We start from the raw sequence: 288,358 nt of genomic DNA on the forward strand, positions 1-288,358 counted from the left end.
GTACTTCCTCAAACAATCCATGTCCATTCTACATTAAAGTACATATCAATTATTTAGTTGAGCTTCATTAATTATTAAATGGTTATGAAATTTAATGAATCATTAGCTAAATCTTAAAGCTTAATTCTGAATGAAGGAGACAAGAATGAAGGAAGTTCTAATGTTTGCATCCTGTCTGTTAAGAATGAATTAACTGACTCAATTTTTATTCATCTTCTCTTACGTGTTATCTGTACCCAGAATGTCATAGGTTATTTCAAGAACAGTGTTATCTCAAATTTAAAATACCTTCTGAGTTGAAATGGTTTGATGTTTTCAGATCTCATTTACAGTGTCCTGGAACTCGAGATCCGGTGTTGCCTCGCTGCAATGGCGCAGCCCAACCAGCCATGATGGGTTTTTCATCTTGTTACCTTGACAGCAAGTCTCGGCCTGGCAATGGAAAAAAAAAGCAGGCACAAAATCGGCAAAGGTGAGACAGGTCAAACTGAGCATTTACTTTCATGACCCATAACCTCTGAAGCTATGATGGTGAGTGAATTAACCCATTGGGCCACCTAACCCTGTAACCCGTAAAGAAATTAATCTGTAAACACAGCACTTCCCTACTGGGATGTTGATTCATCTGCATTTCTTTTGCATTAGTCACCTTCCATAGTATATATAATGGCATCACCTCACAACACAACAAGAGCATACAGAAAGACCAAATGTATGCTTGTTAATTGAACTTTGTCATTAATATCACTAGCTGTGGATGGGCATACGTCAGCGACTGCTTTATCAGCTGCCTTACCATCTGCTGAATGGCATTTTATAAGTCAACTTGGGCCATTAATACCCCCCCCCAGAAAAAGTCCCTTTAATGCACACAGGAAGATCAAGGAATAAAACTGAATTAGAGGGGATAAGGGGTACAGTTACAAGAATTGGGGTCACTGCTTCTATTTTGTAAAACATACCAGCTGCTGATACAAATGTACAGTAGATTAAATTTGCTTAACGCAGTTCAAAGGAGGCAACTAGATTCAATGATCGTAACTGTGTTCGTATATTCAACACATTAGAGACAAGTGTTGTTAAAAAAAGAAAACTGATCAGTGACTGATGGTAGAGCAAGTTTTATCTGCAGAAATAATCACCTTTTCTTGTTGTGTACCCAGGGTATTATGCAAAGTAGCGATGTTTGACACAAATTTATGTAATATAGTACTCTTTACAGGTTTTTTTATTATGTCCTGAAAGCAACCTTGAATAGTCTAATTGCCATTTGCCCTTTTCCAGCATTATGCTGAGGAGGGCATAAAAAGGTGAAAGCATGGTTTTCTGGGTTATTGCTAATCCAGTACAAACCACTCAATGAAGGCATATAGTTGAACCACATGTATTGTAATGCAGATGCAATGGCAGAATCACAGTTCCATGGGAGGCTTGTTTATTTATGTATTTTATTTGGTTTATAAAGTCAAAAGTGACATTTACTAGTGAATGCAGCCAAGAACCCACACTAATTAAAAAATGACATATGGCTACACGTCATTCATATTTTAAAACAATTTTCATCAAATGCAGGACCTTTTTAATTGAGACCATGGCGAAGTGAACCAGGTCATACTCAATGAAAATATGCTACCACCCTTTTTATTTTCCATATGTGTAAGTGGAAAGCAAGTTTTACTCATTATCCTCTTAAATAATGTATAAATGTACTCTTTATCTTTCACGTCCTACATTCACCCGGTATTGTAATTAGTAAAGTACTACAGGAATGTGTAGTAGGAGGACTGTTCTTCATTTACATCAGTGATCTAGATTCTGTCATTTTCATTTATCAATGAGTATCTTGCAACTACTGTATATACCAATTTCATCTTGAAGGATCCGAAAGCACCTTATGTAGGAGGGGCCCAGTTAACCTCTTCTCAAGTGTATCATCCACCTGGATGACAGGCAGTAGCCATTCAGCAGCACCACTACACAGCTGATAAGGTGGACATGTAAGACTCTGCACCAAGCGAACAAGCTAGATTAGCCAAATAATCTTCTGTATCAAAATGTACAAAGAAAGGTTCATGTCTATCTTTTGACTTTCTAGGAACACTGAAAGTTCTGAGTAAAAGTCACAGCTCTAAAACAGAATGCTTATATTCAAAGTATGTTTTAAAATGCTATGGGTGCTTACCCTACAGTAGCTGTATTTTGAGGAATTAAACTGATTCAGGAGATGTGATGTAATGAACTGCTACTGAGTGTATCAGACAGAACGGTACCTTGTAAACTGTGCTGTTTTAGTTGGACTTGTTTCAGGGCTGTAGTTTTGAACAAGGTTTTACAATTTGCAGATGTTATAAACTGTCTGGGTGTGGGCAGAGGGTGTCAGTTTAAAATAACTTTCCATTGCTTTGGCATGGAGAGTGGGGTGGTGGTGGGGGTGGGGGGTGAATTTTCCATATGCCACCTTTCTTCTAAATTCCCTCTTTAAAAAAATCCTCTGGAGGGTTTGGTGTGAGCTCATTAATTTGGCATCTTTTGCTGACATCATCAGCTCCCACATGCATTGTGGGTAGGTGAGTAGAGGGTCATCAACCTTTCTCATTTTTTTTTGTTAAAGATACAACTCTTCAGCACTTGAACTGCATTGCCTGGATACACTGCTTCTATTTTTTATCACCCTCTTTCCTGACCCCGGTTTATTTTAAGACTCTGATTCATGAGCCATTCATTCTTTCAAAACCACAAAACCACTCTAACTTTACAAGCTGTACTATTTGGGGCGGGGAGAAAGAGTGATAGTTGTGTGTGCTGATGGAGTTTTTTTTGTGGGAGGGGGGCAATATCAGCTTGGGATGAGAATCTTGTTTATTTAGTCTACTGCAGGCTTTAAACATGGGGAATAGAAAACAGCTAATTGTTTCCCAGGCTCTATTAAAAAAACTGAAACCATGGAGGAAAACAACACGGTCCTTTTCTAAATGAATTACAAGCATCACGGGGGAAAATGTGTATGATCTCTATTGATCTGCTGATCTATTAATTAGCAGCCCAGTTACCAATTATAAAAATTAAGAAAATTACCACGATAATCAAATACATAAAGATCACACCTCACCACAGCTGAAACTCAAAGATGGATCTTGAAATGTGACAAATGGAATCTCCCCCCTAATTCAATTCGGTGTACAGTTGAAGGTGCAAGTCAGAATTAAACTGCTGTCTTGAAAAAGATACAGCAAAGGTCTCCTTAGGGACAGGATGAGAGTGTGGCTGGCTGTGTTTATTGCCAGGGTGGTAAATGACAACACAGATGCTTGTGTTGCTGCAGTTACAGCGTGATGCAATCTCCAGGCCAACCAAGAAAGAAGCTGGGTGTGTGTGTGTGAGAGAGTGGGGCGTGGGGGTGCCTGGGACAGTGGGGGAGCTGGGTGGAAATTTCAGAACGAGGCAACAGAACAAATGGCATGGATGAGTTTCCATGACTGTCCAGAAAGGCAGGGAATGTTCAATCTGCATAACCCAGCAACTCCGCGTTTCTGTGATACCCAAGCAACGTGCTGCTGGGATTGGTTAAACTCATGGCATGAGCCCCACCCATTTACTCATGTGGGGGGAAAAAAAGCCAAAATCAAAACAACTTCCACACTTTACCCTCTCCTTTGCACTTGACCTTCCAGCACTTTAGCCTGCTACTTTATTGTGTTTGTTTTTCTATTTATTACTTTATTTATTTTGTCTATTATTTTTGTTTTTTTTTCTTAGTTTGGAAGATCACGGCAGGCAGCCTTGAAGCACAGAATGAATTTCGAACATTCGCCCTATGCAACCTTACAGTACTGTCCTGAACATGCTTTTCAGCGGTAAGTAAGTCATTTAATTTATGCAAATGCAGCGGACACAAAAATAGCCCTTTGGTATTTGCCAACATTTTATATCTTTCAACTCATGCCTGAGAAAAAAGGAACTCAAGATCACTGTTCAGTAGGGTGTCATGCTTTGAAACAATTGACAAATTTGAGGAACTTGCCTGTACTTTACTGTGTTAAAATAAGTGCTACCAGGATGATAACATAAGAGCATTTGCAGAGTCAAAATGGAATCAAGTATGGTATTCAGGGATTCAACAAGAATATTTTGTTGAAAATAAATGACTCATGTTGATAGACATACATACACGTTGCACCTACATAATGTATATACATAGTTCTTTAGATTTCATGTTCATTTTTATTCCAGAAATGAGACCATGGTTGGTTTGAAAGTGTGAACACTTAAGCAGCTGTGTCTGAATGTACAGCTGTTGCTTATGTCTGATATTTATAGGTGTGGCGTACCCGTGGCAACAATGTGAGAGTTTAATGGAGCTTGGTGACATTTTAACCTTTGCAGAACTGTTTTTTTTTGAGGGGGCTGAAGCATTACATTAGTGTAGGCTTTAGGGATGTCTGGATCTTTTGAAAGTCATTAGGGAAACAATTCTGTAATAAAAATAATAACTAAAATGTCAACACATTAGCCCAGAGTGGTAAAAAGGTATATTTTCTATTCCTAGAAAATATAAGATGTATTTTTAATTTATTACCAAGCAAACAAACAGTCCCTTTTATTTTACGATCTTTCTATTATTGTTTGCAGGTGCAGAGCAGTCCTATTTTTTTACTTTAAATATTGAAAGAAAAAGGATGTTTATTAATAATTCGTATTTAATAATAAGAACAGATACATTCAATTTTAGAATAGTTTTATGGTGCTTGTTTCTGAGATTACAACTGACAAAATCGCATACAGTTTAGGGAAGAAATATTCAGATTAATTTTAGTACAAAATACATCTACAAATTGTATTAATTGCAGCGATACAACATGCCTAATTTGAAACTAATGAGTACATTAAAGACTCAGTTAAATGCAAAATGATTAAATTAACAAAAGAAAAAGAAACACTAATTTGTTCAATCTTAATACCAAACCCTGCAATGCTGATAGTTTTTATTTTTTATTACTTCTGTAAACGTAGTACAGCATTTTAATTAAAATTTATTTAGTTTGTTTTTTTTCCCACTTTATTAAAATTATAGTGATTCATGTTCAGACCTGGAAAAAAAATTTGTCACAGAATTTAAAAATCCACACAGCTGTGAAGACATACTGTATACATATGGATATTATCACATTAGTGATACTTTAGATATACTTTAGATAATTAGATTTACTTTAGATAAATCTGGTTAAAGACCATCAATCATCTCTAATGTTTTTTTCTTGCATTTTCAAAATGTCTCCACCTTATAATAAATGTCTAAATAACATAATGGTCAATTGGGAAAAAACGTAACATTTAGTGTAGCAGAGCACAATAATATATATACTGTAGTATGCAGCCACTACAGTTTCTGTTTGTACTATAGCTCCTTCAACAATGCTATGCAGAGGTAAATACTTACTCAGTCTACTATAGACTTAGCACAACCTGTATTCAAGAATGAAGTCTGACTTTCATCCCCTAATACAATAGAGGATAGTAGAATCTAAAATGAACCTGCTTTCTCAATAAAGAATGAGGAGTCCTTTCGGAGTCATTTGCTGTACAAAATGAAGTGAGATTGGCCCATTGCTTAAACAAACTCTGAAACAGTGAACTGGAAATAGCATTTAATTCACACTTCATGGTTGTTGAAAAAGCAGATGTAGTAAGCCTTCGGGATTATCTACTTCAGCTGCTATGGATAGTGTCCCTCCCAAAAATGTTGTAAATCTCATTTAAGTTGACCTTAAGTGTTACAGAGATTGCCTGCCTTGTACAGTAACCTGATACCTGAGCCCTACCTTACTGCAAAGGTGAATTGTTAAAAGAGGCTTAGTCTTTTTCCCTGTCTTTCAAGTGGACTATCACCAAAGAGCATCTTCTTTGTTCCATGTGAACTGCACAAAATAAACCAGGTAGAAATTGCATTGTATGTATTTTTAAATATTGTCTTAATCCAAGTGATGAAGGGAAGTAGACCAAGGTACCGCCCACTCCAAGAAAGGAATTCCTTTATAATGCTGAACAACTTTAAATCTTCTGTCTACTACAGCCTGTTTCTTTTCAACTTAAACTCTCCTTTGCTGCTCATCAAACTTTAAATAAGACTGATTTTTGTCCCTCTTTTAACTCTTTTTCAAAATTACCATGATGTATGACTAAACAACCGTGAAGGGTTTAAAACCAGAGGAAGACCACACACAAAACAGTTATTGACACTTCATAAATGTTTGATTTAGCTACCCTTTGCACTCCCTGTGACGGCTGAAGAGGTGGTCTTCGATTCTGCCTGGGTGTTTGCATTAGTGCAAGGTGCCTGTCTCAGGGAAGGAATCCTTTTCCTGCTGTCTGTGTTGTTTTAGTATGGAATCCACCTGCTTTCATGTGGTCTTTTGTTCCATCTCTGAAAGAAAAATATCAGGGTTGTGGCAGCCTAGGTAATTCTGAAAATATAAAGAAACAGCATTCAGATTCCTATTCTTTGGTCAATAAGAACAAAGCTGCCATAATAAATATGTAGAGAAATCTTATTAAAAAAAGGTAGTAAAAGTATGACTTTTAAAATGGTATTTTTGAATGCTGTAGAGAGAATGGACAGGAACGTCTTGTTACAAGATCTTCATATTTTGGGGTGGCAAAACAAGATTGTTGTTATTGCCAGCATGGATTGACTTTGTCCTTTGACCTCTGTCGTGCAAGCAGTGTAAACACCTGCACATCTTAAATATCAAAAACCTAAAACTTTAATAAGTGCAGTTAATACACTGTTATTAAAGGCTTAAAATTGTGTAGGAACAACATCTTTGGATACAGTGACATAAAAAGGAATAGAAAAAAGTACATTTATTTTGGTCTTGATTTAGTTTAAAAAGGTATCTAATCTTTTGTCTGCTAACGTAAATTCCCTTGAGAAAATTTCAGTATTTATATACTGAAACACCAGGAAACTGACTTCATGTTGATCTCATAACTAACTGAAGTGGTTAACCATTTGAAAATTGTGGGGCTATTTGGAAAAATCCCCCTGTACTATACCTAATAGTTTTTAGATCCTTTATCTTATACATGATTTAGCAGACTGTGAATAGCAACAGTAAGAAAAGAGATAGTAGATTGTCTATATAAAAAAACCAAAATTAGTTATTTAAAAATATTTTAAGACTACTATTGTCCCGCCTTTATTTTTTTCAGAATGGGTAGGTAAAAAAGAAATATTTAACCAGGCCCTGGTTCAAAGGAAAATTACCTCAAGTGCAAAAGATAATGATTTATTAAAACTATTTATAAAGAATGTAGCAGATTTCTAATTGCGGGGCTGGCTGCTATCTTTGCATTCTCATCTGTGAATCTGAAAAACTAATCAGAGACACCAGAAATCCTGCTCATCTTAGACCTCTGGCCCTTTCAGGATAGTCTCTGGTGTCTGCTCAGTTAAGTGGTTGCTAACTCCCCTAGGCAGTCTAAGCAACTTGCATGGTGATCAGACTCTTGGTAACATGAAAGAAAGTCTCCTCAGCACACTGAATTCTAAGCTTCCAATGGTTTTGTGAGTGTCCCAAACATTTCCTCATCTAAAAATCGTTTCGCTCACGATACTCTCTGATATCATTTTCTGTTCTTTTCTATTGCTTTCTGCTTCAATGGTCGCTAACATTTTAGTTTTATTTCTACCATTTACTGTATGGTAAGTCTAGTTAGGTAAAAACTGACTAAAGGTGAATTCTTCAGTGAGACAAGAAACAGTAGACTCACAACAGCAATCTCACAAAAATTCCAACAAAATCTGTTTTTTGGAACTATAGTGTTTCGCATTTTTTTCACTTTTCTATGTAACTGCATTTACAAAGCACTAAATATTTAGGTTAAGGTATACATATCTGAAACCTGCATGTGCACCTGGATAGTGACTCACACTGTGATCGTCTTACGGGTTGACTCATAGCATCCTACACATACCGTACATTATCATTACATCGAACAGTAAAAGTTCATAGCTTCCTGGTATCCAGGAAATAAAGTAAAAAGTTTTTTTTTTTTCCAAGGCTGCAAATGTGTTCCTTCTTACTCAAGAGAGCTGGAACATCACAATGAGTTGGTCATGGCAGAATTTGGAATCTTAATGAGCTCACTAGTAACATTTATAGGATTTAATGTGTTGTTCTTACTGTTGTGGTGCTGTATGCCGGGCATTAAAGGACCATAATTTCCATGTAACACGCTTGTAGTAAATCAAGTGTGATGTGAATCTTATAAAAAGCACAGATGCGTCTTGCTCTGGGTCCCAAAGCTTTTTGTAGCACCATGATGTAGGGCCATTGGCCAGACTCCCTGAATGCATAATTGTTTTTGGCTTTAGACCAGATCTGTGGATTTTGGTTGACGTCTTCCTCTGTCAGATTTCCTCATTAGACAGAACTCTTCCCATCCTGGGGTGCTGATGTCATTATATTGGGCTGTCAATCCTCCTATCCAGTCTACACTAATGTATTTAGAGTATGCATGTACTGCATGACCTGGGATAACAACCACTCAGCACCTGCTAGGAAACCATATAATCCAAATGTTCTCAGCAGGATGTAATGTTTTCAATATTAAAATATAAAACATATAAGCAAGCCAAGCACTCAATACCCTTGAAAGTTTAATTTTCTCTAAGTGAGAGCCTGAACCTTGCAAATCTCCCCACTCCATGGGAACTCAAAGAGAACAACCACCCCAACAAGTGAAAATTAACATTTAAGTTCATAGCCGGGCAGTAATGGTGATAAACTTTCCCTGAATCCACACCTTGTATGGTTTTGTTTCAATCTCTCTTATAGGAATGTACATAGATCTAGTCAGTCAGTTTCACAATAATGAAAGTGTGCGTTAAGAAGGGATTCCAGAGAATATGGATAGGATTGCTTGCATCAGCTTATTTAATAAAACAGAGCTAATTAACACTATATAAGCATTCAATTTCTATACCTTTATAAGTTAATTAATTAATACATTAATTAAAATGTATTAATTAAAAATCAATTAATAAAAGAACAGTCACTAGCAAGATAAAGCTGCAAAAAGAATGTGTAGCAGAGTATTTAGCTGTCTTGAGAAATACTGCCCTGTTGTAAACATACTTATAGCAATGACTGAGCGGAGAACAGAGTACAACAGAAAGCAGGGCCCTGTTATTTCTTCATCTGTGCTCATTTAAAGGCAGTCTTTTTGAGAGGGGCTTTCCTCCCCTGAAGGTACGACGTCTCTAAACAGAAATCTGAAGCAACAGAAAACAGATCTAAGAGAGAAACAAAAGAGGGGTCTTTATGTACAAAGAAGGTTGAAAGCTTGGAAATGGAAAATAACTAATACTTTGAGTGCCGTGTCAATGACAATTTAATTTTCCAATATTCTCACGTACACCCAGATGTTGCCACATTTTCTGCATTTACACAAATCATTGTAAGTCTGACATCTTTGCTTCCTAAAAAAATATTTATACATACAGTGCACAGAAGTATTTGCCCTCCTGTCTTTTCTGGGCAATGTGCTTTAACACCTGCATCATTTCCTATTAAAAATTCCTTGACTTTTAAAAGTTCCTTGACGTCTATGTCCTAGATATGACTTGCTCATTAACAGCACTATATTGAAAGTAAAGTTGAGGTCATAAAAATGGGGCATTCAAAGAAACAAATCTGAAGAAACCACTGAAGAAATGCTTATGAAAATCAAAACAAAGTACTACAGCAGAATTGTTTTGAATTCCCATACTGAAGATAGATACTTTGTTCAGTATGGGTATCTTGCAGGGAAGGGAAAGACATTTGTAAACGATGGAAAACTATCTTGAACATCAACATGAGAACAGTTTGGATGAGAGGTACTGTTTGAACTCATGCGACACATGTAATAATGGGGTATCCTAATGAAGGTACTGTACTTCTTAGAAATCTATTGCACTAATTTCTGACTTTTTTAGATTGTGAAATCTAAAGATGTAGCTGGTTTTCTGGCTCCTAACCACTTATGGCAAGGACAATACTGATAACAATCACATGTAGGATTAGACAAAAGAAATGTTAGGGTCCTTAAAACTGAACTGCTGACTATACCCATACTCGAGTCCACTTTCCCAAAATATATCTGGATAGCGTTAGCGTTTTACTGAATGTTAAATCTGTGTATTCCCACAACCAATATAATCTAATATATATTTTAACATTCTTACTTGTATGCAATGCTGAGTTTAGATTTCAGCACATTTTGCAACTGCTGTTCCCTTCTGTTGAAGTCAGAGATGCTTGGAGTATGCTGCCAGAAAACCTACAGCATATTTTCTAAAGCAGAAAATTAATTTTTTTAAAAAGCATAAGATTCTATAATTAACTTCATACACCGGTTAGGCTTTGCTTTTTTGCCGTTTAAATTTATTTTGGGGGGGATTTGGAGAATGGAAAAAGAAAAGTGAGTCAGAGTTGCTATCCAAGAGTCATTCTTAATTTTTGGAAGAACGTGTACCTCAAGATACAGGCATCATTCCCTGGGAATAGGGTTTTTCTTTGAAGAAAACTGGATAATTTTTACAGCTGTCTGAGGTAATCTTTGATTAAAGCACCAGCAGCAGTTTACAAAACATGGGGTTAACCATGTGCCTAGAAGCATTGCAAACAGGCCTTTAATTTTCAATAGGAGCTCTGAACATGCTGGGTGCAGCCTTAACATAATTATCAACACAGGGATTAATCCTTAAAGTCTGTTGCAGGTGCTCCTATGCACAGTGTTTTCAAAATAGAAAAGAAGCATTTTGTTTTCTCTCTTGTAGTCCATTCTTGGGTACGAATGAAGGCTAATGGGGAAAAGGAACACACATTTCTTTGTTCATTCGCCTGTGACTAGGAGCACAAGCTTTGTGATTTTTTTTCCAGTTTCTTTTAGGAATAAATCTTCAACTGTACTAACAATGGCAGGCAGGCTTTTGTTTACAAAATGCTGGCATGGAGTTGTTTTTTTTGGTTAAAGGGAAGAGGTGGGTTATTGCAGTCTTTTAAAGTCCAGTCTTTTCAAACCTACTCAAGCAGCACTAAACAAAGCAAACACAAAGTGCTGATGAGTGAGGGAATGGGCAGGTTGCTGTGGAGTTAGATTGGCAAACAGTATATGAGAACGTGGTGTGTGTTTTATTATTGATAATCATAATAATTACATATCTATGGCACTTTTAATCCCAAAGGATCCCAAAGCATTTTACATATAGGACAGGACCTACTTCATGCATTATTAAGGTGCAGCACCTATTATGTGTCAGCAGTCCTCTTAAACAGTACACCATATCCAATGGAGAACATAGATCTTAATTCACTGAGAGAACTGAAGGGAATTCAGCCAGGATTCCATGATAAACACTTCATCCCACCATAAAGAACAGTGTCATGAGACCAATAGGTCATTTAGGCACTACAATTAGTTTACAATGATTAGTTAATAATTAGTAATTAATAACATTAATAAGTAATAATTAACAATTAACTACAAAATTGAATTACAATAAGTCACCAGGACTTTAATTGTTTTACTTTTTATATCACATTTTCTCGAATGCTGCTTTTTATGTCATGCAGGTCACTACCGGATGACTTTCACCAGTAATAGTGACTCATATTGAAAGATGCCTCTTTCAGATAAAACATGAGGTTAACCATGTGCCTAGAAATACCCGTTTTAGGTCCTTTGTTTCCTTTCTTGTGTCTTCCATATTGAGGTAACCACAAGTTCTTGTATTTATTTGCTGGATTTTTTTAGTATTTATTTTATCGCCAGAAACTGAAACAATGATCTTAAATTGAGTAACATTCGGTATAGTGACTTAGTAATTGTCAACTGTCAAATGATTTTCAAAACCATTGAAGACACAAAGCTGAAAACCTTTTTAACTAGTTTACTGTGAATTTACGTATTATGTGTAAAACATTATAGATGTGATTTTATACAAAGCCCACCCCTGTGTGAATTCTCATCTTGCTCCTGCTTGGCATCTACAGAATTACCCTCACTTACCTCATTTTGGAAGATTATAATATAAGCTTCCACTACAGCATTCCTAAACCTATCTACACTTCCCTACCTGCACTGCTAAACCTAAGACAAAAGGTTAAGCATGGTGGATATCTAATATCATATAAATTCTACCCAGAAGGTACTGCTGTATGCTAAACAACAGAACCTTCATACTTTTGCCATTCATCAAACTAGGTACAGCCCAGTGGATGCCTGTGTAAAGGCACAATGCAGTTGCAGGTGTACAGCTGTAAAATCTTGTGTGTGTGTCCTGGACGTCCAGTGAACAAACCTCAGCTTGGAACTGGTTGTGAATTGTTGATGAGTGACACTGCCTGTAATGCAAATGTGTTTGGCATTGGAATACGACACTCTGTGCCAAATGACTATCCATATATCTGTGTAAAGTACACACAGAGGTAAAAGACATTTAAGTCTTTTTGACAGTCGTGGCAGCACAGTGTGTTTCTCCTAGCAATGCAATTCGAGCGTTCACTCTTTGCCACACCCTTCTTGGCTTATGAAAAGGATCTTCTGTGCCTTCCGTGAAATGTTTAATTTTTTTACAGACTTTTTTTGGGGAAAGGGGGGATTTGTGAAACCTTTCTTTGAATTACATTATTGTAGCACTCACAGATGATGAATATTATTTCTGCTTTTTTATTTATGATTGCAAAAATCTACAGATCCTATCACATTTAAGTAACACTGTTTTTTCTCATTTAAAAAGTTATCAACAATGAATTATTTCATTCATACTGCAAAGCTGAGAACAATGGATTCAATAAGGCCAAAAATCAATATATGGAGTTTTAGTAAAGTATTTTTCTGCCACCACGAATCCAATTAAAAGATATGTTTTTGTTTCTCCAAAATGCAGTTCACTCTGGACTGGTGGAGCTTATTTCTATTAATCAGGTGCTTAAGTGAAAATTGAATTGATTTTTGGCCAAGTTACTGTCCTGTTGTTGGGAGTTAAAAAAATAGTGCAGTACAGCATTGGGGATAGGAAGGGTGACATACGAATACTGTAATACTGTATTGGCAGCTGATTTGAGTTAGATTTATGAAGAAGAAATGAGATGAAATTATTTAGAATAAAACGGGAAGATTAAGTCACACATTTTGGAAATGCCCAAACAAACATGATTGTTTTCCAGCTATGATTATAAACAATGAAAAATGGGCAAATAACCTAGCCTCAATAAAATGACATATACTGTATATCTTCAGTGTATTTTGATTACTTTTACATTTGGGATATTTTTAATCAAAGTAAATTTTGATTTTTTAAGGCATGTGGAGAGGAACCAGTGGGTGGTTATAATAATAAGAAAGAATACCAACATTTACATTTACAAACATGGGTCATAGATCATGACATAACTGAATTGTAATAAAATAAATCAGATGCATTTTACAATTATTTTTGTAAAAATAATTATTTTGTATGCTCAGATTATGATTACCATAAACAAACTACTGAACCATCACAAATTAATCAACAAAGTGATTTTGGGATGGTCAGCACTAGAACAGATGACTAGAAATTTTGGACTTCAGTAAGAACTGTAGCATTTTGTGTATTTACTTTATCATGGTGATAGGGGGCACTACCACACAGGAAGGTATTGTTTTAAAAAAATATTCCTGTTTACCTGCTTATAGGGGGAGTTATTTATCTTTTTTTTTCAAATTAAATTCCTGACAGCTGTTTGCCTGTTTAGAGGGAAATTATCAAAATTCTAGTCTGATTGTTTTGTGAAATCCCCTAATTCAGCCACTATCACATATCTGCATAAGAAACATAAAAGTCATCTGCCTCATATAAGTTACAGTCAATGTCACAAGAGATTTGTAAATCTATCCTTGTTTCTGGATTGTGCAATGATTTTAAACAAAGGCTCATTTCTTTAACCTGGGCAGTCTGAAATTAATTGTTACATGTACTTCCAGCAGGAAACCAACAGGAATTATTGAACCAATATACTGTAATACTTTTCCATCTGCTAGGTGAGAATCTGCTCATTTCTTTACGATGTAAATTAGTTAAAGAAAAATACAAAAGTTAAAAAATGGGTCTTGGTGATGAAGCAGATTATTAAAAGGAAATCTTTCCATTCAACATTTTATTTTGTTTTGTGTTTTTCCTAACAAACTGCAAGAGGGAGAGGGTTGAAATCCAGCTTATGGTTGTGCTGAGATTTGCTGCGCTTCATTAAAAGTGTTTGCGTTGGGGGATCAGGTATTAATATCCTACTGTGCAGAATGTAGGGGAATTCCGGCTCTGTGCTCTGTGCCAGCGTCTGATTCTGGGCCTCTTCCAGCCCCCACCCTCTTAGTTCTGTACAGCTGTACACATACCAATAACTGCAAATCACTGCAGAGCTATCATATAGCGTAGGGGAATTCCACACCACGCAGATGGCAGCATGTGCAGCAGTACATGATGAACAATGGCTTCTGCCATAGACTTGCATCTGACAGATATCCATACAAAAGTGTGCTTTTTCCTTGTGTGATAATGTGCAGCAGTGAGCACCAGCGGTTAATTTAAATCACAGTTAAACTTTGAATTCTCAACAAGAATTCAATTAGGTATAGGTTGAAACACATCAGTCAGGTACAGTATGTACGGTAGCCTCTGCTTGCATGTCATCATTTGAGACACGGTGCACATTTATTGTCCTGGAAACATCCCATTAAACCCAAATACAGTACATATCAATTCCACTCTTATACCTACTTTTAAAAGTGCTATATCCATCCATACAGGGAAAAAGGAAGTAAGAATATGTTATTGTTTATACTAAACAAGTTTTTTTCAGGCCTTTTCTACTAAATATTGCCAAAGTATAAACATGCTTTTATGAAATATTTTTTAGGTTCTTCTAAGCTGAGGTTGCAGGTGTTCAAATATTTATTGAACCTGCTATATGAATACTGTGCGCACCTTATTTACTTTAGTAGTCTCTAAATTTTCTCTTGGAGATTTTATATGTACAGTCTTGTTCAGAATTAATAAGCACCTTGTGGAATTGTGAATGCTGGGTAATAACATAATAATGTTTTTGTTAAAAGACAAGTAATATTTTCTTGGTTTATATTATCAAGCTGGTTTATATGCATCTAAGAATATTAGAGATATTAGAATAAGTCTACTGCTCATGATAGGGTAATGCATAACTGTATTAAAGGACAGGTAAAAGTTTATTCCATGCTCAGAGAAAAACAAAAGAGCCACAATGTTTCGGCTGTGGATTCTTCTTCAGGTGTCAGACCACCTTCTTCAGGTGACACCTGAAGAAAGCTCCACAGCCTTTTATCACATTAATAAGTGTTAATGACAAGAAGGGAATTAACTGAAGAGGGTTAAGATACAACTTCTCTTCTTCCAAGGCAAACCTTTTAATCTATAGACTAACTATCAGTCTCCAACTTGCCTAACTTAAGATTTCAAAGTGATAATAGTTCTAAAAATCTAGAAAATACTTGCATGTCTTTAATTACAGCTTAGTTACCCTTAGATGCTTGAAGGTGTTAAATCATTATGCTTAATACAGTACATTCAAATTTGGAGGGAAAGTAAATAAGATTTATTGTATATAATATAATTCTAACGAAAGAAGCCTGGAGTCATACTTTTGAATGTACATGTGTACTAATAATTGATCCACTGGGGATTTTTAATGGGAACATTATTTTTATTTTGTGTATTTCTAGATTGAGAGATCCATCAACTTGCTTTTCGTGGACAGAGAGTTCATTCCTTACCTCCATGTCTCAGTCCTCGTCTTCTCAGGCCACTGATATACTCAGCCAGGATGTCTTCAACCAGCTACTGGAAATGCTGGACCAGTGAGTATATACATGAGCTATGAACCAAGGAACTGTTCTTAGGCATTCAAAGGGTGACGATTTAAGTGAGTTGTGCTTTCAGCGCTGTTATGCACTAGGATGGTTTCTGAAAAAATACCCACACAAGCCCAAAATTCACCTTTACGTTTCCATGTTTCTTAACATTGTTGAGGAGAAATATTTTCGGCTTGTGTCAACATTTAAAGGGACTCAGAAAAATTCCCCTGTGTCAGATGAAATCAGCTTTAATAATAGTTTGTATTATTATTATTTTCATCCCAAAGGATCCCAAAAAGCTTCATATATACAGTAGGAAAGAATCTACTTCATCCACCCCTGCAATGTAGTATTCACCTGAATAATGTATGGCAGCCATTACAAGCCAGCCACCACACTACAGAAGTGAGAAATTACTTTTCAAGTTGAATAAAGGTAGGAAATTACAGAGACCAGATTATGAAAGCCCACAGAGGAATTCAGCAAGAGGAATTCAGGGTTAAGCCTCCTAACTCAAACAGACAGTGCTATGATGTCTTTAATGTCCAAGTAGTCATGACCTTGGTTTAATGTCTCATCCAAAGAACGGCACCTCCTATAACATAGCATTTCCATGTCACCAAACTGGGTCATTGGAAAATTTGCCACCTTGTGGTCCAAGTGGTGTTGTCTGAGGCTGCCCGGTGCTCCTCCCATCTAAATTCTGACCAGGCCCAACATTACTTAGTTTCTGAGATCTACAATGTGGTAAGGCTGCTGACAGGATTGACTGGAGTCCTAAACTCATTACTTTTGGCGATGGTTTCTAAGCATTCTACAGAAAAGCTTCTGTTATAGGAAGTGAATTAGAAAGGTAAGACAGTAATAGATTCCCCCTCCCAACCCCACAGGCCTTTTCAATCACACCTAATACTTTCTCTGTATACTTCCTGCCAACTGCTTTGCATGGATTTGTTAGAATTAGTGTTGGAAAAACATTCAGCTTTTTTACATTTTTATAAATGTATCCGAAAACGAATAAGAAGGACTTATTCCAGTGAGGACGGTGTAGATACATATGAACTTACCTTGTCTGAGTGATTTCCTTATAGGAGTTAGTGTAAGACAGTGCAGACTGTGTATGGATGCCTTTCCAAACTACAACCCTCCTCTACGTACTGTATGGTTGAGAGTTTGGGTGAGGACTGCCTCTTAATATCTGAACGAATATTTTATTTTCTTGAGTAAACACAAAAGCACAAAGTGTTGTATCAGATGTCATGATGAAATGTACTCTAAACAGACCTGAACACTCTCTGAGGTGTGTGACCAAAATATGAGATAGCAGGAACATCATCCCACATATTCTTGTTTATCAATTGTGTGCATTTGGGATTTATTGTTTTGTTTTATTTGTCATAAATCTTTTTTTTTCCAGATCTGCATTTCATACAGTTCAGCCAATTGAGCTAGACTTCTCTGAGAGCCCAGGGCATGGTGCTGCTGGCAATACCATCCAGATCAGCATGGACTGCATCACCATGCGTGACCGCAATACGCAGGACCCCTGTGGGGTGAGTAGCAGGAACATTGCTTGGGAGTTGTCTTATACCTCCTACACACAGAAAACATCAATAGTGAGAGGGGGGTGGCCAAAGGTTTCTTGGTCTTTTTCCTGAATCCTATTTACAGTTAAACATGGAATAATACTGTATTACTGCAGTTTTGATGATCTAAACACAGCCAAAGATAATAAGCATACTTCAAAACTGCATTATAAAACCACTTGTGTGCCTAAATTGAACTTGTACAACATATAAAAAAATTCCACCAGCTGAACGTTGTGAAATTATAGAGGAGCTTCTTCATTTCACTGTTACAAAAGTGTGGTCAGACAAGAAAAATTGGAACCCTTTGATATAAATGCAAAGCATAACATCAGACAAAAACCCAACATAATGCATCACTCAGTCTGCACAATCCTTGCTGTCAAACATGGTGGTGGGAACCTTATATTAGTTCTGCTTCTCATCACCAATGACTAGAAAGCTCAAGACTCAAGACTTACAGTATGGGAACAAAGAAGAAGCAAAGTACTGACATATCTTAGAGTAAAACCTGCTTCAGACTTAAAACTATGCAGGCAATTCACCATTCACTGGGATAATGACAGGACAGTGACCCAAAGCACAATACCAACATTGTACTGTACTGTAGTGGCTTAAGGATAAGAAATTGAATATCCTTGTTTGGTAAAATCAAAGCCCTGACTTGAATGCTATTGGAAATTTGTGCAAATGCTTGAAAATAGCTGTTCATAACAGATCCCCATGAGAGAGCTTATGCAAATCTGCTAAGAAGAATGGGCAAAAATTGCATTAAGCAGGTGAGCAAAGGTGGTAGAGACTTACCCAAAAAGACTTTTGGCTATAATTACTGCAAAAGATGCTCCCACCAAATATTGAGCTCATGGGTCTGTATACTTATGCACTTAACATTTTCATTTTTTCATCTTCAATTTTTTGCTGACATTTACGGCAACCTATTCTACCCTTAATGTCTTTGGGTTGAGCTTTCAGATTTTGAATAAAATATTAGAATTTAATTCAATATGTATGCTTCATTTTGTAATTTCACAGAATGGGAGACCATAAGAGGTCCCATTGCTTCAGACTGCTCATAACGGCTAATAAATGGACAATATTTGAATCAGGCTTCTTCATTGGTATCGTTGCCAGATACATAGATGTATTTAATACTTCACACAAAATAGTGAAAACCACACTCAGGTAGTCAATCAAAAGATGAATGTGTAAGATATGCAATCTTGAGCATACAAAATTACCCATTTCCTGTGGGAAAATATTCTTGTTCTTTTAAATCTTTTACAAATTCATTTAAGCAAAAAAATCCAAAACAAGACATGAGAATTAACCATTTCTTCAAGCTGGAAATTTCTTTGTTTATGACACCCTATTATACAAACTTAACACCATGCAGCACTGACATATAGTACTCTATACAACATCTTTGAACGCATAGAGATCAAGGAATTATTTTAAATGATCACTAGCAGAATTTCAGGCAACAAATATGACTGATAGCAGCATTTTTAAGGGTTAGGGTTGAAATCATTTCACAAGTGGGGATTTCCTTTAGCAGCAAGTTTTAGACCAATGGTAAGTCCCTATAGGTAAGATGCCAGTAGGAACATCTGTACTGCTCTGTAACATTGATGGGGTTTCCCTCGTTGTGCACTTTAGTGGGGTAGACAGGTGCTGCAAAAGATCACCCTTGTTAGCTGGGTTTTACACCAGTAAGATCTCAAATGTTGTAACTCCGAAACATTTTCATAAACCGGAAGAAATATTGCTTATGGAGAGAAATTTTGTACACAATACAGCCTCATTTCTAAGAGGACGAAGGATGTTAAGGGAATTACTACTGCCTGTCAAAGACTGGAATAGGCAGTTGGTGGAAAAAGAGGCCAGTGTTAACATTTTTTGTTAATTAGTTGAACTGAGGAACCTACTGTAACCTGCACAATTTCTTCTGTCGACAATCTGTGAGAGTGACATTGCACTTTATCTTGGTGTTTGTGTTTTGCCAATGGGGAGGAGAAACCAACTTACATCAAATGAGATGGGATTTTTTAATGTAAGTTTACATTTTTAAAATGGTGTTTTCAATAGAAATCCTATTACAGCACCCGATGTTTACAAATGTTTTAGAATTTGTGTTTTTAATATAGATAGTTCCTCTAAAAGTTTTGTATACATACAGTATAAATGATTTCCTTCATTTTCAGAGATCACACAGTCATGACACGTATTGTTCCACTGACCTGATTGTAAAGAATTTTGCATGTGTTGCAGAAAAAGAAAACTTTCTTTTAAATTTCATTGCGTCTTTAGTTATCAGTTTGATGCAGTGAGAGCATGAATATCACTTGTACCTTACACGTTTCTGGCTCTAGCGCAGTAGATAACACAGGATCGACGTTACCTTGTTGTATCGGCAGTAGTTTGCCTCTTATGAAAATATTGTACAGTTGTTTCATGGAAATGTCCCAATTCTACATTTCTACAATGTAGTAGTCAGCTAGGGGTGATTTTAAAAAAGGTCAAAAAGCATTAAGAACTATCACACGGTGGCCTTGGTCAAAGAAAAAAAATATTGAATGCATCATTGTTCGGACAATGATGTTCAGACTTCCTCTGGGAACGGTAACAACTACCAGCATCTTCTCTTGTGTTGCTGGGGTTTGGCTAATGTTTATTTAATGTCTTAAGAGTTTAGTTACATTTAGAAACGAACGAAACAGTTTGATTTAACTAATAAAACTTACAATACGTTTTTTTTTTCATTGAAAAGCTGCACAATTATGCTAAAGAAAGGCCTTTATGCAGGACCTTTGTCCTTAATGTTTGGAACTTTTATGGCCGATTTCTATAGAGACTATGAGATGCCAATATTCATAAACCTAGAGACAATTGAGATGTACTTTAGGCAAGATTCATTTAGGTTTCATATCATTAATAATGGCTTAATCTTTATTAATTTTTATTATTTTTTCTAATTTTAATATATTATTTTTACTACTATAGATACTTATATATGTTTGTAAGGCTATGGATTTTGTTGCAACAACAATGAAATCAGCTATGTAAAATCTGAAATAAGGGGCATTATCATTTTAAGACTTTATACTGTAATTAACCCTCACGTTTATCTCATAGAAGATGGATGGAATTCTGTTGCTGTTTTTAAGATAAAGATAACGCTAATCAAGTTCAAATGCCAATGACTTAGTGAATTTGCTCTTACGTGTGCATATTGAAATTTTCACGTAAAAAATTAGTAATGTCCGAACGACGCCAAAATACAGCTTAAAAGGCAAGAACCGTTGACGTTAGCGAGATGTGAAACGCTCTCGCACTCCGGGTCCCTGTGTCAGTACACCATCTACCCTCACCCTTCCACAGTATTAGTATTACGCTTTGGAGTACGGTAGCAATCGGCAGTGAATACCATTATTTGAGAGCTCTGTGTTGGCAGCCAGGGCAGTCTGCCTATCACCATACTGTGATTATAAATGAAAGGCATCCTTTGAATTAAGTCCTCAGTGGGCATTGCCTCATTTTTTTATTTCAAATGTAGGTGTGTCTCTTTTATGGCTCATTAGAATACAGCTTGCAGTTTAGCGCCAGGGGGGACATGTTTGTATTGTGTAGGGTTTATGTTTAATCTGAAATACCTATTCTTGTTTTTTTATAGCTGCAGGGCAGCAATTTAGCGCAGCACCTGCCGCCCTGTTGAGATTTCAGCACTCGTCTGTCAGTAGGTGTCTCCTTGCAGAGAGGGCGGAGAGTGGCTCGGGGTAGAATAACACGATGGAATGTGGCAGAAACAGTGGTAGAAGAAACATAATATCCTCGCGAAACAGCTGATTTTTTTTCAGAGAGGATAGAGAACGAATCAGCTGAGTATTGAGGCCAAAGAACTGAGCACTTAGCACAGTTTGCTTTTAATTCAGACTTTTTATCAACATTCGTTGCTAAAACGCCGTTTGGTAATTGACTTAATTACTTACGTCTCTGTGCCTGAAATCGCTGTGTCCGCCAATTGCTGCACTTAGTGAATGTAAGTTTAAAGAACCCGCTACCCTTTTACACTATTGTGTTTATGACGCGCATTTTAACAGGCATTTTGTGTACATTTTCAGTCATATTTTAATTCATCACGCATTTTAGTATTTAAAAATATATAACCATCAATATAAACCTTGTACAAAAGTACGCATTTCCTTCAAACAACACAGTATAGATAAAAACAATAAATATACATATTTTTGCCAAGCTAAACTGGAGAGTGAGAGGGTGGCTGCCTATTGGCTCATTATAATTGAAGCTCAGCCTTTCTGATGTGTATGAGCAGCAGCCTTAGCGTTGGCCATCCTGTTGTGGGATGCTTGGTCCGAGGTTAAGGACATTTTCAGCTTTTTTTCCTCAGATTTATTCTTAGGAGGCCTGTATGCAAACTGAAATTAAAGTGCACAGACTATGATTCTAAAATTCAAATAGTCTGAGTAGTGCGCTGTTCAGAACAGACAACGGCGAGAAAGTCAGTTGTCTACATGATTCTCATGCGGTACTGAAAAAGTTGTTAGAAGTACAACGTGTTTTGCATAGTGCTTTAAGACCACGTATCGATTCCATTCCCGGTTCCATGGCCCGTATGAGCCAAAGTAATTACTAAAATATCTAAATGAATAACAGTAGTAAAGCACTCTTCTATGTATTCATTGATCTACTGCGATGTAACAGGCACTTCACATATGATTCAAATAATATATACTGTACAGGAATTATATAACATGAAAGGAAAAAATATATTTTGCTCAAGGTGTTGTGCATACAGCTGTAATATATTTTATTTGAACGACAAACACACAGAAATCGTTATTCTGCAGAGTCACTGTGTTCTGTAGTTTTCTTCACATTGCAAGACATATTTGATCTTTTACAAATGAAAACTGGATGATGTAATTCTGTCCATATATGCAAAATGTGATCTGTTTGATTGATGTGTTCTTGATTTTTTTGTCACATCCCATTGCATAGGAGAATTAGTGGAGCAGAACATAAGATTACTGTGAGTGGTTAGAGGGATTTTGTGAAATTTCCACCTGGTCTTATTTATTAAATATACATATTTCACACATACAAGCAAAGAGGCTGCCACAGACTGATCAATGACAAAAGCTGTGCTAGAAGAACAGTCTTCACTAACGCACTGTAAGTAGCCACCAATATCTCCCATCTTTGGAAATAACCATGAAGTATTTAGATGCTTTTGCTCTTCTTAATAACCTGTTTTGCGTTGATTCAGTATATAAGGAGAGGAGTCTTTGCTGTAATTGACAGCATTATGTTGATCAGCATGTCCAATCTTCAAGGCACAGTATAAAGTATTCTTTTTATTGTAAAAACTAGTCCACACCATATTTAATCATACCACAAGGTTCTTAGTCGTTAATATGACATACTAACCACTTATGTGTGATTTAGCATTGAAATATGCATCTTGAAGTAGGGGTACCTTCAAGAAATATTATACATACAGTCCAAAGGCAAGGGAAATTTATTTTCTTTTTGGAATAAAAAAAACTGAATTGAGCTGGCATTGCCTATATACATTGGTTGCTTCACCTTTCACAGCTTTGTTAGTTCAGTGAGCTGGAAAAAGTGATTTTTGTGTCGGAGAGAAAGGCGAGGCTGCCTTCCATTAAAATGGGCGATGACAGCACCGCTCTGGAAATGTGATGAAGGTCACACTTCCACACTTTTCAGAGGGGAGCACTGCATTCCTGAAGATTAATTTGTGATAGAGCTACCTTTCTTTTAAATTCTGAATTCTCATCTTGGCTACAGTAATCTGTTTTCCTCCTTTCTGTCATTACTATGGGCTATAATTTCAGGATGAAAACTGCTATATAAATGCAAGGAAGTGTAATAACATGTATAGCACTTTTGCACCCACATAGGATCCTGTTCATGTTGCTTTGTGCCTGAATTTAGATTAGTGTTCTCTGTAAATCGGTTCCTGACCTAAAATGCTTTAAAATACGATTAATATTAAATTTGATTTAAATTGTATTTATGACAGTGAGTGCATTGGTACTTACTTAACTTTTAAAAAACCAGTTTGTGCGGAAGCACATGAAAAAAAAAACGCTGAATGGAGTTAATCATACTCCACCCATATGTCCTAAGACTTTCAGTACTGCTGAGATGAAGCATGGAGCTTGGTGTTGATCCCCACCAGTTAGCCTCCGGCAAGTTTAGTAGCACTTTCAGACTATAGTTCGGCAGAAAAATATTATTAGGCCTGAATCTTTGTTTTACTTGCTCTGAAGTGAAAACATTCATAAATCACTCAGAGTGCTGATCAAGTGAACAGTAGAATGACAGAAATGGATCATTCCTAATCTGCATGCATTTGAATGTGTCTTGACTATTATAAATGGCATAATGGTGGGAGGCAAGCCCCTATCTCTTGCTAACCATTTTTTCCTTTAAGATTTCACAGGTAAAGAACTTGTGTCCGGAAAAATGTTTGTTCTGCTTGCACTGATCTTGCAGCCTGGTTCATTTGAAAAGTCGTCACAGACCTACTTCTCAATAGAAGCCAGGGGGCCTCCTTTTTGTTTGCCCCGTATCTCTGTGTTTCAGTGTTGTGAGAAGTGTCATCCTGCGTTGTAAGACAATATCTGTCCTTGTTTTTACAGTTGAAAACGTTGTTCACCGGGACAAAAAAGATTTATTTCCTCCTGAGCAAGTGTGTGGCAGGGACGAGTGCTCTGTAGAGGGGAAAAGAAAACCTTCAATAAGAAGAAAAGAGATACTGCCTCTTCAGTGCTCAGTATTTTAAAAACTGAACATTTTTGGCAGAAAAATAGTGCAAATATTTTTCAATCACATAAGGTCTTTTTCAAAGCCATTGTTGATTGCAATGTGAGAAGCTATTAATGACTTAGTCATTGTTTGGAATGGGAAGAGTAATGGGTACTTGATTGGTGTGGAAGCATCTTCAATGGGGGATTATTGCTGTTTAAATATACAAGGAAAAGAAACAGACGTACTTCATTTAACTGCAGAGTTTATTGAGGTGAGATGGCTGGTCTATAAAGGATGTACTTCTTGGTTTTAATGTCAATTATCCAATAAAACAGCTGCCCTGGCTTCAGTTTTTGTTAGGGATTGCCTACCTCCCTTTCCTGTACAGGTGTTTGTTTAATAAAATGTGTTTATTAGTTCAGGCAACAGAAACACATTGTGAAACTTCAAAGTTTCACTTTTTCTTAAAAAAACGTCAGCCTCGTTTGCGCTTTTCATTGTAAAAAAGATGAAAAAACAGGGTGTTTTTAAGCACCTCCAGATTAATTTTGAAAGAATGGTGGTATTACAATGTAATTAGATAAAGTTAAACTTGGTAACTAGTTTTTGTTCTGACTTCTGCGAATGCTGTTGTTGCCAAACAGGTATCAGTATTCTCTTGTGCTGCTTCTTGTTGTGTGTATGGGTTTTTTTTGGAAGGTATGAACAATTGCTATTGTCTGCTGTATGTATTTAGTGATCATTTTTTTATTTTCCCATATTCGAATGAATAATTTATGAGTCATTTTATTACCTCAGCTCACACTCAAGTAAGAAGAATGTGATGAATAATGAGTGTTTTCTGATGTTGCCACAAAGTTTGGATGATATTGTGGTCATGCCAAGCCCTGAGGAGAGAGAACCTGTTCTCACTGAGTGTCTGTTGAAAGAGGTTTGCTTGGTCATTAGGTTAGGTTAGGCAGGTCATACTGATGCGAGAGCCTCTCCACAAGTTATATCTCTTTAAACAGATGACCCACTGAATATGTATTTTTATTTTCTTAGAACTTGTGTTTTTTTTGTGTCAACATTGCTAAAAATGTGTCCTCTGTTTCAGTTATTCAGTTCCTCAGAGCTATCTCAGTGCTGGCATCACAGATATTGACAGCAGTTAGATTTTGTCTTGAATGTAAAAGACAAAATCAACAATGCAAAAATCTAACAAATATGTGCTTTAATTCAATGCAATCTTGCAAGATCTCTAAGGTTCCAGAGCTACGATCTCGGAGGCTGCCAATCTTCTGCAAAGATTTTAAAGGTTGCTTATTAAACAGCCATTAATATCTGAGTTACTATAGTTTGTTAAAAAGAATCAGATTCAAATATGGATTTAACAATATATAAACTTTACAGTACACAGTATGTACATTTTAGTTGTGCTCTCTATTCTGTGGATTAAACCTTTTGTTCAGAACATCTGAAACGTGCTAAGGTATGCTATCAAAATCCTGATTTGATTTAAACATTTTTCCCAAATGTTTAAAAATAATAATTAGCAATCCACTACATTTTAATGTCTATTTTTCTTTATTGTCTGGTAAATGTCTCATTTATGCTGTCAGCCATTATTGCTTCATTCCTACCCCACAATTTTGCTCAGAGGAAATGAGTTCCAGTGATGACTACATGTATAGCTGAGGAAACCACAACAGTCTCAGTTTTAAAACTAGTACGATACTTCTTAGTAGCCTTTTTGAGATGGTTTGCAGTGTCATTAGAAAATGTAGCCTTATTTATGCAAGTCCATTTTTAATTGGTACATAAATACATTGAATGACTTCCCTTTGCTCCTTATTTATGTGTTTCTTGTGTTATTTCTTTAAAATTATCTTCCTTTCATAGAATAATTCTAAATATATGTGTATTTGCTGTGTAGTAACATTCAAAATAAGTACTCTAAGTTATTTTTATGTGTTGAATGTGTTGACCAAAAACCAGCCAAACGTGCCTTGCTAGTACTACATATTTAGACTACTTCAACCTCCGTTGAATACTGTCCAACCCGTGATTTTCAAAATTAACAGCATGGCATACCTCAAAATTGTTTTAACAGTCCACATTTGTAAGCACCATTGAATCTCAGGTACAAGGTTAGAATCTGATTAAATTTAAATCTTCCAAGAATTGCCTTTGGAAAATGAGTCTTGAAAGTGAATGGACAGGGGAAAAAAAAGTTTTATCTTGAAGCTTTGCACTATACATCTTCTCCCCTGAGGATAAACATTTTTTTTTGCAATGATTAAAATATTTGTAAAACAGTGTGCCTTAATACTTTAGATCTGAGGTTCATCTAACGTTTTGAAAATGCCTTCAAAACCCAGGATTTGCTCATGTTATCATAGTTCTATTAAGCAACGTACAACTTTTTTTTCAGAATTCCATCAAATAAGGTTCATTGCGCTACTGTTGGGAAGGGTGGGAGTTCTTTGAGTTCACAAAAGAAAATCAAAAGAATGGAAGCCTTTTTTTACACATGCAAAGTACCAGCCTCTCAAGTGCAGCCTTCATTTGTAGAGAAGTTGCTAAATAGCCGTGTTGTCCAATCGATGTGTCACCTGTGGCATTTTGGGCCAGATTTTCTCACAGTTCTGTCAGATGCCCTGCAGCAACCTCAGATCTGTAGTTTGCTCTGGGAAAACAGCTGACATAAATTAATCATGGCAGTTTACAGTACAGTATGTGATTTTTCTTCTCTTGACTTACAGTTTCATTAGTAGTATACAGTAGTAAACCTACTGCGTGGACTTTCTCACTTTGTATTTATTATTAAATCAGTCAATCACTCATTAACTCGGTCAGTCAATGTTTTCATTGTTAATACAGACCATGACAAGCTTTTCTCACAAGTCCTTTTAAAGTATTCAGTAGCAGGTGTCGTTAAAGGTTGGTAGGCAGCATCACATCACACCATACTAGTTGTCAATAAACACCAGTTTGCCTCTGAAAAAGTACTTCTAGTTCCTGCTCATGTCTGTCAATACACATGGAAGCTCTTATGGCAGATGACAAGTGACTCCTAAGCATGAGTAGCTTGTTATGTGATACTATACTAATCTAGTCTTTTTATCAAAGGTATTGGGAGCCTAAAGGACAAACAAATTCTTTTGTGTGAAATGGAGGCCAAGAAGCCTCAGAGTTAGTCCTGCAGACCAGACAGAAAAAAAAGCAATGGACTACAGCTGTGAACTGTTTGTGCATCAGCAGACCAGACAGCAGACTGAAAAAATAAGCCCACCACCAGCAAATGAAGAAGCAACACGATACTTGAATTAAACTTGAATGACGACAATGTGTAAAAGGTTTTATACAATTACAATGATAAATAAAATTGCTACGGTTAAATGCTTTGCACAGATAGTGTGCTGCTCCATCAGGAAGATGCTGCAGTGCTTTTGAGACTCATATTCCTAGATAGGTTGCTGCGAATCCATTTGTTGTCTAGTATAAAATACTGTATGTGACATCGGGAAATCTCTCATACAGTAAGTCAAAATGTGTGTTGATTTGACAGTGCAATAAAATCTACACAGTCTAAAAGTATTAGTGGGTTTCCTTATGATCAGTACATTTGTGAACTTCCCTTGGGCTTTAAATGAGTTGATTGATAGGATTTGCAGTTATTGTGATTTTTGTTTGGTCAATCTGCTCAGGGTAACGTTGCAAACTTTCAGCTTTCAGAATTGTTTTTTATGTTATTACAGAGATTTAGAAAACCAAGTTGTTTTTCTTATGAAACAAACAAGTAACTGGTATATCTTGATTTACATGCTCATCCTGAATTGCAACAGATCTAGAGCATATGGTGTTACAAATTCGGTGACTTTGGATGTATGCCCAGAAATATTTAAATAAACTTATTTAAATAAGTCTTAGTTAAGTGTGTTGCACAGACCAAATTTCCAGTTCTGCCTAGCTCACAGTGTGAGCAAAGTCCCATCTTCCATATATCTACTTCTGCCTGATACAGGTTTATCACAGGCTCTCTACAGTATACAGATTAAAACATTTATGGAAAACTGTGAGCCAGATGACACTTGACTTGTGCAGCGCAAAGATGTAAGAATCAGGCATCATGTATTGCATGGTCACTCACTAGACATGTTTTGAGAAATACCATGTGTGCCATGTGAACATTCTGGGACTCTGGTACAGTTCTGTAGCCAGTAGGCTGAATTTCTTCACACCAGGATGCTTTTAATATCAGCCCTGTGAGTGTGTGTGTCTCGGGCTTGAGGTATCACTGGCAGAAATACAAGGTGTGCTTTTAAGACCACTTTGCATTCAACATTGTAAGGCTTGGAAATTTTTCAATGTGACTGTGTAGTGATCAGGATAAAGGGATAGAAAAACTCTTTGGGCTTTAGCTGTATTTCCTGAAAATAGGAGCATGGCTGATGTTTTTTCTTTAATCTAGATTACATGTATCTTCAAACAGTAATGGTTTAGTTATGGAGTACAAATATATTTTAGATGATATGTAGTTAATCTTTAACCAGGTTTTCTTTTCAACAAAATAGTGTGTGACTGATATTATCCCATTTACATTTAAGAAAGTGAGTTTTTTTTGCATTACATGAAGAGATCAGTAAGGTGTTGTATTCATATTAGTCTTTACAGCTTTTTTTTACAGTATACTCAAAGTTTGGACTGATGTTTGAATGGAAGCAAAATAGCATAGAATGTCCAGTGGCTCAACCTGTAGCTGATGATTATTCACAATTAACGACTAGTGCAGTAGTGCCCTTCTACAGAGTGGGATTACAGTATATGCATTAAAGTGGTCTATGTGTTCATAACATTACTGGCCAGTCTGTATGTCTAAGCAGATTCAGTTTGAAAAGGGGATTCTGGTATTGCAAAGAAGAAGACAGACAGACGGTAAAGATCCAGCATTTGAAGGACTATAGCCTCTGGGGCTGGGAGGGGTGTGGTAAGTGTTTGAAGCCCGTGACTGCTGACCCCAGGATATCCCAGCTTAATGGCAGTATTTCAATGGGTGAAGCCCGAGGGCATGAGCAGTAGGTCTGCTAATGCATTATGGCTGCCGTGTCTCACCCGGGTGACAGTGGTGGATGGTGGGTTCCCTCCTCTATGCAAATTACATTGGGATCCTTCGGGTTGATAAGCGCTGTACAAATGCAAACAGATAAGATTCCCATAGGGAGATACTGTATCCTCTGGACGTATTCTGCAGCTACCAGTCTTATTCATCTACATTAGTGGCCCTTGACAGTGTTCCACAGCTGTATAAAGATATTTATTACATATTACACTGAAAGTTAATTTGTAGGACTTTACAGCTTAATTCAAAATCGCATACTGGCAATGAGTCACTGAACAACTAAGTTTTATTTTTAGCTACAAGTATTACTCTTCTGTGTACAGACTTCAGTTTTAATAGTGCTTCTCTACATGATTGCTTATGTGGTCAGATGGAGGATCTGTTATCTTATACTGTAGCAAAGCCTTCTGTATTGCCAGATGAAATGTATTGTAAGACAAGTGTTTTTGATTCTGACAACCTGTTTTGCACTTTATGAAGCATCAGATATGGTATCAGTGGTCAGAAGTGCTCAACAGAATTCTTTTTAGTGCCAATCCCATCACACATGCAGATCAGGGTAACCAGCCATAAAAACAAACAGAAGCATGACTTAATATAAAGTTTCCAGATTATATATTAACAGAATGTTTATTTCCAGTCTGAAAGAAATGATACAATCACAAATCAGATCAAAAGCTATTCTTATGTAGAATGTATGTGCCTTGCTTAGTTAGAAAATAGAATTTGTTTTAATCTTTTGTTTCTATACTGTATACTGTGGGTATTTGTGCGATTATGTACAATAGCCTCAAAATGTGTTCTTAAACTTGTTAAATTGCAGTGAAATATTTATCATGACAATTAAAGGGTAACTTAATAGCATTTTTCAATGCAAATCTACTTTTCAGAATGGTAAATTCAATTTCTATCATATTCAGTTAAATTTATTTCTAGTTAGTGTGGTAACATTAGAGGTTATAGATTTTGTCTCACAGCTTTTGTGTACTTGGTTTTATTCAAGGCAGGAGCTTCTCTTGCAGCATTAGTTTTCTCCGGGTTCTTCAGGACAGACTAGATGTTAATTGGCTATACTAAATTGTCCCTTACTTCACAGCCCAGTGATGGGCTGGCATCCCTTCTCTGGATAAGAGCTGTCTGGTGTCCTCAGTATGGATTTGTATCTTATGTTTGGTGTAGGCTCTAAGCTGTCTTGACTCTTATCAGGAAAAGAGGTTTTGGGATAACGGGTGCATAGGTTAGTTCATTCTCAAATTGTTCAAATTGATTCACACCTTTATTTATTGTGATCCTCCTCCTGGCTTTGATAACCTTGAGGGGTCACTTTCTTGAGCCTTTTAAGTACGTTCTTAAACTACTCAGGGGCGATATTTGACCTCTACTCCATGTAGAACCTCTTCATACAGAATCTTCCAAAGATGGCCTGTGCTTGTGATCTGCAATCTTCAGTTAACATAAACCTACTGCATTCAATTGATATAATTGCTGCAATAATGCTAGAGACTGTGATGTACACTCATGAACACATATTTTTATGTTTTCTTAGCCATCTGGGTTTTGGGTTCTTTGCAGATTTCAAATTATTATCCTATAGTCCGTTTAGACCAAGTTTGAGTTTCTTTGAAGAAGGTAGCATTTTAAAGCCCAAAAAACATGGTAAACATTGGAATCCCAAGGTTCTAACCTTTGGGACTAACTAGGAAACCAGGACAGAAACAACCCTAAAGCATAACAGATCCATTCTGAATGACATTCCAGACATTCCTTGATGATATTGTTTTCAACATGAGCACCATCTTTCTTTGCTAATCATACCACTGGTCATTCTGTCTTGTGTTTCATCCAACCACATCTTTTGGTCTCATTTGATTTTGTCGGTTAGAAAAAAAAGTTAAAATCATCTCTCTTCTTTTTATGTTGCCATTGACCTTTGCCTCAGACTTTTGCCACTTTTGCCACTGATTTTCAAAATCAACCTCAAATGGTAGTCCTGGAGCCATTGAATCTTTTGAAGACTCACAGCTGTTGCCCTTGGGTGAGCCAGTCTCTCAAACCACTTCTCTGACTGCACATTTCAGTACCGCCATCTCCTTTTTCTGGTCGGTTACCAGTCATCCAATTAGCTGTGAGATCAGTTGAACATTTACAATTAATATCATTAATATCTTCAATGGTGCTCTTCATGTTTATAATATAAGCCTGATGTATAATATAATATAAGCATTTTCTTTGCAAAATCAACTTTTTAATTACAGTTCACCAAGGGTATGAGTCAGTCCAGAGGTTTGTGTACATGTGTGAGTGCGTACTTGTATTTATTTACTTGTTTATATTTGTATAGTATTGTTTCCATGCCCTTTAATCACATTACCATAAGAAATGGCCCAGGAATATAATCCCTCAGTCAATTGAATCTACAGCAGATTTGTAGCTCTATAAGATCTATGTTAATATCAGGTATCATAACATGCTTCCTTACACCTGTGCCAAACTGTAGCGATAGTAAACATCAGGAAATTGAAAAGAAGGTTTCCCGTACGGTAGCTGTGCTTGGGTGCATTGCAGCTTCTCAGTGCAGTCTTCCCTTGGTGTCTCTCTCTTAAATCCTGGGGAGAAGGGAGCCTATGAGACAGTCTGAGATTTGATAAGAGGGGTGGATTGATTGCTGTTTGCACTCTTTCTTTCTTGTGTCTTAGCTTTCATTAGAAAGCCCCAGGGGGGCTGGCAGGGAGTGGGACTTTTCAGCCTGAAAGAGCCCCTCTGCCTGGGGAGCTGGCGTGTGGTTGCATTCTTCCAGGGTCGCAGGTCAGGTGGGGAGAGAGTGTTTCCCTGTTAAAGGCACACTCGTTTGAAGGGCGGGAACAGGTTAGTGTCTCAAAGCTGCCTTCCACAGGGCTCATTTCAATTTATTATTGCTTTATAACAGGCCTTCAGTCGCTTCATAACACCTGGTAGTTTCTCAACACTCCAGGCTCATACACACTAACTTAAATGCCTTCAAGCATACAAGTTCTTTTATACTGAGCCACTGTTTTAAGCAAGTGGTGTAACTCTCCTCTGTCTTAGTTGAGTAAAAATATAGAATTTGGCTAATACGAACCTACATAACCTCAAGCCCTCACATCAGCGTTATCTTTACAAACTAATCTCAGCCTTCAAGCTTCAATACCCCTTTTTATGTACGCGCACAGTACTGTTTGAATTTTCAGTTTCTACAGATTTCTACAGAAGTCAATGTCATCAAATTGTAATGCATGTTATTTTTATTAGATTGTTTGGAATTAACGTGAGTAGTTTTTTTGGACCTGTGGGACATTTTTATTAAGCTTTTAACAGTTACCAGCAAGGTCTTCATGTTTTTATAGCACTGTTAATAGATGTGCAGACATATTTCAGTAAGTTCCCAAATTAGTAAATGAAGTTTATTCGTTGGAATCCTATTTTTCTGCATGATCTTTCAGAATCTGAATTAGTCTCTTCTGAGTGTTCTGTTACTTGTTAAAGATGCATTTGACAATTGATCATTATTGTGGTGCTGTATAATTAAGCCATAACATTTAAATACAGATTGTTGTTTGTCAACTGTACTTAAAGTAAAAAATCTAAAGTGTGTTTAGTATTGAGGAAAATAGCAGTAATTTATTAATTATCTGGTGCAGTTTTCATTCTTTAGCAATAGAGTACTTTATACTTTATTTCCAAGGACTGTAATAATACAGTTTATTTGTAAATAAAGTCTTCATTTTTTTCTTTTTAACTTTTCTATTATCCCATCAAATGTAATTGGATGTATAGCTGCAGTACAGTATCTATCAGAGGCTGCTTTGTTTACGATTTTGTTGTAAGTCCTCTAAAGAGGTTTGTGGTTGACATTACACCCTAAGGAGAGTTGATGTTTTTGCTTGGAGCAATATATAAGATATAGAAGTAGTTTTTGCAAGGTTTCCCATACCTTTCTTCCATTATCTGGAGCTTTGTGTCAATAATACACTTTGTTACTAGTGTTCTACAGTATTTAAAATAATGTGGTTGATGTTGTCATAGTTGTTACATCAGATAAAATAACATAAGTATGAAACAGGCCTTAATCACTAAGCAGCTGTAAATGTGTAGTTTAAGTTTATATTTAACTGTTGCAGTTGAATGTATTGAACATGCTGCTAACTGTTTTCACAGGTCAGGGAGTTCAAATCTTATTCATGAGAGAGATGACACTGCAGATACAATTAATCTTTAGAACTAAGCTAAAAAGGGTGACAGTAGTGGTGCCAAATTAAGTGAGGTGGCTTTGTCTGCAGCTTTAAGCTGCTGCCTGGTTTACAGTGCCGTTACTATTTAGAATGAGAGAAAAGTTTGCAATGAACAAAATATTATCGAAGCTCAAGCATGAAATTAATAAATGAGGCAGTGCGCAGGCAGCTATTGATGTTTTAAAATATGCTCAATATTTTTAATCCTTAATAGATTATGTTTGGAATATTAAATAAGTGGTTTATTTTTATAATCTAAAGCTTCATAGAAAAACTAAGGAATGCCAGTGCTTGTGGTTGTCCTTATTACTTAAATTAAATTCATTCACTTACAATGTGTTCAGATTTTTACAGAAATCATTTAATTGGAATAATAACGTATGTCATTCACCTGCATTCGAATGAATTACCTAGAACATTGCAGTTGTGCAAAGCTTTTATTTTCATTTCCACTTTAAAGCATCAGTGCTTTTCTCTCTGTTAGATAACGAGAAAAGAAAACCTGAACTACAGAAAACAAAGTGGGGGAATCAGGAATAAGCATGGATGGGAAGGTTACAAATACAGAACATCTACAGCTTTCCGCTTCTGAAGGAGCCACTGCTTAATTCATATGCATTGCAGAGAATGAGGAGATAAGGGCTCAACTGCAGGAGACGTTTTTTGGGAAGACATTTCAGGCTCCCTTGAGAAAGGGTGAGGTCAGACTGAGAAGAGGCTCAGGTGAGGAGATTGGACAGGTAGAGTGGAACTAGGCCCTCCCCTTTTCACTCCTCGAGTATATATGTCAAACCCCTGGAATTCTATAGAGACTTTGCTAGTTCCTTTGCACCTCCATAGATAACATAACTTCAAGCGTAGGGAAAAAGAGGTACAGAATCCTGGAGCCAGAGGAGCAAACAGCAGCTGCACTGCTCAACCTCAGCGCAAACATGTTGTACCTGGAAACCAATGCCCCATCACAGTACAATGAGGTAAGAGCGCAGGTTTAAGAGAGATGCCAGTGGGAGAAGCTTGATTATGTCCCGTGGGAATGGTCTGGTCCTAGAGATGGAGTTTGTCCCTCTCCTGCAGCCGGTAGCAATGTGAGAACAAGAGGCCTCGAGGGGATATTAACGTGGACAGGCGACCTCTTGCAGCTTCTTGGCTGCCAAGTAGTTTATAAATGTATAACCTTTTTTTTTTTTAGGAAAGAGGGACATTTCTGTAAAGAAGCATATCTGCAGCCAAGCTGTGTATAAACAGTCTCTCTGTGCTATAGTAGTATATACTGTAGGTGTATAATGTATATGTACAATTATTCTCCCTACATCTTACTGCTACAAAAAGCATAAATTCTGTTACTTTGATAATATGATAACATAAAATATGTAAGTTATATATTTCTATGTAGTGTTTTATATATAATTAAATATATACTACATTGTTACTTATGGCTTATTAGTGTCTTGTATCGCACTTTGAACAGACATCTTGTGTGATTTTATCCTCACTTTTGTTATTGTTGAAACAGTGGCGTGTTTTTAGGACAGTGTATAAGGAATGGGAAAATGTAAACACCTGGGATGTTTTGGAGGAGAATTGTTGTTTACGATACTGCTGTCTCCTCCGGCCTCTGTCATTAGCTCAGATAGAGACAATCTTGGATAGTATCAGACCTATTGACAACAAACAGCCGAGATAAGACCATTCTGAAACAATCCATCACTCCAGGGCAAATTCATTTGGCTTAGATCAGTTAAAGTCCCATTACATTGAAAAGGTTTAGAATGGTGGAAAAGAACATTAAAAAAATCATGCGTTATTTAGCGTCTCATTTATGATCAATCTTTCATTTGTAAATAGTTTCGCCTTATATGGTTTTATATATATGATACTGTTAGCAAATCAGATCTGTATGGATTTGTAGTTTATTTTGCACCTTAAGTTAAGAGTTATTCACTCCTGGATGTTTTGAAGTACAATCTAAAACAAGAGCAAGAACAAACAGTTCAATTAAAATCTTAAGAATGTAAAAAAACGTAAAAAGCAGAGTCATGGGTTATTTTATTCATATTGCATACCTCATAATGCAGCCTGGAAACTTTAAACTAGTGTATTAGACAATGGAAACACCAGAGAAAAGCCACTCACACAACATATTACAGAGCATCATACACTTAGACGAGGTTTAAGATTCTGGAGCACTAATCAGGAGATACCATCAATTTAGTGACAGGAAAGTAAATCAGTAAGTGAATCAGTGGCTTTGTTTTTATGTTTAATATATACATGTCCTTAGACAAATGTTAGGGCTTCAGCAGCAATTGAAAAACTAACCTTAATATCAGAAATGAGCTTTGATCTTGTTTGCGTAGAAAAAAATCTTTAACACTGTTGTCTGATTGAGTTTTCTTTCTTTTTGTCTGGATTTTTCCAGTTCCTTCAAAATTCTGCCAGTTTGCAAAATCACTTTTTTACGAGATGAAGTTATATAATCAGGTGATGATAATTGTGACACTTGATATGGCATTTGCTTTGAAACAGTCTTCACAGTATTGCAAAACTGAATTGGAGTTGCACAATATAGTGCTTTAGATAATAACGTGTATTATTTCGATGTAATGCTGGGAGTAGCTCTCCTACCTCTCTCTTGACCATATAGCATGTGGTATTATTACTGGCTACAAAAATATGTGCTATGCAAAATACATGCAAAGAAATACATACAGTAGCACTCTCACCTGCTAACTTTTCATTTCATTGTGTGAAATAACTATACATACTGTATACACTCATATTTATAGGAATGCATATATACTGTATTTTATGGATAATCTTTTTTTTCCTTAACTTTGCAATTTCATTTTTATTTAATTTAAATTTATCCATTTCTCTGTAACTTCATGGCACCTGTATATATGTATATAAAGCAGGTATATCCAAGTTAAAAAAAGCATAAGACACAACTTGGGTCCATAACAGACTATGGGTTTCTAGGAACCCTGATTGCCCTAATTTCTCTTCAAACCTTATATTATGTATGTTTTTTGTAAGCTTAAATACCAATTTCAAATGCTGTCAATGGCCTCACCTAGGGAGGGAACTGCAGAACGTTTCTACCAGTTCAAGTTTTGCTCGTTTTTTTTTACTCAAAAGAAAACAAGCTGGTTTTATCGGCAAGATTCCCGTAAATGCCTCAGGTTAAATGGGTTTATTAAAATTTGTTGTCTTTCTGGTCTGTAAAAAATACCATCTTGTTTTTATCTTTCGTACAAATGAAAAACATATGAATAAAAATGGTGTAAAACAGGTCCTGTGATCAAAACGTCTTCCCCCTTGTAAGCTGCAGTCTAATGTTGTTGATAATGCTCTATGACAGAAAATGAAGTTAAGAATTTAAAGGACCACACAACTGGAGTGGCATTTTCATTGACTTTCGTACAAATGCAAAACAGTACTGTAAATCTCAGCCCAATTTTTGTTGAATTTAATTATAAATGCAGTAGTACTTAATAACCCAAGGTGATAAAAGTTCCATCTTAATCAAGTACAGGACTTAATTTCTGGAGTCATTTAAACTGTATCCAAGAATTTATAAGAATTTATATTTCAGTGGTCAAAAATTGAATTTAATGAGAGACTGAAATTTGCCATGGTAGAGCAGACAATAAAGCCATATATTAAAATAACTAAAATGTTATCATGCTCTGCCTTTTTATAATTTTGTCTCATTATACATAATTAATCTTTGGCAAGAATCCAAGTACAGTGCCTTTACCCTGGGAAAATTATTTTTAAGTTTCTAATTACTGCCCTCAGTGATTTCCAGTACAATAGCTGTTGTGCCTTAAAAAGTAACACCAGAGGATCTGGGTTCTGGAAGGGTGTGTGAAGATTCTTAGACACATATAGGTCTTTTCTTTTTAAAGTCTGTGAAAATGAGTATGAAGAGTAGGCAGCCTACTCATGAACTATCAAAAATTGTTGACTACAGTAATTGATATCCACTTACTGGTCCGAGGTACAATGTACATGACAGCTTTAAGAATTGTAGAATCTGTTTCTAATATTTAAAAACTAGCTAGGAAGCCTGTTATTTTCCATCTAGTTATCTACAAGCTTAATTAATTTCTTTTCACTATAGGTTTGTTTAGTAGGAGGAATATGGATGTGCCCAACTAAAAAAACTAATGTTCTCTTCCTTTCATCAGGTAGAAGGCAAAAAAAATCGTATGTGCCTAAGCTAAGAATTACATTTCATATTTTAACCTGAATTTAAAACACTTTAATTCATGTAATTCCAAAGTGAATAATTTTATAGAAAAATTACAAAATTACTCTCCTCAATGGAAGTTCATTATGAATTTGTGGCTGTGGTTTCAAAACACATTAACCTCATAGCAGATTTCTGTCAAAAGGCTCAGTTTGTCGAATCACACAGAGGCAGAACTAAACTTAAAATGCTTTCTACATTTTTAAACTGATCTTGCTGCTCATGGTCCAAGCAGTTGGGTTTTATCCAATAACTCTGCTCTAATTTCCTCATTTTTTTCATAGTGGGGTTTATTTTTTTCCCCATTCAGCATAAAGCAGTTGATAAAATGCAAATTAGATACATGAAATAGAAATGAAATTTAAAAACATGTTCTTGAACAGTGATGCAATTTCTCATAATTTATATTGACTTACATTGCTTGCATTACATTTATAATCTGCTTTTAATTTAGAGATGAAATAACATTATAATTATTGAAGATTTAGGCTAATTGATAGAGCTGTCTTGTTCATTTTAACACACCTTGACTAAATAGCTTAACTTTTAAGTTTACAGGACTGCATAGTTTACTGGATATTGCATAAATGTGTCTTTGCTTTGACGGCAGATTCATTTCATAGCCCTGCCTGACGCAAATAAAGAAATTAAGGCGCTTTTCTTTACCTGCATTTGTTTATAAAGGGTCAAATTTTATATCTCTCATGGGGAGCATTTCATCCATTAGAACATAACCCTCTAACCCATTATGTTTAGTATTTTCCTTAATTGGTTTAAATGGGTGCTGGTGCTCACCTGAAATAACCTGATATGCCTTTCTCACAAGGCGAATGGAACCTCGTTTTGTAGTTTGCTTCTTATCCTGTTGACAATTCCAACTGCCACACAAGCACTTACAGCTCAGCCCAGGTGATACAAGAGCAAGGAATGACAGCTCTTTTATCCCTTAGGGTACTCATTTACTTATAGTGGCTTCTTCGGAGAAGACCCAGCTTTCAAATTTTGTGTAGCAGGGAAAAACAAATGCTTGCAGCTTTGTATTTTGACAAATGTAACGGTTTGTTAAAAAAAATGGAAAAAGTGAATGGTGTTGCTTTTCTTGAAAGGCCTTAAACGTGAAAGAATTTCAGTGTTGTCAGTAAATCCCTAACATTGATTTCCATGAGTAGTTTAAAGGAGGTGTATGTTTTCTGAGATGTAGGAAACAGACTCCAGCAGACTCATTCTTCCCCATTTAGAGGGAAGCTGCAGGAAAAGAGTGGAATATTCCAGTAGCTCTCCCTAATCATCTCGATAAAACAACACATAATTGTGTAAGGGTCTGTATGTCTTTCTACAACACGGTGATGCAATTTATCCGCTGACAAAAAGCTAGCTATGAAAGAATCAGTTGCACATTTCTAATCTTTCTGGATTGTAAGATACACATACAGTTTATAGACAAGGATACAGTGCTAGGCAGCATGTATTTTTCTGGTGTCTGCTATACACTATGTGCACTTGAAGTGTCTGTGTCAGTGCTGGGTGTAGCCAGCACTTTTTCAGTGCTGGACAGTAGGTTTTCACCACACTGTCCCTGAGAACCAGCTGAATTGGGTTTTGTCATTTGTTACCCGATTTAGATTAATTGGATTGTCATGCCAAAGTCAGAAAGACCTCTGTGTCTTTCAGTTTTAAAACTTAAACTTTCTCTGTTCATTATCAAGGAGCATTATGGTGAGGTCCTTTTTTCCCACAGCCATCGTAAAATGGGATGAAGAAGAGGTAGTTGTAGAGAAAGATAATGATGTTGCTTTTTTAAGATATGTTAGGATGATTACTTAAATGTTTTTTTCTATGGCATATTTCATTTACTGTACATGCTACATGTGGGGAGATTCGATAAATTAAGGAGGAATTACTCATGCCTTTTGTTAGTAAACCAACAAAGATCAGAAGCTTTCAGTAGGTACTGATTGAAGAAGAGAGACAGAGCCAACTGGCCTCTTGTTTATAATCTTTATTTAGCAGTAATTACAAGACCTAAGACAGCATCAAGACAAAACGTTAAAATGAAAACGTTCAATTTTCTGCTTTTACTTTAAACATTTGTTTATTAATATAATGTAATTATAAGAATTAAGTGTGATGTAAGTCTTACAACTTCTCAAGGGGTAAGATGTTACTGGCACATTGATCAGACGAGGAAATTTCTATGTCTTGAATAACCTTCGTAACCTTTGCTAGGTTAATTAAAGGTTGCTTGGTCCATCAAGGGCTGTGATTTACAACTCTTCAGCTAAGCAGCCTACTGAAGGGTCTTTGCTTAAAGGCAGCTATAAACAGAAGTATTTCTAAGAGGAGTTAAAATGGTTATTAAATGACTACTGTATTGCAGTGTAATAAGATATGAGTTAAAGGAATGGAAATAAATTCCTAGCGTACAAAAAAAATCAGTAATTTAAACTTCTAGTTAATCTTCTTTGATAAAGACATTGTAAAAGTCATATTAGACTTATTTTTTAAATTGAACTCTTCCTCTATGGCTCAGATGTACCTCTGTTGTGTTTTGAAAAATCTTGGATCAGAGGATGTTTAAAAGTTCGATCAGTTTTCAGGCATTGAAATAAAGTGGAATTTATATTTTTAAGGTTGGGGGAAGTAATTGTAAGAAATGTATTGAACACCGATGAGGTTCTTATTAACAAATCCATGATAATGTCATTTATCGTCTGAAAAAAATGTGGATTTTGCTTATCAACAATATGCTTATTCTCTGTGACCTGTCATAAACACTTCAGTACTTTTTAAGAATTTAAGTAGAGGATAAAAAATGAAAGGGCACTGTTCTTCTCAACACTTACTTGAGAAATACAGTACTTGAGAAAACATTGCTTGATTTAGTTTACATGTGTAGCTGGGGGATCAGTGACTAACTGGAGGAAGTTACTCTGATTACAGGACCTGTAGTGCTGGAATTGGCAGTAGTTATGGATAGTTATTCTTTGTTGTTGTTTTTGTATTATGTAAAAATATTTTGGAGTTCTTCACCTATTACAGATAAACATTTCTTAATAATTACAGAGCTGTCCACCACAACATCATGGTGTTTTATATGAGCCTGATATTATCACTGTACCTCAGTGAGAATCCAACGTTTTACACTATTACCCAAAGTCAGTGATTTCAATGGCTTGGAGCTACAGTTTGGATAGCACTGTCTTGCACGTGATCCTTGATTCAGGACTTTGTAGGCTGTATTAAAAAGCAAGAGGAATCTTGCAATCTTTCTTCATGAAGCAGCTCTGCACAGTATGTCTCAAACCGCTATAAAATTGCCATGTTTTATGTTATCTTGTTTTCCTTAAAATTTGTATTGATGGGATACAGTAGATTTTAAATTTTTTACCCCCCTAATAGTAGCTTTTCTTTTGGCAGCTTTCAAGTTATTTAAATTATCGATAATTATATCAGTTAATTAATGATAATTATTTATGATTTTGACTGCATTACATGCTTTGACTCAACTGGTTTAGGGAAGAGTTATAAGTGTTGGGCATAGAGAAATGCATTTTGCAGTCTTCTAAAAATCTAGAATGTTCTAGAATGTTCATTGAGCCTGTGAGGTCCTATATCGTCCGAATACAGTTGTGTTTTAGAGTCCAGCATTGTGTGTGCAGCTCTCTGGGTTAGCCTCGCAGCAACAGCGTGGCAGGTGAAAGACATAAAAAAGCAATTTCATCCCGTAGAACAATGAGGTGACCCCAGAACAAAATCTTGAAAAAGCCCCTCTAAGTCCCCACCCACCTTGCACCAAAATAGATGGTGTACTTTTGCATGCATGCACAACTGAAACAACAGTTCTATTTTCATGTATGATTAATCTACTAGCCCGCTTTGAGAATCCTTTCAGCTCTTGCTTGAGTAAGATATTACCTTCCATCTTCTCCACATCCGACTCAGAAAATAAAGGAGTTCTACTGCCTTTCCACTGCAAAGTGTTCTATTGTCCCTTAATTGCCCCATTGTATAAGAGCGCGTGCCCTGAAAAACCTTACCCTTCTGTAAGAGCAGACTGGAGGGTTTAGTAATGTAGGGTTTTTTTTTTAAATCCTCCCTCTTGGTGCACACACATATCGCCCTACACCTGCCTCCACTTTGCATTGTTCAAAGCCAGGCCTTTCAGAGTCGTGGTGTCATTGTTCAGAGGCCGTGTTGGCTCGTGGCTCACACACACAGTGACCCTTATCTGCAAACAACACAAAGCTATCCCCTCCGGCGCTTGAGGAGAGGTGTAGTGAGACACCGGACTGCCGCTCTCAGGTGTATGTTTGTGTGTGTTGGTGTCACCTGGCACAGACAGCACCTGCTGATGGGCGGGGACTGGACAGCTGCTGGCCGTCAGGCCTGAAATAAAAAAGTCTAAAGAGATTAATAGCCGTCTAAAGAGCCACAGAGACATGGCACCTAGTCCAGGAATGTGTGGTTATAAATGGAATGGAATGAAATGAATGGCCACCAGAGCAGTCAGGGTGCTGCTGGCGGATACCCACATGCTTCCCTGCTCTCCCTAAGTGACTGCCATTTTAGTTTGCAGCTCCCCTTCCATTGCGCAGGACCGAGTGATTGAACAGTAGCCGGCACACAGATTGGAAAAAAAAGTCCTTGTCTCTCAGCACCGGAGCTTTCTCAAATGCTTGTGTAACTGGGTTCTTTGAGTTCACCTAAAGATATTACTGAGACAAATCAGTTAATTTATCCATCAGATTCTTCAGATGTGTTAGAACAGGGTGTACCTGTATGTGCTTATTAAAGATGATTTAAATGCACATGAAAGTACGGACAAGATAATTATTTTTAGGATGTTATCGCTCTGTTCTGACCTTCGCTTTTGACATTGTGTTAGCCAAATGTGTCTCGTGAACCAGGTTATAGGTTAAAAAGTGAGTTAAAAATGTTGTGCAAGCTGAAAAACGGCAGATGTTTGTTACTTTTGAGTTTTCATTAGAAAGTTTGTTTACTTACATACAGTATACAATATATATCTCTCTCATTACATCATAAGTCTAAAAACTACATGTTGTATAAAATATATAATATTATATAAATTATAAAAATATAAAGAATAAAATAATATATATAATATATATTATATATAATATTTGAATATAATACTCAAAGCCAGTAGACAAAGCATAGCTAGGGATTATTAGAGGAAATAAAAACTAATTAAATGAGATTTTAGAATTGGACAGCATATAGCGGTCTTACCACATTTAGGGGGAAAATTCATATAACTATTCACTTGTTTATGCTCCATCAACTTACCTCGGAAATGAAATCAAGTCTCTAAAGTACAGTTTTGAATGTAAAAAATGGTTGTATAAATGTTGACAGAATGTCTTTCCCATAAGAAAGAAAGAAATGAATCTAAAGTTTCAGACATGAAGCCTCTTAGAAAAAAAACAGGTTTCACCAGAGCAATGAGATCATTGGATTTGCTTGTTTAATAAACCTCTTTAAAGCCATTGAAAACGGTTGACTGTGTTTGACAGGTCCAGTTGTCATTTTCAGAAATGTGAGCAGACCTTAACAGGACGTCTTACGTTTTTCACTACGTCTGCTAGCTTCCTTCTCATTCTGTGGGCGTTTCCAAACAGTTTGCTAGTCCATCCACCAGGATAGTCCTCTGAAACATGAGTGATATAAAAACATTTTGCATTCCTTTCAAATGGTGTATCTTATTCTTCATCTTATTCATACGCATCAGAATAAGTGTGAAAACCACCCCCAGTTTCATTATCTACATATGGCTAGTAGAACTTACAGAAAAGAATGAATTCAGGTTATTGTTCTATACAGTAGATGTTGTGCAGTTGTTTACTATAAAAATCACCTTTTTGATTACACGCAGAACCACTAATGGCTGGCAAGTGTATCTGGTACATACAGTATTTGGGGTTCAGTCTGTTGTATCTGTTAATTACCCGTTTTATTAAAATAACATAAGTGTTGTAATTAATTTTGATCTACAGAACTGAACTCCCTGGGGCTCTTTTTTTTCCCCTTTTAGTTTTATTTCTAAGTGAAAGCACAAAGCAAAAACAAGCAGAGCTTCTTCAGTGACGCAGTACAAAGAGGTGTATTTTCCACTGAACTAAGCAGGCAAGTTGGTCAACCAGTTTTTTAACTAAAATATAAACAATCTGTGTACTCCAATATGAAAACGTTTAAGTAATCTGTATTACATTGAAGCAAAAGTGATGCATTTCTTTAAATGTAGGCCAAATGGGAAGACTCTTGTCTCCATTGTGTCATTGTTTCACTCGACTAACCTCTCAGTTTTTTAACATATACATTAGACTTTTTTATCACAGACCAGGAAAGGATAATATACCTGATTTTGACACATGTTCTCTTAATGCAGGGATCCTTAACCCTCGTCTTGGAGAATTCCCATTTTTATCTTTTAGAGATGACAATTAAATAGTCAATTTCTAAAGACGTGGACCATTTTGTTTGGGATCCATTAAACATGCAGTTTGTTAAATTAAGCAATTTAGAGATCATTTGAACAATCATTACCCAAGGACCACTGTCTCCTTAACTGAACAAAATGCTTGCTTAAATGATCACATATTTACAAATGTGTTACCGATAACAAGAGGCATACAAAATTGAGTGGCATAAAACTTGCTTGATTGGGGCTCTCTAGGAGCAGGAGTGGAGATCCCTGTCTTAGTAAATGACTGAATCAATCCTCATACCGATCCCATCTACTTACCACAAAGGACAAAAACTGTGTGCATTACCATGTCAAATAAAAGGCACGCTCACATACAGTACTAGAAACTAAGTGGTTCTCAAATGTAGTTTTATGGCAGATCATTACTGCACATATATGAAGCTTTTACTATGCTTGCTGTTTTTATATTGTCATTCTTTCCTTTTCAGAACACCCCTGCTGTCAGTAACATCTACTAAACAAGCACTGGCTTCTACTTTAATAACACTCTGCCACACAGATTGTTCTGAGGGTTGCCCGTTTGTAATATGTTTTCCGTCTGCATCAGAAGATAAGGAAATGTCTAACACAATGCTGACTGCTCATGATTCTGATTACAAACAAGTCTCGTCTCTCTTACATGTGTAAAGCAGGCTGCAGAGTATGATTGTGTGATTTATCTTTGAATAAACTGAATAATACACCATTATTTCAATGTACTGTAAAAATGTTCCCTAAGGATATGATATTAGTTATACAGTAAATGATTTCATGTTAGCAGGGAGTTGTTCGTGGATCCGCAACAGTTCCATGTTGCTATGTGCTAAGTAGTGAGGAATTACTTTAACCAAATATTTCAGGATGGACACCAACTGCAATGGATTGGAAGTGTGTCTACTCCTAAACCTGTTCATACCAAGTGTTTGTTCATCACATATTATCCCCCTATGGTGTGCGGTGTATCACTGACGACTGTTCTAGCACAGGCGTTTCTTGTCATTTCTGCAGATTGTAACTACTTAATATAATTAGAGTTGACAGTCCTTCTGTACCACCATTTGTGCTTGAGTCAATTTAAATAACATAGACAGGGAGAACTCAAAGAGAATTTTGAAGAGTTACAGTACCTTGCAATTAAAGATGCTTGAGTGTGTAATTTCATTGTTAAAATATATGAAGGGACCCCTAAGCCCCTGTTTCATCAAATGTGTCAAATTCACATGTCCAGAGAATGAATTAGACCTCAAATCAAACAGTCAAGGAGACAGTAGATACATATTAGAATACATTGGAAACATTCTCACCATTGTTTGAGTCCTTGATATTTTTTTTTTCTTTCTACTCAGACTCTTGTGTAACTCAGCACACTGTTTCCTTGTCTCCAGTCACAGTACACCAACCTGGGGCTCCTGAACAGCATGGACCAGCAGATGCAGAGCGGTGGATCGTCCTCCACCAGCCCCTATAACAATGAGCATGCTCAGAACAACGTCACCGCCCCGTCGCCATATGCCCAGCCCAGCTCCACATTTGATGCCCTCTCCCCATCGCCTGCCATCCCCTCGAACACAGACTACCCAGGGCCACACACCTTCGATGTGTCCTTCCAGCAGTCCAGCACCGCGAAGTCAGCCACCTGGACAGTGAGTGCCTCTCCTTTTTCCGTACGCAGTATGTTCGTGGGGAGGGTGTTCACATCCTCCATGCTCATGCACTCTTCACTCATCTGTGAGATCAAATTGCCTAGCAATTGTTTGTGAAGAGGTTTACACAAAGTTCTAGACAGCATTCATGAAACATGTCAGATTATATACAGTACGTGCATGAGCATCTGACTGTCTTTACCAACAAGTGTCTTGGTCTCAACTGCTGATGGACACATTGTAACACTGTTGCCGTGACATTTTTGCTTTTTGCTCGGCTTCCAGCAGAGTTTGCAGCTGTGAACAAAGTTTTAAAAAGATGGAGAGGTGGTCAAACCCTAATTTTGCCCACTTCCTCCTACCTATGTATAAATGTCATGCTTCTTCCTCCTTACTTACACATTTTGCTTTCATGTCCCTCCCTCTGCTCCATTTTCATCCCTGCAGCTGATCCTTTAATTAAAAAGGTGGGGGCATTCCAAATCATGCCTCGTTTCTACCTTAATTGAAGATTGACTGAGCTACTAGTTTGGAATTTAAGATTTACCCTTTACAGGTAGTCTTACTGAAGATGTATGGGAGTAAATGTTTCTTGGTCGGGATCAACACTTTAAAAAACCTGGCCCAAGTAATAGCTCATAAGGTTTGTAGAAAACTTCCTCTCCAGTGACCTCTGTGCACCAGAGTGTCTACTCTGAAAGTGTAAGTCGTAGTTGGCATATGTTTGCATTAGCTTTCTTCAAGTTGATGTGGAGGCCTTATGCTCAATTCGGAAGATGGAACATGATATCAAAATGCCATTAGAAAAAGAATATACCCTATTGGCTTTTACTACTTTGGCCCAGTGTTAGCCTTAAGGTGGAGATATTTTAATTGCTTGAAAAAAAAAAGTTTTCCATATTATAAAGCAATATTCTATATATTAATTTATCCTCTAACAGGGTATAATTAGATCAGCATATTATACTACATCTAAATGGTGAGTCATGAATTTTACACTTTTTACATCAAGAAACATTTTTGTTATTGTTTTTCTACATTACTGAAAAAGACATTCATAGCCAATTTCCTGCACCAGTAGTATTGAAAATGTTACACAAATAATGGTCACCAAAAGATATGTATAGTAAAAATATATCTGCAATGTAGATATACTACAAAATCCCTAAGGAAACAAAGGGAAAATTTGGCACAATTTTTTTTTTAATGTTTTTCCTTTTTTTTTAGAAATTAATATTTAAACATTACAATGTGCTACTTATCTTACTTCTAGGAAAAGCGTGTGTGGCAAGAGCAATAGGCTTATTGCATAAATCACAGCACTGAAATAATGCGCCTTTAAGTAAACAGGTGGATTACAGAAGGAAGTTTTGGGGCAGTATTGCAGTCATTGGTTGCACTCAGTGTGGGATAGTGACAGTTGCCCAATTCCCACACTGACTTTCTCATCCTTTCATTTTCACATCCAAAAAAAAAGTGTCTGTCAAATGCGCAATTGTTTTGTGAGAACTTTACTAGGGTGTGAGCACCACACCTTAGTACTGTCAGAGCTGTACTGTCCCATGCTCTGTCTATTAAGACCCTGTCTGTGTGATTTAAAAATGATAGATTATTGCTGAATAATCCATGAGACTGTATTATCAAGGTGGGTGTGCTTATTGCATAGAGTGATAGCTTTTCTATTTAACATACCGAGTTAATCCAATTAAGAATTTGATCATATTCAGCAGTTTTTAGCTCTGTGCAGGGAGTCCATTCCTTCAAGAAAGGTTGTAGTTCTTGGAAAATATAAAGGAAAATCTGTGTGCAGCAGTCCCATTGTGACTTGGTTTTTAGCGGCATATTGATTTGAATGACTGACAGAGGTGAGGCATGTAGGTGGTGCCTACTAGCCAGTAGGTGGTGCAACACATAGGTATTGGGTAACCATATCATGACCCACATTACAGAACTGGGTCAAAGAATCAGTGACGCAAATAGTTCCACTGTTCAAGCCAGCCTTGTTAGTGTTAATGGCAAGCTTCACAGTAGACACTTTTTTTACATGAATGCAACTACAGTAACTTTGTCCATATCATGCCATTCACTGCAAATCTCTAGAAATGAACAAAACTGACATTAATTTGATAATATGCTGTGTTTATCCTAATCTGTATCTTGCAATATTAATTCAACTTATTTCTTAAGCAGATAATTTTACCAAGGTCTTTTTATTTAGAAGCCATCATTACAAAAAAAAAACTATTAATTCTAAGTGGCTAAAATAGGACTTGCAGCCAAAAAACTAATGATGCAGGTGAGCTATCTGGATCTGATGTTGGTTTAGCAAGACCAATTTTTTAAATTAATTACCATACAGGTATATATATATTAGATTGTAAAGTATTTTTAACAGGGAGTGTTTTAAAATATTCCCTGGACAAAAGGATATACTAAGCAAATAAATAATAACAATAACAAAATCTATATAAAGGGACTCCTAAGTGGTCTTCAGAAATAACCCTTATGCTCTTAATCAAAGCAGGACTGAAGTCAGCCCTATAATCCTTTTTTAGAGTCACTGTATCTCCTGTTGCATGGCTGAGGCCCACTTGTGATGTCATCATCATGGCTTTGATGATGAAAGACCCATAGAGCTCTTAGTGTTCTTCTGAGAGGACCGTGGGATTGGTAGCTGGAATTAATGTTATGCCTGCCGTTCTGTCTGATGATTGTTTTCTGGAGATGAACCTAATCCTCTACCTACACCTTAACATTTTCCTTTCTCAAACTGTGGGCTGAAAAGTCTCAAGAACCTTTCGTCAAATTTCCTAGGAATTTAGGTTTAATTTCCAATTAGCACAAGTTTTATTTCCCTAAAAAAGACATTCAGGTTCTCAATCTCCTGTCTCAAATTCATGGAGCACCAACATTTCTTCTCTCCTTTGGTTTGAAGACTTCTGTTAAAAATAAATCTTCATAGTTTTGCCAACACACAATATATTTTGTTCTAAGCATAATAATCCATGCATAATCCAGCTAAGTCTTAAATTTGGATTTAAGAAAAATCTGTTGACTTGATTATCTTCAGTCATTGCTTGCTTTGATTATTAATACATTGGATTTTTTAGTAATCATCAAAAGGTCCCAGGGAATGTTCAGGAACAATTATTTTCAGCAAAATGTTTTTTTTGTACAGTAGGATAGGCTTACTAGTATTTAAAGTCCAACATTTGTAATGTCTGCACGTTGTTTTTTCTGAAACTGCCTTTCCTTCCATCCAAGCAGTTAACTTGAAAAGAAATAGAAAAGCCAATGTTTTCTGTGTCTCGGGGGGCTTGGGAGGAAGACAGCGAAGGATTAGCTTTTAAAGCAGCAGACTTCACGAACACTAAGGCAGAGGCTGCCAAAAATAATACCTCTCTGAAAATTGTACTGGTTTACCTGCATCCTGCATTTCTCTGCCAAGCCTTGGAGTTCTGAATGGGTTAAGCTCAGGAACAAGTCTTGGATTCTGCTGCGGGCAAAGAGGGTGGAACGGTGAGTTTGGAGATGAGTGTTCTTGCTAAAAGCAAGATGCGGCTTGCCAAAGAACACCTGCAACCATCCCATTCCGCACGAGATGGGGCTGAGACTTGTTTGTGTGAAGAAGCCTGTTCCAACTTGTCTGTCACAGCAAATTGAGCCTTAAATCCAGGCTGTGAGAGAAGGGGGGGGGGAGCCAGAACTGAAGATTTACTGATAGGAAAATGTTTTCTGGGTAATGCTTTTGTAAAGCAAGATTTCAAACAGGTTTATTATGAGGCTGAAATGTTCAAACAATCTAAGATTACCTGTACCATGCCTCTCGATTGGCAGCACTTTGAATAGCAGAAGTGAAAGATTTGACTAATTCAAAAGGAAGTGATTTTTTTTCTTTTAAAAGCATTAAACTGTCACTGTGGAAATCTGGAGTTCTGAAAACTGTGTTTTTCAACATTATTGGTGTATTTGGAGTTCTTTTAATTGGTTTTAAAATAAATTATTTTATTCTTGAAAAAATAATGTTGCCTTTAAAGCTCTTTGGTGCTATCTGGACCCTAATATTGCTATTTTTTTTAAATGTATTTATTCCAGCAAAGGTGTGCTGGGTGAATTGATTTGGTCTTGTTGCTATTATGTGGGAAAGAGGACCAATGTGTATTTTATGTGAAGGAAACACCTGAACAATTGTAAGACAAAGATTAGAATCTGGCATAGTTCACAGTAGCTCTTTCAAGAACTAAGGGTTGGAATCCATCATAATGAAGCAGAAACCTGCCACTTCTAATTACAAAGTTTAAAGTTGTGGCCTGAGCAAAGAAAAGAGTACTTCTTCCAGCAAGAGGTAATTGTAAACTCAAGTATCAAGTATCAAGTTTTATTAGAAAATATTCTGTTGACTCAAAAAGTGACAATGTAAATGTCATTTACATGTGAACATTTCTGTTCAAATTCTAGCAATTTAGGTTGTAATTTACAGTACTTTGTAAACAGGTCCATGTTCACTTTGGTGGGCGCTGTGCACAGTATAATTTACAGTTTTAATTTATTAACTCTATGAACTAAATGCAGGTCCTGAACAGAAACACTGTCAGCTATGAAGGGAAATTGCCTTGGATTGGCAATTGGATTGCCCTAGTTCATTGTCATTTTCTGATGTTGTTCTGCAAGCCCCAAAAATAACTGTAGTGTTGGGAATTCCTCAAATATTAAGATTCACTAATTGTAAAAGTGGCACATCTTGGAACTCTGACAGTGAAATTGCCCTTGATCATTATCTCTTTGTGAATTTGAGAGATGCAGATTTTGTGTCATCACAGGAGCAGATGCTCTCTCAATTGTAAACAAACTGGAATGCATCCATAATTTAATGGCGGACTTCAGGTGTAGTACAGTAGGTGTGGAAATGCCCAGTTTAGAAAAATAGTGTATTTTGCACTCAGACTCTGAAGTGCAGTCCTTTATTTGAACATGCATGGATTCAGAGTTTTCATTTCTGCTGTATGTTGGCCACAGTCATTTTTTGATACGGCTTTGATTAATGCTTCCTTATCTCCCTTGAAAATTCCTTGTCTGACTGATCTTGTTCTATGTCTTGGGTCCGTCTTTTCAGGATTTAATTGTGGGATCATTCCATTGTGAAAAGGGAGCCACTCCTCAAACTATCAGCAAGAAACAAACTACGGTACAAAGCGAAACCTTGATATTTATCAATGGTAGAGAGGAAATAGTGGGAATCTGTTGCATCTTTCCTGTAAGTGCCATAGGTTCAGGAAGCAGTTTTTTGTTTTTTGTTTTTTGTTTTTCCTTTAAGTGAAATGTTGTTAACCCAAGAACACGAGTATTTGACTCATAAATGCTTAAACTTTTTCCATGGTAAGAGGCAGGTGTGCTTTGTTACTAGGGGGAAAAAACACATTTTTGTTAGATTAAACAGGTTTAGGAGAAGCTACAGACATGACAATACTTGTCAGGTATGAACAAGACAAGACCAGAGGCGCCAAATGAGCTTGGTTAAAGCCATGGATGCTGTCAGGACTTGCCTGGGCCCTGCAGCCCGCAGCATTTGTCTGGAGAGAAGGAGCTCGGCAACTCGTTCCAGATTTCCACAAGAACAGACCTGCTACAGCTTGTGCTGAGGGGGGGGCGTAGTGTTTGAGGTAAACAGGAAAATTACTCATCTTAATGATGTGTTTTACTGCCTTAGATTTTAGTTATCTGCGCATTTGGAGCATAGCGTCCTCAAATGGGTGGTTTCGCAAAACTTTTTGGAAATATAGTCGAAGGGAAAGGTTCTATACAGGCTGATATTTAATTAGATTTCGGCATTAATAATAAAGCTGGCCAAATGGGATTTAGAATTATAGAATCTTCACTCCACATGAAACTTTTTTTTGTCCTTTTTTGCAGTAACGGATCAATTATACCATGGGAAAAGGTTGTTGTATTGCTTATATTGCCAAGTCACATGTAAAATCCTACGTCTGTCCTAAACAATGTGCTGCAGTTTGTTGGAGGTGGTTACAAATGAGGTTTATTTGCACACAGTATTGAAAAAACACATAAAAAGTATTTGTTTAATTAATTCATAATTCATTAGCAAAGAATTATTAATCCCAAAGTTTGTTTTGTAATTAGTCAAATGCCTCAGCAAATCAAATCTTTTCTGTGTTATATATAGGCTTGCTCCTTTTATATAATTAAACTACAGACTTTTTCTAGTACCGACATCCCAGGAGTAGATTCAAACAATCAGGATCCAGGCAGTTAAGACAGTCACACAGACATGGGTGAGAGAACCGTTAGGGAACAGGAAATGAATCCTAAAGGAAGGAGTTTAAATGAATCTGTGACAACAGTGGAAAACATCTAGGCAAGAAAAGACAAAATGGCTGAAGTAAAGTACAGAGCACAGTACAGTTCTACTACATATAATGATCAGAAAACAATTATTAGAACTAAATGAGAGGATCACCTTTATGGAAATAGGATACTAAGGGATAGTCAAGATTTGGATCAGCTCTTGGGTGTATTTGGACTGAGAACTGGTAATACTCAATGAGGAGTGGAGATAGAAGTAAATGCACAAACTGGGTGATGTACTATAAGACACATAGTAGGACAACCACTCTTCATAATTTATATCAGTGATGTCAATTCTGGCCAAGTCAATAAACTAGTTAGTTTTTAATTATACCAAAACAGGAGGAAGAGAAAAATATATTAGCAGCCAATTAAACTAAAAAAGATTTAGTCATACAGTAATTCAACACTTGGCAAGCACCTGGCAGAGAATTAGTTACAGATTTCAAACGCATAAAACAAATTCAAAATGGAAAATCCACTGGAGCTTGAAGAGACTATTTATGAAAAAAAATCTCAACAAAAACAAGTAAGCAACAAATGGCCTCCCCTCATCTGTAACCTTGTGTTATGTTCTTCCGATCACAGCCACCCATGGATTGTGAATATTAATCACTTGAACAAAATGGTAGAACCCTAATGTCTGTGTCTTCTCTCCTGTCATGGATGGAGTGAGCCCTGCATGCATAACAGGGCTTATCTGGTGCTTTACCCAGTTGAGGTGATGGAATATGCTAGGAGACTTGATTCTTGATTCTCTAGGGACTTGAAAACAACCTTTTGATGCAGCAGAAATTCACCAGGCTTTGGAAGATGCTCCATGTGGCTCAGGGCTGGGGTTTGCCTGACAGGCATGTTGTATTCAATGAAAATCCTTTTTGCCCCACAACAATCAATCCCAACATCAATCCGAACAATGCCAAGGATTTAAATAAGGTGTTAGTCATTGATGCCTTTTGCTGCCAGGAAGTGCTGTCTTCTGCAGGCTCTCTGTTAACAGTGCTTGAAAAGTGTACTGTGGGATAGTGTGAGGAAGCCCCGTGTGGTTCTGTGAGGAGAGGTCCCTGACAGAGAGTATTAGAATCCCAGAGCAGCTGGCTGATTTACCTCTTCAACAAGCAGAACTGTTTTTTAGTCTGTACAATATAATGTACAACAGACCACCACAAAATCTCTAAATGCTTGGTATTTGATAAACTCTTCCAGCTTTAATATTGAATCTGTAAAATGGAAACAAATCCACATTAGCCTAAAGCAACGGAGGAAGAAAATCAATTGTTTTTTGTGGAAAATAATTAATTATTTGGCCAATAATACATTGTCATCCACCTGACCCAAGAATGATGTTAACTGCATCGACTACCAATAGTATTAAGAAATAATGGCTCATTAAGTGTTGTACAGGTACTCCTACATGAGGTGCTTGTTTTTCTTAAATACTGTATGCCAATTCTTTTATTTTCTGTTTTCATTTAATTTTGATTTCATTGACTGAAACCAAAACAGTTATTCCCAACATCCAAGGTCTTAAGAAAGATATTAGTCATAATTATATTTCCTGCAAATAAGTGCTGTCTTCTGTGGGCTTTGTGTTATAGTATTGTGAGATATTAATGATCCAAGTTTCACTATCCATTATGCTATTAGGAAGTATACAGAATAGTTCCAACTAAAGTGGAGTAATTAGAACATTAGTTATGCAGTAAAATTGGGATTTTTTTTAAATAGTGTAGTTTCTGCAAATGTTTTGGTGAAACAATATAATTTTCAGTAACACTGTATTTTACTCTTTTTCTGGTACTGCATGGAATTCGAATTTTGCAAGAAAATATGTCTCTTGATTTAATACTTTGTATAATATTTTTTACAAAGCTTGCAATCCTCTAGGTTGTATTTTTGGCTTATATTTCCTCATGTACCCACAGTATCTGGGTGGTGATTTAAATATGAAGTCTGAAGTGCTTGTTTGACAGAAAAGGTTCTGTGAATGCAAGCTAAGATTTATTTTAAGTGAAGAAATCTGCTTTATGTGTTTCCATCATTTTAATGGAACTTCAGTTTGTTGCAACACCGTGTTTCATTCCAAAAATAATAAAAACACCTTAAAACTGTCATATAATTTATGAACTTACATAAACATAAAAACATAAAAGTGTTGCAGATGTAAGCTCTTTAAGTTAAACAAAGGAGAGAAGTTAGAAAAAACTTTGAAGTTTCCCTCATCCACTGATAAAAGCAAACAATAGATTTTTATTAAAAATATTAATGTGAAATGAGCAGGAAAGGAATGAACAAAATAGCTCATTCTGTCTTGTGTTCTTTTAGAATATTGTCTGCGTTTTGACAGATAATGAAGTTAAAGCACAGGGAAGATAATTATATGTTAGGGCTTCAGGCCCACCCATTGTGGTCACCAAATCCACATTTTTTTTGCTTCTCCCAACTTTGCTTCTTTCCCTTAAAAGAAAACAGAGTGAGGGAATACTTGTGCTTTCACAATTTGTGGCTTCGGGGCTAGGATGCCTTAAATACTGGGAGAGCATTGTGTGCGTGTGTGTGTCTGTGTGTGCGCACAAGCTTGCATTAGAATTTTCTCTAGATCTGTGTAAATTGAACTGTTTGTCTAGAGGTGAAGGTGGAGGAGGCAATGTCAGCATTCTTGATGAGCTCAGGCAGCGTGGCTGGAACGTGGCCCGAAACCTCAAGGCGGGACACTAGTCTCAGTCACCATTAGCTCTTGCGTGTGTGCTGCATCTGCAGGTCCACACACAGGAATTGCCTAGGTAGTCCATCATCTTGCACTTCTGAAGCATAGCCCTGATTTTTATTTTCTCTTGCCTTTGCTTCTGTCCCTTTCCATTCTGGTTTTCCCTTAGTTGTGTTGATGTTTTGAGTTCCTACATACTGTTGGTTGGGCATATTTTTGATTCATGTGCAGTGCTCCCATTACTTTTAATGGTATCATTTTGTGAATGCTACCAGTTTTATCATGTACTGCAGCTGTGTCCATTTCCTACTCATAAGATGCTGTGATTTGTAAAATATAGATTGGGTCTGCATTTAATGGTAGGCTGCAGCCTGTTCGATTCATTCCTAACACAGCATTAGAGATATAATGATAAACAATGACAGCAGTGCAATGGTTTTTAATTACTGTAACTCATTCTGACTGTTTAGCTGTCTCAGAAGAACCTCTTGAATGGCTCAATACCTCTCGTTGTTTTTTTTAACAAAACAATTATTTCAATGTTAAACCTCCTTAATCGTCTTCTGAATTAAACTTTTTCCAGAGTGTTCTCGGCAGTACAGAACCAGTGCGCTGTTCCTTTAAAGTGAAAAATTACACCTCCGAGGCAGAAATATTTTGCTGCTATGAGTCTCACTGGGTGCAGCTGCTTTCGCCGTAGAGTATTAGGAGTGTTTAAGGATGTTTGAGCCCTGGGGGTACTGAAAATTACTGTGACACATTCTTTGTGTTTTCTTTCTTTTTCTCCTTTTATTTTTTTTTAATTTTTGTGGTTTAGCTTGTGTAAATGTTCCCATCCTGTCGCGTGGTGTCTGATACGGAACACAGCGTCTCTCAGCCCACCTGCTTTGCCTCAGGTCTTGTATTACTGTGCACAAGATTGGTTTTCTCTCTGGGTTAATTTACCTCATTGTAATAAGGGTTCAGGGTGTAAGTGTGAGTGTTTAAGTCTTGGAACGAGAGGGCAATTCTTAGGACCTGCAGATTTCAACACATGTATAGTAAAAGACAATGAAGCTTTAGTTTTCTTGGTTTTAGTGAATTAGTGAATTTAATGCAACACTGAAAGAACTTAATTACAGCTGCTTAGGGTCACAGTAAAGCTTAATGACCAAATGTGAAAATAAGATCATATCTTAGATAACATTATTGTACTACAGTATGTGACTTTATGTGCTTTGTCTACCAGATTGTACAGCCAATTAAAAGTAAAGGGGTACTCAATGACAAGGATAGACAGACCATTTTGTCCAAAAATTATATATTTTTTGGAAACAAGTACTCTTTTGTACTGTTTTATATCGGTGTTTTCTTTGTAAAGATGATGTATTGTATCACGCAGTGCACAAGGCAAAGCTCAGTATCGGGAGGGGCTGCAATTCAAATAGGTGTTGCCTGGCGTTTCTGAACAGGCTGGTGAAAGCAAATTAGCCATACAGCATGATGTTCTGTGCCACACCTTGCCACACCAGGCTAATCCCCAGTGAAACAGCACACAGTGAGGTTGGGCAGAGACCAGTCTGGCTGAACACACTTCTATGGCATTCCTATTGATCATCTAGGGAGGGGCCACAGGACAGCTACTGAACCCTAGCCAACAATAATTAAAGGCTACTGCAGTAGCCTCCTTACAGTAGGTGGTACTGAGAGATCTGCAACTTTACAATTTCCCATGCATTCACTATTGATGTAACATGTTCCGAGATGATTAAAGTTTAAAGCTGAAGATGTAAATCAGGTCAGAAAAGATAGACTACTTTTGCACCACAACATACTTAGAATGAAAAAAAGACCAGGCAAATCTTTATCTGTGGTTTTCATTTCCATTCCATTTAAGTTTAGGAAAAAGACCCAAAATAGTTTTTTTTCTTTTTCATGGAATGATTTATCTTTCTAGATCATTTACTCTTGCAACACACACTCATTTTCTTCTCTTTTTGTGTACAGGCTTACTGTAAATACATGAGCTGTGTGCGTTAAAATATCAGCACAAATTCACACTTTGGTGAACTCCTTCGGTTGTTTTAGGCTTCAATCACTGAAAATGCTTTGAAAGTCCCGAGGAAAAGGGCAGGTGTTCCAGTTACAAGTTTTTGGCACAAATGTGTGTTGGTTTTAGAAGGGAAGAGGGAGGTAAAGATTGGCATTGTGAAAATATTATTGCCAAGTTTGTGTAACTTTATAACTCAACTGAGGCAGGTGGTGGGAAGGGCTCCATTCATTGGAACATTTCATAAGAAAGTTAATAGAAATGGAATTTAATGTGCCATTGTTCTAGGAAATAGCCTCTAGCAATGTTCACAATCTCTTTTTTTTTGATGAATCTCAAAAGAATGTTTTCTCCACTTTTTTTCCCACCTGTATTGAAAGTACAAGCTTAAACGCTTAAAGATACGATGAAGTACATTCCCAAAAAAGGTAGCAAAGCCCTCTTTCACTTAACATCATTTGAAAACATTTAAGAGTAAATCTTAAGCAGCATTTACACAACAAGATAAAAGATCTTTATAAAAAAACTGACAATTTTAAGTGGATTCAGTTGATACTTTCCTTTGCTTTTGAAAATATGTTCTATATCATAAGGTACTATAGGAATGAAGATAGGAAACTAAATAACACAAATGATATTATTTTTGTCTGTAAAACTACATATTATATGCGGTTTCAGTTTCTTTCGTAAACTTTTTTTCACGTTCAGGTGTTTAACACCAATGAAGCAAGATGAGCCAAATGTCTAATCGTTTAGGACCCTTCTTGTACTCTTTGAGAGTTCCACAAACCTTTATTTACTATTCATTTTCTATTTTTTTCCTGGAATTCATCACGTGAGTAGTAATCACAGATAAGAATTGAAGGCTGCTACATTTTCCATACATTGCATATTATGAGTTAATGTTATGTAGGCTCATTCTACAGATATTCTTGTGTGGATACGTCAACTTGTGGCCTATGTGGCTCTCTGGTTCACAGACAGTGACATCCAGCACTACTCAATCATGTCCTCTGATGAAAGCGGTGATTCCTGTGGTTGATGACATAGTTTCAAGAATGACAGCTTAGTCAGTCAGAGACAATAAAATGGTTGGTAGAGTACACGTCACATCTCTGACCTTCTCCTCTTACAATAACACCTAGATTATTAAGCATTTAAATTGCAACACTGTCTGCCATTGTACCACTTTTCGTCATTAAAGTTTAGAACTTAAATTGTAACTTTAAGTAACAGTGAGCAATCAGATACCTTTATTTACTCTTCATAAATACATTTTGCAATCTCTGGTTTGCAATCATGAAAAAATAAAAGGTTGAGAGACACCCTGCTCCTAGATGGGATGCTATAGAATTTGATTTCTTTGGCTCTTAATACCATACTAGGATAATGACCATAAATAGTTAGGTCATTAACTGTAGGTTTTATTTTCCCAATCAATTCCCAAATCAATTGCCAAATCCTTGGTCTTTTGCTGATTTTATTTGAAAGAACTGACTGTATAAGTGTACAAAGTTGCCAACTGCTCATTGAAATCTCTCCTCAGTGTTTGCTGTTTCTATGATAGCTGTATTATGAAGTATTTTATAATACGTCAGCACTATTGCTTTTATCCTTATGTCTATTAGGTCAAAAACTAGAACCTTTTTTTACAAGGAAGCATATAAGCACACTAGTGGGGTTTTTAAAAAACTGAGCTAGATGGAGCACACCATCTATAAATCATTTGCATGTTTCTTGTAAACAAATATTCCAAGATGAAGTTTGTTTCTCATAATTTAGTTTTAACAATCTGGGCTGATCTGTGTTTTTTTTTGTAAATAGTAGGTTTGGTGGTGATATATAATTCACTGGAATGCACAGGGAATTAAGTCCTGTAGGTTTTATAGGAGCTGGTTTGCGTTTTTCCTTGGAAGTGCCTGCAGATTTGGCATGCAGACGTCAGTGATTCAGGGTGCGTCTCCCCCTCCTCCAGCTGTTCTGACACAGTCTTTAATGATGACATTCTCCTGTGGAAACATTAATTACAGGACAGACGTTAAATGGCACCAGAAGGAAAATTCTCTAGGGAAAAAATACCTGCCTTCTTTTAAGTTCTGAGGTTTCCCATGTGTTAAATTTCTTTTAATGGAAAAAGCCTCACGCATTGTGTATCTCGAAGAACTTTCTCTCTTGAACACTCATGCTCTTCTTGTACCTGAAGAAGAAGATGGGGTGGAAGAGGTAATTTTTAGACGAGAAAAGTAAGAAGAGCCGAAAATAAAACTGAAATTCAGTGTTGCTCTGGTCAGGTGTTTTTATTGGATTTATTTCTTGGAGGCTTGTAGGAAGAAAAGCTCATTTCCTCCAGCTAGCACTAGCTGTCCATTAAGGAGCAGTGGACCTTGTAGTACTGTACTGTATGTCAAAAGCTAAACAGTTCATGCCTTTCCTACGTGGCTTGTTGGAAGTCTGAGATCTGTGAATGAGTTCGGAAAGGATCTCCGAATCTATTTGTTCACAGTTCTCACCTTCCAAACCTTGCATGGAATTCTGCTCTCAGATTTTTGGAGTCCATTTCCCACTTGCCCCTACTCATTACCACCCTTGCTTGGGTTCTCACAACACAAGAAATATTATTATTTTCCCACTTTTTCTTCCATTCGTGCACAAATGAGAGGGTTGTACAGCTAAAACATTTGTTACCTTCTTTTATAGTTTTCAGGGGGGAGTTAACCTCTAGAGTTAAACTTCTTTTGTAACTCATAAGCTGGGGCAGCTTCCTCATGCGCTCAGTTTTTGTTACTGTATCTTTAGTCTGTACAGTATGTTATTTTTTGTTCTTTTATTCTGTTTTAGAGACTTAGGTCTTAGGTCTTTTCTTTTTCCTTCCACAGTACTCCACAGAACTGAAGAAGCTGTACTGCCAGATTGCCAAGACGTGCCCCATCCAGATCAAAGTGATGACGCCTCCTCCACAAGGGGCGGTCATACGGGCCATGCCAGTCTACAAGAAGGCCGAGCACGTCACTGAGGTGGTCAAGCGCTGCCCCAATCACGAACTCAGCCGCGAGTTCAATGACGGTAAAAAGGCATTCTCACAGCAGCCGAGAAAAACTGGAAGAGCATTCAATTCTAACTTCCATTCTCTGTGTAGAGCCCTTCCTTTCTTTAACCCTGACATTCTGTTTTTAGATTTCTACTCTTGCTACTGGTTTCCAGACACATTCAAATGCGTCTTACAGATTTATTTTAACTCTTGAATATATAACGTCTTCTTTTCAGGCACAACTCTCGTCATTTGGACTGAATGTAAAAACATACAGTATTACTCATCTGAAATAAAAGTTATAGGTCAGTCTAATATTCAATGTGTGTCTTTTTCGATGTTAACTTATACTGTACAACAATCATTGTGTGTGTCTGGCAAATGAGCTCTCCTTCTGAGGTCACAGCCACAATATTTGTAATGCTTTATCTGTCTCATCAAGTGCTATTTGGAATAGTAAGTTTGCTTACTTCAGTTAAAGCTCTGCATCTTTTAACTTTGCTTTGCCTTTGTTCATTCTGCAGGTCAGATAGCTCCACCCAGCCACCTTATTCGTGTGGAGGGGAACAGCCATGCCCAGTATGTTGAGGACTCAATGACAGGTCGCCAAAGTGTTCTGGTGCCTTATGAACCGCCCCAGGTAAATATTCTGTACTATCTGCTATCTAACACTGTCACCTGTAAGTCATCTGCAGTCTACATAGCTTCCTGTCTTCCAGGCCACAGTGCAACTCATTGTTATGACTATTGTGGCATATTTAAGCCTAGTCACTCCACAAAGTCTGGCTGAACTCTATGACCCTTTCAACTCTCCCAGTCCTAAAAAAAAAAATCCCGATATTGTCTTTCCTGAATGCACTTGAATGAATGATCTTTTCCTTTAGGTACAGGTTTTCCCATCACATCATCATCAATTTGGTGTTTACAGTAGACCATGTCTAAATAAAATCTTTAAACTATTCTGATCTTCCGTTTATGGGACGTAATACTGTACAGAAAAAACAGCCTTCACAAAGCTCACCTAGTTCTCTAAAGAAAGAAACCTGTTGTTTTCTAACAGAATCTCCAGAAATTAAAATATAATGCTAATACAGTATGATATAAAAAGTGAAAATAAAAGACCGTACAGCTAATTTACATCAGTGTAATCATGTGTTGTTAAGTTTCATCTCCTGTGTAACTTCACCTTTGTCTTCCTCACACAGGTGGGCACTGAGTTCACCACCATCCTGTACAACTTCATGTGCAACAGCAGCTGTGTCGGAGGGATGAACCGCCGCCCCATCCTCATCATTGTCACGCTGGAAACCAGAGAGTAAGCCTGAACGTCTCTGACAGTGGGGTTCAAGCCAGTTCAGACGGAGCACCAATTTCCCGATCAGTTCTGATGACAGAGGATCTACTGTATTTCTGATTAACTGCGCTTGATCGCATTTGTTGCTCAAGGTAAAAGTGGGAAAGCAGGTTCCTCACTGATGTTTTTGCTTTTCACACTGATTCCAGTGGACAGGTTCTCGGTCGGCGCTGCTTTGAGGCCCGGATCTGCGCCTGCCCTGGGAGAGACCGCAAGGCAGATGAAGACAGCATCCGCAAACAGCAGGTCACAGATGGCACAAAGAGCAGTGATGGTACGAAACGCCGTAAGTAGCTGGCGGGGCTGGTGCAGGGTAGCCTGTTCTGCATGCTGCACATTAATATCTCCAAGCTTTAGTTTAAGCCTTCTGTCAGTGCCCCTGCTTGTTCGAGCCTTGTTGTTTTGTAACCTACTTAATTTTGTTCCCTTTTTTGTAGCTTTCCGTCAAGCATCGCATGGGATTCAGATGACATCCATCAAGAAGCGAAGACCTACAGACGACGAGTTATTTTGTCTGCCTGTAAGTGCACCACAATGTTCAGCATTGTTGCAGTGATGTTGAGGACATGATATTACTGTACTGTACTGTCTGAGACTGGTTAATGTAAATAGATGGTTGATTTCTTTTTTCTTCTTTTTTTGTAGATAAAAGGGCGTGAAATCTATGAGATTTTGTTGAAAATTAAGGAGTCTTTGGAGCTCATGCAGTTTCTACCACAGCATACAATTGAGACATACAGACAACAGCAGCAGAATCTGATCCAGAAACAGTGAGTACAACACTGGTGCAAAAAAAAAATGACTCCATAAATAGTTGTTTGCTGAAATGCTTTGCTTCTATACTGTTAGCTTTTAGTCTTGATTTATCATTTTATTTAAGCTCTTTGTCTAGAAGAGCATAAGATTAAAATGAGCTTTAAGAGTTGCAAAGTAAATCTTGGGAAAGAGAAGCAGAAATTGCCCAATTCCAGCCTCAGCTTGTTTAAATTTCTGTGTCTGATACCTGTTGAAATTGCTAAGCTGTTTCATTGCTAAGATGAATTTATCTGTGATATGGATGGCTCAGCTAAAATTCATTAAAGGGAAAAACTAATCCATTAGTTTACAGGCTTTTTTTCAACCAATGCATGCAGGACCCATTAACCTTACAGCCGCTTGCAGAATGAAAGAAAAGACCCTAGAAAAGGGTTTAGCTTGAGATTTCTGTTTCACCTTTTCTGCTTTACTTGTGTGCTGTGCTTGCTGAATGGGGGAAGATATTGTCTTTGCATTATGACTTTAAAAGCTTGAAAATGTAAGTTACATTTAGCAACTGCAGTAAAGTAGGAGCTGTATGTTGCCTTGTTTTGAGTACTTACAAAACTGAGTTTGAACAGCAAAGAACAGCAAGAGAGTAAGAACAACAAAAACAATTTGTAAAAGTCCCACACAAACTGTACCAGCCCATTTAAAAGTAGTGTGGTTTTTGAGAAAACGGTTTTGCAATGCTGATGCATGAGCCTTTTAAAAAAAATCTGTTGCATATCCTAGTTGTAGTTGGTCATGCTGCTGATCTTGTTATGCAATACTGACTCATTTTAATCCATCAGTCGTGTCTTTTTTTGTGGTGTTAATTTTACTGACACAAAAGGAAAAAACCATATACTGTACCATGCATGGAACTGAAAACACTGTTAAATTTCTTTTGCTACTGGAAATTGGCAAATTCTGCTCAAGGCCAACAATGGTGTATCTAAGTGGTATTTACCATCAGAAAACAGACGGTACAGCACATAGCCATGCAAACCAGACAATTTTAACAACCAGCGTCTGCTCTGTGTCCACTTACAGGTTTACACAACAGTTTAAGTTACACAATCATTGCTTTAACCCTAGTCATTCATATGCGTTACTTATCACTTTCATAGACGCACACAATCTTTGCTATGGCAGAAGATCCTGGAAGCAAAATGAGAATAAAAGAGAGATATGAAAATTATAGCTTTGATTTGCTGGCAGAGACGCCCTTTAGTAATTATTGCTTTCGTTATCGTTTCTCGTTAAGAAACTGACAGCTGCCTGACACTGATGTAATATGCTTACATTGTAGTCAAATCACAAGATAAAGAGGTATTCACATTTTCATCGTAGCCTAAGAGGTCTCACTGAGGTGCGACTGTTAGTGGAAGCTTCATGCAATACCACGTTTCTTTCACAATCTCCTGATGAACTTGGGTCTTGCTTTAAAAGGAACAGAAAACATCTCGATATGCAGTGCAGCACAGTCAGTTCTTTTGGGTGTCTTATTCTCCAGGTAATGCAAGAGTGTTGATTACATCACTGTCTAGGCTTTTGCAAATGACTAGTTAAAATGGGTTGGGTAACTATTATTTTAAATGCTTTGTCACGATTTGTTTTGTTTTGTTTTTTTGACAACCACATCCTTTTCACATCGTGATTTACAGTGGAAAATATCTTATAACAGGACAAGGTCAGAGCAGAGGCGAATTTCAGAACTTACTGAAATACTGTTATCCTTCTGGTTTAAAGAAAATATCAAGCCTTTTTTTTTTATAAAAGCTGATAGGACATTTAAAATTGGCTGTGCATGAAATGGTTTATTTTGCAGTGTGTTTTTGTAAGTTGTTGCTAATACTGTATAGGTGATAGACATACAGTACAGTACTTAGCATTAGTAAACAGCTTCACACAGGCTTCCTGTGGACAAGTTTTCTAAAACATCTCCTGATTGCAGTCTTTAATCGCATGTTCTATGATTTCTCTTTTTTCTGCGTTGCTTTCTCTCCCACCTTGCCAGTTCTTTTCAGACGAATATCTTTACGATCATGGATCCCTTACTTCAGTCAGGTGTTGCTTACTGTGTAACAAAATAAAAAGCATATTGGCGTTCAAAAATAATTGAGTTTTGTCTCTTTTTTTTTTCAATCTTTCATTGTCCCTGGGACTCAGCAGAATTTTGAAGCCTCTTGCTTGCTAGAAGCTTAGATGTGTAGTTGGAACTTCATTTGTCTTTCCTACAAAAATGGAAAAGTGCAGGATTGTTAAGGCCACAGCTCTCTCCGGGAAAAGCCAACTAAATTTGGATGGATGGACGAATGGCACACTGTTAAGCAGTGACACCCTGTGGTGACATGCCTAATTGCAGGACCCCTCCATAAAAACTGTTTTCCTTTAGCCTCAGAAAAGGGACATTGAAAAAATTGGACCTCTGTTGTGACTTTTGATGGTTCAAGGTAATGCTAAATAATTGGAAATCTGTGGACTGTTCCCAGAATCCTTATAAGGTTTTGTTGTCGCTTAGACAACTTTAACTTCCGCTTGACATCTTACCTAAACCCTTTCTTTGGCTCTGTCTGTGATGCAGCACAATGCGATAATTCTGCAGTTGCAGTGTAAAGTCTTAGTTCTGGCGAAAACGAACGGAACAAACGCCACGCATTGTTACATTCATTGAGCCTGTAATCATTGCAATAAATAATACGTTGCCTCATTAATTTACAATTGTGCAGAATTTCCATAATGAAATCGGAAGAATAATAGACAGTTTCTTTCGCTCTAGAGACAATGCAAGACAAGTGGTCATGATAATGCCCGTCACAGCTCTCGGGATTCTGTTCTTATTTCTTTTTTTCTCTCTGGTTCCTTTCTACAGTCTGCTTAAAGCCCGCCTTCGAACTGAGCTTTTGGAGCCAATAAGTGACCAGAAGAAACAATCCAGCACAGACTGAGAACCGCTCAAACATTCCTCACCTACTGTAGTCACAGGCAGGACAGGCGCGCCTAAGAATGCCTTTTAATACAGATAGACGGTGTGCCCTTTGTCACGTTATGGATAATGTACAAAAGCAGCTTTCTTGTAAAGAAAAAATATATCTCGCAACACCACTCTACGTGAATTCAAAGGACTTTTAGGTGCATGTTGCTTGTGATCCAACGTTTTGTACCTACAGTTCGGCTTGGAGCCAGTTAGGGCGTTTTATGGGAAAGCAGGCATCATTAGGGATCCGTTTCATTCTCGTTAGTCTCTCCCTTTTTATTTTGGATACGAACGTTTTAAAACACACATCTTGCTCGTGTAAATGTTGCTATGTTTTTTTTTACAAAGCCCCTCGATATTGTTAGTATTTATAGGATCTGATTACATTTCTGCATGCGATCAATTTTAGAAACTAAAGCAATCGGAATCAAGGTGTTCAAATTAAGGTCTCATCTGCAGAAAAAAATAAAATATGTAGACAGTATTTCGTCCACATTTTTATTTTTTTTTAGTTTCCACACAAAGTTAAGTAATACGTTAATCAAAGTACCCTTTCCACCTGCATGATTTAGTTTTTCAGCTTTTGTTTTTGCATTTGAAAGTTAAACTTGATGACTTGATGGTATGACCCGCTTGTATTGCACAAAACACGTTGCACATGTACAGAAGCAGCCTCTGAGAAAAGTTTCCTCAAAATCTGGGAATCATTTATTGAAATTAATTAGCTAAAAGCTGGTCGGGAACCAAGCAGTTAGTATTTTTCTACTGGATTTGTTAAACTTGTCATGTTTATGGACATCTTTTTCCAATGCTTGCTTTGAAAGGGGGGGCTTTCGTTTTTATTGCGGTGTTTTTGATTAATTAGAGCTGGACTCGTATTGCCTCAGTCTTTTCTTGGAGCTGTATAAAATCAGTGTAAAATAATGTCAGTGCTGGTCATGTTGTAAAGGTGTCAGCTGATTTTTTTTACTGCTGGACAGTTTTCGTTGGTTTTGTGCATTTTCTTTTCCAAAGAAAAACAGTATTTTCCGTTTTTAAGAGGACAAAGAATACAGTAATGTGCAATAATGTACAGAGCAAAGTGTTTTAAGAATTTGTTCTGTTTGAAACAGAGCATTTTGTCATTTGTGGCTCTTGCACTGTTGTCTGTCATTTCTCAATAAAATGTTTCCTTTTTTCTGCTTTTGGCTCCTTTTCTCTCACTTGCTTTCTTTTTGCATCTGTAAATTTCATCAGTTCATTCTGGGAAGCACTTCGCATATCTCTCTGTCAAACTGTGCTGCTTCACTTACTTCCTACAGAGCATACACATAATTAGCATAGGATCAATGTCTGGTATCCTTTGCAGATTCTTTAATATTAATATCTCCTATTACAGAACCAAAACTATTCTAACTACTTTTGTATATTTTTGGATTGTGAACACAAATATGTTTCTTTATAAAACAGGTTATACAGTATAGTAAAAATGTACAGTTATGACAGTGGTAGTTCAGAAAAGTTATCATCTGCCAGTAAATTAAATGAAAATGGCTGGGAAGACAGTTGTGTGTGACCCATTACCACATACATTTTGTATGCGTACCACAATGAATTGGGCATTCCTATTCTTCTTCATAAGATATACTTCTGTTTACCAAAGCATAGCTCAAAATAGATCATTATATATTCCACCATCATTTGGGGGAAATGTCAACCCTGAAGAGCTACAGTAAGTGGCTATCTGTATTGCTTTAGGTTTATGTTCTATAGCCATCTTCTTAAAATCCCTGTTAGTCTGCCCTGTGTCTGAGATGGGCTTGCAGTAGACCCTAGCCAGTTGTATTTGTAAATGAGAACTTTTCTCACAAACTGAATACATCTGATGACAATTCATTGAGAAAGCTGTTTTCTGAAGAATTAATACAGTATAACTTACCAACAGAGTTACAATGGACTGAACTAGAACAAAGATGCTCTGAAACAATGTACTGTATATGTTTAAACCAAGTGTTCTTCCCCCTGATTTTGTTATGCTCAGATAACCAGATGTCTGTTAGAAATTATTCCAAAAAATTTGACATTGCAATTAAGCTTTATTGTGAACTTTGCATTATAAATCAATAAGGATAATTAAAAATGCCCTTCTTAATTATGATTGAAGCAAATAATGTCCTGTAGGCAGATTGATAGAAGTTCATGTAGGTAGCTGCATCAGCATGCGTAGGCTGCAAAGGAACAAGAAAAAGTTTAATCCCTGCTGAAAAGAGAAGAGAAACAATGTTTCTGCTGTGGAGCCTTCACACCTAAGCCTTGACACCTGAAGAAGGCTCTACAGGCGAAAATGTTGTATCTCTTTTCTTTTCAGTATGGAAACCTTTATTTGTTCCTTTGCCAATAGAAAAATCAAGACAAAAAATGTTGACGTGCGTCTTAAGTGAAATGTAGAGAAATGTTTTATGTAGATATTCAGTATGCAACAAACCTGTCCATTGACTTGATTGATTCATGTATTCATTTTTTTTCCGTAGAGAATTACTACTGCTCTTGTGAAGTGCAAAGCCCTTCTCTGATATTTATTCTCTGAACAAAAGATGTGTGTTGTTGGCACTGTGGCACTGTGGGATGTGACTAACGAAAGGGCTTTGTGTTGTTGAAGATTCGGTGTCTTGGACGATGAGAGTAACGGCATGTATCCTTTTCCGTGCCCCAGGAGCTCCATGCAATCCCAGCCTTCCTTCGGCTCCAGCTCTCCCCCTCTCAGCAAGGGGCCTAGCATGAACAAACTGCCCTCTGTCAGTCAGCTCATGAACCCCCAACAGCGCAACTCCCTTACCCCCTCCAGCATGTCTGGAGGCCTCACTGACAGTAAGTGTGTCCTCCTGCTCAATGTTAACCTGCAGGCTATCACATGACAGCAAGACAGTCGCAATACTAGGCTTCAATACATGTCACAGCATGCCAGTGTGTATCACGAGAACTGGGACTGTCTTGCAAGACTGTCTCCTGTAATGTGTAGTACAGATTCAGTAAATTCTTGTAAATGCCTTCAAATCCCCCTACAATATTTAATCTAAACAAAGGCTGGGACATGCAGGAGTGATGAACGTCATGCTACAACCGGAATCATCCTATTCCTCGCCTTAAAAAAGCAAAAAAGCAACAAAAGAAAGAAGTTTGTGGGTTGTTTTTTTTGTTGAACGCGATGGCCGTTTTGTGATGGATGGGTGCTGACAGAGCTTTTGTTCTTTACAGTGACGCCAATAATGGGCACGCACATTCCCATGGGCAGTGACATGAGCACGCTGAGCCCAACACACACACTGCAGCCACAGCTGCCCATGGTGCCCTCCTCCCACTGCACACCTCCACCACCCTACCCCACGGACAGCAGCATCTCCAGGTGAGCCAGCTGCTGTGCTGGTGGGCTTGCACTGCCCCTTAGCTGTGCTGGCTGTGGTGCTCTGTGTGGAGCAGCATTGCATCGGAAGCACTGGTTTTAATGCCTAAGAGTGCAAGCCCGTGTGACAATTAATTATGAACTAGAAAAGTAACAAATCTGTAGTGTGGTTAACTACAGTTTACATCACTTGAGGTGTAAACTGTGTAAACAAAAAAACATTGTCCGTAATCTCAAATTCGAAGACTGGAGGGTCTTCACCCGCTGTTCAAAATTCATTGGGTGTTTTTATTAATGTGTTTTCAGTTTCCTTGTGAGACTTGGGTGCTCCGCTTGCCTCGAATATTTCACTGCTCAAGGACTGACCAACATTTACCAGATTGAGAATTACAACATGGAGGTAATGCCCTTGGACTCCCCGACTCCAAATCGCTTTTAAAAAGAAACCCGTTTTGTAGGAGGGCTGGTAGGAAAGCTAATTGGCATTGGGTGCTTTTAATCATTATTTTCAGGACCTGTCCCGGCTCAAGATCCCCACCGAGTTTCAGCACATCATCTGGAAGGGGATCCTGGACCACCGGCAGTCGATGGAGTTTTCCCCGCCTCCCCACATCCTGCGCACCACGAGCGGGTCCTCCACCGTCAGCGTGGGCTCGTCGGAGGCCCGGGGAGAGCGGGTCATCGACGCCGTGCGCTTCACTCTGCGCCAGACCATCTCCTTCCCTCCCCGCGACGACTGGCCCGACTTCTCCTTCGACATGGACGCCCGCCGGAACAAGCAGCAGCGCATTAAGGAGGAGGGCGAGTAGGAACCCCTATACTGTAGTCCCCCTCCCCCTTCCAACGCAAAACTGTGACAGGACGTTCCGCTGCGTAGTGCTTTGGCTCTTCTTTAATACTCTTTCTTTTAAAGAAAAAAAAAGACAAAAAAAGATGCACTTATTTTTCTTGTTTATATTTTGTTACAGTGTCATATCCAGACCTTGATTTATTGTTAGCTGGGTGAAAGGTGGGTGGTGCTTGTAAGTGCATTACTTTTTTATCTCTTTGACAGAGCACTTAAGAATACCGTTCATACCGGGTACATTTTTTTTTTTATTTCTTGCTTCTAAACTATCCAGTGTTCAGCTTGTCCCGTAGTTCAGTTAACAAAGTTTAGCATTGAGTGAGGCTTTTTTTTTTCTTTTATTAGGGCCATAGCAAAATGCGTGTTTCATATTTAGGTTTAAGGTTAACTTTACTGCGCGGTATCCCAGATACTGACTGATTTGTTTAAACATAGTTTGTGCTTTACAGTGGTCTGGTAAACTCTTCTCTTATTGTAAAGCAAAATGTTACTAAACACAGGCATTAGCCAAACATGATTGTATAATTTTGAAGTTTTTTTTTTAACGTTGTTCTTCCAAAATACTGCCAAAAGTGTTATCTTTAGAATTATCCTTTTTGACTATGGCAAAGAGTGTCATTATACAAAGTATTCTTTAATATACAGTAGGTATTGTATTACCCATTTCACTTTTATAATGACTGTAAATGAGAGATTTTTTTTTGAAGTATTGAATTATGGTCACTAACAGTATATTGGACCAGGTGTAGATTTAACTTTCAGATGGGACTTTTTGTCCAGAAAAGATTAGCAAAAGATTGTGGTTCACATCAGATACGTGAAGCTGCAAAACACCATATGGGATTTATTTAGTGTATCAAACGTTTAGTGTGCACCGATGTACAATAGTTCATATAAAACTGCTGGAATGTTTGAACATCACAATTAAGGCATAGTAAACTTTCAAAATGTGGACCGAGAGACAGTGTCTATCAGATATTTTGCTGCTTCTGAGGCACAATAAGGTTGTCGGTGGCCAGATAGCACTAGGATGTATTTGTTCAAAGCTGTTATAGGCAACCGCATTTTTTGTGAGTGGTGCTGAATGTGAAAAGTTGTGGTGTTTGAATAATTCTCTGTTTTATATAATCTGTGGAAGTAGACAGTTGTCTTAATGTAAATAATGCCCAAACAATCTTAGAATTGTATATACATATTTTGTATAAAAAGAGTTTGTTTAAAGTGGAAAAAGGGGTTGTTCCAAATACAGTAGTTTTTTTTTTTTAGAGTGAGTCTTTACTTTTCTACTGTATTCTGATGGGACAATTGAAGCCATGTAGTGTTCTTCTTAGTCCCTATGGGTTCTGTTTATGTGACCTAAACAGCTATAAATCTCTCCAGTCCTGCAGCTTAAGACATCTTTATGAAACAGTCCAGCTGTATTTTCTGAATGACTGATCAACAGAAAAAAATATTGTAGGTGGGAAAATTGAGATGTCAGACAACATTTATCTCAGAATACTACCATTATAAGCCTTATTATTGCTGCTTAGAGTATTAAGACAGAACCTTTAGGTTATACAGTAGTAACCTAATCCTAAACTTATTACACACTGTGCAGTATAGGCAAAATCTTATGAAATGTAGTGTTCTCTCTACAGCGTGTACTGAAGACACTACATGACGTTAGATTTTGCTTCCATTTGAAAGGTAACAGCTTCATTCATTGTTGAGGTCTTGTTTGTTATTCTGTCATTTCAATGTATATTACGAAATTCAGAGTCCTATATTTCAATCAAAACATTCCAAGATATTTTAACTGAATTTAAATAATTATTCTAATCTGAAAAGTCATTTTTTTGACAAACTGAATGCTTTTACATAAGAAGAGGTTGTATATAATTACTAAACACTCCTTTATGGGTATGGGCTGGTTACATCAAAGATTTTCATTGACAAGCTGCAGGTTTTGTTCATACATGTGGAGGCTATCCTAAAAAAATTGACAAGTGATGGACTTTTCTGAGGCTGGATCATTATCAAATGGTCTATAAGGGGTTATACATTTCAAGTTACTGTATGGTTACATTATGTTAACATTGTTGTAAAGGTTCATCTGATATTCTGAGTTAAAAAAAAGAATAGTTCTATCTTTAAAACAATGCTCAGAACCACAATGTTCTGTTAGAAAATTACTATATCCAAATTATTGAAAGTAAAAGATAAACTTTTCTAGAACGTTTTTTACACATTGGGAAACATTCCTCTTGTAAAGTTTTTTGTATATATGTCACAAGTTATAGATTTATAAACGCATTCTTAATTTTGATATAAACAAAAAATAAAATAAACCAACTTGACTTGTGTATCTTTTATTTGTGCTGTATTCTAGCTAGGGTGTCTTGTCCTTACGGTGGCAGCCTGTTAATTCTTATGGGGCAAAAGGAAAATGTAGAATTTCATGTAGAAATTAGATTTTCCACAGCACATGTTCCAGATCAGGCAGGGACAGTTCTAGTGCTTTAGCACTGGATTCCTGCAGGCATTACAGGTAGTTTTCAAGCATTAACTCATTAAGACCTAAAGCTTGACTTTGTAGGCAAGTCATTCATTCAGTTCAGTACAATCAAAAGTGAAGTAAACAACTTGAACATCGAGAGGATTCCTCTGCGTATCCCCAGAATGATTTAATACTTACAGGGATCTTTCAGGGCGCTGTAGTGCACTAACCCATCAATTTGGAAAAACAAAATTGGAAAAGAAATGCATGAAAAAGAAAAGTTTATTTTTTTAAATCCATCTACAGTTTAACAATAATTTAATTAAATAATGTAGAAGGAACACCATCACTGATATGCAGCAGAATTCTTATTTACATAGGCATTACAAAGAATGTGAAAACAACTGGTTTGCTCAGCATGCTCTCCAAATTCCACTTTGTAATAGCAATACAACTCAACAAATACTCAAATGGTGCAGTGGATGTTTAAATAATAAAACAGTACAGTTGGCATTAGCACACTTCAAAGTGTCCACTGGACTCAATGCAATGGTACCAGTCAACATGGCTTCTTGGAAAATAAACAATTTCTGTCTGCCACCTCAAATTTAAAATTTCTTGAAACAGAAATAAATAAAAGATCTTTTAAATGTTAACAATCATAGTAGCAGCTTGATTGATGATTACTAACATGCAGCCAGGCATCTTTAGAATGTTTATGATGGTGTTTTGGCTTAAAACAAAGTTCAAACATACTGTTTTACAAAGGGGGGCATTTTTATCATCTAGCATGGCACGAAGGCTTTGTTAGGAGAACAGCCCAAAATAGAAACCACCCTTTTTAAATCTTCTGAATACAAAACTCAAAATCATACTTTGTGGAAAAGTGATTAGAATGTCTTCTGCCTATCTTTTTACGTAATACTTAATTCAGTCTGAGAATCTGTGAATTTAACAGATTCTCAGATTTTTTTCCTTCACTCAGAAGATAGCAGAGGTAATGTTTTGGTTAAACTTCAGTAGCAGTGTTTGTTGGCCTTAATGGGACAGAGGGAATTCTCCTCATGAATTGTATAGATCATTTAGATTAAATATGGCACATTAAAGAATTTAGTTTTGAGATTGATCCAAAATAAGAGAGTAAATAGAAACAATTCTACATTATTTGCATACACTGCTGAATTAATGGCTGGTGTATGCAAATGAAGTAGAATTCTGTAACAAAATGTCATGATCTAATGCCAACTGAATTTTTGAATACACAAACAGACCCAAACTCACCTGGAAAAACATTGGATACACAAACTCAAACTTCTTTGGAGCACCACTGCACAATAAATTGGCACATAAATGATTACATCCAAACAGGCTTAAATAATGGCATTTCCAAAATAACTAAGAATTCCACTATACAAAATCTATAAATAAATAGAAAAATTGAGAAAAAATAAACCTTTAAACACATTTCAGTGAGCATGAAAAATGCGCTTGAGATCTGAATGGGACATAAGATTAATAATTTAAATTGCAGAGCAGTCTTTGCTTTCAAATAAGACGAATCATGAACAGCAAACCTTTAATCTTCTACTGTATGGCTCTTCAGAAAATGAAAGCTGAAAGACTTTTTTTCGCATCAGCTACTTTGACCTCCAGTAGTGTTTGGCAAATTTGTGCCTGGATGACTACTTAGGGTAAAAATATGCACAGGTCTGGGAGACTCTAATCACAGAAAGCAGACTCGAGTACTGGTATGAGGAGCACACAGATTGTCTCCGCGATTTCACACACGTTCACACAAACTGGAAAACTGGCACTTCAGACACAGTACAAAAATAAAACATTCTGTAAAGATCAATGCAATTAAATAAATAGATAACATTATGCTCCGTGACCTCCACGTTCTTCTCACAGTTCGTCCCGGGGGTTTATCTGAAGTTCTTTATTCAACTTGTCGCTGTCTAAAGAGTGGATCACCTCGTCAGCCTGCAGCCTCTCCTGTACACGGACGAGAACCCTTTGTGAGAGGAATGCGATGTTCCAGAGGAGCAATGCTCCAATGATAAAGAACAATTTATTACTGTGCATCAAACACTTCCATGGAATGGGATCAGCCACAAACTGGGAGTAGTTTACATTGCTGCTTCAAGAGGACAAAGCCAAATATACTGCTCCATTAACAGGATTGTTTTCACAAGAAAATTCAACATCTAAACCTGGCGGAAAGTACTCCTTTAGTCTTAGATTAGTGGGCTATTAGTATAAAGCAACTAGCTACACCCAAGGGTCTCATACAGGCACTCAAATAAAACAACAATAATAGTCATTTAATTCTTTCAGGCGGGTAGCTGCGTCAGCATGCGTAGGCTGTAAAGGAACAAATAATAGGTTTATTCCATGCTGAAAAGAGAAGAATGAAAACACAACATTTCAGCTGTGGAGCCTTCTTCGGGTGTCAAGAAGAAGGCTCCACACCCGAAACGTTGTGTTTTCTTTCTTCTCTTTTCAGCATGGAATAAACCTATGACTTGTTCCATGGTAGTTGCATGCTACATTTCAGGGATTCTACAAGGAGATAAAAGGACAAGGTGGGAGCTCACCATCTCTCTGTATAGAGGATCCAGTGTAAACCACAGTGCCACTGCACATCTCTGTCCACTGGTTACTGCTTTCACACCGTGAGGATTCTCCCCTCCAGACGAGAAGCCCACCATTCGCCCACACCTGGGCTTCACGGAGGCCTAAGCATGAAAATGAAATGGAAAGATCTGAAAACTGGATGAACGTCACAAACGCCAAGGTAACAATAAAACCCACTGGTATAATACGTCAGTTAAAATACATGAATAAAATGGAGAAATTACATCGTCTAAAGGGCTTTAGGAAACCACTAGGATATAGTGTGTCAGTTCAAGATGTCATCTTGTAGTACTTCGCTTCCAGTCTACTAATCATCAGTTTCAGAAACCCAGTTCTAACTTATTTTAATGTACTTATTCTAAATAGATCCGGTGCCAGTGCACCCTTCTGTTAAATCCTGTACTATACAAAATTGTAATTATTATTGTGATTATATATATATATACTTTAACACCAAGCATCAGTAAGAACAGAAATAATTCACTTACTGTCACTGTTTTTGCATCCATTTCAGTGAAAATAAACTCCCCTCCATCAAAATCTCCATTTAGGTATAAAAGGGCACTAAGGGAACAAAATTAAACGAGACACTCAGGGTAGTTTCCCAAAAACGGTTCAATTTTAAGTAAGCCACCTTAACAAACGTCTGTAGGCGACAGGTTGAGTAAAAGCTGAGTTTAGAGAAAGTGCAAAAAGCTACAAATACATTGTGTTTATGTAGTTATGCATCTAGTTGTTTTCCCCATAACAACAGAAGGAAAACCTTATAATTACAGTAAAACCTGGTATGAGGTGCAGCAAAGATCAAGCGACGTCTGGGACACACAGAGAACACACGACACGGAGCTGTTCAGGCCAGACAGACCCCCCAGGGAACTGGGATGGACACCAAATGATGTAAGGGATCCAAGAGCAAGGGTGTTGTAGTCCAGGGGGAGTGACCTTGGGCGTAAGACAAGCTGACACATAGCGAGCCTGAAGTGGGACTGTCCACGGATATGGATACTGTCCCGCTGAGGTACAGCAAGGGGCGGGTTTAGCGACAGGTGCAACAAAAGTCATGCGACCTCTGTGACGTGGTGCATCAAAGGTCACATAACATCTGGACTGCATGAGAGGTCACGTGGCCTCTGGAGTGTGGCACAGCAAAGGTCAAGAGACTTCTGGGATGCAGAAGAGTTCATACGACCTCTGGGACATGGCAGAGGACATACAACCTGTGGTACGAGGGCAGCAAGGGTCACGTGACATCTAGTACAAGGCAAAACAACGGTCATACGACCTCTGGGATGGAGCAGATCACTGTCCTTAGGATGCTGCACAGCCAAGGTAATGCAACCTCTGGGAAGCAGCGCTTCAAAAGTCATGCGATCTCTGGGATGCAGGAGACATACTGTAGAGCAACCACTGGGATGCGGCACTGCATGGGTCACACAGCCTTTGGAAAGCAGCACAGCTAAGGTTGTGTGACCTCTGAGTTGCAGAAGAGGTAACGCAACATCTAGGATGCAGCAGACGTCACACGACTGCTGGGTGTTAGAGCAGCAAAGGTCGTGCAACCTTGGGGAGGTAAACGAGGTCACGCAACCACTAGCTTGAAGAGCAAAGGTTACATGACCTCTAGAACGCAGCAGAAGGTTAGTGTTATGGTCAGGGTTAGAGGGACAGCCTCTTTTTCCAGTTTGTATAGCATCAACATAACAACAAATATCTTCAGTTTGAAATGATCTGTTAATAAAAATATTTTTTGAAGCTTGACTTGCATGCACAAAAAATGTATCAAATATCTTTAGACTTCTGTGGGCTTCTGTGATCTTTTTGTACTTCAGAAAACAATATGAAATGAATAAGTCAAATACCATATTGTTCAAAATCATAAAAACCAGTAGTAGTGCAAGGACCAGACCAGAGGGTCAGGAGTTACAGTCCCAGGCTACATGTCAAAGCCATGCTGTATAAATGAGTACTTTTCAGGACGTCGTTACAAAAGAGCATTTGTTCTCAATTGACTAACCTGGTTAAACAAAAGGTTAAAAAAACAGATTTAAAAAGACCGCCAAGGCAATTTATTAAAAAAAAATCCTGTTCTGCAACTCTTATCTGCCTAAAGCAGATTTACTACTTTAAAATAATGCCAATTGTAACATTTCTTTTACAGTTTTTCCGTTTGTTAGCTGATACAGTCATAACAGCTCAAGCAATATATTTGCTGTACTTTGTTCCTGGGAAAAATGTGCTCACCTGTAATCCCTGTAGGTATACGCAGGTGGCTCTTTCCAGCACTCATGTGCCTCAGGGTCCAGCAGGCAGTTATCTGCGTGAATGGGATGGCTCAGATCGTTCCGGTGGTCTTGCTGGCCTTAAAAATAAAAACAACAAGTTCTGAATTCAGCAATCCAAATGGAAAAATGAATAGATCTTCACACGATGTCCCCTTATATTTAAATCCTCCAAATGTTTCACCCCAAAATGATCCTGAAGAACCAATGTAAATTGTGCAGGACTCCTTAGAGCTTGCTTACAAGATGCACTGATTGCAGGGAGCTGAATCTTAATATTAGGAATGCACTGTGAAAAAAATAAACCAACTAAACCTGTATCTTCCTTTCCAGTACAAATTTGATCAATCTTTGCTTTGCTTCAGAGATCTGATGGGATCAGGCTAAAACATGCAATTACACTGTGCCCCGTAATAGCTGATGTTTCAAAATTGCAAAGCACTACTGCAACAACAATCCAACATGCACCATACCTTTAACAGCAGTCCTGCAGACAAGGTGAGTATAAGAGAAGTACAGTGTTGTGTTCAGCATGAAATAGGACTCGATGATTTTCCTAGCCTTTTCGCTAGTTTCATAAAACAAACGGGCACTTTTCAGTGGGACTCGTCCCTCGTAGCCATACTGCAAACAAAGCATAAAAATCATCAAAGACCCCGAGCATAATAAATATATAAATACAGGTGTTTTGTTAGGGCAACATGGTGGTTAGCATTGCTTCCCTGGGTTCAAATCCTGGAGTGCTATCTGCGTGGAGTGTGTGTGTGTTCTCTCCATGTTCATGTGGGTTTCCTCTGGGTGTTCCAGTTTCCACCTATGCTCCAAAGACATACTGTACTGGTAGGCTAATTGGTTTCAGGGGAAAATTAAACCTGTTGTGAGTGTGTGTGTGTGTCTTTGTCACATCCCTGTGCCCATTTTTGCCAGGATAGGCTCCAGCTTTACCCTGCATTGGATAAAACAGTTTGAAAATGGATGGACAGAGATATTAGTTCCTGAATTCAAGAGGAGACACATTACTGGCTTATTACAGGGCATCTATAGTGGATAGCACTGACTGTGCTGAGCGTTCACAGTTTACCTTTTTTGTCTCAATATGTAAAAAATGAAGAAGTAAAGTCTGTACAAGAGCCACACATCAAAACATCCTGGTTTCAGCAGGATTAAGCAGACTAGAGAGCATGCGACTACGAATGGGGTTAAGTACAGTACCTCAGTCACGATATAACAGCAGTGCCTGCAGCAGAGAATTGAACCCACGACTTAACAAAGGCTTACTTTCTTTGCTACACTATCCCCTCACTATATAGGTATACCTTCACTTATATACATACACTACACATGAGGGACTTTGTCTCAGTCTCATCCTTCAAATGTTTAGGGGCATAGATGGAATGCAGCAATAATGAAATGGTGAAATGGTGTTTATTATGAGGAACAATGTGAAAAAACAAAGTGAAAGAAACAAACTAACCAAGGGAAAAAACACAAAATGATAGTACATTATAGTACAAAATTAAAGTATACTGATTGATTGAAAAAAATAGATTGTTGTAAGCAGCTCCTATCTCTCTTCTCCTATCGTGAGGAGCTCCTTTTCTAGGTAAAACTCCTCCCCCTAGAATATTCCATTACAAAGCAAAAAAGAATTCTACAAAATAATAATTAGAATTCTGATATACACATTTCTCCAGTGAGTACACAATTAAACAATGAACATATTATTAACAAAAATAGAATGTCATTACTCCTTTTATGTACATTAATATTTTAAAGAAAATACTACCCCCTGGTATCTAATGGTATCACCTTGAAACAGGCGCACCCACAGAGCAAGCAAAGCTATCTCCGGAATTCCAGACTAGATAAAGTTTTTTTTTTAATGTTTGAAACCAGATTTATTGTCTTTGTTTAGACAGTGAAATGTTTGCGTATGTGTATGTGTGTGTACGTGTGGATACCTACTGAGTGCCAGGTGATCTAGAAACGGAGTCTCCAGTCACAGACCTGCATAACTTCTTGTGTCAATTATATTCTGTTCCATCACCCGGTTTACCTACAGTATCTGCTTATTAAATTAGTTGCTGAGAGAAAATGAGGAAACTTGCCTGCAAAGCTTTCAGGACTGTTGCTCCCTCAAATTTCTCATTTGGAGTGTGAGGTGACATCTTCCCTCTGTACCCATCTCCTGCTATGACAATTGTCTGTGAAATATATATTAAAAATGAAAACAATGGAACTACAAGTAGTACAGGATTAATGGTACTGTATGCAAATATATAAAGATTTAGCAACATTGAACCAAAATCCCAAATGCTGTAGTTAATGATGCCTTTTTGCTTCTCAGAGGATTGTTTCTTCTATGAAAAGGAAACCTAACAATTGCAATTTGAATAGAAAAATAGATTTAATTCACATCATAAGTGAACAAATGGATGAAACTCAAGTCTCAGATTAAACATGATACATATTGAGAAGCATTAACAATGCAAGAAATGCTATTGGTTACAATACTCATTTGTTGCAGTTTGAAATGCTTCTCACTATAGCACAATACTGGACAATGAAAGGTCAGTTGCATTCTTTCCTATATTTATATACTGTATGTACATGTACAGTATAACAGACAAATCACACAAAATAAACAAAGAATATAGACAATACACAATGCACAGCGAGTATCATTGTTATTGCATCTCTATGTATTGACATGGATACTATGTTTTGTGGAGTCCCTCCAGAGGGACAACATGCAAAGTTCCTACATACAGTAGGGCAAGAGCACCACAATACACTTACATGCACATATTATGAAAAAAAAGTTGTGGAGCAGGGTAGCATTACAAATGGCAACAAGGGATTCCTATCATCTGGAATATATACAGTATGTCAAACAACAATGCTTACATTGGCCACATTTTTTAGTTCCAAACACTCCTCCTCCGTAATGACACTGTCAAACAGGACTCGCTGGCTGCCATTGAGCATCTCTGAGTTCAGGACTAACTTCACTTCATCATACAGTAAAGGTCCACCTGAAGAGAGTGAGAGGGTGAAATAGAAAATAAGAACACAAGTAAACATAAGTCATATTCCCTGTAGTTCTGCTTACATTATATTGCAGAGAAACAAGATTCAATAGAAATCAAGAGTTTAAGAGTAGACAGCGGTACCTTCTCTCAGCTCACGTGCAATTCCTGAGGTAGTGTTCTTCTTCTCTGTTATGGGGACATAGTCTAGCCACCCATCCGTGCCTGAAGGGACCCTTGAAAGTCGGAAGGAAACTATTTGAGATTAATCATTGCTTCAATAAAGTTTACTAAGGTTAATAACATGGTCATAGAGTCAAAGCCCATCAACAAATCTACATACTGTATAAAAGGCAGTGTTACTTATTCCTAACACTTACTATTTTTCCAACCATACACCTAAACCTAAGTGCAGCTCCACTTTTAACCCTTACTCTAGTTTCAATTTATACATTCATCCCATTTTGCTTCTTGCAAAACCCATTAGAAAAAAGCAGGCTGAGTCAGCGAGGGGAAATCAGTGCACCACTACTTTTAAATGGGAGGATCCTGTGAGCCAGCTCTTATTGCGCAGTCATACTGTAATTTCACAAAAAGGAACTAATCATTGCTGTCATATAGGAAAAGATTAACATTACATTGCTGCCACAAAACCCGCCTTACAGAGTGAAGATTATGCACAACGTTACTTGGGCAACAGTAAAGCGAGGGGTGCAACAGAGCTCCTTTTCTCTTTTTGTAAACATAGTGAAACTTCGAATCCGATGTCACATTCACATCAAATAAGATTAACTTGCTGAGAACTACTCCCCTTTAACCTTGCAGCTGTTGGCCTTGAAGGCATCATCAAAATAGTTCAGCACCTCCTCGTATGTGCCTCTCTGACTTTTAGGATTGTTTATGTGTGTACGCATTTAAACTAATATGGCCTACAGTGTAAGCAATATAACACACATACTGAATAATTTGTTAAATGTACAGTACCGTTAACATAACTTTAAAACAACAATATTGTTGAAAAGAAGAATCCAAAAGTACCAGTCGTCACATTATGAAACTAAAGTATTTAATTTAAATGTCAATAATGTTGTTTAGGTTGTAAGGTATTTTAAGTTCGGGAGGGATGAAGGAAGCAGAACTAATTAAGCTCCGTTGCTGCAACTCGCAACTAATCCTGACGTAACCGCCTCAGTTCCCATGTATACCACACGCCACCCTCTCCTCCTCCTCGCTTGTTTTTGCATCCCTCCTCCACATTTGCAGCTACTCCTTGGTCTCATTTTTATCAAGCATGGGAGTCCTGACCTCCCTGTCCTACAGCCTGGAGGCTGACCCTCAGCCAAGCAGATTAAACCAAAGGTTTCACTAAATCCAAAAAACAATTCATCTGTCACACAATCCTCGGCTGCTGTCATTCCTCGTGAAGAGCTAGCTTTAAAAAAAACTTGGAGAAGATACTTTTTTCAAATATGCTGTAACAGATTTCTACCAGCAGGTGTCAGTGAAGTCTAAGCCATATTATACAAGCCTCTCAAATGATATGTGAAATTACCCTGCGTGAAAACTGTTTTGTAAAAGCAAATGACAGACATTCAGAGCTCATCGTGTTAAGTTTAAACTCCTTCATCTCTTGGTATCGAAACAACTTCCATGAATTCAAGTGAACCTAGAAGTCTGGTGTCTTCTAAGGCTATAGACGTGACCTTGTCCACAAATATGTTATATCAATGCACAGTACATTCTTAATTCTTCTAAAATACTAAACACATGTTCAACAGGAATGAGGAGGAAAAAGGGCTTTTCTATTACCTGTTCACATCCTCTCTTCCCCCTGTGCTGCTCCAGTAATTCTGTGCAGAAATAACAAATGTAGAAAACAGACTTTGAAGACTCTAATCTCTTCCTTTAGTTTTTCTTTCTGCTATTACATTATATCATGTAACTACATAAAATGAATTATTACATCAATCATATACATTGTATATGGTATAACCTAAACACTAAATATAACCAAATCAATGAACAGAAACTTGGTCATCACATTAAAACCAAAAAAATAATATTGCACATAAAGGCGCATTCTCATTTTTTAAAGACAAATACCTAAATACGGCACCTTTAAATTGAAGGAGGGAATGTTTGTAAATACCTGGGATAATTTCAACAACGTAGATAAGAAAAAAAGACTAAGACCTATCTCAAAGGTCTTAGTCTAAGACTAAGATCTCAAAGACTGCAGAAATCGACAAGATTTTCCCAGACATGGCTGAAGCTATACCTATTATTTCCACAAGGTGATGCTACTTGCCAAAGATTAATTTCTCCATACTCGGCCTGACATTCTGCCACCTGTTTCATTCATTTTGCTCCTTTTCAGTTCATGTCAACTGTTCTTTCAGAGCTGCCTCATTTTGGGCTAATTCCAGGCCATTCTGGATACTCACGTTATACTGCCACGCAGTTGGAGTTATCAGAGATGAGGTCATTGAGTGTGTTGAGGCCCTGTGGTGCATTTTCTGTAGCATATCTCTAAAATTGCTTGAAATGTCAGACGACTACAATTAAACATTTCACATAACTCTGCAACTCCTGCTGCTGTTTGATTCTAATGAGATATGTTAATCTCTATGTTTCTGGCACCACGCAATCTTCAAACACAACTCTTAAATTCCTCATTTTAATGAGTCTGTGTTCCCACTGGGCTTAAATCTTTCTAAGGCAATCCTGGGCAATGCAGGTGAAGATGTCCTGAACTTGAGCGAATGACATTTACCACAGTATTGTATGATAATTGCTACGTACCGGCTCTGTATATTCAACACCGAGATTTGCAGTGCCCACAATGAGAAGTTCTGCTTCCTTCTGGTGACGGCTGATGTACCTTTCAGCTTCCTGTGGAAACACAGACACTGGTATATGCTCTGGTATCTTGGTAACAACAATGTCGGAGTTACCACAGTCTGTAGTAACCTGGTCTGCAGAAGTGCAATTTACTTTTTCTTGGCATTGCTTCACGAAATCCATTTTTTTCATCCTGCAAAATTAATAATATGCAGGCACATACTAATTAATTCCTGTTCCTGTTCCCACACCACCACTCACTGTAAATCGAAAGTCAAGCCAACTAGCTAACGAAGGGTACAGTGTTCAAGTATATATATTGCAAAAGTATTTTGAGCTGGCATTCATTACACTGTAGCTGTAACTGGAGCTATACTCAGTGTAACAAGTATGGAACAGAAGGAATGGCTTATTGGATGCAATTTGCAATAAAGGGCACGAGAAATTATTAAGAATGTTATGACATCTGAGTACTCAGTAGTATTTGCAACCACCAAAATTCTCATTCTAACCATAATGCAAACAACTTCAAATTGTTTCCGTTCTACAGAATTTAAATGTGCATTTCAGATTTTTAAAAATATTTAAAAAAACAAAATGAGCATTCCACATCTAAGTCTTAAAAAACTAGCCAAGGACATTTAGGACGTTGAGAAGGCAGTGGCCTTGCTTGGGCAGGATAATAGCATAAAACTGGACAAAAGAAGCATGACCAATCATGTAATTAAGACATACAAGTCTATTTCCAAATTTCTTTCAGCACTGTTAATTACCAATGCCTCCTTGCAAATCTGTCTCCACGCAGACTTGAAGGTAATGCATGTCTTCCACGAGTTTCTAAACAGACCCTTATAAAATTAAGAGTTCTGTCATTAGGTACAGTATATGAATTTGTTGCTGTTCTTTCTCATTTTTAGTGTGTGCAAAACTGATGTCTAACTTTTATTACAATATTATTTACCCCTTTAACAGATGCTTTAATCTAAAACGAGTCATGGTAATGAGGAAGGAAACGTCTATATGTAAAAATGCTGCTGTAGAATGACTTACAATTGGACCTTGGTCTTATGTCTTTCCTAAAGAAAGACGCATGAGGTTAAGCATCACACTCAGAGTAACACACAGAGAATCAGTGGCATAGCTAGGGCTTGAACTTGGAACCTCCTGATAACAAGCCTTGTTCCTCTGCCACTGGATAACCAAGCTTCTTTCATCGTTTCTGAAATCCTGTTGACTGCACGATCACTGGAGTTTAACTTGACCGAGATATGCTGTGCAATAACATCAGATTGGATTTTGAGAAAAATCCTCACCAAACTCACTAAAAGAAGATTAAGATGCATCAATAAGACAAAAAATGCAGTTGATATCACAAGGGAAAACAGTAGAATACTCATGTTTACATTCAGTAGGCCATGCTATTTAGAACAGCGTGCAGAATCATGGCTTTTGATTGTAATCAGTAATGTAGGATTAGTGCACTGCTATAATAATGGGATTGCCAGTAAGGTACAGGGAAGAAGGTTATAAAACACCCATTCACACCAGGGTGTACTTTCTCTTTTCATACCTGTCTGGGCTTTCGTTCTTCGCCCAGAACCTCCTTGTAAAACTCCACGTTTTCAGTCATGAACTCATCCCCCTTGTGAAAAAGAAGGTAGGTCTCGGCACATTCCAAAGCTTCAGAGATTTTGTCCACTAGAAAAAGACAGGAATACCACCCCAGTCAGCTCTTGTGCACAATGATGCTATTTTGGGGTTTTTTTAGCAGCAGAAGAACTGTAAAATCACTTGCTTACTTCCTTTTCAAACACACGCCCGTGTCTGATTTGATTTCATCCCTGCTCTTTCTTCATCCCAGCTTCCCAGACTTCAGGGAATCTGAAGCTGGGAATCCCATGAAAGCCATGTGCCATATTCTTTAATCAAAATTAATAACACAGGCACTGAACGAGGAATAGAATCCAGTTTCATAATTAAAGGTTTACGATGAATATAAAACAACCTTTGAAATAAAACACTGTACCTTTATATTCAGAATAACATTCCAAACTTATGACCAATATACAGAGAACGGAGTGAATTTGCTGAGATAGTGGAAACATCTAAATACAAAAAGCAATTTTTTTAACAGTGATCCTATTTCCAAGTGGCGCTTATTTTTCTAGATTTTTTAACAGGAGCTGGCAGGGGTTTGAAAGGATTTGGCTGCGTGATTGTCCCTGCACACATGTAACCCCCATACCTCTTTATGGCCTTGTAAAATAACTCAACTCCCCATATTATTTCCTGACTATAGTGCTCTGGAAATACTTACGCAATTATTATATCTCCATACTTTCCTAGGTCGTAAACAATGAAAGCTGTATGCCCATAAAAATGTCATTAATGGTTTGTTTTAAAAATACTTTTTCACAGAAGATTTAGCGCATGTTAAATCATTAATTATCTTATACATAATTATCTTATTAAAAAAAAGGGTGGTGCGGTGGCTCTGTGGCTAAGGATCTGCGCCTGTGGCTGAAAAGTTGCCAGTTCGTATCCCGCGGCCAACAGAAGAATCCTACTCTGTTGGGCCCCCCCGAGCAAGGCCCTTCACCCCAACAGGGGTGCCGTATAAATGACTGACCCTACGCTCTGACCACAAGCTTCTCTCCCTGTCTGTGTGTCTCATGGAGAGCAAATTGGGGTATGTGAAAAGACAAATTCCTAATCCAGGAAATTGTAAATGGCCAATAAAGTGATTTTATTTTATGAGAAGGGGCTTATCATAGTATTTATGAAAACCTCAAGGAAACCCTGCAATAAATTCTTTGAACCTGGGGTTGTAGATGGAAAGGTAAAGGCTGCAGGCCAGCCAAGCGGTTCAACCAGTAAAGATGCTTGTTCTGAGGACAGGTTGAGCCTTACAGTGTAGACATCACAGGTTCGAGGCAGGGCCAGGATTCAAAAGACACACCACTCCTCCGGTCAGTGGTGAATCGCATGTAAGACACTGCGGAGTTCATAGCACGTCAAATGGCGATGATGGCATTTCAGAGAAGCACTTCCACAGATCCTTATTCTTACCCTTCAGCACAGAAGGGGAAGCCATAATGCCAAGGTATAAAATAATTGGAGATTCCAAAATTAAAGCAATAATGAAATGCAATGGTGAGTTTTCTTTTTAGAAGTTAAGTTAAGAAATGCTGCAAGTAGTTCAATCTATGGATGTGGTGGCCTGTTACTTCAATGAAATCATCAAAGCTTTCAGTAGAAATAAACTGACAACATCTGAGAAGGTGTAAATTCTCCCAGGACAAAATAGTAGTAAACTGCTCCTGACACAAAGCTTGGTAAATACTGACCTGCACTTCTTATGGACACAAAGGACAAACCAGCTGACAATGTCTTATGTACTGTATTTGGGGAGTACAGCTCTTTGTGTTCAAATAAAAATGAAGGCAATGTCTAATGCAAGGAACAGAGTGATACCTACAGTATTTAGAGAGCTTTAGAGTGACAGTAGAGGGGAATTGAGTGGGTGAAGAACTGTGTTTTTCTGCTTGTTTGAATGTTGTCTGTCTTTCTCTGACAGAAAAGAAGTAAAAGCATTTATTCGGGAGCAGAACTGCTCCAGATTCAAACCAATAATTTCATTACTACAAGAATGGTGGAATTGGCAACAGAAGTTGATTCTTTATCACCAGCTGACAGTTATACACGTCAAGGTGTGTCCCAAGTGCTGAAGGTGTTTTGGTTTTCTAACATTTTTTAAAAGTATGTTTTATTAACAAATGAGTGAAGCAGCAGAACCAGAGACGTTCAGTTACCTTTGAAGTAGGCAAACTGGAGATAGTCATAGTGCAGAGGCAGGTAGTTTTCCATGGGTGACAGACGGCCTGGTCGTGTGGCCAGCTCTCTCACACACTCGTGCTCACAAGCCAAGACCTGCGTATAGTGATCTGAAACAGGAGAGAGAGATCCTTCTCAGTCTGTGAAAGCCTCGCAAAGTCTTTCAAATTCCGCTCTCATTAATGGATAGCAATCTGCCATCACAGACAGCAAATTATACTCGGGAAAGCCGATTGATTATCTCCTAGTCCTTTTACTCAGACAGCAGTTACTTTGAAAACTATATAGGCAATGGCTATTTTTACCATTTGAAAAAACGAATAAAAATCAGTTTCTGTCCTGTTGCTTTACAAAAATTGTTTTGGGCTTTGGACTACTGTTTATGTACTCATCTGCATATAATGCTACTGTAAATACAGAAGGGAATGGAAACACACATATATCAAAAATAGCATTTTAACCATCACCCTAAATAAATAAATGGATTTTTCCTAATATTGTAAGTAGGTTATACAGTACATATCCCCAGAAAAACGTCTTAGCTGACATAATGTTTCTGTGACTTTGGAAATGACAGATAAAGAAATGACAAAAAGAAGATTTGGTCATTTACTAATAGAATGTTGATAGTACTACCAGGCTGCATACATGAAAGAATCCTGCAACAAAATGCAAGATCCAAAGATGTCAAAAATTTAACTTGTATCTTTAAATACAAAACTGTACTTCTCATATGACTCTTACATGATGTGTGTCACTGGTCTGTCCAGTGTCCTCTTACAACCTACAAAGTGTCAGGTAAAGTATAATAACTATCTATAGTAATGACTATAGTATGTCATTACAGCCTTTCTGTAATCAAACTATTAACTGCCTGTGTTTTTAAAAAGAGAAACTACATACTCTCTCCTTCAGATGAGATTTGTAAAATAAAAAGATTAATTAATTTTATGGCAGAGTGGTAATTTGATTAGCTTCAGTTTAGTTCCATATTACTACCAAAACTACCTAACTACCAAATTACACACACACACACATGCAAAATTACTCAACGTGTTCTACTCCATATACTTAATCTATAGCAGCCTTAACTGGGAAACTGTCAGGAATACTGTGAAGTACGGATAGCTCTGTTTCAATACTGTAGACACAAAATAGTTTATTCTTTCATTCAGATCAGGGTTAAAATTACATTCTTTCGGTGTCTGGGAGTGGAGCCACTTCAGAATGTTTTTCGCTCTATAAGGCATTGAGGTTGTGACATAACCAAATTTTAATGTCCTTGCCGCAGAACAACTAACAACTGCCTGCTTTCTAAGAAAAAGCAAAGCCAATAAATCATTTGCAAATCTTTTTTTCACACAGGTTCATAAATCAAGGCTTTACAGAAACATAATACTTTGGTCAAAAACAAAAACAGAAGAAGGAAAAAAGGTTTGAATTGAAATGTAAAAGTGGAGCTTACTTATGTCTAATTAAACATCCCTAAAAAAGTTCTGTACAGTACCCCTTCCTCCTAACATAAAATTTTAGCTATACTTCCAACCCTCCACAGCTGGTACATTCCTATGAAGTGAAGTCTTGCTCCCAATTCAGTATATATGGGGGAAATTAAAAGGCTTTGCTTTCTATAATCCCTCTGTTAAATGGTCCCTAAGCTCAATATTGGCAAAAACCTCATGTGAATGTGATTATCTGATTTTTTATGAATAAAGATCCCAGAAGTGAATAAAGAAATGACAAAACACATTGAAGGCAACCTTTCTTCAAAAATGCCTTTCTCTAAAATGAAAAAAAAAACTTTATATGCCACAATCAGTAAATCAAGTGAAAGTGAACCAAATGAAGTCACTAGACAGACTACACAGAATCACAATAGCATACTAAAAGACTGGACTAGCTAATTAGTTATTTGTAGTCACTATCCATATAAAAATAATATTAAGTTATACATTTAAAGAACAATGATGATGGAGCTGCTTTTATAGAAATTATGTCTTCATAGAAATTTAATTGCTGTGCCGTGTTATTTCCAGGGTCTTGAGCAACCTTTGATTTTATAAAGTATTGAATAGCCCATAAACTCTAGACATTCCCTCTGAGAGATAATACTTCAGAAATGATAAATGGCCTAAATCTAGTGATTTAGTGATGTAGTCACCAAGTATGAAACATAAAACCTGAGAAGAGCAAGGACGTATGTGCCAATCAACACTAAATAACAAACTTGATAAATTTATGAACACCGGTCTGCATTTTATGAATATCACATTTTACAGCTGAAAAGAACTACAAGGTGTAAGCCCTGATTGTTATTCATCATGTGTTGTTGCCTTGACTGAGTTTCAGCACTGGCTCCAATTCACACTGCTCACACGAGACTCTGGACAGTCTGGAAACTCGAAGCAACCTTCATGTTGCAGGCTGCCAAACACTGACCTTGCCTGCTGTCTGGTTCACACACTTCACACAAGTGTACTATCCATTTACCGCAGGGGTCAGCGATCTTCACACAGATGACTAAACATATAAATCATAGAGGGTTTTTAAGATCTCTCTTTCACAGTGTACAACATTTCAGGAACAATGAGCACATCCAGGAGCCAGGAACAAGCAGAGGAACATTAAAATCCTAACAATGCCTGGAAAGAGTTAAAGACATTGCACCACTCTAATCACGTTCCATCACAGATGCTGTTTCTATCCAGAAATGTTCGGAGAGTGTAATGTGACAGAGAACTTTTGGGTGGACATTTAAACAGCATGGTTGGGGGCTTCCTCTTGGCATAATGTTTTCTATACTTCTCCTTCCACTTTTATTCATTTATTTTTAGTGATCTCATGTTTTTTTTAGATTTGTTGTACTCTCTTGTTTCTTCAAGATTAATAAAAAATAATAAAAAGGATAAACAAGAAATATCACTCTGAGGCATCTAATTAGCAAAGCAACTTTAATTGGTGGACGTGCATGAAGATGACCTGATTTCACAGTTTTTGCATGTCTTTCTTTCTCAGCTGATGGGGTATACAGAGGAAAGCTAATTTACTACTATACAGAGTAGAGGATACAGAGGAAAGCTAATTTTGCAGAAAGTTAAAAAATTCCCCTAAAGCGAATGAACACTTTTGATGGGTAAGAAATTCAGCGTCTGGAATTTAAAAAGCAACAATGCCTTTGGTTGCAAAACTTATTTGCATATTAATATCCACTTTCTCTTTTTTCCAAAGCTTTTTTCTAAAAAGAGTATTTCATTTGTTTTTGTCTTTTCATTTTTAAGCAAAAGTGTTTTTCATCTTCCTTGTTTTGAAAGGGACAGTCATGCAAGGTGAAGTAACACCAGAATATGTGTAATGGAAAAACAATATGTGAAGGAATAGCTGGATGCTCAATACAGTGAGAAGTGAGAAGAGAAACAGAATCTGCTTCTGAATGGAAGTCTTTCATTTGAGATTCTGGACCTGTTGTTGCTCAGCTTCCTAAAATGGAAAGAAGGCATGGAGGCAATTTGTAAAAGACGACTGTGAAGATACTTATCTGGCTCGATTTCCTCAGACACGTCAGTAATTAGACTGGGCTGACTGAACAACAGTGCTTCTATTCTGACAGGTTTATATTGAGTGCAGCACAGAGGTGCTTTCTGAGACATTAAAAATCTAACAATTTAAGGCAGCTGTTATAATAGCACTCACTGAGATCTTAACACCAGTTCTAATCAGATTTTGCATCGGACAGTGGAGAACCTTTTCTTTTCTTGGGGGAAAAAAGCAAGAAAGTGAAAACTGTATAGATTATCATCCACTGCAAAGTGTTCCGCACAAAAAAGGTAGGACAATTTAACACATTTTAGCCTCACTCCAGATCATACTGCGACTCCTCCCATCTCTACGTCCGCTGTTTTTTGACAAGCTTTTGGAGGTGGTTCAGGATGTGGATCCATTTTAAAAAGTTTTGGATAAGATGGAAACTGAGATGCAGTTCCTGACAGCAGCAATTCCAATTTCCTCTGCCAAAATAAGCAGCACAGCTATTTTTCAATGACTGTATTAATAGCCATGACTGCATGAGCAGCTGTCACAACCTCTATGGTTTTATGACATATTTGGATCATCCTCTATTCATTCAGACAACAAAAGAGCCACAAACGCTTCTCTCATTATATCCAACGTATACCCCAAAACATGCATTTAAAGCTGTCATTTTCACTTTTCCTGGCATATGCCTTCACTGTTACCCCTCTCTCACACCAATGCCTCTTGGTCTTTCTGTGACTTCATGCCATGTCTTACAATGTGTCGTGTATGAAATAAAACTGTTAGATTTATTGAAATATCAACCATTGGAATTGTAGACAGGAAAAATAAATTCAACTTCATGATTTTCCCAAGGCAATACAAAGCACTAAAGATAACCTGGGGGAGAATATTTACAGTATTTTAAGACAAACAGCACATTTCAGTTGCCTTTGCCTCCACTCTTCATTTAATAAGGGTTCGCTACTCATAATATATTTTATTTTGATTTCTTCCAGCATCTGATTTTTCATGCCCTCCTAGGAAGTGGCAACATTCTTCATAAAAAGCCTTGACCAAACTCAAAAGAGAAATCAACTTTAAATTTGATACAAACTCTTCAGACTAAGTAGCTCCCAAATCCTTGTGAAGGATTAAAAAGTGTAAAGGTGCTTAAGCAATTTGTAATGAAACAGAGCTAGAATTCATTCATGCCAAAAGATACAATTCTGTGCTGCGTCTTTTCCATCGAAAGTGATTTTGAAAGTGTTTTAATGTGGGAAGAAGATTACTAGGTATGTGTCACAGTGTTTTTAGAACTAGCACAGACAGGGTTCTACAAGGTGCTGTCTCAGCCCCACAAAAGAAAATAATAAGAAGCTCACATCCCTAACCAAACAATCAGATTAGTCTTTCACAACCCAAAGGCTTCCAGCATATTGGTTTTCCAGAAGGGAGCATGCTGTATGTTTTTGTTGGGCTGCACAGCATATTAGATCCATATGCTAAGCCTTAGTAAATGACGGGAGCTTTAGTCAAAATAGGCACTGTAGGAGGTACCGGTGAAGAGGCATTATGCTAAAGTACTGTGGACCCGATGAAGTGATACACTTATCCTGTGCGGTGAAAAAGCTTAGATTTCACATAATATGACTGTTTAACACTCAAGACAGAACAGATTCTCAAATGAGTTTCCAAATATGTTTCCAAGAGCAGTGCAATTAGAGGCCTTCTTGCTGAACTGCCTGGTGAGGAATATATCACAAGGAGCTGCCTCACTAATAACTGCTCCTGCAGAGGAACAGGCTAGTCAAGTTTGACCAGCTCAAGTGTCCGACAGCTTTGCTATATGAAAGGCACAGTAGCAGGTGGAACTGCGGAACAAAAGTCCTGATTCCTCTCAAACCTTAACTGTTTGTCATCTATGATGCAGGTGTGTCACCCAGAAAAAAAGAGTGAGACAGCCTGTTCTTAGAAATCAAAAGCATTTATTTATGTGAAGTAAAGGAGTGATATGGATGAGTTGTTTAATTGATGTACTGCACCTGGCAGAGAGACCGGCCACCTGCCCACAAGCACAAGGTGAGCCTCTCATTTTGCAAGGAAAAAGCCAGGGAGCTGCTACAAAGGTGTTAACTGAGCGGGGGGGGGGGGGGGGGGGGGGGGCAAGAGAAGCTACACAAGGGGGTAGCTTGTGCTCTGAACATGAGAAATATACACACAGGAGTGCAGCAGTGGAGATGACTAAAAGAACACAAGTGGAAACTATATGGAAGATCATCTAAAACTGAGATGATTTGTATCAGAAACAATGTCTTGCACCACACCCAAAGAAAAGCTAGTATTTAAAACAGCGACAATGTGCTTTCGTCATCTTCCTTTTAAAACAGGAATAAAGTAGCAGAGCAGTGGGAACCTTACCTGAAATCGCTCTGTAAAGGCTTGGGCGGTACTCCAAGTACTCATATTCCTCGAATTTCTGAGGTCCCTCACACAGTGCCCTGCACTCCACGTCAGCCTTGTAGTATTCCACCAGTGCCTCTTCGAAAAACTCAATTGCCTTCTCATAGTTCCCACCATCATAGTGTTTCACTCCCATTGTGAAGGCTTGCTGCAATCGAAGGGGGAAAACACATGCTCTTTGAAGTCAAAAGCACAGAGTTCAATGGGTGACTAAGACTAATGACTAAGTCAGAATCAAACTTAAGTGGCACATTCCTGAAAGCACTGAGACCAGGATTTACTTGTTAATGTCCAACATTCTGGTTGACAGTCCTTGGCCAGATCCTCATTAGCTCGGGTTTTCACCATAGGATATACTGTAGCGAATCATAGGATATACTGATTGGACTCCAAAGAATGTAGCAACCACTCTCAAGCAGTTGCCCAATGATGCAACAAAATGCATCCTGTTTCTGTGGACAGCTATATTAAAATAAACCATGATATTACATTAGAGGGCATGCTAATATTGGGATTGATCGGGACTGTATGATTGAGTGCCTTTTCTTTACCAGCTTGTTCAAAGACAGTATATCTTTGACATGGGACAGATATGACTAATCAGACATAGGCAAGAAAAAAATTCTGATTGCTTCTGGAAACCTTTCAGTTTGAACTTAAAGATATCACTAATAATTCTTACTTATGCACAACATTGACAGCACAAAGCCACAGAAAGACGTGGATAATGGGAAAACACGTATGCATGTGTGCTGAATTTCAACAGCACAAGAGTTGAAACCCAAAGAGCGTGTTATCAGTTGTGCCATAATGCTGACAGATGCTTGGTTTCCATCTTTCTTTCATTGGAATGTTATCAAAAATCTCTTCCCAAGATGATATCAATAACACAAATTTACTTTGTTGTCTAAAAAAAATCTCAAGTCGTCTCAGGAAAGAAAAAATGTATTACTGGTTGGTTTTCAAAAACTTGGTGCTTTAGGAATAGGGACTGTTCTGGGGCTTGTGATAAACCCAAAATGTACGTACTCTCTGAGCCAGATAGTCTGCTGTTCTTAATCACCAGTGTTTCAAGTTTATGGATACAAGAACATTATGGATTCCCTCCAGAATTTCTACCACATTTCAATATCAAAACACAATGGCTAAACCTGTCAAAAGAACAATTGTTTAAAATACTGTACTGTTGCAGTTTAAAACACCTTTGTGTATTTTCATGATGACTTCCATCATAAGATTTAAGTTTAGTTTGCTATATACTGTAAACAGCACATTAAAACAGTTGTTTCTACAGTACATACAGTACCCCAAGCTTTATTGTATCTCCACAGAAAAAGTATACATAAAGTCCACTGACCTGATGTGGCCGTGCTTCCCTGTCTTGGAAATAGCTCTCTTCAACTCCCTCCAGCAGCTTATAGTTTTCCAGGTTCTGCCACATCTCCACATGCTCCAGATTTGCTTGAAAGTAAGTGTGGGCTGCTTCTGCTGCCTTGTCTAACTGGTTCAGCTGAGGGACACAGAGGGGGAGACAGAGAAAACAGACACAGGTTATACCGACTGGCAGAAGAAAACACTTCAGTCCGCAGTTTGAAAATGTCCATTAAAAACAAGTCACCTGATGCCACAGGAGCCTATCACTGGCAGTAAAAAAAAAAAAAAAAACATGGTTTCTTAACAAAAATGAGAGCTTTGGACTTTGGAGATCCTACTGAAATAAATATGTTTCTGTGATCACCACACGGGTCAATGGGTTCTGCCTGACAATGTCTTTCGTGTTATTTTTTAGATTGATTGTGATTGTGATAGATTGATTTAGTCCACAGCAGAAGCTGTCAATTTTACAGGGTCACCTCAGTCACTCTAATGAGAAAAAATGGAGACCAGATTTCATTTTATCCTTCCTTTCGATACTAATGGCAGCACAATGCATAAATAAAATAATGTTCTGAGGCATTAGAACAGACAGGGAGGCTGCAAAAGAAGGCCAAGTGAGCATAAAGAACTATTTAGTTGATTTTAAAAAATCTGCAATATTTCAATTCAGTGCAAGCTTTATTGTCCCCCAGGGGAAATGTGTTTTTTTTATACACAGGCTTTTGAAATTTATATTACAAGTTGTACATTCTTAACACTGGTACACCACCCAAGAACCCTTATGTAATCACAATGCTCCTTTCTTCTCAAAACATCTTAGAAACCTGAGAAAATATCAGATTTAAAAACAGAAATGTATGTTATTTTATAATTATTTATCAATTGTGGCAGTATCAGTATTAACATTGTGTTGTTACTTTGACACTGATTGGATTCAGGAATAATAAAGATATTTTAAAAACTAGGCAGTAGAATGGTGCCCATTGCACAGCATTCGTTTCTAATCATCAGAGGATGAAAGTTGTAACCATGTAACCTGGCATGCAGTGCATTTCCCAGTAGAGTAGTGAATGCACGTCCATCAATATCTTGAAAGGTTGACGGATTTTGAATTAATGGCATGACTTTAAGATACAGCATACTTAGCAAATGTTTGTTAGGCTTGATTAACTGTTTCACAGGCATGCTAGAATTTTATCACATTAGTGTGGAGTCAGAATCATACCAGGATGTGCTGCAGTTCATTTGAACACCAGACATATTGTATGCAGACCCACACAGAAAAAACACTACTGTATGCAAGAATTCAATTGCTGATTCTAAAACCAACACAATTGAGAACAAATGCGTCAAGCTTTTTACAGACGTTGTACTGTAAAAACAGTACATCTTAATTTTAACAAAATGAGGAAACAATGGAAAAGATTTTAATGCTGGCTTTAGCTTACACTGTCAACGTTAGAAAAACATATTGACTTAAACTATGAGGAACATTCTAAATATCAAAAGACTGGAAAACAATGTATTTTACCACAGAAATAAACTGGTATTGTATCCAATGCATTGTGATCTGTTCACATATTTTGATGTTTTTTTAAACCAACCAACGGAGAATGTCTGTCTCACCAAGATCTCTTGGACTCAGTGGGTAATCTCCTAGTTAAAGCAAGCAGAATAAAGAATGAATGGATGTAGTTTTGATATGGATATTCTGTAGCATTTTGGCTTAAATACCATTTTCTGGATTACTGCTGAGAAGAACTTATTGCTTACCATTATATAGATTATTTGTTCTATTATATTTATTATTTATTATAAATAATACATTTTACACTAGTTTATTACAATAGTTAATCAAATAATAGTGATTTATCCAGTATTTTGCAATATTACATTATCAGAAATGCAAAGTTAATACGTTTTTACCATGATTTCCATCAGAGCTAGAATACATTGTAGAACATAGAAACAAGTCACAGGATGCACTGCCAAACTTTGCAAGCCTCATTTGAACAATGAAAACAGAAAACTCCTTTACCTACAGAATAAAGCAACCTTAATGCAAAATATTTAAATGCACGAGACATTAAATATGCGTTAATTGGTATGAATGTGTAAAAACATTGAGCACAAAGTCTGGTGAAAAAAAGTGCAAATGTCCAAATGCAAACTCAACCTGGTAAGTGATTTGGTCTCTGTTTTAAACATTTGAAATAAAATGAATTCTTTCAGTGCTTTACAGATCATATCTCAGCATTTCAGGATTATGGATACAATTCACAAAGTACATTCTGCCAGCAATCCCTTTCTTCAAAATGGCATTAAGTTATGCAAGGACAGAGTCTGAATAAGATACTTGTCAGTGCCAAGATAACCTTTGCTTACTGACAGCTTGATGATATATATGAAAAACATGTGGCACTGGAGACGCATACATTCTTAATCTTTTTTTATAAACGTTGCCTTCATTTCAGAAATTGTTGCATGATGCAAGAACCAGGATATGCCTTAGCTTACTCTGGCCAGATTAGTATTTCTTTTTTACTTCCATTTTTCTGCCAGGACCTGGCTTCATTCCTCAGCTTCATTTTTGCAGTGGAGCCAAGTTTTTCCATCCTTTCATCTCTGCCAGAGGACCAGAAAATGAAATGTGTGGGGACATGCTTGGTTACCTCCTGGTAAAAGGTGCCGGCTGACATCTGGTTCACCCCCCCCCTCGTCCTCCTCCCTGGCTCAGGAAAGCTGTGGCATTGCAGCATACTTGTGTCCTGTCCAAGTGCTGACTTCTTCACTTTCCTGATGCAACAAATTCCTTTTTTCATACCCAAACCCATACGGTTAAAGAAACAAGACTGCTTAATTACGTGAGGAGCCCAGCCAGGTAGAAAGCAGGCTCTGTAGCTTTTTTTCCTGTGACAATGCTGCATCATTTTCATGACTCCTATCTTTTCTAGGTTTTGGAGTTGTGTTAAAGTTCCAGGAGATGCTCTATCTACAGTATAGGCTCTATAGGCTGCAGGTCATGTAGAGTCCTTAATTGAGTAAATCCTTCAGAACCTCCTCCCCCCTTAGTCTCCCTCTCTGTCTTGTCAACAAGACCTCTGCCCCCACATTGTAAACAGGAAAGCCATTTCCTTTCTGCTACAGGAACACGACCCCATATATACAATACATACATTTTCCCCAAATTAGCTCTCCCATTTCATTTCATTGTAAAAAAAAACCCTTGCATAAGAAAACAGAGCTCAGCTGGTAAGCATTTAAAATCCCCACATGTACTTTCAGTATCTGCAAGTCTCAACTTCACCTGCACATGACGTGACTGTGGATTACCAGTATGCGAGTAGTGTGAATCACATTTTATAAATTCAGCTTCCCTAGGCTGAAAACTAAAATGCTGCTGACAGAGAAGACTACCCATTCATAATACCATTATATTTATTACAGACATCTTAATAGTTTTTGGTAATGACAGCTCTATTTGCTGTTCCTGTAAAACTAGATGGATCATCAGGTTTGTGCCACACACAGAGCTTCAGAAGTTTTTTTAAGACAAATAACTAGCACAGAACTACATGAATGGAAAACCTATAAACAACTCACATTTTAACAAAAAGGCCCAAATCTCTGATACTATCTCTTTTTCACAGTACGTATAAAACAAGGTATTACATTTGATCTTTTTTTTTATATTTGGAAATGTCAGATAAGGCATACACATTGTTTCCTGTAAAGAAGTAACTTTTTTTCTTGCCACATCTGTTCCTCCTACACTGTAAGCAGTCTCGCTTTGCTTGACTTCATCTCCTTGAGTCGCAACGCCTAGACTATTTACTACTTTCTTAAATAATGAACTCAGAACAAAAATACCTTTCTTTTAAACAGTCTGCAAAGCAGAAGTCTGCAAGTCTGTGACGGAGCTTATTAACTCCAGGGTCTGATGATTCCCTTTATTTTGATGCTGGGAGTCACAACCAGGAAAACTGCCTATGATTAACTTTAATTCCCATTAACAAATCCACATAATTAAGTGTCTGTTAATTTGCCAGTATAGCAGAGAAAACCTGCTAAAAGTTTTTCTTGAATTCTCTTCTTTTCACTCCTACTCCGATCCTTCAAATAATTAAACAACATTGTCTTTTCAAATTACAAGTAATTAATTTAAGAAATCTAAAAGCGGACACAGCTGTTATTTTACTGTTGCCAAAAAGTTCAGTGGAACTGACAAAAGCATCAAGTTAAATAAAACAAGAGCAGACTTGGATGCAGCCCTGAACTAATGTAAATGGCATTGTTAACCTCTGAGAAGTAGACTCCATGCAGAGTCCCTCTTGAGACAGATACTAATGAGTAATAAGATTCAGCATACCATCATCTTAACTAATTTCCCACAACCTAAAATCGGCTGCAACCGGAGCTGCCTTTCGGGAAGGGGACAGAAATAATGAATAAACCACTGTAAAGAATATACAAAATTCATATTATCACAGTATGTACAGTTTTTAGCCATGCCATTAATCCCCCTGATCACACGAGTGTTCCCTCTGGGCTCAGTGAATTTCCACAGCTGTTTTCCAGAAGCCATAGCAACAACCCTTCAATAAACACCAGAGGAAGTTTGACCCAGTGACCTGTTTCTTTAAGAATCTGAAGATGCACCCTTATAAGGACAAAAGAAAGATTTGTCATGGCTTCTTCATGACTACGTGATCAGAGCCGATATAAAAAAGGAATTCAAGAAGAACCCTAATTTATTAGTAGTTTAATCACTGATACTGATACCGAGCTACTCAAATTTCAGCAGAGTATGCATTTCCTCCTAAGGATTCCGTCTTCAGAATTTAAAAAAATTAGTGGAAGAATCTTCCAAAACATTTAGCAAAATGTAATGTTTAGATGTTTAAAATCCTATTTGGGGAGAAAACTAAGCATAAAAATGGTGGTAAAATGTATTGTAAGGTACTTAAAAGCCTGTAGGTCCACTTTAAGAAAGTTAAAAGCCTGTAAATGTCACTTAAATAAAGGCATACAGCATTTATTCATCAAATCACGAGCTGTTGAAATATAGTAGTATAATAGTAATATTACACTAGCAAATCTGTAAGCCTTACTCTAATTACTGCTAAGTTCAACATCTTTTAACATTCAGAAAATGTTAAATAATTCCATCTGCAGTTTACTGAAATATTTACATTAAGCATGAATTAGTTTAACACTGTTTTCCACATTATGACAGAGAAAATGTCTAGAGTTAGTTAGTCTTTATACTGTAAAAGCATTACATTTAAAAGATCTATTCATTCCAATTCTTGTAAATAGTAACAGGCTACTTAATGTGTTCTTCTGCACTGTTAATCTTCCAACATGTTGCATAAATATTTTCTATGCCAGTTGAAGGGGAGTAGGAGAAAATAAAAGGCTTTACTGAGTAAAAATGAACCTACTGTACACTGCGTGACCTGTAAGATCAAGGAGGATTGATTCCACTCTGGTCAAATCTTGAAAGAGGATTCATCTGAAGCTGAAAAGCACAGTCTGCATACTAGAGCAGTGTAAACACTTTGTCCTTTTGCCAGGGATGCAAAGCAGTATGTACTGTAGGTCAGCACATACAGTACTGCACCTAGCCCTGATGAAAGGACGAATATTTCATGTTAAATCAATACCAGAACCTGACCACTTGGAGAGACTGTGGCTCTCTCTTCTTCTGTAGACTCTGGACAGCATTCAAAGCAGTTAACAAGCCCAAAGCTCTTAGTTAGGTTGAAAGGACCTCAGAAACTGCCAAGTCAGTGGAAATTCCTATCCGAAATTCCTTGAAGTTCAAGTTAAAAAAACCCCATCAAAGTTAAATGTCAAAGAGAAGAGTACAGAGATCCCTGGTGGCTCATCTGGAGAACGACTGCTTTGAAGTGCAATCTGAGGCCTACAATCCAGAAGTGGGCATTCTGAATCCACACTGTGTCATTTGTCAGCTGTGGCTGCCCAAGACTGCCAATGCTGGGCCTTGACTGATATAGCGTTGCTGGGATTGGCCTATGACTGAGATAGTAGGCATAATCCTGTCTGACCACACAAATCCAACACTGCAAATGACCAGGAACCTAAGGGTGTAGTCTGTGTGAGCATCACTGCTGCCAGTACACTGACTGAGACTTTGGTTTTTATTTAATATGCTTAGTTTATTTCCAGTATTAGCTTTTCCTTCGGGTTTGGCTTTATAGCACCAAAGCAGGTTGAGTTAATAATCAATATATTAATGTACTGTATACAAAATGATGCTATTACAGTCAGTGCAAGTGTGATGCTTAAAATAGCCAGTATGACCACACAGCAAAACTAGAATATTGCCCAAATCTAAACAACCTGTACATGGGTATGTGGAATAGTAAAAGACTGGTACTGTAAGTTCAGACCCGTTTAGTTTTCTTATATAAAAGGACCTCTTTTGCTTCTATGCTGTCGTTATCCCTGAAAAACCTCAGTACATATACTGTAGATAACTGTCACGAAGACAGCTCAGTGCAGTCATTCTGTTGATGTGCAGGTTCTTTCTGGATTTTCATGCTACTGTATAGAATGCCTTCTGAAAGTGATTACGTACTGTAGAGCAGTCATATTGTCATGGCAGACCTGGGATGGTTTGGCGACACTCTACCTTCCAACATTACTGGACCTTCACTGACCCAGCTGCCTGGATTCTTCCTTCACAGACATTTTGCTTCTGATAACAATATACTGTATAGCAATCAGGCGATGTTCATTTCTCAAGAAGGGCATGATTGTGTCTTCACTCACATTAAATACTCACATTGATCAAAATAATATTTTGTAATGACTATTCGTACGGAAGACTAATGAGCATCTGAATATAATATGAAAATATAAAAAGGCAGCCACACTTTGTATAAATTTAAATTAAAAGTTAATAAAATGAAGTACATTTTCATAACCGATTTCTCAAAATAATTTAAATGTAATTATTCTCTGGAGAACATGATCCCCTAGGCTAACCATTTTAAGTGCTATGTTGTAGACACGGTGTACATCATTCCTTCTATAATTTATCACCTATTTTGATTGATGTTGCCTGACGCCTCAAGCAAGAATAATTCAGTTTGCAAAATAGTACAGTTCATCACTAGAGCCCCTTCAAAATTGTTTTGACAAGGATTAATGATTCTTTTGTGATTTGAGATCATTTGTGATTCTGGCATCATGGCAGTTTTCTACTTATCAGTGAACCAAAATTATTGTGATGCTTCTGTGTGCTAGAACTCTCTGGATCTTTCCTTAGAGTAGAATCAAGTTAAAGCTCATACAACTTCATCAGAAGCTGGAGTAAAAGACTTTGCTAGTCTGTCGGTTCAGGAAAGCTCAGTCTGTGGCAGACTGGGAGAACAGCCAGGAACGTGACCAGCCTCTAGCAGTGTGAGCACTGCAGTAAAGAGGAGAAGTCAGATGCTTGAAGTCTGCCAACATGACAGTGTTCCATTCATCAAAGCAGTTCCAGATGAAAGCAGAATGATTTTAGAGCATAACTACTTCAGTGGAATTAGACCAATATAGACTGACACTAAGACAGTGGTTAACGAGCATTAAGCTTAGGAGATTTAAGGGTTTTATGTTGTGACTTGATCATTTTTACATAGATATGATGAGGCTAAACCAGATACTAGCACATGCAATATTACAGTGTGGGCACAAGACATGGATGGTACAGTAAGAGGCTCATTTCAGAAAGTTATAGTAATACTTTTACAGTATTGTAGTCATAGCAGTGTTTTAAACTTAACATTGAACACAAATAAGGAATGTAAGATGGCAGAAAAGATTCCACTTCTTGTTATAAAGTGCAGGGGACTGGAACAGTTTGAAATGTATTCTGAAACTTTTATTTATTCTACGTGTCACACAGCCAGGGGTGAAAATTTTGACCTTTTTTAAACCGATCGACGTCCATAATACTGCTTTACACCAGTGTGTTTAATAAAACAGTACTCCAAATATTATTCTTTGGCTTATCTCCAGGAAACAATATGTTAAGTCCAGTAGTTGAATCAATGAAAGATGTGATTAAGAAATAAATTGTTGCACGGCTATATTTTACAAGCAATGGTCATTAATTATAATAAATATGCTTTTCCTGATGACTGTAAATTTCCCCTCCTTGCTCCATTTCAAGGGACTGGAGAGCTACAGTTATGAGCATAGTTTAGACCTGTTGATGTTTCCCTGCTACTTCTTTCAGATGTATAGAAACACTGTGTTTTCTCTACTGCATTTTCTCACATGGACTGTCAGAGCGATTGTCACACACATGCTTTCTCAGGGGGATGTGGAGTTTTCGAGTCATGTTTCTTCATGATGTCATTCAGAATGGAATGCCATCCTCCCACAGTGGAAACCCTACTCTGCCACTGATAGCTCAACACACTGGCCTGTTCTGTCTATCCCTCAGCTCAAGATTGTTAGCACTCATTGAAACCACACGTATTGATTTAATAAGGTAATGTCTGAGTTTTGCGTTTCCAGAAAGCCATACAAAATCCCTTTTATTAACTTAACCCACATCAGGACCTGTTGGGGCTGGATGGGGGTGGGGGAAACACCATCTAAATTAGACATCACTGGTTGCCTACAAAGCATTGTAACAAAGTAGAATAAAAATACACCATGATTCAACTAATGCTAAGCAGTGCTACAGTCCACTTCTGATAGATGCACTACTGTGATCATGGCTAGTGTCTGTGTAGGTCGCATATACATATTGTACACTGTTAGTTCCTGTCTTCTGTGTTCAACTAAAAATCCTTGAGCTTCCATTTCCAGTGTTTTCACATGGATTTCTGCAGCTCTCCCAGTACATGTGAGTAATCTAAAAGCTCTGTGAACGTCTACATCGTGAAAATTCTAGCAATTCAGTGAACGTGAACTCTGTTCAAACTCTGTGAACGTCTACATGGTGAAAATCCTAGCAATTCATTGAACGTGAACTCTGTTCAAACTCTGTGAACGTCTACATGGTGAAAATCCTAGCAATTCAGCTTATAGCAAACCTCTGGTCTTCCTTGGGGGGCTCCAATAAGAATTATGAAATGACTAAGGAAACACTATAGAAGGAGAATCACCAGTTACTGATCGGGTACAGCAATATTCCCAAAGCTCATTAAGCTTCCATCTTGTGTATTTATATAAATACTGTATGTTGTCGTAACAGAAGCACCTTCATACTGTATTCTCTGGTGCAGAGAAGGACACACTTCTCATCAAAAACAAAAGACGTGCAGTGTCTCACAGTAGCTGTAGTGGAAAAATGTGGAACATTCCTTAAAGCTTAAACCTTCCGAAAGCGTGCATTTCGCCACAATTTTATTTTAAGATGCTGAATTCAAATGCCAACTGCTTCCACTTGCATAAAGAATCCCTTATATGTGGCTGAAACCCTCCAATTAGTTATTCGGTTCATAAATGTTCACAATGTTTCTCCTGCCTTCTTCTACGCCATGTGATTTTTGGCTGGATGCACAGAGCTATACATAGCTTAGCTTTAAGTCTCATATTCCAGTTGTTCTTCCATCAACCAACACGTATTAACTTTGCTCTGAATTATACCCTTAAACTGTGACTTTAAAGATACTGTATGCTGTCACTAGAATGTCATGAAATGGTTATTTTATAATTCAATATAAGTTTGCTGTGAGCGTGTTTAATTGGTGCTGAGTGAGGAGATTTGGTACTTTATAATACAGAAAAGCAGTATAATTTTGCATCATTTGAAATAATTATGGAGAGAACATAAGAAAGGTTACAAATTATATCACATACATACAGTACATATACTGTACTGTAGCATGCACTTCATGGAACCTCAATTGATTTTATAATAAATTTCTATTTCACATTAAAATACTGATCGACCAATACATGGATGAATGAGGCCAATGTTTAACAATATACCTGTAAACACATGCATGTGGGCAAATGTGGTCTTTAAAAATAAGTGTCAAATATATAGCAGGAAATCACTGGACTTGACTGTAGTGGCACAATAACATTTTGTTCACACACAACACGCCCTTAAAAACGTTACAAAGGATGTATTACACTTTCTGTGGCCACACAACAGCACCATTCATAAGCTAGACCATGCTCTACCCTCCAGCTCTTCCCTGGAGAAATGTGAAATGTGTTTGTTAAACTCAATGTTGAAATGGAGCCGCAGCTTTTCTTTGAGGACCTCTGTGTGGTTTGTTCGAAAATAAGCACTGCATATCTTTCACTTTGATCTTTTACCTGTTTTTTCCCGTTCAATAAAAACAGTGGTTATTATCTTTTGTACTACGAATCTTTGGCAAACTGACCCTCCTAGGGATAGCAGCATCTATCTAGAGGAATTCTTCGAAATGTCCTTCAGAAATCAAAACAGAGGCTGGAGCCTTCGCACAAAGGCTGAAAAATAAACCAGCAGCTTTTTAATATTTTTATTAGTATTCAGATGACCAGCATTTTACCCATATATTCAACGTTACACCTTGTAATGCATGCTTGGATGAAAGATGCAATATTCACAAAGTTTTCCCTATTTATTTTTAAGTCACAGACCACCCTCTAGACAGTAACTGCTGCCTTTTAAGCAACTTCTATGAACTACGTAAGAGGAAAGCATGCAACATCGCCAGCTTTGCACTATAGATACTTCTTTCATCCATCCATCTTCTAACCATTTTATCCAATACAGGGTCACGGGAGAGCCAGAGCCTATCCCAGCAAGCTACAAACACAAGTCATGATGCACCCTGGACAGCACGCCAGCCCCCTTCAGGGCTGATACTTTTTTCAAATATAACATTTAGGTGTCACAATTTGATGTTTCAGACAATGTTAAAGATTTGGATTTTCAGGCTGAAATGATGTTTGCCACAAGATCTCTTGGACAATACTTAGTGAAAATAACAAAAGATAAACAGTTCAAAGTCACAAGAAGGCAAATTAGATTATTGGAAAAATGAAAGAAGAAACAAACCAGTTCAGGAATGAAGAATCAGTGCCGCCTGCCACTTTGTTCCCATTCCAAGAGGAAAGAGAAACAATCGGCAGTATATAGAAGACATGAATTTATTACAGAATTTCTGGCTTTTTCACTGTCAAAAGGAACTGGCCAGGCTGTGAGCATAAAACTGCCCCACCAATGAGACACCAATCCATTCCCGAGCTATAGAAATTACCTTTTTGTATTTACTCTGCAGATCCTTTCAAAAAAGAGTAGTGTTAACCTCCCGTGTCCTAGCCAAATTTCCCCTGCTCTCCTCCTCCCTGATAGCTGGTGTGTGGGGAACATACTAGTGCATTATGGCTGCTACTGAACCATCCGAGTGGGAGCTGCACCCACCCAGGTGGTGGTGGTGAAGGGGAGTCCCCATTTCCTGTAAAGCATTTTGAGTGGAGTGTCCAGAAAAGCGCTATGTAATTATAAGGCATTATTTTTATAGTATAGTACACATTGTCTAAAATATTTTTAAACATGAGAGTGTTATTTGGAATGACATGGAATTCAGGAATAAATGGGAAAGTATTTATACCCACCCTTAAGAAAGGACGAAGCTGAATTAGCAGAACTTGAGTAATCCAAATTCGAGCTTGCAGGCTTATCAGGCTGAAGCTAGTCCCAGTTTTTGTAGCATAACTGAAGACTGAGAGTACTGTATGTCGCTCTGCCCTGGAACACAGGGTCAACACCAGCAACCCTGGAACTCATGTGCACAGCTGGATGGACACAAGTAACTGGTAAATAAACACATTGTTCATAGATAAAACAGTAGTGAACTGTATACAGCAAGGACTTGAGCCCACAGCCTTCAAGGTACAAATCCAGAGCCCCAAACACTTACTCCACTGTCCCCATTTTTCTTAGAGTAGTTGGTGGATAGAAGTAAAAGGCACGTACTGTATGAAGTAAGTGCATGAGAAAAAATAACAGATCAAAGCATTCCGATGTGAGACAATTAGATTTGCTCTACAAAGCGTTTAAGCTGATTCCACTGCAAACAGGCCAGATAGAGTTCGGAATGGATTATTAGCACTCTTGTTTTGCTTTGGATAGTTGTACTTTTCCACTGGAAATGCTTTCTCTCAAAGAAAGGGCTCAGGTCAGGAAATGAAAACAACATACTGTACCGCACTGTTAGGCCACACGGATCGGTCAGTAGATATTATTTACCTTCAACCCAATGGTCTAAAACTCCTTCACATCCATGGGAGAATCTCAAGGTCAGGATGTGTTTCAGAAACAAACAAATTACAGATTTTAGTTTTCTGCTTCTAGGCAAATATTCACTGGTTCAGAGCCTTCTAAAACAAAAACAAGGACCCTACAAAGCTTTATTGTGCCAAAAATGTACATTCAGTTCTTGTACACATCCAACCGACTTCTTAGTGATCATAACCCTTTAAAGTCTGTGTTTTTGAAGGTGCTGCTAGTGAGAAGAGCTCAGGAGTCTAAAGGAGTCTTCTTAGAAGAAGAGTGTAAGAGCAAAAAAACTTTGTTATTTTTGGATGAGCGGTGTGCCTAGTTTTGACAGTAGCCTGGCAGGCAGTATTTGGCAGTCACCCGACTCTTATAAAAGGAGCTTAGAGCAGGCCACAGTTGACTTTAAAAACACAGGAAGTTTTTTTTCTCAGTAAAAGGTGCCCTGAAAAGGGAGATCTCCCACAAAGCACAACAAAAACATGAAAATGGTATAAAATTAGACAACATCCCCAAGGTATCCCATAAGGAGGCAATCAATTGAGAGGACAACTGAAGGATTTTGCTTTTTTGTTTGGCTTTGGTTATCAAAAAGATATACTGATTATTTTTAAACACCTCTTTGTGCGAGATGGGGAATTTATACACTGGAGTTTATTATTATTAAAAGATTAAAGTATTTACAAAGAAAGAGTTAAAATATAGGCCCATAAACCTCCAAGAAAAAATGAATACTTTAAAGAAAATATTTTAAAGTGAACATTTTAAAACACATTCTCATACCTTAAAAAATTACTCCACTTCAAATCATGAAAAATTCAACAACAATTGTTTTAGTTGACCAAACTGAGCCACTGGACTGCTTCGGTGCTTGGGTGAGGTCTTATAACTTTGAAGACCTAAAACATCTTTTTTAACTCATGGATAACTTTACTGTCATATTTGAGAAGGAATACTGAAAATATAAATAAAAATGAGTTAAGGGGCTATATACTGTAGCTGAAGGAACATTGGCTAGTTCTGTACTTACACCTTCATAAATCACTCTCCTCAGATAAATACAGTATAAATATTACCTTGTTATTTAAAGGACTTACATTTTCTGTGCCTTGCATAGCTTCCCGTCTCCGGCCCACATATTAAATCACAGCCTGACAAACATTACAGTGACAAAAGTCTCCTAGGAGTAATTGAGAGCAATATGAGAGAAGATACCATGGAGAATTATATTCTTGTTAATTGGGATCAATCAGCATGATACAACACAAGATTGCTTCCCAAGTACAAGCCCTCCAACAGGCTTTGAGAAAACTTAAATTTGGAAGCAGACTTTCTTTCACTGAGTAGAACAGTAAATCGTGTATGAACAAAGAAGAAGAGAGGATTAAGCAGAATAATAAGACATACAAAATATGAGAAGACTGAAAACAGGAAAAAATGTATTAAAGAAACAGGCCTCAATTACTTTGAATGAGAAGTATAAATAAAAACAACCTTTCTTAAATCGCAAAATATTTTAAAGTTTCAAGAAAGGCTAAAAGGCTAAAAGAAGGATTTTCTAACGTCTAACGAAAAAACATTTAATTTACCATTTTGCTGTAACCATTTAATAGACTGTCATCATTGAGGGAGAGAGAAAAAACATCCTTTGAATTTATTCCAAAAAAAGAAGAAAATTCTAAAACATACATATGCAATCCAGAGGTTACAAGAAAATCTAATGAGATGTGTAATATTCTCGGAGGGCTCTGGGTGGTGACAGCATGATTCCTCTAGGAGAACTGCTGTCCAAGGACTTTCCAAACAGCAAGAATTTGAAAGCGTGCTGTGGCAAGACCAGCCAACAGAGGAGTGCCCTGCAAATAGCACTTAAAACAGCAGTCATGTCTAGTCTCTGGGCATAAAAACTTCCCACGCTATCTTCTGAATAGCAGGAGATGTCATCCCTTATGTATGTCTGCCAAGAACTAGCCCCAAAGTCAGGACGTTGTGTGTGCAGTGAGGAGTTAAGATCCACAGGCCATGTTCACCTACAGTATATCGGGAATACGTACAGGTAAGTAAGCAAAGAGAATAACAAAGAAAGATAATAGTTTACGCATTCCATGCAAGACGATTCAATGCTATAAATTCTTCCTGACCTCCAGGTTGCCTCTCCTGTCATATCATGTATTCAAGTCTGATTCAATATGAGTGGACTACTAGCTAAATTATCTAACACAACTCCCGAGTGCGACTATATCATTGTCCTATCTGAGCACATACAGTAACTGAAGCCAGTGCAAATGCCCGTCTAATCTTCTCCATGTAACTCTTGAAGTTGTGAGCATTCAGACCTAATGAGTTGAAATGATGTTTCTGTGAATGAGGTGACCAAGTAGAAACAATGAGCAAGTGGATGGAAGCAATTGTGAAACACACTTTTATATCATATAAAAATAGCATTCTGAAGAATACATTTTACTATATCACAATGTTAAGTAAATGTTTTAAAAACTCAAAATGGGAGTCCAGATGTGAAGGTGGAAAGAAAAAAAAACAATGAAAATTTTTATTATTATTTTATTTTTTATTATTAAGATGTATGCTCTCTCTCTGTCTCTGTGGTAATAAATGCAAAGCTTTTAGACAGTGGGTGTCACAGACAATGAAGTGCTTCCCTGACAGATTATCAGCAGGCGGCACACAACTTTACAGTGAGTAGTAGCCGGGATTCCTGGGATGCCTGAGCAGTGAAAACATCAGAATTGAGATCAAGAGCCCTAAGGGGCTTTGCTTATTTTCCTTTACATTGGAAATACAAAGGTTTCGACTTAAAATGTCGGGTCAGGAAATGGGGGAGGGTTAGCAGGAACACCTCCTCCTCTCTCTCCATCACACACAGTGGCTCATGCTTTCAACGGACATTGACTTACTTGTACTCAGAAACCACATAAGGGTAGGCCGTTTGGCCCATTGTGTTTTCTTGGGTCTATTTCTTTATAATCCCCTAGCGAGCAATGGTTGCTATGGGGACAAACCCCAGGAGTATGAAATCCTTCTGAATCTCGTCTTGGAAAGGTACTATTTAGAGTGGCAAATCAGACCCAACCTGCATGTGCTTAAGAAGTGGGAAGAAAACCCAGTGAAAATGCACACAGGCCCACGAAAAACTACAGAGTCCGATGCCTGCAGTTAGCACTGAACCCAGAACCTTGGAGTTGTGAGACAGCAGCACGTACTATCAAGCCACTATTTAATGTCCTAAAGGCCATTTGATAGGATTCCTTGTTTTTCAATACTTTAGAGATAAACAGTACATGCCATTTTGACAAATCCCACTCAGTAGTGCACCAATCCATTTTCTATACTGTAGGTCTTAATTTTTATAAAATTTAGAATTGCTAATTTTTTCATTATACTGACATGACTGATATGTTTGGGGGAGCGGATCACAGCAAAAATGTGCATTAAAAATTAATTGTCATTGTATAAATAAACTAAAGGACTTCTTAAATTCAAATTTAAATGAGAATCCATCTATTTACCATTTTCTAACGGCTTCTTCTAATTAAGGGTTGTGGGACAGTCAGAGCACAAGGGATACACCCTGGAAAGGATGCTAGTCCATCATAGGAAAGACAGACACACACACTCGCACTAGAAACTATTTTTACAGAAGCCAATCAACCTAGCTGTATGTTTGTGGACTGTGGGACAACACCGGAGAGCCCAGGAGGAACCTGTGCAAACACAGGGACAACATATTTACTCACAGAAAGCACCACAGGTCCAAAATTGAACCCAGGACTCCAGCATGTGAGACAGCAATGCTACAGTACCTACAGCGCCACTGTGCCACCCTTAAAGGAGAACATACTGTACAGCTAAAACTAAACAGAAATAGAGGAGGAAAACTGTGTAATGGGTGAGATCACTACTTTATATTCAGGGAAACCCCTTGCAAGAATGCAAGCTTCCTTTCTTTGACAGGTAAAAATTTCTTTATTGCTCTAGCAGACAGTAAAAAGACAAAGTGTAGGGTAATCCTAGAACATAACCGCTGCTCCACCTTGGAAGTTAAACATATGTGTGACTTTGGAATAAGTTAAGACATCTATGTTTCTGACATCATTCTCCCAGTCTCTGCCCCAGGGGCCTCCTGATAACACTTTAAGTTGTGCAATTACATCACCACAAAAAAGGCACATGTCTTGTCCAGACAGCACACCAGTCAATCTGGAGTTTATTTTCGTCTCCCTGAAGCACATCTGATTGCCTGATGCAGGTTTAAAAGGCACCATAATCAACATGTCCCGCATAATTAATGAGTCCAAAAAGTGATCGCCCAGTTCAGACATAGAAAGCAGTACATAAAAAAAAGAGATTATTTCTTCTTTTTATATCTTCAAAGAAAGCACTTAATTGTCAGGCAGGCCCATAAAACGCCTCTCAACATAAACTGGAGGGTTGCACAGTACGGTATTTATGGACCTAGACCACTTTAACTCAGCAGAGCCTTGTAATTAACACTATCCTAAACCAAGCCACTACTAGTAGTGCTCTATTTTTTTCAGATTCACAAAGCCCTAAATATAATTTCTGATTACATACTTTGACTGTCCTCATAACTTTATTAGCAAGAACAAATATTCCGATTTATACAGAGGGGTAAATGCTAGAGTTTGATATTTTTTTTTGCAGGAATGAGGTGCCCATTAAAAAGCAGCATTTCATTGAAGGCTACAATTGCAGTTTGTATAGTGCCCAGGAGGTCTGAAAAGATTTATAACTGTACGTTCTTGGCATGAAATTTGAAAATGTGTCCAAAAATCAGTCCTTCCAAAATGAGGCTTCCAGCTGAAACGTTATAGAATAGAATCAATGTTCCATTGTTCAATTTGTAAAACAGAAGGACAGAAGGATTAACTGAAATTATGATGAATTACTTTCAGGGTGAGATAAAAATCTCACATCAAAAAGCATGCCCTTGTGCTTTACTTACTTTGGTTGTAATTACACTATCTACCACATCTTTTTTGTTCTGCTATGGAAATGTGCCCTGTGAATTTTGTCTATTTTTACTGCTTTGTGTGCTACGTGTCATGCTCACAATATGCACTCGGGACACAAGCTTTTGAACATGAATTCTCAAGACTGAGAAAAGTAGCATGAAAAAGTATAGGTGTGTTGCTGACATTTTTTAACATAAGTGAATTTGGCTCTAGTTTGTGCTTTTCCATTTGGTTTGCATTGCCCATTCTACAGAGATGATAACTCCCCTGCTGTGATTGCTCAGAAGAACAAATTGAGTTGCAAAGCTGCAAAAGCATGGTTTTCTATATCCACTGTACACAAAACGGTTTTATCTGGTTTTCAGTCTCATTTGAATCTCATGACGTTGAAATCAACATCTAAGTACTATAGTCTTCTAGGCAATGGTGCACACTGTGTCTGGAGTAAGTCTGAAGTGATGAATAACTTTTATCATCTAGCAGACTGAGATACTGTGAAACAGCAATACATCTTTCTTCTCCAGACAGCATCCCACATCCCACTAATATGATAATTTGGCACGGACTGATCTTGTGTTGTCACCTTTTAAAAAAGTTTGAAAAATATTCACATGAAACCAATGGAATTAGGTGCATCATTTAGAAAAAACAAATATGCATGGGATATCCAAGTTCCTTATAGAAATTTATATGAAAATATAAACATGTTTGGTAAAACACGAAAAAACTAAGCTACAATATGATTGATTTCTATATTTTTCTATATTTTTGATCGGCTTAATTTTTACTGTTGTACTCAAGCTTTGTTTCATTCAAGTGTGTTGGTGCATCAGCCTCCTAAAAGTCATACCTAGTTCTTGAAAGTTATATACCCAACACCGACTTTCTTTCACAAACACTTTTCAGAGTTTCTTTTCTGAGACGGAGGGTCAAAACGTGTTCCAGTAGCTTGGACAAACCCTAATTAAGGCACTTAAGAGGCGTGATTTGAAAAACGAGCTCTACTGGAGTGACTCACCTGGCTGGTAACTCACCTGACAGCCTGTCTGTAAGGACAGGGCTCCATCTCCCTTTGATAAGAGATCAGCCAGTGAGCTGCTGCAGAGGCAAAGATGGGTTGGAGGAATGGATGCAAAAACTAATCATAACATCACTTTATTAGCCCTATACAATTTCTTGCATTAGGAATTTGTCTTTTTGCATACTCAGCTTGCTCTCCATGAGACACGGACACACAGACAGGGAGAGAAGCTTGGAGTCAGAGTGCATGGTCAACCATTGTACAGTGCCCCTGGAGCAGTTTGGGGTTAAGGGCCTTGCTAGGGGACCCAACAGAGTAGGATTCCTCTGCCGGCTGCGGGATTTGAACCAGCAACCTTCCAGCCACAGGCGCAGATCCTTAGCCACAGAGCCACCGCTCCGCCTCTAATCATGCAAACTGATAAGCAAGAAGAGTGATATTTCTACTCAGGTAGGAAAAAGCACGCAAGATTAGAGTTGCACTTCCTCCCAAGTCGGGTTTTAAACTCCATTTATGCCTCTTCCAGTGCATTTGTTAAACACTGAAAACTCTAAGCCAATAAACTCATTTTCTAAAGAAAATGTCTGTAGGAACGGAATTGTTTGAATGTAGCCTTTTCATGAACAGGTTGTATTGAATAATATTTAAAAACAACTACAGACTATACCATGAAAGTTGAATGTGATGTTAAAATTTATTAGAGCTGGCAATGATATTTGAATTTCCATTCTAACAAATCAATACTGTACTGGATGAGAAAAACCAAAAGAACACTTGAAATCCCTTCAAGAGCACTCACTCAATCTTGCACAATGGATGGTAGGGAACAGGAAGTCCAGGCAATTTTTCAAATTTCTGGAAAGAAACCTACTTTCAACTTCTCCTACTCAAATAGAGGGATCACATACTGTACATTCAAGCAGATGAGGTATTAACCTGGCTAAGACCCTCTCCCCAGGATAAAGGAATGAGACACTTAATCGGGCCACGTAGGTATGGAAAACAGCTCAATCATTCCGAAAGAAGCCAGATCCCTGAACCCAGATCCCAGGCCTGAAATGATGAAAGTCAATGAGATTTTTTTCCCCTGTTATGTTCCAGTTCTTCTTAAAGTAATTATACAAACTATCTAAAAACAGCTGCTAGTGCCAATTTTTTCCCCTTTGTCGCAACTATTTTGTTCAGCAAACAGAATTGTTTTATTTTTAATAAAATAAATGAAAATTTACTTGACTTTTGTAGTTCCTCAATATATACAGTATATATAGTTGCCAAAGACAGGCCATTAAATCTCCAATTCAGTTGTGATCATAAACAAGCAATGTGTTAATATATGAGGCAATATGTTATGATAAAGATCTAACGTAACTTAAATTGAACTAATAACATTTTAGAGGACTTAACGCAGTCCCCTCAAGGACTAAAGTTTTCTTAATTGAACGGAATACTTGATTGATTCATCAATCGCTTGTCAAACTGGCTGCACGCTGGCTCTGCAAGACTGGAGTGTAAGACCCCTTCTTTAGACTGTTTCGATCAAAAATAAAATGTACAGTACACCACACAAAACCACAAGTTTGTTGGAAGAGTGCAGGGAAAGGCATATATTTTTAGTAAACGATGGAATGTTTGGTGGAAAAGTGACTTGTTTGTAGGCTGCAATTTTGAACAATTACAATAATATCGATCTAGCAGGAAATTGTGCATTAAAGCACTAAAGGAAAGCATGACTGATATAATACATTTGCAAAGAAGATTGTTTCCTGTATGCTTTATGTACTGTATACTACTGAATTGTGATTTGCTGACGAGAGATTAAACAGATTAGCAACAGTAAACATTCAGCGATCTATTGATCAGTATTAATCATTCATCTGACAGTGAATATCACATTCTAATCTAATGCAAGTGACGGAACATATAGCAAAGTTACTGCAATATTCTGAATCTTTCTAAAATGTCATATTTACTGTGTCTGAAAAAGCAACCACATATACTGTAAAAACTGACAAATGGCTCTTTTAAAACTATTTAAAATTCCAAAATTCTCTATGAATTAATACTATGATCTCCATTATGTGTTATTAAGACACCTACAGTATATGGCCAAAATGCACTGAGAGCTGCCCCATTCATTTTAAATACACCAAGCTGTTCTGCCTTATCACTTTGACACATTTCAAAGGACACTTAACCATCATTACTTTCCAGCTGAGCAAGCACTGAAACTTAAGAAAACTAAATACTACCCAAATCCTCTATAATATGATAGTTTTAAAAATGATCTTAAATGATTTATTTTTGTTTTATTTGGCCATTTATTCAGGGGTACACAGCATTCAAGATAACTTCTGAAGGCAGATTTGTTTCAGAACAATACATATACTTTTCTGTTTTATTTCATCTCAATGCACATTTCTGATATCATCCTTTTTCTGAAGGTGTTGTTCCATTCTCCCGTTTTACATTTTGAGTTTCAAAATGGGGAAATGGAAAATAAAAAGGTATTTGCTGTCCTTTAAAGCAAAAATGGCATGATACTGTACGGAATTAGACCGTCAATCTAAATGAGCTGAATGTCCACCAGAAGAACTGCATCAAGTGATCTTTTTTCACATTAAGTAAATGTGAAATAAGGTACTGGCCTTTTGAAAGTACCCATCCAAGGAGGTTTAAAAAAAAGTGAAAAATTAGTGGCATTCCATGATTTAAGAAGAAAAACATCAACCTGAATCCCAAGAGAGCAGCAAATCATTGGGATTAACTGGTATAACAGAGATAGAGGGAGATGACTGCAGCAGATCTAAAATGTAATGCTAATATATTGAACAGACAGAAGTAAACCGAAATTTGCTGAGACTGCGACAGAGAAAGATGCCAGATCGCAGGTGAGCAGTGATAATGGATTGCAGTTTATTTTCAAGATGAAGGCAATTGTTGCCTCCTAGCAGTTTCTTTTGCATACTTCAAAGTCTGGGACTGAAAGAGACAGGCTGATGCCTAATGACTTCTCCGTCTGCATTCAGACGTAACTATTCAGTGCTGGCCAGAAGCAGGAAGACAGGAACAGTCACCCCCGCGCTGCCTCCCCCAAGTTGAAACAAACAAATTCCTTGTCAAATCAATTTTCCAGATGCTACAAGGCAAACCACCACTTGACTGGGGCTTGACCTGCAACCGTGGAAGACAAACTGAATGTGAACAATATCAAGTAGATGTTTTGAGTCTCCCATCCCCAACATAGAAAGATGTGATGTCTGGAAAAACACTGCACACTGGCATCACAAGGTAACTAAGAAGATAACGGCTTTCGGAATGTTTTTTTAGGCTGGTAACTCTGCCTGGTTAATGCAAGCAGCCACATGCCTACTATACGCTGTACTCCTCAGAGGGTATTTGTTTTCAAATACAAATTCTAGGAAAGCCTTCTATGGCAAATCCAAATGCCAGGGGGCATTATGCAGGGTTTTACAGTGATAAATTGATGGAAAAAATGATCATTTGCAGGTAAATACACAAAGGAATGCATTTAAGATCTAGTTTCGTCCCCTGCGCAGAGGATAATATAATTAAAAACAATCACTGATGACATTGTTCAAAATTCAAAGGATTCATAAGGATTACAATCATCTGACAGCCTATGAAGTGATACACAGCTCTTTAGATGGACGGAATTTTAGAAAATACAATAAACGTCCGATATAAAACTACTTTGATCAAGTATACACTAGCTTAGAACCCACATCCCTCTGATCGAGAATCTTAACTTCTGCTCTGTGCTATACTCTAAATCACTACTGTAATCAAAACATTAAGTTGTACCCAACACACTACTGTAGGTAATTTTAGGTGTTGTCTCCTTGCGAAATTCAGTGACAGTACTGAAGCATTTTTTTTAAAAGTCAGATCACAGGAATGCTTTTAATTGGAGAGTCATGCAGTACTTTAACATCATCTTCCCTGGGATTCTATGAACTCCAGGAAGAAGTGTAACAAGCAGAAGGTCAGGCAGCTGAATTACAACATTTACTAAATTACTGCAATCACCGTCTGTGACCCTCATCAAGAGATCTCTTTCATAATGTATTCATGTTGCACTACCCCAGGGTCTGCTTAAGGTAACAATGTACAGTAACTCATACTGTAGGCTTTGAAACCTTTACTTCATTAACTGATGTCGATCAGAAACTGAGAACTGAGAAACTGTCCCATATCTTCTAAACTGCTTTGTGAAGGTGTCCGATAGGAATTAACTTAGCTAGCTGCCAGAAAATGTTGCCTGAAGGATACTCAAATCGTAGTTAATTTTCAGGACATGCTTTATGGATGAACACAATGGAGAAATCACTTTGAAAAAAATATTTCACTCATAACATTTTTATTGCTCTTCCTACATTTTGTGTGGGAGTGCCAAGTTTCTTTACTTTTTAATGATTTTTAACACTTACTGTATTTATTTCAATCTATTTTATGGTTTCTTTTTGTATAGTTTCCATTGTATTTTCTGATTTTTTTTCCAATTGCAACATTAAGGCATGCCTCAACACCTATTAACATGAAATTATTATTTGTTAAGTTTACTAATTATATAGTAAGACCCATATACAGTATTGTTATTATAACATACAATATTTTAATGTTTTTTTTATTTTAACCTTTTGTTCTTTATCTACAGTATTGTATACTACATGATTAGGTCAATGTTGGACAAATAGAAATGTTTTTCTATACATGGTAAAACATTATAAAACAGTAGCATTTTTATTGTAAGTTATAGATACTGTAGATCCATGTATATGTATATCTCAAATGTTTTTTAAGTCCACTGACAGTCAAAGTCCAAAATGAATGAATGAATCACTACACTCTCTGAGTTTAAATAACAGACTGGACAAAAAAAGGAGCAGCAACTCCTCTTGATAAAGAAAAGCAAATATATTCCTACACAATGTACCTCAAATGCATCTCCTTATTACCATATTTTTTAATAAAACATTTTATCCCATTCAATAAGCAATGCCAAGCAAATTATCTGATCGTGCTTATGGAGGTTTGCAGACACCAACTCATTTTCGCTTTTGCTGTTTAAAAGCCTTTGAAAGCATCCTTCCTCTGCTACAGCTGCCTTCAATCCTACATTTTTTTTTATCGCCCAGGCACCCTTGTTGCACAACTGTATATTATCTGAAAAAACACACATTCTCTTTTGGATGAGAAGTGTTCCATTCCTAATGCATGCCTTAATTTCCTCATCACCTTGGTCTACGAGCTCTGAAACAGTTCACTTCAGTAATTGTGTAAAACAAGTGTTAACATAAATCACTCTACTTTTTATCGAGACATATTAGGTAAGTACACATTTATTGCAAATTGATTTCTAATTTTCTCCTGCTAAATGTTTTCTTTTCCATGGAAAAAAAAGGTCAACTTTTCAAACCATATGGTAGCGGTTGGCGGAAGTTGAGCTGAAACTAAAATTACTCGTGATTTATGATTTAAGATGAATACTAACATATTTCTGTGCCTACAATCCAACAGACTAGAAAACACTTCATGAATTGCAGTGGTTCGAGTTGGGAGCCATGTCAGGGTGTTTTGGCTGGAAATAAAAAAGTACAGGTTAATTCCATGCTAAAAAGTGGAAAGAAAACACATGATTGATTGTGCAACTGTTTTGTAATTTTGGCTGCCAAGTATGAGAGCCACAACTGTAGCAGTCTCGTCTAAAATTCAAACAATCAGCATTTATTTACGTACATCCACTGTTTTTTATTCACAGCTCCTTGGGAGAAAACGCCTTATATGTATCCTGCTAAACAACTGTACATTACATTTACTTTAAATCTATGGCTGCTACATCCAAAATCATACACTTTACTCCAACAACAGTTAAGAGTAAGAGTAAGCTTTCAGAAGCAAGGCCTGCATGGTGCTCATTATTCTGGCCTTAAAGAAGACTGCTACAGTTGTGGCTCTCATACTTAGCAGCCAAAATTACAAAGCAATAAAATGTGGTAAACTGTTAAACCAAATGTGGAACTCTTCACTACTCTGTTCTTGTCCTTTCCTGATGGAGGTTAGCGTGTGGTTTAGAATGGAAATGGACAACATTATACCCACAGTGTATAGCTCTTGTAGCTCTGGAAAGACTTTTTTTTTTAATGCAGTACATTTCACTTATTTTATATTCACTTTCTTGAAACTGTGAAACTGGAATACATTTCTTGTAGCCAACGAGGTCTTCGTGAAACTTAGTTTATAACCAAAGAGTTCTGAGAAATGTTTCTGTCCATTCAACTCCCACTTTTATTTTTTGGAATGGAAGACATAATTGGCGATTTTCCCAAATGTTGCCAACCATGTTTCACAAGCTGTTCCATTGGCCTTAGGCACTCCAATCTGTCTTAGAAATATCCTAATTTGTAAATGCAAGAGTCTGCATTGCAATAGTGAGTTAGAACAGTCAGATAAAAGAGGTTAGAATGAGGAACACCAGTCAGATAAAAGGGATTACCTCCTGAAGAAGGCAGAACAGCTGAAACATCGTTTTTTCTTTCTATGTACATGTCAGTGTGGAATAACCTTGACTTGCTATAATCAGATAAAAGACCAGTGTCTTTAAATACTTTCCAGGGCATTTTATAGAATTGTTTTTTTTAATTGAAAGAAGGGTGTGATCGACTTCATTTTCATAAAAAAAAATGCAGTTTGCTAGCATGCCAAATAAAAGCACCAACAGAGAATCAACATGATTCACCTAATGTACTGTAATTTAAAACAACCAAGAATTAAATTATACTGCTAAAGGATTGAGTCAAAATATAAAGTGGACTGTATTGTACCCTTAATCTGACAAATTTTGTTTGTGTTATGTGAGAAGAAGATAAAGCAGCAAAATGAGAGAGGTTATAACAAAAAGTTTTTTTTTAATAAACTACAAAATATCTTTTTAGGTCCCCTCTTATAATGGCAGTCTTGAATCAGGCAAATCTGGACACTCTACCTCTACTGACCATTTGACCTCAGAATCGACGCGCACCTGCTTCCCTGGCAGTGAAAACAAATTAGGCCCAGAAAGCCGACTGAAAAAGCAAGGCTTGGTGTTGTCCCTTTGCCTGGCTCAAGCATTTCCTCAGTCTGTGGAATTGGCTGAGAGTGCAGTTCTCAGCATACAGAACCCATGCTGGAAATCTCATCATTTTAACTGCAGTGAACTAGCATCTCAGCGATGTGCCGATAAAAAAGACCCTATGGTAAAACTCAAGCTCCGAAATGACAAAGAAGGCATTAGGTTTCCTGAGGCCACAAGGAGAAAAGATTAGGGTGGGCCTATAACCCTAATATCATTGCACTTTAGTTTCAGTCTCCTACTTTCTGCAGCTTTTTAACCCCCAGGAATTACATACTATATAATGTTCAACAGGAGGGATAATTCCAAGTACAGCTTATTAGAGAGGAGCTGACAAGTAACAATCCTATAAATGTCTGTAGCTATCGCTTTCACCTTAGATTTAGCACACAGGAAATAAGCTTGTCAAAGCAAGCTGTAGTAATAACATAATACATACCTTTCAGTATGTGGCCTAAGGACAAGAAAAGATGTTTGTTTTTGTGAATTGGGATTTCAAAATACCTGACAGCCTTAAGTACTTAAGCTTACAATAAAATATATATTTAAATTATCAATAAGTCTTTTCTTTTATTAGTACTGTTACTAATCATCTTTATATTGTACTATAAGGCCACAAATGATGTATTGTTTATCTGTGTTTTAAAGAAAACAAACCAAAAAATGTTAGAAACACAAGCATACACGTTTTAATACAAGAGATGAAACAAAATGAAAACATACTGTAGAGCAGAAACAAATTAAGACGGGATTTAAAAGTGCTGTCTGCTTAGCAAGATCTACTGTGTCCTGGGAGATCCTTACCAAGTCTTGAAATAGAACGCACAGTGTCTCAGGGTTGACAGGCTATGACCACAGTGGAAACAACATGTAGGTGTATAGGGAATTAACAGTTAGTCAGGAGTCAAAAGTATCAAACCCTCAGCGATGACCAGCAGTATTTATTTCTGAAATCTACGGGGAGCCAGACAAGGAGAGAGATCGTCATGCTTTTAGTTAAGATCCAAGTAGCTGAGCAGTCTTGAATATACTGCAGGTTAGGATAATAATAATCAGCCTGTAAAAATAAATGCTTGCGTTACCTTCTCTGCATCAGCTTGGTAGAGACATGAACAGATATTAGCATTATTTAAAAAGATGAAAAAAAGACACCTTTACAACATTGCGAACATTAGCTTCAAATGCTACATTTGGTTCATGATACCAGGATTTCTGATTTGACAAGGAGAGATTCCAGCACCATCAATAGTTAAAATAAAGCTGATACATTTGAGGAGTTGATAGAGAGCAAATCAGCATACATTTGGTTTTGTCAGACTGATGTCGGACTTCATTCCAACATAAATTTGAGTGTCATCAGCAGAGAAATGAAAACTGAGACCATACCTACTGTATCAATCTATCTCAATGGTAAATATACATATTAAATAAATGGGACAAAGAACAGAGCCTAATGGCATGCCAAATGTGACTTAGTCAAGGGTAAACCATACCCAATGTACATTCAATTAAATTCTTTTTGAAAAGCTGGATAAGATTGCTTTAAGATAATTTTCAGTTGTATGTTTCAATACTATACATTAATCTGAACCCAGATTGTATTTTTTATATAGTTTATTTGCCAACAAATGTTCTTGCAACTCAACAACTCCCCTTTCGAGAATCGTTGCCAAAAATAATTAGATATTTGCCAATATTTAATGAGTAGATTGAAGTATTACATTAGCTTTTTTTAGCAGAGGAAGTATAACCATAACTTCAATGGCCAACAATTCCAAATTTTAAGGATTCATTGATTATATGCATTACAATGGGACAGAGAAATGCATAATTTAAACAACAACAAGATCCTGGGAACAAGGATCCAAGGAATATGTGATGGGTTTTATTTTAGTGATCATATCTGCAGAGGAGTGGCTGGATGAAATTCAACAAATTGATATGACTAAACTGGAAAGTACAGTACCAATCTGAGAATGTGAGATTGGTGCTGTACTTTATGTCAGATGTTAGGATAATCCTGCCTTCTGATGTTATCAATTTTAAAGTGAAGTAGCTCAAGGGTTGTTCTTGCTTGATCTGATACATAAGTTTGTAGCAGACAGCAGCTGGGGCAGAATAGGATGGCAGGGAGCCCATGGCTGACTGGAACAATCGCAATCCAGGAGGCTGGCAGGGATCTCAGCCAGCGTGGGTCACTCTCTGCAGGGCAGCAGATTGTGATACAAACTGAAAAACCAAACCCAGCCTAGGGAGCTTGCATTAAAATAAGGACATCAGACTTAAAACTGAGCTGCTGAAAAAGATTTAAAAAAACAACTGGTAAACTGAAATAATGCAAAGCTAAAATGCAAAACTTAAGACCACTACAAGACCAACTACCGTACAAGACCAAAGATGTTAAAGTCAAACTTTGTTTTGTACAGACATTAAGAACTAAGCTGGTCACTCTCCCTGTAATACTAAGTAACGATTGAACAGTGAAAAGCTAGGGAGATAATTAAAACCAGGATTCCAGATTTTTTTTAGCAGTACTTGCTAAGGAAACGTTTTCATTTGTACTTGTTTCAAACTTCCAATGGCTTCCAATTGTCCTTTTCTCAGCTGAAGATGCTGACACCAACTACAAAAACAAAAATCAATTGAAAAGGAAGATAGAAAAAATTCCCTCTTCTGCTAAGCGTTTCTTCTGTCTTCATAATTGTAGGCTGCTACTTTACATTTTAGAGATTTTGAATTTACTGCCCGCTCATAATCATCCTATCTGGCTATAGTTGTAGTTTATAGGTCCAAAATGCTCCACCCCAATCACCAACACTACAAAATAGTGGTGGATGATGGTTATTCCATCTGCCACAAAGCAAAGCGCTTCCTATACTCATGTGAATACAGAGACCTTTGGACACACAAACTAAGAGGTGTGGCGAAGGCTCATTCAGATATGGAAAATAACAATAAGTGCAAATTAATAACAGTTATAAGATCCCCAACCTCCAAAGACACTGGAAGATAAAAGTCCCTTTTCACAGCTGGTTAGTGTATATTAGCGCTATACACACAGCACACTGGCTCTATTGTCTATAGTTTTTATTCTCCAGCAGCTTGCTTCACTGAGGTTTATGGGCTCCATTCTGTGGTGACTAATGCTTTCTACTCTGGGCCAGGCCATTCCATTACGAGGTACAGTATCTCTGTCATGGTTCATATCACTGACACAGTACCTTGAATGGACAAAAGAGTATTAGCAGCTTTAACAAGAAGTCATGAAACCGCTGGTTTCTTATGGAACACATCAGATTAATTAACTGATGCACGCATTTAAATCAAGGTCAAACAATACAAAGACCTGACTAATCAGTAGAGGATGAAGCAGGTGTTTGGCTAACCTTTGGATTCCTCTGTATATTGAAATACTGCCAGGAACTATCATGAAGCATTGATATTCTTTGCATACTAAAGTGTGTTGGATGCATGAGTACTGAAAGCCATTTAGTAACATTTGTATCCCCATATTCTAGTTTTTGTTGTTTACGGATACAGATTTTTTTTACCTGGTGAGAAGGAACGTTCAGACACATGTTGTCTTGATTAAACATATAGTATGGCACACACATGTTGCATGTTTTTTTCAGAATTTGTATACTGTAACTATGGAAATACCCTTTCACATGTGCCTAATAATGTACAGCAAGTAGCAGTTCTACTACTGTCACGTTATACAGTCTGCTTAGATGTTTTGATGGATATTTCAGTAACAGCCATTTAAACGTGATATGTGCAAGCTTTTTATTTCTATAGCCCTTTTAGAAAAAAGGGCTAAAGAATGTACTGTATTCTTCAGAGGTGGCTTGCATATTTGCAGCTGTGTTTGTTTGCTGCTGACCTTCTGCTTGGTCCGCCATTGTGGGAGAGTTACATTTTTTCTCTTGTTATGTCAAAGTGTCCATCTAGTCTGAGATTACTCCATTTTGCCATCTTGGCCCATAAAAACTCTTTTACACTGGAAAAATGCCTGGAGTTGCCACATATTCACTGGACTTCACTCCAGTCGGACCACAGCCTCCACTCCTATTTGTTTATGTTTCCCTATTGCTTAGCAACTGTGCAGCCCATAGGTGAAGAAACCACATAATAAAACCTAGCTGCAATTAACAGAGATTCTGCTGAGCCACTAAACTTGACTTAATTTGAAAAATGCGTTTTATGATTAACCTGAAACTGAGAAGTATTTTGTTAAATGTACAGTATGCAAACTTTCTCTCATTGTAATACAATCGACAGTATTTAGACTGCATCTGATCTGACAATGTCAACACATACAGTATGCATAATGCAAATGCAGAAATAAAGCAGGTCATCAAAATAGAAAACACTTTAAGAAAGACTGAAATTTTTTTGTGGTATTTTGTGATTTTAAAGAGCATGCTGTCATACACTTCATTATCCAATACCATTTAGTATGAACGCAGCTCCTGTTTAGTTTGGCCAGAACATACAGTAGCTCACCTGAGATTTTACTCTCATAATCATATGAGACATCCGAGTTACATCTGAGTTACAGAACACAGGGTCATTAGAAGCAATTGGTGAGGAGCTTTCAGAAAACACAGCAGAATATTATTATCTTGAATTTTCATAAATAAAAGCCTTTAAATAAACTCCACAAAACTAAATCACTGCACATGCAGAATCATTTCAGTGGTGTCTTTATATAAATTAAGAATGCAGATCTTAGAATGTTGTTATGTTTGAGAATCACATCTGTTCTAGGATGGAATGTATCTGCCTTGAAATGTTTATACAACACTGAAACCTTTACACTCCAGTAAAGAAAATGTACAGGGCTTTAATAGGAATTTTTTAAATCTCTTTGTTATTTTTGGCAATGTTTGCGTAATAAATACCAATGTTGAAATCAGTAAAGCCATCATATGAATCATTTACAATTTACTAATTTACTCAGTGTCTTAAATATTCAGTCATCTCTTTCAGCACTCTTTATAAGAAACTGCCAAAAGCTAGGGACCTCATGCACACTACACAATAAATAATTACTCACAGAATACAGACTGTCAACACTGTATATTACAGTCCTCCAGTCTTTTATACAAAAGGAAAAGTCAAAAGTTAATCTGCACTGCAAAAGCGAAATCAAAATGTAACCAACAAACATGAAAACGTTTAAAGTAAACTTTATCAGACGTCTTTGCTGCACAGACTGTTTCTGGAGCTTAAGTGTTAGTCCCAACAAATTGTGGTGTGTACTCACACGTGGTGGTGTTTAACAAAAATGTAATTACTGTACATCTAGGAAAGTTACAAGCTATAGTAAATTGAAGAGACATGCAAAACTTACAAGCAATTTAAAACACAAGACCTGTGATAAATATTTTAAATTTGGCGCTATCCCATGGAAGGTAGATAATTTAACATAATTGCATTTGACGCCGATGACTACTGAAAAATGACTGTGTTTGATACACTCTCCTGTACATACCTTTGAATTTACAGTATATACGCTACAAATCCTTCTGGAATATGTCACCCAACTGTTCATAACACCGACTTTAAGAAGTGGCTAGCATTTATTAATATTATTGCATTATTGAAATCCTAATCATTGACATGCACATGCATGCATAAGAAGGATAAAAATGGAGTTTTAAATAAGAAATGTGATGATCAGATGATGATTCAATTTTAAGGAACCTCTTATGCGAACAGGCAGCCAAGACACTGAGCGACCAGAGACTGGTTTTACCCACACTGGTGCAGTGTAGCCATGTCTAGAGCAATCTTGTGTTGTTGTATGATATACAGTCCTGTATATGCAATATGTATACATATACTGTACATGGTATCCAGGCCCTTGCAAGCTGAAACAGCAGTGCAGGAATACCCACCTCGGAGTTCCAGCAATAAATTAGTTTGTTTTACTTGGGAACCCCTTCAGTTTGTGGCCAAGTATCAACTTCCATTAATCAGAGCGATCTCCTGGAGCAACACCAATGCGTAAAACTCAGCCAGGCACTTAAAGAAAAAATGTGAAGCAGCAAAAAAAAAAAAAAAAAAAAACTTGGCTTATTGAAGAAAACATAAAAGATAAAACACCCCAGTGAGTGATGACCTTTGAATTTCGCATTCATTTAAAAACACGCTCCACTCTACTCAATATTTCTATTGAACATCTGTGGTTGGACGGGCGGAAGAGTGACGCAGTGTCTGGCATTGCTGCCTCACAGCGCTGGGGACCAGGGGTGCTGTCTTCATGGAATTTGTAGGTTCTCCCATGTTTGTGGGGGTTTCCTCTGGTTTCCTCCCACAGTCTAAAGACATGCTGGTAGGTTAATTGGCCTCAGGGAAAACAGGCCCTGCTGTTAGTGTGTGCGTGTCTGTGTGTGTCTGCCCTGCAATGGACTGGTGCCCCATCCAGAGTGTACCCTCTTTTCATTCAGTGCTTTCCGGGTAAGGATCTTGCTTTCCCACAATCCTGATCCGGACATAGCGGTTGGAAAACGGATCAATGGATCTATGCTTGGTCCAATCCGAGCAGGCCTCAGTCTGAGCGTATTTTGTGTTGTTAAACAAAAGCCTCCTGTCTCTCATTTGATCCCCTTGTGACTCTGATGGTGCTGTTGTGGCAAGGCTCGGAGGTCCACGTGGGACAGAAAAGAAAATAAAAAATGAACAGATTGAATTATTGCACTAACAGGAGCAAGCTATCGCACGCTTGTGCCCTCTTTTTACTCGGTTTTAAGGGAGCCTTTTACTTTCACTAAACCATCTGTCAGCTATTCCCTTCCCACCACCTTTCCTATCTAGCCGAGAATAGATGATAAAAGCTGCACCAGGACCAGCAATTCAAAGCAATTAAGACACCCAACTTGACCACACAAAAGCTATCTGCACGGGTCACCTAACTCATATTTGTTGACCGTGTAACCAATTAAAAAAAAACACTAATCATCTCCCACTAACAACTATAAAATAAACATAAATAAACAGTAAGTACAGTAGCTGCAACAACCTGAAAGCTAAATGAAGATTTGTCTTGCAGCAGCCTCCCTCTTTAGTGAGGAGTGAGGTCTTATCAGATTCTCAGTTTTGTTTGCGTTTTCTTCAACAGAGAAACACCTTTTCTTACTAGACCTAGTGTTGCTAAAAGCACTCAGTAAACTTTTAAAGGATATAGTGAGGCTCTAAGTGTATATTACAATAAATTATACAATTGGTATTTATAATACAATACCTATCCTTGTGTCACTTTCTGTAATTGTATTGTAAATAGCAATTGTATAATTTACTGTATCGTAATCTTAACCTAATCCCTATAAACTTCTGTCCTTCTACTCCTCTATTCCTCTTAATGAGCTCGCGGATAAAGCATTTCATTCCGTGTCAAGGGCAGTGGCCATACCCCATCTTGAGAGACATTGAAGACGGCAAGATTCCATTTTTGATTCAAGGGCTTTGTCTACAGCACAGTCTGCACACTGCTGGTCCCCGAACTTTTTCCTCACTTGTAAGAAAGTGTAAGAATCCTGATCATGACTTGGTCTGGATTTAGTTTTTGGGACTTGTCTTGTTTCCACATCAGGACAACAAAAGAGTGAGAATGCAGCTTTCTGACTGCCAGGTTCACGAGTATCTATCACCATAGTGATTTGATAACCACATATTTATATGCCATTATCTCATTTTAAAATATCTGAACACGACTTGCTTATCTGATATATGTAATTAGGACACAACTCCAGGTAACTTTTCACTCAGTGAAACGATCTTCAGTGCCATCAAAGAATTAACAGAAATGTCTTAAATGAGACCAGGAAATCATGTGAAAGTGATTATCCCAGCTAGGCAGGAGGGATTGTACCTGATTAAAAAAAAACAATTGTTGTAATTTCCAAAGAAGAGAACAAATTTTAGAGACATCCTGGTAGATTAAGTGAGTTCGTTGCACAGCAAGAATTACTACCACGCATGACAGAGGTGCACATCAAAGGGTTGTGGCAACAGCACAGAGGATTATAGGATGTGATTTGCCATCAACTGGCGAGATTCACAGATTCACAACATCCACTGTCGCAAGAAAGCCCCATCCATCATTCAGGATCCCGGCCACAAACTGTTCTCCCCCTGCGCTCTGGCCAAGCGGTCCGGCATTATTAGAGCACGGATCGCTATACTCAAGAACAGCTTCTACCCCACTGCAGTGCGCATCCTCAACAGCTAACTGCAGGGCCTCAGGCTCAATACACATCTGCACTGTGCACTTTTTGCATGGTCTACCATGTTTTTTTTCTCACTTCTACATATTTATTATATATCATATTTATCAGTGCAAATAAGAAATCCAATGTACACGTACATATGGCAATAAACTCCTCTACTCTACTCTAAACATTTTGTAGCCATGCTGGGGGCCTTGAGAAACAGACCTTCAACAGCACAGCAAGTGGAAAATGAAGCAGAGATGAATGAAGCTCCTCAGAGGGACAGTAAGGGGAAGGATTGGAAAGCAAGCCAAAGCGCTTTGAGGGGGAAATGGAGGTCAGCAGATGCACAGCCAAGAACATGCTCTGCCAGAGAAGGGGAGCAGGCCTGTCTATCATCACATGCTCATTTCATCCATCGTGCGAGAGCTATCTGTTGGGCCAATGTATAACTCTTTTCCTGCAGAAGGTCTGCCAAACTCTCCCAATTAAAGACAGAACCTTCACTGCAGAGAATCAAACTGAAAATGAAGTATAAACCTCTGTAAACACAAACGCTGGTGAAATCATCATCAACTCCCATTTTTGCCTGTGTTATCATTATCCATAATTAATTTTAATATAAACTTCTAACTGCATGCCAAAGCAGTTGCAGAATAATGAATTTATTTATGAAGAGATTATGAACCCTAATGATTAAAAGAAATGCTTGAGACATGTTGGAGACAGCCAAATCATCACAAAGTCACAAAGGTCACAAAGAAACCGAGACAATAACTGCAAACTGACTTCAAAAACATACTCTATTGTTCAGTACAAGAAAGAGTAGTGTTCCTTCCATGCAGTTAGTACTACTTTGTGTAAGAATCTGATGACTCCATGAAACCTAGTGTTTTAAAAAGCAGTTTTTGTTTGAATGATCTAAAACTGAAGCCAAATGAATGCTTTAAAAGAAATTCATAACAGAAAATTGTTTTTTTCTTTTTAAAAAAATTAATTAAGAGCACAGAATTAAGTATTTTAAGGCCCTGTTAATGAAAAGCCAATGTGTTGAAATGTGACTATGATTACAGTGTAATAAATAATTCATGGAGGCCTGTTGTTTTTTTAAATGCTAATTGTGTCTGACTAACTGGACAACTGCAACGCATTCTCTCCATTCCTCTGAATGAATCTCCATGTCACGAATGTCACTTTTTAGAAATATCACAGATATAAACTTAATTTCATACCTCCAGCTAAGCCACCAGCCTTCATTAACAACCAACACTAATCGTAATTCACAGAAATTGAGTACAGCATGCAGGAATTTCAAACAGATTTGCAGATATTGAAGATCTTTTTTAACTATTCCAAGGTCAGTGGTAGATCCTTAAGACTTCCCTGGCACCTCTACCTCAGAATAATCAAAAATACAGAAAGGTTCTTCACCTGGTGCAACAGGCTTCAAGGAAAAGAATTGACAGGGCAGATTAATGGGACACTATTTGCAGGCACACTTGTGCAAATATTCATTTCAAGGACCTGGCAAAGAGCTGACTGCATTTTATGTAAGGATAAATCAGAATAGTGGTAGCTCAGAGAGTTTTGCATGCCAGCTATCAATCAGATTTTATGACTTTGGCTCCAGCATTTTATGACCATGGTAATACTGTACGCTTTACAAACTCCAGAAGAGATCATTCTCATGCATCACAGAAAAACACCAAAGTATAACAAACATAACAATAATGAAAAACAAATCAGGGAGCACTACATTTAAAGAACAATGTGTCTTACTATGGAATTTAAATTAAAGGACAATAAAAGCACCAAAATATCATAATGTTTGGAACCATTTGAAACTTGCATGTGAGTGAGTTGTGCAATAAATCAACAGCTCTGCATTCCAGAGAAAATGCCCTATTGAGAGAAAACATACTAATCTAATGTGGAGGCACATTGTGATTTTATAGGCACGGTTGGTAACATTCGACAGTTAACTTTAATATATTTTAAAATGACAATGGAGGACCTTATAATAAATTCCCTCTCCCGTCTTTCCAAGCTTTATTTCCTAAAGCATATACAGTACAGGCACATAATGTTTCTATGTACAGTAATCTCATTTTAGGCAGACGAACATTCTGTTTTTGGGTGAGCTGGATTAGCAGACAAGAGGACACCCTTAAATTTAATCAAAGAAGGATGTCCAGCAGGTACATTATAAACATTCTGTCTTAGCCATTTAGGGCTTGATCTCAACTTTGTGGCTGTATAGAAGCAACACGGGTAATCAAAGGCACAGTGTTTATTTGCATGGAGATCTAAAGTGCAGACTGCTGCTATCACAATGATGTCTGATGTCAGACTTGCCGAATAGGACTTTCCATTATGACATTTCCTTTTTTAGTCCACTTGATATAAACTATTCTTTTGAAATGTAATAAAAGATTTGAGACAGAATGGACATTTTTAAATGCACATCTTCTATCATAGAAAGCACACTAAAACATCCCAGACAAAATAACTCCAGTTAAAGCTTTTAATACTTTTTGAACTACATAAGAACATTTACAAACAACATTCAATCCATATGGAATAATTATGAATTCTACCATACTTGGAAATAAGCTCAGAAAGGTAGAAACTCAGATCAAGAAGAATAAAACTAATTCAACCAGAGGTCCACATGGGATGAAGTGTATAATCAGATTTACAGTGCAATTACAAACTCTGATTGTTTTAAATCCAGAGAAGTGAGTCATTTTTGATCCCAGATTAAACAAAAACTGTTCTGCCGCTTCTGTGAAAAACATGTACTGTATATATGACATACAGGTGACCAGATGTTAAACACAAAAATTGTCTCCAACATATTCTTACCCAAGGAAATGCTCAGCCCCAAACAATTTCAACAATATAGCAGGAACGGATACATTGTTAAAGATTTTTTTGGGGAAGTCCACAGACGGAAACTGGACACCTCTTCCTGCCTCCCACCAAACACAATAATACAGTATTCCTGCATTCCAGTTCCCAACATGCTTTGTCCTTGAGAATCAAAGCCAAAGAGCTATGAACAAGCTTAGAGAGAGAACACAGGGATGAAACAGCTTCTGAAATTGCTGCTGTAATCTGTAAAATGCAAGGCTTCCAGACAGAGTGTAGTTCAGTCCAAATAAATAAAAAAGAGATACAGAAAGGAGCATGCCGGAGATCTAGTTGCATAAACTGTGGTTTATGACACAGCTACCTAAAAGAGTGTGTGCTGTGCTGCTGCAGGAGTCTGTTTAGAGTACAGCGTCTGTGAGAGACCCAGCTTCTCTCGTCTTCCCCCAGCAGTGCTCTGGTTTGTGGTCAAGAACAGGAAACCATCATAATCTGGCCCAGCTCTAGCCAGCTCTCACCCTCCTGTGACAGGCCTGGGAGCTTCAAACTCCTCAATGCGAGACCATGTGCAGCAGAAAAGTAAAACGAGAACTGCAAGCAGTTTTGATGGAATGTTCCATTGTTCTCGATATGGAGGACAACACCTTCTCCTGCGTGGGTTATAAAACTTGGGTGTGCTTCTTAAGCAAAAGAGAAGAGTCTAAAATGACTTTTTAGACTTGGACATAATACAGTATATCCAGATTTGCAAAAACATATTTGTCTACATTCTAATAGGCAGTTATGGACTGAATTTCTTAATGCATATTACAAAGTACAGTAAAATTCAAATGACTGCGTTTCCAGAAACATTTCAAAAAGGATCTTGTTTAAAATCTTTCATCTTCCAGCATCGAAAGTGCAACGACACTTGATTTTCCATATGATTGCACACTGGCTGCAAATAATTATGGGGGGGGGGGGGGGGAGAGATACGATTCATTCAAAAAAAACAAAATTTATAAAAGAGATCTGGGATATCGAAATGATGTTCCAACTCTCAGCAGACGGTCGTTTGTCAAACAAAACAGATGCTCACTTGGCAGCTGCCTTTACTTTTTCCACTAAAGCTATATCTTTTCCTTAGCCTGCCAGATATACCCAGGAGTTTATAACTTACTAGCTCATATAATACCAGAGCTGATTAGGATACTGAATACCTACTGGAACACAAAATAGCTTACTTGGAATTTTTGTTTTCTGATTTATAACAATGCATCCATTTAACTGCTCACCACTTACAGTTTCCCCTGGTTCCAACAATTTTAGGTATGCAGATTTCAAGAGCACAACACAAAACAGAACCTTTTCAGATTATCATGTCAAAAATGAGAAATGAGAAAAAAAAATAGGTTGTTCTAATGCAAAATATTTCCTACATTAACACGTCTTCACATCCTTAATTTGTAATTTTGAGCCTTATACAAGTCATGCAAGAAAAACAGTTTAAAAGAGGCAGTGCTGCATTGCCTGTATGAATATACACATTTTCACAGTTAAAATTGAATTCACAAGATTTTTAATGTGGTTTGACAGTTGACAACACACAAACCTCTCCCTAACATTAACTGTGTTTAATGTGAAAAGCTGTGTGAAATACAAAAGGCCACAGTTATAGCATAGAAGAATTTCATTCTTCTACTGCAGTTTAAAACTGCGAAGACAAAAATAAAAACAACACACATATCAAAATCCAGAGTCTCCGAGATGTGATTAGTTTCTCGAGCATTTAAACCAGAACATTATTCAAAGCTCTTTTCTTAAAATGGGACAAAATAGGAGTTTTCATAGGGTAATGATGAAAAAAGTCTCTTCTTGCTGCCACCTACTGCCAATCTTAACCAAGAAACATTCAGTACACTCCAGACACAATTCTCCGCTCCTCCTCTGAGTCTACCTCTCATTTGCCTGTAACTATACCCTTAAATTTCAATACAGTCCCCTTCTTGTGAGCAAAATTCAGTTAGCAAAAGCCCAGAGATTCAAAAACAACCTGTGGCTGCATCTGAATTTCATTATATAAATACAACCTTACAACCTTCTGGTCCACACTACTGTTATAATGACAATACCTACCCCACTTTATTGCATCTTTAAAAAAATTGCTTCAGGATAAGACAATTCCGAAAGCCTGGTAAGAGTGAGCACAAACTTCCTGAAGCCTGGATGCAAACCGTTTTGTTCCGTATTTTAATTATGCTGATGTGACATGCAGATAATTGGTCAGAAACTACAGTTTACCTTTTATCACAATGTAATTGTTACAAAATTTCAACAATACAGAACTCCTACTTCATACAGATCTGGAATTAAATAACTCCTAACACTCTTGTGCTCACTACTAAAGGTCATTGACCTGAGCTCAAAAACTAAACAAATGCTTTTAGACTTCATCTTTTGGAAGAAACATCTCATCCACAATTAAGCAGCAAAGAAAATATATAACATATTATTACTAGGTTGAACAGAGAAATCCATACAAAACTCTGATTTACAAAAATTCAGATAAATGGAAAAGTCTTCCATTTCCACCCATCCTTGAACATTCCTGATCATTATCCCATACAGTGTAGGATACAAAACTGGAAACAGATACCACTGCTGACTGGAGTCCATTACAGTAGACTGATTGAATTTGTACAATCCCTAAAAAAAGACAGATGGTAGAATTCAGTTAGTACTGAAAACTGAGCACCTCCAAACTATGCGATCTGCTTTAACCAAAACAATACATTGGAAGTGATTAGATACTGGCATTTGAATGAACATCATTCTGCAGGTCTTATTATTAACTCTAGCAAACCCCGGGGAGTCTCGAGTACAAATTCACATCACATAAAAGCTGCTTCTTTTAATTGCTGTATTTCAGAAGATCAATGAGAGTATTAACTTCCAAGCACTGCCTACGACTCTTTACTATCTGAAAAGCATTCTTAAGTTTAAAGCATGACAGTTTGTGTCCAGTATGACAGAGTGTGAAAGTGACAGCCTCCCATTGCACTCATAATGTCTTTTTAATCATGACATTAGAAAGCATGTAACAAAATAAAATTATATTTCGTAGTAAAAACGACATAAAACATGGCCACATATGACATGTAATCGGTTTTGTTCTACATTAGTACTAACTGTTGTGCACTAAACGACTTGCTGTCCTACCCTTAATATAAATTTCCATTTCAGCTTCACTTCATTTCAAATTGCACTCATGGTTACATTAATGTACATGTAAGGGGATAAGGATGGGATTGGGCTAGTTAACTTTAAAATCAAACACCATGTGAATTTTTAAAAAATACTTTCAGCTCTTTCTATTTAGGTTTTTATTGTGTCTTGTACAAAAACTTGGTTTATTTCAAGTGGGGTCACATAGTTTTCAGTGACTAATGCAGTGCTTGTGATCGGTCATTCCTTGCTATTTGTCTGGGATGGACTGTCTCTCTGTCGGCTCTTTTGATCATGCTGCTGTTTGACCAGGGAGTTAGGATGCCCCAGTAATGGAGGCTATCTGGATTCTGTCCAGTTGTCACATAATATGGCCCGTTCACAACCTCATAAGGTGCTTTTCTTAAGGAAAGCAAGCAAGCCACAACAGGAAAACAAAATATTTGCTCAAATAAATGACTTGCAAATCTGAGTCAGAAGGCATCAGCCAGCCTCCCTAGACAGTTTGTGTCTGTGGGTTTTTCTGTCAAGTCCCAGTTGTATGGTGGTGATGGAGGGGTGGGGATTGGCATGATTAAAGTTGGGCGTTCATTGGAATGTAAACTAGTAGAAGATATGTTCACAAATAGTTCCCACTTGATTGCTTTTTTCCATTTTATGAAACGTACAGAATGTTTTTGATCTCCTGCTTAATAATGATTAAAACCGCAATGAAGACATATTGAATTTTTGGCCAAGCCTGCTAATCTTTGATTGAATACCAATCTCATTCAGGTTAAAGAGATCAACAGCAGGTCTTCCTAATGGTTTTCAATGATAGGAAGCTCTGACAACATGCCAAGTTACCCATTAACACGTTTAAATTAGCAGTAACAAGCTACGTCTAGCTGCTGACAGGTTAAGGCTTATATGATCTTTTGTTTTAAAAAGAAACCTTTTGCATTGATGAGCAATCTCTGAATAATTTAACCAACGCCTTGTTTAAGGAGACATCCCTCAGTTTCAGTGTCTTGGTACGTGTGTCCTTACTTTGCAAAGGTGTGTCAGGATAAGAAGAGGCCCACAAGGTTGATTCCACTGCCTCCTACTTAGGATTGATCAGAAGCTTAAACTTCCATAGCATACAGGGATATTTGTTTTAATTATATAGCTTTTGAGGAGTCAAAAGTAAAGTACAGTGAAAAGGTTTTAGCTTATCGGTACTGTACATATAAATATGGAAAAACAAGCAATGTGTGTTGAAAGTATAACATTGAACATAAAAAATGCCATAATATTATAAAACACAAAGCAGATGATAAGTACAGTATGAGCTAAAACCTTTTTACACTGTTATTTAATAAAACAACTTTAAACTGTCTGTGGTCAACTGAGTATCCTTAAATTTTGAAAGGTCATTAATTACAATGTGGAAAACTGAAAATAAATTCAGTCCAACATGGATTAGTTTGAGAAAAACCAAATAGAAGCAAGTGAATTCAAAGTACAGAACTGATGGAAAAGAAAAGGGCAACTGACAATACCCTGATTCTGCTCACTCGTGTGTCTACCAGACAACGGCTCAAATACACTGACAAAAGGTGTTCAAACAGTTTTGTGTATTCAACATTTAGATGTATTATTCATCAAAGTAAGACATAATAATCATACCTCACCCAGCTGCAATCCATTCAACACCGTCAAACTCACCTGTTCATAATTTTCTAAAACACTTCAAAGCAGCCACCCTCAATGCAGACAAGATCAAAAAACAAGCAGGTTTGAATGAGTTGAATGATTGGCAACCAACCTGTAGAGGACATGATTAGCAGATCCCACCTTCATGATGAGACTGAGTATGATCTTTAAATTATATGAACAGCATTCGCAAATGCATTTGTACCCAAGTTTGGTAAATATAGACAACAGCAAAGGTGCCGGTACAGAAATCAGCAGAGCTGGTCTCATTACATGAGCTCTGACGTAGCTTCACCTTGCATTGCTGTCCCTTATAAAACAAGAATAACATCCATTCATTTTCTAACTGCTTTTTCTAATTCATGGTCGCAGAGGAGCTGGAGCCTATCCCAGCAAGCAACAGGCACAAGACAGGGTACAAACTGGACAGGACCAGTGCATCGCTGGGCAGATCCCTCACAGACACTCACACCTATGGCCAATGTTCCCAGAAGCAAATCAACCTACCACTACAGTATGTTTCTGGAGTGTTAGGGAAAACCAGAGCACCTGGAAGAAACCCACATGAACATGGGATTAACATACAAATCCACACAGATAGCAGCCAAGGTCTGTGAGGCAGCGATGACAACCACTGCACCACTGTGTCACCCAGTCCAATACTCACCAAAGAAAATACTTTGTATATCAAGACTGGACAAATTTGTGGCCTCAGGGCACAGAAGGTGATCTTTTTTACAACCTACCTCTCATCTTAATTTCTTCACTGAAATAATTGGCTAAGATGGGACATTGCCTGCATTTTAAGTCTTAATCAGGTGCTGACCGCATCACCATCACCATCATAATAAGCTTCCCTCACCAGCTTTCCATCAGTAACATTACTGGGTGCTGAGTAAGCATAGTGTACAACATCCGGTCTGGCCCGGATCCATCTTGCACCTCAAATCCATAAAAACCATCAATGTTATAAAATGTGATCAGCATCATAACATTATTTATGCTTTATAGTATCACTGTCTGTTAGTACTTCCAAACAAACAAATTGGAAAAAAGAAAAAATACTATAAACATTTTTGTCCATTGTCCTGGAGTCATAAAGTGTAGCTGCAAAGAGCATTTTTGAAGTATCTACTGTACAATGTCCACAGAGTCCACTAGAGAATTGTAGACCCCAGGAAGGCAAGCCTGATCTTTGAGAGCGTCTGCCAACAGGGAAGAAAAATACAAAAAAAAAATGTTTCAATGAGGGAAAAGTGGGCAGTCAAAACATTTGAAAGTACCTGCCAAGAGTGTGGCACCAGGAAATTCTAAATAGTGCTGCCATGTCAAGCAAACATCAGATTCCCTAGTGGTGAAAACAAGAAGGACCATCCCTCTCTTTTTTTTTCGAGCATACGGCAGGATCTCTCCCCAAAACATTCATTCAGAGTTTAGATGAACAAAGGTGAATGCCTAAAGTCATGCTGTTCACAAACGCCTCACATTATACATGAAACCCTACTTATTTGCTGCTTTAAAAATATCTCAGGTTGTTAGTGCACTTCATGACTGCGGTTGAAATTTCCTCCCTTGCTTTAGCACCACTGTCAACATAAATTCTGTTTATTTTAGCCATGTAATGTCTATTTGCCATAGTTTCCATAACTGGTTTACTCGCCGGACAGTAGATATGTTTGAGCTGGACTGCTTGCTCAAATTGCCATGGGTTTTTTTCACATATAGTGAAATATGTGTTGAAACACTGTACCTGGTGATGCTGTCGAACACTTTTTAAGGTTTCAAAGTATTTACCTTTTCAACTTACAAGTGTTATTATTTTTGATTATTCTAAAAGAGCTTTTGGTGGGTTTTTTTTAAATGAATAAGGATGATTGTATTTGAAGGAAAGCCTTTTTAAAATAAACACAAGAAAGGCAAATTTATGCACATGTATTTTCTTGTTATTTTTCCGAAGAGCTGAGTGACTAAAGAATTCAAGTCCAATTAATTTATTTTGCTGTGTTTTTTTCTCTCTGGCATTCATTGAAGCACCCCTCTCCCACTGCCACCACCAATGCAGTAACCACTGGTTTAGCAGTGATGGGTTCTAACACTTCATCCACATGGCAGGGCGATTTGCTCTCAAACCCAAGCAGATTAAAGCCAAAATGTCAGTAAAGCCCTTTCCCACATCATAGAGACTGGTCTGTATCTTCTGAACAGTTGGTGGCTCACAAAATCCTCCAGGTGAAGAACAGAAACGACTTTCATGATAAACGTCTTTGGCTACGTTGGCTACTGGACAAAGTCAGGAAACACAAGGGCATGAGGATTATCAATAAAATATTACAACAGTGAATACGTGGCCTGTTAGAAAAAAAAAATCATACTGTTTGAAATTTTAAATGAGGAACAACCGAGGTATATCCATAACCTATTTTGTAAACCACAGCTGTATTATATCAAGGTGTTTATTGCACAGGGAATCTCTTTGGGCTGCTTCCTATCAGTATACAGTACTGCATAGACAATGAAATACTGACTGGGCCTGGGAACACAACATCATGTGTGGTTAACTGGTATATCTGTTATATTTAGACCAATGATATTCACTCCTAGTTCTAGAGTGCCACGAATTATTCTAGTTCGTTCCACACTGGACTTTCAATTACTTTATTTAAACAAACTGTTCTTATCAATATTTCTATTTTTTTCCTGTTTTTTCTTTTCCTGTGGAAGATTAGAAATTACATCTAAAACCCGTTGGATTACAGTTCTCCAGTACCAGGAGTACTGGTCTGATTTAGACCACGTTTCAGTCCAATTGCTACATCTAGCAATGTTATACCCATTTCTATACTGCTAGTACAATTTGAACACTTACTGTAGGTCCAGTATATGTGTGCCAAAATTCATAATTCAGAACAGGTTTGGTGCAATACCTATGAAAGCACTGAAGAAAAATTACGTCAAGGACTTTATGCTAAATGACAGTATAACTAGCCAGTATAAACAGGGTTATTAGATTTAAGTATTTAAGCTATGTTATTGCTGTATCCTTGCATATTCACAGTGTTATGTTATGTACAGTATTTACTCAGATTTTAATATGTCAGATCCCACAAAACTCTAAATGTTAGAGCTGCTGTTGGATTCATAGAGAAATATAAACAGCCAACACGGTTTATTCACAGAAGACAGTAAAAGGAAGGACAGACATCTAAGAAACATTTCTAAGGGGCCATAGGTGACAAAGACAAAAACATGAATTTTGCAATCTGAAGACATTAAAGGAATAAACCGAGATTTTTATTAATCGAACATTCTTTAAACACTAGCAACATATATACTGATACTCATGCTCTGAATTCAAAACAACGCGTAAAATAAATATACAATTCCCTTAAGCCATAAATTCTGACTGTGTAACTAATAACTGATATGTTGTTATTAACTCCGTAAGCCCAATATCATGTAGGCTCTTATGGGCATTTCAAATGATGATATATAGTACTGAAAAAATAAAGCATAAGTTTGGTTATCACCTCAATACATACATATAACACACCAGTATTAGGAATAACACACATTACCATTTACATAATTTTTTACTCTCTCTCTCTCTGCGGTTTACAGTGAGCAAGAAAAAAAGGTTTGAAGAACACGCAACTATGTTTTACTGTCTAGACTGCAGCATTCTCCGTAGGGTACGACTAAACAATTCTAATACTTCACTTAACGTTAGGATCTGTGAAATATACATCTGCTTTAGTTTAGTAAACCAGTAAAAGAGAAGTTAAATGTGGTATTTATTACCAAAACCTTTCAAACCGAAATACCATGTAGAAAATCTTCATATGCTTTACAAATCTTTAGATAAAATACTTAGAGATTTTTACACCCAATAAACAAAACTAAATCTCACTCTATTGAGACGTCTTTAACATTCTCACAAGCGCATTTAAATCCCGCGGCTACTGGATGTGTTTCAGGTTGTCAATAAACAAAACTAAATCTAACTACAGTATATTGAGACGTTTTTAGTGGTCTCACAAGTGCATTTAAATCCAGCGGTTACTGGATGTGTTTCAGGTTGTCAAAGTCCAGTGTATGATGACGCTATTCTGCTAAGACAAAAGTGCACCTGACCAGGTGTTTAGACAAGGGATAGTGGGGAGCGTTGCTCGAGGGTGCTAACTATTCGGATTTTCTTACCTTATAGTAAGCTAGCTGAAGAAAGTTATACGGTGTCCTCCTATTGAAATCTTGAATGACATCTTCGCTTGCCATGTGCATGGACTGGGACCCGGTTTTCCTCTCGATGCAGTCATTCAGGCAAGCAGCCCTTCTAAGCACCGAATCGAAGAACTGCAGGTCCGAGTCGGATCCATCTAAAGGGTGCTGATCCTTGCATTTCAGCCTGCATCGGACTTTGGTGTGGCGAAGTTCAGAGTAACTGCGGAGCGCTTTCTCCATGTAGTACACCACACTTTCATAGTCACTGCTATAGAAGGCTTCAACACCACTGTCATACAGGCGATCGAAAGGTTCCAGTAAGGCTGTAGCTGAGGTCGGTGAAACAGCCTGGAGCAAAACTGATACCCCAGCGAAAATGCTGTACTGGAATAACGTTAAATCCATCTTCTGCTAAAACTACCGTTGTCGCTGCACTCGCACTTGCAGCACGAAATCCCTATAAACCCTGTGTGTTAAAGCACGCCAGGATGATTAGCGGAGTCCAGAGAGAAGGATGTGAGTCAATTGAGGGAAAAAAGCGTGAAACACTATACTAAACCATTCAGCTACTGCGGTGTCTTAAAGGGGTAGCTGAGGCAACTTCAGTTCACCCACGGCTCCCAACGTTACTTGTAGTAATGAGCAAGAACTGTCACTGTTTTCTGATAATGGATACCCCGGTCTATTTAAGATAATCAAATGGGCTGTACATTTTTAAACAAGACGTAATCACCTGTGATGTTACAGGCAACCTACTCTACACGTGATTTGTTAGGGCACAAGACTGCAGTGTCAGAAGTCACGTCATACTATATAAACTGACAATGATACATTTTACATTTTGAAGGATTATTGCATTATAATATGCCTATGGAGCAATTAGCTATCTACAGTATCTCTAACATGAGCCATCCCCGCAGTGAAACATTTTTCTAGTTGGAAGGTACTTTATATAATTCAATTACAATTACACTATGCTCAATTCTTATCACTGTCTGAGCGGAAAATTCCAAAGAACTATCGCCACCCCCACAGATGCCCCCCTCCTCTTACTCCCAACCAGCTGACAGCTGAGATTCCAGGTCAAACTGGGAACTGCTGTCTGCTGGCCAGCATTGCCAGTCACTGAGAAGTCTAGAAAATTGTATCCTTAGAAAAAAGAATCAGGAACCCCTACAGTGTTGGGAATGTGCAACAGATTAAGCTTTGGAACACGTGACAATACTCTTGGGCCAAAGACCTTACTTAATCAGAGATGATCATTTTAACAGCTATGGTAACAATCTGCGGAAACTATTGACGATCGAAATATTAATTTCCAAGAGATGTGAAGGGATTTTGGGGAGATTTTTTTTGGATTTGGAACCATACAGCCACGTCAACACTTTTTTTCAGAAAATGAGACATGGCGGTTAACACGTTCTAGCATTGTTTTCACTAATATGTGGTATTTTAAACTCGATCGGTATTTTTGTTTGTAAATGTACTTCCTTCTCTAATGTACAATAGCCGTTTTATCTAACTCTTTCTACATTTAATTTTTATTAAATTAATTGTTTAATTAATGTTTAATTAAATGATTGGAGACAAGAAAAAATTAATGATGTGCATACTCAGTCCATGTTACAAAAGGTTATAAACACTGCTTTTAGCATTTTGAGTCCAGTTATGAACCAAGTTAAAAGTACAGTTAAAATGTTTGCTACTTTTAAAGAAAAAGCCTTTTTCTTACTTAATAAACTAATAATAAGCTTAGTAACCAGTCAAAATCTTCTAACCTCTCAAAGATTCATGTTGTAACATAATTCCCTTTTATTTACTTGTAGATCCTTGATCCAAAACCATCTCTGGAAACGGACCACCGAAATGATTCTCCACCACCTTTTCCCAGACGTTTAGTTTCAAACATCAGACAAAGTTTACATTGCTGAAGTTTTTTTTCTTTAGTTTTTGGTCCTTTACTTGTTGTTATGAAACCGATTTGAACTGCTGGGCTTCTGGTGCACCTGTCTACAGTATATGTCCTGTGAAGTTGTTTCCAGTCCAGGCCTGTCTGGTACTATATGTCAATGTTTTTTATCTGTTGCTGCTTTGCGTTTTTCTGTTTGTCTGAAGAAGTACTCCTAGGAATGAACATACAATGTTCTTTGCTGGTATATAAAAGTGAAAAATGTGCACATTATACATATTGTTATTGCAAGTGGACTCGAACTATTTGGGTGATATGACAGAGGAAACCAGTGTCCCCCTGGCCTTTTACAATCATGGCCTCCTAATTATCCCCATCTATAAATTGGCTTCATTATTCTGTTCTCTTCCCCACTCATAACTGAAATATGGTGAGCACACTGGCGCACTCTGGCAGCCATTGCATCATCCACACTGCTGGTTTTGGAGGGGAGTCCCCATTACCTGTAAAGCACTTTGAGCGGAGTGTCCAGAAACATGCTACATAAGTGTAAGGAATTCTTGCTCTTGCTCTAATGCATGGCATAATGGTACAACTGTGAATAAATATGAGGTAAGGGACTACTGTAGTTGTGAAAATTGCTTGTACTTATATTGCACTTTTCATGCCAAAGGATCGTTTGGCTGGGCCCTGCTTCCTCTATCACAGAAGTGCAGCCCCCACTTGTGTGATGCATGACAGCCACTATACACCAGGCCAATTGCTTTCACCTGTTGAACCAGCAGAGTCTTGGAGTTTTAATAACCAAGCAACCAGGACCCCAGTTTATCATCTCATCCAGAGGATGCCACAGTGAGCCTAGTTATCATATTGCAGCACTTGGCTAGAAATTCTGGTCCCAAGGGTAAAGTGTCACCTGTCACCAAGATCACTTATAGCCACAACCTGCTGTTCCAGAAACAGAACTGACCAGGCCTTCCTTGCTTAGCTACAGACATCCAGCAACATCAGGCTACAAGGTATTAACACAACTGGTGCTATTGGATACCAATTACTGTATATTCTAAGATTGTTTACTGGGGATGGTTTCTGGCCTCCAACAATATCTCATATTGAGTACAAAGCCATGATATACTGTAAATCACATTGGGCAGAACAAATTGTGAGGTGTGGTTTTGATATAGACAGGGTCCTAGGCGAGGAGCTTGGCATGGAATAAGGATTTCTTTCGATATAATTTCTGTAGGTTTTCATATTTTGAAATATTCTATACATTGAAAGCAATTCTGATAGGTTGACTCTGCTGCAGTAGAACCAATAAAAATAGTTATTGGTCTAACAGGACCAAGCAACACAAAAAAGCGTGTTTACAATGTAAAAATATTTTTTTATTTAGATTATTTTGGGTTTGATGTGTAAAGGTAAAACAAGAAATGTAGGGAAAAAAAGTATGATGTACAATTATATGTCTTCTTTGGTTTTCTGTGATGGATTATAGTTTTGATTTACACTAGTCACAAAATGCACACAATTAGTAAACCATATAGTCCAGTGAGAGAACTGAGAAAATTGTAAAAGTCCAATGTCTACACTGTGAAGCTCAGCTATGTCAGAAAAGAGAAGAGATGGCACATACTGAGACTGAAACAGGTGAAACCAAGAGGATCAAGTTTTATTAGGAAGCTACAAAAATCAAGAGTTCCAAGCTGTGGAGTGAAAATAGACACTTAAAAAGGTTCTATTATACTGGGTCTCTGCAAGCGCTTATCTGGCTGCATTAAAATTAAATTGACATATTTCTGTATATTTAAGTTCAGGATTAAATATCTTTTTGTTTCCATATCTGTGTGGGCCTCCTATCTTATTTTTCGGCAATCAGATTTATGTCTCTGATTTTTTATAGGTTCACGCACTGGTCCTGAACTCTGTAGTGCACTAACGTCTTCCCTTCTAAATCTTTAATAGTGTGTACTGCAGTTAAAAAAAATACAGCCAAATGTAATGAAACCATAGTAAATTGTAGTTTTCACAACCTGTCAAGGTCAGCACAGTCACATTTCTGTTTCACTTAATAAAACAAAGAGATATACAACAGGTTCTAAGTGAACAGTACTGAACTTCTGTTATATTATTGGAAAGAAAATCCTCTTTTATGTAACTGCAGAAACCTGGTGACTCAGGCATAACCTAAAGTGACTGAAGAGGCTTTCTCTTACAGTTGCAGCTGGATGTGATGATTTTGACTTGAGAAGATACACAAGGAGCCAATGGGAGGGCACACACCAGAATACCTAGTGTAGAGCATGAGCTGAAATGGGACAAATTATGTGAGTAGAATTACTGGAGTTAGGGTAGGTAACTGACATTGCTCAGACAAAGGTAAATACTCACTATCAATATACTAGCATTCAATCTTAATTTGCTATTTTCAATTAAGCAGCCAAAAGCCTGAGAGCCCCTCTCTAGAGTTAGGTTGTGTGACCCACAGAGAGTGAACAGTATATAGCCCCAGTATCCTACATAATCTGGTGCAAATACTTTGCTTGGGCTGACTTCTTGCAAAGACCTTCTACCAGTTGTTGCTGTAGAGTTCCCTTTTACTGGTATCACTTGGGAGTCCAGATTTTCAGGATTAGACTATTGGCAGGAAGCATGCTTTTGTGACACATAAATAAGTAAATTCAAAAGAAAGAAAAGTTGTTTAAAACCAGATAATTGTTTTCCATATTGTCTCCAGAAACATCTACAGCAAAATGTACCTCATCACTCTTACAGTTGGTCTCCATCTAGTGTCTGGAAACAGGCATCATGACAAGAACCTACAGAATCTGTTCGATATACTGTAATTAGTATACTTTCACTTTTAAAACTGACATCCTTAAAAATCTCTTAATTGCATGCATCACAATAAACCGTGGTGTAAAAGTCCATTAGTGTTAGACAGCAAGCACTGATTACATACACTAATGGATCACAGAACACTTTGCTGTACTGTATTCTATATTGTTTTTCCAGAGAAAATAGAATCAGAATTCAAAAGCAGTATGAAAAATTATATTTTGCTGGAATAGTTGTAATAATTTCCAATCTTGCAAAAGAAGAAACTAGGAGTCTTGCAGAACATCCATACTAGCTTATATAGTGTGGAAACGCAACGCAATAGTAAAATCCATCTGTGCATTTGCTGTGGAGATGTTGAGTTTCACTGCCCTCTAGTGGATATTATTATTATTAATAGTAATTCCTTATACTTCTGGACATTCCACTAAACCACTTTACAGGTAAGTGGGACTCTCAACCACCATCTGCAATGTGCAGCACCCACCTGGATTATGCGACAGCAGCCATAGTGCGCCAGATGGCTCACCACACATCAGATATCAGTGGGGAGGAGAACGGAGTGATGAAGTTCATAGATGGGGATTATTAGGAGGCTATGATTGATAAAGGCTAATGGGAAATTTTGCCAGGATGCTGGGGTAACACCCCTAAATCCCTGGGATTTTTAATGACCACAGTCATTCGGGACCTGTTATAACATCTAATCAGATGGAAGGCACCTTTTTACAGTATAGTGTCCCCATCACTATACTGGGGAATTAGGACCCACACAGACTGGAGGGTGAGCACCCCCTGCTGGCCTCACTAACACGTCTTCCAGCAGCAACCTTAGTTTTTCGCAGGAGGTCTCCCATCCAGGTACTGACCAGGCTCACATTTGCTGAGCTTCAGTGGGTTACTAGTAGTGAGCTGCAGGGTGATATGGCTGCTGGCTAGTAATTAGTGTATGTAATCCGTGCTTATTTAGCTGTGTTTTATACTATAATGTGTTCCCATCACCAGGTAAATCATATAAATTATATATACAACGTAATATTACAATATGTTGTTGTAACAATATATTTTTTCAGATTTCGCAAAAAAAATACATTCATGTATGGCATGGATTATACACGTGTAGCTAAAACATGGTGTATAATTAAGGTCGGACTGTCTATAGACATAAAATGTATTGTTTATGACTAAACTGATTTATTTAAGGTTGGAGACAGCACAGAATTGTACCTCATGTTTTGCAAATTGTTATCTGCTTCATCACTGGAGCTCTGTGTTATTAGCCCTGCTGTCTTACATCACATTACAACAGAAACCTAAAAGAACTGTTTTATTGTGCTAAGGGCGTTTTAATAACAACGGGTCTGATGGATTTTTGTTTTGTTTTTTTAGGGGTTTTACAAAACTTGATTCAATCTAAATCCTACAGTAAATCTAAATTTGTGTACCATTATGTACTTACTTGATTTTACCATAAGAGAGCGCTCTTTAACAAAGAAAATAATCTTTTTTAATTGATGTAATTTTCCAGCAGTCTAAAATATCAGCACTCTTCTGCTAAACAAAAAACAATGCGGATGACTGTAGAAGAATTATCATACAAACATTTTCAAAAAGAATTGCTGACACTAATCTTCAAAATACTTTCTTAAATCAATTTGAAATAATAATAATTCCTTGCATTTATGTAGCACTATTCCATCACTTGAAGTGCAACATCTGTTTGGATCATGTATAGCAACAGCAGTCCCACAACAAAGCAGAATAAACAGAGAGGTGATACAGTATATTACAACACCAATAGAACTAGGGATAGAACAGATTGAGCATGCCCAGAGTGCAATTCAACCAGGATACCAGGGTTAACACCCCTACTCTTCTGGGCAGTGTCATGGGATCCTTAATAACCAAGCAGGGCCTTGGTTTGACCTCCTACATTACAATGTGAGGCTATTACACTGTATGAGTATGCTGTACTTATGTGAGTAGTGTGCACTTTAAAGGAACAGAATGCCAGCTGATTATTGAGGAACAGGTAAATGTTTATTCCATGCTGAAAGTAAGAGACAAGACACAACATTTCGGCTGGTGGAGCCTTCTTCAGGTGTCAGGCTTCAGGCTGCTGCACAGCAGAAATGTTGTGGCTCTTTTCTTTTCCTTTCACCACAGAATAAACCTTTTCCTGTTCCTTTGCAGCTTGTGCATGCTGATGCAGCTACTATACCTACTTGAATGTCTTCAGTTGATTATTGAACTTGCCTGGATTCACTAGGAATGACAACAGCCAGGAATTAGGCCTGTAAAAGTATGGAGTATTTAAAGAGACAATTATTTGGCTTAAACTACTTGGCTGAGGGTTAACCTTCTGGCCATAGGACGAAGAGACTCGAACCCCCAGGCAGAGCGAGGGGTGACCAAGGGGCAGCTGCAGAGGTGGAGATGGGGTGGGGGAGGGATGCAAAAGACGAGTGTGAGGGAGAGGAGGAGATGATGTACAGCATTTATGATGTCTGAGTGAGGAAATCACATCATAATTAATTATGAATTATAGATAGCTGAGGATTGTTGAACTTTGCCATTGTCAACCCTCCTGAACTTTCATTATAAACTAGTGAATTAGTGAAAATGCCTGCTTAGATTACAGAAGAAGTCTAAGAAATTGTGAAATAATTCTACACTGTGGTTTGAATGCTGGCTGCAGCTTTTAAACCCTGTTAGAACCAAAGCTATATATACAATGCAATACTTGAGCAATCAAATATTAACAAGGAAAAGGACAAGTATTGACAATGTAGTTCAGGTAGGTTCTGTAGCTACATCAGCATGCGTAGGCTGCAAAGGAACAAGTAAAGATCTATTCCATGCTGAAAAGAGAAGCAAGAAAACACAACGTTTCGGCTATGGAGCCTTCTTGGGGTGTCTTCTTAAACAAGAACAGCCAAAACATTGTGTTTTCTTGCTTCTCTTTTCAGCATGGAAGACACCTATTACTTGTTCCTTTGCAAGTATTGACAATGTTGCTTATTGCTTAGTATTATTCAGCTCAAACAGGACTTTTTCTTTCTTCTCCTTTATAATCATGATGAATGATTTATCAGCTGTTTAATCAAGAAAATTTAGTTATAACAACCAATAAACATTTAGACTATTTCAAACTGAGCTTCATTTTATATTTTTTATTTCATATTGTAACGCAACGGGGGCTCAGGCGGGCGCCCTTGCCGCATCTGGTCGGCCCCATCCCGACTGAGGCTCGAACCCGGGACTTCCGCGTCTCTCTGCAGCGACCTAGCCCCGTGAGCTAAAGAGAGATCTCTCTCCAGCCCAGTAGCTGTAGTCCTGCTATCATAGGGAAGGGCGGTGACGTCACCTGCTCTGGTACGCCGGCTCTTACACAGTACCTGACGGCCGTAAGCGTTACACTCTCCCCCGCTTAAATCGCCGTCCCCGGCGAAGGGCTATCCCACCCCGCTTCTGACACCAATGTAACGCAACGGGGGCTCAGGCGGGCGCCCTTGCCGCATCAGGTCGGCCCCACACCGTCCGGGGCTCGAACCCGGGACTTCCGCGTCTCTCTGCAGCGACCCAGCACCGTGAGCTAAAGAGAGATCTCTTTCCAGCCCAGTAGCTGTAGTCCTGCTATCATAGGGAAGGGCGGTGACGTCACCTGCTCTGGTACGCCGGCTCTTACACAGTACCTGACGGCCGTAAGCGTTACACTCTCCCCCGCTTAAATCGCCGTCCCCGGCGAAGGGCTATCCCACCCCGCTTCTGACACCAATGTAACGCTACGGGGGCTCAGGCGGGCGCCCTTGCCGCATCAGGTCGGCCCAAAGTATAGGTGGCTCGAACCCGGGACTTCCGCGTCTCTCTGCAGCGACCTAGCCCCGTGAGCTAAAGAGAGATCTCTCTCCAGCCCAGTAGCTGTAGTCCTGCTATCATAGGGAAGGGCGGTGACGTCACCTGCTCTGGTACGCCGGCTCTTACACAGTACCTGACGGCCGTAAGCGTTACACTCTCCCCCGCTTAAATCGCCGTCCCCGGCGAAGGGCTATCCCATCCCACTTCTGACACCAATGTAACGCAACGGGGGCTCAGGCGGGCGCCCTTGCCGCATCTGGTCGGCCCCATCCCGACTGAGGCTCGAACCCGGGACTTCCGCGTCTCTCTGCAGCGACCTAGCCCCGTGAGCTAAAGAGAGATCTCTCTTTAGCTCACGGGGCTAGGTCGCTGCAGAGAGACGCGGAAGTCCCGGGTTCGAGCCTCAGTCGGGATGGGGCCGACCAGATGCGGCAAGGGCGCCCGCCTGAGCCCCCGTTGCGTTACAATATGTCATATTAACCTTGGGGCCCTGGGTCCAATTCTTGGGGTGCTATCTGAGTGGAGTTTGTGTGATCTCCCCATGCTTACGTGGGTTTCCTCCCACAGCCCAAAGACATGATGAATGAAAAATTGGCCCTGGTGTGAGTGTGTGTGTGTTTGTTTTTGTCTGTCTGTGTGCAATTGGAAAATGGATGGATGTTGCCAATGATTCTCTTTTTCTGTAACATTTTCCAAGAAAAAAGAAATGCATTTGTTTTCTGTAAGGTAATAACTGTAAAAGAATTTTACTTTAAAACACTTAAGACAATTACACAAACTGAATAACTGGCTTTCTGCTCTAAATTAGAAGACACTCTTAGCTAGACACTCATCTCAGACATGTAGCTGCAGGTAAGAAGGGATTCAAGGAATCTCCTTCTTCATGGCCACACCTGTAGTTTTTAACATGCCTTGCAGCCCTGTTAGGACTTGTCTCCAAAGCAACCCATTCTTTCTAGTCTTATTCCTACAAAGGTCTTAACATGGATACAACATTACACAACGAATAAAGTAAGGTAAGCCTATACATGAGACCTCAAGTCCATAAATAGCTTCCATATGGGTACTTCTTTATTACTGAGAAAAAAAGAACAGCATTCATGCCATTGATAGAATACAAAAACATTTACATGATAAGGGCTTGGAAATCAGATCAGCCTGACAGTTCTTTGTCACATTTTGAAGCATGTTTCAACTGGAACACTGTAATCTGCATCAACAGGCCAATCCCAAGCTACCTGTACCCTGCAGCACAAGAATTTATGAAACTTCAAAATGATAATTCATTCACCAAGGCTTGGAGAATCCCACTACCTTTGAAATGGAAACTTTTTCCTTGTGTAGTAAAGACCATTCTCCGTACCAGATCACCTTGAACATATTAGGCTGGATGATTAACCTAAGCAGTGCCAAAATGACCTTTTCTCTTCTAAAGATGATGAGCATAGTTCCTGCAAATACTTACTGAAGTACAGTTCTGAATGCAAAAAATAAAACAGATGCATCACAACTTTTTCATAAAGCTTTTTAGACCAGATCATAACAAGATCATTTTAGACAATTAACCATGGTTATCTTAATGGTTTTCTAGTATGTACAGTACTGTAGGTCTGGAGTCACTTAGATTGTGTTGTCTTAAGAAACTGATGGCCATATTCCCAAGAAAGGTTTATTTTATAGCAAGATTCCCACAGTCCCAGCTATGATGTGTTTACTATTAAAAAAAACATCAGATACGATAAATAAAACTAAACGATTCTGCAAAATATATGCTACATGATTTACACCTCTCACCTTTCATTTTTGCTCTTATTCATGTTTATTCTTGGTTTTGCTCTCTGGTAAGCTCAAACAGATACCCTGTTTCCAAGGAAAAGGAAATGGACACTGCTGAACTGAACTACATATTTAGACTCTCAGAAAATTAAAATATGTTTTATGCGGTACCCTTTCTGTGTGTAACAGCACATTCTCTTCAGCCTTTTACAATAATAATCCTTGTTTTGTTGCTTTCTGCAATTGTTTCGTGCCTTCTAAAGTGAGTTAAATGAAGCTACTGTGTGCTTTAAATTACAGGGGGGAATCCAGACAGCAATGTTCAAGCCCCACTCTGGTTAATGCAAGTGGCAGGTTTGTTATTCACATGTTGTTTACAGTACGTACTGTAAGCTCCTGCTGCTACACCATTTTTCTCCCATTGACTTGGAATTTAAAAGAAACACTAAAAATTTGTGCATCATATCTGATATACAGTACTGTATATACAGTAGCAAACTCTTGGTTTTATACTTGTTGAAAATTAGCTTAGGCTAAAGCTACAGTAGATACATTTTAGTTCAGGTGGATAGCTGCATCAGCAGGCGTAGGCTGCAAAGGAACAAGTAATAGGTTTATTCCATGATGAAAAGAGAAGAAGGAAAACACAACGTTTCGGCTGTGGAGATGTTTTCAGACACCCCAAGAAGGCTCCACAGCCAAAATGTGTTTTCTTTCTTCTCTTTTCAGCATGGAATAAACCTTTACTTGTTCCTTTGCAGCCTACGCATGTTGACACAGCTACAGTACCCACCTGAACTACATTGTCAATTACTTGTACATTTTAGTTAAGCCTGGCAAATCACTTAGGAATCTGCCCCTAAATGCTGGACAACAGCACTTTCAATGAAGATAGTGACCTTCACATTTACTGAGTGCTGATCTGCAAAAAGGGATTCATCAGGCAATATGAGTTCATGGTCTTTTATTACAACATCCTGTAAAGCACCAAAATTCTACTGTATGCACGCAAAATAGGTTTTTAAAAAAACGTGTTGCAGGAAATAGGGTTTTGAAGATATACAATCTCATCTCTTACCAATGTGTTTAGTGTGCTTATTAGTGCAGGAAATAGGACCGGAATTTAATTCAGGCTCATAAAAGATAATCCATAGGTTTGGCCCGTTAGTATTGCATTTGTTGAGTGCTCCAGGCAGCAAATAATTTTCTCTTTGTTTAAATATAACTTGAGTAAATGAGAATAAACTTAAAAGCCACAGTATTTGCCATAGAAACAAAGGTACAGTAGTAACGTAAGACTGAGATGTGGCAGAATGTCTCAACTTCTTTATTGTATTTTATTAGTTCAAAAGAAACAATTCACCTCATTTGATTGTTTTAATTGTTTCCTTTGTTTCTCTCCCATTTGCATTTATTGTAATGTTCCTTTATGTTGGTTTACCACACAATCTAGAAATGTCACTTGTACTGTGTAACTAGAGTCACTTCTCTCAGACCTCTTTGTCAACACACAGAAAACCGATTCATTAGCTTGAATTTTTCACAGCCCAAACAAGCTTGGTGTTAAGTCTTAAAAAATCTTCAGGTTTATTTATTAGACAGGACAGCTTTTGAGCTTCTGAAACAGTTTAATAATACCATGTTGTCAGCCATCTCCAAAATATTGAAAAATAGAACAATTTGAATGATAATATGCTATTAAATCCTTAAAAAACATGACTCTGTATGGCTAAAACTTCTGTGTGGGTCATTACCTCATTCAAGCTTCTCGTCTTAACAATTACACAGCCCAAACTGGCAAACTGTAAGACCTGTAATTCAGGCAAGTTGCATAAACAGAGGGAGGAAGAGCATAATGAAATGTGTTTTCTGGAAGTGATTTTTCCCATTTTTCATGACATATTGATTAATTTGATTTGATTTACTGGAAACATAATTGACTGCATACATTTTTTAATTATTTGATTTCAAAGTATTATCCTTTTGTGTCTAATCTATATGATTTCTTTAACAAAAGCTTCAAAAGGATGAGTGTAGTATTGATTGCACATTCAGTTTTAGCAAAAAAGTTTATTTTTAATTCTTATCTTTGCAGGAAAACATCTGATCAGTAAAAAACAAATAGGTGTGAAAAGAAACCCAGACTAGAGATAATTATAATTATCCAATTTTAAGAAATTGAAATAAAATCCTTCATTTTTGTGAATGAAATATTTTTTCTTCTTTTTACAAAAGAAACAAACAAAAAAACACCAAACAGGTTCTCTGCTCAGCGTATGGAAAATGATATAAAAAAAATAACCATGAAGACGAGAATGACTCCTGAATGATCACATCTTACATCGTGATAGTCTGGAGACAAAGTTAAAAAGACAGAACAAAATCTTCTTAAAATAAGTACAAGCCTTCAGGAGGGTGATGCACTTCATGATTCAAGAATAGTTTGGGGGTGTAATCATCTTTCCTTTGTTTTAATGTGTAACAACTAATTTCATTTTCTTTAAGAGTATGTAAGATTTCTGGAAATGATGGCCCGAGTTGTGACTGTGTGTGTGCCCCCTACAAGGGACTGACATCGTCCAGGACGTACCCCACCTCTGGCTGCCCCGCAACTTAGATCTGGAAGACGTAGTTAGGAAATGGATGGATGGTTAGAGTATGCTAAGGAAAACAGCTCACACACTCACAAGAAATTGTATTAGAGGTCTTCGATATCATTTACATGTAACTCATCCTGACACCAATGCTGTTAGCCCAAAACCTGAAATTACAAAGTCCGGAACAAAACACTGTTGTCACAAGGCATTTCCAATATAACCAATGACATACGGAGCTATTTTTACTTCTGCTTGGCAGAATGTGTATTCTGAAACTCTAGAGCCTGAGCAACCAAAGGTGGCATACACTGCTGATATGAGAAACACACTGTAGAGACTGGGGACTTGAGAAAAGATGTAACAAAGGTATGACCTGTGAATGCTTTTGGGAGCTCCTTGTTTTTCTCATTTGTAACAGGCAATTTCTAATGCCATTTCTAATGGCAATTTTTCTAGTAGGTAATCTGTTTTGGAAAGAGACAGACCCAAAACTAGGCCTGTTAGATCAAGATAATGCTTTTCATTTCCAAAATGCAGGCAGATTATGAAAGATCTGATTAATGGTGCAGAACTACCCTCTGTGGGATTGACTAAACACCTCTAAGTCAGAAAACTTCCCCCTGTCAAGCCTCTTTACTTGCCCCCCCCCCCCCCAATATGAATAAAGATACAAAGAAATCATGCAAATGCAGTGTTTTGTGTTTATTTAAAAAGTCAAATAAAAAAATCTGCACTTTTTTTTCTTTTCCAGTTTTCTCAAACTTCAGAGTAAAAACCAAAGATGCTGTACAAGACCGACATACACGAGAACAGTTTTAAGTGCTGCCTCAGCTTAGCAAGTCTAAAGTACAAAACCAGAACTACGCAGCTTTTGTCATTCACACAGGGAAGCATATGGATTCATTCTCATATAGTACAGTACATGCACACCAATGGCTTAACAATGCATTACATTTTTATAATATAGCCTGCAAGTTTACATGGAATGTCATTATTTACATACATTAAATATGAAATGTTACTGAGTGAATAAAATGGGTGATTTCTTTCATCCCTATGCAATCACTTACATACAAGAACAACAACACAGGAAAACAGAGCTGAGATTTACAGCAAAAATCAGATGACTCATGACCGAGATTAAAAACAGCCCATTGTCTGTAATTTATGTGCTTTAAATTACAGTTTCACACTAGCAAGGCTGTTAATTTAACCCAAGTCTGTGCTTGAAGGGAAAAATCTGAATCACGTCTGTAGTTTCAACAGACAGTAAAAAAAACCTTCTAAAGCTAAAATATGTTAAGGTATGACATTTGACAAAATTTTATAAATTATTTAAACCCAGGATGTGATTACGAAATGTTTTAGATTAATAGTTTGGGTGTTTTTATTGTACTTTAAAGTGTTTACTTTTCATGAACCAATAAACTGACCATAAGAAACACAATAAATAATGGACATTTTTACAGTGTATTCAACCTGTTTTTAATACATTCAGTCCATTACCTATGTCTTGAACATTTACATAACCAAGTCATAAAGGAATTTGTTCCCTAACATTTAATCTTCGTTCATCAACATTTGATTTCTAATACTGAATTTATCAGAACTCTACAAATGTTTGCTACATAGAATGCCATTCTTTTTAATTGGCTAATCATGTTCTTGTGCATCTCTGAAATATTTATGAGGGGTTAGTTATTTATGGAGAAAGAAAGAAAGTTGTTGCCTCATTAGTTATCCATTTACAGTGTATTGTACCTTGCACGTGTTAAAGCAAAACAGAAAGAGCTTCTATTCTAAAATAAGTGAAACAGTCCAGTTTAAAATATTTTGTCTTGTAAAGTCATCTCTTTGGTTTCAAGAGGAGATTTTGAGTGAAGCAATTGAAATGTCAGGACCTTTAGTTCCAGATAAGAATTAAAGTTAAAATGTATTGCAGGGGTGCCCCACCCTGATCCTGGATAGCCACAAACCACTAAATTTAAGCGTCACCCTTAAATCATCAATTTTCCAACACGTGGAACAATTTTGTTTTAAGCAGGTGATTTGTTTGGACTACAGCTCTCTAGGACCAGGGCTGGTCACTCCTGTTCCAAGGAAAGATAATGTAAAGCAATACTCACCACATGTTACATTTTACATGTATGTTTCATACTGTATATATTTCTACATAAATTATATATATATAAAACCAGTGTAGTTTTTTACTAAGTCAGCTTTGGTAAAAGGGATAATTTGATGACTATCCCATTTAAAGTTAATATAAAAAATCTATCCTATATCGACATTGTACATGAGTTCTTGCGTGTACAGTTATGAAAGACTTAAAAAAAGGTTCCCTTTAGATGTGTACAGTGCTCCTGGATTTGCAGTAGGGATCATGTCCCAGGGGCTGAAGGCTGAGCTGCTCAGATGTGCCTGTGTCCTGAGGCAGACCCACACTGAGTTGGTCTGGCCTCTACACATAATCCCTGCCTCCTGAGGCCGCGGTCCGAGATTTGGGGTAATTTGGGGTCTGTCCCGCGCCCCTCCCTGAGCACGAGCAGCAGAGGAAAGCACCTCCCAAGATGCAGAGGGCAGCAGCACCCCAGCCTATAAACACGGCTTTGCCAAATTCGTACCTGAAATCAGAAAACACTGCATTGTAGCTTTTTTCTCCAACGTAATCCAACAGCATTCTTCACAGTGAAGCTGAAAACATTTTGATGAGTTACAGTCTTACTTACTATTTATACCTTTTTCTAAGTCAGACAACATATACTGTTTAATACATTGTATTTAGACTACTAACTGCTTTGTAAGAACACTCAAACCTACAAATCCAACAGTCCACAGCAAGAGCATACTGACATTGTGTGTCACACAAGCAGAATAATTTAAAAGATGGACTCCCTAACAACGTCCAATGACGTTTAAGCAGAGTGAGAATGGATTTGGTAACAATATATAATGAAAGCAAATATTTTTTTTAACTTAAAGATCCAAAGCAATAGTAATGATCAATGAACAAGGCTGAATGTTCTGTCAGTTACTGTATAACATAACGTTCTATGATCAAAAACGGACTGGTATGGAAAATAGCATTAACTAAGTAATGAATTAAAAAACCCCACTAAATAGTATATTTGTAGATTTAAATGTAAGTATAGTAGATATTCTGTTTGGAAATTGTTATTAGAAAACTTTTGTTTATCTTTTTTTATTAAAACTGTTTTAAACTAGGGAGGAATGACTGGTAAAGTACATTTTGTAGCTGTCACATATCAATTATTTTTAGACCCTGAGGCTACCAATTTGTTGGTTTAAAGGAAACCGGTTTGGTAACAGGGACAAATTCAATGCCTTAGGTTAATAAGAAAGTGATAAGACTGGGAACTAGGTCTAAAGGAATCCCCCGTTGCAGAACCACACACTTATCCCTCATTTTATACTATACCTGCTGTTGGTAGGAGTGAAAGGGTTGTAGAAGTCCTGTGCAATTCTATTAGCATACCAAGATGTTGCCACAAGAGCACAAAGACCTGCAGAAAGAATGGAAAAAGACCATATATTTTAATCCTGCTGTATTGTGATGTATACTACATCATGAGAGCAGTAGAAAGAAAATAAAATTATTTTCAATGAATAAGGTATTACACCGATACACATAAGAGCTGACGACATTTAAATGCAAATCCTTCTCAGTCACTACTATGTAAAGCTGTTCTGGGTTTATTTTTGTTTCATTAGTTGTTTCAATCATGTTGCTACCTGCCTCTCTTAAAATTCACCTCAGATGAGACACTGTTGCCCAGGTCAGCAACATTTCATTTGTGAAACAGCATGCCACTTTGATTTTTGTAAAATGCATATACCTACTATTTACAGATACAGTAACTATTACATAAATGTAATCATTTCATAGTCTAAGATATCACATTCTTGTTGCCATAATTCCGTGACCATGGTATTTTTTCCATTTCTTATAATCACACTATCAGACAGGATAACACACGCCTCACACACTCTGTACAGATGACATTACAAACAGGATCCCACTTAATTCCTTGTCTTACTCACTGTAATTGTGGTTGGTGAGTTTTCCCCGTGAAGCAGCAATTTTCTGAAGCCCATCATTACATGTAATCGTTAACGCGCGTGTGTCAGATAAGTAAAATTAGACCTGTAGGTCCGGGTGAATGGCAAGTGTTGATACTCTTAAGTGCGACTCGGTTTTTAAAGCACTGCAACTGCCATCATCATAACTTCAGCATGGATTTGATCTTCATGAGGAGAACAGCCATGATTGCCAACTCAAACTGAAATCTGAAGAAAGCAAGCGGTCTCCCACCTGCGAGAATGAAGATGGATCCTCCTATGACGGCAATACGGCTCTTCTTCTGCTTGTCGTCGGCAAAGCAGGTGGTGCACTTCATCCCCAGCGAGGCTATCAACATGGCGACCGCAGACAAGAGTATACCAGCAATCATCAACGCCCGCGTGGCCTGGACAGAGGCTGCAAAACACGTTACAATCATTCAATTACATCACGGCTGCTGGGGTGCAGGGATAGAAAGGGAGACTGTCTGAACTCTGAAGTGCCCAAAACTACCGTATACTCCCTGACATCCATGTTTTCTGGCCTTCTTATCCAAAACTGATGCAGCTTTACTCCGTACTGTGGGAACACCTCTAATTCATGTCTTTTAATCTGTGTAAGCTCTAGAACCCTGGTCAAGGAGCAATTGGAACAAGATTCATTATGATGTCTTATGCTGCTTCATAAATCAAGGAAAATAAAAAAAACATTCATCCCTCTGTTTATTGGTTTTCTTGATTTCTTGTTTCCTATAAATGCAACGTATCTGTGCTTTAGATTCCTGTTTTAGCAATGGTTTTAAAAACAGGAGGTACTGGTGAGTTATGAAAGTTTCCCTGTCAAATGTTGCATTATTTATGTGGGCTTCTTTGTATGAGTGTCAAGCAAGAATAAAAGACAGCACAAAGCCCTCCCCCAGAAACCCCATCAATCACGAGACTCCTGTTCTGACTTGAATGGAAGAACAGCGAGACAGAGATCAGTGGTGTAGAGGAGGGTGTTACCTGTACAGCTCGGTTTTAAGGTGCACACTGATACAAGACAAACTCCAAATATGTGGACACATGCACTGGGGTGGGGTAACCCTCAATGAACACCCGCAAAAGACCACAAAAAGCAGTGAAATAAATTCTCTGCTGTATCATTCAACGAATACATAAAGACAGAATTTATAGAATATTTTGTATTTCACAAGTATTCCAAGTATTAATACTTCCAAGTATTGTTAAGGATATTAACCACTAACCACTCTTTTATGGCAGTAACTTGAAGGTGTAGCACCTTATGGAACAGACAAAACTGACTAACAAAGTATAATTAAGACATTCTTTAAATTTGCTTCGCATAATTACTAGGGAGACTACCTTTATTTATTGTTTTCAACCACAACTAAAATTTTTCGTGTGTATTCAAGGACATACGTGCTTAGTTGATGTTTTTCATGACAGTTCATTTCGTGCTGTCACTCAACCACGAAAGTAGCTTTCTATTGTCGTTTTTGTCGATAGAATGAACTGATAAATTAATGCACAGGGCAGAAGAATTGCTGTATATTCATTACAGAAATGTTTTTATTCTTGCATGTTAATATAGATCCCTGTACACCAAATAATTCCTGTTCTTTTTTTCGGTTACAAACATAAACCAAGCTTTAATTTAAAAATGAGATTTTGATAATCTAATTAGATTAGACTAGAGCTAATTCACAGCTCTTGGATCGTGGATTGTTTTACGGATTGGAGCGTTTTCTGCGTTGAAATTCGTGCGATCTCTCCATGCTGGTGTGAGGGTTCTCCGGGTGATCCGTTTCCTCCCACTCTCTAAATATACTCTATGCAAGTTAATTGCTGTCTCTGTCCTTAAATGTGCGTTTTGCATTGAATTGGCGTACCGTTGCGCATTGTGCTTACAGGATATGGGCCATATGCCCCTAATACTTAAGAGAATAAGCGCCTTTGTGATAATGAATGTATATAATTTATTATTACAAGGGCTCGTTTAAAATTATTACACTCTTATGTTAGTATGTCTTAAATTGAATTCTCTAAATCAATTCAGCAGTTCAAATATTTTCACAACATCGCACGACAGGCTTAAACGTTTGCATTCCATACAAATAAAGTTTTTCCATACAAATAAAGTGCTTTCCTTTATGTTTATTATATAAGATCAGACAGCGGTTGGTTTTGCATAAAACTTTTGCATACTTGCATTTAGCAAAGAGCTGCTTAATATTTAAAATAATGAAAACCTTATAAAATATGAATTTAAAGGTAATGTATGGGGCATTTGATACGAGGATGGAAAATTAAAAATCAAGGAAAGCCATACTTAATTGTAAATTAACCGTTTGTCTCATTGTTAAATTATGTTTTAAACTACAGAAACCTAGAATACGATCCCTAGCATAATCTTAATTTATGAAACGAGTTATTCGTACTTCTAACTCTTCTCTGATTTTTTCCAGAAATTCTGACCCTAACCATCGTTATCTGGTCCCGATATATTTCGCTCATTCTTTCAGGTACTGCTAAGGTGCTCAGATGATCCCGCTCGCTTTGTCGTTGCTCTTTTCAATACTTACACGGCAGCTGGAGAAGCGAGTCGAATACTTTGCACTGAACTTGTCCGGTGCTCTGGGACACGCACGACATCCACAGCCCCTCGTAGATGGCTTGCGCCGTCACAATGTTATCTCCAGCGTACGACGATGCCTTCCACTCAGGCATGGCCGTGGATGCTATCAGACCAATGAAGCCTATAAAAGCCAGGGCATACCCAAGTAGCTGTATCCCTGCGTTTGCCATTTCTAAATAACTGTGCTGTCCAAATAATAATGATAATAATTTTAAAAAAGGATTTTCTTCTTTAGGGAAAAAAAAAAGTTACTATAAGACAGTAAGTCCGCTAATGAAGCTCTTGCTACGAAAATTCAGATCGCTTCTTGAAGCTCAAGTTGCTGTGGAGATAAATCAAACACTTGATCAAGAAGACATCCCGCAGAAGTCTGGAACTTGTTGCTATCTCTGTCGAATTCACCCGAATGAGCTCGCTCCACCTCGAACCCGAACTTTAAATTCGGAGAGAGCACTCGGTAGCCCCCTCTGCTGGTCTCCGCGCCGCAACACAGGAACTTTATAAAGTCGTCTACAAACTGGTACAGTACTTTGCACCTACAGTACTGTAGCCCTCAACGTCCACCTCACTCACCTATTATTTCAAGATACATCTGTTAAAAAGTGGTTAAAGAATAAAAAAAGAAAATTCAGAAGTGTTTCTCGTTTGCTAAATTGCTAATTGAAACATGTATTTTTATTTTACAGCCATAGAGGATAACAGCAAGGTATTATTTTCGAACACACCCATTTACAGTAAGTAACATGTCATGTGTTTTCCTGACTGTGTGGTTAGTCGATGTGTTTTTTTATGAGTAACGGTTATTTCGTAAATATTATCACTCGACGGAGTGTTGTTTTTATTAGCTTTCTGCAAAACAGACTTTTGCTTACAAAGCGCTACAAAAACGCACCAGCCCATTAGGGATGCTGCTTCGTAGCTCTTGGGACCTGGGTACAGCTCTGGCCCAGAACACCAATCTGTGTGGAGTTTGCACGTTTCCACTGCTTCTGCCACGTGAGGGTTATATTGTCTGTTCGGAATTGACACTTTCAGGAAGTAGTTCAAGACAATTTCATAGCTGGGGGGCAGGTTATGTTCCCAGTAATGACCATAGGACTTTTCTTGTTACAGAAATAGGTGGTGCTAGCCTCTTTGTCATTTCTCATATAATGTGTACCTTATTTAACCTGCAACCTCGTTCTCTATGTACATTATTATTTTTATAGTTGGGTCATTTTTATCTGCATTTACTTTTTTTGTTCTCATATGTACAGATTTTGTGATTCTTATTTGATTCATATTTTATAGCTTTTTAAAATGTAAAAAAAAACAAACGAAGATAAGAACAGTCTAGTAAATATCCACAGCCCCCACCTCCCACTCCTGCATGGCACCCACTCCAAGTTTCGATCTAAAGGACCCAGGGGCAAGAGTCAGACAGCTGTGAGAAACAAGGATTATTCCTTTGCTGTGCTAGTTGCAGAAGTCCAAGCATCTGTCTTCCACTCCACCACTGTAGCGCCATGAAACTGAGCACTACAGAGCTCCATATAGATGATATCAAGACAGGACAAGATCCAGAGTTGCCAGGAGAGGGTTTAAGCAGGCTTCCAAAACAGTGTCCCAACATTTTTTTAGCTGCAGTAAGGCCAGTCAATAAAACCTGTACCAGCTTCTGAGCGAAGCCAAGATCAGAATTATTATTTTGCATAAGTGCACAGGAAGAGACCAGAATAGATTGATTTACAATAATACTCCCAAAACCCGAGTAACTAGGACTGGAGGGTATAAGTGGACAGTAAAAGAGATTAGATTTGTCTGAAAACTGAAGTCAAATCTCTTCATAAAGAATTGCAAAACCTGAAATAAAACGAATAAGCTATGCTGATTACAAAATTTCCTTGGAGAAGCATTCAAGAAGAAACAGTTTGAGATTCCCAGACAAATAAACTGCCGATAAGCAGGATGTTTTAAATGGGCATTAATTTCAATTTTGTTCTTTTACTGTTGATAAAATTGTGAATTATTTCATGTTAACTTGATTATAATACAGTGCATGGCATAACACTAATCGGATGAGCTCAAAATCAAATAGAAAGAATGAAAAGTGAGCAAATGGATTTAATAGATTTGGCAACGATTAGGAAGCTTATTGGATACACTAAGAGCTGGGCTGAACTGGTGTTTACTGACATAAGGAAGGCAGAAGGTGTCAAAGAAAAAACAATTCCTGATTCATAAGCAGGCAAAGGCACAGATACAGCAAGGATGACATCAGCAGCAGAATCAAGATTCTTATTGTTGTTGCAGCCACAGCAAAATGTCCAAATCAGTCAATTAGAGCTTTAAACATAATTGCGATGTTTCCTGTGGCTCTCCTTGCACTATAATCCTTTCTGCAGGATGAGTTAATGGGATTGTTTACTGTTAAGAATCAAGCCCCACATGTACCTGAAACAAGACTTAAGCACTGTATCCACTGAACAATGAGGTTCGTGTGGAGCAATAAGATAAGAAGAAGAAATGGGAATCTGACCAAAGACCACTGCAGGATTTCAAAACAGAACCTCTCCATGATTTCTTTTTCCAATTATAAATTTATTAGAAGTTCACTTTTCAATCAAGGTCAGGGCAAGCTGCCCTGCGCGTCAAGAGTACCAGGGTACTGTTAGTTCCTCTGGTACTAGAAGAATACTACCAGTACTACTGATAAGATAAAGAAGCTTCCCAAGGAAAGTGCAGTACAATTTGAACCGACAGGACTATTTATTGATGATGAAAACACATCTCTTACTGAACTAAACTCGGTGTCTCTGTACTAACAGCAGGAATGTGTAGGAAAGTTGTTGCCCACCTAGTAACGTGAAAAAAGGGCTTCCGTCTTAGGTTTTGTATGCTCACCAGAGGGAATAAATTATTGTTCTGAATATAACTGTCTTGAAAGACCCCAGAAAAAAAAGTACAGGGAATATGTAAAAAATAATAATAACTTTGCGAGAAAATTATCCAAGTTCATTTTTGTAATTCCGCAAGTCAAATCCTGCCTTTGTAACAAAATGTGTGTACATTGCAAAGTTTGTATACCTACAATGGTTCTATGATTTAACAGTCTCCTATTCTCACTTCTCCCCACTAGTGGCTGTTTTCAGTTATGATGATTCTGATACTACTGATTATTTTCAGTAGTTTGTTGATTCTGTCTCTGGGCCTGTGTCACATTAACTCTCTGCAGGTAGTTACTCCTTTGGCTGATTAATATGTTCTGAAGTTTTTTTCCTGGCCTGCTCTCCCTCCCTCTTGCTGAAATAAAAAAGACAAGAACATTGCCTGCCCCTTTTATTTGCGATGCTGATAACATTTTTTGGCACCACTTGCCCTTTTTATGTACAGTAGCTGTTAAAGTGGAATCTGTTAATGTAAGGCATCTAAAGCAACCAAGAAATGTTAAATCCCCCATTTAGGAGGAGGATGTGCTATACATAATACATTTTTCATTCCACAGAAAAAATCACCCTGTTGTTTCCCTCTAGAAAAGTAAACACTGTGGCACTGTTTAAACACACCGCAATGCTGACTAGTGTGCTCCTGTAATGTTGTTATTATCAGGTACAAAACAACAGCAAAATTCATTGCCTTGATCATTATTTGTACTGTGAGTCTGGTATAGAAGTGCATGTTTTGTACTTTTCACTTTTCTTCTGAAAGGTGAAGGAACTGCTTTCTAAGAACTGATCACTTTTCTAGGTGTGAAAATCAACGAGTATATACAGTACCTTAAGCAAGATCTTGTCAAAGAAACTCATTTTTTCCAGTCCTGAGACATGTTTGGACTTGAGCAAATAGGCGCTCTGTTCCATTTTGATCTCAGTTAAGGTTTCAGTGTTTCATAACAGCAGAAAGGAGTAACTCAAGAATGCAGTGTATAGCAGTAACGGACAGGGGCTGTTTACATTAATTTCATTAAAGCAAAACCTAAAAAAAAAATCTAAAAAAAACCCAAGTTGTACACAATACAAATCCAAAGACATAACAAATACAGAACATTACATTTGAACCAAAAAGGTGCACAGAGAATGTATGTAATCTGATCCAAAATCAAACTTCATAGCTGGAGGCTCTAAAATAACTGAAAGACATTCCAAATTCTGTTCATGTCTTTTAAAATATTCCTTAGTTGATACATGTTTCTTTTTTCATTCGCCTTGAGAATCTAGAAAAAGAAATCTAGATTCACACATACAGAAGAGAGTAGTAATGAATGAGATTACCTAGTTACCTAGTAGTCTGCACGGAAGGTCTTACTTTGATTGAAAATCTACAGTCTCTTGAGGTACTGAACTAAACAAGGGCAGCATTATTGGAGACATATTCAACTGTTTCAAGCAAAAATTCTTAAAATGGTCCATCCATCTATTATCAAAAAGGCAATATCTGTACAAGGAGGGATTGTGTCATGAATCCATGAATCATCACCAGTCTATCTCAAGGCTTCCTTTAACTAATATTTCTGATTGGTCCAATCCTGGTTGTATACTGTAATGCAGAATGGTATAGTAATTATATTAAGATAAGTTAAGAGCTATTGCTGTCGACTCTTGAAATAGGAGGACTTTCACCTGTGTTTTACAATTCTAAAAGATTACTTTTTCGATCAGGATCCTGAAGTTTAAGTGTCCTTAAGGTGTTCACCTCTAAACAGCTGGGTGTTTTTTCAGAAGAAAGCAACTGTGTGTCTTTGTGAATAAAGCTTCTCTTTAATTAGGAAAAAGAGATAATCAGATCCATCATCCAACCAGAAATTATTTTGAATATATGAACCTTACAGAGCATAGTAGCACCTAATAATTTCCATATGATTCCCCAGTTTTCATTCTTTTACCAAATAAAAAAAAAATGAAGATACTGTGTGTTGATAGCATGTATCTGTGCTAAAAATTACGCAATCTTTTCTTTAATACCATTCAGCCCAAGCAGAGTTTGTCTTTGAAAACCCAGTTTTTCACACATTAAAACCACTAGAACAGAGAGTTCTTCAGCCACTCACACACTCACTCGTAATCCGGGTTGACTAACTTGGAAGGAATTCAAAGATGAGAGATACAGTAAACAAACCCCTGTTTTGCATAACATGATATCCTAAAAGAGTAAATACCCGGAAGGGGCCTTTTTGTCCCATTGAGGAAATTTTGATTCAATTAAGGCACTGAGAGATCAGGGTGCAGTGACAGTCAGAAATACCTGTATTTCTTCAGAACCAGGAGGGATTATCACTCACATAGAGTTCATCATAATGAAAACTCTTTTCAGAATAAGACTAGAATATTAGCCTTAAAAAAACAAAGGTAACAAATTAAGAAAAATTTAATAAGGTAATAAGAGGACCTTTGTCAATGGTGTTGTGACCTCTGTACCACTAAAGAAACACTGTCTCTAACACATACTCGACAGAACATACAGCAGGGTATTGTGTTTCAAAGGATTACCAACACTTCAAGCTCACATGTGACGCACAAGCCACAAGAAGTCATTTTTGGACAACAGCATGACCAACTGAACCCCAGTAGTCAACAGTGCTCCACCTCTCCCCACTACCATCCAACCCCTTGAGAAATGCCCTTGTACTGGCAACCCACTGAAGCTAAGCAGGTGTGAGCCTGGCCAGTACCTGGATGGGAGACCTCCTGGGAAAGCTAAGGCTACCGCTGGAAGAGGAGTTAGTGGGACTGGTAGGGGACACTCACTTTGCGGTCTGTGTTGGTCAGTGTAAGTATAGTAAAGAGAAGCCTAAACTGTAAAAAGGTGCTGTCTTTCGGATGAAATGTAAGACTGAGGTCCTGACTCTCTGTGAGAGTCCCAGAGAGTTTCTCAAAAAGATTAGGAGTGTCCTGGCCAATTTTCTCCCTAGCCTTTATCAATCTTGGCCTCCTAATAATCCTCATCTACTGTATAAATTTGCTTCTTTACTGTGTTCTCCTCCCCACTGGTGGTGAGCATACCGCCGCACTTTGGCTGCTGTCGCACTATTCAGATGGGTCCTACACATTGGAAGGGAGTCCCCATTACCTGTACAGTGGAGGGTTCAGAGAAGCGCAAGTTTAATAATTATTATTAGAAATATAGCCCAGACTTATAAGACAGAATAATAGATGTCTGGACAATAAGACCTGCTGTAACTTGTATTCCAGTAAAGGATTTTGCTGGTTAAGCTACCAAAGAATAGAAATATTCGATGAACTACCCTTTGGTGAAAAGAACTGAAACAACTGTGTAAAAGCACTTAACTCATTACAATGTCCTGTTCTGTCTGGACGAGCAATAGTGTTAATTTGAAAACGCTGTTTCCAAGAAACTACTACCCAGACTGTTAAGTCATCACACTTTCACCCTCATTAAGCTGAACTAGCATTAATTAGCATGAAATATTGATGCAGCCGCCTAGCCAACAGCACTGTATGTGCATGAGAACCAGCTGAATGGAGTTGAGCCCAGGTGACCTTGAGCTACCTGTGCTCTCTGGATTAAACTGTGGCAGCACACTTTCCCAGTAGCATGGCAAGAAGTACTACCTCCTTGCAGAGCGAGTGGGATCCACAGAATCTGTCCTAGCTTCGTGTGTCAGTGCCAGTGCTGTTCAGTTCTAGATCCCTCAGATGAAGAACCCTCCTACAGCATGAGGGCCTTCCTGGAACTCCTGGCCTTTTTCTTGGCCTTGGTCTCGACAGCTTTCCTGATTGTGGCGACTTGGTCCGATTGCTGGATGGTGGATGCTGACCTCAGTCTGGAGGTAGGAGGGTGTAGAAGGGGAACAGAGTTAGTATGTTGTTAACAGCACAGAAGTACATGGGGTTAGAGCAGGGGGCAGTGTTTCTTAATCTATTCATTGCTGCAGACCTCTTTTCTAAAGGTCACTCAAGATAAAAAACCCTAACCGTAATTTCAAAACAAACCACATTTACATATCTATTTTTTCATAAACTAATCTAGTTTATGAACTAAACTAACTGTAATTAATCTATTACTTGTTCCTTTGCAGCTTACACATGCTGGCACAGCTACCCACCTGAACTAGTGTTATTTGTAAGAGATGGTCTGCACATGAACAGATGTACTATAGGTGCTGTCAGAGTCAATCCATGTGTAAGAGAGTTGATTTAACAACCTACTAGTTTGGGTGTGAAAAGGTTCCCTTTGGTTTTGGGGATCCCTGGGATAGTCTTTATAGATGCCCAGGCGACTCTAGAGTGCTGTTTGAGAATAACTGAGTTATCTATGAGTATGGACTATCTGCCTCTGAATGCAAACATTTTAATAGGAACGTTTCAAACATATGAAATCATTCTCTCTAGAGAAGAAGTAAATATGCAGATTTACTGCTGCTAAATCTTTCCTACTATTAGGTTATTTTGTGTAGAACAGTTTTACTTTTCCCATCTGAAATTTGTGATAAAAAGTAACAGGATTAGAAGTATGCTCCTGTGGTGAACTGGTATCCCATTCAGGGTCAGTTAGTCTCTAGTTCCCTGTGGATCTGGGCTGGATTAATGTTATTGAAAATGGATGGATTAGAATTAGAATGTTTCTCAATAATGTCCAGATTTCTTAATGTTTGTGGTTTTTGCCAATATGGTTTGATTATTTAATTAAAAATCACAGTTTCCCCTATGGATGTTAATACAAATCTCACTGCTACTGTACCAGATGTAATCTCCTGGTCTTGAGCAGAGAGAGGTCTAATATCAGAAAGATATTCACCTATTCATCAAAATGGCAAACAAGCATATTCTCAATATTCTAGATGGTTTCAATATTATCCTCTATTGGAAGAAGGTAGGCATAATATCTGAAATAATATTATATTTCTAATTTCAATATTTAATGAATTCACATAAACCAAAATCCACCCTGTTTTTGTTTTAGTTTGACCCCACAATCCCATTGTTAGACTGTAATATTCTTTTCAAGAACTTTATGAACACTAATTTTAATCTGTATGGTGTGTTGATCCAACATTCTACTTAGGTTTGCAGACCAGGAACTGTACCTGCTTCTGGACTATAAACATCTTTCATTGGGTTGTTACTGCATTTGTTATTGTCTCCATCTGAATTTGAACACATCACAGCTCAACTCTTGTTATGTGAAAGTTATATCTCGTGTTTCTGCACAGCTGTAAACAGTCACTTGCGTTTTGTGGTTGCAAATATAATGATGTACCCCAAATTATGAAAGCCACAATGGTATTTGTAAAGCACACAGCCAAAGCTTTAGAAGGTTGCATACACCAACCAAAAATCTAACCAAAGATTTATTCAAGAGGTGCTCACTGCCACTGACAGTAATGTCAACTACAACTCAAATATTGTCCAAAGATGACCCTCAAAATCACATAGGTGTCTTTGTAAAAGTTGGCTGGGTTTGATTTAACTGTAATAATAGAGCTGGGAATGGCCCATTCATAGTTTTAATACTCCGCTCTTTGCATGCTTTTGAAAGTTTCAGTTACGGACAAGTTGAAATCATTGAAACAAGGAACTAAGTGGAGTGTAAGAGTGAGCGTACCTTGTGACTTCTTAATAAAGTGTTTCAGATAATAAGTCTCACTCCATTGCTACATGAGCAGCCTTTATGCAAATGCAACTAGCCTTTCTCACCAACAAATCGTGAGAGTGAATTTAAAATGCAGAGAACCAATGCTCTGGGCTATATAGACTTGTCTAGCATGTTCGTCTCTGTTACCTGGTGAATGATTAAAAGAAAGAATATTATTAACAAAACAGGGTAGGAGGTACTGTAGATAACAATTTAATACAAAAGCTGGATTTGCAGTGTTAAACTGTAATCAGGATGTTAAGAAGTGAAAATGTCTGGGAATTAAAGCAATAATTAACCTCATTTGGAAGCCAATTACAATCAAATACTGAGTTTAGCCATTCTAAATGAAACAAAAGCACTAAAAACCCAAAGTGCTTTCTATAATAAACTGTTCTGTCTGTGCTAAACATGGATGAAGTGACTACAGTGCATTGTCAGATGAAGAAATAGGAAGATCTACAGTATATTTTCACAATAAATCTTCAGTAAATTGACAGTTACATTTCAAGACATCATATATGTTGTTTTTATTTTGGACATTTTTCGTTTATTACTCTTATTTTAATCCTACCTGGAGTTTTCAAAAGAAACAGTAGCGCATATGCTTGTGTAATAAACCAAGACTTAACGATACGTTTTTATATACATGATAGAATATATATCCAATGCTTAAAATGCTTTCTTTGAGAAGGTAGATGTGTTTAAAATAGCTTTTCTCTTTTTCACAGCTAAAGGGTTAATATACAGTATAAACTCTATACAGTAGTTCAGAGTTTCTTTAAAAGGCAAATTTGTTCCCTGCTAAAGTACAGTGGATACAGTAATCAGTTTCTGTTGCAGCTCTATCCAGAATCATGTCGAGAATATGAAACAGTTCTGCGGTTAAAATTGCCTTTTTCTATCCTTTTCTCTATGTACAGTTCAGTGACTCCTGCAGGGGACTGTGGTGGGAGTGTGTGACTCATAACTTTGAAGGTGTTACTACCTGCGAGGATTATGACTCCATATATGCTGAACATTCTTGTGAGTTTCCCATACAAACGCAGCCATCCAAAACATTGCTAAATAAAAGATTCATGAAACCTGATTCATGTTCTATAATGGTATGCTCAGCTATCGATACTCAAACTAATTTCTAATGTACAAACCCATCTAACACAATCCTTCAATGGTGAATTAAAGTGAGAAAGGCTTTTTTCTGTTACACAGACGTCTGTATACTGTACTTTGCACATCCCTCTAATCAAGCTCCATACTTATTCAATCCCAGTTCTCCAGTTCATCTTTCAGCTCACTTGCAAAAGAAGTTAATTAGCTCAATAAGCCATGAGGCACATTTCAGTACTGACACAGCTATGATACAGTTGTATGTGTAGTATATGCATATAGTCCAGCTACTACACAGCCGTTTGAATGAGCTACTCAAAACACCCGAGCACAAATACACAAAGAAGAGCCATTTCACAGTTTCTAAGATGGAGAGCGCTTCTCCAGATTACAGGAGGAACTGAGGTTTGAGTGACACAGCTGTAGATAGGGAGTGTTGAAGAATAATGACAAACTGAGAAGACAAAGGAAATTCATAATGTAACAAAAAATGGTAAAAGTACTATTAAATGCTCATAAGAATCCACAGGACTATGTAGCAAGCATACTGTTGTTGTTTTCCAGTGAGACTGGTGGCAACACGGACCCTGATAATAATAGCAGACATCCTGGCTGGATTTGGCTTTATTTTCCTCCTTCTTGGGCTGGACTGCATAAAGTTCCTGAAGAATGAGCCGGACATCAAACTGCGCATCTGCTACGTAGCAGGATTTACACTGCTGCTTGGAGGTACAGTACATGGAGCCCATGGCAGGTCTTGTGGCTTACACTTTTATTATCAGTGAGGGCTGCTTGCAGATTTCAGTAACCCAAGAAGTCTGACCACATCTACTAGTTCCAGAATAATAGAGTTTTTAAAAAAAGGTGCTGTAGATCATGTGGATGTGCCGTAGACTCAATAAGCAGCACTTACTTCATTGTCAATGCCTTGCACTCATGTGTTACTCTTCTCAGCTGTTCCAGGTATGACTGCCTCAGTGTGGTATGCTGTCAGTATATACGTGGAGCGCTCAACCTTGTTTTTCCAAAATGTGTTCCTGGGGATTCAGTACCAGCTGGGATGGTCCTGTTGGCTGGGCATGGCGGGTGCAATGGGCTGTGCTCTTGCTGGGACACTGCTCACATGCTGCATGTACTTCTTCAAAGGTAACTCAGCCATTCTGGAGCTTATTGATGGATCACAATGTTTCTCCATTTGGTATCTTACAGTGTTTAACAAGCATTCACTTTCACAGATGAATGTTCCTCATCTGGGCAATGAAAAATGTCCTGGTCAGAAAGAAACTGTAATTAAATTACAATACCAATAAATGCATATTCTGTAAGGACTGTAATGGATAATACTTAAATAATGCTGAAAACCTAAATGGCACAGTGCGTAACCTGCATTTCTACTACCTTTTAACTGTTTTCTGTTTTAATCATCCAGGAATAACGGAGATCTGTGAAGGTGCAGTTTAATAGAGTTGTATCTTTATTCTTTACTCTTACTGTATTTAGGAGTAAAAAAAAAGAACAATTAGAAAGAAGAGAGATTAATATATAAGGGCCATTCATTCATTTTAATATTTCTCTTTGATGGTCAATTCAATTAATCAAATGAAAGGTGCTTTCAATGTGAGTACTGTGGAATGAAAATGAATGAAAACTAATCTATGCATCTTGCATAATCAACCTAATCAATCTTAAGCAATCAGTACTATAAACCGTTTTGCCCTAGGATCTATTAGCTCATTTTTGGACCTTTTCCACTCTGTTGAAAATGTGAAAAACTAAACACAAGGAACAATAATATTCACAGAACGGGGGCGTTTCAAAACACCGTTTAGCCTTGAAGAATTAGTTGAGCACTTTATGACTTAAGAACTTTTCGTTGGAAAATGATTTACTCCATGTGAATACTCTGAAAGTCAATCTGCTTTTAAAAGTGGGATTAGCGACTTGATTAAACTTCCATCTGTAATGCTAGCCTATAGCTGCATTCTTTCTTTGAAGCTATAGAAGATGAGATATGAAAAGGAATGTAGCAGGTAAATGTAATGTTTTCAGACTTGACTGGTCTGACTAAGATTGTCAGAATTTTAAATTGAACCAATAACAGTTATTTGAAATTCTGTGAACAGATTTGGGAATATAACTATAAAATTGTGACATTTTAAATTCAGCATTGCAAAATGACTTTTCTTCTTTTGCTCTATACGCAGACCTTTGACTCAGAGCTTCTAATACATGGAAAGCATTAGCAGGGGCTGAAGTGGAGGTGGAGAAACATTCAAGTCTGGGCTTGATGCTTGTATTGTTATGACTCAGTGTGCAGAAAAATGATCACTGATGGACTGGATGTCCTGCCCCAGTCACCAGATTTTCTTATGTTGTTAAAATAGTCTAAATATTACTTTCTTTTTAAAATTCAATATAAATGTGATTATTGATTTCCTCATAATTCCCTAAGAATGAGTCCAAGTTAATGTTTTCACATTACAATTTAAGTGCAGTGTGGGATTAATAGAAAATGATGTCATGAGCCAAAGGGCAAATGACAAAGGACAGTTATTCCAGCAGAATGATTATTGCATTCAATGTTGTTTTAAGGTTTGTAAACAAAAGATAAAAAAACTCACCTCTGATTCAGTCATAACATGGCCCTAAAATATATTTTCGTTTGCTCCTACATATTCTTCAGATGTTGGATCAAGACAAAATATATCTGCGTACAACTACCATTCAAGAACAAGGAGCAGAGACAGGACCAAGTCTAGAAAGTCGTCAACTACAACGTACTCCTACACTAAAACTGAAACCGCCAAGATGTATGCAATAGACACCAGAGTATAAAGCTGGAAAAATCATGCCCAGGCCTGCGTGCCCTGATACTCTGAGAGCGCTTCCAAAAATATTTCGCTCAGTGTGCATCTTCGTCAACACACTTGATGCTTCAAACAAGAGACGCGGCGAGTTCATCTGCTTGGACAACAGCGCCACCGTGTGGAATTTCTAGGTTGTGTTTTATTCTCCCATGTCAACGTAAAATCGTGATGGCGTTTATTTCATTGCAATTCCAATTTGAATGTTTGAATTGTGTTAATTTGTTTCTTAACGTTTCGAAATACTGATGCATAAATGTAGCTTCAGGAATGCAAAAAAAACATTTTAAGATGCATTTCTTAAAATAACAATTGTTTACAGTATGTTGAACATCACAGAGACAATAGTGCTAAGAGGTGTACTGCTGTCTCGATAATATTTCAATATTTTAAATGACCTATTTGGTGTGTTGTTGAGGATCTTTTTTTTTTGGGAGAATTTGGAAATGCAGAATGACAACAGACATGTCTAACCTATCATCAAATTCCTAAACATTTTCTCAATGCTCCCATACTAGTGCCTTTAAGACAAGTCAAAGTCAATTTGTGTTCAGACTACCAGAAAAATCCAGATTAATCTCTGATGCAGGACAAGGGAGCATGAAAGAGAGACAAAACCTCAACATGAAGAACAGGTGAAAAACAAGACATTACCTGGCATAAAATCACATTAATATTATAAACAGATATTGAAGTAAAAGAATATTTTATTAAATAAAATTTTAGAATAGATTAGTCAATGATACAATAAATACAAATATTTAGTCTGTCGAGATTAACATGCTTAAACTTCACTCAATGTGTTCAGAGAAGCTGAAAACAGTATTAAACAGTAACATTTTCCACAAAAACGTTGTGTTTTTTCCTTTTTGTTGCCAAAAGTGTTTTGTTCTGAATATATGATGTACACGATCCCTGATTTGGTGAATAAATATATTACTAATGACAAGTTTTCTGTTGAAAGGGTGAACATTAACCCCAAATTTGAAAAGATAAGGTGTTTGTGAAACCAGAGCTCACAACTCTTGGGTTATGGGTTTGATTCTGGGAATGTTTCTGTGTGGAGTCTGTATATTCTCCCTTCATTCCTGTGGGTTTTCTCCAGGTGCTCCAGCTTCAATTCCCAAAACACAGTAGAAGAACTAATTGGCATCTCGAAATTGTTCCTGTGTGTGTGACACGCCTTAAACTAATCCTTACCAAGAATAAAGGGCTGATAATTTATTGTTGGGTGTATTTTGTAAGTATCAAAAGAGTTACAGCCTGATATGTGCCAGAACAACCATTGCATGATAACTGTAATGAGTTATGATACAAATCTCCAACCTAGCTTCTGTAGAGCCCCAGCCCAGCAGATATTATAATAATCATTAATTCACACATTTTTAAAGAACAAAAATGTGCATCTCTCAGTGATACAATTTCCCTTAACTGAACCAATTTATTTGACAACTCCTCATGAGTAACAACTCCTCATTAGTATAGTGGTAAGTATCCCCACCTGTCATGTGGGAGACCGGGGTTTGATTCCCTGATGGGGAGAAAGAAATTCTGGGGTGGAGGGTGGCTCTGTGGCTAAGGATCTGTGCCTGTTACTGGAAGGTTGCTGGTTCAAATCCTGCAGCTGCCAGAGAAATCCTACTATGTTGGGCCCCTGAGCAAGGCCCTTCACCCCAACTGCTCCAGGGGCGCTGTACAATGGCTGACCCTGTGCTCTGACCCCAAGCTTCTCTCCCTGTCTGTGTCTCATGGAGAGCAAGCTGGGGTATGCAAAAAGACAAATTCCTAATGCAAGAAATTGTATAGGGCTAATAAAGCAACATTATCATTATTAATTGGTCAATAATTTACAAGTGTTTCCTGTCTTTGGAAAGGTACAGTAATTCAGGGTGATGTTTCAAACTTCTGGAATTTGACCTTTTCAGGACCTCAGATATAAAGAATTACATTGTACAAAACAGTCGTGACGTAAAACATTATGGTGCTTCTTCTATTTCAGAAAACAAAATGTTGCCAAACAAATAAATATATTATAACTATATGATTTTATTTATGAGCACTTTTCAAGAAACTTAAGGTGATGTACTGTACAACAGCACACACTCTCAGTAAAGTGTTAACAGAAGTAAAAATAAAGAAAACTGAAAAGCACAAAGACGTTTCTAAACTATCCCATAAAACTAAGGGAAAACTGAATTTTACATTAAAACCTTCAGCAGCATGAAGGCTTAATTAACTAATTATCAAAACATCTTTAAGATAACCTGGAGATACTGTAGGGCATTCGGTGTCTTATACTGCATGCATGAGCAAAATTACCTTAAAGTCCACTCTAACCTGGTTCACAGGAATGCAGTGCAATGCTCAGAGAACATGAGTGATGTTATGACGAAAAGTTCTTTTGGCCCATGAACAGATGAATTCTGGAATTAGTGGAGCTTACTTAATATCTTAGAAGATATCTCGGTAAACAAGGTATTACAGGAGTATAATCTTCATGTACTGTAATACATGTTTCAGAATGAGGTAGGCAACTAAGAGTCTTAACCCCAGTTGACAGAATGTGTCATCCAATTTTATTATGTTTTTCAAACCAAGGCTCCTTTTATTTTATACATACAGTAAAGGGATATACTTTTTTGGGGAGTGTGTACAAACATTAAAAAGGGAAAAAAATAGGAAAAACAGACCTCAAGAATGGGAAGGTCCTCAGTTCAGTTGGTCTGCCTTGTGTAGCCATGTGAGAATTGATTACCCTGATTAAAATTGCTAAAGGTTAATGTCTTACAAATCCATGGCATCTAGTACTGCACACCTGTCACCATGACAGGGGGACTCTTATTCTCCTTTAGTCTGTGGGGTTTAAATTACAAACCAATGTGTACAGAAAATAGCACAAATGTGCGTTTCATGCTGGTGCAGTTTATAACATACAAGCAAACAATATGCTTGTATTATGTGAATGCGTTTGTGTTTTGGTAAAACAGAATGGAAGTTCTGTTAATATGCAGAAACTGTTAAAATCCCTCCAATTTTATTATAAGCAGTAGTATTCATATCGCCTTTTTTCTTCTTTATATTTGTTGAGTGCTTTTCTTTCTTATTTTGTAAAACCATTATCAAGGAAGGTAACGTTCAGTGGTGACAGGGCAAAACCAGAACAGTAACTTTAGCAGTTAAAGGCTCATCTTAAAACTGCCTTTACACCCAAACAGTAATAGAGAGTGAGAATGACTCATCAAAAACAATATGTGAAAACTGTATCAGTAACAGCAAAGCAGCACATATGAGAATCAGGTCAGGTCTGAAAAAATAAAAAGGAACTTGTGATGCTTTTGATGACAAAATTCTGAAAATCACCAGTGTATTTACTTCTACACACTGTCCATAGGGGTAGCTATGCAGATTTGCATAGTAATATTCTGTAGGAGCAGGATGTTTGCTCATCATTGCACGTACTGTAAACACATTATAATACTAAGAGCATAAAGGACAGACAGCGAAATTCCCTCTTTCTATATTTTCGCAGACACGGTTGTGTAAACAGCTGTTGGAATTCAAACATATTGACCACACTTACCCTGCAGATCCCACAAAATTGGATGTACTGTACAGTATCAGAGGAAACATCCAGGACAGGTCCTCTGATGTGGAATATGATCTTCGCCACCAAGTGTCCAACCCTACAACTGCAGCTTGTCTTTCTCTAAAGGGAAAATCTCTAACATAAGACACAGTTAAGAAATGTTTTACAGTATACAGTACTTCTTTCATTTTGAAGAATGATAGTAACTATAATTTTTATCAAGTACCATCACTCATTAACTAACTGTAGGATACATTTGTATTTACAGTATATGTGCAAATGCAAAGCATTTAAAGATAAAACAATACTGTTAAAGTACAGTAGCTGTGAAAAAATGCATACTGTAGACAAAAACTGATTTGGGTTACCAATCAATGTATCATTTTCATCCAATATCTTTCCTATGCTTTAACCATCTACAGAATAAGGAATTCATAAGAATGTTAGAATTGAACAAGTTGGTTAACTAAAAATATGGAGCCTTCAAGTTACTCTGGTTAGTAGATTTAATTTTTCTAATAAATGCTGCACTTGTGCATTAAGTGCAGAGGCAGGTACACAGGTGCAAAAATGTCCTATTGAAAAAGGGAAATAGGAAAATGACTTTGTGACCAAAGACATCCTCTTAAAGGTATCACTTCTGTGAGCCAAATGTGCTTTCTGTTTGAAATAAACCAGATCCTTTTTCAGAATAAGCTTTTTGAATGTTCTGCTCATTTTTCATGGGTAAAGACTGCCAGCAGCTTCCAAAAGCCACCTCTTGATGGTCTTCCTGCCCAAAACAGCTTACAACTGGTTTAAAAAGGAAAGACGAAACCAGTTTGATGTCATTCCTGCGTGAAGGAAAGTGCCTTGAGCAAAACTGTCTATTTTTGAACCTGGCAGTGAGAATGCATGTTTGTTCACCCTCAGAAGGAAGCTAGGAGCACAGCCCACACACCAAAACCAAACTTGTGCAGACCCCCCTTTATGCAAGTGGAGAGTAATCCATATTAAAACATTAAGTACCACAAGATTGATAGCAACTAGTGTCAATCCTTCCTACCAGTAGTAACAGAGAATGACTCATGTAATCACCTTTCTCTGGGAGGATCTTGGCTTTCTTTAGTTTTCTGTATAAGAGTTGATAGCTCATAAATCATGAAGCCCAGTGTGTGTGCAAAACTGACTCACAAATAAGGAATGCAGCTCGATCTCGGCAGTGAGTGTCAAGTAAAATATCCAGGTCTAAAACTCACACATTAACATACTGTACTTCATCATTGTTTTGTTATACATGTATGTAAGCATTGTCTAACTTTTGATGTTATGAGATAAGAGAGCTATGCCACTGTGGACTGCAGTAATACAGCAGGATTTATTCCTCTGAATTGTCTACTTTTGTTCAGGCCAATTCCATGTTTCAGAGATTTAGATTACATTTGTAATAGAATTCCAGAGGTCATTCAAGTTTGTGAGTAAAACTTTAACTCCATTTAGATCTATATAAATATTTTTCTTAAAAAGAAGAATTTGTCAAGAGAATGTATAAACATATTTATTTTTTCACATGAAAGGGGCTCGATCAGTTCTAATGGAAAAGAAGTAATAGAGAGGTATACACAATAAATGGTTTTCTAAGATGTTAGTGCAGTGAAAGTGTTCTAGAAGTGTAAACCTACATCATTATTCAATATCTGCCAAAATCTAAATTGTATATCTACATATATTTCTAATGTGTAAGTCATATACTGCTAATATATCTGATATGGAAAATAATACTTATGAAACATTGCTGTATATTAACAAAGTATGACTTGTAAAGATGAAATTCTGAGCAAGGCGTACAGTATATATATAAAAAAATAATATTATGTTTCAGTGTGTACATACTGTATATTCAAATTAATACTTTCAAATGCAAACAGTATTTGTAATTTTACATATTACACAATGTGCATTTAAATGCATCTAGTCTATGCTAAACATAGTACTTTTAATAAAGAAGTGGCCTCTCAGATCCCAGTCTTGTTGTGAGAACCTTTAAGGTTTGCATCTCATGAGTTTGTTTCTAAGATGCAGGGCAAGATAATTTGCCCCTTGATTGTTATGGATTTGGTAGCATTATCAAAAATGTAATATATTGGTGAATTATAAAATGAATATAATTACTCATAATATTTTTTAGAATGGCCGGGACACCGTATGGTATAAAGCGGTTTGGCAAATGACATGACATGACTTTTAATAATTAGGGGTTTCGAGAACATAACAGTTCTCGAAACCCGGCCAACACAATCATGCCATTTAAAGTTTTAAAATATATGCTTTTCCAAAGATCTGTCCTTGCATTTTTTTTATCCTCCTTATAAGAAAGCCCATAATTTATATAATTACTTCTGCTTTGAAGGCAAAGATCTTCATTGTGGTTTCACTGTAAAATTGAAAAATTTACTTTCTAATTGCCCATTCACCAACAATGTCTTAAAACCTAAAGCCTATGTGGTCTGTACAGTATACAGTATATATTTAGTTCTCTCATTCGGTTTAGTCTGCTTGAACTACCTAAAAAACACACAAGTTCTTCCTGTTTTTCTTTTTTTTTTGCAGAAGGAAATTGCCTCTTTCTTATCACTTCAAAAAATCGGATAGTTCCATTCAATTCCTTCAGCCAGAGGAGGCTGGATTCTAGGTGTCTCTACTGCAGTGGAGAATGCAGGCTGAGTCACCTGCAGGTCATTTTGAAGCAGAAAGATGATTAAGCAATTGTGTGTGAAGCTGATAAATTGCAGGTGTAGAAGACCAGCTACCTGCTTGGGTCTGGAACTCAGGATACAGTCCCCAGTGAGAATTACTGTATCTCTCAAGAAAGAACCACTGCAGAACTAGCAGCTGATAACCTTGATCTCGTGAAAAGTCACTGAGGCTTTTAAAGAAGTAAACCAGAGATGATTAAATTAAATCATTATGTTTGTATTATTTATTACTTTCTGATGAAACAGATATAGGACAGCATGTCTAATTCTGGCCCTGATGTGCTGGGATATCTGCAGGTTTCTATTGTAGATGAGGTCTTAACGATTTGTCTCAGCTTGTTATTAGTTAATTGGACCAATTTATTATTACCTCTCAGTTCTTTGCACAGCAGCTGCCCAAGGCTAGGAATTCACATTCCAGATCTGAGCAAATGGGAGAAAGCACATTTGATCTTCACCTCTGAGCTTTAGTGTGAGAAAAATAAATCACAAACCGGGATGAAGCATATGAAAGTGAGAACTACAGGTGGACATTCAGAAACAGTCTTGTGATGTCATCTTTTATCTCCAATTCATTCAATATACAGTAGTTCTGACATCAAGCTGAGGATATGGAAGATTGATCTGAAGCCTGTCGCAATTAACCTGTTTTGTTTCAAACCACAAAGTGTGAAGTTTAAGAAATTTTCAGAGTTATGTAAAATAACACAAACGTTACTTGGCCCACTCACTGCTAGAGCAAGCCCTGGTCTTGGGCAGCATTCAGTCCAACAACTGTTCCTCTAGAGTTGAGCTTCCCCTACGTCTCCCAGCTGCTGGAGTTCTGCAGCTATTCCCCCACTTGGTAATAGAGTTCACTGTGATCTATGCATCCATTTACATCTTGACTTGGACAAGACATAGTTGCCTGCTTGAGCCTGTAGAGTCAACCATCAGCTGGGAGGACACCCAGCTGCTCTGAGTGCTGCCCTGGCTCAACTCCATCTGAACATGATGTTCAAACATCTCTTGGAGTCTGACATCCCTGCTGCTCTCCAATCCAGCTCTCTCACACAGTCTTATTTGTCTTATAAGCTGCTCTCCTGCTTCCTACTAGCTGATGGAGTGTAATCTCAGTTTAGCTGTCACACTGCCACTGGGACACTGAGAAAGCATTTAAACTCAACACTATCTCTAGGTTAGGACCCTGCTGCAAGGGACTCCCATCTGCCCTTGAGCAGATCCCTCCAGAGAGGCACTACCTGTAGTGCTTTCTACTGTACCTGTAGGGGAGCTTAGCAAGTTCAGGACTAGTCCACTTGCTGCTACTGGGCTTTCCTGATATGTTCTCCACTCCAGTATCCTGCAGGCTGCCTACACACGTAGATAGGATGACTACAGCTCACTTACTGTACATTTGCCTCTGGATGCATACAGTAAATTAAGACTTGCTCATTATCAGACTTCTGCTAATTAAGTCTTAAATTATCAATAGCTTAATTATATCAAGTTATTAATTAAGCTTAGTTAGTCTATTATAAATGAATTCTTTCTTATTATCAGACTCCTGCAATGGTTAGCTAAGCACACTGACATTTCCCCTCTGTTGTAAAAGCATCAGGACGACACCTTTGACATGCTGATCTATAATGTAAGTCCACAGTGATACTGTAAGTTGCCAGGACTTGTTCTGACAAGTCCTTTTCTACACCCTGAAGATCTCTGGCCTGAGTCTCGCCAGCTCCTTGAATCTTCCACTCCTGGTAGTTGCTCTTTTGAATCCCTCTTGTACTTTCTGTCCTTCTGATCAAGCTGAGGGACTCACCTCACAAACATCCAGCTCACCCAGTGAGAGCATTAGAGTACTGAAGATCATTTTTTCTCTCTCTTCGGTCAATTGGGGCATTTTTTGAGTGCAATGCAACTACAAAAAAGGGATTTTAGTTAAAGCATTTGATAAAAATTAGCTATTTCTTTCCTACCCACCTTCCAGTGTGTGGTGGTACAGTACCAGCAGGTAAAACTCTGTACCCTGGACAAGAATGTTTAAAAGCCAATATCTCTTTATGGTGAACAGGGACACCAAGCTGTGCCATGCCTTGAATGAGACACTAAACCAAGGTCATGACTACTTGTTCATAAGAGTGTAATTAGGGGTGTTAGTGTCCTGACTCAATTCCACTCTGGGCTTCCTATAGCTCCCACTTAATTCGTCTGGTGAAATGAATTCTCACTTCTCTGCCTGATCTGCTGTGCACTGAGGCTGCCTGTGCAGAATGGCGGCTACACTTCATTGATGGAAACAAATAGTACCTTCATATAACAAACACTGAAAGATTGTTTGGTATGAAAAGCACTAAATAAACTAAATTGTTATTATTCGTTATAATTAATCATTCTCAATCTAGAAATGAGTTACCATAATATTACGTGCAACTCAATTATCATTTTAAATATAAAAATGTATTATTACATTTTTCCCCATTAAAGTTGAATGCAAAGTCAAAGCATTTTTCAATGGTTGCCTCTCATTAATACTAATCTATTTTATAACGAGTTTAAACGTTCAGGGCTTGAGACTGTATTGCACATGCCTGTTCTAACTCCTTATACCGGTTTTTCCTGAAGATTCGCCCCAGGCTTATCAGTAAAAGGAAAAAAAAAGAAAATGAAATTAATTTGAGGCAAGCAGCTGGCATGGAGAACAGGGCTGAAGACTTCTTTTCTCACTTCGCTACAATGTGGAAATGCTGAAAGTTTGTCCGGGACGACATTTCAACAATTCAAAAGTAATTCCCATCTTTAAAATATGCAACGAATTATCCGAAAGACGTACGGACTATATCTTTGGGTGTGTATGTTGTTTTTCCCGACGTTGTGACACTGAGCCTTTTCAGGTTAAGAGGCAGTGAGTACGTATCTCACAACCTGTCTCGTGCCCAGGTAAGACAAGTAGTGCCTGCTTCTGGGATATACAGTATACTGTACTTCGAAATACGTTTTTTTTCCCCGTGGTTTTGTATTAATTGTACGAAAGAAATTAACAAAGAAATAATTGCATTGTTTTATTTACATTTACGTGGGGGAGAGTTATTTTATACGGCTAGCTACCTATTATTTGGATCGAATACACGACAAAGGTATTCCTTGCCCTCTTCCTGCAATATTACAGGAATCATCACAATTCATAAAAGTACTATTGATGTTAAATATACAGAAAGTCATTGAAATCACAACAAATTCTATTGGTGCCATTACTCAATTTTGGCGTTCATAATGTCTCTCAGTATGAAAATATATAAATAAAAAATAGCAAACGGGCTATTTAGGAATGCTACAAAGATTGGTAGATCTTCCTTTACTTGGCGCTGTTATGTAATTTGTAATTATAAAAACGACGAAGGATAATCTAGTACGTGAATCAATTCCAAACACAGAATTAGCATCTGGACCCTGGGTTCTAATTAGCTGATGCTAAATTCACTTTTCCTATTAAGGAAAATACGGTGAGAATAAATGATAGCTGCAAAACAAACGCGATTTCAGACTTGAACTTTTTCTTCTGATTGACCGGTGCAGTAAATCGCATTCGCTCTCCACAATACAGCTGTGCACTGAAAGTAGATACCAGAATAAGGTACAGTACTTTGACATGATGCAAAAACAGACTGACCGCGCTTTTCAGACGATTTCTCACCAAAATAAAACTTTTGACCCACGTTTCTTCGCATTAAAAATACTAAATAACTCTTCACCAGACCACTGCGCGTTACCTTGTTTAAAATGGCTAGTGGTTGAGGAATAACCACTGTTGAGAAATTTGGTAATATATTAATTTATTTTGTGGAATAGAAGCAAGAAGTATTAACAACAATTGTAAAAATTGTAACCGAATACCTTATTTACATATGGTGGGGCCTTGCATGCATTGCTTAACCCTAAATTTGCTATGGATGACTGACGCTCTTCATTTTAGATTTTTAATCTGACGATTTTATCCAAAGGCACTACGGGCGCTGCTTTTATACGGCTGGATATTTTACTGGAACAATCTGAGTCAAGTACCTTGGTCAGAATACAACACAAACCAACCTGGGATCTGAACCAAAGACATTCCAGTTTAATGTCCATAGTGTTTTACAAAAAATAACTCCCAAATGAAGAAAAAAATATATTTTAAAGGGTAGTATATTCATACGGTATATATTTATTGTAAACTTATAGTACAAACTATTATACAGTATATACTTCCTGAATGATGTTTTGTTTTTTGAACAAAAGCAAACTATATTTGAAGTGGAATTAATGCAGTGCAGCAGAGGTGGCCAAACTGGTCTGCAGAGACACAACCCAGCATGTCCTACTTGTCGTGCTTTAATAATCAATTTGGAAAAAAATTTCTGAACTACTGTGTGTTCATATCTAAATTATCTATGCAATTCCAGCAACTACCTGCTTAAGTGGTGAAAATGAAATTGTTCCAGTTGTTTAAGAGTGAGTGTCCTGTAGTGCCAGCAGGATTGTAACTCTCGGGACTGGGGTGGGTGACCCCCAGAAGTTAACATTTAGATGTTTTTGTCTCAGTAAAGAATCTTAATAGTGATGTCCAATCAGAATTACAGTAACTGCACAGTTACTGCTTCATCAGTCAAGCTAAAAGATAGGCATGATAAGATCTGACCTTTACTTGATAATACAGGGGATATAGAAAAGAATACAGATGCATGAACAGATTCAGACTTTGATCTACAGCTGAGCAGTAGAAAAGGTCAATTTCTGCAGGTTTGCTTATACTGTATGACCATTCACAAAAAAAAAACTATGACTCACATCAGTCTGCTGTAATCTTCTTCTTTTCAACAGAGGGAATAAGATTGTGTTAAGTAAATGGCATCTCTAGTTTTCTTGCTGTTATTTCAATTTTGGAAGCTTCTTCCCAGCCTCAAGCAATGGTACACTGTACACAACTTCAGATGAATTGTGAACCCTAGCAAACTATAATGGACACAGTCTGAAGGACACATACAGTATTTTATCTTCAAGGGTACAGTATTTTATCTTGTAATGGAACAGATTGAATACATTCTGTGTTTTCTAGACTCATATTCAATGGAGGCCTTCAAGAACACCTTAAATGTCAATGACCTTGTAGTAAAGATCTATGTTTTCCTGCTTCACTCCTTCTCCTGGAATTCAGCTTCCCGGACAAGGTTTGTTGTTGTTCTCTCACGTTAAACTACTGTATCTCCCAAGATGATAAACTATTCCAGCAACAATAGGCTTGAAAAAGATTTCTCTACAATTACGCCAGGAACTTTGAGGTAGACGACAGTTATTATCCCTTTTTCACACAATAATGATCTGTGGCAGAACGCTGGTGTAAGCTCCTTCAGATTTTAACAACTCTCTCCGATGTTATTTTTACAGGAGTAAGTCAATATACCAACAATCTGAACAGCAAGCACCACAGGTTACACCGAGAAACATATACAGTACCATATAGATGATATATGGTAAGTATAAATTTAAATTTGATTAATACACAGATGCTGTGTCAGATTTCCAAATAATATGTAATAAGAGCAATAATAATCCAAATTCAGTGTACAGTATGTTATCCTTAAAGGTATCTCTTTCACAGCCTAGACTAACTGTACTTGGTATGATAGCAATTTAATTAAAAAAAAATAGCAATGAAGCACTTTTTGGAAAAGTGAGTTAGAGATTAAGTCATTTGTCAAAATCATTTTAGAAACCTGGCTTTGAGTAAGGCTCAGCCTTACCAGTAAAAGAAAAAAGCCTGGGGACTTCTTCCTGTCTGGAGGTGAACTCTGATGCAAAGATTACCTTTCAGAATAATGACCATTCATTCTTCAGTTTCCTGGGAAGTCTGTAAACGTTCCTAGTCTTAAATTTACTTATGTAGCTATATGAAAGGCTGTGTTTATACTAAGAGCTCTTAATGACACCTTGTGTTTGCAAAATAAATATCTTATGCCTTTTAAATTGTATATTGCAGCGAAAGCATACGCAGAAGTACCATCTTGCCCCATCAAACCAAAGACCAAGCTTTCCGCCCTGCTGGAAACATTGCCTGAGATGAGAAAGAGACAATTTCAGTCATTGTTTCTGGTAGTGCGAGCAGCTTCTACCTACGGGCATACGCTCTCCTTATCTAAAGAGCCATCAAGCTGTAGAGTCAGAATTCTAGATAGCCAATTTAAATGGGATTTTATTTCTGTAAAAATAAACAACCCCAGCAAATACTGTAGATAATGGTAGTCCAAATTAATTGCACTTTTTGTCCCAAAGTTCCCAAAGCACTTCTTTACTGGAAAGGAACAACTTCAACCATCACTGAAGTGCAGCACCCACCTTCATAACATGACAGCCATTATATTCCAGCTACCCTGCGATACATGCAACAGATCAGATGATGTGGGTATTTAATTTACCGGCTGAATCAAGGGAGAAAATTATAAAGGCCAAATCGGGCAAGCCAAACTTAGTAGAGGAGTGGCCCCATAATGGGGCTCTGGTTTGGTCCAGAGAGAACAGTGCCACCTAGAGATCAACACCACTTACAGCAACAACCGTTTTCTGTTGTGGTCTCTTGACCCAGTAGCTGGCCAGGCCCAGATTTAATTAGATGTGATGAGATCATGTTGCCAGTACCTCCTTGTAGCCTGAACACAGAACATGGGGTTACATGTGAATGGCTGTAACTTTCAGTACCGTCTGGGGATCCTTTGGATGTTTGGTATTGTACCACAAAACAAAGTGAATCCCAACTTCATCTGAAAAACCTCTGTAAACGTTTTGAAGACATAAGGCTCATTCAGAAGACGGAGTGGTGTTTCCACATGTAAGGATTAGAAAAACATTTCCGGCATCTAGTTGAACCGGCTCTGAACAGGCTCTCAACTTCCTCCTCCGCAGAAAAAAAAAAGCATCTGCAATTCACAAATGTCTGTTCTAAGCAGCATGACTTTATTGCTCTATGCAGCCAATACATTACAGTACAGGTTTCTTCAACAAGCAATTTTGTTTACACTGGTGCAAAAATAAGATTTAAAAAATCTGAAAGAAAAATGTATCAAAAATAAAGACACAACCTCCCAGAAAATTCCTCTGCCTCCCAGATAGAGCAATGCTTTCAATTTGGAACCATACCACAGTATTTAAAAATGATATATTTTTAGTCAACTAGCAGAGAGTAGGCAAAAGCAACCACATGAACAACAAAGAATGAAACAACTGATACTGAGGAGAACGCACACAAAGAAACAGACAAAGTGCCAAAGTAATTGGCCCACCTCATAATTAAAATGACAGCTCATCTGAGGTTAGATTCAGAGCAATGAATTCTAAATGCTTTTTTAAGGATGTTTGACTGAAACAATGTATGGAAATAATATCTGGTGCCTTTATGTTCTACTTTTTATAAAAGAGAATTCTAAAGAAGTGGAAACGATAAATATGAATGAGTTCTCTGTAAACAATGGGAAACCTGTCAGATATTTTATTTTATGCAAGACACTGCCAGCATCTTGCTCATCTGCATAAAAACAGTTGAAACCAGTTTTACTTGAACCTGGGTTACAAAGGAGGGGTTTAGATCATGGTGGAAACATATTACTTAAGAGTTTGTACAACTTTTAAATGTAAAGCTTTTCTGTTGTTCGTAAAAATAACTAATTCGGAGCAGCATGAAAATTTGAGGGAACATATTCCCTGAAAAGGAGCCTTTTGGAGCCAATTCTCAATATTTTAATCCATGTTCAAAAAGGAAAGCGGCTTGCTTAGGGGTGTTATTTCACCTCCTGTTCGTTTGTGTACGAAACAGAATATGTGTTCATTGTATTATATTGTGTTTTAAATCATTATTAATGAGTTGATAGAAATAAAAAATAAAGTTTTTAGCCAAAACTGAAAGAAATTAGATCGATCTTATTTAATACCGCTTGTAATGGAATTTGTTTTGAGTACTGCATGAATGAAAAATCCTTACAGAGCTGGTAATGGACATGAATCTTAATTCTGTCATGAACACTGATTCTACAGTCTTATAGTATGGTTTAGGATAAATGTGATGTTTTAAAAAAGCTCTTGTTGAATGTTCAAAGCAAATCCAGTAATTAGATTGGAGCCTTTTAATCCAGTAATTAGATTGGAGCCATCTGAGAATGAGCACTAAGGCCTGGTTTTTAACCCACATGCTGTGAAAAACTCTTGCACACCTGAGACAGCAGTGCCATCCCATCGTTCCACAATCGGACAGATCTTTTCACTTTGATCAACAGAAATGAGGAAAAAACTTTAGTTTTATGAGAACCACATAAAGAGAATGTGAATCCAATTAAAATAAACCAAATGGAGATGGGCTGCTTTTTTTTTTTGCTGTTGTCTATCTGATCTACCTTTGTCCTCCGGTCACTTAACACTTTAAAACATAGTATAACCTTAAAATTCACATTTTGCCATTGTGGCTGTTCTCTTCAGTAACGTAACTCAGGTCCCTTTCACAATTATTGAGAATGACAAAGGTTTGTCTCCTTTGACATATGTGCAGTTCAAGTGACATAATAGCGATAGGAAGTCATGAAAGTGGAAAAAAGACAGGAAGCAAAAACTATTTCCTTTAGAGGTTAGATAATTCCAAAACACTTTTCACCCTACAGGCCTGCCTCTAACATGTGTCTACCCAGCACAGAAAAATCAATAGCTGCATTGCTGTCTGACTAAACTTATCTCATATGAAGTGTAAAACAAATTTGATTATTGTTTAACAATAATAACTTAATAGTAGGACGAACATGAGATTTACAATGCACTTATGAAATGCATACCCCTTTACCAAAACAACACAGTGATAAATCTCTTTTGCCTGGAAAACACTGCAAGCTAACTACACAACAGTACAGATGTGTTTTGCAACATTAAATCAAACGTCTCTAATATTCACATCATCTCCAGGAACACAATTTCAACTACTAAGCACATTTGATTATACTGTATCTCTTAATGATTCAATATAGTTAACAGCATTGGATCATTCATCACAAATGTAATAAATTTAAATTAAAATTTTATAAGGCTTTTTGTGATATTAATCTTTGAATTCATGCTATTTTACAGTATGTTGATTCCTAAGTCTGCTACACTGCATATGCACCTGATTTAGAGCCACCTACACTTTTTAACAGCAATTTCAAAGGCTGATGAAGACTTTGCAGTCTGAGAGAGATTCCTTCAAGAGATTTAACAAAACATTAAACCATGGACAACACATGTGTTCTCACAAATGTCCTCAACGTCTATACAAATGGCAACATCACTGAAGCAGTTTTTAATATTTTAACAGTGAGAAATTGCAAGCATAACCCCCATTCCATCATCCTTGGTTAGGAAGGACTGCTTGTGTATGGTCACTTCTCAATCTTTACTGAATTACGTCTGTTACCAAATAAGTAACATTATTCATGAAGGAGAGGGTTGACAATATTCACATTCTGACTACTGAGAAATCAAAAAGAAACCATGAAATCAAGAAAAGAAAATAGTTTTTAACAAAAACAGTGAAGAGTCACTGATATAACCTTAAATTACTCTAGCCCTAGAGGGCAGTAGTGCAAGCCTGTAGGTTTTCCTTTCACCTCTGCTCTTATAAAGCTGCTCTCATTTAGCTGATCATTAGCTTCAACGGACCAGTTTAACACTTCCAAGGTCTTGGAATGGACCAGTTTAACACTTGGCTGGGTTCTGTTCCTCAAGGACTGGAGCTGTGGCCCTATTTTCCCTCACGGGATCAATAAAGTATCTATCTATCTATGCATTAAATCATGCACTGTCACAGCAAGACTAATTTACCCGTCTAAACATCACACTAGAGGGTGCTATATATTAAAGGAATCCTGTTGCAAAATAAATTCCTTCATGTTAATAATGTTGCTTATTATACTGAAGATCAAATTTGAAAAAAAAAACCAAAGAAAACTTAAAACACTACTGACAGATGTCTACTATCCTGTTTGAAGGGAGAAGGAACATTTGGCACAGACCCCACAGAGTGTGCTGTTACTTTTCCATAGTAAACCGATGTCAAACAGTACATTAAAAAAACGTGATGTACAGCATGTTTGATAGCTCTATTAAACACACCATCCTTGATCTTCACACAGTACCTATTGATAACTCAAGCATCTCGGAGCTCATTTAATTCTATTTTAACAGTGAAAATTGCATTTTTGTCTTTAGCCTAATGAAAGGATGAAGTACTTCTGGAAGATCAAGAACTTGAGAACACAGCTGATTCAACACAGTCAGGAAACACATGACACTAAACCAAAGTAAGAAAAAATAAAACAAGAACAACTTTTAATTAAAACAAATTAAACATTAAAATGTTTAAAAAAATACAATTGTGCAAAATGTTAGTGAAAGTAACAGTTTATTTTCTAGCACACTGCAATATCGACAAGTGATGAAAGAAGCTTATGGAAAGCCTTTACTGTACTTGGTTTTAGTTTTGTGATTAACAAAAAAAAATTAAAAGTAAAAAGATCCAATGGGAAACTATCATTCTTTCCTCAAGCAAAACGCGAAAGGGGTAGTAGATCTCAGGATAATCGGAAGGAAGGCCACTATGTACAAATATTTGCCAAACCGTTGTTATTCCAAAACCAATAATCTCCTGTAGACTACAGCAATGTAACAGCCATCAGTAATGATTTCTTTTATCTTAATTTCAGCAAGGTTTTTGAACATTTCTTTCTTTTATGTAAGAGATTAATACTTCACATGCATTCAATGTTCAATGCTTTACGTTTTTGCAAATGTTATGCAGTCACAGGTCCATAGCTGCATCTGATGCAGTAGAAAAGTACTGTCTTGGAAGTGCATTGACTGAGGAATTGATACACACATATCTGCACACATGGACATACAATGGCAAAGTCACCTAGAAAATATTAGCTGGCATAATTGCACAATATAGTTTGACATTTTGGTAAATCAAAGTCTGCAGAAGAACTGTTTTTGACACCAACAACTGATTTTTTTTTTGTTTCTTTAAAGGCAATCTCAAAGCAATTATTCACAAGTCAAGATCCCAGTAACAATGTTTTTCATGAAAAACACAAAACATATTTGGTCCTGGGGTACAGAATTCTAGACTGAGCCAACTTGCGTAAATGTTCACACTGGTTGGGCTTAAAGCCAAAGGACTGTAGCTTCCATTGCAGTCACATTGCTTATCAAGTCACCTTACATCCCTGTCATTGTTAAATGTTTTAAAGAAAATATTACTCTCAAGATTAAATTGACACTAATCCTACACACCAAATATTTAACTGTGTGCTTAAATGTCAGATAACAAACAGGTCTGTATGACGTGTGGCATAAATATATTGAATTCCCACATTTTCTACATTGCAATTTCCCAGGAAGTTTTATTTAATAACTTTACATTTATATATCCAAACAATTTAATAATCTTACATCTTACTGCCGAACGCATGACATGGTTGTTCAGGAGATGCAGCTGTAACAAGTTCCCTTTCAGAGTATTTTTTAAATGGTATTTATGAAACAAGGTAGGAGTGGGTTCTATTCAGAAGGGTGCTTTTGTCTTTCGGAGTTACAATGACATTCATATTGGATGAGCACGTCGTGTTCTTGGAACAAAACCAGCTGACAGCGGGTGACATTTTGAAAATGTTAATGGTTTCAAACATGCATGTTTTTATTTGTCTTTTTTCATAAGCAAACGTCAGTCCACACAAAAGAGATGTGCTGATCTGGGAATGACTGAATATGTTCTTGAGAAGTTCCAAAACACAAAAGCACCCCCTGTACAAAAGATACTGATAATTTAATACTTTAAGTTGTTCAATCGAAACTGGATTTCATAATACTAGCTGGATTGAAGATTGGGACATAAAACTGATATCGACTCCTGGTACTGCAGAACCACCATGAAATCTTAATGATTATTTGAATCAACTATTTACTTAACGTGTTTTTAATACCATTGTTGCCATTTCTTTACTTACTGATTATTTAATATAGATGCAAAACCTTCAACACCTTGCGGCTCTCCAGGTGCAAGAGTGAATATCACTAAATAAAAACGCCTCAGACAGATAGTCCCTTTTGATGGAAGACAATTACAGTTACACAAAAGGTCCAGGACAAAATGAAGTGCTAGAATCTGTTTCACTTATTTTAAAACCAAAGCTGGCTGGATTCTAAAATTAAGTAGCTAAAGTGCCTTAAGCTTCAGGACAGATGTTTTCCCTACTATATTTTAAAAACCATTTAAAAAATAATTTTAAAGAGAGAATGTACTGTAAGAAACCCAAAACTCTGTATCAGAACTGGGCTTCCTGTGTCTTCTTTGTAACCCAGCAGTTAGTTACCGCTGTCATCACATTTAACATACTGCAGAAACAATACAGGGAGTTTATATACCATAAGGTCAGCATGGAAGTTGCTGTTGTTGATATTGCTGTGATGGCAACCCATCCTGACTCTTCCTCAGCCCATAACCATCCTGCTGCTGGTGCACGTCATCAGATGAGAAATGGAAATTAATACCAAGGATTCGATCTTCATGAAAGACTCCATCGGAGAGCATCACATCTCAAAAAGTTGCTTCCCTCTTCCATGGTGATTTTGGATGACATTTTCCAACACTGCTTCAGCCACATATTAATACATTCCCCCTTTTGGTGGATCGCCAACTTTAAACAAAAGGTGTGTCCTTGAGCAGTTTTTACTGTATGTCTACTGAGATTTTTCCCTTTCCGTTCTCCAGATAATATGTAAACAGGCTTGGAAAGTCACTTACAATCTCTGAAAGACATGTGGTGTTTAGGCTTCTGGTTCCTTCTTCAGCACTGCATTATGAAGGAAAAAAAATGGAAGAAACTCAGCAGAAGGCTGGGGTCACTGTCTATAATAGGAACCTGCGGGAGAAAGCAGTTCTCATGTCAGCTTCTCTTTAACTCAGTAAAAGGAAGCAAAACTATTTTCTCCCCACACGCAAGTGTTTGTACCAATACCAACGTCTAGAAGGAACCCAGCATTAAAAAGCTTAAAGTAACTGGTCCACACTGCATGTGTGCTCCTACACACATACGCAGTAAATGCATGTATGCTAAGTTAATATGCAACATCTCTAAAATATTTATAGGAACTCTCTTAAGTTTCTGGACTCACTTACCAACTTACAGGCTGACTGACATGCTAGTAAAATAGCTGGACTATTAAAAATCACAAACAGCTGCACTTTTTCAACCTGATCTTGTCAGATCTCACTGGCTAAGCAAGGCTGGACCTGGACAGTGTTAGGATGCAAGACGCATCGAAAAGAAGGCTGTAAGTGGTGTTGGTGAGCAGTAGATGGCGCTCTTCGCTCTGGACCAGAATTTCCATACTGCTGCCTCGATAAGCTTAATGGGGACCACGCTGTGATGAAAAACAATTTTAGGATACTTTGGAATGGAATACTATCAAAGCAAAAATCATTATATTAGAAGCTTAGTATCTTTTTTAATATTGAGTGATGTGCTGTTAAAAGTCTTGAAGGACCTTTTGAGAAATTGACAGGGGGCCTGGTGCTCCTTTGAGGTTTCAAATAAAGTCTGAGCTTTAGGCAACAGCAGAATGAACAGCTAGCTGATGGTTCTAAGAAGCCAGCTCAGTTTTTTTTATGCATCCTGTCTTACTGCCCTTCCATTCTGCTCCCTTTTGATAAAAACTGACAATCCAGAACAAACACATGGTGTCAGTCTTAAGAGCTGGACTTCTCCTCAGTTAAAATCAGTACTAAATCCGGAGATTTGGTTATTTTAGCGGTAGTACAGCTGTCAAAACCTGCCACAGGCACATATACACAGACCTTTCAACAACAGCATGAGCTCCCCTGCCTCAAAAATTGATTTCAGAGCAAATCCTTTTGCCAGTCACGGTGCTATTTATTTTTACAAATCCCCCACAAAATCTTTTAGCCAGTAAAAATTAGGAGCTGTCTGCAGGAGCCTGATGAAACAGAAGTCGATAAACTGGATTAATAGGAATGTGTGTGTTTGTTACTGCTCTGAAAAGATGTTGGGATCAGATTGTGCAACCACAATCGCAAGCACACACCAGGACAACTGGACACTCCACAGATGTGGTCTCACTGAATCGAACACACCAAGAACCCTTCAAGCTCAACTCTGATTCTGCTTCATGGTTGCTGGGGTCTGCTCGTTTTCATTTGCTAACCCGTTCACACTGGGAGCGCGGTAAACACCTTTGTACGCAGCTTCAGGCCTGGGAGAGCAGGAGGAGCGTGGATACGCATAGGTGGAATCCACATTCTCATAGTCATTCACAGGAGGAGGAGGACTAAGAGGAAAGGAGAAAAAAAATCACTTGTAGGATTGCAGAAAATATTGTTTTATGCGCCGTTCTTTCAGAACATACAGCTAGTGGGTACCTTGTTTCCAAAGGAATGCAAATTAGACTGGAAAAAATATCAAATAACAGGAAATGCTTGTAAATTAAATGCCAGTACCTTATATGGCTAATTTTGTATCTCAAGCTCACTGGGCAAACAAAACATGTTGCTGTAGTTGGCAGCCTGTCTGACATCTTGCTAGAGGTCTGTTCAACAGTCAGAGTTCTGAACTCAGTGTGAAGAGACTTGGAATTGATCTACATTGTTCAGACAGGCAAGACCACACTACGCCTCTCAAATAAGATAAGTAAAATTATAGCACAGTAAAAAAGCAGAATATACTGCACAGCAAACTGTACAAAATTAGAATCTTGCATCACTGTAGAAACTAAATTATTAAAGTTTTATGTTTGGTCAGCAAAACAGTTTAACCCTTTTCTGTCTTAGAGAAAAATTGAAACTAGTTATAGTAAAAGCATTGTCTTTGTTACAATGAAGTTGTAAATATTAGGCTCTGATGGAACTTCTGGAAATTTATGAGTAAGATAGCTGTTTCTCTCTCAAATTTCTTCCTCTAGCTGTCTTTCCCAAGGTTTATCTACCTTACAGGGTTGGTGAGGAAATTAATCTAGCACGAGCATGCCGGTTAACTTAAATCTTCTTTCTGGCATTGCCAGCAATGATATAACTACAATAAATCTATGGATATGGTAGTTGTGTTTCCCTTTAATTCCTTCCTCTAACTGACTGCCATTCTCAATGTTTATCTGTCTTATGGGGTAGGTAAAGGTTAGCTTAAATCTTTCTGGTTTCATCAGCTACAGGGACAGCAGTATAATTGTAGATTGTTCAATGGCACAGGCTTCCATGTGTTTCTCTTTTCTGCTGGGCAGTAACATCCTGTGCACTTCAAACATCTGTACATACCCTCCTAAGTGGTAATACTCTACCCTTTTCAGATTCTTCGAGCAAACAACCAGTTCAGGGTAAAACTAGCCCTACCCAAATATCATCGCACTTGAACTCAATATTTTGTGTTATATTACCAACAAGACAAACACAGATCAATGTAAACCTGGCCCTCCATTCACAACATTCTATTAGATATGACAGATGGAAGGGAATATTGTGCAGGTGTCCAGTCGCAGGCGGGAAGCAGGCTGTCATACCGGGCTGGTTTGTGCTGTCGCGGTCGCTGGTATTCGCACTCCTCCCGTGATCGAGGCCGAACGACTTCCTCAGGCTCCAGCTGGAACACAACAGCAGAGGCTCAGACCTCCTGATCCCTGACGCCCCCAGTTTCAAACACCGATTAAAGCCGGAGGAACAATGGGTGATGATGCATCAATAAACGTGATTGTTCTGTTAATTTGTGGACCCTAAAATAGTATGATCATATCCCGTCCAAATACACACAAACTATAAATCCATTCCCTTCCTTTGACACACACATGGGAGGTCAATACTGAAGTCAAACTGAAGCTCTTTTAAAGCCTCTTTTAAAATACAGCTCTAGCATCATGTAGGACATCTGAATGAGTTCTGATCTTATTACTGAACCTACTTCATCAATTCTTCTGAGTCAACTAGTTTGCCTATGTCAAAGATGATGCAGACTAAACTGCACTCCTGTATTTACATGATGAGTTAAAGTTTTAATCCAGTAATAAACGGCTCATCAGGTCTGTATTTGTTCCCCTGATGTTGCTTTTTTTTTCAAATATAATTTAGCACAATTTGTTATTCTTAAAGCAAATGCCATTTTTTAATTGTATTACATTGCTTGTGGTTGGAAGGAGGCTTAAGATGGTTCAATGCACTGAGCACGTTACAAAATCGATGGCATCCGCCTTTGACATTTAGTGTATGTAGTTTGACATGTAGAATTCTTTTGGTGTAGCGGAGTTCACCGCTGTCTAAGGGATGGAGCTGTGTTTGTTGTGATCAAGTCCCCGAGAAGCAAAGTTGCACCCATCACAGTAATTAATTCAAGAAGAGTATGTCAGTGCATTGATCATTTGCGAATTGTACATGAATTTATTCATTCTCAAAAGAAACTCAACCTTTCTGTCCCTGTACATTATCGGCAAGAAATCAAAATACCACTCAAGGAAAGGAGCTTCTAATTAACTTTAATTAAAGTTAATTAGTAAATAAGCTCTGACTAAAAAAAGGAGGTAAGGGCAAAACAGACCAATAAATGCAAAGTCCCAAAAATTTTCATAAAATTTGTTTTAGTCACTGGATGCTACCACTGAAAAATCCTTCTGACATTCTAATTTACCCTCAAAGTAAACATCTAATTTGGGAAATTTACATTCTGGTAAATTTACCCACAGAAACCTTAAAATAACGAGAATTCCTCACCTTCCATTCTGCTTCATGTCGTCTTCTTTCTGTGTATCCTTTTTCTCTTTCTTTTGACCTCTTGTACACCTTCTTCTCCTCCTCCATTATTAACCGGGCAATTTCCTTCAAACACACCATGAAAACTAATAAAACAACACCACCGATGTCCAACTAATTTAGTTTTGTTTGTGCATTGCTACTGGAGTGCTTGCCATCTTTTATGTTTTTTTATCCAATGCTGCAGACTATTTTTAAATTTCTAATAAAAATATCCTTCCATCCAGCCATTTTCTAACCATTTCAAAAACAAAGACACACACACTCCAATTTTCCCAGAAGCCAATTAACCTACCAGTATGTTTTGGGACTGGTAGAAGAAACGGGAGCACCCAGAGGAAACTCATGTGAACAGAGGGAGAATATACAAACTCCAGGCAGCCAGTACCCCAGGTCCTGAATTACACCCAGGGTCCTAGAGCTGTGAGGCACCAGTGCTAATGAAAATATTTAGGATATAATTTCAGTTTGGACAACAGAGGCTCATTTGTTTGACTGCAACAGATAATAAAGCAAATAGTCTAGCAGCAGAGAAGAAAGTACTGTGCAAGCACAATGCAGGACACGGTGACAGGAAAAAGAACAAGCTGGAAAGGGCAGATGACAAACACTCTGATAAATTATTATCCATTGGTCCCCATCTGAAAGTCATTTAGTCCCAGTCGTAGATGCTCAAAGCCTTTCTCGGAAGCACAGGGTGTAAGGCGGGATCACACTTTAGAGTGGACAACAGTCCATCGCAAGGCACATACTAATACACACATAATTGATAGGGACTAATTAACCCAACCAGCATGTCAGATGAGAACCGGAACACCCAAAGAAAACGCATGTATGGGGAGAAGACGCAAACTCCACAAAGGAAATGCTTGGGAACAATGACATTGTTAGCCTACCTCATCCTGTGCCACTTGAGCTGCCCTCTTTTCCAGCTGGCTTGCCTGAAAAACACTCAGAATGAAGCCTTCCTTTCAATTGTACATACTGTAGTGACACACTCTAAAACAACACTGATTGACTTGCATTACACACCCACCCAATAAGGATTTGAAAACTGTTTCTTAAGACTCCCCGACTGAGTCTCCCACACAAGTACTTAGGAAACAATTACAGGGTCCTCTGACCGATTCAGGTACTTGTTATTCAGCACCCTGGAAACTGCAGTGCCTATAGGACAATCAGTGCCAAAATAGAGGAGCTATGCATCTCTCACTGATGTCACTACAGGCCTGCAGGCCCCCAGCAAGTCACAGGATAGTGACTGCAGCTGTTAGCTGGAAAGCCAAGAAAGTCCTGAATAACTAGTCCCAACACTATCCATTAACGAATTCTGGTCCCAAGTTGTCTAGTGACTTAACCTAGGCTTGAACTCACCAGCAATGATATACTGTAACTACAATAAATTTATGAGCATGGTACTTGCGGTTCTCTTTCATTCTTTCCTCGAACTGACTGTCATTCTCTAAGATTATCTATCTTTTGGGGTTGGTAAAGAAATCAATCTAACACAAGCATGCAGGTTAACGTAAATCCTTCTGGCTTCATCAGCTACAGGGACAGCAGTATAAGCCCAAACCCAACCTCCACTCTGAGCAATTTCCTTCACTGTCTAACCTGATCAGCACATACTGTAGGCCTGGTTTCCAGTGCAGTGCTATATTGTTTATTATGCCCAAGTCTCAAACTTTGCTCTATTTATCACAATGATATTTTAAAAGACATTTTTAACATTGAAATTGTGCCAGGAAAAAAAAGAGTATTACTGTAAACACATCAGATCAAAGCATATTTAGGCAATGCAACCTTCGTTTACAGTATATCACAATACTCAGCCTACATTGGATATAAAAAGTCTACACACCCTTATTGAATTTGCAGGTTTTTGTGATGTAAAGCCAGAAATCAAGAAAAATAACGCTAGTCATTTTTCCATCTTTAATGTGACCTTGCAACCAACAAAATTCAAGAAAAAAACGAAAAGATAATTATTAGGAAAAATAACTGAAATTAATAAACCTACAACACCGTGGTTGCATGAGTGTGCACACTCTTTTAAAATGGGGGCTGTAGCTGTGTTCAGAGTTAACCAATCACATTCAAAATCATGTCCAAAGGTAAGTAGCATACACCTGCCATCAATGAAAGTGATTCTGATTAACCCCAAATAAAAATCAGCTGTTCCTGTAGGATTTCCTTTAAACTTTCGTGGTTGCATCCTACTGGGATAGCCGTGTTCCGCAAGGAGCTGACAAAACATCTACGGGATCTTATTGTTGAAAGGTACCAATCAGGAGAGGGGTATAAAGGAATATCAAAGGCATTGGATGTACTGTACCATGGAGCACTGTGAAGACTATCATCGATAAGTGGAGAAAATGTGGCACCACAGGGACATTGCCAAGATCAGGATGACCCTCCAAAGTTGATGACAGGACAAGGAGAAAACTTATCAGGGAGGCTACCAAGAGGCCTACAGCAACATTAAGGGAGCTGCAGGAATTTCTGGCAGGTACTGGTCACTCTTTGCATGTGACAACAATCTCCAGTATTCTGCACATGTCTGGGCTATGGGGTAGGGTGGCAAGATGGAAGCCATTTCTCACAAAAAAGAACATCCAAGCCCATCTAAATTTTGCAAAAAAAAATACATTCAATCACCCCAAACTATGTGGGAAAATGTATTATGGTCTCACGAGACCAAGGTTGAACTTTTTGGCCTTAATTCTAAAAGATATGTTTGGCACAAATATCCACTGTATATGCTTTTTTGCATCTGTACAGAATTTGGAGATCAATAAAGAGGGGATCCCATTCAAATTCATTTTGCCTTTACACTACATCTCTGTATGTTGGTTGGTCCGAGAGTCAGGTTTTAAAGTACTTTCGCACTGCATTTCTGCCAGTGAATTACAGGACTGTTGGCATTTCCATGGCTTCTACAGAAATAACCAAATCTTGCAGGGCTTGTGCTTCCAAGTCCAATAAATGTAAATGTAGAACACCAGAAGCCATGTCCAATAGATAAGTCAAAGATCATCTCTTTTGATAATTTAACAAGGACAGTTTTTTGTGGGGGGTGCAGATTCTGAGAAGATAATGCGCATACTCACCTTCAGCTCCTCCTCTTGTAGTCTCCTGGCCACTTCCAGATCCCTGAGCTCCTGCTCCCGGAGGTCCATGCGAGCAACACCCTGAGTCACCTCTCTCATGCCGTAGTCCCCTCGCGCTTTCCTACCTGAAGGGCGAGTATGCATACATTGAAAGATACAGGGCGCACTTTAGACAGTCAAACTAGATCACCCGAGGCTGGAGATAGTCACGCCAGTGGGACAGGATTAATAGGCTAAAGAAACAAAGCGGTCAAAGATATCTGAGAGGAACTTCCTGAATGACTTGGGTCAAAGGTGAATTACACTTTAAATTGCCATAAAAAAAGTCCAGTACGATCCAATGCTAAGACAAACTATTTGGAGTATTTAAAGATTGGAGTGACCTGAATCTGTTTTGTAGTCAGTTGACAGTATTGATTAATCAGCCTTGGAGCAAGCACCCTGAAGAAAAAGGAAAAACAGAGGCAGTAAAGGAAATTCCTAAAATCACCCACCACCACCATTGCCAGGTCACACGGGTGCCATTACTGTACCTGGGTCTTTGGGGTGGTGGCGGTGATGTCTGTCTTCGCGTGAATGAGAGTGCGTTCTATGCGCCTCTTCAGTCTGGTCCCTGTGCTCTCTTCTCTCCTCCCTCCTGTGGGACAGGGGCTTGTTTTCTTCAAACACCTCATCGAGTTGCGGTTCCTGCCCCTGCCTGTCCACCCAGTCATTGTCATCAACACTCTCCTCTGTGGACCTGGTCCTGCTAGGCCCGAGATAATGGTCTTCCTGGCTGTTTCTGCCTCTTCCGTGTTCTCTGCTGTTTTCCCTGTGGCGCACCCTGTTGAACTGGGGAGAGGGGGGTCTTGGAGGCCTCTCTTTCCTGCGCACGACCCTCTCGGAGTCAGGAGACTCCTGCCTGGGCTTCTGAGCCCTGCGAGGAGGTGACCGCTGCAGCTCGTCCCTCCTGTGTGCCACATCACCGTCTGCATAGAAGGTGGACTGTGAGCCGCGAGACTCAGGCCTGTGCCTGCGGTCTCTGTCGTGACTGTAATGTCCTCGCTCTTTCCTGCCGTCGGGAAGCAGACGCTCTGGATGTCTGCCACGGCTCTGCTCTGGGTGGAGTGTCGCGGGAATAGGGTGAGAGGGTAGTTGGGGGATGTTGCATGGAAACGCACATGTGGAGAAAAGCAGGTGAGCAGAGCTGGGTTAGTAAAAACAATGATTAGTCACCTCTGGGGCAACAGGATCTACTACTGTATCTGTACAGACAGGGTTAAATGGCACACAAATCCAAAGGAAGTGTAGAAGCTTTACAAATAGGACAAAACAATAAAAATAAATATGATGAACTGGACAGACAGACAACAAAGAGGGATTTAAGTTCACTTAAAAGAATTGGCCCCTGAGGACAGTTTTGTCTCCTTTTATTCACAATAATTCATTATTTAATGTACATGACAATTTCAGTCATTGGTGATGGGATATTCTCTCCACTTTTACTGGGGAAGGATTTCTTTTCTTTCTAAGACAACACAACTTTGAATTTTAATTGTAGGAGAACTTCAAAGTTTTAAGTTCAGGTTGTTTTACCCTAAGTAACTACAATGCAATTTTTATATTTCGGGGTTAGAAAGAATCAACACTGGTGAGAGCATTTCAAACTACAATGAAAGTAAAATGTACTTAGTAAATGTGTAAAACCTCCAATTTACATTTTAAATTTTCAGGTATGTGCAGCACCATATTGCCGTCTGCAAATCAGAATGAGGCAACAAAACTGCCGGTAACGTGTAACAGGCCCTATTAGACTGGATACTATTTGCTTGTGAATATATCTTCTGATTCAATAGAAATATTGCTTTTGACTTTTAAATATCCGCTCGCACTAATGCATTACATTAGTTATCTTAGTGACTAGTGAGCAGGAAGGGCCATTTCACATCACAATTCTCGCAAACTCTTGCTCGCGCCCCTTGGTGACACCAGAGGGTTATGAGAACATGGTGACTATATACTGTAGTACTTTCTCCTGCCTGGGCTCAGTTCAATTCAATTATTTAAATACTGAGATTTAATAACCGGTCTGAGAAGTTGGGACTGCAGTTCACCTTTATGCGACAGGCCACACTCAGTGGTGACCTGTGATAACATCTGGATAAACAGGTCTGTGTTGGAAATAACTGTTTCAAGGCTGTTTTTTGCAGAAATTAAAGCACTTGTTTTATGGACAGTAATTGATATACAAGAGTAGCTGCTTTGTCTCCTTTGTCAGCAGCTACTACCCTTTTCCTCAATTGTGGGTGAGCCGCACAGTCTGGAAATATGGCAAAAGTGCAACTTCAGAGTCTACACAAATGTACAAGCAAAGCAAAGATGGACAATTTCTCAATAATCTTGATCCTGTTGACAAAGGAGACTGTAGCAGCACGTACAATCCCCTACAGACTCTAACCCTGCCTGAAAGCTACTCTTGTATATCATTTACTGTCCATAAGGCAAGCGTTTTAATTTCTGCCAAAACGCAGCCTGGAAACAGGTATTTCTAACATTGCCCGTACCTAAAAGCATTCCTACCTATCTCGGTAGCAAATGCTTACATGCCCTTCAGACCTGTTACACCAGAGAAAAAGCAGTAGGGAAAGTAAAAACAAGTCATCACACTTTCTTATGCATGCCTGAACTTAAAATGTCTGAGAAGAGCATTTAAAACTAAAGGGACATTTGTCAAAGAACGTTTTGCCCGGTGAAGCTAAAAGTCAAATATGAACAAGTATGGAATCCCTTTGATTCTATAAATCATAATAACTCAGGTTTATAAGCATCTCTGAAGCTGTAACACTAGATCTGTTTGTTGGAGGCTTAATTCCACAATGTTATTTTAATGGGAGCACAAAGAAAACTAAAGCCCTGTCCCTCTTTATTTAACTCTGTAATTTTCTACGCATAAAAAGAAAAACTTTACCACACATGACTGTAGGGCACTGCTTTCAGGCTCATTTTAAAGGACTTAAATGCATGATTTGACTTGATTTTATTTGATTTATTATTGTGACACAGATTCAAACTAAGGCTTATGTACACACAGGGTTTTCCAGGTTTTAATCAGCTCTCCTTGGGTGGCACAAACATCTCCCCGATACTAACTCTACCTCTAATAAAGGATGCTACTCTGATCAAGAGACAAGACAAAGCATTTCTTCCCTTTGCTTAAAAAAGTGGTAATGGAAGAATTTCCCTTTTAACTTATCTGACCAGAGGAGTTTATTTAGAATGCATGCACCCTCCCCTCATTTCCTGAAAGATGTAGGGACTTCACCAAACAAAGGAAATGTTTCCTATGAGATAAGGCCAGCAATAAGATTAAAGAACTCCTTTGTACCAAGTATGATTATATCAGAAACAAATGGAAGCTTCTGTTCATGTGCTTTGAGTACTAAAAATATTAACAGAATTTGTTATACGTACAGTAATATAAACAGAGGTAACATTACAACAGATGGGTATTGCAACTGGTTTCCTATTCCCATTGCTCTCTGCACATAACTATGAAGTTATTTTCTGAACATCAACAAGCCACATTAATTAGTACTGACATCTGTATTATTTGCAACAAAGGAGTGCTTTCAGTGTAAGGTTTACATACTGTACACAGTAACATGCCTACTGCCAAAAAATCCCAATCTGGTCTTTAATACCTTATAACACTGTTTTATTTCAATGCAGACATTGACTCCCTCAAGGTTAAACCATGCATCCACTAAAGATGACTAAAACATCTGTAACTGATGAATCAGGAAGTGTGGCACAGTTCTAGCTCAACAAGTTTATTTATTATTAGTACATATTGCATCATGACATACGCCTTCTCTATTTTCCTGGGTATAGCTAACAGCTGTCCTCTTAATTTCTAATGTTTTAGACGAGTGCTGTAAGTGAGTACAAGGCAGATGGGGGGATAATGGAACTGATTTTACAAGATGAAGTAAAAAATACTGTATGCAGGAAAAAAGCACAAAGGGTTAATGAAACAGAGACACACACACACACACAACAGGGAGTTGCGGATACAGCCCGGAATGGACAGATTAGGTTGCCGTCCTTGGAGGGATCTTCCCTTCTGAATCGTACAGGAAAGCCTGAACTCGAAGTTCCACTGATAGCAAAGTCATGGCAAAATCCCGATAAGCAGGAAAAGAGCCCCTCCCTGAGAGAAATCACTTCAGAGTGCTGCTCTCCCTCGGTCTGTCCATCTGTCTGGGGGAGAGCCCACTGGCGGAGGAGTACAGAGCAGGACTTGCCAAGCTGGTTTCGCCCGTCTGTTCAGAGAGAGGAGACTCGCCTCCATAGACCAGCACCAAGCGTACGCGTTCAGCTCTTTTCTTCTGACCGCCTTAGCAGACTGACTTCAATAAAAAGATAGCAGCAAGCGGTTTGCGTCAGGCCCTGCATTCGTTTTCAAAGCAAACGGTCCTCAAATCTTTTGAGGATTTGCTTCGAATTCCTAAACTGGATCTTAAATCCACCAAGACCAGCAGAATACGTCTTCCGCAGAATTCCGAACACTTTGGGAATGACCACATTGCAGGAAGTCAGCTGCCGCATCCTTATTTCCATGTGGATAGAAGAGTGGTTTCAAACCTGGGTTTCCAGCACTGAGTGGGTTAACTGAAGCAGCTAAATCATCTCCAGATTGAGAGAGGCTGATCAGATGGCCTCAGCCCACAGGATCCTTATGCTCACATATGCAAAAAAAAGGCAGAACTGGCACCTCCAGCTGGTTGAGAAGGAGAATTTTATGGCAGAAAGGCAAGAAAAACACGACGCATCTCAAATTGTAACTTGAAGTCACACTCAAAGGACCTGCAGGGCTTTGCTTTCCTAGCTTCTTATCAATTTAAGACAAACAGCTGCAAGCAGTCGGTACCCAGGCCAATGTTTTGCTCTTACCAGACAAGTATGTTATGCAATATACAGTATAATGGGTATATTGTATGTGATTTCCTATTTTTGTTCCAGAGTGACCATGACACTGTCTACAGACTCTAAGCAGATATAAAACAGTTTTGCATTTTACATTAACAAGAGATCAAAGGACAGGAGCAAGGTTATTTTGCAGATGGCACATACATCCACAATAACTGTACTGTATATGCACCTGAAAGAACAGTGCCAGATTCGCATTTGCACTTATTCCAAGAGTATATGACAGGTCGTATATGCATTTCAGAATTACCATCATCCCATCTGCATGCTGTTGGAGTTCTAACAAGACTTTGGATATGACCTTTAGGTCTACCAAAGATAATAAACCTGAAAGAACAGCTATTTTTTCCAAACCAAAATTTTCCTAGCAATAGATTCACGTTAGCCTTTATCACAATTCTATTGTGACTCAACCAACCTCTTTCACAATTCAAACAATGATTATCTTTAAACATCAGAAATTTCAAGAAAAAAAAGTCTCCATTATATCTGGCACTGCCTCACTCACAGTCATTTTAACTTGTAAGAAGTACGGAATGCCCAGTTTGCAGGGGCTGCAGTTAAAAATGGAAAAACGTGAAATCACTTCTCAGCAAAAACTGAAAGCCATAACACTCTCACAAGGTCAATACTTTGCTTAAATCAGCAAAATGAATGTGCTACTTTGCCTCCTTGACTCTATCTAAACTTGAGCACAGACTGAGAGATGGCTGACTTTAACAGATTTCTGCACAGCCTGAAAGAGGAGGTGATCCATTTCTGAATGGAATTCTCCCACGACCACCACAAACCATGACAAAATCCATCTGAAAGAGAGGCAAATCCATACCTCCTTTCTCATCATAGTAGCTCTCTTCGTAGGGTGCCTCCTGAAGCTGTTTCATCCTCCTCCTCTCTTCCTTCATCTCTTTCTCCTGCAATTTGCGAGCAATAGCCTAAAAGAACAGTGGGTGCAAAAAAAACTGAGATCTCCACAAGACACCATCAGCCAGAGATGGCACCAGTATAGCAGAGGTGTGTGTACAGTATGTTCTCTGGAGGTACTTAGTAGGCACTGTGGTATAAGGATAAAAGTCTTGGCCTACAAATACAAATAGGTTCTCACACAGATCTCATTGACAAGGGGTGCTATTGACTATTAGACTGTGTTTCGGTACCTGCATAATCACAAAAAAGGTGACTCCTGCTGTTGTGCAATACCAAAATACAGGTATCTGCAACATGCTTGTGCACTGCAACTTAACTATATACCACTGGCATTACCTCAATCAATCAAGGTTTATTTATCAATGCACGAACAGCACAGCATCCAGCGGTGTTGTTGGCAATGAAATGCTTTGTCCGCAAGCTCGTTAAGAGGGATAGAAGAGTAGAAGGACAGGAATTTATAGGGATTAGATTAACATTAGGATACAATAAATTACACAATTGCCATTTACAATACAATTTACAGATTGTGCAAAAGTATCTAAAGGATAGGAGGTATTTAGCGCTCTTCGTATGAGTCTTGAGAGTGCAAGTGACAGGAGGGCGCTGGTGCACCCTATCAGTTCAAGGAGGTTGCCTATTCGCCAGCGGCCGTTTGGGTAACTGCAGGCGTCCGCTGTGGTTGGCTGTTTAGCAGTCTTACTGCCTGGGGGAAGAAGCTGTTACGAAACCTGGTGGTCTTGGTCTGTATACTTCGGTACCTGCAGATTCACTCATCAATTAGAAGAGAATCCCTCAAAAAGCAACTGGGATCTATAGGAACTGTGAGGGTTCTCACCTCATCTTTCTCTTCTTGTTGTCTCTGCTGCTCTGCCTGCTTCACGAGTTGCTCCTGGATCTCTTGAGCGATCTCATTATCACTTCGCTCGCTGCAGAAGATACACAAACAACAATAAGTCGTCACCTATGAATGAAAATTCAGTCACAGAACCACACAGCTGGGCCAGATAATGTTTTTGAGAGTTTGCTTTGACAATTTGTTTATTCCCTTGCAATGTGAATAAGTACAAACGTGATATTAGAACATACCAAAAGAGAAATCTAGCCAGTTGGTCAAGCAAGATGACTTTAAGCATTTTGCGTATAATACTGATGTACAACCATTAACCATTTCTCCCAGCTCTTCAGGTGCTGCTGCTTTAAAGTGATCCAGGAGAATAAAAACTGGACAGTGCATAGCACGGGGAACTCTTTCAAGACAGAAACACCTAAGAAAAACCTAATTCAGCAGCCAATTTCTGAATGTTTCGGGAAAATGTGTGAAAGAAAGACAAAAATGATTAAATACAGGCATTTCATCTAGAAAATACAAGTACTGTATCACAGTACAAGTCTGGATCACCTTTTTAAAATTAAGATCTCTTCTCACTTTATACAAGGCAAGTAAGGCATCAAGAATCCCAATTTCCAACACAAGCTGTGGTCACACTCATACAAGGCTGGATAGCAGAGAGGTCAAAATTTCTCCAGGACGTCAGAACTGTTGCTATGGCTCAAATTAAAGGCCCGTCCTCTGTACTGGCTATGAAACTTGGCCTTTACTGCACAGAATACAGCATTCTCACTGGATTTGTGTCTGGTTAAATAAGCTATGAAAACACATAAATAGTTCAACCAAATGAAGAGTGTTATTGGTAGCGCACACGTCCTTTGGAAGACTGATGCTGTCTCATAAGAGATCTGTCTGAATGAAGCCATTACCTAACCCTGATTCACAGTCACCTTCTCCTTCCATTTCACTGCTTCTTAATTTCCCCTGGGTATAACCAGGGTGTTGCTACACATGCAAGAACACCAGCGGCACGAACCTTTAAAGAAACAAGTCACTCAGAAAATGAGGAGGAAAAGGCTCCTAGCACTGGAGGCATCTTTAGATTAAAAAGACAGGTTTGATATTCTAAGCTGTTATTTCCAGATTTTCTCTGGGGGCGATTTCCCATGTCCTTGTAAGTCTACTGGTGGAAGCACGACACAGGAAGATGTGGGAAGCTCATTCACCTGGGATAAAATTAGTGAATCATGAGATTTCTTAGCCGAACTCAAAATTTGAGATGTTCCTGTAATGCTACTTTAACACTGTACAAATGTAAAGTCATTCTTTAAGATTAAAGGTTTTTCTAAATATGTGCTTCCCTATACTACCAAAGAGAAAATGATCAGGTTTAATACTGGAATCAGAACACGAGACTCTGTTCATGTACTGTAGTACAGGCACAGCAGAACATTTAAGTAATTTTCTGTCACCTAGCATTTTTCTTTCCTGCATCCTGAAATTACTTCTAGATGCTAAACAACAGAACAATATTTCAGAAAGAAAGAAAAGCTTTTTGTTTGAATCGTCTTTTCACCTGGCCTAGCAGTAGAATTCTGTCAGTGAACAGGGTGCTGGTTACTTACATGTCCCTGTGTTTTCTCTGGATGCGAACTTTGGCCCTCAGGTCCTCCTCCTCCTGCAGCTTCTTAGCCACTTGCAAGTCCTGCTGCACCAGACGGCTCTTGTGAATGTTGGAGGCCAGATGGCTCTCAACTGGAAGAAAAAAAAATGGATGAGGAATGTAATGTGGAACCAGTAAAATACACACCGCCATTCTTCTGGAATTGTGTTTACTGACAGAGAACAATCTTGTCACATGCAGGACAGGGACATATTAGACAAGGCTCTGGATTTATAAAAGGAAAATTGTGGGCTCGAATCCTGGGTGGAGTACCGCTGAAGTACCCCTGAGCAAGGCTTTTCACTCACCTTGCTCTAGTGAAATTCCCCGGCTAAGTAAATGAATTCAAAATTAAGTCACTTTGGATAAAAGCATCTAATGTTTTTGGTTATGTTTCTACCAACTTTGGATACCAGCTTGGTGCAATTTTTTGCCCATTTTTCAGAGTGGATTTGCGCAAGCTTTCTGAAATTCCTTGGGGATCACTTATAGGCAGCAGTTTTCAAGTCTTTCCACAGGTTCACAGAAGGACATTACTTTTATATTCCTAAGCTACTCCAGTGTAGCTTTAGCCTTTAGGTTTGGATCACTGTCCTGCTGAAAGGTGAATTTTTAGGTCTGAAGTAGTTTCTCTCGAAGATTTGCCAGTGCTTTGCTCCATCTATGTAATAATCAGTCTTGAAAAGCTTTCTAATTCCTGATGATGAGAAGCAGAACTATACAGTAACATAATGCTGCCACTACTATGCTTTAAAAAACAGGGATGGCAATACTGCATGTTGAGTTTGTGTCAGATGTAACACTTTGCATTTAAACCATCAAGTTCCAATTCTGTCTTGTCTGACCACAAAAAAAACTTTCCTGTTGCCAGATGTTTTTATTTTCAATTAGGTGTTTTGTTGTGGGATTTGAGTTGAATTTGTTTTTTTGTTAAATACAAATGCCCTTAGTGAAGTGGCTTAAGACCCGTTGATCTGGAACTCTTTGAAAGTCACTGTCAGATTCATGGTGGCATCCCCAACCAGTTTCTTCCCTGCCAGGCTGCTTGCGTTGAAGGGACGGGAACTCTTGATATGGCAGTGTCTGGGTGCCTTCCATTTCTTAATGATTAACTTCACCAGGCTCAAAGAGATATTAAGGGACTCTGAAAGGTTTTTATCTTTTGCCTGATCTAAGCCTTTACACAACTTTATCCCTGAGTTGTTTTAAAAACTCTTTGTTTTGTATTTGCTTTAAATTCACTAAAGCCAGGGATCTTATAGAGTTAGGTGTATTTATTCTGAAATCACATGAAGCACTGCTAATGCAGTGGCCACACAACTAATTGTGTCATTTAGGTCATTTTCTGTTCCTACATTAATTTCTATTTGCCACAGCAAAGCGTTTCAATATGTATGCAATCATGACTTTTCCATTTTTCTTCCGTATTACAGACTTACTTTGTTGTTTTGGCTTTGAATGTCTGGAGGGGTTGTGTAGCAAACAGTACTTTGCTACTTCAAAATGTCCTGACTGTAACTTTTAAAGCAACAAAATATGAAAACTGTGCAAGGGTCTGAATATTTTTGCAGGGCAGTGTAAATCCCCACTAAGCTGATTTTGTCCTGCATACTTTCCACCTCATTAGAGACTGCTTACATAGGCTTGGTACTGGGCCAAAATGAAAACTTAAAACCCTCTAGTCTAGAAAACATCAATAGAGTACCTTCAGCCAAACACCTGAAACAGCTCAGGAGTCTCAATTTTACTGCAGCACCACACAGACACACCAGCTGGGATCTCAATAAGTCTGGAAAGCTGGGTTAGTCTATGGGTTCTGTCTGGGCAGAACATTGTTGGAACTCTTCCAATGACTACCAGCTTGGTACCACAGGAGGAAGTGTTTCCAGTAAGATCAGCACATCGTCTGTATTGCAAAGATACAATATCTTTTTTCATAGTGTTTTTTCAAATAGAAATCCAGATGCTAGTACTTGATAGACTGTCACCTTGTATCACAGATGTCTCTTTATACTAAATTGCGTTCATTATCTAGGTGGCAAGGTAGAAACAGCTAATTAAAATTCACCCATAACTCCATGAACATTGCTACTATTAGTGCTCTTTGTCCAGGCCAGTATTTTAATTACTCCAAATACACGTGTACAGTGTTAGAGCAGAATGTCTGTTCATCTGTGATGCACATACAGGCCAGACAAAAGCACACAGAGCACACTCAGCACAGGCTAAAGCCAAGATTTGATGAAAACCACTGCACAAGCTCCTGGACGATCAGACTGTAGCATGATACATATGTTTACTGTTCACCCAGGGCCATTTGCACTCCTTTACATATTTCTGTTCAGGTTTGTAGTTTAGACCAGGAGAAGAACAGCCATGTCCTCACAGTCCAACTTTACCATCATGCCATAGCTCATAATCTTGGGGATTATGAGGAGGCCATGATTGGTAAAGGCCGGGAGAAATTAGGCCAGGGTACTGGGGTAACGTCCCTACTCTTTTGGGGAAATGGCCTGGGATTTTTAAGGACCAACAGAGACTAAAGACCTTGGTTTAATTAAAGGATGGCTCCTTTATTTGAAGGGATTTCGGGTTCTTGGGGGATTCTGCCCTTGCCGCTCCTGCCCCAGTTCGTCCCCTGCCTCAGGATCGAACCCGGGTCTCCGGCGTCACTGAACAGGGGTCTTGCCGGCTGAGCTAAAGAAGGCCTTTGTCAGCCCGGGTGGCCAACATCCCTGTTATGCGCAGGGGAGTAGAGGGTGGTGTCATCACCGCACAGCAACCGGCTCATACAACCTGTATGTCGGCCGTTCGTTACAGTAGTCCCCATCACTATACAGGGGATTAGGACTACAGGGTGAGTGCCCCCTACTGGACCTACTAACACCACTTCCAGCAGCAACCTTAGTATTTTTTTCCCAGGAGGTGTCCCATCCAAGTACTGATCAGGCTCACACATGCTGAGCTTCAGTAAGTTGCCATTTGCAGGGTGATATAACTGCTGGTAACAGGTTACAGATCCCCTGTTTTGTGCGCTCTCCACTCAATAAAATAAAGAAAAAAGTTGGTGTACACATTTGAGATAAACTATAAACATACTCCAAGGCTTACAAAGCAGAGTAATTACTGGATAGTGCCTGGGCAAAGAGCAAGACTGATAATCACACAGGAAGTCTGACAATCAAAGTAGAGAAACTTAGTGTTTTTCCAAAGTGTCACAGAAAGTAACTGTGGCAGAAACATTCAAATATGTAGTCTCACTTCCTCTGCACATCTCCACACATTATCTTTATGAGAAAATATAGAACAACATTTTAATACTGGTCATTATTTAAACATGCAGGCACTCTGAATGTCCTTTATTTTTAAATCACCTTAATGGGACATTGATTTTTCTAAACACAAAACAGCAAATAAACCAAGTTCAACAAAGCTTAATAAAACATGGTATTTTTCAAATGAAAATTATTTCATTGAAGAAAACTCATACATATGCATAGACTTTAAATTTGATTACTACATGATCATCTCTGCAGTTCTAACACAATGCATAACTGCAAGAATCACTTTGTAGGATACTTCAAAATGCAGTCCTCAATATGTGAAACTGCTTAGAGAAACAACTCCCTTTTTCATTTAGCTATTTTCATCACTAAATAACTTGCTTTAATTTACAGTATATTAACATTAAAAATTAAAGTCAAATAAATTAATCAGTCCTGTTCTAAAGTGCTATCTGCTAATAGCAAATACTTATGAATACTAAGAACGAAACAAGGGCTAATTTTTGGTCTCAGTTTCTCCTGGGAAGGAAGAACGCAGGTTTTTATGAGAAACCTGCTGGACTTCGTATTCCCCAGCTTCAGTTCAGAGCCCAACACTCCACAACACAGTGACAGAGAGGGACATACTTTCCTGTTCCTGTAGATTGTGAGCGAGGGCATGATCCTCCAGCACTGCAAAGTCCCGGCACACTGCCAACAAGACAGAAACAGGGTTAGTGGAGTCGCAGACCACACTTCACCACAGAGGTACGTTAACCCGAAAGCAACTTCCGAGTCCTGTGTGCCAAGACAAGACAGAGCCAGGCCATCTCCTCGCAGGCTAGGCTGGAATTACTCAGAAGGTCGCAGTGGTAGGTGAGGGCTAGGCATCGCAGTTACAGTGTAGGAAAACTACACCCCCTTAAGATTTTATGCTTTAACACATTTTGACATACAGTATTTGACCTTCAACTGGTCCTCACTAAACCCTAATATGAGATAATACTAAACTCATTTGACATAACAAATAAAATCCTACTTTGTCACTATTTATTCCACATTGCAAACTGTTCACATTTGTTCATCAAAATGAAAAAAAAACTTCTAGTCCTGTCATTCTAACATAAGGATGTTATTCGACAGCCCAGTGTGTCCAAGTCTTTTAACTAGGCCTTCTTTGGTAATATCACAGCAAAGGTCTTTGCCTGTTGTTGGGATTCAGCTTGAACTTTTGCCAGTTTATCGTATCAGTTGAGGCCGATCACTCCCGGTGGTCACCCTCTGTGTCTAAGGCAAAGAGGAACTGTTATTATTAACTATTCAACTAGCTCTAATGTTAAAAAATAAAAATGACAAAATTAAAACAAAGTGAAACTGTGGTTGAGCAGATGCAATGTGTGAGGGTTTGTCTAAGGTCCAGTCTAAATTCAGCAGCCGTGGCTTGCAGCTCTGCTGCACACATTAGCACTGAGTTTCGGTGAAATAGCACCGTATCGAGGGAACTTCAGAAAAGCAAACAGGTTCTGTTTACAGTCACTGATTGCTTTGAATGCATGCTACTGTAGCGTTTTGATAAATTCACTTTTCACAGTATACAGCAAAGGACACAGGAACTGCATTGACTGCTATTATATTATATACATTAACATATGGAGAATCATACCACACCAAGTTTTGGGAATTCTAAAACAAAGTTGACCCAAACCTTTCCTGTCAAAAGATGGCAAAATTCCCATTTCTTTTTTTTACACACAGCATGTTTTCCAACATAAAGCTGCAGCTTTTGTAATGTCAGACTTGGGTGTAAAGTAATCTGTCCACAGTTAATACTTAACTACAACTATGTCATTTAACACCCATAGGACTTCTGCAAAAGCACTCTAGTGGTTTGTTATTCTAGTTAAACCGAAATGCATTTATTGCTTTTGTAAATGTGTGACACCCTGAACATCCATCCAATTTCTAAACACTTCGTCCAGTTCAATGTCATGGGGGAGACAAAGCCTATCCTGGCAAGCAACAGGCGCAAGGTGGGGTTCACCATGGATGGGATGCCAGTCCATTGCAGGGCAGAGACAAACAATCACACACACACACCATGGACAGTTTTCCCAGAAGCCAGTTAACTCACCAGTATACTGTTGGACTATGAGAGGAAACAAAGCACCTGGCAAAGCCCCATGCAAACACAGGCCAAATATACAAGCAATTCACATCAGTCCAGAACTGAACCCAGGGCCCCAGTGCTGCAAGGCAGCAATGCTAAACACTGTGTCATCGTACCTCCCAAGGTTATTTGTATAGTCACAAAAAATGTAAAAAAATAATGATAGTTGTTTTGCTCCGATGCAGTTTATTTTTTGTGATTTATGCTGAACACACCCACCTATTCCTATGAACAAATACAGAAGTTATGAACAGCCAAAAAAAAAACGTATAGCACTCGATTGAAGAGTGAAGACTTAAATTGACATTACATTATATACTGTAGAATTCAAAGCTTTAGCTCAGTGATGCAAAACAAATCTTATCTGCTTCATTGTTAACTATGAAAGAAAAACTTGTCAAGCAAGTTAGCCAGGGAAAAACACCACAAAGGAATTTTTGACATTGGACAGTGGTCATATTTGCACTAGTTTTCAAAATATTTGGGAGGAAGTGAGACGTTTGCTAGGAGAGAGCAGAGCTCTTAATTCATGTATGTGCTCTTTATTGGCCCACGGCAGAAGAGCAGAAAGCCTACATTAAGAAGACAGGAAAATAGATTAACTCCTCAGAAGACTGCCTAAGCAGCTTAGAAAAAGCAGCACAGCAGTCATGTGGCTCTATTTTTTCTATGGCTAATATCGCATTTCTGTCCTCATCTTGAACTTTACGAGAAACATCTTCAAGCGCTTAAATGTAAGTTTGAAAATGCAAAAGTGTTTAAGGTCACATTCGTGGGCTAATTTAAATTATGCTCTGTCTTTTTTTCTCTGCTTGGTTTTACATCTTCTCAAGTGTAAAGTCAGTCAGGAAAGCCATTCTTACTGCTACACCGTGCCACATCCTGTATATTAAAACAAGTGAGCACTCCCTTAGATGCTACTCAATCTCCACCTCGGTACCTCGCTGGGAATGGCAGGCTAATGAGCACACATTTCACAACAGCTCCACGATACCGCGCCTGATGTCCGCTACTGGGCCTCTCTGCTTAATTACAGCTTTTAATCATAAATTCACAGTCGCGCATACATCAGCCACTGACACCATCACCCTTCTTTTTCCGGTTCAGCTTCTCAGGGGAGTCCCCATCAGCACAGGCCACTGCAGGTACAGCTCATGAAGAAGCTGCTGCAGGCGGACACAGCCCCATCGCGTCGGCCGGCTTAAATCATTCCTCACTCGTGCAGCCATTCGTAAAGAGCTCAACAATTAAGCAACTCATGAAGCAATCTGCGTCTTGTGATAAAGCTAAAGTAATTAATTCAGGAGATGGCCTTCTCTTCCCTGTCTGTAATTTAATTAAGTAGTGATATGAAAAGGATATGCACCGCAGGCAACCCAAAGCATTGTGCCATTTTTAATTTGAAAGCATGCCTTCAACTCTGTGATTGGTATATGAGTATGTAATTTAATCTAAAATCTGTACAGTGCAACAATTAAAAAAAAACTTTTTAGGTGTGGGTGATACTGACAGCTAGAGAACTTTTAACTAATTAGCATTATCAGTACTTGCAAGTGCTAAATGCAGCTAAGTGACTCTTTCCTGCGTGAAGCTATCAGATTATGTGTCATGGTAGTGTGATATGGGCAGAGCGAGATGTGTATATGTATTGATGCATGTCTAGGATTATTGTCGGTTTTTAATGTGTATTTATTTTATGTTGAGTGGTGTTTTTTTGTAGTATTGCGTTGCGATGCTAAAGACAAATTTCCATCCTTTGCTGGATGGACAATAAAGATATCTTAAATCTTAAATCTTAAATCTTAAATCTTAAATCTTAAATCTTAAATCTTAAATCTTAAATCTTAAAACATTACATGCCTTACATGAATAATGTATGTTGAAAGTGACAGAGTTCCATGCTTTAATCAGGTGCTTATTCAACAGGCACCTGATCTGTCAGGGCAATTAACATTTCAAATGGTTTTTTTTTTCTTGCAGCCATGGTTGCATAAGATATGACGATTAGGTTTAATGTCAAGCGATTATAAAAAACCCACGAAGTGTTCAACACCCAGACTGAATGACATCAGAGGCGTTTTTACAAACAAACAGTTGTACACGATAAGGAGCCTGGGACTGCATATCTCCCATCCTTTTACTACTGTTATCACAGACCGTTTTCTTGATGTTATGATCCAGACAGAAACGATGTGGTCACTGGTTTCAAGAAAAAATACTTTACACCCAATTAGAAAAAACAACCCCCTGGAACAAGAGAGTCTATGTCCTCCACAGCACTTGCTGCCAAAGAATGTACAAACAGCAGCAAACAGATAAACTCAATGAATGGTGCCAAAGACCTCTTACTTTGTAACCACTGGTTGCACAAACATGCAATGCCATTACACTCTGTGCTACCCAGGCATTAGGAGCTCGTTAAGAACAGTGGAGGAGAAAAAAAAACGAAACGGGGTATTAAAAGAGTATTAAATGCTTGCTATAAAACTATAACAAGGCAGTTCCAGCAGACCAAGCAGAAACAGCTGCCACAGCCCCTCTGCACAGTGGTTCACACAGCTGGTGCTGCAATGATTTGGAAAGCTTTGGAAAAGATAGAGATACTGCCTATCCTCGCACAGCCCACTCACGCGCAACTCATTCGGCACTGATGGGCTTATGTGATCACAAAGTCTGCGAGCAAACAAGCCGGGGTCCTTTCAAATACAGCGCATTTAAGGACAATTAGCTGAAATCCGCAAATCATGGTTAACATCCAAGATCACTTAACTGCATTGTTAATCCGGTTTTTTTCCTTTTGTTTACCACATCCGGAGATGGCCAAATCGGAGCTAAACGGACAAGTGATCACTAATCGACACAAATAGGAACAAGTGGCCTGCCCGTTTCTCATTAGGTTTGTGGCACTTATTTGATTTAATTGTAACACTGGGTTAAGCCTTCCAAAAAACTTCTCAATTTAACCTTTTAATGTACTTGTTAGATTACTTGTGTACTTGTACACTGGTAATGGTTATGCTGTATCAGTACACTTATATACTGAGAAACATTAAAAATGGAATTAAATTTCTCTCTTAATCTCTCAGGAATAATACACTATAAAGTACTCTATATACAGTATATTCTATAGACTGTATTGGACGGGTTATATTACAATCCCACCTGACTGCTCAGTTTCTGTCAGTCATGACAGTAGTTTAGGCCTGATTAGGGGATTCTGAGCGACATCAATGCACTAACATGAATGTAGGATTTTGATTGACTTCAATATTTTGCATTTGGAGCTTTTACCTCGGATAGGGTAAATTTAGGTTGAATAACCCCCACTTGATATCATTTCTAATGAACCCGAATGGCATCTTATTCAATTTTCACAGTTTTTTTTTGTAATTTTTGCTAGTTGGAAGAAGCTGTTAGAAAATGGATGGGCAGATAATCTTGACTATATTTAAGGGTTGTTAAATATCATTTCTGACAAGGGTGAATAGAAATTTAAGATTCCAACATACTTTGATGGGTCAAATGACGTTGCATAGCTTTAGCTCCTATAATCAGAACTGATTAATACAGCACACTGATACCATGCACTCTGCATATGAGGCCTTCCTATGCAGTTATAGACAGGTTAAATACTGTACATATACTGTTTGAGCTAAATAACCTGTTACCCACAGAGTATGATAGTTAATATTCATAATTTAGCCAATCAAGATAAAGGAAGAATGGGAAAGAATAGAAATCATAACCATCCTGCATAATTGAAACGCTATTATAGGCTACATTAATAATTCAAAACCACTCTCCACCTTAATCCTCAGTCTGCAATTAAAATAACACACATGCAGAACAGGTGCCTGAATTTCCTGGCCTTGGTATTGAAACCACCACAAGCTTCCTAGGCCCTCCGAGATTTTTCTGTGCATCTTCTGGACGATTGCTGACGACAACATTTCCCTGAACTATTCAATGTGCTACTGTCTCGCAGCAGCTGGGAAAATAACCGCACAATTCACTGCACAGTGGATCAGGAGCAGTACCAGAAGCGCTTAATTACTTATAATGAAGTATTTAATCATAGTCTAGGCAACATACGCATTTTAAAAAGCTATATTGATTTTCTTAAGCCTAAATCCCAATACAACCACAGATTCCTATACATAAGCGCATTCGAATTTTAATGTTTGTCTGTTTCTGTGACTCATCGATTTCACCATCCATGCAATTAAAGTAGTTACTGTTCAGCGTGAATACTTTCCACCAATCACAATTGCAACAAATGAACACAACACTACATTCCATCAGAGAGGAGCATATCTGTGATCTGCAAGCTTTACACGCCAATTTATTTATTTATCACCATGATGGAGAAGAGCCTTCTGACAATCAGACCTTCACCAAGATTTGCTGGAGCAGCCTCCAAAGTCATTTTGTCTGGCACGATGAATCACAGCTCTAAAAAGCCGTCCAAAACAGAATTCAACAAGATAGAATGAGGTCATGCATCACACATTCGAACTACAAAGTAATTATACATGCAGTATGCAGACCATTGAACAATGTTGGTATGATGACAGAGAGATGAAATCTCAGAAATAAGGCTGTTGACTCCGCCTACTTGGTAACATCCATGACACTTAACAGAGAACAGCTACTTTCCATCCACAACTACAGGAATTCTATTCCTAGGAAAATAAGTCCTTTATGTAGTAGCTGCTGCTATTAGAACATGGAAATCCTATGAATAGCAATGCTAACAGGTTATGAAAAGAGATACTTAGCATCACTACTGACCCATGTAATTGAGAAACAGCAGCCTAACAGGTAATTGTGTAAATTTCACGAGCCATTGGCTTCTCTGTTTCAGCAGGTATCATACCTGCTAGGGCCACAGAAGCACTGGCAGCCCAGAACTGATGACATCCAGTATTTAATTTCACAGAAAACTACTGAACAGCAAAAAAAAAATCTAAAATAAGGCCTACATCATAATCTCTGGGTCTCACTGGTGGAGGGGTGGGTGTTGATCTATAACGCATTTGGTTCCGTGCTGGATATGTTTAGACATGATTTAAGGAAGCTTTTTTTTTGCAATAATGTCACATTACAGTGGAGAGCAAACTCACATAATGTTATATAAATACTCTCCAGCGCCGTCTTTTGCAGTTCAATATTCACCTGGTGGTTTAGTAACAGCTTTGTCATAACCTGCTTTGATTACAGAATATCGACAAATAAATGTACAGAGGAGACTTGCTCACTTCAAAAAGTTAAAAGTTATTGCATACAACCACCACAGTACAATGAAAAACTCAAAAAGAGCAAACTAAACCCGATATTGAAAACCAGTGACACAACACCAATGGGTAACACACAGAAGGATGGTTTGTAAGCAATATACAGCGTGATGCTCGTTCTTTTTTAAAATCTTACACTTCATACACCCAGAATGTGGAAAAACAAAACATAACTTTGTGGTGAGAAAACATCCTTTTGTAGACACCTCTGTTATTCCACTCATTAATCCTCTCTGAATATGGCAAGGGGGCAGACAAGGAGAAATCCAAGCATGTGGGTTACAGTAATATTATTCAGCAGCTTCTGGTGTGCTTAATGGAGTCAAGATTGCATCATACAAATTACATTGGCAGTTCTTGTCCTGGGAGCTGTGGTAGCTCAGACGGCAAGGGCATCTACTGTAGCTCCTGATCGGAAGGTCCTGGTTCAATCCCAGGTGGGGGCAAGCAGTGTAGCTTGCTCTAATTCCTTCCAGACGGCTCCCAGGTCAGCTCAGCCTGCTTTCCAAATGAGTACCGTGGGTTAATCCTTCCAGGGGTAATAGGCCAGCTGGAGTGTGATGCTGACCACATCACCTCCACCTCCAGTGTTGGAGGGTTGAGAAAGTGCTGGCCCTTGCCCCTCATTCCCCCATGGGCCCTTATGGCCTGAAAAGGGGACCTTACCTACATACAGTGCCTACCAGTTCTTGTCTTGGTTAAGCAGCATATCTGATTTGAGTAGCTGTGCTATACAGTCTGATAGGAACTAAACAACCATAAATGCAACCAAAACATGACATCACAGATTTGCTATTGTATTTAAATATCTTCAATTGTAGGTGAGACAGCATCTTCAGAAAAACAGAAGAGTGGGTAAAATTCCAGTGGGACTGATGAACTGATGTCTGATAGCCATGTGTTGACAAGTTCTGAATCCCCATACTTGTATGACAGCTAGGATGCTCTGATGTGACTGATGTGAAAGGCTTCAGTATCATTGCACAGGCTGTCACTGTTATCATACCGACCAAAAAAGCATGCAGATGCCTTTAACCCTGCCTCCCCACCAGAGAAGAAAGCCTAAAGACGTGGCTGACTTACATGTGGAGCACTGGAGGAGTGACATATCTGACCCAATAATGGAGTCATACAAGTTCAGGCATGCAAACCACTAGTTTCCCAAAGCTACCCATTCATTTAAGAATAGGAAAAGTATTGGTTTACAATCAAGTATCACTTCAAAATGCATTAAATGGATATGTGGTAATTGGGAAATAGATATCACAGATGCCAGAAAGTCTAGTGAACACTGTTGTCCGTGTGCTTTTTATCTAATGTGTTTATTTTTGGAGGTATTAAAACGAACTACAAGGCCATATAAAATGTTGGCAGGGGTAAACAAAAGATGTCTTCAGTTCAGATTTTAAAAGGAGAGGGCAAACGATACTGTTAACAGTAATTGTCGTGGTTTATTCTCAAAGATAATTTCCAGACACCGGAGCTTGTGAGTTCAGGATAGACTTTATTACAAAAGTAACAAGCCGAGTTGGTCCATGGAGCAACTGCCTGTCCCAACTCAGAGGCTCTCTTTTATACAGTCTCACTCTAACATAACACATGCAATCACTCCCTCTTGTGTGATTTCCAACTCCTCTTGGCTTTGCGTCACTATTATTTCCAAACCTTGGTCATTCCTTCTAGGTGAAGTTTCCCCTCCCCTCTTACTCCTTTTAGGTAATTAAATTGGTAGCGAGACCTCAATGGCTTTCTTAAAAAATATAAATATATGTTGTGAGGAGTACCACAAAGTACAATTGCCCAAGCATATACAGTATATTAGAGTATAACGTATCTTATATTTAGCCTATTTGTGTGTTTCCCAAAGATAATTATATAGTCCCTTTTAGGTTCCCAATAATCCTATATGTTACTTTTCATGGCCCATAATATGTGCGTCATAAATCACCCATATAATGTGTAACAATGGTATTTGTACAATACATTCATACAGAAAAAAAACAGAGAGGTTACTCTTCCATTAAAATAAACTCTGACGCCACTGCCATTATCTCGCTACCATCTCGAGTAGTATGAAAATCACAATTAGTATGAAACGCTGTATTAGCAAACAGGCGTCTAGTTATCCATTCAATCTGTTATGTATTTGTGGTAAAGACACGAACTAGAAGTTTGCCGAACAGTGTTGCTCTTATCAGTCGTACACATTTTTTTTGAGACAGGAAGTCAAGAGATTCAGTTGGCTCCCAATTAAAAAGTGCCTTTGGAAACTAGACACTTTCTACTTTTCGGTTTTGCTGCTTTCTCAGTCAAGTTTTTTTCAGACAGCTGAATATCATTGCAAAATGAACAGCAATAGACATTTCAGAGACTGACCAAGTCAGGCAAATATATTTGTCTGTGCAGTTATGCATTCATTCTCTGTAACATAGAGGCTAGAATTAAAAAAAAAAATGAACTGCCTTAATGTTTACTATAAAATATTTTTTACAAATTTATTTTAAGAAACAAAAATTAATGCAAGTCTTGTCTCCTAATACACTCATAGACCTGCTGATATTTTATCCAGCTGAGTTCTCAGTTACATAATTTAACATGAAATTGAACTAACAATCCAATACATTTGAATTGAGTGAGCAACAGAGGTTGTGAATCCCTCACGAATATGGTGTTTGGAAATAATAATGTTCTAAAGGCATTCCAGGGTTTATGAGCCAAAGGTATATATATATTTCACAAACACTCATCACAATTTTGACTATCAGTTAAACAACATTATCGACCCTATCAAAGCTACTGAACCCATTACTCTGTTCAGTCATGTAACCATCAATAAAAAGGGTGAGAGATCTAAACCAAGTAATTATAGACCAATAAGTTGACTTCTATTACAAGTAAGGTTATGGAAGCAATTATTCGAACTGAATTAGAAGAGCACATACATGGAAATCAGATACTAGGGAATAATCAACATGCATTTAGAAAAGTCACCTCTGTCTTACCACAAGGCCATCATTAAGTGAGAATAATTAACAGAGTATGCCGTGATCCTGATTAATAAAGTCTGCTTTAAAATACCACTGAACTGCTGGATTTCACAGATACATTAGAATTTAAAGCAGATCGACTGTTTATCGACGACTGCAGTTACGACATTAATCTCAATAACAAGTGTAGTTTATTTGGTCAATAGCCAGCCATACAATTGGCGGTGCCCCAGATCGCGACCGCATATTATAACAAACAGGTGACTCAAACGCAGCTGGGCAATGCGGGAGAAAATTCCCGCATCAAGTAATGGGACTCTATCACCGATGCATCACATATATAAATGCAGTCAAGTTTCGCGTTTTTCACGGCTTGCTCCAGATTTTAAAAGGGCAGTTCACAATCTACAAATAAATTGTTCACTCAAGTGAACATTATGCATCTACTGTACATCTTACAACTTCCTTCAATCCATCGCCTTCAAAGGAAGAGAACAAAGCAGAAAGTACCTATTACACATACAGTATACTAATCAAAGAGAGAGGGCCTTGGGGTTTATTAAACGTGCGTGTACTGTATTTTATGACCATCTTAGCTCATTTAAAGACAGGCAGGCAGGCAACAGTAAATCTGAGCTTGTTGGTTTTTGGGCTATCCAAGACGAGACAAACGAGACGATCAACCGAGCCACTAACAGATGGGCGACCAGAGCCCATTGTTTTCACACACGACCAGATGTTGTAGTTACTACAACCATATTAGGAAAAGACAATGAATAAAATAATGCATGTGAATCAAATTAACACGCGGCTGCCCAGATATTGTCCCCAGATGTTAATAACTCAATGCGAAAAAGAAATACATAAAAGCAGCACCCCTCTCCACCAACCCATATACAGTACATACTCAGCAGCTCATCATATACTGTACATACACAAAATGGACAAGGCAGTACAACGAGAAACTCGCATATATCAGAGGATTTCGTGAAATAAAAACGGCACTACTGTACTATCGGATTCTTATTAAATATATGCGACAACACCTAAACAAGGAAACTGCATATCTTAAAAATGAAAGGGCGGTACTGACGATACACTTAGTTTCCTTTAGCACACGCACTGGAAATGAGAGAACACCTGTTTCCAGAATTCAAAATGCTATAAAATGAATCTTTGTTAGCTATGGTCTTAACGGCAGACAACAAAAATATAAAGCATAAACATAAAACCTACCTTCCTTCACTCCGGGTAGTTTATTCTGATCAATACTTGTAAAATCTGCCATGTTGCTGATAATATTGTATTAGCTGTTTATCTTGCGTCGTGAAATTCGATCTCCCAGGGTCACAAGACAGATTGATAGTTTTTTCTGGCAGGTGTCCGATTTACGCTCTGAACACAGGCGCTTCTTTGATTTGCTCTGTCGGCCAACTCAATGGTTGGCAAGCGAATTTCTCGGGTTCTCTCCCTCTATGCAGACGTGAATTTGATGCAATGTAACACAATGAGGAAAACGCTGAAATTTAGCTACGGAGAGCCGGGGGGGACAAGCACGGGACTCGAACGCAGCTGGGAAGGTCTCAAAGCTAACTCATTTGACTGATGTTTTGGCTTTGATCACAAATCACCACTTCTACTTCTCTCTTTCATGTGATGAATTTTGTTGTTCTCTAAAACCGTGTGCTTTCTAGGAAAATAGTTTTTAAATATGTAGTTTCATCAAACTAACATTAATTTAATTTGGTCATTTATGTACATTTTTTACTTTGCGTATTTAGATTATGTATACAAAACTATACATACAGTCCCACTCATGAAGAGGATGTGCTTTCACTGCGAACTGCAGGGCCTTCTTCGGAAATACAAATTCTGATTCAAACTGTTATGTAGAATCTATTTTAAAAAAATAAGATTCACATCTTCAGCAGGTTGCTTTTTTAGTTTACACACAACTAAAACGTGTATTTTGCACAAGTAATTCCTTGATTTTTCCACCCTTTCAGTGCGAGATAAACCGTTACGTGTTCCTTCACCTCATGCAGATCCGCACTCACCCCTCTTAATCTTTCTACCTCTTCAATCTAGTCTTCAAGCGCTTGAATGTTAGATGTGTGTTGCTGACTTGCCTTCAGTTATACCTGGTGTTGTGCACAATTAAAAGAGAAGCGTGTTTGTGGTTGTGTATGTCTACAGGTTTCCTATCTAAACCCATTTATGTGTTTTCTAGCACAAAACAGAGGAATACCCCAATCAGTAACTCCGCTGGCAACATCTGCTAACAGATGGAGTGCTCTTTAGGCCTTGAGATTGCCAGTACATCCCAGGCTCTTACTGTATCTCTGGCTGGGCAGAGTCAAAAACCTCTAACATGTGGGTGCAGTGGTGGAATCCAATGTGAGGAATTTTACACATGACGTGATGTAAAACAAAGTCAGGATGCATGGTGCTCGTGGACCATGGTGTGTATCCCAGCCAGAGGCTCCTGCTAATGGCCCTTTATAGTGCATGGTGCAATCTTTGGATTGAATGAATTCAATGAGGTCCTGCCCATAGTGGGGATATCCATGATCCCATGCCCATTTTTTTACCCAACAGGGATGTAATCCAAGGTGGCAAAATGATCAAATAGGATATAAAATCTAGCACCTTGCTGTACCTCAGTGAAGATTAAAGTAATCAGAACTGCAATTCAGACCTGTGGATCACTTAAGAAGTATTAGTCGGGCAGACTTTCAGGTCAAATAAATGCTCTTAACGAATTAACCAAAGCAAGAACTTACTGACTCCAAACAGCAATGGAAAACTAGCAATAGTTTCAGTATTTGAGTTCTGTTACTGATTTCAGCCTTAATGTAGGCTCTGAGCCAAACTTTATTATCCATTTCCTGGCTTTAGTTTGTTTTCCCTTTTTTAAGAAAGGACACCAACCCCAGTTGGTGAAATTCTTTTTCATCTCAAAACATTATTATAATCCCCTGCTGCTGTTCCAGCAAAAAAAAAAAGCAAACCAAAACATCAATATCTGTCATTTATATGTCATATGGTTTTTGTTTCCCACAGTCATACAAAATGGTTTACCAAATATTTGTAACTACTAGCTTAAGGGCTGTTCCTGAACCACAAGGCAAGAGGCCGAGTAAAGTGTTATACACATTGTGCATGGAGGCAGAATCGGATACTGCTTTAGCTCTTGCACTTACTATTTTCACAAAAGCTTTATACACTTGATGTATTCTAGACTTTTTAACAGAAAAGACTTTCCCAAAACAAATTCAATGAAAGGTTTGTTCTTGGGTTTCCTGGAATTGACTCCGCAACAAGATGGTGGTTGTTTCTCCGGTCTTGTGAATAGGCAGCAAGTTTTTATGCACACATAATCTACTCTGTTGTCATTTCCCTAATAAATGAACATTAGGAGTAATTAGGGAAATAAACAAAAAGCTCAGTACTTGAAGCTGTGAGGTAGACGTCCAGGAAAGCCTCAGTCCAGTTAGTCTTAAATAGCAGGTTGTCGAAACCCTCCTGTTTTTTAAAGTGTAATAGAACTTGTAAGTATTGATCAAATGAGCAAATTATTTATTTAAGTGAAAGGAACTCTAGCCTTTGAGGCCATTTCATTACCATTTCCATGAAGGATAGTCAGATTTGTATTTTAATTTATCTCTAAATTAATTCATTCAACAAATCTCTTGCTTAATTGATTACAATGAAATTCTTCCAAGTCTTCTTTAGAAATTGGTGAGTTCATGGTTTCCTATAACACCTGCTGGAGAGAGCTCTCCAGCAGCAAGATTGGAGCCCCCCATGATTTTTTTTACAATAACAGGATCAGCAATTTTCTGTACTCTTTCAAGAACCTGATTGAGGGGTTTCAATTGGGAAGATAGTGATGGCTCCCAAAATTATTATTCTGACTCTGTTCATATGAACAGTTCTAAAACTGTCTCCCTCTGTCTATTTTTCTTTTACAATACCACATATATTATGTTGTTCAAAGGGGTGATAAAAACAAAGTGAGTACCATAGAATAGAACAGTGCTGGCAACGACAGTAAAGAGATACAAAACAATACCACATTATTCAGAATGGTATTCATTAAAACCATTAAAAAGGAACTGTGATAGATTGTATCTGAAACACGTTGTCTTGGGCTTGGCTGATGAGCAGTTGCAGATATGTATTGATTAGCAGTTTCCATGTCTGTGGATCAAGTAAGCTTTTTGCTGCATGCTGAGATGTGTATGCAAAGCGTGCACGTATGCCAGTTTTTTGTTTATTTCTTTTGATTGACATATAACAGCAGAATTGAAATGGCATCTGATCGAATCCCATTAAAGCAAGAAGAGATAGGACGTTCTGGCGCAGGTGCAATGATTTTACAGGTTACTAATGGACAGATTCCTTTGTTTTGATTTGACACCTGATTATAGAATGGCCTGTCAGATACAGGTTTCTGCAAGGCTTCATAAATCTCATAGATATCCATTTTGTCAGGCTGTGTATCATCAAGCTGCTGCACATGACATACTGTCTTAACATTTCCAGACACTGCTTTGTGGGATTTCATAGGGAGAAAATAATAGTTTTATATGAATACAGATTGTGGTCAGATAATCAGTGATTAAGGAAGACTTTTCTAAAACGTTTATAACTGACTAATCTTTTAAATCATATTTTTAATAAGTAAAGTTACCACAATTTTTTTTAATTGAGGAGTCTAAACACTGTTCTGAATGAACAGCTTAAAAAAAAAAAGAACAGCTCTTATGTGGCAGTTAACAGAGTCAGCATCGCCCCCTGGTGGTTGAAAGAAGAAATAGCCATACGCTGGGACGTGCTCTGTGAGTAGACTTAATTTTCGGATCAAAATCTTGAAGGAAACCGGTTTACACTGATTATTGAATTTGTTAAAAGAAGGAAGAATGGATATAATCACCAAAGGGTTCAAAAAAGAATTTCTGCTCTCTAGAAAACATTACATTTTTCTTCAATAATGTATTTGAAACATCTGTAGCATCAGGATCTGGGCATTGGCATTGTGGGTGTAATTTTGGAAGACATCTTGGTGCAGATACATCCGTCTTAAGCATTTCTTCACCATTTCCATTGATCTGAAGAGGAATTAGCCAGAATGAATCCAGATGTGGACCTGGCCTGTGAAAGGTGTAGGCAGATGCCTGAGACTGATCCATTTCTCAGGCATTTTCCTGATTAAGATCTTATGACACTGGTGGATCCATTCCCATCATAACTGGTGCTGAGAGGGGACCAGAGGGTGGCACTCCTTCAGCCTGGTCCAGGAGAAGTCCGGCCTGATTGGATCCAGGCACCTTTCCAGGAGCCCACTCTTGGTGTCCTCCCTGATGTGGAGTATCTTGCCCGGACTTGGAGGTCGAATCCCTCTTCCATGTGCTGCCCTCTGGAAGAAGCACAGCTCCGATCCCTGATGGCTCTTCCACGTCCTGTTCCAAACTTCCCTGCACTTCCCTTCCTTGTGTTCCAGTCCTCCAGTCTGCCAGCCTGCATCCTGGGCGAGTCCAGCATGCAGCCTGGGCCCAGAGTGCAGTGAGCCAGCCTCTCCCCCTGGACTTGACGCCCGAGCTCCTGGGTCTGTCACACATACAGCGCCCACCCCCAGCCTCACCTATAGTCCATGACTATCTGTGCTGTATTTTCTCACCAAGCGCAGCTTGTAGTTACAGTATGTTCTCCCTCCTCTTTCTTTATTAAGTTTCCAATTGATTTGCTAATTTTGTTTTGCTTAACATCTCTTTCTTTCTTCATTTTCTTCATTCTTTCTTCATATGCTGTCTGCCTTTTTGTGTTTCTCTAAATTAAAGATTTAGACAGACTCATGTTATATAACTGTTATAGTCCAGTTAGTACTTCTGGATTTTTGGAGGGTGGGCAGGGAAGACTAGAGGGATGCATTTACATTCCTCTACATGTCCTTGTTGCTTCAAAATTAATATATTAAAAATGAGAAAACTAGGATTCCACATACCCAAAACTAGCTAGAACTATACATATTGACGGACAGAGTCGGATATTGCCAGCAATACTTACTGAGGTTAGAAAAGAAGATCTTAACAGATTTTAACTAAGAAATGGTGTTTCCTGTCGCTGGGGCCTGACAAGACAGTTTAAAGTTAGAAAAATGAACAGTCTGCTGGCCTCTCAACCTATTGACCCATCAGGCCTCGTGCTCTCAAATGGTAAATCAAAATATTGGAAACCAAAAGCTTAAAATACCACAATGTAATGGTCACATAATTATGAAATGATTGAGTTGAAATCAATCAACATCAAAACCTTATTTTAACAATACAGTATTACTTATTACTTACTGTGCTTGATTAATTGTATCATTACCAAAATGATAGGATATATATGGGCCATATTCGGCCTAGAAATTGAATGTGGAATTTGTAAGTAGATAGTATGCTGTGCAATACTGGTAGATTATTACACTAAATTTCACTTTATCACAATAAGAGAAGCCCCAAACTTGCAATCATGATATCACAGTCTACATAGTCTAAGTCCTTATTATGTGGATTAGACAGGCCTGTGTAAAATATTTATCTGTGTGGGTCATTAAGTGTATATGAACAATACACAAGCTGAAAATAAGAAATTATTACAGCTGGAAATTAGGCTACAAACAGAATTTTTTAGGTAAGGATATTCTGATATTCAAGTATTTTAAACTAAAGTGTTGTTACAAGTTTACAAGGATATTTCAGTGTGTATCTATGCCAACAGTGTTTGGAGCACTTTACAGGGTAAAAACAAAAACACAAAAAAGATCAAAATAAAATCAAAAAGACAAAAATATTAAACAGAGGAGGTTCACACATCATCATGCCAGTGTTATAAAATAATTATACCACTTGACCAAAATCAAACAATATCTAAAGTTCTGAGAATGCACTATGGCATATATTGAGTTTGAGCTTTAATCTTTTGAACTAATCTTTATTTTTCTCCATTAAAAAAGAGAATACAAAAGTTTTCATAATTGATTTCAGAAGAACTTTGACAATTTTGCCAAACATATTTGATTTTTTGTAGCATATAATATTTCCTTGGTTATGACAACATCATCATTACACCTAGAAAATAAGAGTAATAATAGATTAAGTGCTTATGATTTTGAAGATGAAGATGGTAAGAAATCTACTCAAAAGTCCACATTATCAAAAACAAAACATAAACCAGAATTGATCTTTTCTTTTGTATGTACTCGTTCGACATCATGCCAGTTTCAAATATGTGGTTTTGTCATCAGGAAAGAAAAATTGTTACCAGTGACCTTTATGAGTGGCATAAAAGTCACAGTAACTTCTCAGGAGTTAAATCTGCTAAAACATAAAAAATATATACTGCTGCCGTCACTTTACCACAGTAGTGACGCACTAGACTTGCGTTTAACCTGGTGATAAATGTTCAATATCTTCCAATACAGTCCAAACTCATATTTTACCTATGATTGAGAAGCACATCTCTGAGCAAACTGCACTTAGGATAAAATCAATTTATAGCTATCCCCATCTGAGCCCGTTGACTTTGTTTTTGGATTATCAATTAATAGAAAATTGGAGAGAAGGTGAAGGAATATTATGGGCAAAACCATAAATAATACCCCTCCACATGAGTGATTTTTTCTTCTCTCGTCATGAGAAAATTCTGAATTTATTTACCTGTCTGATGGAAGATACATTGACTCCGGGTTTAACATTAGAGCCTTGTCATATGTCTGTCACGCTTTGCACGATCTTTAAGAAGATCGATAGACTAAATCTGAAATATCCAGTGATTGATTTACAGCACATACCCCATTCTGCGCACCCCACCCCCACTGAAGTCTCCTGATAAATAACTATGGCTTGTGTTGGAAGAGAAACAAGACGAGTCAAGTGAGGCTGCAGTGCTTGGTTGTGTCTCCTAGCATCATGGAAAGAATATTTTCAGTGAATTTTTGCTTCTGGCTTCTAGCTGTGCCACTGCTTACTGGAACGGAGACAGTTTATGGAAGGAACATCTGGAATCAAGGTGGGTCATGCAAACCCTTTCACTTATTCTCTGCAAACTTTCTACAAAGTTACAGACCTTCAAAACATGTTTTCATGCATGATCATGTTACTTTACATGATTAGTGGAAGGACCTACTTACATGTCATTTCATGATCGCAGTTTCTGAAACCCTTTGAAAATACTTCCGTGCCTTCACACCTCTGTGATTTCCACAGACAATGATTACAAAAGGATTACCTGACCTGCAGTATCCTAACAGAAAAAATCGTTTTGTCTGCAAATGTAAAAAACTACAGCTCTTGTATTGAGTTGTGAAACAAAACCTTTATGGATTTTATTGGTCAAAGACCAGTATCTTTGTGTTTGATGTATCCACATTTGGACATTATAAAGGTGTTACAAGGCAGGTTAAAACTCACTTCACTGATATGAAATATACAGTAAAAAACAGGTTTAATTGTCATGCTCAGATGGAGTTCTTCTTTGTCATTAATATAACCTTGGTAATGAGAATCTGGTGAACTCCAAAAAAAAAACTAATAAGAGACTAAAGACTATTTTCAGTCTATTCTAAACAAAATGACATTTCCATGATAGTTTAACATCAGCTGTGTACTCAGATCATGATATATCATGGATTGACTGTCAAAAACCATATGGAAGTGAAAAAATGAGACTAATTACCAACAAAGTTTTGTATGATATTACACCTCTTCTGATGTTGTTTATAGTTAAGATGTTTACTGTTACACTGAGTAAGACTGTTCTGTGTTTGGACATAATGTAGTATGATATGAAGTTTTTTGAAGCGTTCACCTTTTTTCCTACACGTATTTCGAAGTGAAGTAAATTGTACTTCTAAAATGCTAACTTGTAATGTATTTATAGAAAGGAATGGCATCCTTTTCAGCTTAAAACATACTGTAGATACACTTGAATTTTGCACATCCTTTACAGGAAATGGCTGTTATGTTATTTTGTTATTTCCTTTATCCACAACTGCTTTGTCCTAAGTGGAGTTGAGAAAGGCAAAAGAGCTGTTTACCATCTCTTTCATGTGCACCTGGAGGGTCAATATTTGGAAAGATTACTCCTACATTTCTATAACAGTGTTGTTTTAGTGTTCTTAGAATTTTTTTCTTTGTAGATTCAACCAAAAACAAAAAAATGCACAGTTTAAGATAAAGTGCATAGTTCATGTATGCTAATACACATATCTTTTAAATATGTAGGAAATCACCTTTTTCGCTCAAATGAAGAGTCAGATATCAAAAACAAGATGATAGCCCTGCTGTTGCACAAAAATGTGATGCCCGTTGAAAACAGTGAGGTTAATGGTAAGTCATTTAATTCATTATACACTGTGTGGATACAGTGCAGTGATATAATAACCTTGTAGGTGTGAATTCTGTGTTCATACTCATTTCATTACTAGTCTGATAATTAAACATTTGCAGCACTCAGAAGTTACATTAATTCTGGGTTGAACTGGTACTCAGAATATTCCCTCATGTCCCAAATTTGGTCTCTTTGGTTATTCAGAAGCAACGTTCACATTAACAAAGGCACAACAATCACCACTGATGTTTGGAATGGTTGTGACTAAAAAATATACAGTACAGTATATTTACTGAATGAAAATCTGTCATTGTACGCTGTTTGAAGAGCTGCCTCAATGTGATTGTCTCCGCAACTACTGTACAACGGAGAGGATACTTTTCTTTTCTATATTCTTGAACATTTTAAATGAGCTTTGTATTTAGTTAATTCTATTGTTTAAGACATCAAATCACTTTATGATTCTGTCAGAGTTTGACTTTATACTTATCTCAACAAGAAAACTGTAAAAGCCCACAAGCAAGTTTGTGCTTCTTGTTCATTATCGGGTCGTTTGTGTTTTGTTTGTATGTTTGTTTTAAATGGTTACAATTTTCTAAACTTCCTAAATAAAACACTTAAAAAATGGAATTCAATACAGTCTATGAGTTACTGAAAGCTATAATTGAGAGCTGAGAGATCGCTGGTGCTGTCTGGCACAGAAAGGGGGTGAGGAACTGAGAAGTGCTGATTTTTGCAGGTACTTCATTCCAAGAAGAAAATGAACAGGCTCTGAAGTGGGAAAATACACAACGTCTAGTGGAATAGGTGGAATGGATACAATTACAGTCTATATAATTACACGTCTATATAATTACAGTATAATCACTAAATTATAATACGTACAATATGTACAATAAATATAAACACAATCTTTTTCACTATTGTGATTGTATAATTACCTTTTGCATGTTTGATTGTATAATTACGTTTTGCAAATAAGAGGCAAAGTTTGCATTTATTATTTGTTTATTTTGCATTATTCTTGGTTCTTCAGCAGATCTGGAGATGGTTCAGAAAGTAGCAGAACTGGAAGAGGTACTGTCATTTGATTTGGCAGAACAGCATTACTGTGCTTTAAAAGGGCATGTGCACTTGAATTGTAATGTTTCAGTTTATTTAATTTGCATGTACTGTACAGTATAAACTGTAGCTCAGCCTCATGTATAATGTACTGTAATTTCAAAACCCATTATATGTACCACTTCGAGTTTGTATTTACCCAGATTTTTATCTTAACACAGAGATGGCAACAATTTCAGCATTCATAATCCAAGATAACTGCAGTAGGATTAAATTAATGTTGTTTGTGGTATTTGATTCTAGATTAATAAGGTGTTGCTTTCAAACTATACCCTGTATTTTGATCTAGATTTGATTGAGACTAGAATCCTATCCTAATATGCACATATTTTTAAGTAGTTTTCAGTCACTACTAACAAATAATGAAACTAATATATATTTTTCAGCTGGAATCTCTAAAAGAAGACCTTGAACTACAGAAGAAAATTGACACTAATGCAATAGGAATGGAGGTATCCTTCCCCAGCAAAAGAGGTCAGTAAAAGTCCCACAATAATTATTTGTACCAATGAACAAAAAATGTGTGTTTCCTGTATTAAGTAAAACCTAAGAAGATGAATTAAACACATATTTAAAGTATGATATTTATTTTCAAAATTACTTTTTTCCATTGTACTCATTGATTTGGTAGATGTTTTTAGTGTATTTGCTCAGTAAATGTGTATTCCTTATGTGTGAGTGTCCTCTGGTTATACCATGTTTGAATTTGTTGAATAAATTGGAATATTCAGAGTGGTTATGTTTTACTAATTTAGCCTGAAGTCCTGCCAAATATAAAAATACTGGTCTTCACAGAAGCAGCATATTTTCTTTTATCAATTGTGAGTTAGCATAGCAACCAGAACTATAAACAGAACCAATAAAGAGAATGTCCCTCAGAGCATGCACAGCAGGTGACGCCACATCTGGAATCCTGATAACACAACCAGCATTTTCATGAAGGGTTGTAAAACATTTGATTTTAGATTTGAAAAATCTCCTGTTGGATGTTGGTGGTGAGGGGAAAGTTGGAATGATATTTCAGAAATGTGCTTTTGGAAGCTAATGAAATTCCTCTTCTGTTTTTGTCCACAGCCTGTTTTTGGAAATACTGTGTGTAAGACATGGTAAGAGAGACCAGTGAAACCAGCCCAGCAAGAAGAGTAGATTTAATGACGCCATTTAACAATAATGTGCAGATAAACATAGATATGTATTGTTATCTTTAAAGAGCAACAGCTGAACCTGCAACAATACTATTTAGTGCTGGACATGTATTGAAACAGAAATTTGTAGCTTTCACTCAGGTCTTTAACATATTGATTGCTCTGACTCTTATTTCTGTATTTGTTTGTTTCTGTTGTGTATACTTTTGTGGCTTTCCCATTGACAAAGAAAATGAAAACAAAACCAAACAGATGAGTGAATTCTTTAAGAACAAGGTAACCAGAAATAGTACAGCCGAACCCAGGAACTGAAAAGCTTAATTCAAAGCTTCAAGACCTTTAAAGGTTTTCAGTAGACCTTAATGAAATTTAAATGTGTTGAACTTCAGCCACTTTAGTTTTATTTATAAAATTAACATGATAGAATTTGTTAAATATAAGCATTCTTGAGAAAAAAACATATTTAACTCTTCAAAATGTTGTGGCAAAATTATGGAATTGCAATAATTTAAATAGATTACCCTAATTTGTAGTAAAATGACACGATGCACATTCTTGTAGAGTTTCAAGAGTGGCTCCGTGACTGAGACTCATGATTTTTATACAACAATTTATTCTAATTATTATAAATTGATTTTAGCTTCTGTTTGCTTTTTTTAATCTTGAACAGCGTTTTGTTTCAAGCAGATTACATCAATAGCTCTTCAATGGTTTGGTCAATACAGTTCTTTTTCTACATTGTTTAACTGTGCACAGTTCATTGCCATTACCATTAAGCTGTAAACATAGTTTGGTGATAAATGTGAATTAACCCAAGACGAAAAACTGGATAATGTGTATATCAGAGGCAGAACATTTCCAACAATAATTATTTGTACTAATAAATAAAAAATTGTCATTTTTCTGTATTCATTTATAGTGTAGATAACAAGATACATGAAATGCATATTTTAAGTATATTCTCACCAGTTCTTATTGCATTGTACTCATTAATCTTGGGAGATGTTATTATTATTTTGTTATGTTATTTGATAAGAGAGTATTTTTATGTGCGATACATGTAGAATAAAAAGTTGAAAAAATAAACTTAGATTGATATTATTGAAAACAAAAGCCCTTTTTTGAAAATGTGTGTAAGAGACCTCCTTCACATTTTCTATCTGTAGTTGAATTAACCCAAATAACCACTAATCCTGGACTATTCAGAATCAATCTACTGTAGGTAAACACAGCTATTATCGCTGCTGGCCTAAGAGTCTTCCTCTTGAATTCACATGCATTGCACTGGTTTTGACCTTATGGAGCCTCAAATACTGTATACTGTTAGACCACGGGACAGTTCTGCTAATGAGGGTGTCATAAATTAAAGACAATTCACAACCAATAGTTTGTCAGTTTCATTACAAATATGGTATGGTAGTTCACACTTTTGACATGAATCTTATGTGCTTCATTTTAAAGAGCTGAATGCTTCTTTTGGAAGGTAAGACCATAAACCTGTAGGTTGTGAATGTCTCCCCCATGTGGCAGATTTGAGCTTTCCATATTCTTCATGTTGAATGTACCCAGAAAATAGTGGTAAAAACAAAAATGCACTCCCTTTTCATCTAAACAACACTTTGTGTATTTTTATTTTTGAGGCCTTTCTAAAAGTAGGCATTACTGATCTGAATGAAGAGAGTCTCCTACTTAACTAGGAATAGACCCATCTGAACACATGGGTACTTACTGTAGAAGGGCAGACAGTTTGGCACAAACCCACCTCCAGATTGATACGAAAATCATTAAAATACATGGAAATTGTTATTCTCTTCAATCCAAATGTGTAACTGAAATAAGATTTATCAGAATAATACATGTATATTACATACAGTGCCTTGAAAAAGTTTTCCGAACCTTTCTATGTCCCATTATGTGAAATTACAAAATAATGTTTACACTGTACATGCTGTGATGGACTGGCATGCCATGCAGGGTGTATCCCTCCTTGCACCAATTGCTTGCTGGGACAAGGTCCAGCTCCCCTGCAATGGATAAGATCACTTTATTAGCCATATACAATTATTTGCATTAGGAATTCATCTTTTTTTGCATACCCCAGCTTGCTCTCCATGAGACACAGACACACAGACAGGGAGAGAAGCTTGGGGTCAGAGCACAGGGTCAGCTATTGTACAGCACCCCTGGAGCAGTTGGGGTTAAGGGCCTTGCTCAGGGGCCCAACGGAATAGGATTCCTCTGCCAGCTGCTGGATTTGAACTGGCAACCTTCCAGCCACAGGCACAGATCCTTAGCCACAGTGCCACTGCTCCGCCCTGATTAGGATTAGGTGGTTAGAAAATGGATACTGTAGATAAAGGGATGGATGCATTTCTTAAACTTAATATTTTATTCAAAAACTGAATGCTCAAACTGATGGCTTCTAAGGTTAGACGTTACAGTAAATGTCAGTAAAACCTAAAAAGAAAAAAAACGGAAATACATTGAATGCCTCAGTATCCAGACCTGAGAATTCAAGCAGCAGTTGCAGTTGCAAGATGTTTTGAGTAAATCCACCAACTTTGCACTTTGGCATGGTGCTGTGTGTGAGCAAATTTGCTCAGGCTATCATATAGGGCTATCTTACAGTTGCTTGGGGATTGCAGATGTACTACAGTTTATTCAGTCAAGTCTTTCCACAGATTCGCAAAAGGATTCGAGCCAGGTCTTTGACGGGCCAATTGAGGATATTTGTTTTTTTATTCTTTAGACTTTCTAGTGTAGCTTTGGCCTTGTGCTTTGGTGCTTTGGTTCACTGTCTTGCGGAAAGGAGTTTTGTCAATGTTTTGCTATCTTCTAAATATCTTCCCATGAATTTTGACAATTTTTCCAGTCCCTGCTGATGAGAAGCAGAACTATAATATAACACAATACTGTCCCTACCATGCTTGACAGTAGTGATGGTGTTTACTGAGTGATGCACTACACTGATGCTGGGTTTGCATCAACAAACATTTCTCCCATCTTAACCACTGAACTCTTTGACTCTTGTGAAGTCACAGATGCATTGGCCTTTGGCTTTTTCAAGACACTATAAATAGAAAGTATTTTAATTTGATACTTATGATGTATACAATTACTTACATCTACATATTATTGTAATCACATGGAATTTAGGATAATACTCTTATATTCTAATCCTGTTTTATGTATTTTATAATTAATTACACCATAAATGAAATATATTCTGTTTTACAGAAACAAAGTCTGAGGTAGGTAAAAAATTAAATGGTCAAATATTTATGTGCAGAATTTTATTAAATCATATATGAACTATATAAGCAAAAGTGTGTTTAAAACAATTATGGTTAGTGTTTCATCACAAATAGACAAGAGAAGAAATGTAACCATTTCCATTTGTACGTTATTATTATTATTATTATTATTATTATTATTATTATTATTATTATTATTCGTGTTTCAGGTAGTTTGTGGTCCTTTTCTCCGAGTCCTATGTTGCCGTTCGGAACATAATCTTTGGTCGGACCAGTTTCCAGGAAGTGCTGCTGTCATTTGGTTTCTTGCAGTGTCCTTGTTAGTGTGCACCAAATGTTAAAAAATGAACTGAATTTTGTCGAAAATTAATATATTTCAAACAACTACTATTTCTGAAACCATTCTAGAGCATAATGTTAAGGGCCGGAACGGCAGTAACATGGTAAGTCTTCAAGTGCATTAATAATGAATGTTTTACTATGAAATAGGGCGTAAGGTGCACTTTTGGAAATAGTGACTAACAAATGAAATAAAGGTGTCTCTGGAGTTCTAGTAAGTGGCACGTTGTGTCTGTGTTCATTGAGGTACTTACGGCTGGTGGCGAGGTGATGACAAATAATAATGCACTGTATTGATAAACCGCACTGAGGGAGAGAAGCGATTAATCGCACACCATTATAAAGACCACTTAATCCTTGTTCTGAGAGTGGAATTCGAAGTGACTGGATCCGTGGAGCTTATTTGTGATTGTGTATATTATCATTGCTTTAATGACACGTCGCTTGAATTTTAGACGGGAATGATCTCTCGATTTTGAATGTGAACTGATGCAGCCATAGGCCGTGGATTGTTAATTGAGTTCATTAGCTCATTAGCCTTTACAGGAAACTTCAGACCCTGTAGACGAGTGTGGCACAGTGCCTCTATATGTGATTCCGAAGAATTAGTTTTAAGTCTTTACTAGAAAATATGGGGCTTTGCTTATTGATTAAGTCCTTGCTTTGTCATGCTTTGTCATTGTCGTCACGGCGTTTAAATGTACGTTAACAAAGGTTAAAACGAAGACATTTTCATGTTTTCCCATACGACTGAATAACACGGGAAGGAGTATTTACATCGCATATTGTAACGCGGCTACTGAACATAAAAGATATGGCGGACAATTTTTACACGAAGACCTATCAGCACTGTAGTACAACAACTGCGAAAGGTACAAATAGTACGTTGGAGTAGTGCTTATGTGGCTTGGTTATTTAAAAGTACAATACAGTACTGTATGAGACCAAGGTGAAGATATTAGCACCGCTGGACGCAAAAATGTACTCTAAAATATTATTTACTAAGTAATAAGTAACTGTTGGAAATGTGATCAGAATGTAGACATTCGTGTATTCTTTGTCCTCTGTAAAGCAACTTTGTCCTGCTGTATTACGACGTTGAATTGTTTGATAATTTACTTGTGATTATTGAACTGTTTCTTGGCAAGTGATCAGACATTTGGGCTTTGAACCCGTATAAGGTTATGAGGGTTATTTTATGTCATAAATCCAGAAGGTTCAATGCCAATATACAATTCAAATTCAGTAACATGGACTACAGATCAATACTTGGCTTTATGCAGTCCATGTTACTGAATTCTGCAGCTCACTACTTGGCTGCATTAATGTAACATAGGCAGAATGATTGATAGCGTCTTATCAAAGTTGTACAGTATGTACTCTGTTGTTTTGCGAAAGGGTAACAATTTTGGTCAAAGGAGTGTGACTAATTGCTTAAGTAATGTCCAGATTTATTTAAAATTACATATTAATTACATCTCATGCCCATTGAATGAATGGAATTGCATTTATTAAAATATACATGCATGGCCTTTCTCTACAACATTCTCTCTGTTTTTTCATGAATCCCACCACTTTTCATGTTCACTGTGTTTGATTAGGTTATGCAAACATGCATCCTGAGTGCTTTACCAGATTGCTGCAATTGGCTCTTGACAAAAGGAGATTGCTGGAAAAGTGATAAAGATTGGAGATAAATGAGCTCATTTAGCCTGTCAGAAAATTCAGAAATGGATATGATGAAACGATCTGTGCAGGAGCATGTAGCCCATGTATTTATACGTTTTTGTTTTGCAGCTTGGCCTGCAGGAAACTGGTCACCACCAGCCCGGGCGTGAAGGTCCCCTTGCAGACACTAAACCCCCTGTCCCGAGCCATCCACCACAGGAGTTCCCCTGGCACCAGCCTTCACAGAGCCCCCCCGCGTTCTGCAGCCCGGCACTTCAACTCCCTGTCCCGCCCGCCCCTGCGGCCAGCACGGCCCCTGCCCGGAGGCCCTGGGTTCCAGCCGCGCCGCAGCTTCTGGGTAGCCAGGCTTGCCACCAGGCTGCTGCGGCTCCGCTACCTTTTGCTGGGGTCAGCGGTTGGAGGAGGCTACACTGCCAAAAAGGTGCGGCTCCGAAACCACGTATACCATCCGATTCTCTCCTGAACAAGAAAACCACACGGGTTACTTGCTCACATTTGTGTGTTGGTCTCCTGTTCTTTTGCTCATGTTCCAGTGTCAGCCCACAAATTGCTCATCTTTGATCATTTCCTCTATTGGTATTGTAGTACAAACCCTAAGTATGAACCATGATCGTTTCTCCTACTGGTATTGAGGAACAAAGCCTAATTTATTAAAGATCTTTAATCATAGAAAACAAAACATTTAACAAATGTGTTTTTGTTTGTGACAAGTAATATAACTAACAACACATTGTGTGTCTGAACTAGTATTACTAACCAGAACAGACTGAGAACAGAGAGAGATGTCTGGAATATCAAAATACAGAAAAGGTCCGCTTTTCTCTTTCCATAAGAAAATGCACATCCAGGAAAGGTGCTCACTCCTAGACATTGCACGTCAGGGATTCTCCATATGGCCACCAACTGACAGAGTTCCTGTAAGGCACTGTAGCGCCAGCAGCATGCCTAATGATGAACAGCTCCTGTGAGTGGTCATGTCTGCATGTTCAAATTCTGTGTGCAGTTCAGGAGATGGTGTTGTGAGCAATAAGAAAAAGTACAAAATTAAAAAAACTGGTTCGATATAAAATGAAAACTACACAAATTGTTAAAAAGTCCACCATCTAACCGGACGTCATAAATATCGTCCAGTTTCAATTTCAGTCAACGTCCTGAGCAGGGTCATTTTGGATGTTCTTCTCCGGTCTCATTTCTGGGTGAGCCTGGCTGAAGAACGGTGTCAGTGAGGGACCACTGCAGCCATGCTCACAGTTGTAGTGCCTTATTCCTGTGAGGAATTGAACTGCTGCTGGCAGCAGTTTAGTTGTGTAAAAATAACAAGCATGCAGTCAGACTGGATGACTTATAATACCAAATGTTTCGAATGCTGAAAATGAAAGCAAATTAAACACAGCTTAGTTTTCATAATAAAGTAGTGATACCTGTATGAACATCATAAAATGCAATAATGGGTTACAGAAAAGTGTGGTAGGAGGCAGGACTAGTGTATATATGATTCAGTAAGTGCAGGTACTGTACCTGTTATGCAATTTACATTATAAATTAAATTGTGTGCCTTATTTAATTTTATTATATCGATACAGCCCATACTTCTCATTATCTGCTGTTTTTTAGAAATATTCTTTATACCTTTTTGGATGTTTCCCTCTTTCAATATGAATGTACATTTCAGCATTCAAACTGAACTGTGTAATGTAAATGTGAACATTTTATTTTAGTTCCATATAAAACTTCATTTAAAACCTTGAAAGAAATGATCATGCAATTTTGCCTTGTCTTCTGCAGAAAGTGCCTAATTCATCCAACATGATGGCGCTGTTGCTCTTTCGTGCACTCAGTTATTGTTTTCTATCACTTGATGTCTTAAAGCTATGAAAAGCTTTCTCTGAAATATTGTAGTTCACAAAAATCTGTTTAAAATGGTTTTGAGCCATAACATCTTTATAGTTGTGAACAAATGCAACTTTGCATGACTCACCGGCCCCGATAGATAGTTGCAGTTATTCGTCCATTCGTCTTTAAACTCGCTATGCATTTTTGTTTTTTTTTTTTGTAATGAACTACCAAAGCACATCTTGCTTTGTGGGATGGTGTTTCAGTCACAGATGAGATTTTTCATAGCAGAGGAGGTGTCAGAATGTGGTAGGAGAAAGGCTCTGATCTACTAGTTTCTTTCATTTTCACTTATCTCATCACTCACTGCAAACACTCAGTCAGAAAATCTGTGGCATGTGAGCAGATATTGACATTGCTACCAAAAAGTTTTGACAGCCACCTTCAATAAGGTGTGGAAGACAAATGTGAAATATTTGTGCATGTCTGTATAAAGACATGCTTTACTGTACGTCTTTTTCAATTAGGTTAAATCGTTATTTTTTGTTGTCTTTCAGACTTTTGATCAGTGGAAGGATATGGTGCCTGATCTTAGTGAATATAAATGGATAATACCAGATTTCATTTGGGAACTTGATGAGCATATCGATTTTGGTAGGTATATTGTTTAATATTTTTAGGTTTGTATTCCTGCTTGTTTTGCCATAAGGTTTAGGAACATAAACCTATGGCAACATAAAGCTATACTTTAGAATTAATAAAAATCATGTAATTATTGTTGCCAGACATTCTCCTTCATACTACTGCTTATTCCATTCCTACACATAACAGGAGCATTACCGCCATGTAGCCTGATCTGGTTGTATCTATGAAGCTAACCAAGGCTGGGCCTAGGAAGTACTGGGATAGGAAACCTCTAAGGAAATCCAGGTTTCTGCAGTTTGTGGTGTTAGTGGACTTCCTTCTGGTGCACAATTTTCAAACCAAAGCCACAGTTTGGTTGCAGGGTATACTGTGCCGTTGGAGATGCTGAGGTTTTAAATCAATGTGCCGACAGCTCATGCTTGAAAAATCCCTTGGTGGTGTTATATGAGTAAATGTGTTAGCTCTGGTATCTTGGCTAAATTTTACTTTAATACTTTAAGTTAAAAATATGGTATCACAAAAAAATATATAAATATATGGTAAATATATTAAAAACTCTTTTAAATTCTCTAATATTCACCAGGAGAGCAGAATTCAGAATCAGAATGAAAGAATGAAATTAAATAGGTGTGCTTGTGTTCCTTTAAAATAATGTGTAAAAGAACACAGATAAATTTATTTATATATATATGCCTGAATAAACACAACTTGGAGCTTTTTTCAATGCTCTATGCTACTTTGCCATTCTTCGAAATTCCTAATGGCATCATAAACGCATCTACTCTCAGCCCTGAAAATCAGCGTCATACAATGTAATCTTAAGATAAGTCTTAAGGTAAAAATAAGTTTTCTTTTGTCAATTTACTTCTTTACATAATATTTTGAATTATAGAAAAAATCATCAGTGCCCTACCTGATGCAGAGGAACTCGCCAAACTGCTACCTGACTTTGAGAAGATTGGGGAGAACTTCAGTTTTCTGAAAGGTCTAGTTTCCAAAGGTTGGTGTCTCTAGCTTAATGTTTCTTGGTATGGTTCAGATTGTTTAAGGCAATGTCCATGCTTTGCTTTCAAATTTTTAAACTGGTATAGGATATGCCAGCCGGTTATAAGAGATAGGTGGTGTATTCATTTCATTACTTCATTGCTTGATTAACAAAGGTACAAGTATTACAAACTTTCAATATAATGCTCTGCAGTTATTTATTTTGAAGCTTTTGAACAATAATGCATGTTTGCAGTCTTATCACTAGGTAATGTTATTGAAATAAACAGACACCAAATAAATATCGGCTTCATAAGTCTTTTCTTAAGATTCCCAGTTCCTTGAGCAGCGACAGATGTAACTGCTCTGCAATTGTGAAATAAAGTTCTTCCACTAAAAAACATTCCTCTAAATTGAAGTAGGTTTTCATTATGGGTTATTCTTTCACAATCCCTTCATACTGTAAATGTTTAGTTTTAATCTTGAAAGGGGTTTACGTTGTTAGCAGGGATTTGTTTATTTTCTTTAAAGTCACTGGAATTAGTGTAAGATAGAAAGATGCACAAGGTAAAATGGGTTTCATTTGAAACCCACCAAAAGTTTAATTTTTAAATATTCTAGGCTAGAGCAGTAGTTTTGTTTAAAGCTGACTTCAAAGAAGTACAGTATTTAAGCAAGATTTTACTGGTTTGCAGAATTTTACCCCATTGACATAGTAGGTATTTCAAATATGAAAAAATCCCATGATGGTAATGTAACGTGTATTTAGGACTAAATAGGTCTACTGTATTCCATATATATATATGTTCCACATCTGAACTTAATTCTGATGACATACTAGAAGGCTTTTATCTAGTAAAAATAGTGTAAATGTTGTTATAAAGATTTGGCAAATGGGGGACTTGAATGGAGTCTATATTATTTTTTGCTTGTATCTTTTGATTTTTTTTCCTCCTTTTTGCTAATTTTTCACAGGTATGAGTGTGGTTAGTGAAGTCAAAGGAGCTTCTGATCTGCATCTGTTGTTAGGTGTGTAAACTCCACTGTCTGCTCCCATTCCCTTATTCAGTCTGGAAGGTCACGTGGTCTGACTGACATTTTGCTCGTTCTTGTATTTCACGAGCTTAGACTTGCAAATACTACTGTTGTTTTCCCACATGTGGCTGTGGAATCAGAGTAGTGGTTTGGTGGACATCTCAAAACATGAACATCATCAGTAGCCTGTCATTTTCTTTTCGCTTGGTCAGTTGCTTGTTGATCTTCAAATTTAGCTTCTCAGCAGTAGAAAGTTGACCAAAAAATGTTTCTCATTTACTGCAGTCCTGAACAGTTGTGTCTTTGTTGCCTTTTTAGTTCTGAAGTTAATTTACACACCTGCAATTGCTTGTCAGTTTGTAAAGTATAAAATCTTATTGTCCTAGAGATACAGTATGTATCATAACTACTTTGAGAATACAGTCCTGTGTGCCAGTTTTGGCCATATGTGCTTAACCCACTAATGAGTAATTTAAGCCAATAATTATATCCATTAGTATTAAATTAGATGAAAAAACAGTTTATTTACATTAATTTTCTCTTAAAGTGGATTTATAATTTCAGGATTTAAACAGCAACATGACCCTAAGCTGGTTTATAGCTGTAAATGTAAAACGTATACAGTTTATCTTCATGAACAAGATTTTGAGTCTGAGTCTGTCAGTGGCCAGTAAGGACCTTTGCAAGATGAAAAGCCAAAAACAATTTGGCTAAAAGTAATTGAAAAACATTATATGTTTCAATTTGGAGCTGAGAATGCTGCACTCTTCTAATCGGAGTATACATGAAACAGACCAGTTATACTTTTGCTTTGAAGTGCACTTAAAAACAGATAAAAGTATTGTTTACAGATATTTTTACAAGAATAGTTTTGCTGTGTTCATTTTTGTTTCACCTTTGTACAGTGTTGCCAAGGTGACACAATGCCTCTATTTTCAACTTAGATGCTGTTTGCCTCCTTTGACTTCCTTACTTTCTTTTCATACCTTTGCTCTGTATCTTTTCTCATCTAATGAGAGGACTAGGCTCTTCACTTTCACTGTGCAATATAGCAATACTGCTCAAAAGTTTGCAAAAACTTACCAAATTTAGAAATGTCCCACCGAAACTGCTTTAGGTAGTGTCTCAATATAATTCAGTAGCAGGAGTATATGCAGTTATGTATCTCTTTAACAAAGATGACCCTTAATTGGCTTGCAATAATAAAGTCAGTGGATTTATGAGTTTTTTGATATGTCAAATGCAATATGTGCAGTGTATGATACCCTTTTTGCAATCCAAGGTAATGTTGTGTGAAAAGCAGCCTTGTGTTGTTTCTAAATGGTTAAAAAGTTTTAGGGGAAACAGGTTTTTTCCCCTAAATAATGAGAAGCAAAAAATCTTAAATTTTCTTTTATTCCTTATTCTTTTGAGGATTACTCAGCCACTGCCTCTTCTAGGGAACATGAATGACATTTTGTTTGTTGAGGTGAAGGCACTCAGAGTGCATATTATGTAAGTTTGCCCTTTGGTATCAGTGAATCCTAAATGACCTCCACTGACATCTTTTATGTATGACAGAATTATGACATAGTACCGTACTATATCTGTACTGTATTGTAGTACAGAAATCTAAACTAAGAACACCATTAATATCTCCCTGTAGGGGAAAACATAATACATTATAAAATGTAAAAACATACCTGCCAAAACTATGGTTCCTAGTTGAATTAGATAAGCTTTGAGAAATAAATTTATTATGTGCTGTAGATTAAATGTAAAATTTCTTGCAGTGACATCTTACAGCTGACATATTTTAGATTGAATTATGTAGTAGTGAATATGCCTCGAATCTGTACCCAGAAAGAATATCAGTATTAGGAATAGACTCTGGTATTTTCGACCTCTCTAATAACCACAAAGTCAAAAATGTTTCTTCCAATTAAATAAAAACATCAACAAAAACAATATTCTGTCTTGAATTTTTCAAACTTTTAAGTATGATTGGGTTGTGGCTGCTTTATAATGTGTACTAATACATATGGATTATTGTATATGGAAATTGGGTATTGATACATATGGATACCTCATATGCTTTTAATATATTTTGCAGTGTAATAGCACTAATTTCTATTACTGATTCTACAATTATTTTAGAAACATACATATACATACAGGAAAAATTAGCAAGAATTTTTCAATAAATTGTGTATTTTACTTTGTAAAGTGATGTAACTATGTGCATTACTTTAAATATACTGTACGTGTTTGAAAGAAAACATGGTGCTGTCCTTATAACTGCATTTATTATCTTTTTATACACACAGAATCATCAGGGGAATCTACATTCAAAACCACAGGAAACCAAGGATTTGACAGCGGTGATAAGCAGTATAAGAAGGCAAGTTCATAAGAAATTAAATTTATAATGAGAGGCATTAAAAACACAACAAATAATTGTTGGCATCAGCAGCATTTGTTGTGTCTTTATTGTCTTTCATCGTACAGGATACTGTATGTTTACAAAGAACAAGGGTTATACATACTTACTGTATATAGTCCTCGTTCTTACGAGATACCTGATGAGTCTTTCCATTGGTATATGTCAGTTTATATGTCAAGGAACTGAGGTTTTAAAATTGAAATTATCCTTTAAAAGATTGGTACTGAAGCTTTTCTTCATATTTGTTGTGCAAATGGTACATACTTTTACAGAGGTGCTATAGGTTAGTGTTTGATGTTCACTGTTTTCTGAATAACAGATCAGAGTAGTTCGTCTTCATATCATATTATGTGTTTCATATCCATGATGATTCATTACATTTTCTTCTGATGTTTCTGTGGTCACCCCTTTTCCAATAGACAAAGCCTAGAAAGAAAACATGCTGTTTGGCCCAAATTAGAAGTCATTTGAATCCTATTTCATGCTCAATCTAAAACTTTATTGAATGCTTCCAAAAGCAGCAGAATTGGACTGCTTTGAAATGTCTCGGGCAGTGTTTTTTTTTAACCTCTAACTTAAGCTCAGCAGTTGATCTTCCCATAGTAGAAAGCTGTAGCAATTACCCTGTTAGATCATTTATTATTTTCGCAGTAAGTGCAGTGGACATGAAATATTTATTTGGTCCAGGGTAATTACAAATTTACTTTGCTTGATTTTTGTTTAAAAATATGTTTAATATACTAAGGAGAAATCGTCCCTTTAAAGAGAGGTTTAAAAGGACTGTTTTGCATAGAATTAGTTTTTTTCTATTTTTTCTGTAGCCCCCAGCTCCTTAGGGTCAGTGTGAGTTTTCAGTCAGAGCTTGGTTGATGATTCCTATTTCGTATATTGAGATTCACAGTTCTGAATTGAAAACTTAATTTAGTTTTGCATACCCTTTTATAGACCTCTGCTTTTCCTTCTCTTCACTGGTTTTTGTTTTGTTCCAGCCTTGACTTGTTTCCCCCTCACATTTTTTTTTAATTTTATTTTGATTTTACTGTCTTCTTCCTCACCCCTTCCCTCCCTTCTCTCCTTTTGTAAACTCACGGCAGGGTCTGCTTGGGGAGCTCATTCTCATACAGCAGCAAATCCAGGAGCACGAGGAGGAGGCCCGCAGAGCCACAGGCTATAACACGAGCTCCTCGCAGCAGAAGCGAAAGGTGAAGGTTCCATACATTAAAAAAAACAGCTCAGAAAACAATCGATTAATTCACACTAACAGAAATTTTCTGGGCCACTCCTTGTGCTATGCGAGAAGCAGCAGAGCATTTTAGCCCTGGAAAATACATTTGACATGAAGGTACATCTTCATAAACAGCAAATTTAAGAGTTTTGTGTCATGGATGCCCTCCACTTTTCACAGTGTGTGAAGTCTCTGTGAAGCAAGTGGACGTGAGGACCAGTACCCTTTGTTAGCGCCGATTGTTCTGAATGCAGCATTGAGTTCTAACAGAATATTCTGCTGGGTTGTCTTGAAGTTACGTCATAGTAATGCTCATCCCTGTCATCGCCTTTTCACTCTGTTCACTCTGAAAAGCTGACTTCCTAAATTGGACAGTGGTACTGCAGAATCATTGATTAGCCTGATCAATTCTAGCTTGATTATTGATTGAACATTAGTCCATCCATATGAGTCCTAGTACATGAGCTTTGCCGTATGTATATGGAGGTCTGTTGTGAAAATGGAGACTGTACAATACAGGTGGTGGACTAAATATATATTAACTTTTAACATTGAAATTCATACTTCTGTTTGTTCCTTCAATGGGTATCTCAAATTTGTTATATTGTTTTTGAAGAATTCAGTGATATTAAATTGAATGAAAAAAGGTAATTATCTTAGATTGTTGAAAATTCTGAAAGTCATACTGCCAGCTTTTATTTTTTCAGTAAATTATTGCGATTTTCTGTATCAATACACAGCAACTTAACATTTCCCTCTAGGCAATAATTTCTTGAAGTTTTTATATCTATGATTTACTGTACTAATAATAAAATTCTTTTAATTACAAGTGATATTAGAATTGTTTGTTCCAAGTGGAGGTTTTGCACATTATAAGGCTCCCTTTCCCCAAAATACTGTTAGTGTGAATGAGTCAATAGGTGGAACCAAAATCTTGGTGATGGTTTGCTTGAGTTGTATGTTTGAAATAATCAAGTAGCATGACTTTCCATCGATTAACTGACATGCTTGGAAATCAGCTTAATAATTCCTTTACTACTGTATTCTAAACAGAAAATTAAAACTAACAATGCTTTCATACCAATTAACTGATATATGGATATTTGAATTTCATTTAGAGGAATTCCTTCTCTCTACATTGAAAAACATCTTTCAAGCCTACTTAAAACTATTGGGATGTCTATTTTTGATTTCAGAATGGATCGTAAAATTGCAAAGAAGTACCAAAACATTTCAATAATGACACTCCTTTAATTCTGGACCGCGCTTAACTTTAAAACCAAAAATATAAAATGATGACCCCATAGAGGAAACTTTGAGATGTGGCTGAATGAACTACTTTTTCCTTTCACTTTGTAAAAACATTGTGAGTTTTCAATCTGTTTTTTAGAAATCTTTCTTCAAATTAAATGTTGAGAAGGGTGTTGCATACAGTAGTATCTCCAGATGTCCATATACAGTACAGTATTTGCTTTTCCCATGTTGTTGGCCATTCTCATTTGTTTGTCAAGTCTTTATTTCCTCTTTACACTAGGCCCTGTGTCTCTCTTGGCGTCTGTGCGACCTTTATCCAACCAATACTGGTTTGGAGTGCAAATAAAGATTTTCTACAATCTTTGTCCTTTTGTTTGTAATATGATAACGCCTCTCTCTTTTACAGGTATCTCTGTTTCTGGAAAGAAAACATTATGTCATTGCCACTCACTGCAAGTGATTTGCTCTTACTTTTAAATTTCCTGAGACTGCTTAATATGCTTCTTGCATGTAATGAAAACATTTCTTTCCAAAGTGGTTTATAGGTCAAAGGGTAGGTAACAAAAACAGGGTCGGCAGCTGTGGAGATTTCTTTTAAAGTCATTTATCTGAGAGGAAGCATTTTTGTCTGTTATTTTTTAGGTATCTGACAAAGAGAAAGCAGATCAACTACAAGAGGAGCTTCTCAGAACTCAGGTATAGACTAATAAAAAAACAACTGAAGTCTTAGTAGTACATGAGAGAGTGGAATATAATTTAAGCATAACACTGCATATGGAATATTATTTCCTAAGGCACCCCAAGAGTGATACTGTGGGAGTATGAAACAAGCTACCTAGCCATATTGTTCAACCTTTCCCTGGCTTCCTTTAAGAAACAGCTGGATGAGATCCTTGGATCAATTTGCCAGTACTTGCCAAATGAGCTTAAATGGGCCAACTGGCCTTCTCTTGTTTGTAACTTTTCTTATACATTTATTGAAGGTTACTGTACAGACACCACAGTAGGAATGTACCTCATCCTTGTACTGTGTTGCTTACATAACTGAGTTCCTTTTAAGGAGCCTCACTGTGGTTTTAATTCTTTGTAGGCATTAGAACTGATTAATTTGTGAAGCAGAATAAAACTAAAATATAGGCTTCATCCAACTACGAATATGACAGTGAGGCAGTTCCTGCTGAAAGACCATTTCCATGGTGGTTTTCAGATGAAGTACCAGAGGATGCTCGAGCGCCTGGAGAAGGAAAACAAGGAGCTGAGGAAAGTGGTGCTGCAGAAAGACGACAAGGGCATTCACCAGAGGAAGGTCAAGGTAACGCTGTTCTTGGGCGGGTGGCTATTACCAAAGCTTTAAAGTAGCAGGTGAAAGAAACAGCAGTAACCCAGAAATAAGGCAACAGAATTTTGTCTGGCTAGTGCCGTTTCAGAGTTTTTCTTTTCTTAAAAGAGAAAGTGTTTTTCTTTTCTTTAAAAGAATCATGGACATGCCCTCACATATATTTCCTTGGTCTTGCACAGTGTTTCCTGCATGAGTATGATACATTAATCAGGTGCATGAAATTTGAAGTACCCTTCCCAAAGCAAAAGAAAACACCCATAACCAAATGTATTCCCTGTGCCAAAAGTCCACAGTTACAGGTTTAAATTCTGCACCAGTAATTTCTGTATCCAGAAATCTGTTCCTCTTCTTGTTGTAGAAATCCTTGATTGACATGTACTCTGAGGTCTTGGACGTCCTTTCAGACTACGACTCCAACTATAACACCCAGGATCACCTGCCAAGGGTAAGGCTTGCTATGGCGAGGTGCGAAGACGTGAGTGAGTGCGCTTCTTCGCAGATCATGGGGGAGCTGTGAGAACAGCAGGCGCTGGTGTTCGCAAGATCAAGTGACTCATCACGCCAGGCTCTTCTGTCAGGGCCTGGAAGAGTTCCAGCATAAGCCTTTACGAAAAGCCACATTGCAGTTTTTTTTATGTCTGGAGCCTATATTGAGAGCTAAATCTAAGTGCCTATATTAAGCACTTAAATCACCATTCCTTCTTATGAGAATTTAAGCTTGGAAATGCTTTGTGTGTAGGGTCCTAGTTTTTGAATGAGTTTTCCAATGACGGGGCTGGCATTTTCTGTTTTTCTGGCTGCTTCGACACATAAAATAAGAGCCACAGTAGTTCCGGTGATGTCTGAGCTCCTTATGTTTTTCATGCCGAAGGTTGTGGTAGTTGGGGATCAGAGTGCTGGGAAGACCAGTGTCCTAGAGATGATTGCCCAGGCCAGGATTTTCCCCCGAGGGTCCGGGGAGATGATGACTCGAGCCCCTGTCAAGGTAGGCAAAATGTCCTGTGCCCCAGCTAAGAGGATGGATGTTGCCAATTACTGGGGTAGTTTTTCAGTGCCTGTGACTGTCCACTCTGTTATATTTCGACCATGTCTGATGGAGACTTGTAAAGACATTCCTGGGTACTAACGTCGGCTACAGGGCAATAGGTTTTTAATGTACCTTAATATAAAAACGTACTCTAATTTATTTATTGTATACTTTGCTTCTTTTTTCTTACGTTTAAGGGAATTAACATGTCAAAAAAATTTTAATCCCACTTTTTTAAGAGCGGGTTTGCCATTTTTCTTACCTTATTTCATCTTTGGTGCTGACTTTGTAACTCCTCCTCTGACTTTGGTGCGGACTGAGTTACTCCTGTATCGTGGTTGACTGTTTTCCCAGGTGACCCTGAGTGAGGGCCCTCACCACGTTGCCATGTTTAAAGACAGCACCCGCGAGTTTGACCTCAGCAAAGAAGAGGATGTAAGTTAAAGAAGGAACCTATGTGATACGTTGTACTTGCATCTGTACTGGGATCAGAGAGCATCAAAGGAGACCTTTCAGAAATTTAAATGTATAAAGAAAATGACAAAGTTTCTGTTTCAGAATATAAAGAGCTGTGAAAGTGGCTTCAGTTGACCTTATTAGATGTAATTCTGTGAAGAACGTCTTTCTTCCAATGGCCTCAAAGTTTTATGTTTGATTTATGCCCTTCCTTTTAAAAGGTGCGTTTTACTTTCTGTTTCTTCCACCCTCAGCTTGCGGCCTTAAGACATGAAATTGAAATCAGAATGCGGAAGAGTGTCAAAGAAGGACAAACAGTCAGTCCAGAGGTAAGACCAGAGAGTGCATCAGGTTTCTACATTTACTGTAGAGGACCAGATAAAATACCGTGGCTCATTCACTTTTAAAATCTTCTCTTATATAATATATAATACTAGAAACCAATGAATGTGCAATAGATGGAATTAAATGGACTGTAAAACCATGCATGCTTTCTCAAAGATTAAAAACAGTTTCTACTAATAAAAATTATTAGTAAATTATTATTTTATATATTTGTGATTAAGATTTTTAGACTGGATATCCTAAACGATTACTTGAGATTTTACTAAAATGCACTTTTCTATAAGTTATTGCTGCACTTTCTTCTAAGCTCATTAAAGAAACAGAGAAATTGACATTTATCATAAATATTTATAGTCAAATTTGAAAACACCTGCTTTGCATTGTTCTATTGTCAACTATCTAAAGTATATGGAAAACACATATTGTACTGTATATCTTAGTTCCTTTATAAAATGTAAGAAATAAAAGAGAATGTCTTACCCATTTCTATTTTGTAGACCATATCTTTGAGTGTGAAGGGGCCTGGCATACAGAGAATGGTACTGGTGGACCTGCCTGGTGTCATTAGTGTAAGTGCTTTTTTGTACCATTGGGTCCAGTCTGCTTCATTAAGCATTTCAATCCCTTAATGCATTTGTGTACTGCATTTCTTAAATGCACTCCATTTCTTAAATTTCTTAAATTTGAGCATTGGTTTAAGTTCAGCTGTTTAAAAGGAAATTATTTTTGTTGTGGTCACATGAATATGATTACATTTTTGAATTTTAAATTTTAGAGAGCTAATTCTCTAAACGATAAGTATGAAAATAGTAAATTAACTTATTTAACTTTTAAAGCAAAGGAACTGAAGGGAAGTGAAAGATATTGCAACAGGTTAGTTAACTTTGCCCCTGTTTTAAACCTGAGAACTTCTCATTTTATTTTAGACCGTGACCTCTGGCATGGCAGCTGACACAAAAGAAACCATTTTTAGCATAAGCAAGGCTTACATGCAGAATCCAAATGCCATCATTCTCTGTATTCAAGGTAAGATGTGCTTGTGTTTCGCTTAAATTGCACTACCCATGTGTAAAACATGCACAGAAAAAGATTACTTTGAAATTAAGCACCTTTTTCAAAACAAATGTGAGCAGAGTGAGATTTTCTTTGCCAGGAACATTATCCAGTACACTGTTATCTAATTAATATACATTTATTGAATTAATACATAGGTAGGCTTTCATATTGCTTCAGATGGATTTAGAAGAAGCACTGTACTTTTGGTTTTGGGTATAGGTGTTATTAATTTACTTATCTGACATATTAATCATAAATGACTTGCATTTGTACCCATTTACAGTATACCACTGGGCATTATACTGAAGTAATATCAGTACATGTCTTGTTTGTCTTGGGGAGACCCAATAAATAATGGAACAAACAACTTTCATGATACTAGTGTACAATGTTCTGCTCCTCATTGCCGCCAAGAAGTTCCTTTGTTTCCAGTTAGAACACAGAAAAAGTACTTTTTTGACATATGAACATGGGATTATTCTTGCAAGCGTTTCTGTTACTCTGACCTTTAAGATGGTTCTGTGGATGCGGAGCGCAGCATTGTGACGGACCTGGTCAGTCAAATGGACCCTCAGGGGAAGAGAACTATATTTGTGCTGACTAAAGTGGACCTGGCGGAGAAGAACCTGGCCAGTCCCAGCAGGGTGAGGCTCTCAGGTTCTTTCAAGTAGTTTTAGGTGGCCGTGCAAATCTGAGTCGTGTGGTTAAATTCAGTATTTATTCCGAACCCTGTCTTACCTGTAGAGGGTACTGTTTCATTAAATATCTACTATTGTATAGTGTTGGTCAAATGCCTGCAGTTACCGTGCCTGTACTTACACCTTTTTAGGTATTTTGCAAGGATTGTATCAGAATAAATTATAAAAGATTCTGTGGGGAAAAAAACATTTTCAACTAATATTATAGGCCACTGTGTTTTTCCTTTATTTTCTACAACATCATTTATATCTTAAGTAGGGGGAACCTATAGATGCATTTATATAATGTAGAAACCAACAGCTGTATTCGTGAATCATCTAACAACACCAGGGAAGGTTATCCATGTTTGTGTTTTCTAATTAAATAGCACAATCATGTAAACTGTCATGAAAATTTTAGCATTTAGTTTATTATTTTAAAAAAACGTGAATTTATCTTAGTGAAGGAAAGTGAAGGCCTTCAGAAGAGTGAGGTCTAAAATGAGGTTATATCTCTGAGTGTAGGAAGCAGAGGGTCATGCAGATTGACTGATTGCCAAGAACCAGAATCATTTGCTTTGAAATTTTCGTACATTACTTATGTAGATGTGTGTGCAATGATGAATCAATCTCAGGATGGTGAATCGAATCGTTTTCAGGGAAGGGATAAAAAGTTGCTATGTGGGTGTGATGCACCTCTTTAAATGGAAGATCAGTTAATTGATGTAATTAAATACAATATTATGAAAATTCATTTTCAGATTCAACAAATCATTGAAGGAAAACTATTTCCTATGAAAGCTTTGGGCTATTTTGCTGTTGTGACTGGGAAAGGTAGGCAACTGCCACAATCCTTAAGATTATAACCTTGATGTGTCCATGATACATTGTTTTCTGGTTGCAAAATCACTAGGGTACTTAATTGTTACCTCTTTTGAACAGGTAGTAGCAGTGAAAGTATTGACTCCATTAAAGATTATGAAGAAGACTTTTTCCAGAATTCCAGATTATTAAAGTAGGTTTTATATATTTAAATATTATTTCCAATTCATACCAGTCTAGTACCTGCAGTACCTGTAGCAGTGTCTAAATGTTGTTTTTTCCTAAAAGGACAGGCATGCTGAAAGCTCATCAAGTGACTACAAAGAACTTGAGCCTGGCTGTGTCTGACTGCTTCTGGAAGATGGTCCGTGAGTCAGTCGAGCAACAGGCAGATGCATTTAAAGGTACTGAGAAGTAATCTCACTAGCGTAAGAATACAGGGAACAAGGCACAGGAAAGTTTATGAAAGGCAAAGCTGGCAAGCTGGCTGTTAAATCAAGATCATAAGTCATAAGTCTTTCTTGTAAGTCATACTGTCATGTCACGAAGTGAAGGCTTATTGATCACATCTCGAAAAAAGAAAAAAAACGTAAAGTTTTTTTTTTACGTTTTTATTTGCAGCTTCAGAAAGTAGTTTTCCCCCCCCCATTTTTCTTTACTTCAGAGAACTGGCCATCTTTAGTGGTGAAGATGTGTCATGGCTGATTAGAAATAAGGAATACAGCTGGCCTGCAGCTTGAAAGTGGAACTTTTGTGTTTTCTGCTCCTGGTTTCCTGTTCCTCTTTAACAATTAAAGGGCTGCTAAACTATAGACAGCAGACAGGGGGTAGATTTATGATTCGCCACTGCTGCCTCCGTTTTCCATTGTGTTCCCTATTGATTGTTTTGCACATCAAAAGTTGAATGAAAACCTGCAGGGGACACAAATAACGAAGCAATTAATATAATATCCATTGTGGATGAAAAATGAGAGAACCGTAGCGCAAGACTGGTAATGGATCCCACTGTGTCGAGCCGTGTGGGAGAAATCAACAGTTTATACTTATTAGCGGAGCTCGCTGGCAAAGGCAGAGCACTGTTTGAGGGAGCTTTTCAGCTTGTATTGATTAAGGCTTTGGCATGCTGCCATAGCTTCTCACCTCACGTCTTCTCGTATAAAGCTGTGTGAAACCTCGGTGCTACAGTAATTCTCATGAGAAAGAGTCTCAGCAGGGTCAGTCACAGGACTGGGTCACACTTTCACAGGCGGCATGAAATAAAGTAAGTCACCAGCACCCCTGAAGAGGCTGCAATTGCATACATGGTTCTAATAGAGTGTGACATCTCCAGTAGAAGTAAGGGGGATATTGTTTTGACATTTAGCAAGGAGGCTGTCCTGTAATAAAGAGTGAAAGTGATTGTCCCTCACTTCCTGTCAGAGAAATAGTGGTCCTAGAATTTGTCTTCAGTTTGTACATTCTTTTCTGTGATGCGAACGAGGCTTTTATGTTTTGCATTCGGGGGCAGACAACAATCACACAATGGTAATAATAGCATATTGTCCTTAGCAGGTGTCCGTGGTGCTGCATTATAGTTTTAGCTAATCTGAAGCATGGTATGTGAAGCCTTAGTCCATTTCTTTAGAAAGCCCGTATTGCTGCTGAATCTTCAGACGCTTTACAGCCCTTTATTTCAGAATAAATTGAAGAAATCTCACTGAAATCTGTACAGAAATTCCTCTAAGATGCTAAAACTTTTATAATCCCAGTACACTTTAACTACAGTACTAGCATCTGTGAAAACCTAAGTGTCATGAAGGTTATATTTGACATCGGAATGCTTTTGCGTTTTGTTTTATTGAAATGTCAAGTCACAGAAATGAAGTTTGAATTGTTAAAAAGTGCAGTGCTTCCTTTGGGAGGTTATTTTCACCTTTTCAGCTTGGTAATGAGGAAGACACAAAGTCTGCTCTTTATTGTGCCAGAGCATCTGATGTCATTGAGTCTTAACTATTTATGATTTTGCCGGGAGACGAAGTATTGATCCATGCGCTCATGATGTGTTTTTTCTTAGCATCACGCTTCAACCTGGAGACAGAGTGGAAGAACAATTACCCTCGACTGCGGGAGCTTGACAGGGTAAACCCCAGAATGTCTTACAGAGTCGGTGTTCACAGTTAGTAAGACATGGGTGATTTTAGTAACCGAAGTTCATGAATTATTAAATGTCTGTATCCGAGTGGCTCAAAAACACAAGAGAATCTCTTGAATTTGCCAGCTCTTGCCTTTGAGAGACGTGATGGGTGTTACTCATTTATGTTGGTCAGTGCCGGAGTCTGGCAATGAGAATTGGGTTATAATATGGAAGGCCTAATTATTGGTTCTTTCAAAAGAGAAGAGAATATAGATCAAGATTTGATGATGTCATAAAAGGTCTACGATTTGTTTTATGTATTTCATACAGTGTGAGACTATGAAAAGTACATGTATTTTGCTGTTAGGTGTTTTTGTAATCTATATTAAACACACGTTTTGTCTCAAGGAGTTGAAAGGCTACTATAAGCTCTTGCAGCTGTGTGAGTCATGTTGTATTGCAGACCTGTTCACTTCTCTGTTTTTTTCACCCTAGAATGAACTCTTTGAAAAGGCCAAAAATGAAATCTTGGATGAAGTGATCAGCCTGAGTCAAGTTACACCAAAACATTGGCAAGTAATTTTGTTTTCTGAATAGTGTGTTAAAATGTTGGCACAAAATCTACTTTAAGAGAAAAAAACTTGTTTACAATGGACAACAAATATTTAAAAATTGCCAGGATTGGCTGTTAATCCAGGTTGTGATCTTCAGCATGTTCTCTTCTTACAAGTGTGTTGTTTTGATTGATTGTGTAATGCAAACAGTGTAGTCCAAGTATGTTTTCAACTTGTTCAGCCAGTTTTATACGCATCATTTCAGAGTACTTTAACTGAGATCAATTTTTGATGTATGATGTTGAATATGTATTTATCTAATTTAGAATGTGAAATAAAATATGTAGAACAGTAGAGTTTAGTATTTGAAAGAATTGTGTAATAAAAAAATAATTATCATAACCAAACAAAGCTGCCTGGTGGTTAAGTGAGCTTGCATGAGATTTATCAATGTAACCTGATCAATAAGATGATAAATTGCTTGTTGTGAGCTATTGTGTGCCAGCTCTGAGTGCTGTTTTTAGTTGGCTGTATCGGAGATGTGTATATTGATAAGAAGGAGCAGAACAAGGCCCTTTGAAACAATGAAATATGAGCATCATCCCATGATAAATGAGCAACCCTGTTTTATTTTTAACTCTAGGGAAGCTATTCTTCAGAAGAAGTTGTGGGAAAGGGTGTCCACTCACGTCATTGAGAACATCTACCTACCAGCTGCCCAGACCGTGAACTCTGGCACCTTCAACACCACTGTTGACATCAAACTCAAGCAGTGGACTGACAAGCAGCTGCCACATAAGGCGTTGGAGGTAACTGCACTTTCATAGAAGACAGTCCCAGACTCTTAGAGATGGGTAGAAAATGGAGAATGAGACATAGTGATTAGTTAAAATAAGATGTGGCAATTTAAAAAACAAAGGTTGTGCTGTGTACTATGTTAAGATTAGGGTTTACAGTGGCATTCTTTCTCAACATTCGACGGGTGACTAAGCTTTGCACTCCCAGAATTACTCTTGGCTTGGTCAGATTTTGTGGCACTTGTTTTTTGTGGACAAGGGTCATTCTAGGTTAATTGCTGAGCAAAAGCTAAATATGATACCTCTCTGGAATTCAGATGCTTCTTAGATGGAAAAGAGCCAATTGAAAGTAAATATTTTGAAAAACATTGCTCCTCCCAAACTACTGACTGGCTAGCTGACTTCTTATTTTTTTCTCAGCAGTAGAAAGCGATAACCTTGTACCTTCCACAGTTCTTCATGCAATCATGGCCTTGTGTTAAAAAACTGTTAGGATTGACACACATAAAAAGGATCCTAGTTTCCAAAGTATCAGTGTATGATAAACTAACCAAACTAAAACTAAATTCAAGTACAAGTTACTGCATTATACAGTTTCCCGTTAGTTTGTTTGCTCTGTCTTGTACAGTTATTTCAGAATACATATTTTGTTTAATTTAGAATCTCAGAATCTTATTTTAAAGGAAAGGCAGCTCCTGTATCTATCTGTGGCTTCGGGTTTGGCAGCGTAAGCACTGTGTCAATATCTAGTTCCATGACTTTCTCTGTTGTTTCTGCAGGTGGCCTGGGAGACCCTTCAGGAAGAGTTTGCCCGCTTCATGAGCGAGTACAAAGGCAAAGATCAGGATGACATTTTCGACAAGCTCAAGGAGGCTGTCAAAGACGAGAGCATTAAGCGGCACAAGTGGAATGAGCGAGCCGAGGATAGTCTGGTAAAATAACGCCTGTCTTCCGACACGTGTTGTGTCATGTGTGTAAGACTAGTGAGCTGCTGGACTGGAATTAATTCTAGTTTTATGTTTTCAGCTTGCTGAGGTGAACCTTGTAGTTCTCTTTGTTGTGATTTCCTATTCATTAAAAAATAAATGTGACTGTGCTTTGTGCCTTGCAGAGAGTTATCCAACACAACGCTTTGGAAGACCGGTCCATAACTGACAAACCACAGTGGGATGCAGCAATACAGTTCATGGAAGAGACTCTTCAGTCTCGTCTTAAAGATAGTATGTTTTAATAAAGACAGTAGCACTTTAGTTCAGGGTTTCCTATCAGACTTTATAAGGGATTAAAAAAACAAGTTAACACTAAAACACGTGTAAATATAACATTTACGTATGGAAGTAATGACTTGCTAATACACTTGCAATTTACTGCTAACTATTAAAGAGAGACGTTATCATTAAAGACGCTTACCTGAGCTCAGGCTGAGAGCTATGATCAAGATTCCAGGGGTTTGAACCTGTGAAAAGCCACCATCTGACTGTGACTGGGATTCCCCAGGCATGAATGGGTTGGGATCCATCGGTCAGGGCTTGGCGAGCTTGCAGTGCAGTCAGTGAGGGCCCTGCATGTCTTACACTGGGCTGCATAGGCTATGGTGAGTTAAAAGACGAGTGGCTTGAAGGAGGGCGGTTTGGAGGAGTCTGCTACACTGCCTCATCCTCCTCTGTGTGAGGTCAGCTGTGCTGCAAGACATAAAAGACACACAGTCGGCTATTGTAGATCTCATTGTCAGCAGATTTAATTGGGGGTTCTTCAGCTTTCATTGTGAATTAAAATGTGTTTTATTTGTTATTTTCTTTTTGTCTTGTAGCTGAATCTGTAATCAAAGATATGGTGGGTCCAGACTGGAAGCAGAGATGGCTGTACTGGCAGAATCGTACACCAGAACAGGTCAGTACCTAAATCCTATTTTGGAACTAGTAAAGGTTTATTCCGTGCTGAAAAGATAAGAAAAGAAACACAACATTTCGGCTGTGGAGCCTTCTTCAGGTGTGTGAGCCTTCTTCAGATTCAGCATTTAATAAACCTTTACTTGTTCCTTTGCAGCCTGCATACGCTAATGCAGCTACTTACCTGAACATCTTATATCCTTTTTTGCCAGGTCCCATGATTTTTGATCAGTATTAAATCGCGTGTTCTTTCTGAAATTGAAATGCTAAGATGCCTATGCCTTGTTAGTTAAGTCAAGTTCTAGTTTTCCATTGATATGAACCACCTGAGTTATCAGAGCCACAGTAAGATCATTCTTGTGGAATTCTGGACAGAAGAATATAAGATCTATCTTATCCATCTAGCTTGGTTGGTGTTCAGTAGCTAATTGATTCAAGGATCTTATCCAGCTGTTTCATGAAAAAAGCCAGGGTTTTTGCTTCAGCAAAATTGCAAACTACAGGACATCAATTTGAATGTTTGCCTTGTTGTAATACATTCAACAGAACATCTCTTTTCCATTTTTGAAGGTAAACATTTTTTGCACTTTCTGATGGGTGCAGACTTCCATTTTTTAAATTTAATCTGTATAATTTTAACCGCTATATACAGTTAACATGTAGGAGCATTGCCTTTTATCTGTTGGATCTTGTAAAACTCTTTCCAAATCATGGCAATAGAAACTTAACTTGCCTGCAATTCAGTTATGTATATTTTGCATCCCTCTTTACTTTTAACTTCTTGAAAATATTTGACGGTATGGTGATAAAAATGGTGATACAAATCTCGGTAAAGGCATTTACTTTTTGGCAGTAAATTATTCAGAATTCAAAGTACAAGTGAGTCAACTTTTACTCTGAATACTATTTCAGCTCCTCAATAGCTGAAAGTACATGTTGAGATGAATAGTCTATATATCTGTGCTTCATTTCTGGGCTATGTCTTTCGCCAGCTATGACCAGGATTTCCCCTGTGGTCACAAATAGCTGGGTACTCCCAGCATTCACTGGGCTTGAGTTGGCTTGACCACCTGTGACCTGGCCGTATTATTAGCAAGAGGCCCATCACTCTCTTGTTGTTGGTGTCACAGTGAAGGTTTCATAGTAAGGTGTTCAGACTTCTCACCTGTGCCATCGTGGCTCAGGGTTCATCGGACTAGGTCGAATCCATTGCCAGACTACGACTTAAAAATGTTTTTGTTGGATCCACTTGCAGCACATTCGCAGTGAAACCAGAAATGAGCTGGAGAGGCTACTGAAGGTGAATGAGGACCATACAGCGTATCTGGCCAACGATGAGGTCACTACAGTGCGGAAAAACCTGGAAGCCAGAGGGGTGGAGGTGGACCCCATTTTGGTGAGTATCAATACTTAGACCAACCAGCCACTGACATACTGTATAAGTGTTGTTGGGCAGTTTCAAATGTTACTGAGTTCAAGAATTTGCTGGTTGTATGTAGTATCATTCTTGTCATCTTATTTCTTGTATGTTTTAGATCTTGTTGTTTGTCTCCAAAACACTTCCTATAGCGTTTTGCAATTTATACTGGGAGGCATTTAAATTCTTCAAATGAGTATTGTTTATTGGATTTATAATGCCTCTAGATACGTACTTATGGTTTCTGATTTACCAGAAGCGTGAACACACATTATTTGCCAACTTAAACAAATTCATTGTTTTAATATTGTTTTGCAGATGTATGTGTTAGTATTGTCTGTTTGTAATCTGAAATTATGAAGAGATATAAATATGTATTTACTGTTCAGATAGTTGCAGATTGTCATTGCAAGTGAGATAATAATAGATCAAAATCCATTGACCACGCTAATCAAGTAAAATCAAGCACTTATGAACTTGTTAGAATTATGGCTTATTTCCAAAAGGCTTTCAGTTAATTAATCTGTTAGAAAATCCATTAATACCTTTTCATAGTTGTATGTACATGAAATACATTTTTTGTACTTTATACTTTGGTATTTTGTCGTTTTTCCTCTCCTAGAGTTTTATGTCATCTCTTTGTCTTGTTTTCTCCAGATAAAGGACACATGGCACCAGCTGTATCGACGCCACTTCCTGCACAAAGCACTGTCTCACTGCAACCTCTGTCGAAGAGGATTCTACTACTATCAGCGCCACTTTGAGGACTCTGAGGTTTGGAAGTCAATAATTGATCCATTTTTTCTGTCCAGTTATATTTTATTTTTTAAGTCTCTTGGTCATTTCAGTGCTTTAATTGCTGTGTTCGTGTTAGCCTTATGGGACTTCAGGTGGATAGACTTTTAGAACAATTAAACCAGATGCAGCTGGTGGTTATGATCTTTAAATTTAATCTATTTTTCTCAACCATTCTATTAAATTATTAAAATTCAACTCAAAGACACGTGCATATTACTGTATATTTCTGCATTAAAACATTGTAAAAGTTATTATTTTTTTTAAAAACTGTTCGAAGCCATATTCATGAAGTGGAATAAAAGATAAGACTAAACAAAATATGTAAAAGATAGAAGAACCAAGCGCGCCGTATTTAGTATGCACTTTATGCTTACTTTTGTGCTGCATGTGCTAGATTTGAATGGTCAAGGAAAGCTTTATAATCTGGTCTCAGTGTCTCATGCTTTGTTTTATTACTATTTTATAAAATACAAGGATATGCTCTTAGGAAAGTGTGGACAGTTTCAGAGTTGCTTATCAGCTTTCACACGTGTGAGGAATTTCACACTCAGTTTTGCCAATATAATGCTATTTTAAATCCTGAAATTAATTAGAAGAGAACTGGTAAACCTGTGAAATGTTCTTAAAGATATTATACAGTTGGGATAAATATTCAGATTACTTTTAAGTGAATCTGCAAAATGTCTATTTTAAATTGGATATGTACACCTTTGTTTCCATACGTAGCACAAAAGAATTCCAATTATAAAAGGTGAAAATATAAAATAAAAAATAGGAGAAGAAAAAAATAAAAGCCACAAACCTGTTTGTGGATTGTTTCTGCTGGTAGGGCTTTTATTTACACAACTAATTCTCTTTGCAGGAAGAGAGAAAAGCACTTTTGCCCCAACAAGACGATGGGGGGGGGGGAAAAACAGCTGAAACCCCTGCCAACCCAAAACAATAAATCTTTCCTATGTTTGTTGCAGCTGGAGTGCAATGATGTGGTCCTGTTCTGGCGGATCCAGAGAATGCTTGGAATTACAGCAAACACACTCAGACAGCAGCTTACAAACACTGAAGGTACACTGAGACGACTTCATCCTTGCTTAATGAAAGCTGGGTTAAACTGAGGTAGCGCGCTGTCAGAAATGAGATGTGCTCAGGTTTGCACATGCATAGCCTAACACATCTATACTCTTTGTAAAGTATTTTTCAAGTGTTATTATGAAGCACTGAAAGGTGGAGTGCACTTGCATTTTAACAGTGTTTTAGTTAGGGTAAAAAAAAACATAACCGTGTCTCTGAAAGATTTGCTCATCTGAATTGTTCCTGTGCCTTTTTTCCAGGAGCTGGAGGTTTTGTGCCAAGGCCAGCTGTGCCAAATGGCCAATTATAAACTCTCGGACATATCCACTTTATTTTAATCCAGTCAGTGGGCTGAAGATTATTTGGAAAATGGATATTAAATAAAAAAGTTACATTGCGTTCTGTGGATAGTACAAATACAATAAGTTAAGGAGGAAGACATTTTAAATTTTTCTTTTTTCGTGCTCAATGTCTGGATATGTTCTTAAAACAGTTTTCAAGTACAGCGAGCTTTTTGTTTATTGTTCATTTAATTCTCCCACAGGTTTTATCATGAGTAGAAACCTCAGAAAGCCCGACACCTGGTGATTAAGTACATATTACACTCAAGTCCGTTTAACACGGATGCACTGATTGATATTTATGCTATTTTTGTTCTTTATGAAGCTGAAGAGACTCCTGTTCTTAACAGTGTATCACAATGATTGGCTTCTTCCTTCTTGTTCTGATGCTTGTGGTGTCTTACCCTTTCACACCAAAATGTGGCCCTAAGACCAAAGCAGCCCTCTCTTGAGTTCTCAGCACCTCTGGGTGACAAACATGTCTCTGCTCAGCTGCCACTCTTCTGTTTCCTCAGTCCGCCGTCTGGAGAAGAACGTGAAGGAGGTGCTGGAGGACTTGGGGGAGAACAATGAGAAGAAGGTTCAGCTGATAACAGGCAGGAGGGTGCAGCTAGCAGAGGACCTCAGTGAGTACACATTGCTTTCCTCTGTTACCTTGGGGGTGGCCTTCTGGAGGAGCTGGTGTCAGGAATCGTCAGGAAGCGCTTGGCTGGTAAACAGGTAAACAAGCCTTCTGCTTTATGACCCGAGGCTGCCTGTGACCTGGCAACTGACTGTGTTGAGACAAACTGATTTTGGCAGCCAAGCAACGTGTTGAAAGCTCTAACATGCACAGAAAAAATGAGGTTCTGTTATTAGGTGTAACACTGCTTGTTGCGTCATCGCGTCACAAAGTCTAACTGAGGATCCATTGGCTGGTATGTTTTGAATGTGCTTCACAGAAGGTTTTTTGGTTTCACATGCTTGGACCTCTGCACATATACACCCTACACTCTAGAAACATGTCCTTTTTAGGTTATGGGTGGCACTCCTTTTCACTGGTGTTGAACCAAACCATCTAAAAAAATAATCTTAAACCTCTTCCTGCTCACAAGGTGCTCCTCTCTGGCATAAGGTGCTGCATTGTTTTTTGGCCAGAAGGGAGCGCTGTCAGTCACTATAAACATAAAATCTGTAACCATTGTAGTATTTTTGTTTAGAGAAGCCAAAGCTTTATTATTTTTAGGGTATTAGCGTACTCTGATCTAATATATCTGAAGATGAATAGAGTTTGCAAGTTTGCAGTAGATACGGCATTGTTCATTTTTTAATACAGTTAATACAGAAAAATACTTTAGAAATAATTATGTAAGACTGACTTTCATATATTTGTGTTTGAAAAATGTCTTACAATATACTGCAGATTTTAATATTGTTTTCTTTCTGTCAAATTTAAATTTATAGCTAAAATTAGAGGCTTTTGACTTAACAATACTTTGAATACTAGAATCAGGTTTAACCCAAGATTTTAGAGACGTAATCCTACTGTGAAAAAGAGGAGGTAACAAGGAAAAGTTCAGCAATATGAAATATTACAATGACAGTAAAAAAGTAAATTTCAGGGGGAATCTTTAAAAAACATGGGATCCATTTGGTACAGTGAGTCAGTCATATTGTGGCAGTGAATTATTGCCTTTTTATTGTATATTGTATCAAGGAACAGAACAAATGCATTTTCCTCTCTGCAAAGTTTCTTCTCTCCTGTCTGGATTTAATTTTAATTTACAATTAATGTGAAAGAAGAGCAGTCTTTAGAATTGTGCTGCATGTCACATCAGGATCCCTGTATATTGTGTTAAACGGGCCATAAATTAAGTGAGTGTGGTAGACAAGTCTAGACTTGTGCCTCTGCTGTTCTTCAGTAAACTGATAACAGTAGTTCACTGTGCACAACTGCCACCTAAATTGGAGTATTCTTTCAGATGAAGACTCCCTATTGCCTTCCTTTCCTTAGACATGAAGTTCTGTGAACTTGGCCTAAGTTGAAATGTGTCTATTGAGAGCTAAAAATTCTTTTTGTCTTGCTAGCAACACAGTAGGTCATGTAAAAAAATCACAACTGGCCTTCCTTTGCATCAAGGCCATCAAGTATTGTCTGACCATTGTTAACTTCTAACGTAATTTTGCAACTGTCGAAATTTAACTGTTGCAGAAGGAATTGCCTGTGAAACATGAAACGTACACACTGGCACTGCTGTTGTTAAAAAAACAAACACACGCCAAAGGCAAATATCATGATCTAGGTTTTCATGAATGTTGTGTTGCAGCACTTTGAGACGCTAAATTGCTGTCAGGGTTTTGCTCAGGGCAAGAAAGTGAGATATTAACTCATTCCTTTAATTGAGGAACCAGGATGTTTCATGTTTAACATCTCTTTGGTGTCAGAGGCCATAAAACCAGTAAGAAAAGCAATGCTACAGTTTGCAAAATTGTTTTAAATGAGAATAGCCCTCCCTAGATGGGGTGCTTTTTGTTACTTGCACACACCTTTTGCTTTAATTAATAAATCACGTGCAAAGTACAAAAAAGGGGACACAACACTTGGAATGATTTATTTCGGGAAAGTGCGTAGGATATAGTCTTGTTGAAAGACGGAATTTCCTCTGATGAAGGAGGAGGACAGTCGGGTGACTCACAGATATTAAATCAGCTCGCTGTTGTGTACACTTGCTGTCCAGACGGAATGAGTGGTAATGAAGATCCTTTCACAAGGATTCCTTTGTTAGTGGTGTTACTAATTTGAAGTTTAAAAATGTCCTCCAGAACCAAAAAAACATCCAGAAGGTTTTTCCCTTCTTTGCGTTGATTTGATTTTAACGGGATACAGTATACAGGCCTTTAACACGCACGACCCATACAAATACTGTGCACCTGATAATTGGTGTTAGAAAAACAAGTGACACTGCGAACGTGGCTTGAAGGAATAAATGAAGCATTTTGAGAGGAGCCATGATATTGAATCTGAGCACTGCTAAGTGCTTAGCTGTAAATAATAATCAGTAGCTTGGGGAGCGCTGCTGCCCTGGTGTGATTTGTTGTTGTAAAATAAGAAATCCCAGTTGTCCGGTGGCTGCCCTTCATGTTGTTGAGAAACCGTGTTTCCTCCACATGTTCTCCGAGAGGCGATGTGCTGCTAGAAAAGACACTGCAGTTGCATGGCTTATTCTCCCTTTACGGAGGCTTTGCAAACAGCAGCATCAGAGCTGAGAAAGTAGAGAGAAAAATAAAGAAGGGGGAAGCATGAGCAACTGTGGCATTAGAAAGCGTTGTTTGGCCTGTTCTCAACGATAAGTTGTTCATCTTCCTGTCAGTTTCAGAAAGGGAGCTTTGAAAGAGACAGGGCCAACACTTTTTTTTTTGCTGTTACAGATACGGCTTTTTAAAATCAGGGTATTTAGAATAACAAATTTTCCCAATGTCGAAAACGTTGTCTTTGAACTGTGAAAAACTTTATAACGGGAAGAGCGGGTGGCATTTAACTCTCGGAAGGAATTTTATTCTTGTTTCTTTCTAGTGTGACCTGTTAAAGCAACCTTAATAAAACACTGATGAGGATGCACCAGATGTAATTAGATTAGATGTTAGACGTAAGTGTGTAATTTGTGAGAAGTGGTGATTGGCCTTTTTTTTGTGAGTGCAAGCCATGACCATGACATTTCTAAAGCCCAGCTTTTCAGATGTTTTTGTTCGGAGGAGGTGATTGTTTTAAAAAAGTAATGAATTTGTTTTAAAACTGAAGAATAAGCCTTGTTGAAGCTCTTTTCTGCTTGTGTATTGCTGAAATGTAAGTATTAAGTTCCATATTTCTCAGTTCATTTGAGGTAATTTAATTTGACAGCAGTGGTATTTCTCTGTTGAACACAGATACTGCACCCTGGTTTAACCATTTACCTGCATCAGTAATATTTTTTCGGTACAATGCCATATATGGGAAGGGAACACACTGCTCAGTCTCCTCAGTCATTCTGTGTGTGCAGTGCGGCAATCCTGTCTGTATATTACCTGACATAAAAGCAGACTGTGTCCTTCCTGCAGTCAAAAGGGCTTCTTGGCACCTCAGACACTGCCAAAGCAAACAAAGGCATATCAGCTGTCAACTGATGTTTGAAAAGCTTATTTAACTTCCTCCATTTTTTAGGTTTTCATAGTATTCTAATAAAAAAAAGCAACAGAGCTTAAAAAAAACCAACAAGCGCTAACGTTTCCTTGGGTCTTCTTCAAAGCAGAGGAATTCCTGGGCTTGCCTGGCCTTGCAGCCTTCCTGCACAAGGTGGCAATGTGTTCCGGGCTCACTGGGGCTTTGATGTCGGATTAGAGAGCGTCTGCAGCAGCACGCCTGTCCTCCTGCCTCTGTTTGCTGTTTGCCTCTGCGTGATGCCTTCACATCACCCAGGCAGCAGGTGGCTGCTTTCTCAGAGGGAGAGACAGTTTCCCAGGTTGCCAGACGCAGTACTGTACATGCCCTAGCTTGCTTCCCCCTTCACTGTGCATGTTAGTGGAGAGATTGGTAAATATTGGTGTGTTCTAGGTGTATTATTAAGTCTGATTCTTTTTATTATAATAAGAGCAATTAAATTATTCAGAAATATTTTAATTGTGTTTAATAGTCAACAGATTTACTTTGAAAGAGCACTCTTTTGAAATGGTAACTGTATGGTGAGATTGTATATTTCACTAAGCAATTTAATGATAAGCAATTTTAAAATAACACCAGTACCCTAATTATAAACCTGATTAACAGAATACAAAGCAGGGCTCATCTCTGTGAGAAGTTTTGGTGTAAGTACCGTGCTTTGGAGCTAAACAGCAGCTGGAGCAGAAGTTGAGATTTTCTCCCGGGCCAAAAGATGATCTGTGGTTTGAGAATATTATAAGGAATTCCTCTGCTTTTGGATGCTGTTCACAGAATAGAAAAAAAAATGGGGTTCAGCTATTTTTGTGTTTCTGTGTTCATTCTGAAGGCAATCAAATTTACAGAATCTAGGCAAAATTTAATCTTGCAGTTAAAATAAAAGCCAGTATGAGCAAAACAAATGATAAACTATACCATAAACTTATAATGGTGTTTTGTTAATTAACAATAATTTGTCAACTTCTTAATATTGTGTTTTTTGGAGATTATAAAGGAGTGAATGCTGCTTAGAGAAAATTCTTAGCGCTCTGCCCACACTGCAAGACTGAACAGGGAAGATACCGTTGCTTTGCAGGCAGGGGGGTCTGAACTCAGGGGCTATTAAATTCTCCTCACTGGGTTGTCATCGGTACGTTTTTCGTTTTTGTGTTTGGAGTAAGAAGAGAAGGAGAAAAGATAAAAGAAAAAAAACAGTCCTGTTAGCCCTTTGGCATGTCGGGGTAACAGAGGGTTGGAAAGCAAAGACCTTAATAAGGCCGCTGGTATGTGTCTACCGAGGGAGAAGAGGTGCGACCTGGGGTCATTCTGTCAGCACAACAGGCTGAGAGAGCTGCCACCTGCACAGGTGTCAGTAACTGAACCAGGGCTCACCGCTGCACAGCTCTCCTGAGAGCCCGAGACCTGGGAAAACCAGGCACTTCTTAGGACAAAGAGAAAAATGTGCCTCCTCTGGCTATGTCCTTTAGAAACCTTGAGTGTTCCCTTACACTCATGAGAGTATGTCCCAGTATTGTTTTCCAGGGGTGGGAAATACATTACAGCAGTTGTGCTAGGCTCGGTTCTGTTAAGCTCCATGTTTGAATTTAGTTAAGTGTATCGTCTATCTTTTTGCAGGATTTCTGTAGAAGTTACATATACTTGGCTGCCACTTTTATCCGAAGTGACTTACTTAGCTTAAAAATAGTCGTTTTTATAGATGTTTGCAGCTTGCTTTGCTGAAGCAATTGTGAGCAAGGTGCCTGGCTCTAAATTAAAGGTAGAAGTCAGGAGTCCAGAGCCCTAACTCCTCTACTCCACACTGCCTTTAGCCAGATGTTTCCCAGATTTTTCACACTGATTTTGCTTGAAAGATGTTGGCCAGAGGGCTTACAGAAGTTCGTCTCCCTGTAATGATTGCCAGGACTCTGATAAGCAATAGAAAATTGTTATTTTGTTAACAAGCTTAATGTACAGATTGACTGGGATGCTCACCCTTTTTACCTCTTGCTGTTAGTATGTTATGCTGAATATTTTTCTTTTAAGTGTTGAAATACAAGTTTTTAGTCCCTTAACACTGGTCCAAAATGCAAAAAAAAACAATATGTTGTCATTTACGCTACATACATCTGCTGAAACTGTGCCTGGCTGTGATCAGTATGAGCTGACCTTAGTTCAGTCATCAAGTGTCATATATTTTTTGTCTTTTTATTGCTTAAATCACAATGTGTCTATATTTCTGTTAGTAATTAATGATAAGAGAAACCAACTAATCGGTTGTCGTTCTTAATAGGGGTGATTTTCCAAATTTTCTGCCTGGTGCCAAATAATTGCTTGCACAGCGAAGAATTCCCATCTCAGTACTGCCTGAATGTCAGTTAAAAAAAATAAACTGGCCTTTGATTCACATGGATTATGTCAGTAAGTTCTGACATTGGTGAGACACAGATTTGAAAGCTGTCTTACTGATAGTTAAATGGACAAACAAAAAATCCCTTTAATGTGAACATTAATGTCTTTCTATGCATTTGAACAAACACGTTTTGCAATCTGTGTAACCTTCCTTGTGCTGTGTAAACTGTTTACAAGAAAGGTTTCTTCAGCCTGACACCTTAACAGCCTGTAGCGGCTCATCACTGATAAAATAGGATAAAGCGGTGTGCTGGTTTGTGTCAAGGTATCCTGAAATTTTAAAGCCTTCCCCCCAACCCTAGAGATGAAATTCCCTGAGACAGTCAACAGTTTCCGTCTGTGAGAATTCCCCACAGATGGAGGCAGGCTGCTTGGAAGCACCGTTATTGATTATCAGCTGTTAAGCACCAGAGACAGGAATAAAATGGATCCTCTGTAAGCTCATGCATTCCTCAAGGCCTGGCTGCATCTTCAGAAGTCAACACAGCAGCTGAGTGATAAATTGTTGTGAGACTGGAAGCTTTTTTTGCTTGTTAATATCTGGCCGACCTCCTGGCTCTGTTTCTAAGCTCTTGAATTTAGGTTTGAAAGTGTGTCGCTGTGGGAGGCACCTGAACTTTTCAATTTATAAACTTTCAGTTAGGATTGCTGCGCTTCTCTGTTAATAAGTCTAGTCATTCTAGAGCAGTAAGAATGAAAGAACCACTGTAAAAAGTCTTGTGTCACTTTCATCATTAGGCATTAGGGATCATCGTGGTACTGGGTATTTGTAGAATATTAAGAGCCTTAGTATGATAACCAAAGCTTTGGCATCTGTCTTAATAAGTAGTGTTTTGAAATTGGAAACAGTATTGTTCTGGAGAATTTAAAATGGACTATTGGAAGGTTTTGAGCTGGTATTTTTGCATTTAACTTGAAAATCAGAGACACTCTCTCAATGCATTCATGCAGCTTAATGGATCCTTTACCGTTCAGACACCAGCTATCTTTATGGTATACTGAAGTCATCCTCCTAACCCACAAACTGGCAGTGGGGTGTACTGTCATCTGATTGTTCTCAGATTGGGTTTCCTGCACTGGTTCACCTCCACCACCTCAGCCCTCTGGAAAAATCTCTCCCTTACTCTGTGAGCAGAAAGATCAGTCTTCTCCAGTCATCCAGAAGCTGTGGTTAATGACGGATCTCTTGCTTAAGCTATGCCTTTTACTGTAATTTTTTTTTTTGCTAATAGGGAAGTGCATCCCCAGCCTTTCACTTTTTATTTCTGGATTTAAAAACCGGGATATTTCCTGCCATGCCGTCTACCTAGGATGGAAATGAGCATCTCATTACTTATAAAGGGCTTTTGTATTGGTTATAGATTGCATTGTTCAGTTTGCATGTTCTGACCACACTAACTGATATGGGGTGTCAGTGTACACTGAATTGATAAAAGGCAGGCTTCTTCTTCTTTTACATCTTCTCTTTCACAAACCCAGTCCAAAGTTGAGTGAATTATTATCAGTCTGTGTCATGTGTGGCAGTCCGAAGGGTATATGTAGTGTTTTCATTGTCTGGGCCTGCACTTTGGAATGCTTTCACCTTCTGTCTCATGTCTTCTGTGTCCTTTTATGAGTTTTTAAGGAATTTAAAAAAAAATGAATCATCTTAGTGATACAGTACATGCTTCTTTTACCCTAATTTTAGTTTTTAGTTCTATAAGCAACTGTAGCCATCCAGTTATCTGGTGAGGAGCTGTCAGGTTAATAACTTACTGTACTTATGTGCGACTCAGTTACTATGTATACTCTATTATTACATTACTATGTATACTCTATTATTCTTATTTTATACTGATGCTCCCTCTATTCCAAAAATGCTTTGTTTATACTGTTGAAAGGAAATATTTTAATTCATGAGTGTGTATTTTATTTATATTTTATTATAACTGGTATGTTATTGTGTAGCTATATCTACAGTATAATGCTACCCTTATCCTCCTCTCCTTTGAGTCAAGTTTAATTGCAACACTTATTATTAAAAAAAGAAGTGCATTAGACATATTAACAGGGGAAAAACTGTACTGGGGTTCCTGCCTGCTGTGACACTGAGGAATTTCAGAGAAATTTAAGAATTTCATTAAAAATGTATGTGAACACGAATGCAGTCTTTTGCCAGTTTAGTATAAGCAATGTTGCGTGAGGAAAGAGAAGACTGCACTGGCCAGAATGATAGGAATGTCTACACTGAAACAATGAATCACTCCACTTGAATTTTGTGACTTGGTAATGTTCTTGAATTTATAAATAAGGAATACTACTTGCTAGCTTTTTAATTTTTAAAATAAGCTAAAATCTTTTGCTTTGCGTCAATGAAATTATGAATGTGTTGGATTTTTAAGTCTCTATCCATTGCATTAATTAAGAACGTGTTGGGGAAAGTTACTTTCAAAAAGTAATCCATTACAATTCCTTACGTTAAGAATTACTTTATTTGAATTAATAAGACATTTTGGAAAAATACTTTTAAGAGGTACAGTATGTAGAGGATGCAAACGCTACATAGATCATTGTGTATAGAACTACATTTATGGTGCTTTTTCCTTATCCTACATGATGGCACTTGCAGTAGTGCTTTACAGACAGACATTCTTTCCAGTATGTCAGATGAATGCTCTCCAATGCGGAATTAAGACAAAAATCCAATAAAATGAGAAAAAGAACTGCTGTCAGACCTGTCATCCCGACTTGAGACGGCCAGAACACTAAGGCCTTATAATATGCTCTCCATAAAGTTTTGGAAACTAGCAGGCTTCCTGCAAAGATTAATGAGCTGTAACTCTGCGTTTTGCCTTCTTCCAATTAATCATCTTCCTTCTGAATTTCATAAAGCCTCATCGCCTGTTTCCCATTTTTTTTAGGTTACTTTTAATTCCTAAAAAAGAGGAATGTAGCATCTTGGATGTAAGTTATTAATGAATATTTCTTTGTTCTGTCCTTGAAGTTTTTCCCTTTGTTCAGCATTTCTAAGCCGTGACATCAACAATGAACCTTTAACAAATTTCTTTCCAGTTAAGAATGAATCCCTTAAATGTTACTCACCAAAAATACATTTGTTTTCCCTTGAAGGGACATTTGCTGTTTTTAATAAACTAACATGATGAATTTTCCTCATGCCTCACACCGGATTTGGGCAAAGAACAGCACATTATGTACTGTCAAAACATGGATTTCATTTGACACGGAAGTACTGTGCACTTTTATTTGTGTCAGTGTGCTTTTTTCACACACCCCTGTACACTCCCTGAACACGCACAGCCCCAGACACAGAAGGTGACAGCAGTTGTAGAACAGGACCCTAGTGAACAGCAACCTTGATGTTAAAAGCACATTTTAGAGCTGCCTTTGACAAATAGATGTTTATAGCACGCTGACAGCGGAATGGGAAACGGCTTCCGTCTTTGTAACAGCTGGAAGAAAGGCTCTTTCCAGCTCCAAGCCATGTGGTTACAGTCATGACCCCCTTTCACAGGCTGGGAAACACACTGGCGGCCCTCAAACAGACACGTCCCTGGTGTTTTCTTGACCCATCGACTGTCCATTCACTCCCCATCTGTTTCTGGTCCTTAAAGGAACAGGGGGAGGTCCCGCTCATATAAATCTGTCATCGCTGGCCATGAATGATGCACTACCTCTTGAAGGGCAGCACATTGGGTGGTTTTCCTTTCTCTTAAAGAAGTTTTAAAAAAGGCCGGCGCAAACCTCTCTGTCTTCCTGTGAGCAGCATCCAGCAGGAGAAAAAGACACATAGCTGAGGAAAAACACAACGGACACCTATTTCTGCCTTCTTTAGCTGTCAGGGCTTGACCACCTTATATTTTGTTCCTTAAATCTTGAAAGGTGCTCTGTGGAAAGACGTTTATTCATTATTATTGTGAATGTGGATTTAACTGTGTTCTCACAGTTACAATTTGACAACAGGAAATCATTTCACAAAAAAAAAATTGTTAATGTTAGTGGCGAGCATGTAAATTAAGCCCCTTCAGGAAACACCTTGAGGTGACCTGACCTTCCAAACCAGTGGTACAGTGTAAGAGTGGTCCACAGTTTAAAATACCCAGAATAAAAAGTTAACCTGCTCCACAATTTGTACAGCTTCAGTTCATGTCTTTACCTTTAAACAGTTTGGGGTTAAAATATAGAATATTATGTTAATCATTGAGAATTTCTTGTTAAAAAATATTACCTGTTATTTTACCACTAGCTTTCACCAAGACCAAAATTTCAAAGTTATGATTTTTAAGCTGAAGAAGAAAAGAAACAGAATCATTATTATATCTTAATTAAACACAATGTAATTTCTTGAGAAAAAATACTACACAAAATAAAAACGTCATCTCTATTTGCTGAAACAATCTTGGTCTTTTTGTTCAGTAGTCCTTATTTGCAGACACTGTGCAGGGTCACTACCGATAGTCAACAAGAATGACAATTGGTAGTTTGCGTGCCAGAGCATGTACTGTAGGCATAACCAGTGTCAGGGACTCAGATCCCTCAGTCATGTAGGGCTCTATTGTCCTCTCGCTACACTGTAAATGAAGTAACATTGCCAGGCTCTGACTTGCCCTCATAGAATAAGATGGGTTTGACCCATCTTTACTCTGTAATTAAATACTTACTGGAAGCAGTTCAGATTTGCACATGATGTTTAAGTAGAGAAGACCTAATCCCTTAGAGTCAGCAAGCGGGTGGTCTACTTACTGTACACCTGGACCTGAGCAAAACGTGAATACCCCATGAAGAAACGTTTATACTCATTCGCTTGTAACTTATCTCTGAGAAAATATGTCCTGCAAGGACTTTGTGTGCTTTTTACATTAAGGATTGGGAGTCAATATATCGTGGCTTGTACATACAGTACAAATCTAGAAGCTTGAAAAGTGTCTGAGGCCATTTTACTTAACAGAAAGTAATTTTTCTGTTACTCTTATTTTGTTATACACGAAGATGTAATTTGTGTTAAAATTCTTAAATGTTTTGTACCAGGTGTAACGTTACAGTAACTTGGCAAAAAAATATCAGTATCTGTTATGTTCTGTGTATAGGCGCATACCTTCTGTTTTAGTCTTTGCTTTGCTCCAAGGCCTGATCATTTAGATTTTATGCATAGTAGTGTTTTTAGTTATAGTAGGATACATATTTTGGTGGTAATGCAAAGTATAGAAGAATTATTAAAAATGTCACAAAATCTGTAAGCCTTTAAAAGAGATTATTCTAAAGTTACTTTGTTGTTTGCTTTCCTGGCTTGATCTCTCTAAAAATTCAGAAAATGTTTTTTTTTCTATATGTACAGTATGCTTCTCTAGTGGAACTCTAGTGAAAGCCATTTGCAGGTCTGCTTTAATAAGAAGCAACACTACTGATCCCAGAATCCTGAAGGCTTTGACAAGCACAGTGGTCAGCAAAGCTCCAAACATAGACAGTAATTGATGACTGTGACTTTTTGCTACCCTTTCTTGGAAATGAAACTATCAGGACATGCCTCCTCCATCGCGCCATGCTTTAAACAGCATCTGTTTAAAAGATAAGCCCACATGGTGATTTGTGGGCTTTCACTGTCTGGGTGTTGTGTTGTTGACATCCTGTTTTATGTGGCACTTTTGCATTCACCTCTCAAGTCTAGTTAAATGTGCGTTAGACACATACTGCATGGGTTTAAGACGCATTCAGCAGCACCGCAGGTCTTGAGAATCGTTTCATTAGAACAGTATGTCATCACTTCTCCTCAGTCTTAGCTGCAGGAAACAGACAATGGTGTACCTTTGGCTTGGCAGCCACTTATACAGAAAAATCCAGCTGTGGCATGAAAGTTCAGAAATGTTTTCTAATCCTCCTTCCACCCTTATAGACAACTTTTGTTAGTCATGGATCACGTGAAAATACGGCCAGTCATTTCCCAAATGTGTACTGTTGAAATCTTGTAGCTTAGCCTGTTACCACTTTTTAATATAGCTTTAATTCTAACGTCTGCTTTCTTTTCATAAGATATATTGCGGGGTATTCTATATTAAACGGATTAGAGTGCTTTTTTCTTTTTTTTTTGGTTCACGAGAACTCAAGCCCTGAACCCTCCCTTAATACCACAGTCCTCCCTTTTGTCGGCTGGGTGTTCTCTTCAGCCACAGTGTTTCAGACTCTAATTACAGGTCAATTATAGTCTTTACCAGCTTCTGCAGCAATGGGCATATGGGAGCTTAAAGCTGAAAAAGTGGGAGTGAAAGAGATATCATTTCATGTGGAGATCAGGGCAGAGGGACCTGAATGGGGGGATTCGGAGGTGTCCTGAATGGGAAAAGGTCCTGCGCAGTGCCTATGAAAAGGGCTTCTGGGATAGAGGCCAGAGGATTATGGGAATATTCATGACCAGATAAAGCAGCTCATGAATTGATGTGTCTAGCGGCTCATCTTTTAGGTAAACAGGGACTAAATGGAGTTCAGATCCTGCTTTCTGGAGATGCACAGGGACAGGGAATCTATGCATTTGTGTACCATCCCTCCCCGCTTTTAAAGAATGGTTTGTTTCAATCTTTTCTTTCCCATTTTGTTGCATTCCTCCCTTAAAAAAACAGATGGTAGAAGACAATAATTATCCTTGTTTCACACAGTGTTCTTAAATAATAAAACGTATAGACCCCCTGAAATTTACTTCCCTTATTCTTTGTGTTTTAAAATCACAAATCTTTCTTAAAATTTGTTGGCCATTTATTAGGATGTTTTTTTATAAGGAGATATTTTCTTACAGTGATTCGTTGTTTGATACTAATACTGGTTCTTTTGGATTTTTTTAAGTAAACAATTTAATACTAGGAATTCAACTGCAATTGAATAAAAAAAAACGATGTGACAGACAGGCAAATACATGTTATGCTTTTTGTAAACAGGGGTAGCTGAACTTGAAAATAAAGTATAAGCATTTTAAAGTCATCTTAAAATTTTGTGCAAGTTGTTCAAGTAGCCAGTTAAAATATATACTGCATATAGTATCTAAAGACTCAGGTTTTAAATCCCGGTTCCTTGTTCAGTTCTATACACTGTATAGCCTCCATTTTATTCTGTTGCAGTGTACCAAATGGAGAAAGACATGCTTCTACAGATGTGTTGGGAATAAATTCTTGTTAGCAGACAAAACTTAGATCCTGATTCGGAGCGGTGATTAGTCTTCCCCTTTGAGAACTCTATCAAAACACAAGACACAAGTTGACATCAAAATGAGTGATGTTCAGGGGGAAGCAGTCGTGGGTTATATTTTTTATATTTTATTGATATGTTACATTCAATATAGAACTTGTCTTAGAAATGTCTAAGAATTCCTGTTCATTTAATTTAGTGTCCAGAGATTATTAAAAGCTTTCAAGCTGTTTAAATGTGACTAAACGACTTTTGGTCTTTCTTTTTCCATGCAGTTTGTTAAAAAAGCAGAAGACAGGACTTTTTAGCATCAATACTGGTTCATAAACTAACGTTTTCTGGTTCCTTTGCTGATAGTTGCCTATGTGATAAACTGTGTAATTTCATTGCATTTTAATAATAGAGTATCAGCAGTGGCAATGTCTTAGTAAAATATTTTCTTTCTACAGCATTTACAAATGACCACAAAACTAAACTACTTTACACACTTCTTAATATGTTTACGTTTATGTTTGGAATTGTTTTTATATTTGGCAATTATAAATTAGTTATAAATTAACATTACCTCCTACTTGTAGTGGAAAAAATGCAAATTATTCCTTCTGTACATACTTTTCTTGTGTGCAAGTTTTGTCCAAAACTGGTCAGTGATAACGTAGTGGTTTTTATTTAGGGGATTTATTTAGTAAGGGACCAGTACTTTTATTCCTTATGGTGAAAAAGGCTTCTGTGTGGAGATTTATGGCTTAGCAGGACTCCATAGGTATCTTCCTCCCTTGGGACATTCGTGCAGTTTATGGCCCAGGGAGCTTCCCTTGTTAACTCCTTCCCTCTCTGAAACTGACAGAGATGATTTACCGCCTCCTGTGTAAATCATTTTTCCTTAAAAGCGAAGAGCACTTGTGCCAGACACTTTAGTTGAACAGTTGCTTCTTTGCTAGTAAAGCAAATAAGGAAATTTACAGATCTGTATGTGGTACTTTTTACTTGTAAGCTTGCAAATGTTGTGTCTGTGATCAGCATAAACTATTTGAACATTGTTAGCTTTATATATGAAATAACGGAATTATTAACTTTGCAGTACAATTTCAGTGTTTACCTTCTAATTTCCTTTGTTTCATTGGGAGGACTTCCTAGTCAGCAGACTTACACATTGGCTTTTTACCTTTTATTTTCCATGAGCTCCTACTTCATGGAAAGCCCTGGAGCTCTGTTCGTTTCAGAGCTCAACTGCCTTTACTCTATCTACAAGACTTAACCATATTATAGGGTTGCATCGCTTTCAAATAGACTTGTTATGTAAGCACAATTAAAATTAAATAGAAACAAAAAAACATTGCATTCTGGAAAGCGAGTGACTTACTGACATGTCTCTTCCCTTTAATAAACAAGAAAAAACAAAACTTTTTCTCTCAGCAGCATCTCTCATTCTACTTTCTTTGGAAGGCTATATTGGGTTTCACCTCTGCACCTGCGATGTCAAAGAGTCATGTCCCTCACTAATACCTTTATTAGGTGCTGTAATCGTTCCCGAGCTCCTTTTGTTTCCTGATATGTTAAGAATATCAAAGGAGAAGGAATTTCTTTTAGCATCCGCCAAGGGAAGGAACATGTTTTCACAGCTCCCAGTGCTTTCCGTTAAGGTTTTTTTTAATGATTCCACTGCATGTATTGCAAATAGAAGGGAAATAGAAGCCTTAGACTGAGACAATTGCATATGCCATCGAGATCCATAAAAATATTCTACGAGCTCTGTGGGCACCAGGGATCCAAACCCTATGCATTCTCCACAGCCAAACTAAAGAAGTTTTAAAGCTCTCTCTGTTTGGACTTGAAGTCATCATAATTTGTGTTAAATGTATAACAATGCGAGTGTAATGGAGAAATGTTGATATGCATCCTAGCTTTTTTTGCATGAAAGTGTCCTCTTTCAATCAGGCCAGTTCTAGTTTTCACAGTATTTTACGTGCAAATGAATCTATACGTTAATAATCTGAAAGCATCTCCTCTGGAAGGCGGTGGGGACAATGGGATCACTTTTTTAAAAAGGTTTTCTTACCTGAGGTTCTTTTAAAAATAACAAGCGAGGGATGTCATTTTTAGGTTTTGAATATCAAAAATGATAATAAAACATGCATTAAGTGATACCGAAGTAATTTATTTCCATCTTGGCCAAAAAGGCCTTGTTCAGTCTTACTGCTTATACGTTCGATATACGTTCCATATCCAAAACAAAAGACCTGTCAGAACAGTCTTTGATGTGGCAATGAGGTTATGTTTTACTGCTCTTGTCAGGCTAAGTGGAAATTTACACCCTCTATTCATTATTAGATCTACTTACAGCATCAAAGCGCACCTTTATAGTTTTTTAAACTGTCAGTAGGAGAGTACCATCTGCTCTTGCACTGTACTTGATACAAGATAGAAAAAAGTATAATAGAAAGAAGACAGGGAGTTATTTTAGCAAGAAAGATTGGGGAACATGATATTTGTTTGCTGCATTTGCTATAAGAGCCAAGCCTATTTCATAAGTGTTAACACCTTCAGAAGCTACGTTTTTTATGACCAACTTGATTGATGCTTTAGAACAGGTAAAGAGAGGAAGAATCACATTAGAATGAGATTGTGGTACCTGTTCTAATCCCTGAGAAATCTTTTAAATAACTCCTTAGAACGTGAGACGTTTTACCAAATAATCTCTAGAAATTGAGTTCTTCTTGTAATTATTTTAAGGCCTACAACTTGACTTTGAAAAACACAGTTATAATCAAGTATATCTGTTTTCTTTTTCATTTTTGTAGAAAAGGTCAGAGAAATTCAGGAGAAACTTGAAGCCTTTATTGAAGCCCTTCACCAGGAGAAGTAGAGAAACAGGTACAGTACTGTAGTCTTACGTATACCCTGGAGCTATGCATTGGACTGTCGTGATGTACTGTAGGTATGTTAATGATAACCATAAAGGAGCAATGATATTGTAGTAACTAGCATACAGGAGGAAAAATAAAAAAACAAGCACTCCTTTTAGACATCTTTCTAGAAGTACAATGACCATCAAGTAAAAATCATCACTTAAGGTCATGGAAATCAGCACTCAGTCAACTTGTAAGTCTTTATTAAATCAAATGTCTTTTTTTATCTGTTTCAGAGACATTGGATGCAGACCTTGGATCACATAGAATATGCACTGATCAGAGATGACAAATATGTCCTCATACTCTGTTGTAAATTACTGCTAATTATTTGCGTCCCACCTTTAATTTGTATGGCCTTAATACCTTGGCACACAAAATTTCCAAAAGAATGATTTACCCCTTTTAAAATCTTCTTACTGAAATACAAGGTGGATTTAAGCCTGTTGAACAAGCAAGATGAATGTGAAGTAGAACTTTGTGTATAGTTTCTCACACCTAAAAGCTGTTTGTCACCGATAAAGGAAGCACACCAGTTTATTTGTGGTTTTTTTATCACAGCTATATGTATATTTCTGAAAATAGCTCACAGCATCCAGTACAAACCAAGTATGTTCCAGATGCTAACAATTTTGGAACTGTTAAAATGTAAAAAAAAAGTTTCCTTGGTTTTGGCCTGTTTCAAATAAATAGGGGTTTTGTAGAGAGGGAAAAGCTTTTTCCCCTTATGGAAGACCTGCTGCTGTTTATTAAACGCGTACACCATTCTACATCTGTTACTGATTCAGCACATTGGTCTCTGAACTAATGTGGTGTGGATCTCAGGATGCAGGAAGTGAGTGTTAACAGACAGACTCTCGGAGCTGAAACTGCCTTCAGTCTAGTGGTATCCTAGACATTCAGGAACTTGTGACTGGATCATCGCCTGCAGTCAGATCTGCTTGTAATTTGAATGCTCTGAGAGACTGGGGCTGAAGCCTTCTTTACTCTGAATTCCACCAGATGAATGGAAGCTGATAGACATTACCGAATTACATTCTTGTTCTGCTAAAGACCGAAGGCATTTATTTTAGTTAGCAAAGTGAATGTGGCAAGGTTGCTTTCCCTAAAGCATACATACATGTAGATACCACCTTTGTGTGATTTAATGTTTCTGGAACAGTCTCTAGAATAGGATATTCATTGGTTCACTGGTTTAAAACTCATGTCTTCTCTATAAGTAAAAAGGGACAGCTTTGTTGTCGATACAGCACTTAGGTTTAGTATTTTATTTTAATACCCATTGTAGATTAAAAAATGATCATTTAAACACATTCTAAGAGAAATGTGTTTTTTCATCAAGGATATCTTTATGTATAACACAGTTGTATTGATACAGACTCCAGAACTTTCTGCTTTTGTTTGCTCAGTGAATTGAGCATAATGCCATTATCAAATTGTTGTACTTTTTCTCCCTGTCACGTTGTCATCTGTCTGTCTTTTCCTGATGTGCTTGCCTACGTGTGTTGTTCCTTTGGCAGAGAAAGCTTTGACAAGATCAAAAAAGCAACTGAATCCTTCCTGCCACAGCCAGCTAGGATACAGCTTTGATTTCCATTAGACGCCTAGTTTTAAAAGCCCCCTAAACACTGGCAGTCAATAAAAGCAGCTGGGACAGGAAGCATTTTATCTTCTAGAACAAGTAAATTCCTCTTGAGCAAAAAAGATTCTAAACAGAGCATTTTGGAACAATGCAAAATGTTTGGTTGGCATTCATAGTACTTAGGACCAGCACCATCCCCAAGGTAAATGAATGTGAAAGAAAACCTTTCATTTATTTTTGCAGTTTCAAAAAGTCTGATTCTAAATCCAAATGCTCAACACACACACATTTGCCCAGCACTATAGGCTATTCATATAATTATACTCCATGGAAACGTATTACAATATTAAAACATTTTAACCTAATTTAAGCCAAACTCTCAGATGGCACTTGAGGAAGTCTGTTCTTTGCATATTGCATATTGTTTAGGCTGAGTTGTTTCTTCCCTATTTTTGGCCAAAAACTTATTGTTCAGGAAACTTCCTGTTGGTCAAAAAGGGTATGCCACTGCAATATATAAAATCATGAGTCCTGTTGTCATTGCTAAGGTGAAAAAAAAGTAAATATTGTCTATATACAGATATAGTACAGTAATTGAGAGTGACAGAACATACTTTTCTTTCCAGTATTTAATGCTTTGATCAACATGAAAGATTTCTGGGTTGTAGAATTCCTTTGTTTTACCAGTTAAGGTCTTGCATGTTGTATCCCATCAAAGGTGTTGTATTTATTAAACGTGATTGTGTTGAAAAAAGGACATTAATAAAAACATCATTTTCCATGAAAAAGTGAAGGCAATTCAAAATGTACAGTCTTTCATGACAATGAATCATGCAGTGTACAGTATAGTACACTGAGATCTGCTCAGTTCGCCTCAATCCTGTGTGCCCAAGGTTTGCTTATTAAAGCATGGTCTGTACAGTGTCTTCTGGATCTCTGCTTCTGTTTCTTCCTTCAGCATGATGCTTAGGCAGATCCCTGTCAGCATCCTGATTTCATAAACCAGGGATTGCTAACCTCAGGGATCACTATTCCTAGATTTTAAGATGATTTAAGGATATCTAGGAACCCTGTGATTAAACCATTAGAGGACATAGATTGGGACCCCAGCTTAAATTTAGGTTTTGTTCTCCATTAGCACAGTATGTAAAGAGGATCAGGCTTGCACTTACTTTATTTTGCTTTTAACTGTATGTCGAGAAAGAGTCTGGTTAGGATAAATCTGTAAAGAAAAGCTCAAGAGATACTCCTTATTTCAGATTATTTTCTGTATACAAAATCATAAACCTTTTTCAGCTACAAGGTAGACTCCATGACTGGTAAACCACTATAGTCTGAGGTTAGGTAAGTGCCCACCCTTCTCCCTCAGCACAGTTTTGAGAATCCTTCTGCTGGTCAGCTGATTGATAACGCTGGGGGTATAGGTCTTGTTTTTCAAATAAAGCTTTAGCTTGTGGGTTTCCCTTGCGTTTCACAAGGGTGCAATTGTTGTTGGCATGCCGAAACCCAGTCAGGGAGGGGGCATGCGTACGAGCTGCTGAGCCCTATGGGTCTTCTATGCCCTTGCTAACTTTCAGTTTTCCCATTTCAAAGAGTATGATTATATTCCCCCCCCCCCCCTTTAAAAAGCTAGACCTTCAATTTGTGACTTCATTCAGCTTCTTCAAGAAATGAAAAAGTCAGCCCCCCTCCCCACCACCACCACCACACCAAATCCTTTTGTGCTATCGGATAACGATGTTCTCAGGCCAGGGAGGACACACTATACCAACCATTAGCATTTCCAAAGGCCGTCACGTTGACTAATAGTCAAGGCACAACGTGGCGGTTGCTCAGTTTGTGCTTCCCCTATTATCTGGGTGACACAAAGAAGCCGAGGACTGGTAAAGGCCTGTCAAATCTTGTAATGTAGCAGACAGCCCCAAAGCTTTATTTTTCCCCTTCTTTAAAAAAAAAAGCCGCCTTGTTCTTTGTTGATTTTTTTTTTTTAAGTTCATGAATGGGCTCTGGGGTAGGTAAATAAATTCAGTGATTCAGGGGGTGGACAGTTGTGTCCGTGTTACTGTTTGTTTGCAGCCTTGTCGGAGGGATGGGACATCTCGGCCTGCTCTTTGTTCCCTATGGTCTCTGTACAGGTTAGGAGTTAATGGAGGGCCTTGTGCACAGCCGACAGAGCAGAAATGTGCCAGCGTGCAGGATACCGCACGTCCAGCCACCTCGGGGGGGGGTGTACTGAGGAGAGGAGCAGTGTTCTCTAACTTCTGCCTGTTGTTTACTGGTCACCAATGCTTAACTGTCCTACAGCCCCGCTGTTCTGCTGTGTAACCCTGGGCTGAAGAGCAACCGCATCTTTAACAATTTTTACTGGCGGGGAGTGTGTGTGGGGAGAAGATGGCAAGATGAATAGTGCTCGCAGTCGTTTCATTCTTGATGGCAAGCGATCTCACCGAAACCTGTCCATATTGTTAATTTTTAATCCACCACTCTTAATTTCACCACTCCCCTTACCACACTGCAGAACGCACTGGTGCCCGCCGGTTTCCAAAAGGAATGCTGTGATTTTTCAAATACACACGGAGAAAAAAAAAACACATTGCTTGGTCCCAATGTGTTTTCTGCAGTCAAGTCTGTGCTTTCCTAAAAGCAAAAATAAACCTTGTGCAAGTGCTCAGATCAGTGTGACAAATCTGATATTTTTTTTCACCAATTAAAAACTTATGTGCAAGTGTTCAGCTGTAACAGCTTTAGGCAGCAATGAAATGTAATTGTGGAAGCTGTTCTCTGGAAGAAACAGATTTCATTCCGTGGTGTCTACCAACAACTAGATTATTGTTCCCTTGGGCCTCATACTTTAGGACCTACATTGTGTTTGTTTTGCATTTATGTGTGCTGGGTACATCCTCAGTACAGCCTTCTAACTATGTAATGGGGTGTGTTTCGGTGTCCGATCAGAGCAGGTCACAGAGGTTAGAATCCCCAGAGTTCTGTCTGACACAGAGGATGATTAAGGAACTCCAGCCGCCTCAGCCATCATTAGCTGATAATGTTGATTTTTAGCTGCTAAATAATACTTAGTATATACACAGGTTGTTTATTTACTGATTTTGTCAACTTATGAAACCAGTGATTTATTAACCTGTAGTTAATTTAAGAGATCTTAAATAAAAATAATTCAAAGGTGGGAATGAATTAGAATTGTATTAGCTTCTTGAAAATGAAAATGAAAATTGGGGGTTCAATGAATTACTAATGCCAAACCTATATCTCTGGCCTAATTTGTGTGGAATCCACATCCCCCCACCCCCCCACACACATACGGAACAGATGAGAGAACAAGACTTGCTGTTAGATTGGTGTTAGGCACCCGTCGCCCAGTAAACATCAATTGATACACCAAAATAAAAGAAGCAGAAACACAGGAGTAAAGACTCCACTGTGGCTTATGCCAGAGGCCTACTTTCATGTGGAGATGAGAGTTGTCATGGATAATAGAGAGCCAAACAACCAAGTGAAAGGCAGGGGCTCATGGCAGCGCTGTGGCTGGTGGGATGGTTTTAGGAGGATTATGTGCATATTCATGACCACTATGAGGCCAGCAGGTGAGGCCCAGGGCGCAGTAGCTCATCCTTTAGGTAAACAGCTCCATACACATTCTTGGTTGCCAGGATGAAAGTGTATCCACAGTGTGACTGATCTCTTAGAAAAGGGATCCTGATACTGCTCCACTTGTCCTGAGATGGAGACACTGAAGGTTTCTTTCATTACTAAAGTGGCACTGTGTGGCCAAACCAAAAAGGGTCTGGTGACATTACTTGACTGGCATGAATGGTATCTTAGCAGTCTTAAAACCCTGTGCAAACAAACGCAAAGCCCTGGCATTTATACAGAGAGCAGACTAGCTTTCTGTCTTTTTGCGTGGTTTGAAAAATAAAATATGGATAAAACTGGTTTGGTAGAAAAGGGGTTTGAATATATAGATTGGTTGATTAGTATGTGGGTAAGATCTTTGTCAGTGATTTGTCTGTGCTCAAGTGCTCAGCCACTGGTGCTCTTTAAGAATGGGGAACTGATTTAGCTGTGCTCATGCCGTGGAATTCAGGTTTTTGTCATTTTCACTTTCTTTTTGCTTCTGCTGTGTGTTACATAGATGCTATTGAGTTTATATAAAGTTCCTGTAAATAATATTGGATAATTCATATTGATGTTAGCTTCTTTTACAGCCTAGTGATACAGGCTGTGCTCAATGAGAACTGGCCATGAATTGATAAATAGGGTAGGTTAGTTACCACACAGCTCTTTACTGAAGGTTTTCTGTCATTCATATTGTACGCTGTTCTCCTTTAGATCGTTCTTGTATCTTTATTCAGTTTCCAAATTTTAAAATGATTTTGGCAAAATCTTACTTATCAAGCTGAGTTATATAAAAAACATTCAATAGTCTTCCAATCATAAACCATCAATGCCATATATTAACTGTGTTGGGCAATAGATGGCTTTGATTATTTTCTTTTTAATTAAAATTCTGGCTTGTCAATCTTGTCAATTTTAAAAAACTATTTTAAATAATTTTGTAAATGCTGACTGAATTTAAAACAACAAAGTCTTTACAGGACCCTACCAAAGTACTTAAAAAAAGGAAGATATTTAAGAGTATATGCTCCGTATACTCCTTTCCTAATTATTGTTTAATCATTATCATAATTTCTGGCTGTTTTAGTCTGCAGCTGCAGTTAATGCAAGAGAAGAAAACTGTCTATTTATTTCTTCATCACTTCAATGTGTCAGTCTCTGCCTGGTCACTTGACTCTTTGTGTCACTGTGTTAAGAAACATACATATTGATAAGCAGGGCTTTATTTAAAGGCTGTTATGATACACCTAAGAGGAAAGCAAATTCAAGTTTGGTTAAATGGCCTCCTGTAATTTATAAAGCCGTTTGGATTAAGTAAATGTAAACAACATTAAATAAGTTCAATAGCATAATTCAAATATAAATTCAATCTGTACATCCAAAGGTGCTAAAAAATATGGATGAGGAAAACTAGAGCCAGGTTACTAACGGTTTATGGAGAAAAGTGACTTATTTAAAAGAAAAAGTAGTTAGGATGGAACAAGTCGGTCAGCACTCGACTGCTTCCTTTGCGGAAAGTTCTGTTTTACAATTTGCCTGTTTATTCACCTGCCTGTCGCCCCGTGCCAGAGCCCTCAGCAGATTAAAGAGCTGTACACAGAGTGCACACGCCAAGGAAGACTGGGTGTCACACAGCTGTTACTGCAAAGAGTTTCTCCAAATATTGGACTAAAGTCTTGGACAACTGTAACTCTCCCAAAGGCTGTTGACAATCACCAGCTAATGGCATTGTTTCCATTGTCCAGCCTGAGTGCAAGCCCTAGCTAGGCCACTGGCTGTTTCCTGAGGGAGAAAGGGTGTGTGTGCCGTTGAAAACACACACATAGTTTGTTGTGATCTGTAGTGGAGAATGTTTGCTCTGCCAATACAGAGAACTGTTGCCCTCTCCAATCCCATCTCAAATAGCACTCCCAGGAAAGAGACTCCTTTTTATCTCAATATATAGCCCCTCTTTTACCACAGGAAGGCAAATAATTATGGCCTTTAATGCATAGACAATGCAATTGCAGCATCCCAATGTTTTCAAGCAATAGTTCAGTCTATAGTTGTTCCCTTATTCAGCACTAGTCTGCTGTTTTGAGGCAGAATGAGAGACAGGACATTTTCTGGAGCTACTGCAGCCCTTCACCTTTGGAATGGTGGCTGACTCAACACCTTTCCAAACCCCAGTGGGTAATGAGGTCTTCTGCCATTCTTGTGCTGTTTGACATAGCTAAATCATTATCACTAATGCTATTTCAAATTTGTTATACATCTTGCTGAAATTCATTTTCACTTTAATTTGTATACAGTACATTTAAGAGCAACTTCATTGGCTAGCCAACAGAAAAGGATTACTGTAGGTAGGGTTCCTTAGCTGTGGTTAAGGCACTAACTCACTGAAGATAAAATTAAAGCTACAGTACTGCAAACAATAATGAAAGCTATCTTTCTGATCACCTTCCAAAGTAAGAGGTATCATTAAACCGACATTTTTCTTGATTATATGTTTGTGTGTTATCAGGAAACCTGAAAGCAATAATGTCATTAACGCAATAATATATCATTTGAATTCAGTCATTCTTTACATTTGTTCTGTGGAAATAAAATATTGCACTAACAACAAAACATGGAATAAACTTAAGCATTTAACCTAAAATGCATTTACAGTATATGACTTATTCTCGCTTTGTACTTTTGAAGAAACAACAATGCTAACAAATACTGTTATCAATTGTCACTTTCTGCGTAAGCACAGAGGATGCTAAGTTTTAAATATAGTTTTATACCGTCCTGTTGCAGTATGAATCAAGAACTTGAAGTCTAGCCAGGCCAGGTAAAATATACAAAGATATCTGCTGAAGAAAACATATGGTAAGAGTAATTTTCAGCGGATTTGTGCCACATGCAAATATAGCACAAAGAGGAAGAAAAGCGATATTGTTATAAACCCATATTGTTCAGCTTAACTAAACAACGAGACATGGTATGCAGGCTCACCACTGGAAATACTTTGAAAGGACTTTGGAAGAGAGGTAATTTGCCTTACAGTGCACCAGTATGCTACTGGTCTACTAGACGCAGGCTACAGTTCCACTGAGGCCTGATTAAACCCCTAGGCTATGTGAAAGATTTGGTTGAAAAAAAGCTCCAAAAAAGGTTGCCAAGGGAGTTACCCCACACACCTCGCTGCCTAGCTGATAGATGGAATATGTCCATATTACCCCCAGGGCAGAGTCTGACCTTATGCCTCTCAGCCTAGAGCTAGGGATTGGAGTTTGCTAATGACCTGTAAGAACACAACCAGAAGTCCTTCTCAGAGGCTCACCATAGACAGACAGAATGATTGCATTATTTCTTTTTCCAAGAAAAGTTCTTCCTTAGCGCTGATTTTTCATCTTTATAAAAATTGCCAACCTATATTGATTGTCACGGTTTTCTGATTTAGTGAGAAAGAGAGAAGGCTCTCCCTCTCTTTAAAATGTGCAGCTCTTTCGCTCTGCATTTGAATTAGCCTGACTACAGACCACTCCCTACACTGTTAAAGTAATTGGAAAATTATGCAAACAAACTGCCACTGATATATAAACATCCTATCAGTGTTTTAAAAGTAATGGGGAAGAAGAGGAGGGGTGTTGCTGAGGCTTTGGGAGTGAGTGGGAGACCAGGGGTGTGAGGAAATATCTATTGTTAGAGAGAAACAATGTCAGAGTTTATGTATTGTTGTGATTCCCACACTGTGTGCAGTTTATTGAGCAGTCTGGCTGATTACAATGGCTCTCATTCTTTCAGATAAAGAATCTCTACTGACTGGGGTAAAGAGAAGAGTGACAAAGTAAGTCGCAGAAAAACGAAAAGAATTCCAAAACCTTTGACAATAGTGGTACATACTGTATAAGGAAAACTAAACTTAGCAATTTGTGCATATTAAAATGACATACTGTCTCTATATACAGTAAAGGAACAAGTAATAGGTTTATTCCATGCTGAAAAGAGAAGAAAGAAAATACAACGTTTCGGCCGTGGAGCCTTCTTCAGGTGTCGAAGAATGCTCCACGGCCGCAACATTGTGTTTTCTTTCTTCTCTTTCAGCATGGAATGAACTTATTACTTGTTCCTTTGCAGCCTACGCATGATGACGCAGCTACCCACCTGAACTACTTCTATATACAGTATACTGCTACAGGTATGTGTGTAATCAGTGAATCAGTAATCAGATAAGTTATAGTTATATTTTATAAATTGTTTATAAAAAGTAAAATATTTGTATTATTAGTTATATATGTTATCTATACTGTATATGACTGGTTATAACACTTGTAGAGTGGTATGTTCTTAACAGTAACTACTGCCTCTGGGAGCTATACAGTACAAGCTTAATATGGCCTGTTGGCAATATTTCTTCCTTAAATGTTAAAGCTTCGTTTTGACCTGCACAGCTTTCCAGCTGCTCTCCTTGCCCTGAGACATGACTGCTTCATGTCAGTCATGACAAAATCCTCCTTCATTTACCTCTGGGCACAAGGGAGCAATTAAAACTGTCTACCTGCCCGGGGCTTCTCTTCAACCTCTGACCACTGACGTGAGGCAAGGCCCCCCATGCTGACAGACAGTACTCAGGAGTGTCCAAGCAAGACCACCGCCTCCCTCCTCCACAGGGTCAGTGCCTGACCACCCAGAGCCCCACGCTCTCCGGTGCTGACAGCAGTGCCTGTGGGGTTATGTGGGAGAAAGCTTGTACGTGCTTAATTGGGCAAATCGATGCAGTGACACAACTGTGGTCAAGTACGGTGCTTCATTCTTGAGCTACACAAATAAAGGAGAGCCAGAAAGACGTCTTGTGGGTTACAAATGGCCGAATCCCTAACGGGTGATATGCTACAGTGAGTTAGACACTCTGCAGTTGAGGATAGACGTTTGTCCTACCTGTGCAAATAACGGTTACATTTCTTTTAATTCCTACAGTATACAACAATAGGAAAACAGTCTGCTAACTCAATAGTATTGATAAATAGTTCAGTGGCTTAAAAAAGGGCAAAAGGTTTTGACACTGCATGTTTTACAATACAATTTTTTTTCTCATAAACCTAGACATATTCTGTATATGAGGTGTGTTTAGACTTTTGTGGACTAGTAGACTGCATTTTGCTGGATGACTGCTTATGGGATTATAGATGTAGCAAAGGAAACTATGATTTCTGATTTTTTGTTTTTCTGTAAGGCACCTGACACATTTAGATAAAAAGGTTTAATAAGCTTAGGTAGGTAGAACAATGCAAGCATTAAAGTGTATCATGCTGTCAGTGCACAGCAATGGGCAGGCAAATAGTGGGTTTGTGAAGCTGAAGACCACCTGACCCAATAAGCTCTGTGTGTGTGCTACTGTATAAGATG

At 37.9% G+C, this 288,358-nt stretch overlaps 6 protein-coding genes across 19 annotated transcripts; 3 read left to right on the forward strand and 3 right to left on the reverse strand.

Annotated features, from left to right (window-relative positions):
• Nucleotides 1-3,652: 3,652 nt before the first annotated feature.
• Nucleotides 3,653-71,826, forward strand: tp63 (tumor protein p63). 7 transcript variants are annotated; one of them, XM_088912947.1, is made up of 14 exons: nucleotides 3,653-3,854; nucleotides 15,778-15,912; nucleotides 17,327-17,462; nucleotides 45,763-46,020; nucleotides 59,996-60,182; nucleotides 60,672-60,787; nucleotides 61,353-61,462; nucleotides 61,651-61,787; nucleotides 61,939-62,021; nucleotides 62,147-62,271; nucleotides 67,897-68,105; nucleotides 68,493-68,640; nucleotides 68,944-69,037; nucleotides 69,150-71,826. In XM_088912947.1, exons 1-14 carry the CDS (start codon nucleotides 3,793-3,795, stop codon nucleotides 69,444-69,446), a joined length of 2,097 nt encoding a protein of 698 aa, XP_088769073.1. In that variant the 5' UTR covers nucleotides 3,653-3,792; the 3' UTR covers nucleotides 69,447-71,826. The 7 variants fall into 7 exon arrangements, with proteins under 7 accessions (XP_088769073.1, XP_088769074.1, XP_088769075.1 ...); XM_088912948.1 differs by having other exon boundaries at nucleotides 67,951-68,105; XM_088912949.1 differs by having other exon boundaries at nucleotides 61,651-61,775; nucleotides 67,951-68,105.
• A 401-nt stretch (nucleotides 71,827-72,227) lies between these two features.
• p3h2 (prolyl 3-hydroxylase 2) lies at nucleotides 72,228-140,003 on the reverse strand. Its single transcript, XM_088912954.1, has 15 exons — nucleotides 139,490-140,003; nucleotides 93,914-94,066; nucleotides 92,515-92,704; nucleotides 86,562-86,693; nucleotides 84,320-84,447; nucleotides 82,711-82,800; nucleotides 81,718-81,758; nucleotides 80,053-80,144; nucleotides 79,787-79,914; nucleotides 78,988-79,083; nucleotides 77,353-77,503; nucleotides 76,842-76,959; nucleotides 75,089-75,164; nucleotides 74,561-74,701; nucleotides 72,228-73,958 (listed from the first exon to the last, which is right to left on the reverse strand). The coding sequence occupies exons 1-15, from the start codon at nucleotides 139,913-139,915 to the stop codon at nucleotides 73,869-73,871; spliced, it is 2,052 nt and encodes a 683-aa protein (XP_088769080.1). The 5' UTR covers nucleotides 139,916-140,003; the 3' UTR covers nucleotides 72,228-73,868.
• A 13,172-nt stretch (nucleotides 140,004-153,175) lies between these two features.
• On the reverse strand, nucleotides 153,176-159,616 carry LOC148836859 (claudin-1-like). The gene is made up of 4 exons (XM_088912792.1): nucleotides 159,154-159,616; nucleotides 156,822-156,986; nucleotides 155,928-156,012; nucleotides 153,176-155,112 (listed from the first exon to the last, which is right to left on the reverse strand). The coding sequence occupies exons 1-4, from the start codon at nucleotides 159,374-159,376 to the stop codon at nucleotides 154,950-154,952; spliced, it is 636 nt and encodes a 211-aa protein (XP_088768918.1). The 5' UTR covers nucleotides 159,377-159,616; the 3' UTR covers nucleotides 153,176-154,949.
• Nucleotides 159,617-165,858: 6,242 nt separating this feature from the next.
• LOC148836860 (claudin-16-like) lies at nucleotides 165,859-171,722 on the forward strand. Its single transcript, XM_088914896.1, has 5 exons — nucleotides 165,859-165,972; nucleotides 168,701-168,803; nucleotides 169,452-169,616; nucleotides 169,842-170,033; nucleotides 171,571-171,722. The coding sequence occupies exons 1-5, from the start codon at nucleotides 165,859-165,861 to the stop codon at nucleotides 171,720-171,722; spliced, it is 726 nt and encodes a 241-aa protein (XP_088771022.1).
• Nucleotides 171,723-189,102: 17,380 nt separating this feature from the next.
• Nucleotides 189,103-221,552, reverse strand: ccdc50a (coiled-coil domain containing 50a). Of its 5 annotated transcripts, none has more exons than XM_088912787.1 (12): nucleotides 221,351-221,486; nucleotides 210,315-210,377; nucleotides 206,366-206,495; nucleotides 204,747-204,837; nucleotides 203,811-203,916; nucleotides 198,547-199,110; nucleotides 198,014-198,138; nucleotides 195,800-195,844; nucleotides 194,865-194,969; nucleotides 193,667-193,746; nucleotides 192,351-192,445; nucleotides 190,838-190,950 (listed from the first exon to the last, which is right to left on the reverse strand). In XM_088912787.1, the coding sequence occupies exons 1-12, from the start codon at nucleotides 221,400-221,402 to the stop codon at nucleotides 190,925-190,927; spliced, it is 1,482 nt and encodes a 493-aa protein (XP_088768913.1). In that variant the 5' UTR covers nucleotides 221,403-221,486; the 3' UTR covers nucleotides 190,838-190,924. The 5 variants fall into 5 exon arrangements, with proteins under 5 accessions (XP_088768916.1, XP_088768913.1, XP_088768914.1 ...); XM_088912788.1 differs by having other exon boundaries at nucleotides 190,883-191,019; XM_088912790.1 differs by lacking the exon at nucleotides 198,547-199,110 and having other exon boundaries at nucleotides 189,103-191,019; nucleotides 221,351-221,552.
• A 13,722-nt stretch (nucleotides 221,553-235,274) lies between these two features.
• On the forward strand, nucleotides 235,275-280,279 carry opa1 (OPA1 mitochondrial dynamin like GTPase). Of its 4 annotated transcripts, XM_088913060.1 has the most exons (31): nucleotides 235,285-235,456; nucleotides 237,150-237,462; nucleotides 239,432-239,528; nucleotides 240,412-240,519; nucleotides 241,479-241,532; nucleotides 243,845-243,918; nucleotides 245,055-245,162; nucleotides 247,082-247,135; nucleotides 247,647-247,751; nucleotides 248,137-248,223; nucleotides 248,650-248,763; nucleotides 249,160-249,240; nucleotides 249,516-249,590; nucleotides 250,104-250,175; nucleotides 250,533-250,632; nucleotides 251,176-251,306; nucleotides 252,101-252,173; nucleotides 252,282-252,354; nucleotides 252,450-252,565; nucleotides 254,215-254,279; nucleotides 254,770-254,846; nucleotides 255,472-255,637; nucleotides 256,405-256,557; nucleotides 256,737-256,845; nucleotides 257,436-257,515; nucleotides 258,770-258,910; nucleotides 259,589-259,705; nucleotides 260,698-260,791; nucleotides 261,654-261,764; nucleotides 277,666-277,738; nucleotides 278,010-280,279. In XM_088913060.1, the coding sequence occupies exons 1-30, from the start codon at nucleotides 235,428-235,430 to the stop codon at nucleotides 277,728-277,730; spliced, it is 3,042 nt and encodes a 1,013-aa protein (XP_088769186.1). In that variant the 5' UTR covers nucleotides 235,285-235,427; the 3' UTR covers nucleotides 277,731-277,738; nucleotides 278,010-280,279. The 4 variants fall into 4 exon arrangements, with proteins under 4 accessions (XP_088769188.1, XP_088769190.1, XP_088769186.1 ...); XM_088913062.1 differs by lacking the exon at nucleotides 241,479-241,532 and having other exon boundaries at nucleotides 235,275-235,456; XM_088913063.1 differs by lacking the exon at nucleotides 245,055-245,162.
• The last annotated feature ends 8,079 nt before the right edge of the window (nucleotides 280,280-288,358 follow it).

The sequence above is a fragment of the Atractosteus spatula genome, chromosome 4, assembly GCF_055471065.1.
Source record: "Atractosteus spatula isolate fAtrSpa1 chromosome 4, fAtrSpa1.hap1, whole genome shotgun sequence".
Lineage (NCBI taxonomy): Eukaryota > Metazoa > Chordata > Actinopteri > Semionotiformes > Lepisosteidae > Atractosteus > Atractosteus spatula.

Coding starts and splice junctions, on each gene's coding strand:
- tp63 (XM_088912947.1), top strand. CDS start 3,793: ATGAATTTCGAACATTCGCCCTATGCAACCTTACAGTACTGTCCTGAA. Junction 17,463..45,762: donor ATACGCAGGACCCCTGTGGG/GTGAGTAGCAGG, acceptor CCTTGTCTCCAG/TCACAGTACACCAACCTGGG. Junction 62,022..62,146: donor ACGAGTTATTTTGTCTGCCT/GTAAGTGCACCA, acceptor CTTTTTTTGTAG/ATAAAAGGGCGTGAAATCTA.
- p3h2 (XM_088912954.1), bottom strand. CDS start 139,915: ATGGATTTAACGTTATTCCAGTACAGCATTTTCGCTGGGGTATCAGTT. Junction 94,067..139,489: donor TTCAGCTAGCTTACTATAAG/GTAAGAAAATCC, acceptor TGTGTCCCTCAG/CTGAACCAGTTAGACAAGGC. Junction 80,145..81,717: donor GGAAGAGAGGATGTGAACAG/GTAATAGAAAAG, acceptor CCGACTTTCAAG/GGTCCCTTCAGGCACGGATG.
- LOC148836859 (XM_088912792.1), bottom strand. CDS start 159,376: ATGGCAAACGCAGGGATACAGCTACTTGGGTATGCCCTGGCTTTTATA. Junction 156,987..159,153: donor CTCGCTTCTCCAGCTGCCGT/GTAAGTATTGAA, acceptor CGTGTTTTGCAG/CCTCTGTCCAGGCCACGCGG. Junction 155,113..155,927: donor TTCACTCCTACCAACAGCAG/GTATAGTATAAA, acceptor TTCTGATTTCAG/GTACGAATTTGGCAAAGCCG.
- LOC148836860 (XM_088914896.1), top strand. CDS start 165,859: ATGAGGGCCTTCCTGGAACTCCTGGCCTTTTTCTTGGCCTTGGTCTCG. Junction 165,973..168,700: donor ATGCTGACCTCAGTCTGGAG/GTAGGAGGGTGT, acceptor CTCTATGTACAG/TTCAGTGACTCCTGCAGGGG. Junction 168,804..169,451: donor CATATATGCTGAACATTCTT/GTGAGTTTCCCA, acceptor GTTGTTTTCCAG/TGAGACTGGTGGCAACACGG.
- ccdc50a (XM_088912786.1), bottom strand. CDS start 221,402: ATGGCAGATTTTACAAGTATTGATCAGAATAAACTACCCGGAGTGAAG. Junction 203,917..204,746: donor AACAAGAAGAGAAAGATGAG/GTGAGAACCCTC, acceptor CTGTTCTTTTAG/GCTATTGCTCGCAAATTGCA. Junction 192,446..193,666: donor CGACAGCACAAACCAGCCCG/GTATGACAGCCT, acceptor CTTTCCTCTTAG/TCCTCCTCCTCCTGTGAATG.
- opa1 (XM_088913060.1), top strand. CDS start 235,428: ATGTTAAGGGCCGGAACGGCAGTAACATG. Junction 245,163..247,081: donor CCTCGCAGCAGAAGCGAAAG/GTGAAGGTTCCA, acceptor GTTATTTTTTAG/GTATCTGACAAAGAGAAAGC. Junction 258,911..259,588: donor TGGAGGTGGACCCCATTTTG/GTGAGTATCAAT, acceptor TGTTTTCTCCAG/ATAAAGGACACATGGCACCA.